Genomic DNA, 288,358 nt, shown 5'->3' with positions numbered 1-288,358 from the left:
GTAGTGCTACAATCTACTTGCTGTTTGCATCGATTCTTTCGTCTATGTGCTGTAGATATGTTGCTCTGTTTTTCCTTTGAGCGTTCTTCACCCCCTCACCACGGAGGAGACTGTTTTGCAGCTTGGTTTTAATTACACTATAATGTGTTTGTTTATGTATCGTTAATAATATTGTAATGGTCCATATTGTAATGGAAATCACAATTTGTTCCAATGGAGGTTTTGAAGCACTTTGCAACATAAGTTTTATCAACGTCTGTGTTTGTGATGGTTTTTTCCATCCAGCATTCACAGATCTGATAAGAACAATGAGTAGGTAAAGTTTCCACCAGAAATTTCTACACAATAATGAGGTGTAATAAATGACTCAAACTGAAATATTTTACAAATCCTGTGACAAATCTTACTTTGGTAGATGTAATTAGTTTCTCATAAATGGAAACAGCTTTTTCACAAAGAACAGACCTGCCGTAACAGACAACATGTACCATAAGCTACAGGCACCAGTACATGAATAAACTTAAATATTCATAAATATTTAAATATTCCTGTTGGAAATAATCCTAGTTTGTTAACGACAACTAAAGCACATCTATGGGATACTGCATTCCAGTTACCACAGAAAACATTTTCAACTCTAATTGTAAGAAAAAGTTAACAGTGGAACTCTCACAATGGAAGTCTATGGGGCAAGCATGCATTTGTGTACATTTTCTGTGGTCGTTGATGGTCTTTTACTATGCTGTTCAAAATAGAACTTGGATTTAACACAGGAATGATTTCAGCAAGACTCCTACAGCCCAAGAAAAGAACAAAAAACAAATACAAGTTTATATGTTGCATTACTGTGGTAATGGTACAATGTAATTACATGAGTTAGCACTGAGCATGTACTAATGTATAATTACTTTGTGGTGCTGCTTGTAAATACACTTAGTTAGTGTTATTACTTTGTGTTATTTACTCGCTTTTGGTGCCCAAACGCACAACAACACTTACTGCTTTGGCCACTGGGGGCAGTGTTTCTAATTTCGACAGATTTCAGCTAAAGAAATGTCAGCCTACTGTTTCCATTTCACTGAGAGATTAGTCTGCACTGATAGTGTCATTTATTTACACAAACTGTCTATCTTGATTTCACACCAAATTCACTAAAGGAATTTAGCAAATTTGGCATCGGAAAAAACATGCTCAAAGATATAGTTCTGAACAGAATTGCACAACACAATTTCGGATCATACGGGTCGTTCCTGAGTGCTAAGTTGTGGCTACCGCAATCATACTGTTACGATCCCTTGTTGTCTGCCCCGTGTTTTCTGTTTCACTCATCACTGATCACGTTCCATGTCACGTTTTCCTTGTTGTCCGCCCCGTGTTTCACTGTCCTTGAAAAATTTAATTTCCCATCATTCCCGGCCCTCACTGCCAGCACTGCGATATTGTCCACACCTGATTGTTATTTTGTCATCATTGTGTCTGTTTATTTAAACCCCGCTGTTTCCCCCTTCCTTTGTCAGTCGTTATCGTTTCATGTTCGCTGATTCTCCTGATGCTTGTTTATGTTTGCCCTGAATGTTTATGCGTGTTCGTTCGTGGTTTCCTTGCCCTTCGTGGATGTTTCCTCCCTGTATTCTCCTGAGTGTTGTTTCGTGCTTTGGTTTGATTTTTCCCATTGTGGACTTTTCTTTTGTTCCTGTGTTTGTTTATTTGTTTAAGCTTGTTAATAAAGACCCGAGTTTGGATCCGAACCTCCCGTCTGCCTTCTACTTCCCACATTCATAACAGAACGATTGACCCACAATGGATCCAGCGGTGCAACAAGCAAACTATCGCCTGCTCTGCCTGCAACAAGAGGACCGACCGGTGAAGGACCATATCAACGACTTCCTCGAGCTGGCGAATGTCTCTGACTTCCCAGACTCAGCCCTGGTAGCCTTCTTCAGGGGCAATCTGAACGCCGCACTGAGGGAGCGGTTGCCACCGGCAACGCGCGACTGGACTCTCCGCGGCTTCATGGAGGTGACTTTGCTGGTCTGCGGCTCGCCGTTAACCGTGGGCTTTGCTGAGGAGGACCCTACCTCTCCTCCCTCAGTGGTGACTCTCCAGTCGCCCATGCCGCTTCTTCCAGGGCTCTGCCTCTCGAGCCTCCCGAGCCTTCCAGAGCTCTGCCTCCCGAGCCTCCCAGGGCTCTGCCTCTCAAGTCTCTCGAGCCTTCCAGGGCTCCGCCTCTCAAGCCTTCCAGGGCTCCGCCTCTCGAGCCTCCCAGGGCTCCGCCTCAAGTCTCTCGAGCCTCCCAGGGCTCCGCCTCTCAAGTCTCTCGAGCCACCCAGGGCTCCGCCTCTCAAGTCTCTCGAGCCACCCAGGGCTCCGCCTCTCGAGCCTTCCAGGGTTCCGCCTCTCGAGCCTCTTGAGCCACTCAGGGCTTCGTCTCTCGAGCCACCCAGGGCTCCGCCTCTCGAGCCTCCTACGGCTCCACCCCCGAGCCTCCTATGGCTCTGCCTCCCGAGCCTCCTACGGCTCCGCCTCCTGAGCCTCCTAGGGCGCCGCCTCTCGAGCATTCCGAGCCTCCTCCGGCTCTGCCTCCCGAGCCTCCCTCTGCTCTGCCTCCTGAGCCCTCCTCTGCTCAGCCTCCTGAGCCTCCCTCTGGTCTGCCTCCTGAGCCTCCCACGGCTCCGCCCCCTGAGCCTCCAGAGCTTTCCATAGTTCCGCCTCCCTCGGCTCCTCCTCCTGAGACTTCCTCGGCTCAGCCTCCTGAGCCTCCCGAGCCTTCCTCGGCTCCGCCTCCCTCAGCTCCGCCCCCTGAGCCTCCCTCAGCTCCGCCCCCTGAGCCTCCCCTTGCCTTGTGGCCAGCTCCCGGGCCAACCAAACCTGTCCCCATAGCGTGGCCGCCTCCCAAAGCACCTAAACCAGTCCCTACCCGGTGGAAAATTTGGACCACATTGACTTCGAATATCTTTGTTTGTGTTCCACGGAAGAAAGAAAGTCATACGAGTTTAAGATGACATAAGGGTGAGTAAATGATGAGAGAGTTATCAGTTTAGTTTTGTTGGTGTAACTCAATGTGCAGTATTGAAGTTCAGTATTCAGTGATGTTACATACTATTTTTGACTTCTAAAATCTGTTAATTTAGATGTTACCAAATGAAGCACATTTTTTATTTTAATGCATAGTTTGGGTCACCAAGACACCAGTTTGTAAGCATTCTCAAATTCGTTTTTAAAGTGTTTTTCAGAGGTGCGGGGATTCAGCTCAACCGGAGCAGAGGGGACGTGATAAACACACACGTAACGGAAAGACATGTGGAAGCAGGTTCAACTGCAGTGACTCAGTGCTTTATCAGAACTGTCCAGTACTTTTCATATAATGACACTTTAGGGACATGATCAGCATGTCTTAATAATAGCTGGCACCAATATAATTTAATGTGTGTGTCAGAGAAAGAGAGAAAGAGCCCTTCTACAGCAGTTTAAATTGTCTGACAGAAATGTGCTGATATGTGTAAGAATGCAGAGGTAGGTCACTGTTAACAATGGACACAGTGAGCAAGCACATGCTGACATTGGAAAGGAAAAATGTCCCTGGGCAAAATTAAACAGCCATGGGTGGACATGTCTTCATCTGTTCAGCCTATATGAATAAATACTCAAAGTACAGTAAGTACCTTGTTGAATAAAAAAGTTGAAAACTAGTCTAAAGTGGTTAGCTGGTCTCCCGGTCTGGCCAAGTTGATTAGGATGGTCTGGTTTAATGGTTTTAGAGAGGTTTGGGGTACTTTTCAGCTGGTCAGGCTGGTAGAGAAGTTGGCCAACCAGCTGTATGTAGAAATATGACATAAAAAATGATTCACATTAATCACATTACATGGCTCTCTGGAATAGTGTAGAATTGACCACTGATCCAGTCAATACAGTGAATATATTGAATGATATACAAATTGTATATTTAGTCTATAAATATATTGTAGGAAATTATGTATTAACTATAAATGAATACTGCACAAATAGTTTATACTGTGTAATAATTGTAAAATGTTAACTTAAGGGGTGATATTTGAACTGTTTTTCTGTAAATGGGCATGCGCTTTTCTGGGCCAGGAAGGAAAGCTGAAGGACAGTTTAATTTCTCTATCTAAAGGTGGACAGTTTTATATAATACAACATGAAGAAAATGCTTCACTGGCCCCTCATGGCCCTAACAGCAAACCACCTTGCTCCTCACAATGCCTGTTTCCATTTTTACCAGTGGCTGACCTTTGGGCAGTGAACACAGAATGAATTGCACTTGCATACGTCAGCCAATCATGCCACACCATTTTCTCTTGTCCCCATCCGGTCCTAAAACAGAACTCCGAGACAATGGAGTTAGACAATAACAATGTCAGGGCAATATAAATAGTTACAATGATCTTTGACTAATGGTGCTAAAGTGAGGTTTGGGAAGATCCCAGCCACCTTGACCCATTGAATGTGAACAAATATTACTTAAAATCATTAGACCTAAAATGCAAACATTTTGACCTAATGTAATATACTTATGTATGATATATTGTTAGTTTAAATTGGGGCTGTCCATTTTATGCGTTAATTCAGTGCTATTAATTTGATGAAATGTGTCAAAAGATAAATGCAAATCATTGAACTTATTCTGCCAGACCAAAATATGGAATATTCCTATCAGTGGAGAAATTCAAGTTTGAAGTACCACCTCACCTCACCGAGAGAACTCGAGACGTGTTTTTCTGTGTTTTAAACAACGTTTATTTTGACACAGCATCCGAGAAATCCTGTGTATATGACGCGACGCAACCAAAGTGAGATGCTCCAAAAGTGTCCTTCTGACACATTTGTACATAGACATGTCCACAGACAAACCCTTTTAATAAGTCTACCTCAGACCGACTGATGAATTCAAGTGCAAAATTGTTTTCTGTGGACTGTAGGCCAGTGATGTTCAGTGATATGGAAATAAATGATTTTTGCCTTCTAAAGCCACTTTTTATATTGTCTAATAATGCTTCACTCATCACACAATAAAGTAATGTATTATCTGAATTATCTGATAATTACTATATATTCTTAAATATATGATAATTTAACCATTATATACTGAATATATATATTATATTTGGGGGCCTTTCTCTGCAAATATTGATATATATGATTAATTCGATTAATTAATCATCACATTATGTAATAATTAAAAAATAAAATATATATTGATAGGCCTAATTTAAATGCAATTAAAACTGCATACATGGGTAAATTGTGCGAGAAACCAAAATGTCCAGGTATAAATTAGGATAATATATTCAATATATTTAACCCCGTAATTTATATATATGTAATATATATATAATTACTAATAATTACAAATTAAAAAGGTAAAGAATGTATTAATGATTAAAAATGAAATGTGAATATATGTAAATAAATGAATGTAGATAAAAATGTATATATATATATATATATTGTTACTCCATCTCCGTGTGTTTACATCATAATGTTGTTACATATGAGTCCTCCCGCGAATTTCGACATTGGGGAATAGGGTGGTAGATGCTAATAGAATTAGGAAATTACTCTTAAAATATTATAGATAACTGTTTACCAAAAAATGTATGTCACTTGATATAAATTAGTGCTGTATTTATATTTCAATTGTTAATTGCAATTAATCGCATAATTTTTTTTAGTTAATCGCAATTAATCGCAGATTTTGAAAATTATGAAATGTGACACTATATATAAATTTGTTGCTGTCAAAATGCATTTATTTCCATCTTGGGAAAGAAAACAAAACAATATACAAAAATATAATACCTTCCATAGTATAAAGATAGAAATGCACTAAAATAGCACTATAACACTAAAATAACATAAAACTTTGACTCTCATCCTTTACTTGATTAATCTGTCAGTAGACTGTTGCTATCCGCTTTGCTACAGCAATCGTGAATTTGCGTTCATGATTCATGTCAGAGCACCAACGTCAAGCCTCACCTTGAACTCCACATGAAAAGCGCTTGCAAACAAATACGTCTCATTCTGCATTTTGATAGTTAAGAGTTGTCGTGCTTCTGTGGTAATGAAAATGCACCTTAAATAGGCTGAAAAAGTCCCATATGGGCTTGTTTTGTACATCCAATAGAGTTTCTCCATCATTTTTTTCACTGACAAGGAAGAGCGGTTGTGTGTTGTGAAGTGTGCATCAGTGTAATGAGTCCAGGCAGACACACTACAAAGGTTCCACCCCTCCAACCAGTGTTTGGTTTATGCTGTATTAACGGTAAATGCGTTAATCACGATTTAGAAAAATGTACGTTGCATTTTTTAAATTAAGCGCATGCATAATCTTGTTAATTCTGACAGCTCTAATTTAAATGAATAATTACATATCCAGACTGATCACACTATGTAGGCTGAAAGTTCTTCAGTTAAAATTGGTCTGTGCTTAGCGAATATCGAATCAGTACCCCAAGAGGCCGAAGATGGAAGTGTCTTTGAACATATGTGCACGTGTGACCTCCAGTTTCTGAGTTAAATGTCCACAGAGTGGCACCAAAAGTGTTTGTATTTTTAGTTGTAAATGATATAATAGTCAACAGGAAAAATCTACTCCCTAGCTTAAACCCCAAACCTAAACCTAACCATCAGTGGAGTAAGAATGTAATATAATAGAGCAAAAATACAACTTCTGAATAAGCGCTTTTCAATAATTCAGCTGCTGGGGTTGATTTTAAAGTACACTAACTTCCAGAAGCAACATGACGATTTCCTGTTTGATCATTTTTATATTTTGGTTTGTTCCTAACAGAAAGATATTGAACTGTATGGATTCAGAAAAAAGTCAAATTAATTTGAAACAACAGGACCTCTCCTGCCCATTTGGCTTCACAACTAGTATTCTTAAATAGATTTGTTAATAACAGTTTTTATTCACATTTCAATGTTAAGGTCAGGGGTGAGCTTCAGTTGACTGAAGAACTATTTAAAACAAGAACATTTACAAGATGTGTAACAGAAGATCTGAGGCTTCAGAATAAGTGAGCAAACAAACATTGTTAGTGTACAGTGTGTGAGCATTGTGCAACATAACATTTAATACAATGTGACATCTCTTTTCTCATTTGTTTGTTATTCTTGAGAAAGACATGACTTCATGTCTCCTTCCTGCCTGTGGAAATGCTCCATGGTGCACTTGTTAGTGTGGAGTATTTAATGAGAACGGCGTACTAACAAACAAGTATACAAAGTAAGAACTCTTTTTTAAATTTTAACCAAAAAAGAGGGAGACTTTTAAAATATAATTGTATTCAAATTCAATCAAAAATAAATATCATATGGGTAGGTGACAAAAAACATGGACATGAAACATCAAGATTTAAGGTTCATTTGTATGAACTTTTAGGTAAAATGTATGTTTAAAATTAACTGGTTTATTGAATTTGACTGGTGGTCACACAAAACAGACTCTCATGGGACAATCAGAGACAAGAGATTAAATGTTTTTGGTCTGCTAAAATTAGTCAATGCTTAGCAAATTTCCAAACCTCTAGTGGCACCATTTTTGTGTACTAAGACCAAAACAGCTTTCTTTCACTTCTTTGGAAATGTATTTTCCTGCCAGTTGGAGATCAAAAGAGATGTGATGTCAAAGGCACAGCACAGGTGATTTTCGTGGAATAAACATTCACTGCATGGTGGCGCTTGTCATGAGTACATTTGGTTTAATTTTAGGTGGAAAAACATTCAGAACTAACTGATTTCCTGTGTGGATCATGTTGCAAAAAATATACAAGGTACAAGAAATTATGACCCAGAATACATTTAATATGGGTTCACATGCAGCAACGATAAACTTGATATGTGCTGACCACAATGTCTGATTGCCACTCGATGTCCATGGTAAAATCTGGGTCCTGAAGAAAAACAAGCTTTAGATGCTGTAACCGGTCACCAATTCAAATTATTTACTATTTAAAAATCACCTTTTACTTTTTTTAGTTGTCTTAAATAGTCTTGCAATGTGAAAATGTAACTGTATGGATTCATTGAAATGTATGGATTCAGAAAAAAGTCAAATTAATTTGAAACAACAGGACCTCTCCTGCCCATTTGGCTTCACAACTAGTATTCTTAAATAGATTTGTTAATAACAGTTTTTATTCACATTTCAATGTTAAGGTCAGGGGTGAGCTTCAGTTGACTGAAGAACTATTTAAAACAAGAACATTTACAAGATGTGTAACAGAAGATCTGAGGCTTCAGAATAAGTGAGCAAACAAACATTGTTAGTGTACAGTGTGTGAGCATTGTGCAGCATAACATTTAATACAATGTGACATCTCTTTTCTCATTTGTTTGTTATTCTTGAGAAAGACATGACTTCATGTCTCCTTCCTGCCTGTGGAAATGCTCCATGGTGCACTTGTTATTGTGGAGTATTTAATGGTAGAACGGCGTACTAACAAACAAGTATACAAAGTAAGAACTCTTTTTTAAATTTTAACCAAACAAAGAGGGAGACTTTTAAAATATAATTGTATTCAAATTCAATCAAAAATACATTTCATACAGGTAGGTGACAAAAAACATGGACATGAAACATCAAGATTTAAGTATTTGTATGAATGTTTAGGTAAAGTGTATGTTTAAGTTTAACTGGTTTATTGAATTTAGTTTGACTTACTGACTGATGCCAGTGGCCAAAGCTGTAAGTATTGTTGAATGTATTGGCATGTATGAGCTACAAAATTGCAGGTGAAATATCTACAGAGTGATGTCAGCCACAATGCAGAACACACGCACACACACACACTTTTCTGAGAAAAGGCCAATGGGAAATGGCGAGTCGAATTTGTATGCCACTCCCCTGGACATATGGGTATAAAAGGAGCTGGCTTGCAAACACTCATTCAGGTTTTGTGCTGAGGATCCAAGACAGGGTCCCGGACATTTCAGCAAGTAGTACAGCATTGTGGCAAGATGGACACCTCCATCAGGGAAAGAAGGTTACGACAGTAAACAAGACATTCCGTATCTGTCACTCACTTGAGGTAGTGTCGATGTAGTGACACTAGGGGTCCCTTTACAAAATGCCACAACTAGCTGAACTGTGTTACGTGAACTGTCAGCCGCTGCCTTTTCTCTCTCTGTTTTCTTTCCATGAGTATTTCGATTTTCGGCTGGGGCCTTTTAATGCTTTTTATTTGTGTCGGGGAAGGTGTTATTTTCCTTTTCTATTCTTTCAAGTAGAAAAGTCACCGTGGAGACCACATACTGCCCAAAGGGGTGGTTAACATGTGGCAAATATGTCACCATATACCAGCCACACATGGAAGAGATGCGGTTGTAGGTCCTGCCCGAAGGGGAGGAGCTCTACAAACACGGCGACCAGAGGCAAAGACAGCTCTGCCCAAGGGAGACACGGGTCTACCGTTAGGGAAACCGTACCGCGGAAAATACATCACAGGGGGTTACCGCAGGTAACCAACACCTGTGAAGCACCTACCCCAGTACAGGTCATGCCAGCACAGGTATTGGGTCTGGCTATGAATTCCTCCACCAACTTTGCCAGCCACAGGGCTAGGGAGGAAGGACATCCAGGGTCCACGGACTTGTGAACTCGCATGGGAAAAGAAAGTGCACATCTTCGCCTCACGGAGGGAAAGGCACTGTACGCAAGTGGTATACCCAGCCAGCTGTCCCGTAAACTTACCTGTTCATACCTGACAAACACGGGACAAAACTGGCTCAACCCGGAGATCATAAAATCTTGCGAAGGTTTTGTGTGTTGTCCAACCCCCTGCCCTGCAGATGTCTGCTAGAGAGGTGCCTTGTGAGGTGCGCTATCATGGAGACTGAGTCTAACTCCATCCAGAGAAAAGAGATGCTCTGAACCAATGAGAGACTGCTCTTTTCTCAATTGTCCAAAAGCCCCAACTGGCTGAGGTGCTCGAGCACTAGGTCCCTATGTGCACACAACACAGTAGTTGTGGATGCAAATGCCTACTTACCTTAATGGGGCAAGGGCTGCCTCCATGACATTTGTGAAGACGTGAGGCGACAGAGACTGACTGAAGGGGAGTTGTGACCCAAGGAGTGAGGAAACCGGTCTTTCTTTTGAAAATGTGGGTACCGCAGCCCATCCGTGTTGCGGAGAACACAAAACAAAGGGGAACACAAGATTCTCCTCCCGGCCCTCCACCGGGGGACAGAGTGGTCTGGACACCAGCTCCAGGGTTCCGGCAGACATCTTCCTCCCTGGGTCGTCCATCTCAGGAGTGTTTAGGAGCCTTCCTCGGGTTCTTAGTGCCGGACCATGAGGCAGGGGGCGTCAGCTTCCTGCGGGGGGCTCAATGCCGTGGCTGAGGACTTGGCTCGGGCTGCGGCAGAGCCGCCTGGGCTTTTGCAGCTGCAGGGGACGCCCTCGGTGAGCAGACAGGGTATTTGATCTTGAGCCGTGCTGGGGCAAGATGTGCTGTATCGCCTCTGTCTGCTTCTTCACCGGCGAGAACTGCTGTGTGAAGTCCTTGACGGTGTCGCCGAATAGGCCGCTCTGGGAAATGGGCGCGTTCAGGAAACGAACCTTGTCAACGTCCCTCATCTCGACCAGATTCAGCCATAGGTGGAGCTCATGGACCACCAAGGTGGCGAGCTGCCTGTCTCACCCCAGAACTCGACCAGTGCAAACTAGCGTGCTGGGGAATTGGTGGTCCACGGGGGATTACCTGGCAGAGCCGCACCCATTGGAGTTCCCAAATCATCTCCAGCATCAACCGACCCGGCCTCGTAGGTAGAAGGCCTGGTGTGGGGGGTGGCTAGAGTGGCTTTTCCCCAGAAGAAGGAGAGCCGTGACCGCAACGTTGCCATGGTCATGTTCTCACAATGAGAACATAAACCATCCACGAACACTGCCTCAATGTGATTACGGCCTGTGAGGCAGCGATAGTGGCCATCGGAATTGGAGAGATAGCGACCGAAACCAGGAATTACACACAGAGGAAAGGCATCTTTAAAAAGATGCTATTCGTCAGTGCGTGCTCTTTTAGTGGAAATATACTGTTTTATTTGTGAGAATATTACTCTTTTAGCTGTTGAAGTGCCCAAGGGCGTACTCAGTGCATGCTCTTTTAGGGGAAATATACTCTTTTAGCTGTTGAAGTGCCCAGGGGCGTACTCTGCATCAATTGTGCAGAGGGAGAGAAAGCCACTGAAATGCACCATATATCCAACAGCATATGCTTCTTAGTGAGGTGAATGGACTGGTAGTGGAAATCAGCTCTTGGTTTGAACAAGAGGCTTGTCTGCCACAGATGTCTTCTCGAGTTGGTTACTAAGTTACAGAGGTAAGCAGCTGCCGCTTGTACTCACATTGATGACATAATCGGACTGCCGTTCAAACCCAAATAATATGAACAGAGACCAGCACAGGCAGTGCGAGGGGGAGGAAATGAACTTGGGTTTGGTCTAACCAATCGAACCAAGTGTGAAAGCACCCTTATAGTTTTTATTTGACAAAATATAATAAAAAAATGGTACACGATGGTCATGTTTGACTGTAAGCATAATGTTGACATTACTGCAAAAACTGACACTTTAAAACAAACAAACGCTAAACTTTGACAAATAACAGTTTTAAATAATGTCTAAAAATATATCCAAATGCAGCAATCTGTCCCCAATATATCACAAATTCTCATATTTCCTCATGTTTCAACTTATAGGAGTTGTTTTTACTGAAGTAAAATTACATAATTTAGCTTATTTTAATATAAAAATTAATGGTGAAATTGAGAAATTTACATGTAAACAAAATCTAAATCCAATCCTAAAAGTGCATAATTTTATTGGTATTACTTTAGGGAAGAAGACATTTGATAATTTATTTAAAAAAAGGTCAGCGAGTAAAGATGCTGACTACAACCCCTGGAGTCGCAAGTTCGAATCCAGGGCATGCTGAGTGAATCCAGCCAGGTCTCCTAAGCAACCAAATTGACCCGGTTGATGGGAGGTTACAGTCACATGGGGTAACCTCAGCACGGTGGCTATAATGTGGTTTTTGCACTTGGTGGGGTGGGGTGAGTTGTGCGTGGATGCCGCAGAGAATAGCATGACACCTCCACACGCACTGTCTACGCGGTAACGCGCACAACAAGTCATGTGATAAAATGTGTGGATTGACGGTCTCAGACACGGAGGAAACTGAGATTTTTCCTCCGCCACTCGGATTGAGGCAAGTCACGACCCCACCACAAGGACTTAGAGTGCATTAGGAATTGGGCATTCCAAATTGGGGAGAAAGGGGAAATAAAGGTTACACCTGTACTGTTTTCAGTTAAAAATAACCATGAACAGTAACGTAGCTGACCAGTCTTTTTTAGAATATCCGGGTTAAAATAGTTTTTGATGAAGTATAGCATTTCACATAACAGCACACTGCTATCGCTATTTGAAATGTCATATCAACTACCTTCACATAGATATAGACGTGGGCGATATTTTTGAAGCTGGTTTCATTTTAGGAATGAAAACAGTGTGGTTTGATCTTTGTTGTTCGGCCACTATACATGTTCTGTTTCACCTTAACTAACTTACAATAAAGTCTAAATTAGACTGAATATAATGTATTCCTTCCAGGGATAGCCAAGGTCATTGTCTGACATCATACTGTTAATTAAAGGCTTCTATTCTTTCTTCTCGCTCTTCATTGAACATCTCAGCCAACAAACATAGAGCAGCCCAAACCACATTAACAGGAACTGGGGTTCCTGTTTATTCAGAGTGTTTGGGTTATTGTCCTGTTAACAGTACTTCTTCAGCATATCCTTATATGATTATCTACGTCCTTCATAAGACATCAAGCATCAGCTGAGGTAAATTAGGAAAATTAAAAATGGCTAGAGGGCCTACAACGTTCCTTGAGGCACACCATGTGGCATATAGATAAGGCTTCAATGCTAGCCCTCCATTTCCTCAATAACACAACTGGGGGCATTTATCGGCATACCAAACACTCCAACAGTCAGCCCGAGACCACTCATAAATCAAGCAAGGCTGGCAAAACTGCTAAATGAGTCCTCTCATCTTGGTAGAAGCATAGCAGCATCCCTTTCATAAGACACATTAGTAAACTGTATTTATAAGTTTATAAGTATTTAAGTTTTTTTTTTTTTGTGTGTTTTGTTATGTGTGTATGGGTATATATGTGTGTGTGTGTGTATATATATATATATGTGTGTGTATTTCACTGGTCCCTTACTTGTATAAGCTGCTATGTCTTGTTAATTTGGGTTTTGTTCAATAAAAAAGTTAAAAAAAAACTTTAACCAGTATTTATTCACAGGTTCATACAGGAATTTGAGTATTTTGTCTCATCTTGTTGGTCTACCTAACTAAGAAATATAAGAAACTTATTTCAGAGGTGTATATTAGTACTTAAGTACAGTCAATATTTCTTAAATATTTCTACTTTACCCAAGTGTAAATATTTCTGATGACTTTTACTTGTACTTCATTGAACAAATTGAAACTTTTACACCAATTAATTTCCCTAGACCCTTTCGTTTCTTTGTGACTGAACACTGCAAAAATAAACAGCTGCAAATATTAACTGTACAGTATGCAGCGGCTCAGTGTTAATGATGTCCATGGTGAAGCAAATTGAACAATTTGATTCTTTCGAATCTCTCAAACCGGTTCTAAAAACAATCTGAAAATGTCATTTCGGTAATCAATTCACCAATCTCAATCAAAATCTAGAGCATTGCTAGGGTGTTCTTCATGGTTACTATAGGTGGTTGCTTACTAGCCCAAGTCAAAAAAGCCCACTGCCAAGACTCTATGATTTCTAGTCACTACATGTGGCTCAACTTCCTCCTTTAATATACTTTTTTCCCTTATTGTTTAGGTTAAAATCGTAGTTTTAATTCCTTAGAAAAGTAATAGCACATCTCTCCTCAACAAGCCGCATAATTTCAGATAAGTTACATAATGAAGTTTAACACCAATTGGAGGTTTGTTGAAATCTAAGTAATAGTGATCCATGCCTTAGCAAACACCACTTATAAGATTCACGAAGAATCTGTGAACTCTGACAGCAAAGGAAAGGGTTTCCTCTCAAGATCTGAACCAGTTTACTGCAATATTTCTTCATAAGGTTGTTGGCTGTGGTTATTTCCACATGGTGAACAAAAAATCTGATCTGATCTGTTCTAGAAGCTTTCACAAGTTCCTTTACTTCTTTGGAAAAGCTTTCATCTGCAAAATCTTGATTCCACCTAGCGGTTATAGACAGAAGCACATTTCTAATCCAACTTTCTAGTCCAAATCCAAAACATACTGTATGTAGCACAGCATGGGTGCCAAGAATTCTAAGTGTTTGCAGATGTGATTGCTTCTACAGCTGTTGCTACATAAGTGCTCATAATATAGTAAAAACAGACAGAGAAGGGGCACAGAGAGGCTGAACACCTGTTATTGTATAATGTAAAAGGGTTTTTGAGCAATGAATTTTTGACATTTTTCAATGACATTTCCAATTGTTTGTGATTAATATAGATGTTTTTTCTGTTTTTTTTTTTTTTTTACAATTCAAGCAGAAATCACTGAGTGGATTTCTGGGTAAAAAATTCTAGGAATATTGAAATATATATGGTCCCACTTTATATCAGATGTCTTTAACTACTATGTGCCAACATTAAAATACTCTGTTGACCTCTCTCATCAACAAGGCATTTCCGTCCGCAGAACTGCCACTCACTGGATGTTTTTTTGTTTTTGGCAATTCTGAGTAAATTCTAGAGACTATTTGCGTGAAAATCCCAGGAGATCAGCAGTTACAGAAATAATTCTGTAAGAAGCGCTGTTTTGGCGGCACAAGGGGGACCTACACAATATTAGGCAGCTAGTTTTAATGTTGTAGCTGATAGGTGTATGCTTTTCTCCATTCCATTTTTTCTCTCATCTTAGCCAAATTAGACAAGAGATAATCAAATATACTTTGCATTCTGTAACAATCAAAACACAACATGTTACCACGGCCACCTTCTTTGTTGAACAAAAGGTTATAAATTACATGTCTTAATGGGCTGAAAGTCAGTTTTATCAACTAAAAACTACACAGCAGACGTTTAGGTTTTTCATTTTAGAAGTTTAGTGTTTTACAAAGATTTATTTGGACATGTTAAGCATTCAAGAAAACATAATTATGATTCATATGAGGTATAATGCAAAATCATCTCAATAAATATGAAAACTGAAGTTGCTAATGTTCTTCCACCATTCTTTGTAATTCGTTCATCCAGTCATATGGAGAGTCCTCTTCAAAATCCCTGCAGTCAGAAGAGTAACGTGATTGTTACAGGAAACAATGGAAAGGGAGGAGTTATGAGAAACTATATACATACATTATATATATATATATATAGACAGTATATAAACAGTAGAAACTGACGTGTCTTCATCATCTGAGCGTGGCTCCAGTCTGCTGTAGTCTGTGATGGGCTCCTCTGGACCGTCTATGTCATCCACCTGCTCTGTGTTTAAAGGACCTCCTAGATGATTAGAACCTGCTGAAAAAGATTTATCTGATCAAGCAACAGACATGTGTTAGACATTTGCATTTATTTACATTAATTTAGTGGCTTTTTTTCTAAATGATAGTACAAGTGAGGAAAGTAGTTCAGAAACACAAAATCATATCAGTTTGGTCTCTTAAAAGGAATGTTCCAGGTTCACACAACTCAAGCTCTATTGACAGCATCTGTGGCATTCTGTCTATTACCACAATAAATTATTTTGACCAGGCCTGGGTCTGTACCATCCCTGTTGAAAACCCCTGATAGAGAAATGCAATCCAACATTATTGAATTGCTCAATAAGATTGCCAGAGATGATACTACGCCCAAGATGACAGGTCATGTAATGTAATGTAATTACATTGTTATGTATAAACTTTATGAAGTGGCTTATCTTGCTAAGTACTATAAACTGTAACAGTGGAATCGTTATTAGCATTGGTGTAGCAGATGGTTATATTTGGATTTTTGCATATGTTATGTTTGAATTCTAGCATTTATGTTTACAGCACGTCTTGATTGAGAATCCCACTGGTCAAAAATCTCCTTACTTATCAAGGTACAAGATAAGATGAGAAGAGTGTAAGAAAAGCTAACAAAGTGGGCAAATTTATGAATTAACTGAGATCAGCTTCATTTCTTGCTGTATCTCCTTGTAGTTTTTTTTTTTATATGAGATCGCTCTAGTTCATCTCGGATCTTCATAGAAGATCATATCGCAAGTAGAGTGCTCGATTCGTCTGAGTTTCCTGGGTTTTTTATTGTTGTTATAGAGTGAGGAACTCCTTGCTGCAGACTCTAGCTACAGTTGTTGTTGTTTGTAAAGGTAACGAAACATAATCATGCCCTCCGCCTCCTGACGCAATCGGTTTATCAGTTCTATCAACCCTGAATGACATTTTCTGTAGTGGAAACATGCAGAACAGTTTGAGAAATCACACTGGCCCAGGAAACCACCCCCATGTCGGTGGAAAAGGGCTTTGAGAGTGCTTCTGAATACAGTGGGGGTGCTCTAGTGGGTGCTTAAAACTGTGGATTTGTCATACACATGGTATAAACATTTTGTTCTGTGGTTATTATCAATTGATTGAATCACATGGGTAAATAATAAGGTCAGTATTTGGTGAGACACATCTAGAGAATGACTCAAAATCAGACAATGGGTTGTTATTGAGACAGTGTAGGTAGTCGTAATCAATGAATGTGTGGAAACAGATTTAACCCTTTAAGCTCGGATGGGCCCCTGCCTGCAGGTCCATCGAGAAAAAAATTATTACCAACTTATTAATAACTAAAGTCATGGCCAACACAAAATAGGTTTTATTTGAAGGGTTAGAAGCTGTACTTTAAAATGCATGTAGGCATTATGACCAAAACTGAAAAAAGTGCTTTGAAATTTGCAGACGATAATTTATTAATAATTTTGCACAGCACATATTATTGTAATCGGTAAAAACATCAAACTTTTCAAATAGCCATGTGCCATATGTCATTAGAAATCTTTCAAAGAGTAGAATAAAACCAGCCAATTTATTTTTCTCACTGAAAATTTATAGCGAGTAATAGCTAAGTTTATGTCTTTGACATAAATATTATATAAACAGGTGCTGCTTATAAGCCTCATTTTCACTTATAACTTCACGAAAAAGAAAATATCACAAACCATTATTTAGAGGAGGGAATTCTTGTTAAAATGACACACAATGTAATTGCACACACACTCAAAGCAATCGGATAAAAAGATCATTAGATAATCCACACAAAGCACAATGTGCACATAGCACATAAGGTGCTGACTGACTAAAAACAAGTTAGCTTTTCTGAATCAGATGACTTCATCAGAAATGATGTAGTACGTTGTCCTGCATCATGGATCGCTAAACCAATTGTATTAAGAAAGTAATCAAAATATGGGCAGAGAGGATTGTTCACTCTAATTACATATGGCCATTACGAGATGATGTCAAGTACATGACATAGACTCAATAATGGTTCAAATGACACAGAATGGAACTGAATGAGATCTCATTACTCATGACTGCAAGCTTTGGAGAGAGAGCATACTCTTGACCATTGTTGTATTTGCATGTGTAAGTAGTTCTTGTGTACTAGATATTTGGAGACATTTTTGGACACTATGAAAAAATATTTTTGTAATGCTATAACTTTTGATTGCTTTTTCAGAGCTACCTTATTTATATCCTGAGATATATAATATAAAATCTCAAAAATAAGGAAAAAAGTAAATATTTGGCAGATTTTTGAAAGTTTTTTCTGATTTTTCAGCAGTTTCTAAGGCTTTTCTAAGTTTCTTCTTGAGAATCTCAATGTGATGTATCTACATGTTTGTGTGTGTTTGTGTGTGAGCTATGAGCCTTTAATTTTAGGAATGCCACTAAAACAAGAAATCTTTAAAAACACACTCAGAGCTCAAATGGGTTAATGCTACACCTTTAAATACCAAATGTAATGTCAAAACTAATGGCATTTAAAGTTGTGGGACATGTTTTGTTGTTTGTGTATGAAATCAAGTCCTCATATTTCACAATAATATGATAATGTGGAGTACAGACATTGTCAGTATAAAATGTCAGTAATTTAGTAGACACTGTAATACAAAGTAATTTCCAATACACCTGGAGTAACCTGAGGTTAAGTACCTTGTTCAGAGGTACAATGGTAATGGTTGATGTATCCTTGAATTTGTACCTGAAGCCTTCCATAATGTTTACCTACTGTGCCACAACCCCCACAAATCTGTATTGAAACCTTATTAAATGGTGATGCAGGACAAATCAAACACTCCTTTTCAATGCTCTGCTCTGCAGTTATTAATGTTATAAACAGGATGACTGATGTATGTCATGTGTACATACTGACCGTGTCTGTGTATAGTGTACGTCTCAAAGGCAGAGCATAGCTGAGCTTTCTCTAGAAGACTCAACAGTCTCTGTGGTGGATCTTTGTCCCAACGTTTCCTCACTCGTCTTTCTTGGATCTCCATACAGTCATCCTCTACAATACAGCCAGAGAACGCAAAAGCTGACACAGCAAGTTGACCTACTGACATCCATTTAATCACCAGCATTTTAAGGGATAAAGCTCTCTCTCTGACAATTTCTGTTACTATCTATATGACATTCTGTCTGACTATCTATCAAAAGATAGTCAGCTAGCTGCTTGTCTGTATTTATCTGTAACGTCTGTATTTAATATGGTAAGTTATCAGTATAAAATGTAAAACTAGTTTAAACTTTCAGACAAGGCTTTGTCAAGCCAACATCAAAGTTTGCCATGACAAACTTAATCTATCTAGTTATACTGTATGTTTACATTTTGCTGGCTCTTTTTTATTTAGCTAATTAACTGATATGAAAGCATTAGCCTCTCTGCTGCCCCCACCAGCTCTGGAGCAGCAGCTGCATTCATCTGAAGTTTGTGGTAATTATTTCAGTCCAATTGCATGGGCTACTGATATGACTGAAGTGTTCGTCTCATGTGAGTGTACATAACTGTAATTTATTTTCTTCAGTTTTAAAAGTAAAAAAAAAAAAGAACAATTATTCAAGGTGTTACAGTACCTGAGACGGGGTGAACACCCTCCACAGTAGCTACACTACCAGAGGACATTATATCAGCATTTCCAAGGACTCCCAACACTGTATTACAAGATCCAACAGCCCACCTCTTACGAGAAGTTGGGTCAGTGCTGTTGCTCTCTGTGAGGGACTGTCCTGTTTGCAAAGATCCCAAAACAATAATACGGAATACCAAAAAAATACAGAATTTTTAAAGGTTTTTTAACAAAGATCATATACATTGCCAAATATTATTAACTGCCAAAATAAATATGCATTTTTATAAATCAATTTAAAAATATATTAAGCAACATCATTATATATATATATATATATATATATATATATATATATATATATATATATATATATATATATATATATATACACATTGTTTAAAACATTTTTCATATGAATGAAAATCAACCTCCTGGGACATGATGAAAGAAACATTTAGCAATACTTTGCTACATTTGAAACACAAATATTGTAAAAGAAATCATAATTTGTTCCAATGGAGGTTTTTTAAGCACTTTACAACATAAGTTGTATCAACATCTGTGTTTTTGATGGTTTACTCCATTCAGAATTCACAGATCTGATAAGAACATTGAGTAGGGGAAGTTTCCACCAGTCAATTCAACACTATATATATATATATATATATATATATATATATATATATATATATATAAAATGCTTTTGGGTGATTTATGGCTTTAATCAACACATGTGATATATATATATATATATATATATATATATATATATATATATATATATATATATAACTTAATATATCAATATATAGCAAAGTAGCTGATCTGAACTTGAGACCTTTAGTGGTAGATGAGGTCAATAGACTCTTCTGTCCTAAAAACATGGCCACTTTCTCACCGTCCTCCTTCCTCCAATAGCGTGTTTGTTTCTGCAACAACTCTTTGCTCTGTGCAGCAAAAAACAGACAGAAATAATATTTTTTATAAATCTAAGACAATTATTTTTGCTTGTTATTTTAAAAACAATCAAATGAAAATAATGAATATGGGTGATCTGATTTATCAAAATTTCTACTTGCATCCCATTAATCAATTTTTTTGATGTTGTTAGGTAGAAAAATGTATTTCTAAAGTATGTATTTTCACTAATCTGCTTGTACAGGCATATGGGCATCAGTGTGGTACCTCTGGCGTCAGGTGTTTATGCAGCAGTCTGGACACGCGGTGAGAGCTGAGGATGGTGTGTACAGAGGGTCTGTCTCTGGGATTAGTCTTGAACATGTGTTTGATAAGGTAGTGCAGCTCATAAGGTAAGTGACCAGGTAGAGGTGCGTATGCCCCTCGACACACCTTCAAGATCAGACTCTTCCAGCTACGAGCCTGAAACTGATGAAGAGAGGGTTTAAAGTCAAACAGGACATTAAAGTGTTTAGCTAGGTGCCCAAAACACCTCAGTTACACAGTACTGGCAGTGCAATGTCCTAATGATTTATGCTAAACTCAAAGTGTAGGCAGTGTTTATACATATAAACTCATTGTTACTATACAGTTTGAGGATTTCTAGAGAAAAATACCGGGTGTTGGAGGGTACAAAGTTCATACAAGACACAACCAAGAGACCAGACGTCACTGTAATAGAAACACACCCATAAGTCAACATTGTATATACTATAATGGAAAATCTATTGAATAAATACAGTTTATATGAAAAGTTTTACCTTTTATTATTATAAGGGTTGTTTTCCCATATCTCTGGAGACACATAGTATGGTGTACCCACATACGTCTGTGCATATGCTTTTGCACTGCAGGAAAGTACATATATAAAACTACAACTGACACGATTGTATTCTTACTTTCAAATGCAAACACTAGCAAAAAAAGAAAGAAAGATAAATTGCTATAATAACATTTCTTAGTACCTGTTAAGAGAACAAGCTGAACCGAAATCTCCCACCTTCACGGTCCCATTATCTGTCAAGAAAATATTCTGCACAGCAGAGATAAAATATCGATTAGCATCAGAAAATCATCTTTTAATTCACAAGAAGTTTCACAATGATATTTCACATACTATATATATTTTATTACATTTGAATGTTGGCGTGAACAATTTATAATTGGATATACAGTGGTATAAGTAAAGTAAACACTCTTAATATTAACATCATTGCATTATAACAAAAGACTAAAGTAAAGCTACACCAATTTTGCAATTACTTTTAACCAACAGGTCCCAATGTAAATTTAGTGGACATATTACACTAACTCTGACAACCAGACAGGGCCAAATAATTATGGCCTTCATTTAGAACAGTAAGTCTATTGTGTTATCACTTTAAAAAACAACTTTTGTCAAATGCTAATTGTGAAACGTGTTCTTCTTCTTTAACATAAATGCCACTTGGTTTGGTTTTTGTTTTCTGATGCAATGTATGACATTCATAAATCACTTTTAAAGGTATAGTTTACTCCACAATTTTAATTCTCTCATCATTTACTCACCTAATGTAATAAAATATAAATTTCCTCCCTGAACAGTAGGTGATGATATGCACGAAGGATGCGAATTGCCAAAAACAAAAGAAGAAGAATGTGGAACTGAAAGTGGAGATTTATAGTGAAAAAGGACTTCACTTCTGAAGACATGGAATTAAACACTGAAGTCTTATGGATTACTTTTGCTGCATTTATATGCTTATTGGAGCTTCAAAGTTCTGGCCAACATTTGCTTGCATTGCATGGACGAACACAGCTGAAATATTCTTCAAAAAATCTTCATTTGTGTTCAGTAGAAGAGAGAAAGTCATACACGTTTAGGATGGCATGTTGAGAGAATTGTAATATAAGTGGGCGATTATAACGAAACCTGTCAAGAAAATGTCCTGATTCTATTAGACTACAAATTCCTATTCCTTTAAGAGTGGTTTGAGTGTCTAAATACTTTTGGGTACACATTTTTTAAGTTGGACCTAATACTTCCATCATTTGCACTCCTTCTTTATGCTCATCAATTAACCATTAAAACAGTATATTGACAGTATATTATACCTTATTATGTTCAATATTTTGTACCTTGGATTTTAAATCCCTGTGAAGTACTCTCTTGTCATGAATGTGTTTGGTTCCTAGACACATCTGTGCAAACCACTTCAGGATCTAAAATAGGAAAACATCGAAACAGTGAATGTGCTTTAAAATAGTTAGAAGAAACTTAGTTAAAATTATTAATGATAGCCGAAATGCACATTGTTCATCAACAAAGAAAAATTGGGTGTATTCTTTGGGTCCAGTTTATCAATCCAGTTTTCAATGTAGCATGTATGAAGTTGGTTAACTATGATGTAGCGATCCAGCCAGTGTTTTTAAAATGGCTTTAACCCAAAGGAATGTTCAGATCTCTCATAGAAAAGGACTTTCATACCACATCCTCGGTGAACAGATTATTTTTTTGCTGCCGTATCCTTTGCAGAAGATCTCCACCACTACAGAACTCCATGACAATATACAGATGACCATCAGCTGAAGAGAGAGAGATAGAGAAAATGTCTCCAACAATTTTTGACTTATACATAAATATCCATTCAAAAGTTTAGGGTCACTTACACATTCTTTTTTTTTACATTTTAGAATAATAGTAGTCATCACAACTACGGAATAATAGAAATGGAAATATGGGAATTATGTTGTGACAAAAAAACAAAAACAAATCCTAATAAATCAAAACTATGTTATATTTTAGCATATTCAAAGTGGCAACACTTTGCCTAGATTTTGCAGAAATGTATTCTTGACATTTTCTCAACAAACTTCTTGAGGTTTCACCCTGGGATTTTTTTAAACAGCATTGAAGGAGTTCCCATCTGTATGCTGGGCACATATTGACAGCTTTTCTTAATTATTCGGTCCAAGTCATCCATTAAAAATAATAATAATAATAATTACATTTTTGTTTTGTAATGAAATATATTAATATGGTGGCACAGTTATATTTTTGTCTACAAAACTAATTTCAAACATTTAAGCATAGGCCTTCAGATCAAAAGATTTTTAAGATCATGTGAAACATTTTAGGCAAGTGACCCCAAACATTTGAATGGTAGTGTGTGTGCGTGTATGTATATATATATATATATATAGATATAGATATATATATAGATAGATATATATATAGATATATATATATGTGTGTGTGTGTATATATATATACTGTAGGCTAACCTTCAAATGAGTCTCTAAATGTCACAATGTTTTGATGCTTCATTCTGGAGAGGAGTAGAGCTTCTCTTCTGCTGTTCCTCATTCCAGTTTCGGCCTGCATTCAACGTGTTAGTATGACATAATTATAGACTGCAGAACAAGATCTCTTTCATGCATGTTAATTATTATGAGAATTACATTCATTTCTTAAATGCATATTGTTTGTCACCTTTGGCAGTCGAATTTCCTTCATGACATATTTTCCCTCCTCGTTTATTTGTTGAACCAACAGAGCACGACCGAAAGATCCCTCACCAATGACTTTCAGCACTGAATATTGATCCATAATAAGAACTTTATAACAGCGTCTTTATTCTTTGTGAGTAGAGCACCGAATGAAATGAACTGCTGTTACTGAGGGACTCGTTTAATTACAAAAGAACAATAAAATCGCAAAACTTAAAAAACAAAAAAAAGTATATACTTTTTTTACTCATGACAAGAAAGTGGTCATACAGGTAAAGCACTGTTTGTGTGTGTGTGTGTGTGTGCAGTTGTTTGTTAGTAACAGAATCGAAATCACCACTTCCGTGTTATGGTATGACGTAGTGATGACGCCAAGAGTGTGGCGTGAAATGGACTGCGCAGATATTTAGGAAAATATAACGCCAAGAAAAATCCTATACGTACACAGTAGTAGTAGTAGTAGTAGTAATAATAATAATAATATTAATAATAATATTAATAATAATAAATTAATTAATTAACAAGATAAAATATTGTAAAATATGAAGTATCCATACATAAAAAAATAACTAGAAAAGCACACACGCATTTTCGACAGCTTTATAATTTTTAAGAGGCTAATATTGTTTGGATATAGATATACTACTCAAAAACAATGATTTGCGTTTGTCCACATAGCAGCCATTTGATATATATATATATATATATATATATATATATATATATATATATATATATATATATATATATATATATATATATATATATATATAATTTTGTTGAGATCGCGGATTTCTATTTTACTATCAACTACCAATCCTTGGACCGATAGGTTTAAATTAAAAGATTATACATTTTAATATACAAAAGACTGCAGTCAAACTAAAAAACGATTTGAATGCCGTGTGAAAGGGAGATTAGGTTTATAACGCCATCTGGAGGAATTTCAGGAAGCAGTTAGTACCAAAGGCCTCTTAATGTATTGAAGTTATGACTTTTTGCCACTAGATGGTAGAGGAGTTTTTTTGGTAGGCTATTAATGCAGGCAGTTATAGTAAATCGCACTTGTCGTTATTTACACATAATTTACTCACCCTCGTGTCATCCCAGATGTGAATGACTTTCATTCTTCTGCAGAACACAAATTAAGATTTTTAGAATAATATTTCAGATCTGTGGGTCCAAACAATGCAAGTGGATTCTGGCCAGAACATTAAAGGTCCAAAAGGCACATAAAGGCATCATAAAAGCAATTTAAATACATATCTTTAGATGCAATATGCTGGTTCTGGTGAGAAGCAGAACAATATTTAAGTCTTTTTTTTTTTTTTTTTTTTTTACTATAAATCTTCACTTCCACATCCTTTTTTTTTTTTTTTTTTTTTTGGCGATTCACATTCTTTGTGCATATCACCACCTACTGGGCAGGAAGGAGAATGTATAGTAATAAAATTACTTAAATATGTATCTGTTTCTCACCCACACCAATCGAATCACTTCTGAAGACATATATTAAACCACATGAGCCATATGGATTGCTTTTATGCTGTCTTTATGTACTTTTTTTACCTTTAACATTCTGGCCATCATTCACTTGCATTGTATGGACCTACAGAGCTGAAATATTCTTTTAAAAATCTTAATTTGTGTTCTGCATAAGAAAGAAAGTCATATGCATCTTGGATAGCATGAGGGTGAGTAGCTATATGATGAGAGAACTTTCATTTTGGGGTGAGCTAACTCTTTAATGCTCTTAGATGCTAAGCCTCATTACAATCAAAGATAGAAGCCTCTTCAGCCTTCTGTCTTCAGCATTCTGGCACTGTCACAGAGACTACGACAATAAATATTTAGAGCTCATCGTGTCATGTTAAAAACGTACTTTATTCTTTTAAGGGGAGGTAATACAGTAGGGGGAATTTTTCCTTTCCTTTAACCAAAAGCAAGCTTTGTCATATTATTTTGTATATGTTTTTGTATTGTGGCTTTTCTTATTCAAAATATGCAAATTACACACAATCTTATTAGAAATTCACTTATGTGTATATTGTGCTTATTTAAAACTGATAATGTTTCAATAGAAAATTGAAACATTTTATTTTTGCTTTAATGTGATTAACAACTAAAATATTTAATAAAACACTTAATGCGTAAACAAACTTTTTAAAGATAAAATGATCCATAAAATGACAATAAAATTATTAAAGATTCTCAAAATCCCCCTGACAAGTAGCAATAATATAATTTAAGAAGTAATGTCTCAAATTATGTGTCTCTACATCTAGGAATAATGAGATATATGTTTACTAGATGAGTATGGACAAAATCTCACTTTAAAGGGGTCATGACATCTTTTGAAATATAAGAGGTCATTGTGCTAAGAAAAAGTACTGTAACTCAAAACTTCCTCCTCACTGCAAAAAGAGCATTTGTTAAAAGCCAAGCTGCCAGAATGACTCATTCCCTATCTGTCATTCACTTGACATTGTGTCAATGAGTTAACACTAGGGGTCACCTTTGGGAGCCCAGACATCTCTGATCTTTGAGAAAAGGCCAATGAGAATTGGCGTGTGGGATTTGCATGCCACTCCCCCGGACATATGGGTATAAAAGGAGTGTTGCTTGTAAACACACACTCTGATTTCTTCTTCGGAGCCAAGCGGACGTATTCACTGAGCTGAATTCCTCTTGCTGTTCCATTCATCTCTCTCTCTGAAAGGCTGTTGGATCTACGGCGCATTACAGAGGTTCTCCTCCTCACACACAATGGTTGTGCTGATTAAACACCCCTGGGCGTTTCAACAGCTGAGCAGAGCTGAAAGCCACTCCAGCGACTCCCCGACTCGGTCCTCCTACCTGCGGGTATGAGGAGGTGTTGGCTAGCACTGGGGCGATTTGAGGACTTCAATGGGAGCTTCTCGGCCGGGAAATCCCCCACGGAACTCCCATTCCCCAGCACGCTTGTTGCCCTAGCAAGTTCCACGGTATGACTGACAGTTCGTTTCAGAGACAGTTTGCGGTCACGTTTGCAGCTCGCGAAGTGAATAGCTTTCGATTACATCATCGGATAGTGGGTTGGTTCAGTCTGTCGCCATGCGCAGCTGACGGCCATGCTTGCCCAGGAGCGTCGGGATGGAGTGGAATCCCCCGCTGCCCCCTGAACCCTCGCGGCCCGATGATTGGTCCCGGGGCTCCTAGCACCACTTACGGCCGCGCCATGCCCCCCATACCTTTCTTCCCGGAATTGCATGTTGAGCTCACGCGATAGCGGCAGGCACCTTTTTACTGCCCGGACCCGGTTCGCGGGCTCATCCTCTCTCACTACCCTCGACAGTGGGGCTGCCATGGCGTGCTCGGCGACTCCCCAGGTTGGTAAGGCAATCGCAGTGCACCTGCGCCCGCTGAACGCCGCCACCTGGCTGAGCCATCTGAGTCTCCTGTCCAGGGCCTGTGGGTTTATGTCATCACTCACGACTGAGCCTACAGTGTCAATGGACAGGCCGCCTCCACCCTGCACGTCACGGCTCTCCTGCAAGTGCACCAAGCCGAGGCGCTCAAAGAACTGCACGTTCTGACCCGAGATTGATGCAGGAAGTGCGCTCAGTAACCGATCTCACCTTCCGAGCGATGATAGTCACGGCGTGGTCTCTCGGGCAGGCTATGTCCACCTTAGTGCTCCAGGAGTGCCACCTTTGCCCCAACTTGGTTGAACCACAGACACTCGTAGCTTGTTTAGAACATTTAACACACTTCTCTGCCCTCCCCCTCCACCACCTGACACATCACTGACAGCAGATATATTCGCCACATTTTTTACTGATAAGGTTACAGCCATCAGCAATACATTCACAGCACCACACCCTGTCAAACACCTGGCTCCTGTATGCAACCCTTCTTTCCCTATGTTCTCTCCTTTAACTGACACTGAGGTCTCTAAACTCCTCCTCTCCAACCACCCCACAACCTGTTCCCTTGACCCCATTCCATCACACCTTCTCCAGGCCATCTCTCCGTTCATCCTACTGGCACTTAGACACATAATTAACACATCCCTTCTTGCAGGCACTTTTCCCACTACATTTAAGCAGGCTCGAGTAACCCCACTGCTGAAAAAACCTGCACTTAACCCCACACAGATAGAACACTACAGACCAGTCTCTCTCATCCCATTCATGGCAAAAACACTTGAAAGGGCAGTTTTCAATCAGATCTCCGCCTATCTCTCACAGAACAAGCTGCTGGATGACAATCAGTCGGGCTTCAAAAGTGGACACTCCACTGAGACTGCCCTGCTGTCTGTCATCGAGTCGCTGAGACAGGCGAGAGCTGAATCGAGATCATCCGTTCTGATTTTGCTGGACCTTTCTGCTGCCTTTGACACAGTCAACCATCAGATCCTACTCTCCACCCTCTCTAAACTGGGTATCACTGGAACTGTGCTTGACTGGTTCAACTCTTATCTCTCAGAAAGGTCCTTTGAGGTAGCATGGAGAGGGAAGTATCCAAGCCACACAAGTTACTTACTGGGGTACCTCAGGGATCAGTGCTTGGGCCACTTCTCTTCTCCATATACACAACATCACTGGGACCCATCATCCAGTCACATGGTTTCTCTTACCACTGCTACGCTGATGACACGCTAACTCTACTTGTCTTTCCAGCCCAACGACACCACAGTGACCGTTCGAATCGCTGCCTGTCTGGCAGACATCTCGGCCTGGATGAAGGAACACCACCTTCAACTCAACCCTGCCAAGACCGAACTCCTTGTCTTTCCAGCCAACCCTGCTGTTGAACACAACATCACCGTGCAGCTGGGTCCAACTACAGTTTCGCCTTCCAAAACGGTCAGAAATCTAGGGGTAACCATTGATGGTGAGCTAAATTTCACAGACCACATTTCAAAAACTGCAAGATCTTGTAGATTTACACTCTACAATATCAGGAAGATAAGACCCTTCCTCTCTGTACATGCCACACAACTGCTCGTTCAGTCCCTTGTCATAACTAGACTGGACTACTGTAACGCTGTCATTGCAGGCCTTCCTGCATGTGCTATTAGACCTCTCCAAATGATCCAGAATGCAGCAGCACGTCTGGTCTTTAATGAACCTAAGAGAGCACATGTTACACCACTCTTTGTCTCTCTCCACTGGCTGCCGGTTCATGCCCGTTTTAAATTCAAGGCCCTGATGCTGGCATATAAAACAGTCACGGGGTCTGCTCCAGCATACCTTAAAACATTTATGCAGAGCTACGTTCCCACCAGAAGCCTGCGGTCGGCTAAGGAACGTCGCCTTGTCGTACCAAAACAAAGAGGCACCAAAACACTTTCCCGGACTTTGAGTTTCATCATACCACGGTGGTGGAATGACCTTCCCAACTCAATCCGGGAAGCTAACTCACTCTCTATCTTCAAAAAACGGCTAAAAACACATCTTTTCCAAAAGCACTTAACCGGTCAATAAAAAAAAATAAAAAAAAAATAAATAAATAAATAAATAGATATATATTTACATTTCTTGTTGCACTTAAATCTGTTTTGTATACTATTATGATGATAGTGAAACTTTGTAATATGGCACTTTTTGTACCACTGTCTCCCTAAGATGATTCGCTGATGTTCTTCCTCTTTTGTAAGTCGCTTTGGATAAAAGCGTCTGCCAAATGAATAAATGTAAATGTAAATGTAACCAAGTTGGCCTATTCGGTGGCACCATAGAGGATTTCTCCCAGCAATCCTCAGTGGTTAAAAGGTAGATGGGGACCATACAACACATCCTGCCCTGGTGAGAGGCAATGTCTCGCACCCCCCTCTGTTGGTCGTCAAGGGCGTCCCTCTGTGGCTGCAACACTGGCTCTGCCACAGCAAGCACCAGTAGGCTGGCCCTGGCGTCGAGCCACCCGCAGAAAGCAGACGCCACCCTCTCATGGCCGGTCGCCAAGAACCCAAGAAGGCTTCAAAGAGTTCCCCCGAGACGGGCAGCCCAGGAAGTAGGAGATTCGCTGCACAGGAGCTGGTAAGAGCACCGTCTTACAGCCCCTACTTCATCATACCCCCTCAAAAAAATCTTGGACCTGTGAGTCTGAATCGGGCTTTGCACAGATAATGATGCAGAAATGCATTTTAGCGAGCGTCTGGCACCAAGGTTGGTTCGTGGCGGTAGACCTAAAGGATGCGGACTTACATACCAGTATGAGGTCCTCCCCCTCGGTCTGTCCCTGTCACCTCGCGCCTTCATGAAGGTCGCAGAAGCAGCTGTTGCCCCGTTAAGGGAAGTTGGCATCCATATTCTCAACTATCCCGACGACTGGCTACTTCTAGCTCACTCGCGGAACACGTTGTGTGCACAGGGACCTGGTGCTCAGGCACCTCAGCCGGCTGGGGCTTCGGGCCAACTGGGAAAAGAGCAAGCTCTCCCCGGTTCAGAGCATCTCTTTCTCAGTATGGAGTAAGACTCAGTCTCAGTGACAGCGTGCTTCACCAAAGACCACGCGCAGCCAGTGCGGGACTGTCTGCGTACACTCAGACAGAATGAAACTGTCCCACAGAAATCCTTTCAGAGGCTCCTGGGGCATATGGCATCCTCAGCGACAGTTACGCCAGTCGGGTTGATGCATATGAGACCACCTCAGCACTGGCCACAGACACGAGTTGAGAGACGAACATGGCGCCATGGCACGCACCGCGTTCTTGTCATGCAGGCTTGTTGAAATCTGATAGGTAGACCTGTTCGCTTCCCCTGAATCCTCCCACTGTCCGCTCTGGTACTCTCTGACCGAGGCGCCCTTCAGCACAGATGCCCTGGCACACAGCTGGCCCATAAGGCTATGCAAGAGTGCATTTTCCCCTAGTGAGCCTACTTACACAGACGTTGAGCAATGTCAGGGAGGACAAGGAGCAGATCGTTCTAGTGCCTGGAGTTCGGTTCGGTTTACTCTCACGTCATCCTGAGACCCCGACCTGGCTACGTGACCAAGGTTCCCACGACCCCTTTCAGGGATCAGGTGGTGAACCATTGCTGTGTCCCTATTTCTTTGGAGAGACTCGCCTCCGCCCCAGTACGTGCGTCACTTGGGCCCCCGTACTGATGTAAGTGCTCCACATGTGCTGGTTGTCTCCTTAGGTAATCCCGTGTGACTTATATTCCGCAAAACATTTTCCCCGCTGGTAAACCACGTCTTCCTTGGGCAGAGGCTTACTAGAGTCTATCGTACATACAGTATACATATCTGTGGCAGGGCGGAGGGCGGGGCCGGGTTGTGATCCTTCACACCCGGTCCTGTATTAGGCTAATCAAGCCTCTGAGGTATAAAGGTCGACTGCAGAGGGTCGTGCGGGAGAGAGAGAGATCGTTAACGGACATGTCCATCATGTATGTGTTTCCATTGATCCCTTTACACTGGTGCCGAAGCCCGGGAAGGAGGAGGCAAGAACCGTCTTTTCAATATAAATAATGGTTTAATGATAAACTTAAAAGAACACACAAACACACACATGACGAACATGTCCGTTAACGATCTCTCTCTCCCGCACGACCCTCTGCAGTCGACCTTTATACCTCAGAGGCTTGATTAGCCTAATACAGGACCGGGTGTGTAGGATCACGACCCGGCCCCGCCCTCCGGCCTGCCACAATATCATTATGTCTATGGAGAGTCCTCATAAGGATAGCTGCAACAATGTGTGTGTGTGTGTGTGAGAGAGTGAGAGAGAGTGTATTTATCACTTTGTGGGGACCAAATGTCCAAAATGGGTGCTTCTTGTTTCAGGGTAATGATTGGCTGCTGAGATCGGAGGGGGCCCACACAGTGTGGCTCACCCTCCCTTTTCTGTGTTTTGCACATTCTTAATTTGCCTATTTTAAATTACATAGTTAGAACAATGTCTTTAAATTCTCATCTCTGTATTGTTCCTTTTCCAAACCTCTTAAAAATACTCTTGGCATTTATCTGAAGATATAGAGAACAAATATGATTTTAAAATATTAAATATTATTCATGGATTAATTTATACCATCATAGTTCAGTTTGTGTAAACTATTATGCTAATTGAACAACTGCAATTTACATAAAAATTTCTGTGAACAAAAATGGATTGGATGTGTTGCAGTTGGTGTCCATGTTAGGAATAAAAGTTTGTGTTCAGATTTGTCTTTGTGGCTTCTTTATTTCAGCTTTTTCCACATGGTAAGTTAATGCTGCTTCAAGAGGTCTTGAAAAATGTTATGGTCTTTCTCACCTCTGGCCTTAGGGTTTGAGAGGTTGCTAAGAAGCCACTCATTTACCAATGAGAAGTATTTTCCAACGTGTTGGAAGGTCTTTCCTGCCTTGTGAGAGGTGTCTGGCAGTTGTCCGAGTGGCTTATCTGATGGCGGTGCTTGACATTTGTTTGTGTTGGTCCTGCCACAATCCAATCAAAATGGCAACTTTTCTTTGCCTTGAAAGTTAGAGATGGGCTCTGCCATAAACTGGCTCATGGAATGTAATCTGGTCCAACTGTTTACCACAGCAAACATCATGCAAAAGCTTTTCAATTTAGTGTGCACAAGCACAATGTAAATTGCACAAGCAGAATTTAAATGCGCAAGCTTATCAATGTATTTCACCCTAATCTGCCTCCAATACAGCAGTGCTCTTGAGCACTCCTGTTGGATGGTCATGGATCTGCACCCGCAAACATACTTGTGAGGTATATCCTGACTCTCACTTTAACATCTGCTCATGCGCAAATCTGAAAATCAAGCCTAATTCATATTTAAAGGTACATTCGAAATAAAACGACGCACTTTCACACTTTTTTTGAGTAAAATTCCGTTATAAAAGAGCTTACATTTATTCGATAACATTATTCATGTAGCAATGTTTAATTCGCTGTTTTAAAGGAATTGTTATTAGAAAGAAGATTTTACTGATAAACGCATCAACATATAATTTACAGTGTTATATTTTAAAGCGAGAGGAAAACATGATGATAAATTGCTAATTTTTCCACACTGGGCAGATATTGATTACAAAGCTTGAGCGATGATCAGGAAACCAGGGCGATGTTGAAATAAGAGCCAGTGTTATGGATCAACTGGGGATCATGTTAACTGGGGATGTGTGCATGAACGTGAATCATTTTACTTGCCTTTTTAGCAGATTTGCTTAATGTGAATTGTCAAAGAGCAAAGAAAAGATGTTTTGCACATTATAAAACATTTTGGTATCATTATTAAAGCAAGTTTAAAAGAGGGATTTTAAGGTTCACCCATGTTAACGTGGGACATTGGTTTGAATGGGACTGGTGATTACATTTGTCATAGCAATAAATCGCATGTTGAATTATTTTATTTGCAATGCTAAATGATCATATGCTAATATGTATCAATAATATACTTTCAATTGCTTTTATTTCTTTATAATGAATAATGAGTTGATTAACTATAATAGTTTGAGTAACTTTCTTTGACCATTAAATATAACCAAGTGAACAAATAATTGTGGGACACTGGACCAGCATTACGTCATACTGGTAGTAAAAATAGTGGCTCGGGTTCAAATCCAGATCAATCAGGACACATTTTTAGCTTTGCTGCAGATTATGAAGGTCTATTGAAAACTATTTTGTAAATGACGTACACAGACACAATTTATTATCTTGTTTTAAATAAATCAATAAAAATTGCAACTGAATCTGACAGCCAGTAATTATAATATACTTTTCTGAAAATGGTTGAATTACTGAAAAAAATTACAAACTACATTTTCTAAAGTTTACAAAATTGTCCACTGGCCTGAAGCTGCGAGTGACACAGCATCATCCCCATCATCAGAGCCATCAAACATAATGAGGTCGTGCATGCCAATAGAGGTCTGGAGCTCATCATGTGCATAATGTACAGACAAGGAATTTAGATCAGAATTTCGGGGGGGCTCTCAGGGCTTACTCCGGCACGAGATCCTCCTCTAATTCTTCCAGCTCAACCTTACTGCACCGCCATGCCTCCTCATGTGGTTCCTCGGGACTTAACACAGAAGAGGTGGGTGGGAGGGCATGAGAGGCTGGATCTTCCCTCAGAACGAGGTCGATCTTAGAATGCAACGTTTGGATATTCATGCCCTCGCATTGAGGGCAGTCTGTCTCCATGAGAGCTGCTTCTGTGTGGATGCGGCCTAGGCAGTGAACACAGCTCTCGTGCTCATCAGATGGCGGGATGTGCCATTTGCATAGGAAACACTTGCGGAACGACATCTTTAAAAACATGCGTATCACACGAGCGGCTCTTTTAGTTAATATATATATATATATATATATATATATATATATATATATATATATATATATATATAGGATACAAATTATATTTAGGATATAAAGGATACAGTAACTCCAACCGTAGCGCTGTGGGAAGAAGGTAGAAGTTGGTAGAATGGGTTATCCACTAATCGCAGGGTTGGTGATTCGATACCCGGCCCACACGACTCCACATGCCGAAGTGTCCTTGGGCATTTACACTGAACCCCAAGTTGCTCCCAATGGCAGGCTAGCGCCTTGCATGGCAGCTCAGCCATCATTGGTGTGTGAGTGTGTGTGTGTGTGTGTGTGTGTGTGTGTGTGTGAGCGTGTATTTATCACTTTGTGGGGACCAAATGTCCCCATAAGGATAGTAAAACCCGAAATTTTTGACCTTGTGGGGACATTTTGTCAGTCCCCATGAGGAAAACAGCTTATAAATCATACTAAATTATGTTTTTTGAAAATGTAAAAATGCAGAAAGTTTTCTGTGAGGGTTAGGTTTAGGGGTAGGGTTAGGTTTAGGGGATAGAATATAAAGTTTGTACAGTATAAAAACCATTATGTCTATGGAAAGTCCCCATAAAACATGGAAACCAAACATGTGTGTGTGTGTGTGTGTGTGTGTGTGTGTGTGTGTGTGAATGGGTGAAAGAGATGCAGTGTGTCTTGTCTTTTTGTGAATTAAGTCAAATTTCCCTCTTGAAAGAAGAATAACATGAACCCCACATAGGTTTAAAACACCGTTATTTTACTTGATATGCTTGATAACATTGTGCAAACCATATATGGCCATTCTACGAATATCATATAAGTCATATCGTGCAAGTTATAACTACTTACATAAACATCTGGGCATGTGTATAACAGAACATCTCCTTATGGTTCATCACGTGTCTACAAACAAGATAGAATGGCAGTGACAGCCAGAGCGCCCTCATCCACTTTTATTCATTTCTGGCTTTTTTATTCAGGTTCTGGGGCAAATTTTAGATCATTGGTTATGGATTGATCAGAAGTCTGCATTTTGTTTCTCACTTTAATTGGTGCAAAAGGCAAAATGGTTTGTTTACGTATTTAAATGAATATCAGATGCTAAAACTACATTGAATTATAGTCCTTACCAGGAATATACATTAACATCTGTTGTTGTTTGTGCTTGAGGACTTATTATTGGCTGTTGTCATTGCATAATTAATGAGGTACATCTGTGCAGGTTTTGGGGACTGTTTGGGGGTGTTATTGATAAAAATATAAAAGTTATTTAGGTTTATAATTATGTTTTAGGTTCTGTTTAATCTTATGTAATTTTATGTTATGACATGTTTTTTTTTCCTGTTACCATGGGTGAGATTAGTGTTCCTTTGAGATAGGTTTAATATTGTTTACTTACTTCAGCTTGGTTGTTTTAAGTTTGCATATAATTTAAGTTAAATTCTGTAACTGTTTGCCTCTCTTGTTAAAAAATTAACTGTCCTAGTGGGTAACACGCTTGTTAACAGTGCTGTTCTGTTCTTCACTGCTATGTTCATCCGCTAGAGGCCAAAAGTGTGCAAGGGATGGATGTTTTCGGAAGAAGGTGGGAAATCACAAAACTTAATGTTACCAAATGCTACAATTTACGTACAATTTACGTAAGGAATAATTGACGACGGGCCGTTGAATTATTAGAAAAATAATGCATATTGTTTTACTCTATACTATAGTAGTATAGTATAAAGACTGTAGTATAATTAATAATAATAACTTAATATGTTGAATAACCATAATGCTAATTAATTACAGCTGTAATACAAAAATACATACACAGAACAACCACTTTTAATGTTTTAATCAATCATATCTTTCATTAAACACTGTGTGAAATGTTTATTTTTGCTTTATTTTATTCAGTTGACATGTAGGAGTTGATAACAGTTTGCTTAATAATCTCATTCTATATCTGGATAATTGCTGCAATATCATAGAGGATACATTATTTCTATGATATTGCGTTATATTAGTTTTGTACAGTATGTAAACTTAATAGCCAAAATACTTGGACATCCGTGAATGAGAATAATCCTGAAATAGGAATGTGTTTTCAGTCACAATGCGCAGTACTTTAAAGATGATTTAAAGACATTTAGAATGTTAAAAATGGCTATTTCTATTTAATTAACATTGTCTGTTTGTCCAAGAATCGTCTCGCAGCAATGCAGGTCTTTGGCATTTAGATGCTGCTAGTTTAGGACCTGTGAGGAGTCTGTTTCTCAAACTGTTGTCTTTTTGTTGTGCATCTGGGCCATCCACTTCCCTCTCTATCCTGGTTAGAGATTATTATTTCAAAACAGTAATGCATCTTCATCTCTCTAAAACAATAGACTTTAGGAGAAAATAGAATTTCAGGAGAAATGTGTTTCTTTTTGCCTATTTTTAAAACCAAAATTTGACTTGCAAGTGTAAATCAACTTGTAAGAACTCAATACCTCAGTAAATGGGGAAAAGCCCCACTGTATTGTGATTTCCGCATGGTAACAACCATTTTCAATTGTTCTAATAATAAGAATATTTTCTTGAGTACCAAATTAGCACTTTAAAATGCTTTTGTAATGCATAGATGACGGTACATGTTTGCCCTCACGTGTAAAGAAAAATTGGAATAAATATCACTTAAAACAATTATTTCAAACGGTCATAATAATTTGCAATTTATGAATTTGGAAGTAATTTTTTTATCAATTTAATGCATCCTTGGGGAAAGGAACCATCAATTTCTTTCAAGAACAAAAATGTCTTTGTGTTCTAAAAATGGAAGCGTAAATACTTTATATAATATAATTTTCATAAAGTAACTTGTAATGTAATTACTTGAGAAGTTTTTCGGCAAACTACTTATTTACTCTTACCTGAGTCATAATATTTCTGAGTACTTGTAGGCCTACTCAAGTGAATTATATCTTCAGCAGCAGTACTTTTACTTAAGTAAACTCAGTACTCTTTCCACCACTGCGTAATAGGCTATAATAATATCGGGCTTGTTTTTGAAGCTGCGGTTGCTTATTTGTCTTGCGAGAGTTGGCAACACTGATATTAACGGCTAAATCCCCGCACACTCTTGCAGCGACTTTATCGCTTGATGTGGCTAGTCTCTGTACAGTGAAATCGCTTGTGGGCATTCCTAATGTCACTCTAACTTTTTTGGTAAACTGCATGTCTGGACATATCTTTTGAAAATATGATCATAGATTAGGCATGTTTCTAAAACTATGATTTTATTCTAATTTAACAAGGAATCCATTTTCTTGTCCCTAAAAATACACATTCTGCAGGTGAGATTGTTTTTATATGAACTGCATCAGTGCTCAATGCATCATAACATTAAGTAGACGAACAAACTATCAATGTACGAATCAAACTCATTCAGACTCCCGACAATTTCTTTTCCACGCATCATTTTTTATTATATACATCATGTATGTGGTTAAATCATATAGAACAGTGAAATCGCTCACAGAAACTTTAACTTCTCTTTCTTGCTTACAATCGACTCGGATGACGTGAGATCCACTGAAACCCGCTTCACTCCTATTAGTAGTCGCTGCTGAAAGTCGCTCCTCATTTGCATCAAATTAAACTTTTCTCAACTTTGTCGTGTCAAGTAATATCCAGCACATGCTTAGCAAGGTCCCTGTGTCCGACTGTATTACACATCTAATTATTTTTATTCAATTTGCTAGATAAAGTATAGCCCTCTGTGATATTATAAGTTAATATAATATGATAACTGATAGCTACTTCAGCTCAACAGCAAATGCTGGAATTAATTATATATTTCTTAACATAGCGACTTTAAACATACAATTTGTCTACTAGTGGTCAATATTGGTTTATTGTATTGCATTTATGCAATATATTATTATTGTCACTTTCAGTTAAATTTACGTTAATAAAAATCGTGTCCCGTTTCTGAGAGATTTGTCACGTGTGTGCTGAAGAGAGTCCTGATGATGAACGAATAGGCCTACTTTTGAGAAGTGAACATTTTTATTCTCCTTTTTTTATTTTATTTGCCAAAAATTGACCATTAACAATGGTGCAGTAATTTGACACAATAAATATAAATTAAATTGTGTGTTATCATTTTAAGGTCCGTTCGTTAATATACATTAATGTAGGTAGCATGACCAAACAATGAACAATATATATTTTTTACAGCATTTATTCATCTTTGTCAATATTAGCTGTTAACATACACACTTTTTGTTTTTAAAACCTAATAGCATGTTGAAATCAACATATTGTAAAGCGTTACTTGTATCATTATTTTTATTTATGAATATTGTGGTGTGATATTACAGATTATGTTAATAACATTAATGATTGACTCATGTGTAATCTCATGCTTTGACTAGGGAGAAAATATTATAATTTACAAAAAATCAGTAGGCCTACTGTGTGCTCTCAGTGACTTTCGTCGCCCTGCGGATAGTGCTAAAACCTCAGCTGAGTAACAAAGCAACTGTCCAACATCGTCTTCAGGTGATTGTTTGTGCTCTCGAATCGCTTGTTGCTGTATTTCTCACTTGCACATCTCTGTAGGCTACAATAGCTGGATTGAAATACTTTGCACACAGAGGACGTCTTACACAATGCTAATTGACTCAAAGCAGCTAGTATTCTCCTATGGAGGACAAAACATGCAAAAATAATAAATAAATACATAAATAAATGTAATAATAAGAAAATAAATAAAGGAATAAATGTCTTGATAAAACAAATATAGTTCGTTTTTAATGAAAGTTATTCCTGAATTTATTTTTGTATGACTTTTTTCCCTTTATTTGTTATTTTCTCTTTTTATTTATTATTTTCTCTTTTTATTTTTATTCTTTAAAACATTTTTTATTCTTTCATTTGTTTTAGTTTTTTTAATTTATTTATGCGTTCATTTATTTTTATATTTATTTATTCCCACATGTATTTATTTCTATATTTAAATATTCCCACATTTATTTATTTTTGTATTTATTCTTACATTTCTGTCTCTTGTATGATAATGATGTGGGCGGGGCCTGCTCACCATTGGCTTATTGTAGCGTGTGCTCGATTACTCTGGACTTGTTTTGATGTGACGTCAGGTCATAGCCATATCGTGTGAAATCTATCGTTTGTGGGGCTAAAAACATAAGAGCTTAAATTAACACATAAATAAAAAAATATGCAAAATAAATGAATAAATAATTAAAAGCTAAAAAGAATAAAAATAAAGTTAAAAATAAATAAAGTCATAAAATATTAAAGTCATACAATAATAAATTCAGGAATAAATGTAATTAAAAACTAATTATATTTGTCAATCCAAGATTTATTGGTTATACTACAATCACAAAATAAATGGGGAGCTGTTTCTTCAACAAAACCACAAACTGAGCAAGTTTCATAAATGATATGATTTAACCTTGTCCTTTTCTTTTTTTCTGCAAATCCATAATATTGTTTTCTGTTGTTATGATTGTTCATTGTAAAAGAGACAACCATGCTTCATTTCCCTGATCGTTTATGTATGTATACATCTGCAATAAAAAAATCTATAGCTGACTCTTCACATATATCTACAGTTGCGCGACATGCGATTGAAGTCGATAACCACGCATCAAATAACTATGTTTCATTTAGAGTAGTGGTGCTTATTAGGAGAGCTGTATCCTGGTATGAATATCTTAGCACATCCTGGATTGTTAAACTCTCTGCAAAACGTTCCCTGCATATTCAAAATCTGTGTGAGTCAAAGGGCGCTAAGGTGGGACGTCAATCTGCTTCCGATAAGTACTATTGAGCTCTTAACCAATTAACGCACTTGAGCTCCGCAAGGACCGCCTCCCTCATTTACATGTTGCGCACAGAAAAGTAAAAATGAATACATGTATAAATAAATAAATATATATGAGAATATATAAATATGGAAATAAATATATGTGGGAATATATAAATATAAAAAATAAATTAACACATAAATAAAAAAATATGCAAAATAAATGAATAAATAATTAAAAGCTAAAAAGAATGAAAATAAAGTTAAAAATAAATATAGAAAATAATAAAGGAATAAAGTCATACAATAATAAATTCAGGAATAAATTTAATTAAAAACTAATTATATTTGTTTTATCAAGACATTTATTCCTTTTATTTTATTTTTTAGGCCTATTATTACATTTATTATTTATGCAGGTTTGGGCCTCCATAATTCTCTTCTTTTCAGTCAATTCCCATTGTATACTATTATTAATGCGTGCACCAGAAGTGCACATATTTTTATGTCAGCCAAAGTTCCTCTGAGGTGTAGGCTGTGTGTGTGTGTGTGTGAGAGAGAGAGAGCGAGAGAGAGAGAGAGAGAGAGAGAGACTGTGTGTGTGTGTGTGTGTGTGTGTGTGTGTGTGTGTGTGTGTGTGTGTAACAAAACTGAGAAAAGTTTAGCTTTAAGGTTGCAGGTACGACATTTGTAAGTGTAATACACGTGTATGTGTAATATTGTGGATTAACCCTTTTTCTTTTAATCTGTCATGTGTCTCAGGGGATACGCATAATTCAAAGTGAGCTAAATAACAGTATGAACCACATATTACTTAATTTTCTTCATCCGCATCTAAAAACAATGTTCACAATTTTAATATGAGCAGATTTATTGGGCTTTTTTTCACTGAAGAGAAATATGATTCATATATTATCACAAAGTCGGCATGTCCTGCACAATGGGCGGCCATGTTGGATTTAGGTCAGGCTGATTTAACGATCACAGAAAATTTGAATATACTCATACTCAAAACAGACCCAACTATGATAAATGATAACAAGATTGGGTGAGAAAGTCTATCTTATGCCACCTATAAGACACTAAATAGTGTATCACGTGTTGCACGTTGCCTGTTTTAGTGTTAATACTAACTCTGTAAACCATAAACCCTAAAACAACTTTTGTGTTACAATAGTAGAATAGATTTGTATGAAGATCGTTTAATTTGCTACATTAAATTATATTTGATTTATTTACTTTTATATCATAATTTTCATCGGCGTACTAGCGGCCAACCGGGAAAAGTCCTGCCTCTCCCAATGGCAAATCCAACATCATGTATCATATGACCAGCTGAATATCACTCGTTTGATCTCAGTAATCCCAGGTAAATGGACACTTTCCCTCGTGGTAATAATTATACATGGATGATGACTGCATTTTTACAGACATCGGACACTAAGAACTTCTGTATTTGCGTGATGCTGATTCTGCCGCTAGGTGGCAGCGCAACATAAAAAAGAAATTCACTACAATTACATAAAACGTTCCCTCAAAATGAGCACAAAATTATGTCATGAAAGTGTGAATATCATCAGAAAATGGGTCAAGTTAAAATGTTATCCATTCTCCAAACATGACGAGGATTTCACCAGCATACATTTTAGTTGATATTTAAAGGTGAAGCATCTCTATTGTCTCAAAATGCAAAATCCGTTTAATTCAAAGGCCCATTTGAAGTCTGGACTTTTGCCAAATTATAATATTCAGATCTTCTCATTGCCAAATATTTAATGCCAAAACAAATAATTATTGGAAACAATATCCTTCAGGAATCAACTCAATGACAGAATGTATCCAGCATTGATTTCAAGAATCGAAAGAGTTATGTAATTATCTTTATACTGTAAATTTGTAGTGCTTGCCCATGTAAAACTCACCCACACTGGATAAGTGTGCTATAACATTTTCGCCTGATGGACAATAAACTGCAAAAAAGCCCTTAGACTAACATTGAACAATCTGAGCCATGTTTATGTGATACACACAAAGTATGTACACAATTGTGTTTTTTTTCCCTTCTTTTGAATATGGTTAAGAGTAAAATGATTGCATTATTGGCTTATAATGTATGCAAATTAACATACTTATATTTGCATTTATATGGACAAAAGTAAAGGACTCTTATTTTGACATGCTGGCTGGAGGGTCGCGAACGAAACCGTGAACTGCGCATGCTCCCTCATATCTGCAGAGGGGCTGAGAAAGAGCAGACTCGACTCTGCCATTCTTTACATTGAATCCTGTTTTACAGGTAAAAACATGAACATTCAAAAGAGTCAGGGCCGTATCAAGACAGTGTGGTGCCCCTGGGCACTATACCTCAAAAGGCCCCCCCCAATCAGACAAGACATAATCAAGGTGATTTCTCAAATGTAATTTCCTAACTTGTCCAACTACATACATGTAGGCATATGAGCAGTGAGCACTATATTCAAATGTCTCAATTTATTAACCATTAAAACGCATTTGATTTTTAATCAATGTAGAATGTGTAACTTAAAAATAAACAGATTTGTGTGTGTTTTGTTGGGTGACAGTTGTAGGTTACAGTTTGACAAGAGTTTAGAGTGTGACAAAAGCACTTTGTTGTGTTTTATTGCAAGTGTACACGAATATAAGTAAACACTTTGCAGTTTGAATGATGTCCTGTATGAACAAAATGACGGAGTATGTTTTTATGTTTGATCGCGCCCACGGCTCTCTCTCTCTCACGTCACACACACACACACACACACACACACACACACACACACACGCTCACACACACACACACACACACACACACACCAGCATTGCAATCTTGGTCAGACTGTTCATTATGCGAAATAGAGCGATATGTATCGCTATTTAGTTTTATTTATTTTTATACCGTGTATTCTCCGTGTAAATTCGTGCACCGAGACGTGACGCCCGTACCGTTCCGGTTCAATATGAATAACTTACATGTACCGTCCCACCCCTAATATTTACCTTCATTAATGTCCTCTTCCTCCCCCAAGGACAAGGAGAATATCCTCATTCTCCTGGCGGTCATCGCCGACGCCCTGACTAACATTAGCAGCTGCTGCATCTCCCCCGCTAGCAGAGCCGGCGGTGTCAGACTTAGCGCTGCTGGTGTCTGCAATTCCAGTGTTCTCCCAAAAAACTAGTGATCTAACAAAAAAATTGTCGATCCCTGGAACATTTTTTATTGTAGCTAAACGTCTAGCGTCCTTCTCTTTCTTTAATCTTCTTTTTGAAACCACTCAATTGCCGTCTGTCCATTTTGGATTTTGATTCATTTTCTGTAGCCGTTAAAAAATGACACATTTGTGCGTATTTGTTGTGGACCAACTCAACTCTGACAGATTGGGGAGGGGGGGAGTGATAGTGGTCATGTAATCTTCATTTATTTATAATTTATTATTATTATTATTATTGTTAAATTAGTGTTCATAAACAAGTTATGTATGGTCTTTCAAGAATTTCAAGTTAATAATATAACAATTTACGAAAAATATTTTTAAAGCTTGTGTCATGTGGTGCCCCCCTAGTGGTTGTGAATGGTTGGTGCCCCTGGGGACTGGCCCAAGTGCCCTTATGGATAATCCGGCTCTGAAAAGAGTATTATGTACCTATACCTCAGCGATTGCACTATTATTACTGTTTAGTGAGTGTAAAGTGTTAAATGTGTTTTAGTTGATGACGTTTTGTTAGTCTTGATGTATGCTCACTATAACATGAGGAAAATGAGATTAGTTCACTCCAGTGGTCATTATATTTAGCTATACTGTTGTATTAATAGTTTGTGTGTCATGAAAAGTTTGTTTGCTCCTGTTAATTAGTTAATATGTCGAGTTAGTGTATCTTTGAAGCTCACTCTGTGATCGCGTTTGGCGCGCTTGCCAGCCACGTGATCGGGCACTGATAGAAACGTAGAAAAAAAGTGAATTGTTTCACAATGGCTTTAAGGAGCAAGTGCCTTTTGGGAATACACATTTTCAGAGTTCATATGAATTAAGTTCATACTTAATTTCATTGTGCTAATGAATATTGGTATTACTAATTATAAAAACAATAATATATATACATGTTAAATGTTAACTAAAGATGGTAAAGTGACGAAATGAGACAAAAAGTGATTTATTTTGATGTTGGTGTCAAAAGTGATGTAATGAGACAGACAAAAGAATGTGAATTAATGTTTTAAAAGCAACTGTTGTGCTTAATTGACTTATTGTGCATAAAATAAAGATATCTGCAGAGGGGCTGAGAAAGAGCAGATGCGACTCTGTCATTCTTTACATTGAATCCTGTTTTACAGATAACAGTAATCTGTCAGCTGGGTCTCCGGTGCCGGGACCTGCAACATTTACATACCTGAATATCATAGAGACCTAGGGGTTCGCTTTTTGACTCGGGCCAGTAAGCAACCACCTAGCAACCAGTCAGAACACCCTAGTAACCACATAGAAATGCACCAAAAAAATACTAGGTACACCCTACCAACCACACAGGCCAAACGCTAGCAACCACCCAGAACACCCTAGCATTTTGGCAGCTATTTTTGCATAGGCAAGCAGCAATCCCAGTTTCTTAAATGTAAAAATCTATGTGAATTCTGAATGTGATTTTATCAGTATATTAGTTTCAATAATAACGTTTTCACATGTCATTGTACAGTGTTCATGCTGAGTGAATCTGTTGCATATAATGGCTGTAACAATATGAAACACTCTTTAAGCGGTATCATCTGTAACTGCCAGCGGTGAGATGTCAAGCTGAGATAATGGAGGAGAGAGACGCTCTGTTCACTTGACCCCAATGTGTCTTGCTGCGCACCTCAAACATCCCAAGCAATATCAGTGTGAGAAAAAGATCTTACACAGACTTGAGAGACACTTAGGACCAAAAGACACTTAGGACCTAGAAGAGAGAGAGAGAGCGAGAGAGAGAGGTTTCCTCAGTATTATGGGTATTTTTATTATTGAAACAGATCACAGAAGCAGCTTTATATCCCACTAATGATGGAGTCAGCTCACAATATTATTAATAAATACATCATACAGTATGATGAACATTACCCTGCTTTACCACATCTGAAGCATCAAAACCGCTTTCTTAATACGCGTTCCTGGTCTTTCTGGGTCCAATACAACAGTGCATGTTATACCAAAGAATAAAAAAATTGTCTTCATAATCGGTCATCAAAATTGGTAACACTTTATTTTAAGGGTCCACAATAATGCACTAGCGAAGCATTAATAAGACCGTAGTAAATACACATCTGAATGTAGAGTAAGGCTATCTTAGTCATAACTTACAACTTATTATATGTCTTATATTTTGTGTGGAAAGTAATGCGATTAATGATCAATTTCAGATATTATCAGTATATCATATATCAAGTATACTAAACAATATTTAAGGCTGATTAGTATTGACTGTACAAATCTGTTACTAATGCATTAATACAATCTTCTATTAAAGAAAACGGGACCCCCTGTTCTAAAGTGAACATTTTACCCACTCAAGTTATGGGTTTGTTTTGCATATGTTTCAGTTACTATGAATTAAGTTAACTGCAAATACTGTAATCACCTAACAAATGTCAAAATGTAACTGCAAATACTGTAATCACCTAACAAATGTCAAAATGTAACTGCAAATACTGTAATCACCTAACAAATGTCAAAATGTAACTGCAAATACTGTAATCACCTAATAAATGTCAAATAAATGAATAACTAGTGTAAGTTAAACTGTATAAGATTTTAGCAGTTCTTCATTAACAATTTAGGAAAACCAATCAAAATTGGTCATAATTACTGTCTTAATGTAGTTCAGTAAACTGTCTGGGTAATTTTCGACCGATTTGACTTTTCTTTTTAAAAATGTAAATGTTTCCTTCAGGGGACTTTTACTTCACTTGCCATCTGAACACACACACCAAAAAAAAAGAGAAAAAAACTTGATTTGATTTGATGAATTAGTTGCAAAAAAAAGAAGAGACACTCTTACTGTTCCTGGTCCCGCCATAGGAAATGAATGGGTGAGACTATAACATGGAGCATTTAAAAAAAATTATCAAATAAAATCAATAAATCAGCCACAATGAAGCAAACACCCACTCAGAAATGATTGGGTTAGACTTTAGCAATTCTACAATGCAGAATGAACACACACACGCGTACACAAACACACACTCACGCACATGCAGACCAAAGTCAGAATCTGACCCCACGTTATTGCCGTTCACATCACTTTTGAATTTTGATGTTTGCAAGTTGCCTCTGTAAAGCCTTCTATTTGTACACAAATTGCATTATCATATCTGTTTATTGTGTTTGCTTTATTTACGTTTTTATTAATTTACACTGAGTTATTGGATGTTCATGTCTGAAATAAATAACAGGAAACAAAATGCTTTATGTCTTCTCTTTATAATATCTCAGGTTTGTCTATAAGCATAATGTAGCATTATCACAAGAACTGACCCTTCATAAAAAGTCTAAATACCATTAAATTCAAGATGAAATGCAAGTTTAATGTCATGAATTTATTGAAATTAATTTCCTTTATAAAAAACGTATTCAGTATATGATTACCATAAGTGGGTCAAATTTGACCTGGAACAGTAAAGGTGTCGGCCTGTGATGAACAGTAACCAAGGGTTAAAATGCCACCTTGAAAGGTCAAGGTTAGGTTAGGGTTTAATACAAGATTTTAGCAATTTATTAGGAACAACTTAATGAAACCAATACTAATTAGTTATAATTACTGTTTTTAATGTATTTTCATAAACTTAAACACAACTTAATAAATGGTAAACAAACCTATAATTTCAAAGATCTTGAAACAGCAGCGCCGTTTTGTTTGAGACCTTCTGATTACCAGTTATGTACTTTAGCCCACTACACCACCACCACTCTCATATACTCTCTTGTACTGCTGTTTAAAGTGTTTTTGATCATTCCACTGATGAAAAATAAAATAAATAAATAAAATAATTTACAAACAAATTTGGACAAAAAAAAAAATTAAATCAAATATGGACCTATTGTGAATAAGGTCTTTGATTAATGCAGACATGTAATTTTGGTTGACATTAATGTAACAAATATTGTGTTAGGTTTAGGGTTGGTTGGGTTAACCCTAAAAAGAGGTATTACCATTGGGATTCATTAAGATGCACTTGAGGGTAAACTTGACCTTTAACTTATATGTTCCAGTCAAAAAGCCAATTCAATAGTGGGTGTTAGTGTGTTTCAGGAGGAACATAGTCCTTCACAATCCATTGCAAACTCGCATGCAGGTCTGGCGCCTTTCTGATATCCAATCAGTTATTTTGTTTGTTTTGAATGTAATTATTCACTTATCACATTACTGAAGTGAATGCCATTTCATGTTAACTTTAGTATGCCAAAGGTGCCTCTGGTCTAAACAGAGCAAAGTTATGATTCTGTCTGAAGAATCGTTTTAACCCTAATGACTAGACATGAAATGAGCTACACTTCAAGTTCAAAGTGCCAGCCAGATCCTCAAAAGATCTAATGCAGCCACATTTGTGGACTAATTAAATGTAAGTGGGTAATTTTAATCTGTAGTATAGATTTACTTCACCAGTCAAAAGTTTAGACAAGCTTGACTGAATTTATGTTTCTCAGTATCATAAAGACCTTGTGATTGCAATTGGTAATACATTGGGCCTGTAGGAATGTCTTTATCAAACATACACAGGAACTACTTCTGTTTAAAAAACATGCACATAATGAAGTTAAATTACCCATAACCCTATGACTGAGGATGAGTTTGTGAATGATGAGTGAAGAATGTGAGGTTGAAGCAGCCAGGACAGTTTTGGTGAAGCTAAAAGTTTAGCAGCATAGATGTTCAATTTAGCTAGATGCTTATTCTTACATACAAACACAACCCGATCTATTGAAAATGTGTACATATTTTAAGAGTTGCTATTTTGTATGATTTCATACGATTTTATTTTATTCGTATGTCTTAATGTAATGACTGGATGTCTAATGCGGAAGTAAGCACGAGCTCAGTGCACAAGGTGTTAAGGACATGCTTATTAATATTATGCCCTGATCCAAACCCCTTATCTAAGCCTAAGTAGAGTGTGTAAACATGATAGGAAGCTGTTGTGTGTGATAGAAGCAAGAAATTGTCACGTATTAGATGGAAACGATGTCATTGGCTGTAGTGAAAGTCGTACGATATCATACGAATTAGCCAAATTTAGAAAAGTCATATGAATCCTTACGATATCGCAGTGAGAGTGTGTTCAACACAAAGTATTCGGCAAGTGGGTCTGTGTTACCAATAAGCAATTTTATGACATTGTAGTTTGTCCCTCTGGCATACTGTGGGACAAGAATGTACTTTCACCATCACTAGTGAAGTATATACTTTTAATGTACAGTAGAAATATGCAAATTGCAACACAGCCTCATTATTTTTTAAATAAAATTTGGTACCACTAGTGTCAGAAAAAAATTACACACTTCACTTTCCCTTTTTAGGACATCTGATATTATGAAATGTTTATGTTAGGAAATTCTATTGATGAAAATCCTAATGTGCAAAAGGTATTGCAACTGAACACAACAGAACACAAGTTAAAATCCCATTTATTTTCTCCATAGATGAACTGAGTTGCATTGATAACTTTAAACCTTAAAGACAGACCTTCTGTAGGTGCTGACATTGTTAATGGATAGTTAATCATCTCTTGAAGACATCAATGGATGTCATTTCAACTGCATTTAAAAAAAAAAACCTGTTTAATAGCAGAATTCCTGATGAAGAACTACATTACCCATGATCCTGAAGAGAATGATCCACCAATCAGAGAGTTGCGGCAAACATAGCACGGCAAAAAAGCTCTGTAGCGACCACTAGTGACTTCAATGATGCACTGAGAATCGAGTCAGGCTCCCTACAACCTCACACTACTTATATATTTGTATAAATCTGAATATTTCGCAAGGTTCTATACTTATTCATAGTTTTATATTTTTTCATAGTTTTTAATTTGATTACGTCATTCAAAATGCTTCTTGCGATTGTAGTTCCTTCCATCATTAAAGGTACCTTGTACCTTCATCTTTTTGTAAAATTTTCAAATCCTTGTTTTGTTTTATATCAAAGTTTGTAATGTTGTGATTCCTCTCAGAGCAGGTTGGTTTAGTTCATGGCTTAGAACTCTTTTATGAAAGAATTTAAGGAATCCATATGGAAAAAATGGGAAAAACACACAAAAAAAAGTTGGTTGGGACTGTTGCGCTCTATTATAATCTGCTATAACAGCCCAAATGAACATAAAGCATAGTGTTGATAAACATATTTTATTTAAAAACACAAGATAAATCAAATAATTCAGGATTTCTCTTTGTTGCTTTGTAACACAATATGTCAATAAGCCAAAAGCATATTTCATCAGAACATATATTGTACTCTCTATGTCTAACATACATTTATATAAAAAGTATCAAGCTTTAAAACAAAGCGTCAATATAGAGATATTAACCAAGAATATTATTGCATTTCACACTGTATATAAATATAAACACTTCACAATAGTAATGAACATATCATAACACTTTACTTGAAATATATATATATATATATAGCATTATAATCAGTGTTTGGTAAGTTACTCAAAATAAGTAATCCACAACAAATTATTAATTATTCTCTAAAGAAATAACCACATACAATCACATTTCTTTCTAAAACACTTTTCATAGAAAAGTTTTTGGTTTTCCGCTCATTCAAAATGCTAACAGTCATACATATGAATTCATATTTGAAATTTATTATAAGTACTACTTTAAAACTTGGAAATCTCATTACAATAATTTTAATTGTAATGTGTTACATTACTTTTTTGACTAATCACTTCTTAATTGTATACACCCAACACTGATTATAATGCATATAATGCATCATTTATAATACACACAGCAATGCGTTATCTTTAATATAAATACAGTAATTGTAACAATAGTTAATACATAATACAATATAATACTTAACTTTTCATGGTTTCACCTTTAAAGAGTTTAATGCACTATAAAGACGTCTTTAAAGAACATACAACTTATATACATATGTATTTAAGAATACCTTTATAATGCATTATACAGATTCAAGTAAACTGTTATGTTTCTTATAACTGAACCAGAGCTCATTTTTACAATACCAATTCAAGAGAAAAAAGAAATAAGCACACTTGTAAAAGTCACAACAGTGGTTATAAAAAAATCAATAATTGGTCCTTTTGGATTAAACAGTCTCTGGGTTCACATGAGATCACAGGAAGTACTGTCAATAGTCAAGTCTCTTGAGTAGTTCATGCTCATGTTTGTTACACAAATGTCTGTATGAGCAGTACAAGTCTTTATGACTAAAGAGTGCTTGAGAACTGGAATTGGAGTTGGATTAAAGTAGGAAAACTATCATGCCTTGGGCAGCAGCGGTGATCGCCACTGTTTCTCAGGCTTCCGTCCTTCTATGGATCTGCTAGTATGGATATTGCTTTTGTTTCTTGCCAGCAAAACATGCAAGCCAAGTGCACAGCAACAAGGCGGAGGCGGCGCCTGCCCCGGTGCAGTAATACGCCCATCCGATCTGGCAAGAGCCTGAGGATGAGACCAAGAGACAGAGAGAGCTGACATCAGTACATGAACAATGAATGATCTCATGAGAGTCTTAAACTTAAGAACATTAACAGGTCATATGTGCTCATATGTACTTTACTGAGACATGTAAATCAGGAGTTCCCTTTACAAAAGCTTCACTATGATGTTGCGCTTTGCTAAGCGCTTTGGGAACACGTCTCATTGTGACCAGCTGTGAATATGTATGCAACACGTCAGTGAACATTGACTGGAATTTATAGCTTCTGCCGATGTAATCATTGGACGCACCTGGCGCAGTGGCTATAAATAGATGCGTCACCGGTGCATCATCACACATTTCGTCTTCAGAGCCATTCTGTGCTGTGTGCTATCAGATACTGTCAAACATTCTTTCCTCTGTGAGGAGTAAGATTCTGTTTGTGCAGTAAAACTTTTCTCCTTTCTGTTTTCTCTGAAAAAAATTTTTATATATATATATATATATATATATATATATATATATATATATATATATATCGTTTTAAGAAAAAATTACTGAAAATCAAGGCAAACGATGCGTGTTTCCCTGTCTCCGCTCCATGACTGAGATGGACACGCATCAGTTTTGTTTTGTTTGTTTGGGGGAAGAGCATGCTGCTCTCACGTTGGGGCGGGGCGGGTGCAGGCATTTCGTTCTGCTTTCGGGCGAAATGCTTTGCGCTCACCTCGCTTACTTCCGGGAGTCAGCGCCCACTCTTTCATCGTGTTTCTCTCGCATGTATCTGGCTGGGAAGCGAGAGACGGGTCCGCCCCTTTCGCTCGCTCTCTCCCCAGATCCAGCTGATCCTTCTCGTGAGCCTGAAGCGCACCTCGGCTTCTCGTCATTTCACGAGGGGTGCGCTGAACCTCTCTACATTCCACATTAATAAAGTTGAGAAATTACTTGAGGTGGTTACTCGGGCTGTGGCCAAGCTACAGTTAGACTGGCCATGCGAATAAGAGTCCCGCCCCCCACCCAAAACGACGAAATTATAAGGACAGATTTCTGTCTGGTGGCCAAAAAAAAAAAAAAGAGGAAAGGAACGCTATATTAGTCCCTTCATTTCTTTGATGACCTCCATGACGAGTCTTTTTCGTTCATGGAGGAATCTTTTTCTTCCTGTGTCTTCATGCCCTCGATGTTCGACTATCGTAGGTGCTGAGATACGGGGCTATTCTTTGATGCCGCCGGTAGAAGAGACACTTGTGGGTTATCTCTCGCCTGGCTCGACATCATCACTAAGAGACCCACAATCCACACAAAGCCATGCAGGACTACCTCTATGCTAGTGGGGAGGGCTTATCAAGCAGCGGGTCAGGCCGGTGCTGCTCTGCTGGAGGACCTGAGTGCAGGTACTGCGCTCGATAAGCAAGCCTTTTCTGAGATTCGTCGAGCCACGGACCTATCTCTACGCGCGACCAAACAGACAGCCCGTGCTGTTGGCCGGTCTATGTCTGCTTTGGTCAGCATGGGAAGACACCTGTGGCTCAACCTATCGGGCATCAAGGACAAAGGACAATGACTTTCCTCCCTGATGCCCCCGTTTCACATTCTGGACTTTTCGGAGATGCCATGACTACAGTTATCTCCAGGTTCCAGGAGGCAAAAAGCCATGAGGAAGCTTTCGGGCAATTATTTCCTTGATGCACTCAGGGTCAGGCTGTCGGCCACCCAGTCCCACCCCAGTCCTGCTAGAAGGGAGGCTCAAAATCAGAGCGTGGCGAGCTACCCCTCGTAACGACTGGGGACAGGCTCGTCGCCCCCGACAACCTCCAAAGCAAGACATCAGGGTGGTTATTTCAAAAAGGAAAAAAACCCTAAGGGTCTTGCGCTCAACCCGGTGGGGTAGCTCCCCTCGGGACGGGGTGCGTGTACCATCCACTTCGCGAATCCTCTCCTTTCCCGCCTCCTCTGGTGTTTCGGGAGGCAGAGGCTTCCAACTAAAAGTTGTGTGTACCGCTGTGTCCTGCCTTATTCCAGGACGCGGAACACCCGACATCCCCTCAACAGGAAGTTTCGAAATTAGTATCCATTCTAGAAAACCTGGCAGCATGGAAACTTCTGCCCGGTATTTCTATGTGGGCTCTAAGAACAGTAGAAAGAGGCTACAGAATTCAATTCTCTCGCCATCGTCCGCGTTTCAATGGCGTGTTCGCCACTTCCGTGAAACCGGATCAGTCATGTCGGGCACAACTGTCTCCCACTAGAATCACGTCCATTCAGTATACCCTGAGCAAAGTCAGGCTAGGTCAAGGTTCTACTAGGTCTCAGGGCGACAGCGTCCGTGGTGATCCCTCTGGACCTTCTGCACATGAGACCGTTTTTGTTGTGGCTCAAAGCCAGGGGATTTCTTCCAAGGGCCAAACTCCCTAGGCTAATAAGGGTTAAGCGCCTCGGGATTTGTTCCCTTTCTATGTGGTTCAGACCCCAGTTTTCTACCTTGGGTCCCACTCTAGGTGCGTCTTGTTGTCGCAGGCTGCTAACGACAGACGCCTCCCTGACGGGCTGGGTAGCGGCCTTAAGTGGTCATCCAGCTTAAGGGGATAGGAGGGTCGTCAGCTCGGTTGTCACAGTCACTGTCTCGATTTGATGGCTGTATTTCTGGCCCTGAAATACTTCCTCCTGAGGCTGCCATGTCTTGGTGCGGGTGGGCAATACAGCGGTAGCCTCTTACATAAACCATCAGGGAGATCCACGTTCTTGTCAGCTGTATTTCTGACAAATAGGATTCTCCTTGGGGCCCAGGGCAGCCCCTGTCACTCAGGGCAGTTTATATCCCTGGATGCCCTATGTCCAGACAGAAAATACCAACGGGGGAGTGAAAACTCCACCCTAAGGTAGTAGTTGGCCAGAGTTCACCAGCAAGGGTCTTCCCTCTTACTGATAGTGCCGCACTGGCCGAACAGGGTATGGTTCTTGGAGTTAATATCTTTCCTTGACGGCTCGCCTTGGGCGATTCCGAACAGGAAGGATCTTCTTTCTCAGGCACAGGGGACAATATTTCATCCCTGGCCCGAATTGTGGAACCTTTCATGCTTGGCCCCTGAAGGGTACCAACTGAGGGACAAAGAGCTTTCTCCTGAGGTTATCGAGAATATTTTAAATGCTAGTGCTCCTTCCACTTGGAGCAAGTTTGGGTGAGATTGTACAGGGCAGAAGAGGACCTCTTCACCTCTATGAACAGCGCAATGTCTCCTCTACTTCTCCCTGAGTCACCCAGCCCCCTTGCGTCTGGACGTAATGACACATACATGACCTGGAATGCATCTGTATGCGTTTCTTTCCCTAGTTTCTCTGCTCCCGGGAGTCTTGGCCAAGGTTCGCCAGCAAGGGTCTTGCCTCCTACTGATAGCGCCACACTGGCCGAACAGGGTATGGTTCTCGGAGTTAATATCTCTCTTCCAAACATGAAGGACCTTCTTTCTCAGGGTACAATATTCATTCCCGCCCCGAATTGTGAAACCTTTCATGCTTGGCCCCTGTAGGGTACCAACTGAGGTACACAGGGCTTTCTCCTGAGATTATTGAGACCATTTTAAGTGCTAGGGCTCCCTCCACTTGGAACTGATCTGGGTAGATTTTACAGGGCAGAAGAGGACCTCTTCGCAATGTCTCCTCTACTTCTCACTGAGTCACCTAGTCCCCCCCTCTCCCGGGTGGGGCTGATCGTGGTGGCGCGCATACATGGCTCAAATGTGCTTGTATGCGTTTTCCTCTACTAAGTTCATATTACAGAACCAGCTAACTACCAGTTTGCTTCAGTTCTGGATTTTCTGTAGGAAGAACTGTCAGTGGGCACTGCCTCGCCACTGCCAGGTTCTATGTGGCCTCCACTTCGGTTTGCCACGTCTTGGTGGGCGGGGTGTCCTCTAAGAGGCATCCTCTACTCGCTTGCTTCATTTTTGAGCCATGTGACTGCGGCCTTCTGCTAGAACTAGGACCTCTTCATAGGACTGAGCAAGTAGTCCTTGAGGGTCTGATTAAGACCCCCCTTTTAAACCTCTAGAGTTAGCGTTTGGTAGACTTCTGACTCTCAAGATGGTTTTTCTTATGGCAATTACATCTCTGAGGAGACTTGGGTACCTACAGGCTCTGTCTCTTTTGGCGGCCTGTTTAGAGTTTGCCCCAGGTATGACCAAATGCATTCTTTGCAACCTCACCCTGACTACCTGCCCAAGGTGCCTTTCGCGGCCCTTGGCCGGTTACTCTCTAAGCCTTCTTCTCCCTGCCGTTTGTAACACCGGAGCAGCTAAGACTTCTCAGGCTTTGTCCAGTCTGTACCCCTCAGACTTATGTCCACCGCACTAGCCAGTGGCGGAAGTCAGGGCAACAATTCTTTGCCATGGGAGCCGCAACTGAGGGGCAGCCACCCACAAGCAGAATATGTCACATTGGGTGAGGGACGCTACTGCCCTGGCCTTCGAGGCACGTGGTCATGCTTCGCCAGTAGGTATCAGGGCTCACTCCACCAGAGGGCTCGCCTCCTCTAAAGCCTTGGCTAGAGGTCTCCCTCTGCAGCAAGTTTGTGATGCGGCAGGTTGGTCCTCTCCACACACATTCATTAGACTTTTATGGTTTAGATGTTTATGCTACTCCGGGCTCTTACGTCCTTGAGTCGACATCTCAAGCTCATGTCTGAAAAAGTTTGTGATGCGGCAGGCTGGTCTTCTCCGCACACATTCATCAAATTTTATGGTTTAGATGTTTATGATACTCCGGGCTCTTACGTCCTTGAGTCGACATCTCAAGCTCATGTCTGAGACCTCTCGCGTTCTTGTGAGCACACTTCACAACCGTAGGGGACCGGACAGCCCCAGTGTGGCGGCGTGGGTATTGCGTTACCAAAGCGCTTAGCAAAGCGCAGCATCATAGTGAAGCTTTTTAAAGGGAACGTCTCGGGTTACATGTGTAACCCTTGTTCCCTGAAAAAAGCGGAACGAGATGTTGCACTTCTTTGCCGCACTGGGACGTCCCAGGAATGTTCTTCAGACTAAATATCTGATGATGCACTGGTGACGCATCTATTTATAGCCACTGCGCCAGGTGCGTCCAATGATTACATCGGCAGAGGCTATAAATTCCAGTCAGTGTTCACTGATGTGTTGCATACATATTCACAGCTGGTCACACTGAGACGTGTTCCCAAAGCGCTTAGCAAAGCGCAGCATCTCCTTCCGCTTTTTTCAGGGAACAAGGGTTACACATGTATCCCAAGACGTATTCAAACTAAGGTCTGTGGAAAAAAGTTAACATTTACAGAATTCTACATTGTTGCTATATGCTGTGTTTTTACATTTTCTTTGAAAATGCTTTTCTTTAGGTTTATACATGTATTATGACTCTAATAGTAGGTAGAAACAAAGATTATGCTGTCTTAACCCTTGTGTTGTTCTTAAATAATTTTAAAAAAAGTCAATTTTTGACCGGGAACACAACAGGTGTAACGAAGTGAAAAAAATAAATAAAAAAGGTTAAGCAGATGGTCCAAATTTTTTGAGTGTTTTTAGATACCATATATGAACAAAGTCATGGAATTTTATTCCAATTGGAAGCAAAAATAAAATTTGTTTAAAAAAAAAGTCGTCCGGGTCAAAATGACTGAATCACAACATAAGGTTTGAAGTAAATATTTTCCAGATATTTGTATTATTTCTTTTGCCTTTAATACAATGACATTATAAAAGCAATTTATTTAGTTTTTCAAATAACACGTTGTCTTTATAATAATATGCATACTATTTTATATATATCTCACACATTATAATTGGGTCTTTATGCATGAAAATCAGGCCTGTTGATTGATACCTTTTTTCATTTATTTAATTACATGAGGTGATAATTAATTAATCAAATCAAATGTTGCCTAAACACGTATAGCCAAAACTGTTCACATACAGGGTGCCTATTTTAAAGTGTTTCTTACTTGAAGACATAGTGGAACATTATGGAGTCTTATTCTTTATTTAAGTTTGAAAAAAATAAATCATGTCATTGCTGTTAATATTCTGCAAAAAATACAGATCAATGAATGGCATTCAAGTCATTCAAGAACTGTACAAAATTATATAGTCAAAATGTGGAATGTTAATCATTAGTGGTAATGTCAAATAAACATGAAATAGCTTCTGAAAAACTATGTGAAGTGCTGCTGAATATTTTATAAGTACAAATAAAGCTGCTAATTAACAGTAGAAAAACAATGTCATCGTAATGATGATGAATTATGCAAATAAAAAAAAAAAACACACAAAATTGCAGTGTGCTTTGCTGTTATTTGCATTCATATTAGTTCAAGGACATTCATGCTAGACACAATATCAGACATATGTAAATATGCTGTAACAAACTACAAGATTTAAGAAGTTAAAAGAAATACTGTCAAAAATATTTAAAGGGATAGTTCACCAAAAAAATGCCATCCCAGATGTGTTTGACTTTCTTTTGTCTGCTGAACACAAACAAAGATTTTTTGAAAAATATCTCAGCTCTGTTGGGTTACACAATGCAAGTGAATGGTGGCCAGAACTCTGAAGCTCCAAAAAGCACATAAAGGCAGAATAAAAATAATCAATAATAATCAATACAACTACAGTGGTTAAATCCATGTATTCAGAGATATGCAAGTGTGGGTGAGAAACAGATTATTATTTAAGTGCATTTTTACTATAAACTCTCCTCCTGCCCAGTAGGTGGTGATGTACATAAAGAATGTGAATAGGGCAAAAATAAAAGAAGTGTAAGAGAAAGTGAAATTGGAGATTTATATATATATACACTCACCTAAAGGATTATTAGGAACACCATACTAATACTGTGTTTGACCCCCTTTCGCCTTCAGAACTGCCTTAATTCTACGTGGCATTGATTCAACAAGGTGCTGAAAGCATTCTTTAGAAATGTTGGCCCATATTGATAGGATAGCATCTTGCAGTTGATGGAGATTTGTGGGATGCACATCCAGGGCACGAAGCTCCTGTTCCACCACATCCCAAAGATGCTCTATTGGGTTGAGATCTGGTGACTGTGGGGGCCATTTTAGTACAGTGAACTCATTGTCATGTTCAAGAAACCAATTTGAAATGATTCGAGCTTTGTGACATGGTGCATTATCCTGCTGGAAGTAGCCATCAGAGGATGGGTACATGGTGGCCATAAAGGGATGGACATGGTCAGAAACAATGCTCAGGTAGGCCGTGGCATTTAAACGATGCCCAATTGGCACTAAGGGGCCTAAAGTGTGCCAAGAAAACATTCCCCACAACATTGCCACCAGCCTGCACCACCACCACCAGCCTGCACAGTGGTAACAAGGCATGATGGATCCATGTTCTCATTCTGTTTACGCCAAATTCTGACTCTACCATCTGAATGTCTCAACAGAAATCGAGACTCATCAGACCAGGCAACATTTTTCCAGTCTTCAACTGTCCAATTTTGGTGAGCTCTTGCAAATTGTAGCCTCTTTTTCCTATTTGTAGTGGAGATGAGTGGTACCCGGTGGGGTCTTCTGCTGTTGTAGCCCATCTGCCTCAAGGTTGTGCGTGTTGTGGCTTCACAAATGCTTTGCTGCATACCTCGGTTGTAACAAGTGGTTATTTCAGGCAAAGTTGCTCTTCTATCAGCTTGAATCAGTCGGTCCATTCTCCTCTGACCTCTAGCATCAACAAGGCATTTTCGCCCACAGGACTGCCGCATACTGGATGTTTTTCCCTTTTCACACCATTCTTTGTAAACCCTAGAAATGGTTGTGCATGAAAATCCCAGTAACTGAGCAGATTGTGAAATACTCAGACCGGCCCGTCTGGCACCAACAACCATGCCACGCTCAAAATTGCTTAAATCACCTTTCTTTCCCATTCTGACATTCAGTTTGGAGTTCAGGAGATTGTCTTGACCAGGACCACACCCCTAAATGCATTGAAGCAACTGTCATGTGATTGGTTGATTAGATAATTGCATTACTGAGAAATTGAACAGGTGTTCCTAATAATCCTTTAGGTGAGTGTATATATATATATATATATATATATATATATATATATATATATATATATATATATATATATAAGACTTAAATATTGATCTGTTTCTCACCCACACCTTTCATATCACTTCTGAAGATATGGATTGAACTGCTGGATTACTTTATGTTGCCATTGTTTTTTGGAGCTTCAATGTTTTGGTCATCATTCACTTGCATAGTGTGGCCCTATAGAGCTGAGATATTCTTCAAAAAAATTTGTTTGCGTTCAGTAGAGGAAGAATGTCATACACATCTGAGATAGCATGAAGTTAAATGAGTAAATGATGAGAGCATTTTCAATTTTGGTGTAATATTTCTTTAATGTGCTTTTTATTTGGTCATTAAGTTAAAGAGTGCATCAGTAGACTAATGTCATGATCCTTCAGGGCTAAAAAAGTAATCAAAATAACATAAAAATAGCAGTATGTCAATACCTGTATGCAGTGTTGGGGAGTAACGGAATACATGTAAAGGGATTACGTATTTAAAATACAAAATATACAAAAGGTTACCGCGGAAACATAGCGCATGTGGACGCTTCATGCTATTCTCCGTGGCATCCATGCACAACTCACCATGTGCCCCACAGAGAGCCAGAACCACATTATAGCGACCATGTGGAGGTTAACCCAACTTGACTCTACCAACCCTAGCAATCGGGCCAATTGGTTGCTTAGGAAGCCTGACTGCAGTCACTCAGCACGCCCTGGATCCGACTTGGAACTCCAAGTGTCATTTGTTTAATTAAAAATGTAGTCCTTTCAGATGGAAAACCTTTATACATATAAATGATGCAATCCAAAGTGCATTTGAACAGCGGTGAAACACTTTCTTATGATGTGTTACATTCATACGAGCAGACAGAGAAGTAAGTTTGAAGAAAGTTTGGAGCAGCAGAAATAGAAATAAACCTTGTGTAAATTGTCAGATTTACGCTAAGCTAAAATACTATTTCTAGCCATTTTACATGCACAAGTTAGCAGGCACGGTCATTTTTATCATTTCTTTTTTCTAGTAAGACCATTGATATTAGGGCAAAAATCTTATTCTTGATGCTAATTTTGTTATTGTTTTCCTGTAAAAATATCTAGAAATTCTTAAAACAAGATCAATTAATTAATCTTGTTTTAGAAACAACACTGCCTAAGATATTTAGATTTTTCAGAGAATGTATTTTTAACATGTGTGTTTTGTTTTACTGTACTGGCAGTTTATATAATCCAAAAAAGTCAAACAAATCTACCAGTGCTGCAGAAGTAATCCAAAGTATTTAGAATATGTTACTGACCTTGTGTAATCTAATGGAATACGTTACAAATTACATTTTACAGCATGTATTCTGTAATCTGTAGTGGAATACATTTCAAAAGTAACCCTCCCAACCCAGCCTGTATGTGATTATTAAACTGCAAAAGGCTATGATTAAAGACAGATAAACATGGTCTGTGTGCACTTCAGAATAATCGGGTGACGCGCTGTTCTTTGCATGCGCAGAGCAAAGCATCGTGTTTTAAGCACTTTTACAGTAGTTCACGCACATTGAGAAATTAAAGTACTGCAGGTTCAAGCATTTGCACAATTCCAAGCATTACTTATTATTTGTAGTTATTATACAAATCTACAAATGCAGAATAGTACAATTTGGTGATGCAGAACATTTTAAACTATACACTACACTTTCAGTGTCAAAATAAAAGCTCCAGGTGAAGGAGAAGTAAATAAAAATAGATAAAAATATAATTATATTTAGAAATAATTTAGTAATGTGCAATATTCAACTGTGTTCTAAAAAAGGAGCAGTCTTTGTACAACTTGTTTATTCACAAGAAATATATGAAGGTATATAATACTTTTTAATAATCTACGATGTATCATAAAATATAAATTAAAACTGCATATCAATAAATTTGATTAAATCTCATTCTCCTTTGTGTACATTTAGTGAAAAACTGTGGGGAAACATGCCTTTATTATTCTTAAATAGATTATTTCTTCAGTGCCTTTGAAATATTGAATATACTTGGATGAAACGGTGGGTCCTATCTGTCACTCACTCGACATCATGAAGATGTGGTGACACTAGGGATTTGCTCTTGAGCGCCCCAATCATCTCAGAAAAGGCCAATGAGGATTGGTGAAGTTGCATGCCACTCTCCGCCCAAGACATACAGGTATAAAAGGAGATGGCGTACACCACTCATTCAGACTTTTTCTTTGGAGCCAAATGCACGCATTGTGTTCGTCCCATCACCTCATTCTACATTCTGCTGGAGTAAAGGCGCAGATCAGCGGTCTCATTCTCGCACGATCGAGTGTTGTTCTTCACCTAGGTACTTCGGCAGCTGAGTTTACAGGTGTAAAAGAGCAAATTTCCACTAAAAGAGTTTGCACAGACGGTTGGCATCTTTTTAAAGATGTCCTTTTTCCCTTTGTGCTACTGGATGCGGCTGTTATCTCTCCCCATCGGACGGCCACGGAATCTGTCACTGCGAGAATATGCTTATGAGAATGCTGCGGTCGCGGCTCTCTTCTTTCTTTGCGAAGAAGGGAGCCACCGTGGCTGCTCCCCAACCCGGTCCGTCCTGTGTTGAAGCACAGATGGCAGGGGCGGCGAGCACCATTGGCGATTTGGGAGCGGCTTTGGGAGTCTTCAGCCAGCTCAGACCCCGTGGACCTCCCATCCCCCAGCACGCTTGTTCTGACCGGTAGAGTTCACGAATGAGGCAGGCGATTTAATGTCTCGTCCGAGGCTCACGATGAGGATGAGTTATTGGTCGCAGCATCTGAGGATGGGCTGCTGCTTTTAGAAGAGGACGAGTGTACTGAGCTTCCGCTCTCTGGTAGTAGAGCTCAGGATGAAGCGGATGCTGAGTTATTTATTTATTTATTTGTTTATTTAACAGGAACAATGCAGAAAAAGTGCTACAATTTCAAGCAACTGATGCTCCACATACAGGCTTCTAGCCAAAGGCTAATTTGCCGCCCCAGTCCCTGGTTAGGCTTTTTTAACAACAATAAAACAATAATCACACATTGTCATGACAGATGCCTTGTGCAAAGGGAAGGCAGTGTTGGGGCTCTGGACGGTGCCCTACCTGCAATGGCATATCAACTGCCTAGAGTTGATGGCAGTATCTCTGGCCCTGTGGAGGCTTCAGCTGTTGATTCAGGGCAAGCATGTATTGGTCTGGACAGACAACACAGCGACTATGGCATACATAAAGTGCCGGGGTGGCATACGCTCACTTCTCATGTCGCAACTCGCCTGCCGCCTCCTCCTTTGGAGTCAGCAGATGTTGAAGTCTCTGCGAGCCTCTCACATCTCAGACAAACTCAATCGCATAGCGGATGCGCTCTTGTGACAGGTAACGCTCCATGGAGACTGGAGACTCATGTAGTCCAGTTGATTTGGGAGAGATTCGGGGAGGCGCAGGTGGACCTGTTCGCCTCCCGAGAGTCCTCTCATTGCCCCCTTTGGTACTTCCCATCTGATGCTCCCCTCAGCACAGATGCCTTGGCACACTGCTGGCCTCGGGGTCTGCGCAAGTATGCGTTTCCCACAGTGAGCCTCGTTGCACTGACATTGTGCAAAGTCAGGGAGGATGGGGAGCAAGTCCTGATGGTTTCGCCGTACTGGCCCAACCAGACTTGGTTCTCAGACCTGATGCACCTGGCAGTAGCCCCTCCCTGGCGTATTCCCCTGAGGTGGGACCTTTTCACTCAGGGGTAGGGCATGAACCGGTACCCACGGCCAGACCTCTGGAACCTCCACATCTGGCTCCTAGCTGGCCTTTCACCAGCGGTGATAGACACGAACACTCAGGCAAGAGCCCCCACCACAAGGTGGCTGTATGCTCTGTAGTGGCGTCTTTTCGTGAACTGGTGTTCTTCCCTTGGTGAAGATCCACAGAGGTGTGTTGTTGGGTTGTTCTTCTTTCAGGAGAGGCTGGAGAGACGGCTGTCTTCCTCCAACCTGAAAGTGTACATGGCTGCCATAGCAGCATATCACGATACACTGAATGGGAGACCCTCGTGGCAGCACGACCTGATCATCAGGTTCCTCAGGGGTGCGAAGAGGTTGAATCCTCCAAGACCGTGCATGATTCCCTCTTGTGATATCTCTGTGGTCCTGTCGGCCTTACAGAGAGCCCCATTTGAGCCCTTGTGGGAGGCCAAGCTCAGCACTCTGTTGCTGAAGATGGCCCTCCTGGTAGCGCTCATCTCAATCAAGAGGGTTGGGGACCTGCAGGCACAATCCGTCACCAGCGAATGCCTGGAGTTTGGGCCGGGACACTCTCAGGTGATCTTGAGACCCCGGCCTGGTTACGTGCCCAAAATTCCCACCACTCCCTTTCGGGATAAGTTGGTCAACCTGCAAGTGCTCCCTTCAGAGGAGGAAGACCCGACCTTATCGTTGATGTGTTTAGTTTGCGCCCTGCACATCTATCTGGACTGCACAGAAAGCTTTAGACACTTGGAGCAGCTCTTTGTCTGTTTTGGAGGACAGCAGAAGGGGAAGGCTGTCTCCAAACAGAGGCTGGCCCATTGGATTGTGGATGCCATATCTTTGTCTTATGAATCACAGGAACTGCAGTGCCTCTTGGGAGTTTGAGCGCACTCCACCTGAGGTATTGCATCCTCCTTGGCACTGGCAAGTGGTGCATCTCTAACAGACATATGCAGAGCAGCAGGTTGGGCTACACACAATACTTTGCAAGGTTGTACAACCTCCGCATAGAGCCGGTTTTGGCCCGAGTGTTCCTGGGTACCAACAGGTAAAGGTCAGGCAGCCATTTGGGTGTCCACAAGAGGGAAGAGCACTTCCCCAGCACTATTCTATCAGGTGCTCAGCAGGAAATTGCTTAATATGGAAATCAGGAAAGGCCACCGCCTGTAGCCTCCTCTGGTAAGTGCTCTCCTCCCACCCTTAACAGGACCAGGTAGGCGCTTACCTGATATGCTGGAAGGTCACGATGTAGTCAAGCGCTCACTTTGAGGCACGCAGCAGCTTGCCTGTGTTCACTCCACCATACCACGTAACACAGTTCAGCGCCTGTGGCGTTTAGTATAGGACCCCTAGTGTCACTACATCAACACAGCGTGGAGTGAGTGACAGAGAGGGAATGTCTTGGTTACTAATGTAACCTCCGTTCCCTGATTAAGGGAACGAGAATTTTTGTCCCTCCTGCCACAGCGCTGAACCGACCACTGACATGGCCGTGACTCTCTCTCGGCTCCTCAGCACAAATCTGAATGAGTAGCGCATGCCATCTCCTTTTATACCCATATGTCCGGGGAGGAGTGTGGCATGCACATTCCACTTGCCAATTCTCATTGGGGCTCTCAAGAGTGAATCCCTAGTGTCACTACATCGACACAACATCCCGTTCCTGCCATCAGGGAACGGAGGATACATTAGTATCCGAGGCGCTCCTCTGATAAAAAAACCTCACTTTTGATCTTGAACTGTTAATATCTTGCACTATCCATTTTATCTCGTCATATTTTCACCAAAAGTGTGCTTTAATAAAATTGTTTAATTATCGTCATGATGAGCCTTTTTTACCTCGTCTTTATTATCGTTGACGAAATAGAAAAACCCTTTGTCAACTAACGTTTTCATCAGTGATTTCATTGATGAGATTAACACTGTTTGACGAGGCATGTTGCCTGTACAGGTGGTGCGCTGACTGCTCCCTACTGCATCAAGGTGGTACATCAAGCTTAAATTGCTCAGATAGTAAGAAAATTCAGAAAAAAACCCCACATAATTTACATCCAGGTCCGAGGCATGATTATTTGTCTTAATTTGAGTTAAAGTGTTATTTTTATATAGTTAAATCAAACTAAATAAACATATTAAAATCGACAGCCCTGCTTGGATTATAACACACTAGTCACACTTTTTTGACACTTTTGGATCCTTTTTTGAGCTTTTATCCACCGGCAACGTATAGAAAAGACGGACCACGACATCCATTAAAACATCTCTTTTCGAGTGAGTGACAGATAGGACTTTTCAAAGAACTTTGTCAGTAGTTGATAGTAGTAGATGTTTGAAGATAGAGTGACAGTGATGTGAAGACATACCGAGTTCAAACTGGTCTGAGCTGTTGTCGCATGTCTGTCGGACCTCCTCACTGTCCCAGCCAAGAGGATACAGAGCACATCCTGAGCCAATGAGCAGACCTGGAGAAACAGAGAGATAGAGGAAAAAGACATCGTCACTAAGGACAATATAAACCAGGCTACTTCCATTGCTTATACTTACGGTTAGGGATATAAGAAAACTCCTAACACTTGGCATGTAACTCATCCTGCACTATTTCTGTTCCAAACATGATGATACCTCAATTAATACAGCTTGCTCAGGTGATGTGTGCTATTACCTTTCTAACTGATAAAACGTTTTTACCTGGTATATTGTAAAATTGGCAAAAACATAGACACAATCAGGGCAGGAATATCATAGAGACTTGGGGGTGGACTCTTTTTACTTGGGCCAGAAAGCAACCACCCAGAACATCCAAGTAAATAGCAATGTTGATTGATTGAAATCCTTTATTAATTCCAACAGGGGAAAGTTCTGTGTCATAGTAGCAACATGTAAAGTGCAGGTGTTATACACAATTTAACATTATCATACATATAATAATAGTAATAAAATCTATATTGTAAGTATTAATACGTTCTTTACTGTTCATACATGTAAAAAGATTTATATTTTTAGCACGTTAATTGACAAATATAAAAGTTAATAATTAATATGCCATTTTATAGAAATAATAAAATGTAGAAATACTTTGACATTACAAAATACACATTAACTACAGCAAAACCAGTGTGATACATCTTAAGCAAATTTTATCTAAATATAAAATAATATACAATTTATATTAACATCTAATGTGAGAATTACTTGTAATTTTACTAATAACTGTTAAATACAACTTGGAGATCAAAAGTTGTGTTGGGAGGGAGTTTACTTTTAAATAAATTTATATCATTAAAGATAATGTTACGTGTTGTTCAGCAGGTTCCTGCCTCCTTCTTACCCAACCTTTAACAGTTACAGAGCTGTACTTTTATGTGGCTTTAGCTGCCCGGGAGTGTTCCCAAGAAGGCGGCTGAGTTGAATGACTTATATTGAAAGGGACCTAGAAACCTTAGCAAATGCATAACAACATGTTAAAAAACAATCAGAGCACCTTAGCAAACTCATAACAATGCGCTAAAAACGAACGATGTGCACGAGTAGTCGAATACTTGAGTGTTCGTTCTGCAATAACTATTTGAAAAGTTTTGCTTTGCTGGCCATATATAAAGTGAGATGCATGTTAAATCCTGAACACACAAACTAAAACTGGCAGCTATAACAGAATGCACTTGGTGGCACTGTTGAGTGTGGACACAAGTTGATCACATTCGATAAGCAAACCGTTCTATCGGTACGTTTATATGGACACAAAAAAGCAGGTTACTGTGAAAATGTGGCTTACTGTGAGAAATCTGGGTTCCTGTTTAAATGTACTGTATAAGTGGTGTACTCTTTACTCCTGTAAATGTGCAGCTCGACAGAAAGCAGCATCCCCGTAACAACCTAATCCCCACAATGCGTCTGTAAACAACAAACATGGCATCCGAGAAAGACTATGCTAACTGAGGGACGTTCCATCATTTAAACTGGTGTTTATAAATGAGTATAGTTTACTGAGCATGCTGATATGCTTGTTTTTCTCAATAAAAACATGACATGAGATACAATATAAACATAAAAACTATAATAATTCAAGTGTTTATATTCATCCTGTACATTAATTGCTTCAGTCTACTTCATTAACGGTTTCTTTTTCTTGTTAAATGCTTTCATTCTGTACTGATATGTTTATTCGTGCTTTTGCTTTTTTAAATATAAAAAAAAAAATTATAATAAAAACAGGACATAATATAAACTTGTTTTGGATATAATTAGAAGCTTGTTTTTCTTGTAAAAATAATATTTTGCAACATCTCTTTCTCATTAATTACCTTAATTTAAATAATAGAATATTAGAATATTTGTTTTTTATGAGCTTAAATATTCGAATACCAAATTATTGATGAATGCCCATCCCCACTAAAAACCAGTCAGAGCACCTTAGCAAACGCATAGCAACACGCTACAAAGCACACAGCTAGCATATCTAGCAACGCTCTAAAAACCACTCAGAATACATTTGCAAATGCCTAGCCAGCATGCTTAAATGGTTAGTTCACACAAAAATACAAATCCTCTCGTGATTTCTCCAGATGTGTATGACTTCTTAAGCAGATGAATGAAGATTTTTAGAAGCATATTTCTGTTCTCTATGTCCAATCAATGCAAGTGAATGGGTGCCATCAGGCTGCTGTCTGTCTGATGATCCAAAAGGCATACAATACATATAAATGGACAGCAATGTGCTAAAAACCACTCCAAATACCCAAGCAAACGCAAAGCAACACAATAAAAACTACACAGAACACCTTAGAAACTGCATAGAGGAGGTTTGCATGGGCAGACACCACTTAATACAGAACATTTTATATTGTAATAACTCTACTATTGTGTAAAGAAAAAGTTTATACTGAATAGAGACTCAACAATCCTTTCTTTCTCAAGTGTCTTTAATAGCATAAAAGGCATTTTGCTTTGCCTTTGTATGGAAACCATAAAAAAATAAATGTCTAACATGGGCCAGAAAACCTCATCAATCCAAAATTGAGGTCAGTCAACATAAGAAAGCTTCTTAGTGACAAAAGATTAGCCCAAAATATTACAGCGATAAAACTAAGTTAAATCCCTAAGGGAACTAGCGGGGCGAGTCCATGTCCTGTGGTGTTGCAGGAAGATATCACTGCTCCACTGGATTTACGTGAGTCTGGGTCTTGACACAGAGCCCCCCCTGACTCTGGCAGCTCTGTCTGTGAATAGATACCGGCCCACAAGTCCTCAGCGAAGGAGCTTTTGTATCTCATTAGCCTAATCCATACCAATTTGGCCCTCGCTTGTCTATTAGTTTTCGCAGGGCTGGAGAGAGTGGGGATAGACACTTTGAGTTGCATCAATTAACCCCCATCACACCGAGTGAACTTACTGGGCTGGGCTGAGATAGTGGAGAGGAATTAATCTATACACTTATATTGTACACAGAGTCTGAGTATGGAAAGTGACGTCCTTATACAGATTGAGTCAGTAATATCTGGTCATTCAAAACAAGTGTATTTTTTGTCCTTTATTTACACTCAGTCAGGGGTTCAAAAGTCTGAAACAATATTGAAAATGTCGGATTACAAATCTAATTAAAACCTTTAACTAAACAGAAAGTTTTAGGATTTTAGGAAATATAGAAAGAAATATTATGACATAATAAAAAAGAAATATTTAAATGTATGCACTATTTCTTATTCACTCCTCAAATTAGCAAATTTGTGACATTTACACAAATTTGGCAGCTCGAGTCCATGCAGTCATTAAAGCAAAAAGGGGACAAACCAAATAATTAGAAATTCATATTAAATTTTAAAGATAAAACAGGTATATCAAAAGCAATATATATTATATCAATAACGTCTAGGTTACGCATGTAACCTCCGTTCCCTGATGGAGGGAACGAGACGTTGTGTCAGAGAAGCGACACTAGGGGGTCTCTCTTGAGCGCCGATATTCACCTCTGAACTATGAAAAAAGGCCAATGAGAGTTGGTAACCAGTATTTGCATGTCCCGCCCCCGGACATACGGGTATTTAAGCGGCGCAAATACGGGAGTTCATTCAGGATTTTTCTGAGGAGCCGGAAATGGTCCGGCCACAACAGTGGCTCAGATCAGCGACGTGGCAGGGGAGACACAACATCTCTTCCCTCCATCAGGGAACGGAGGTTACATACGTAACCTAGATGTTCCCCTTCTGTCGCTCTCTCCACGTTGTGTCAGAGAAGCGACACTAGGGGTCCACTTATAAAAGCGCCACACACTGAGCCGTGTACGTGAACTGCTGATACAGGAGCGAGCAGGTATTCTTACGTGCAGGCGACTGACCAACTGTATCAGGCTGCACGCACTCTTCCCCAATGCCCCATTTAAGCCATCAGGATTCCTTATCGTTACCCTGGAGGGGGAACAAGGTGCTGGCCGCCAACCTGGGAACGGGCCAAGCCTGGCCGGGCCTCTTTTCTCTCTATGTTTCTGCGATAGAGCAACTTAGGCCGGGGCCCTTACACGCATTGAGGGAAGGGGGTCTTAGCCCTTATTCAGGGCGGAGAAGACCCTGCGGAGGCCACGCCTACCCGGCAAGTTTAAGTGGCAAAACCATCAGAGGCCTGACTTAGGGCCTATGTGGAAAAGTCGGTGCGGTGGTGGATCCAGCCTATACAGGGGGGAACATACAGCACGGCAACCGAGGCAGCCGTGACTACCTAAGGGAAGCACGGGAGTCCACTCGCCAGAGGGGACAGAACCGTGGCGTTACACACAGGGGGAGTCCGAAGGAGGCCTTAACTGTGGAGCACCTATTCCAGTGCAAGGTAGCTTGCGGTACCCGCAGTGGCTTGGGTCGGCGAGTTCCTCCGCTGAACTGCGACCCACGAGGGCTAGGGAGGAATCAACCAGTGTCCCAAACCTGAGATCTCCTGGGAATGAAGGCGCACTGTTTCCCCTGGTTAGGGGGAAGGGCGCTAGATGCAAGCGATTCACCTGGTCAGATCGTGGGCATGCTACCAAGTTCTACGGGCTCAGTACCTGAGAGAACACGGGACGATACTGACTCAACTCGGAGATTGTAGAATCTCGCGAAAGTGTTAGGTGTTGCCCAGCCTGCTGCTCTACAAATGTCTGCTAGGGCAGTGCCCCTAGCCAGTGTCCATGAGGACGCAACACTCCTGGTGGAGTGGGCTCGGACCCGCAAAGGGGGCACGGCCTGGGTGTGATAAGCCAGGAAATGGCGTCGACAACCCAGTGGGCGAGTCTCTGCTTGGAGACAGCATTCCCTTTCTGCTGTCCCCCAAAGCAGACGAAGAGCTGCTCAGAGCGTCTAGTGCTCTGTGTGCGGTCCAGGTAGATACGTAAGGCATGTACTGGACACAGCAGTGAAAGGGCTGGATCTGCCTCCTCCCGGGGCAGCGCTTGCAGGTTCACTACCTGATCCCTGAAGGGTGTGGTAGGAACCTTGGGCACATAGCCCGGTCGCGGTCTTAGGATCACGAAAGTGTCTGCCAGACCGAACTCCAGGCAAGCGTCGCTAACAGAGAACGCATGCAGGTCCCCGACCCTCTTGATGGAAGCGAGCGCGATCAGCAGGGCGGTCTTGAGAGAGAGGGCCCTGAGTCCAACTGAGTCAAGCGGCTTGAAGGGGGGTCTCTGGGGTCCCGTAAGGACGACCGAGAGATCCCAGGAGGGGAACAGGTTAGGCCGGGAGGGAGCTATCCTCCGGGCACCTTTTAGGAACATGACGATTAAGTCGTGCTTACCAAGAGACTTTCCGTCTTTCCGTCCACCAGTCCGCGAACAGACGCCACTTTAGGGCTTAAAGATGCCTGGTAGAGGGGGCTCTGGCTTGATTGATTACATCTACGAAGGCAGATGGTAGACCAGCTAGATCTTCCGCATCCCGTCCAGGGGCCAGACATGGAGGTTCCAGAGGTCTGGGTGCGGGTTCCAGAGCGTGCCCCGTCCCTGAGAAAGAAGGTCCTTCCTCAGGGTAATTCGCCAGGGAGGGGCTGTCGTGAGGAGTGTGAGGTCCGAAAACCAAGTCCGGGTGGGCCAGTAGGGGGCTACCAGAATGACTTGCTCCTCGTCCTCCCTGACCTTGCATAGCACCTGTGCAATAAGGCTCACTGGGGGAAATGCGTACTTGCGCAGCCCCGTTGGCCAGCTGTGTGCCAGCGCATCTGCCCTGAGGGGAGCCTCTGTCCGGGCATACCAGAGCGGGCAGTGGGAGGTTTCTTGGGAGGCAAACAGGTCTACCTGGGCCTTGCCGAACTGGTCCCAAATCAGCTGGACCGACTGGGGGTGGAGTCTCCACTCTCCGCCGGGCAAGCTTTGTCTTGACAGCGCGTCCGCCATCACATTGAGGTTGCCGGGGATGTGAGTGGCGAGCAGTGACTCCAGTCGCTGCTGACTCCATAGGAGGAGACGACGGGCGAGCTGTGACATGTGGAGGGAGCGTACTCCGCCTTGGCGGTTTATGTAGGCTACGACCGTGGTGCTGTCTGTCCTGACTAAGACGTGTTTGTGCCGAATTAACGGAAGAAACTTCTGCAGGGCCAGACAAACAGCCAGCAGCTCTAGGCAGTTGATGTGCCAGTGCAGCGGGCCTCGGTTCCACCGGCCTGCGGCTGCGTGCCCGTTGCACACAGCGCCCCAACCCAATTTGGAGGCGTCGGTCGTGACCAGAACACGTCGGAACACCTGCTACAAGAAAGCAAAGGTCTGTCCAGGGTTTGAAGGTCTGGCGGCAGGCAGAGGTAACTTTACGTCAGCGTGTCGCGGCGCCATGCTCGTCTCGGGACTCGAGTCCGAGCCAGTGCTGAAGTGGTCTCATATGCATCAACCCCAGTGGCGCCGCCGCGGAGGATGCCATATGCCCCAGGAACTGTTGGAAACGTTTTAGCGGGACCACGGCCTGGCTTGAAGGAAGCGAGCATTTCAGACTGACTGAGCACGCTCGTTGGAGAGACGTGCTGTCATTGAGACTGAGTCTAACTCCAGACCGAGAAAAGAGATGCTCTGGACCGGGGAGAGCTTGCTCTTTTCCCAGTTGACCTGAAGCCCCAAACGGCTGAGCTGCCTGAGCACCTGGTCTCTGTGTGCTCATAGTAACTCTCGAGAGTGAGCCAGTATGAGCCAGTCGTCGAGGTAATTGAGTATGCATATGCCGGCTACTCGGAGCGGGGCAAGAGCTGCCTCTGCGACTTTCGTGAAGACGTGAGGGGACAGAGACAGGCCGAAGGGGAGGACTTTGTACTGATATGCCTGGCCGTCGAACGCGAACCGTAGGAAGGGTCGATGTCGAGGGCAAATTGAGACGTGGAAGTACGCGTCCTTCAGGTCTACCGCTGCGAACCAATCTAGATGCCGGACGCCAGATAGAATTTGTTTCTGGGTGAGCATTTTGAACGGGAGTTTGGACACGGTCCGATTGAAAACTCGCAGGTCCAAGATCGGTCGTAAGCCGCCGCCTTTCTTGGGTACAACAAAGTAAGGGCTGTAGAAACCCTTCTTCGCTTCGGTTGGAGGGACAGGCTCTATCGCGTCCTTTAATAGAAGGGAGGCGATTTCTTCACGCAGGGAATGGGCATGTTGGCCGCTTACTGCGGAAAAATGTACGCCCACGAAGGGGGCGGAGACCTGGCAAACTAAATTGCGTAAACGAAGTCGAATGGTCCGGTGCAGCCAGCGTGACGGGTTGGGCAGTGAAAGCCACGCCTCTAAACTCCGTGCTAGGGGCACCAAAGGGACGGGTTTTTGGACATACCCGGCGGGCTTCGCGAGCGGTGCGGAACAGGTAACGTGGCGCCGGGAGGCAACGTGGCGCCCCGAGGCTCTGGTGCTGAGAATAAACTCAAAGCACTTACCTTGCTCACGCGACCCGCAGGGGTGGGTTCGTGACTGAGGAGGAGGTCTGATGCTGGCGCCCTCTGGACTCGCTCTGAACCGGCCGGCCGGGAACAGTCGTGGGGCTGAAGGCGGGACGCCACGTTCCATGGAGCCGGGACTGTTGAGGCCTGAAAGCAGAGTGCCGTGAGAACGGCATTTGCGGGCCATATGCCCCAGAGACAAAGGAAATAGCTCTTTTATTGAGAATTTGGGTACTGCAGCCCCCGTTAAGGGGTGCGGCAAATGAGTGTGCTGGGGCGCTGGTGGTCCGAGGGGGCGTACCCGGTGGAGCTGCACCCGCAGCCATCCCCAAATCGCCTCCATCGCCAGCCGCATTGTCCTCAATCCCGTGGGAAGGAGCAATACGGGGCGGCTGGAGTGGCTTGCTCACGGTTGTAAGCAAGCCGTGACCGCAACGTTGTCATGGTCATGTTCTCGCAGTGAGAACATGAACCATCCACAAACACAGCCTCGGTGTGATCGCTACCCAGACACACGAGACAGCGCCTGTGGCCATCGGAAGCGGAGAGCACTCTACCGCATCCAGAAACAACACAGGGGCGGAAGGGCATCTTTATAAAGACGCGTCCTTAAAAGGACGTTCAACGCCGCTGTGTTTTGCTCATTTAGAGGAAATTACTCTTTTAAATAAAATCACTCTTTTAGGAAAAAAAACTCGTGAGAGTTTTTAAATCTGCACTGTCGATGCGCCCAGGGGCAGGAATGCACAGCCGTGCAAACAGGAGAAAGCCACTGTTGTGCGCCGTGGAATCCAACAGTTATGCAGCAGAGGGATGACAGGAACTCGGTGTGTAGTATGCAGCAGTTGCCATCGGCTCCGAAGAAATTTTCTGAATGAACTCCCGTATTTGCGCCGCTTAAATACCCGTATGTCCGGGGGCGGGACATGCAAATACTGGTTGCCAAATCTCATTGGCCTTTTTTCATAGTTCAGAGGTGAATATCGGCACTCAAGAGAGACCCCTAGTGTCGCTTCTCTGACACAACGTGGAGAGAGCGACAGAAGGGGAACAATAGTTATTTGGATTATTACAAAATTATCTTTAAAATAATGTGTTCTGAAAAAGGGACCTTTCTTTTTTTGCTGAGTGTTAGGTTAGCTTTTATGTTTAGATTAGCAATAAAGTATTGTACATATTCAAAGATAATTTGACTAGTATATTTTGATAAATAAACTCTTCCCATGATTTTAAAAGATCTTGCTTCAAAGCACACACATTCCTAAATATGTGTGTGATATTTTCAATAAGCCATGAGTATAACATTACTCCAATAAGTGAATGAATCATAATTCCCTTATTAAAGTTAATTCCTTACAATATACATTGTGAGCGGATACAACGAGACGTTGTATTACAATTTTAATGGTGGAGAATAATCTAATTATTTGTCATTTATCTTTCTTGTTGTATAATGGTTGTATAATGGTTGTCGAACGTGACTAATTCCATTATAAATTTCCCTACATAATAATGACATAGAATATGGACAGTTTAATTTAATTCCTAACACACATAGCCTACTGTTCCTACACCACCGAGAACACTTTAGCACATGCATACACCACACTAACCACTCAGTACACCTTAGCACATGCATAGCACCGCACTAAAAACCACTCAGAACACCTTAGCACATGCATAGCAATGCGCTAAAACAACTCAGAACACCTTAGCACAGGGGTCCCCAAACTTTTTTCTATGAGGGCCACATCATTTTTCCTTTCTATAATGGAGGGCCGTAGTCTAACAGAAAATGGCATGGGCCGGAGTGATTTATTGTGGAGATTTTATTATGATTTTAAATGGATTTACAGTATTATGCCTCCTAATGCTAGATTAATTTATTATTTATGCACCATACATATCAAGTGACATATAGCCTATTAAAAGAGCATTATTACTATCGTAATGACATTTTTTCATACTCATTGCTATTGAAATCAAATTATTTACTTACTCATGCTTATTAGGCTAATCAGTGTGAACTATGGGCTTGTTTCTGGCTGGTGAGAAGTCCAATGTCAGGTTCCATTCCTGTCACAGCCAGTCTCAAAGACTGATGCAAATGTTCATCAGTGAGTCTTGATCTCATCGGATTTTTCATCAGTTTCATGCGTGAAAAGGTTTGCTCACAGATATACGTGCTGCCAAAAAAGTGTGGACATCTTCATTGCATTCCTTCTGATGTTTGGGTAGGTCTCGTTAGGGAGGGCAGTATAGAATTCAATGAGACTGTTGGGCTTAAACGCGTCTTTCAGAACATCACAGTTCTGTAACTCAGCCAACTCAAACTGATAAGAAGGCAGGGCTTCGTCAATGTCAGCAGCAAAAGGGTTCTGAAAAAGGCAGATTTCTTTAGCGTGGACATGTAGCTCACGGAATCGCACATCAAACTCCGCCTTCAGCATTTCCAGCGCTTCCACTGACTTTTCAGCTGGGAATGGGACCACTGGTTTCTCAGCTGAGAGGCTTTGGGTAACAGGGAGATGGGTGAAGTCTTGCTTTTGCACTTGTCCCACAAGCAGTGCTAGTTTCACCTCAAATGCTTTTATGTGGGAATACATGTCACATATTAGTTTCCCTTGCCTTGGAGCTGCACGCTGAGGCCATTCAACATTTCTGTCACATCTGTTAAAAAGGCGAGGTCCCATTTCCATTTTGTGTCGATCAGTTCTGGGCCAGTTTTGCCCTTTGTCAGAAGAAAAACATTGATTTCGGGTAGCAGCTCGTAAAAACGCCTCAAAACTCTGCCCCGGCTTAACCATCGGACATCTCCGTGAGAAGACTCTAGCTCGGACAGAAAGACTTGGAACTGCCTGTGTTTAAGTCCGTTTGCTCTGATGAAGTTTATACATGACACCACCACTTTCATAATTGATTCCCACTTAAGAACTTTGCAGCACAGTGCTTGCTGGTGAATTAGGCAGTGTACTTGTAAAGGGGGCATGAGACCTCTTTCCTCCATTTCTCTATTCATGCGTCCTATCAGTCCCCTTGACGCGCCAACCATACTAGGAGCTCCGTCAGTCGTGATGCTGGCCAGCTTAGACCAGTCTAGATCCAACTCTTCTATCGTTTTGCACACTTTCCAAAAATATCCTCCCCTGTCGTAGTACCTTTGAGACTTTTTATGGCTGCCAGCTCCTCGGACACTTCAAAGTTTGAGCTAACTCCGCGAAGAAAAATGAGCAGCTGTGTTGTGTCCTGCACGTCATTAATTTCAACCAGCGCTAATGCAAAAAAATCTAATTCTTTCACTTTTTCCTTCAGCTGGGCATATACATTATACCCCATTTCTTCAATTCGTCTGATGATTGTACTTGCGGACAGACTCACCGCATTTAAGACGTCTTTCTTATCGGGGCACACCTCCTCCGCAACAGCATTCATACATTTCTTTACGAACTCACATCACTGAATGGCCTACCGCAGGTTGCAATCAGTTTAGCTACCTGAAAGCTAGCTCGAATGGATGACTGGCTCAACTGGGTTTGCCGTACAAACGTATTTTGCTGAGCAGATAGTCCACTTTTTAGCTTCGACACTTTGTCTGCTCTCATTTGGCCTTGTAAACTCGCATACTTGTCTCTGTGGCGGGTTTCATAGTGTCGGCACGAGATTGTATTCTTTGAACACGGAGACTGTTTCTTGACAGATGAGGCAAACAGCCATTTCTTTGCATTGAACAAAAAAATAATCACTTGTCCACTTTTGGTTAAATACCCTGCATTCTGAATCAACTTTTCTCTTTCCCAACCGTTTGGCCATTTTGTTGTCACTTTAAATTTTCTTGTTGGATCGCGTGCACCGCTCGATCACGATGGAACGTTAATCCGGGTGAATCTAACAAATAATTTGGCTACTTTAATAATTATAACTAAGGGAAATTTTATTTTGAAAGCCAATATGTATTATCAAATACAAATATGATATGATTAAAACATATTTAAAATTAAATTGTAAAAATATTTCTCTGCATGGCATTGTTCAGAGGGCCGGTCCAAATGTGGGGGCGGGCCGTATTCGGCCCGCGGGCTGTAGTTTGGGGACCCCTGCCTTAGCACATGCATAGCACCGCACTAAAAACCACTCAGAACACCTTAGCACATGCATAGCACCGCACTAAAAACCACTCAGAACACCTTAGCACATGCATAGCAATGCGCTAAAAAACACTCGGAACACCTTAGCACATGCATAGCAATGCGCTAAAAAACACTCGGAACACCTTATCACATGCATAGCACCACTCAAAAAAAACCCTCAGAACACCTTAGCATAGGCCTATGCATAGCACCATAGAACACCATAGCACATACATAGTAATGCACTAAAAATACTCAGAACAACTTAGCACATGCATAGCAATGATCTAAAAACCACTGAGAACTCCTTAGCACATGCATAGCAATGCGCAAAAAAACACCCAGAACACCTTAGAACATGGAGAGCACCGCGCTAAAAACCACTCAGAACACATATATATTAATGCACTAAAAACACTCGGAACACCTTAGCAAAGCACTAAATAACACTCAGCACAACTTAGCAAAGGCATAGCTAGCAATGCGCTAAAAACCACCCAGAACACCTTAGCTTATGTGTAGCAACGAGATAAAAAATACTCTGAACACCTAAGCACATGCTTAGCAACGTGCTAAAAACCATTCAGAACACCTTAGCTTAGCACATGCATAGCAACGTGCAAAAACCACTCAGAACACCTTAGTAAACACATAGCTAGCAACAAGCTAAAACCCACTTAGAACACCTTAGAAAACCATAGCGACAACTCTTTTGCAAAAAGTGCTTCTAAAGAGATGAGTCACATAGATTACTTTTATTCGCCATTGTGGCATGGGGGTGTGGTCATGTGTCTGTCTGCGGGAGAGGGAAAGCGGTAAGGCTCGTCACCTGGGCTGTAATTACTCCAAGACCTGTGTCTCATTATAGTGATGGTGGAGGGAGACCTGATAAGGCACGCCAGAGTGTCAGAGTGGGAGAGAGAGAGTGGCAAAGGACCTGCTCTCTGAAGGACTGGCAGCGATATACAGAGACTGCATTTTATAGTTCCCTGTTTGAGTTGGCCATTGAGAGCCGTTTTTGGCTTTTGGCCGTTTTTCAGCTGTCTCCTGATTCCTCCATTCTTAGTTCTTGCACAGCCGTTATGTGATTTTTGGAGCTTCAAAGTTCTGGCAACTATTCATTTGCATTGTACGGACACACAAAGCTGAGATATTCTCCTAAAATCATTTTTTTTAAATGGAAAAGGAACACATGGAATCGAATGAACCATTAAACAAACGCAAACACGCAGATAATCAAATTCCCCTTTCTGCTCATTTTTAATACAGACAATGAGATTGTCTAAAAGAGAGGCAATCATAAAAGCCCTCTAAATAATTTACATTAAGATATCATCACAATGTGCAGATTTACATTTGCAGGCGTGAATTATAAATGCGTCTCATTAATGGTAATGTTTTTTCAGAGCATGCTCTAAATTCAACTCTTTCAAGCCCTCAAAAAATGCATAATTGTGCATCTTAGTTACTAAGATAACAAACCGCTTCTTTTGAAGTACAAATTTAATGTCAAGAAGAGCTACATACAGTATAGCTCATCATGCCTAGATGTTGACCTGAATGCAGGCCTTTTTAGTCTAAATCACTGAAAATTATTAATGGTGTTTGCTAAGGCAGAGACAACTAGTAAGCCATTCATTTAAATTTTCTCAAAAACTGTAATCACTGAGTTTCTGTGGCACAATGAAAATGGCTGCGTTTATTGTCACGACCCACTTAGACACACCCCAACAGCATTACTCAACCAATGGCATGAGTTGGGGTTAGACTATTTCTTTGTTTGACCAAAGGCAGACAGGGGGCGTATTCAGAAATCTGTTTTGAAAACTTTGATTTTAGCCATTCGGTTTGGTGGTGCTTGTTGCGCAGAAATTACATACTTGGAAATGACAAATAAACTTGGGTGTTTAACTCATCCTTATGGCCATGAATGATACCTCAACCGTGCGGCTTGTTGAGAGGTATGATAAAACTATTTTAAGTGATTAAGTGAGACGAAAACATCTCAAAGAATTACAATGAAGGAGGGAACCATGCCATATCAGGGGCAACACACTCTTTTAGGGTAGTAGCTTTTTGACTTCAGCCAGCCATACCATCAGTAGCAACTACCCAGAACACCCATGAACCACCTAGCAATGTCCTAACACCATGCTAAATACTACTCAGAACACCTTAGCATCTGCATAACAACCACAGCATCATGTCAGCAAGTTTTGCATAAACAAGCACAACTCACGTCATGTTTTTTCAGTAAACGTACAAATATAAAATATAAATACACATTCAATACATTTACATAACCAATCTTTCCCAAACAACTGCTAGTTATATAAGGTACTAAGCATGCTCAAATTTAATGTGCTACTATGCATAAACAGAAGATTTAAGTCACATTTTCTTCATCAAGTTCTTTATACATGTATCCACCATGCCAAATCATCAAAAAAGACCAAATGCTGAAGATGCAGCCAAACAGCTTCTAGTCTTCCCGTTTAGTCCCTCAAAACTTTCAGTGCCTCTGAAATCTGTCTTTGGGAAGTTTGCGTTTATATAATCTTCTGTTGCTCGCTGCAGCAGAGACATGAATGTGTTTGCCAGCAGCCCAGCCCTGTTGTGACGCTAATGTATTCCTGCTGAATATTAAATGAAATCATGAATTCACTTTCAAGTCGTCAGTAAAGTCGAGACATAAAAAGGCATGTATCAGCTTGAAATGCCCCACAGCACTGAGAAGTAAAAACAAAAGGGGTACAGCCTCCTCCATCCTAAAAAATTTAAGTAATGCAGGATGAGGCAGTTTTTTCATCTTCATCAATCATAAAGTGGATACAGTCCTCACTGTACCACTAAGAGACATATAACACCAAATATTATTCATTAAACTGCATTTCTGTTATCTTTTCTTCTTGTAGTTGAGGGCATTTTTGATTATTCATTTAGGGGTTCCTTCTGTCCCCTAGGATATAGCTTTAACATATAATTATATTTATATAAAATACATTAAAATATCTTTAAACTTTTTTGTGTCTCATTAATTGCTCACTTATTTTACTTTACTCACATACTTATAAATGTTACATTTTCTTTATTTTGGACTTGGACCCCTACCCAGACTTTTCAGTTTCATAAAAATTATCCAGTCAGTCATGAAACTTTACATGTCACAAGCTGATAGGTCCTCTGTCATGTAATCTGTAATCAATTTACATACTCACTCTTTGTCTAACGTTTAAATTGTCTGCAGGTAAGCTTTTTTCACTGCAGCACACTACAAGATTTTTCTCTTGGAAACCCTCCTCCACCCCAGCAGCACATGTCTACATCTTGAATTGACAGGGAAATTTGTAGATCAGAAATGTAATTCATTCTCAGTTTTTTGTTTTTACATTATCTGAGAATGTCTTAATTGGGTGTCATTACTAAATAGGTTATTTTTAGAGAATGTTACTTAAAAAAAAAATCTTTCTCTTTTGTCTAAATTAAGAGTTCATATATTAACTGTATTATCAAGTCTAAGATTATCCAACCCTATAAAATAAGTGAAAGATGTCATTACTGTCACAGGTCATTACCATCGCACAACATCAAAAATCCACACCAAAACATATTTGTTATATATATGATGTTACCTATCGTCCAGTAGAGAAAGCAAGGTTCTCTTGTATCTTTTATTTTGAATTACTGCCCTTGTTTTCTCTTTCCCTTGTTGATTTGTCCCAGGTGTCTTGTTACAAGTCTTGTAAATCTTGTAAGTTTTTTTGTATGTAATCTCCTCATATTCTCTGTGCCTTTGTCAGTTATCCTTTGTAGGCTGCCTCTGCAGACTGCCAAGATTACAATCTTATATCAAAATCCACTTGAAATTTTATCAAAGCCATGATCATATATTTATTTAAGGACATGTGATAAATGTTTTAATATGGATGAAACAGTTTCAAAGTAGTCAAAAGTGCCTCTTTCTACTCTGAGCAGAAAATACAAAACTTCTGAAATGTTTTCCAAAAAATACAGTCGAAGAATGACCTAAAAAGTTTAAAAAAAATCTAGTTATTATGATGCCGATACGCTCTGTCCATTCACTTGGGACAAATAAAAATAATTATATTCAACAGAGAGTATAGAACAACAAAACTCCATTCTATTTCTCTGCTGCAGAATGACAAGGAGAAATGCAGAAAGCATATTCTATTGATCATCAGACCAAAGCGGTGCTACTGTCTTTTATCTTCTCAATTTCTTGTCTTTGTTCGCACACTTGATTTGCTGAAGAATTCAGTCAGGAATATTCTTCCATCGTGGAAATGTTAATAAGGCACATTACTTATTGATTCAAATGGGAACGTGTAACAAATAATGATGTTGTTCCTGTACATACTTTCCACGAAGGAGTTGGAGGTGCGGGAACACGACTAATCATCTCAAGATTTAAGACAAGAAGCTATTGCCTCAAGGAGAAAAGGATGTGATGATGTAACTAAAATGGCAACAGCATGTTTTAACAAAGTGCAAGGTGACATGTTTACAGTAATTTGTCTATCCACACTGACAGTGAAAATGTGCCTGGCCAAACACATTTACTTATTTGATATTTAATATAAAGTTATTTGGTGTGAAATATTGGAACAATGAGATTTTACTGTGGGCAGAGTTACCTAGTGCAACCCCACAGAAACAGAAAGTAATCGATGAACAAAATGTCCACTCACTGAGGCCACATCCACACTATTTTGTTTTAGTTTGAAAATGCAGATTTTTCTCTACGTTTTGCACTTCTGTCCACACTGAGACGGTGGTTTTGACAGTGAAAATCTAGCTTTTCGAAAACACTCTCTTAAGTGCGACTTGTGTTTCCCAATCAATGGGCGTTTTCAAATCGGAATGGGTGTTTTTCAACTGCTTTACCTGATTTCCTACACTGAGAACCCCTACTTTTATTGGGTGGATGAGAAACCCCCATCCTGGTTTGGAAACTCCCACTGATTACTACATTGCATTTGCTTACTTTCATTGGATTGTTGAGAAATGCTCATCACGGTTTGAAAATGCCCACAGATTGGGAAACCCCCATTATTGTTCCACAGAGACCTATACTTCTCCCCAGTGGATACATTTGAAATGCCTTCTTCACGTTGTAGTGTGGACAGAGAAAACAGAGATATATTAAAACAATGACGTATTTGTTGTCATGTGACGCAGTCATGTGATCCATTCAACTCAAAATAATCAAGATAGCAGCCTATGTTGTATAGCTTTGATAGCTTTGTAAAGATAAATGTTACCTTGTACAACCTTTACATTGCATTCCTTTACGATTGCATTTCAGACCGACAATTTTTAGCTAGTGCTTTAAGGGGATTTAAGAGTTTTCATACGTTTAAGCATGGATGAGCAACTTTTGGATAATGTTTGAAAACAGCAGCGTTGAAGGAGATTGTTTTCAAACGTATCTGGATTCATTTGGATTTAGCCTGAAGAAATAGCCTTTAAAGTTTGTTCTTTTATTGTGTCACACAACCAAAATGCAGCATTATGCAATATATTAACAACTTTTTGCTGGGTTTAAAGTCAAGTCAACTTTTAAGTTGCCAAGCAGTAGCATCAACAGGACATTTAATCAAAATCTTAATAACCTATAGAAACAGCCCATGCCTACCCCGTGCATTCCATCACTTTTCTATGTTCATTTGATTGCATTTAATTAAGGGCTGTTTCTGAAGTTTAATCCCATCCTCCACACTTCCTATGTGGGTTATTGAAAGATGGGTGAGATGGGTAGAGGAGGGACAGGGGGTGGGTGGAGATTACCAAAAATGGAAACAGCAACTTTATTGATGTGCCAAGAAACCACAGGGATCTGGAGGAGCTCACAGAAGCTCTTGTTCATGAGCCTCCGAAGTTGTCCTCCAAAAACTGGGCTATGATTCTTGATGTTACTGTTTGGCATATTGTCTTTCTGAAACAGCAAGCTTCGTGGCCTCTTTATGTTTATTTTCGACTTTATTTTCGACACAAACAAAACCCATGCGATTGGATTGACGATTCACCTCACGTCAATGTCCCAGATGTGCATGTAATTATTTGCTTGAGGTGAAAAGCACCGCATTTTAAACCCCCGTAAATGTGCCATAATGAATTCCATCTATTTTCGAGAGGTTTTGAAAAGCAACAAGAGGTGCGTAAATTTTTCAGAAGCACCCTTGTAATGGGAATTAATTTATAGGTCTCCATTTCACAAACCGATGTCCCTGATGGCAGTGGTGGGAGATTTCTGATGCACTTGTTAATTTTTCTCTTGAAGTGATCCATTTATTCCTACTGACATGATATTGTGCAAGAATGTCTTTGTAATTTTACAGAAATGTGTATGCATTAATACAGAATATATATGAATAAATAAGCAAAACAAATAAAGCATTTTATGTAAACACAGCATATTCAGCACAGGATTTGGCTTTCTGACCAAATCTGATGGTGGTGTAGTGGGCTAAAGCACATAACTGTTAATCAGAAGGTTGCTGGTTCGAGCCCCACTGCCACCACCATTGTGTCCTTGAGCAAGCTACTTAACTCCAGGTTGCTACAGGGGGATTGTCCCTGTAATAAGTGCACTGTAAGTCGCTTTGGATAAAAGTGTCAGTGAAATGCATAAATGTAAATGTAAATTTGATTAAAAGATGCTCATATGCCTGGCTTACTGTATACACCCATGTGTCTTGGGTCGATACAAATTTTTCCTCTGCTTTTGCAGAGATTTCCCAAATCCATAACAAACTCTCACCTTCTATTAAGATCAGACATCTGCATTTGAGAAAACATCAATCACTGGAAGTGTAAAACCAGTCCGTTACAGTCTGCCATTAGTGTCGTCCATTAAAGAGGCATTCAATATCCACATGTGAATGGCTTTTAATGAGCCTGCAGCTAATGCCTGCACACACTCTATAATTATCTCTCTAAGTGCCATTCATTCACTCACTGGCCTGAGAGCTGCTCTACCTCTTACATCCCTACAGGTAATTAAAGATTTAAGCCACACGATCAGAATACTGAACAAAAAGGAAGGTTTTTAAGACTGCAAATTGCCACAGACCTCCCGATTCGATATTACAAAGATATTTTCTAGCCGATTCGATATTTATTGTGATATTGTGCGATTCTGTAAGTATTGTTATTTGAAGTTTGATATAAAACTTCTTTTAAAGATCAAATAAACTTTGTTAGCTCCTTTTTCTCAGAATGAAATGTCTATTGAAGAACAGTTGTCTGAATTGACAATTGTATTTACTCTGTAAATTTAAAACTAACAATCGACCAGTCAGTGTGTTGTCTGAGCTAGACGATTTGTTCAAAGGAACCCATAAGGCTGCATTATGTCCATTTGTATTCTGCAATGATCTTTACCATTAATCATTGCAGCTTTAAGATAAACATGTATTTTTTTATGAAATAAAAAAAAAATGTCACCCGGGAGACGATTTTAAAACCGTTTGGCTCAAAAATCGTGATTTTTATTCAGAGTCATATTTTTTCCTCCTGTTCCAGGGCTGGACTGGTAATCTGGTATACCGGGCATTTTTCCGGTGGGCCGACACACTTTGGGGCCAGTCAGGGGCGGACTGGACATTGGGAGAACCGAGTGGGCCGGTGGGTCCGGGCGCGATAAGCTAAAATGAGCCATCGCGTTATGCAAAACGGACAACAAAACGCTCACATTTTGGGCCAGTTGCTATGTAAAATCCTGAGTGGATTTCTCTTTCCAGTCCAGCCCTGCCCTGCCCTAAGCGTTTTAGCAAAAAGAACAATGTGAAAGCAGGCCAGACCCCCATAAAAGGTGCCATTGAAGACTAGCGGTTCATTGGTTGAATTTAGGGGTAGACGATATACTCAAATACGTCAACTAGTGAAATAAATTCACAAACAAAATAAAAAATATAAATAAATAAATACAAATTTGTCTAAAATGTTTTTACATAAATTTAAATAAATATTTAACTAAATCATTAGATACGTAATGAAATCATTAAAAGACTATAAAGTTATTAAATGAATAATTAAATCACTAAACAAATTAATAAATGTCCTTTGCATTTCATTTTAGCGCTAGTTCATTTCATTTTAGCGCTAGCCAGCGCTACATTCCCAAGCTGCCTCAAACCGAAGATATATTCGAAATTAAAACACACTGGCTTACCATAGAACAAAGCTAAACTTAAAAATTCTGATCTGGTTCCATTTGAAGAGTATAAATTTGAAAGGAGATAAAATGTTACAGGAACATCAAGGGACTGTCAAAGCACTGTGCAATAAAGACAATCACAACAAACCTGACAAAGAGAACAGACTACTTTGGGGAAATATGATCCTAATTGTGTAAAAAGATTCACATTACACATTCTGAGTTTTAAAGGCAGTGAGACTATAAAGAAAGTGTAATGGTTTCTTGACATTGCAAAATTAAAGATCATTTGGTTTGCAGGTATAAACAGGCACTTTAATATCTGCGGGTGCAGTAACATAAGGCTGAACGTCCTGATAGATTTAGTAGGGCGGTAGCCACAATATTTGATTATGAACAGTAACAATATACCTTGGAAATATTTGCCATTTGCTATTCACCATGCTTAAATATGATTTTCTCAGTGGAATAAATGTTTTTTGCTGCCTGTACTTAAAGCTGCACTACAGACCTTTGAGCTCTCTAGCGACATCTGTGGTTGAACCTAAAAATTGCAACTAACTTGCAAAGGAACATTATGTTTCGGCTCTGCGCATCTGCGTGGATGGACATTGCCTGTGAATCTTTTCCCTGCCGAGCCAGAGTTATAACGTGCTATGTTCATGTTGATATTATGTTATTCAATTAAACATTTATAACCAATATATTACTTGCTTTGAGGAAGATAAACAACACTCTTATTTACATATTTTTATATAATTATTAGATTGTTTTGTCCAGTTCACATTCATATTTGTACTGTACAACTATATTAGTTTAAGAGCTGAAATTCGTGATTTGGCTGATATGACAATGTACAGCCTCAGTCAATAATACAAGTAAACCATAATACTACAATAGTAGGCCTTTGCACTGCAAACAATAGAAGTGTACTATAAAAATACAAAATGAGGAATCAATAATGATGGGGGATGAAATGTACATTATTATACATGAAAATAATATACAGAAATGTGCAGAAAAACAATTACAATAATAAACCGTTTCCTTAATAGTTTCTTTGGAGGTAAAGTTGTAATAAAGAGATGGTTACATGCTAAACAAGGTAACTGTGCTATAAAATTGGTGCATTAAACACCTTGAGAGATAAACATACATTCATGGGAAACTACCTTGTACCTATTGTGTCTTTTAGATGTCATTTTAAATTGTCCACACTGTTTAAACTATCTGTTTAGACTATCTGCTAAAAGGACAATGGAAAGTGATACAACAACTTTGCATTTCTGCAACTGGGATCAAATGAATTAGAATATAGTGGTAAACAAACACACCTGAGGAATTTAAAACTGCAGCAATGCCATAAACTACTCAGAAGTCATGAATATTAGTAAACATGTTACAGTAACTTCACTGGAAAACTAAGCCTATTTAATGCATCGTGATCTGTAAATGCACACGTAATGTCCAATTCATTTAAGCAATACAACTAATGTACAGTAGCTTCAATAACCCTACCAGAAAACATATCCAAGCATTATAGTAAAGGGTAAAATGGTAAATGGTCTGCACTTATATAGCGCCTTTTTAACCTTAGAGTTTAACAAAGCGCTTTACACTGTGTCCGATTCACACACATATTCACACCCAGTCAACACAGTAGCTGGTCCTTCTTTTCTGTGCTTCTGGACATGACATAAACATGCAAGGAGAATGACGGAAGCCTACAGTTTCATGCCAAATCCTTCCCAGCTGCTCCAAATTATGATCATATTTGTAGGCTTACCGTAGTGAATCGGGGTAAGGCAAGGACAGGGTTTTGAACATACGTTTCATACGGACTATATATATAATATAAATATAATACAAATATATAATTTTATAATACATTTTAATATATTTTTTTAGCGCTAGTTCACCTATCAAAGTAGGACGTCCTCTTTCATTACGGCCTTCGCTCACAGAATCAACATCATGTTGTGCGTTTTCCAGTCGAACATACCTGCTCAACGCACACCTTCATTAATGTTACTGTCGTTTATAGCATTTATTTCAGCCAACATCTTTTGTGGTCCCTCTTTTTCTTAGGTATCTTTAACTACTATGTACTTAAGCATTTGATACAATGAAACTGAAAATGTTTTTGCATTTTATTTGCATTTAAAGTACCTGCATTTAATCGCATTTGTAGTAACACTGCTAACCTTACCTCTAACCCTAAACCTAACCCTTACCCCCCCCCAAAAAAAACTCTAACCCCTAACCCCAACCTTAACCCTTCCCCTACTCCTAAACCTACATGTAACCCTAACCCTAACTTCAGTAGCAGGAACTGTTAATCGTGTGAGAACAACATGTAGTTACACAATAACTATATTGTATTATATGTATTCTAATGTTAAAGAGACCTAATATAAGGTGGGACCCATTTTGTAAATAGATTAAAATGAAGTAATTGTCAAAGTTTTGGTTAATAAGTTAATAAGATCTCTTAAATCTCTTATTGTACCAAGCTGAAGTTGTGGTGAAAAATACACAACTTAGCTCACTAACCAGAAAGTAAAGAAATTATTACGTTTTTTAAGATTGACGGCAACTGTTGTTGAGTGACGTGCCATAACCGTAACCCTGAAAAGGAAAATGAAAGGGTCGTAATTGGCGCAAAATCTTACATGACAAATACACCCAAAGATAATGCTAAAATGAAGTACAAGACATTTACTGATATATTTAGTGATTTCATTATTTATTTATTGATTTTAAATGGGTAGCTTTTTTGGGTAACTTCACTAAAAAAAGGACTAGTAAGATTTAGTTGGCCCTCCATTCTTTTTAACCATTTTCCTTAGAAAAAAATGTGTATGTCTTTTATATATTGTTCTTACCAATTGAAATTTTGAGAATATCATGGTATAAGTGTTTCACCCATTTCAGATTGAGTCTGAGACATTAGGCATACATTTTTACAGGCCTGTTGTGGTAACATAAACGTTTGGACCGCACTTTCATGTTTCAATTAAATCATTACATAAGTAATGTTAGCTCTGCCTTGTACATTTATAACTCACACATTTCCCATCAAAAAACTAGACATTAAAGCTGTTTATGAAATGAAACCTAAGCATTTCTGAATGTCGCAGGGATGCAAACATGACTGAATATCTGCTTTCACGCAGTGCAGCGCAAGCTCAATGGTTTAAGAAAAGTTACTCTATTTTTATCTATCTAATAAAGGTTGGAAAGAGAATTCTTAATCCAGCAATCAGAGGTTTAAATTCTATGCTGTAAAATCCCTTTTGGAGTGAGAACAAGGCTTTCCCTTTCATCTGTCTGCCAGTCCACTGTCTCGGGATCGCTTGTACCTTTGTCATCCTTTTCTGGTCGTCTTCAATGGTGCCTCAGGAATTCTGTCCCCCCTGCTCGCTGGCCCACACAATGCTATTCACGTTCTGCATTCAAAAGGGCATAAAGGAAAGGGCAAAAGAAATAAGCCCAGTTGAGTTTTAGGCAGAGAATAGAATGGGAGCCGTGAATAGGTCACGTCAGAGCTGGTTTTAAAGGGCTGCTGCAGGAAGGGTTTGAAAGAAAAAGGAGTGTAGTGAAAAATGGCCCGCTGAGGGCAGAGTGCTGCTGTTGAGGTGAATGAACCATCAGGATGGGACTTGCCTCTCCCTCAGACACTTTCACAAGGGACGAAGAGGTGAAAGAAAGGGGCAAATGGGAGTAGAGGAAGGAGAATAAGTAGGAACGAGAATACCAGAGGAAGTACAAGGACCAATTGACAGAAAAAGAGACGTGTAGATGGATGAGAACAACCAACAGAAGACAATGCACTTAAACAGAAAAGAAAAAAATTATGCCTATTTTTAAGATTTCCGCATTTAAATTGATTTGTGTAAACTTTAATAAAATTCAAGGAATACAAATTTTATGGACATTTTTTATGAAATAAAAATGCATAAATCTTAAAAATAAAGAACTAAAATATAATATACATTTTATAAATAATATTATTTTAAAGAATATGTAATATTCTAAATAAATATCATTATAATTTATTTTATTCTAAAATAAACATTAAATTATATAGATTTTTTGTATTATATGTTGCATTTATAATATCTTTATATAATATATAGAATGAATAACAATTAAATTATTATTATTTAAACATTTAACCCTCTCAAACATATTTAAACATAGTAAATAGCAAACCAGTTATTTCTAAGGTTTAGATATGATGGTTACTTTCCCACTAAAGCAGTTGGGAATATTTTGCACCATAATATTGCACCTAATAATATAAGATATATTATTATTAATAGATTTTGATATCATAATAATATTATAAATAAATACAAATGTATATAATATACATTATATAACATATTTTATATTATTACATTAAAAAACAATTTTCTCACTCAAGAATGGACTTTTGTTATTGTTTCCAAAGAAATCTATAAATACAAAATGTAATTTAATATAAAATATGAAAATATTTACAATATAATGAAATAGCATCTAGTATTAAATTACACTATAAAAATATTTAATATTGTGAGGTCATTAACACATGTATTCATATATTATACCTCAATATAATAATATTTAGTTTTTAATAAAACACATTTTTGATAAAATTGCAATATTATGATGAAAATAAAATATATTAAAATGTATTATAAAATTATATATTTGTATTATATTTATATTATATATATAGTCCGTATGAAACGTATGTTCAAAACCCTGTCCTTGCCTTACCCCGATTCACTACGGTAAGCCTACAAATATGATCATAATTTGGAGCAGCTGGGAAGGATTTGGCATGAAACTGTAGGCTTCCGTCATTCTCCTTGCATGTTTATGTCATGTCCAGAAGCACAGAAAAGAAGGACCAGCTACTGTGTTGACTGGGTGTGAATATGTGTGTGAATCGGACACAGTGTAAAGTGCTTTGTTAAACTCTAAGGTTAAAAAGACGCTATATAAGTGCAGACCATTTACCATTTTACCCTTTACTATAATGCTTGGATATGTTTTCTGGTAGGGTTATTGAAGCTACTGTACATTAGTTGTATTGCTTAAATGAATTGGACATTACGTGTGCATTTACAGATCACTGATGCATTAAATAGGCTTAGTTTTCCAGTGAAGTTACTGTAACATGTTTACTAATATTCATGACTTCTGAGTAGTTTATGGCATTGCTGCAGTTTTAAATTCCTCAGGTGTGTTTGTTTACCACTATATTCTAATTCATTTGATCCCAGTTGCAGAAATGCAAAGTTGTTGTATCACTTTCCATTGTCCTTTTAGCAGATAGTCTAAACAGATAGTTTAAACAGTGTGGACAATTTAAAATGACATCTAAAAGACACAATAGGTACAAGGTAGTTTCCCATGAATGTATGTTCATCTCTCAAGGTGTTTAATGCACCAATTTTATAGCACAGTTACCTTGTTTAGCATGTAACCATCTCTTTATTACAACTTTACCTCCAAAGAAACTATTAAGGAAACGGTTTATTATTGTAATTGTTTTTCTGCACATTTCTGTATATTATTTTCATGTATAATAATGTACATTTCATCCCCATCATTATTGATTCCTCATTTTGTATTTTTATAGTACACTTCTATTGTTTGCAGTGCAAAGGCCTACTATTGTAGTATTATGGTTTACTTGTATTATTGACTGAGGCTGTACATTGTCATATCAGCCAAATCACGAATTTCAGCTCTTAAACTAATATAGTTGTACAGTACAAATATGAATGTGAACTGGACAAAACAATCTAATAATTATATAAAAATATGTAAATAATAGTGTTGTTTATCTTCCTCAAAGCAAGTAATATATTGGTTATAAATGTTTAATTGAATAACATAATATCAACATGAACATAGCACGTTAAAACTCTGGCTCGGCAGGGAAAAGATTCACAGGCAATGTCCATCCACGCAGATGCGCAGAGCCGAAACATAATGTTCCTTTGCAAGTTAGTTGCAATTTTTAGGTTCAACCACAGATGTCGCTAGAGAGCTCAAAGGTCTGTAGTGCAGCTTTAAGTACAGGCAGCAAAAATACATTTATTCCACTGAGAAAATCATATTTAAGCATGGTGAATAGCAAATGGCAAATATTTCCAAGGTATATTGTTACTGTTCATAATCAAATATTGTGGCTACCGCCCTACTAAATCTATCAGGACGTTCAGCCTTATGTTACTACACCCGCAGATATTAAAGTGCCTGTTTATACCTGCAAACCAAATGATCTTTAATTTTGCAATGTCAAGAAACCATTACACTTTCTTTATAGTCTCACTGCCTTTAAAACTCAGAATGTGTAATGTGAATCTTTTTACACAATTAGGATCATATTTCCCCAAAGTAGTCTGTTCTCTTTGTCAGGTTTGTTGTGATTGTCTTTATTGCACAGTGCTTTGACAGTCCCTTGATGTTCCTGTAACATTTTATCTCCTTTCAAATTTATACTCTTCAAATGGAACCAGATCAGAATTTTTAAGTTTAGCTTTGTTCTATGGTAAGCCAGTGTGTTTTAATTTCGAATATATCTTCGGTTTGAGGCAGCTTGGGAATGTAGCGCTGGCTCCAGAGATTTGAGGAAAGTCAAAACACAAATCGCTCTAAATAAGCCATTATTTTTCATAGGTGCCATCAGTTAAAATAAGAGGATTTCTGATCTGTGTAAGGAAGGAATAACTGACAACCCATGGGAACTACACGTTACTCGTTACTTCCTCCGAAGAACGATGAGGTCAGGTCAGATTACATTAATCTCACCAGGTATTGTCCCAGTAAAAACAGGGGTCAAAGTATGCAAATGAACAGCCAGATCTCAAAGGGATAGTTTACCCAAATATATAAAGTCTGTTTTCATTTACCTCATATTGAAACTGGTATGGTGTAGCACTCACATTTATTCAAATTTTGAAATTCGGCAATTATAATTCCATTCCAATGAGGAACACGACTTGACAAGCCATCACCTTTAAAGATATCTTTAGTTTTTTCTGTTAAAGTCATTAGTGGCTTGCAAACAAGCTAGGGCAGCATTATCCAAATTAAACCCCCATAAAATCAATTGTATCTTGTGCAAAGAATTGCCAGATTGGTAACGTTTCAGCAGAACGGGCAAATGTCAATGCTAGTTCCAGTGAGTGAGACCTCTACAGTTCTGTGACAGAAGCTCAATCTGTTCTACGTCCACATGGCTACTATGCCAGCCCTGTTACTCAATCCTTACTTCATCTTCATTGATCTGTTGTCTATTGCACATGTCAGAGGTCTTCAGTGAATGGCAGGAGTGATCTAATCAAACACTAGTAAATCAGGCACTGTTCATTTTGTTTGAGTATAAATTCACATTTAAATGAAAGACAAGAACTCAGATTGAACATTTTGAAAAGTCACCGAGCTAAATTCAATTTAAATGAAAATGTATTGTCTTTTTCTTGGAGAATCCAGAGAGCAGATTTAATATGGCATGTGTGATGATGATAAACTGCAGTCCTGCTGTAAATTACTTTAAGATTGATGTCAAAAGCTTGTAAGTCAGATTTAACAAACAGACCTGAGACGATGAAAGCCACTGAGGTGCAGGTGGGAAGAGAAAGGAATTGGTAAAAATTGTTTAAAGTAAAGGGGCGTTTCAAAAACGATTGGTGCTTTTATATCCTATATAGGGGTTGGTTGATTTTTTATTAAAACTAACAGATGTCAGCAATTTTCTTTTTGTTATATAAAAGGTCACATTACAAATATCTTGGAAACGTATCACTTTGCTACTTTGTATGTATACTGTAGATTTGATTTTACCCTTGTCCCAGTCCCAAACTCTGAATCTTAAAATATGAAAATCCATTACACAAAATACGAATTATTACATTTTAAAAACGTTCCATTTGTTATACGGTCATTTCTGTCATTGTTTTTAAGAACATAAAATACGCTGGAAAACATTATTTTGTGGTGAAGTAAATATAGCAGAAAAGAGGACGTACTTTCTACATTTAAGCGTGAACTTGAAAATATTAAGTCAATTGTACATTTGTCCTCAATTTAAACATTTTTAAACGAATGCTCTAGTTTTTAATAATATGATTTACGATTGTTTGTTATTTTTTTATGTGTCATCATGTATCAATCCTCCTATTTATTTGCTTATTTAAGTAATTTCACAGGTAAATCAGATAAGTAAATCTTACTTAACTTTTCGAAGCTGGTGTTCCCAACATGCACCAGGCTTGAATAAATAATGATATTGCATGGTTTCACTGTTTGCAAGTTTGTTTAAACTGCTTTTATTGTTGATTTTCTTGTTATGTAAGGTAACTTTCTGTTTTGTGAAGTCTGAAGTAAATTTTCTACTCAAAATTACCATTGTATGATAATAAAACCGTTCTGTTGATTGTTACCGTCATCGTGTTTTGTGCACTAAGAGGTCTGCGTGCGCAGCTCTGTATCTTGATCTTATTGCCAGTAATGCAGTACACACTTTAAGCTTCACTGAGCAATACTTCTGCATATCATTTGGTACGTTATTAAACATGTTAGGAAAATTCAGTTTGTGAAAGGTACAAAAAAAGTGTTCATTTAAAGAACCAATGTACATCAGATTTGTTAGTAAAAGTTACTGTATCAACTAAAATGTAAAAATTAAATTTACTCACTTTAATAAATATCATGAAGTAGATTTTACTTAATTTTACACCATTCAAATTAACTTGTGCAAACTGTGTGCAAAAACTTTGTGCGAAATAAAAAGTACATCTAACTAGTATTTTTTTCCCCCAGCGTACTACATATACTACACTATATTCATAATTTACATAATATATATATATATATATATATATATATATATATATATATATATATATATATATATATATATATATAAGATCCTAGCTATGGACAAAGGAGTCTAAACTGTAAACAATGTTTGTAACACTCTTTTTTTATAAGACAAGTCGTTTTAATCAGAAAAAGAGTGTAAAAATACTACAGTTAAAAAAATATTTAGAGGTTTAACAAATAATTAGGTTTAACAAGACAATACATGCAATTTTATGGTTAACTATTGTTAAAAAAAAACAGCAACCACCATTCCACGTCTTGCTTTTTATGACTGCAAACTGAATAGCTCTCTTAAACCTCGGTTTAGATGCATCCAAAGCTGATTCTGAGGAGGATGCATGAGGAAATAAATAAAGGAATACTAAGGAATGCATTAAAGCTTGTGAAATGTTCCAGTTTTCGAACTCTCCTTTATAAAATGCAGACATGTCTGTCTGCTTGCTTTGCTAAACTGTTGCTAAAATCCTCTGTGCGGTACAGCTCAGACACCAAATAAGTTCATGTGAACTCGAACAAGTGACTAAGCTATTAAGCAAGTTGGGGGGTTCTTGAAGCTTGAGGATTTTCAAAAGGAATATATAGCTTTCTTACGACTTTGATTGACAATGTTAGCGTGGCGAATACAAGTCGATATTTTTCTGTTGCACCAATCTTTTAGTAAACACTCAATTATTCCTTTGCTCTGAATGCACTGCTGAGAGGAGCAGTAGCTTTATCTAAAATGCATGATCCTGTCTCTGGGGTGTATCCTGCAGTGGGTACCGCTCTGTTCCCATGACCCCACTATTCATATAGGAAACCTTGTAGCAGGCAGGGGGGAAAGAAAATTCATAACATGAAACATTAAAATGCAGTTTGGGATATGACCTCAAAGGCATGCTAATTGTGGGTTTAGGACTTACCGCTGAGTTTGGTGTTAGAGGTGGGTGTAATATTTTTCAATGATACAATTATTTCTCATATAATAGATTAATATCAGAGTCAACCATAAGTTGATTTCACCTATCAAAATATTACAGTTTGTTTGAGTGGCCGTACCCAGCAAAAATGGTTCAAGTTTGGGGCAGGACTATTTATATGTACAACCAATGAATGAAGTGGGGAGTTTTTGGCATTAATGAAACACTGGCCTGGAAAAAGAGATATTCATAGTGTTCAAAGTGGAACTGTTAGAAGTTAAAGGAATATTTCACCCAAAAATTACAATTATCTCATTATTTACTTACCCTGCTAATGCCATTCCAGATGTGTATGACTGTCTTTCTTCAGCAGAACACAAATGAAGATTTTTAGAAGAAGATAGAGCTCTGTCAGATCCTTATAATGCAAGTACATGGGTGCCAACACTTTGACGGTCCAAAAGTCATATTTAGGCAGCAATAAAGTAGTCCATGCGACTCCAGTCGATCAATGAATGTCTTCCGAAGTGAAACGATATGTTTATGTAAGAAACAAGTCGATAATTATAACTTTTAAACTTTAAATCAATGCTTCCATCCAGGCCTCTGATGCTGTTTGAAATATCTGAACTCTTGCGCCACTTCCGAATTCTTGCATGAACTCGCTGACACGCCTACGCCACGCTTCATGCCAGCTTTTTAAAAGTCAATAACTGTGACAAGGAGGAGGGCCAGGCCACCCCAATTGGGCTAATCAGCCGAGGAGAGGGATAAGTGCAATGAGATGCGGCAGTTCGGGAGAGAGAGAGAGCTACAGGCAGCTGCCGTGTATGTGTTTATGTTTGTGTGTCTTTGTGTTTAAGTTTAGTAAAAACATTAGTTTTGATACTTCGTCTGGTTCAGTCCTCCTCTCCATAATAATTTGATATCCGCAGAAGTTATTACTCCAACCCCTGCTTAATGTCATTACCAACAGCTCTATATTGTTGAGCCAACATGGTTCAAACGATTGATATGCAACATATTTACTACCGTTTCGAGAAACAGTCCTGACTTTTTTTACTCTAATACTAACATTTTTTACTACGCACTTTTGTGATACATTAATGACCTCCAAAACCGAGTTAAGCCATTTTGCTTTGTTCATTTGGTCAGTGTTTGTAACGGACAGTGGACAATCAAAGTTAGCCTCTTTTTCAAATGTTGATCAAACAGGCTCTGTTCAAAGTCTACAGGCAATATCTAACAGCTTAGATCACAACTGTGAGATGACATCACACTGGCTGTGTGTTGTGTGGAAAACCAAACTGTGCACAATCGCACTTTTGATGTAAACTGTGCAAAAAAAATACAAAATTATTGACCTCATTTAATCATTAACCTTAATTATTAAACTTTGGCACGTAAGTGCACAATTTGTGATACCAACATGAATGATACCTCAGGTCATGTGGATTAAAAATGAAGCTTCTATAAACACATTCAAATGGTTTACATTGCCCATGGTTTACATAACCAGTCTTAACCCAAATATTGCTAGTTTAAATGAGGAAACATGCATACTGAAATGTACTATAAATGTACTATATATAAATATGCATGAACATAAGAAGAACACCACAACATGAGCTGTCAACTTGCCACTGTGATGAAAGGAATCCGCTATGTGCTGCTTAGCTTTTCTAAGCCAACTCTCTGAGCAGCTTATTCCATGTTTCTCTGTTTTCATCTTTGTTTTGTGTGTGTGTCTAATGAGTGTTTGCCTCTGGGCACATGACTGACAGCAGCTATTTTTGCTTAATGGGTTGTTATAACTCGGGATGTGCCTGAAGCCAAATACCCTATTCGGAAAGGCACGAATAATGACTTCAAAACGAATAAGGGATTCATCCAAATAATATAAAAAAGATTCATTTGACTGATAATCCAACAAACACAAGCATAAAGTTACACTGAAAAAATAAACATTTACTAAATTACAACAAAGATATTAATCTGTGCAGCCAAAGTGTAAACCTTATGAATGAAAATGCACATGGTGTGATTTCAGATTGGATGGCCATGGTCTCGACTGGTCTATGTAAATGATGTGCATCTGGAGCTTGTCAAGTGTTATATTAACTAAGATACGACATCATGTACACTTTCCACTTCTTGAAATGTCTATGTTAATGTATCACATGATTCTCATGTAGTTTCATGTAGTTTTAATGCACTTCGGTTTACGCTCCACCCACACCCAGTTCTTTCCAAATACAGGTGAAACTCGAAAAATTTGAATATCGTGCAAAAGTTCATTAATTTCAGTAATTCAACTTAAAAGGTGAAACTAATATATTATATAGACTCATTACAAGCAAAGTAAGATATTTCAAGCCTTTATTTGATATAATTTTGATGATTATGGCTTACAGCTTATAAAAACCCCAAATTCAGAATCTCAGAAAATTAGAATATTACATGAAATCAATAAAAAAGGATTTTAAATACAGAAATGTCGGCCCTCTGAAAAGTATAATCATGCATATGTACTCAGTACTTGGTTTGGGCCCCTTTTGCATTAATTACTGCCTCAATGCGGCGTGGCATGGATGCTATCAGCCTGTGGGACTGCTGAGGTGTTATGGAAGACCAAGATGCTTCAATAGCGGCCTTCAGCTCTTCTGCATTGTTTGGTCTCATGTCTCTCATCTTTCTCTTAGCAATGCCCCATAGATTCTCTATGGGGTTCAGGTCAGGCGAGTTTGCTGGCCAATCAAGCACAGTAATACCATGGTCATTGAACCAGGTTTTGGTACTTTTGGCAGTGTGGGCAGGTGCCAAGTCCTGCTGGAAAATGAAGTCAGCATCTCCATAAAGCTTGTCTGCTGAAGGAAGCATGAAGTGCTCTAAAATGTCCCGGTAGACGGCTGCGTTGACTCTGGACTTAATAAAGCACAGTGGACCAACACCAGCCGATGACATGGCTCCCCAAACCAACACAGACTGTGGAAACTTCACACTGGACTTCAAGCATCTTGGATTGTGTGCCTCTCCATTCTTCCTCCAGACTCTGGGACCTTGGTTTCCAAATGAGATGCAAAATTTGCTCTCATCAGAAAAGAGGACTTTGGACCACTGAGCAACAGACCAGTTCTTTTTTTCTTTAGCCCAGGTAAGACGTTTGACATTTGAAGCCCATGTCCAGGACCCGTCTGTGTGTGGTGGCTCTTGATGCAGTAACTCCAGCCTCAGTCCACTCCTTGTGAAGCTCCCCCACACATTTGAATGGCCTTTTCCTGACAATCCTCTCCAGGCTACGGTCATCCCTGCTGCTTGTGTACCTTTTTCTTCCACACTTTTCCCTTCCACTTAACTTTCTATTAATGTGTTTTGATACAGCACTTTGAGAACATCCAACTTCTTTTGCAATTACCTTCTGAGGCTTTCCCTCCTTGTGGAGGGTGTCAATGATGGTTTTCTGCACAACTGTCAGGTCAGCAGTCTTCCCCATGATTGTGAATTCAACTGAACCAGACTGAGAGACCATTTAAAGGCTCAGGAACCCTTTGCAGGTGTTTAGCTGATTAGAGTGTGACACTTTGAGCCTACAATACTGAACCTTTTCACAATATTCAAATTTTCTGAGATTCTGAATTTGGGGTTTTCATAAGCTGTAAGCCATAATCATCAAAATTATATCAAATAAAGGCTTGAAATATCTTACTTTGCTTGTAATGAGTCTATATAATATATTAGTTTCACCTTTTAAGTTGAATTACTGAAATTAATGAACTTTTGCACGATATTCTAATTTTTCGTGTTTCACCTGTACTGATACAGATAATTTTGTCATATGAACAAATACATATACAGATTATGGCTTCGCTGCACACCCATTGTTAAAGCATACTGTAGAATAGACTCCTTTGGGATAAAAAGTGCTCTAATAGAAATGTCTTGAGGCGACACTTAAAAACAAACACTATATAAAGTGCAGGGACCAAGAAATCCTGACCAAGGGAAAAAGTAACATGAAATTATAGTTACGTTACTGGGGATGTTATTGATGGATAACATCACAGTTATTGTTGTAACCTTCTTTCCCTGAGGGAGGGAACGAGACGTTGTGTCGAATGAAGTGACACAAGGGGTCTTCCTTGGGAGTCTTGCATACCTCTAAACTTGATAAATGGCCAATGAGAATTGGCAGACAGAAATTGCATGTCCTTCCCCTGGACATACGGGTATAAAGGGAAGCAGGAGTGTGTCGGTCAGTCAGGTTTTTGCAGGAGCCGAGAATAAGGTACGACCTCTCTCAGGGAACAGAGGTTACAACAGTAACCATGACGTTGTGTCGAATGAAGTGACACAAGGGGTCCCGTTCAAAATCGCCATACACTAGACCATGTTATGTGAACTGCTGACACAAGTGCAAGCAGGCTGCTGCATGCTAGAAGCAACTGTATCAGCTGCACGTAACCCTCCCCAATGCCCCCAGAAAAAGGTGTCATATACAGACCTTAGGTTCCCAGCAACCCTAAGGAGGGAACAGGCGCTACATGACAAGCATGGGAGCAAGCCCGGCAGCCTCTGCCTTTTCTCTCTCCATGTCTCTAGCATAGAGTTTAAAGCAGCTGGGGCTATCTTAACACTATGAAATGTGTTTGTCCCAGACTAGGGGGAGGTGATATGTGGCCAATACACCACGTGGGTTGTCAGGCCACACGTGGGAGCGGTGTGGTGGCAGGTCCTACCTGAAGAGGGAGGAGCTTTATTAACACAGCAACCGGGGGCAGAGGGACTGCCCAAGGGAGACGTGGGTCAGTACCGTGGAAAATACATCACAGGGAGTTGCCTGAAGAGGGAATTAAGCCTGTGGAGCCCTACCCCAGTATAGAGAACTTGCGGCTCATAGTGGGTCTGGTCGCAAATTCCTCCGCTGAATTTGCAGGTCAGAAGGCTAGGGAGGAAGAACATCCAGGAAGTGAAAGCTTAGTGGCTAACCTGGGAGAGATCGCAATTAATGAACTTGCGCAATGGATAAACTTGGTGAAGGACGCTAGGTGTAAGCGGAACACCCGGTCGGCTGTTCCGTATTACTGAGTTCTACCGGCTCAGACCTGAATGAACATGGGATGAGACCGACTCAACCCTGAGATTATAGAATCTCGCAAAGGTGTTGCTCTGCAGGTGTCTGCTTAGGGAGGTGCCGTTGGCCAGTGCCCACGAGGATGCCACACTTCTCGTCGAGTGTGCTTGAACCCACAAGGGGGTGGGCACGGCCTGAGTCTGGAAGGCCAAGGAAATGGTGTCGATGACCCAGCAGGAAGCCTCAGTTTGGAGACAGTGTTCCCTTTCCGCCGTCCGCTGAAGCAGATAAAGAGCTGCTCAGAACATCTAGAGCTCTGCGTGCGGTCCAAATATGTGCAAAGCACATACCGGACACAGCAACGAAAAGGCTGGGTCTGCCTCCTCCTGGGGAAGCTTGCTTGCAGGTTCCCGACCTGGTCCCTGAAGGGGGTCGTAGCAACCTTGGGCATGTAGCCCGGTCGCGGTCTCAGGATAACGTGAGTATGTGCCGGGCCAAACTCCAGGCAAGTGTTGCTGACAGAGAACACTTGCAGGTCCCAATGCTCTTGATGGGCCTTGAGCTAAACTGAGTCAAGCAGCTTGAAGGGGGGGGTCTCTGAAGGCCCGAGAGGACAACTGAGAGACCCCGGAGGGGAACAGGCTTGGCCGGGGAGGATTCAGCCTCCAGCACCTCTAGGGAACCTGATAATCAAGTCGTGCTTACCCAAGGAATTGCCGTCCACTGCGTCATGGTGGGCCGTGATTCGGCTACATACACCTTCAAGGTGGAGGGGGACACCTCCAGCCTCTCTTGCAGGAATGAGAGCACTGACCGAACTGTGCATCTCTGCGGGTCTTCAGATCGGGAAGAACACCAATTTGCGAACAAGCGCCACTTCAGGGCATAAAGTTGCCTGGTGGAGGGAGCTCTGGCTTGGTTGATCATGTCTACAACTGCAAGTGGTAGGTCACTCAGATCTTCCGCATCCCATCCAGGGGCCAGACATGGAGGTTCCAGAGGTCTGGGTGCAGATGCCAGAGGATGCCTCGTCCCTGAGAAAGAAGGTCCTTCCTCAGGGGAATTTGCCAGGGAGGTGCTGTCGCAAGGAGCGTGAAATCTGAGAACCAAGTCCGAGTGGGCCAGTAAGGAGCCACTAAAGTGACTTGTTCCTCGTCCTTCCTGATCTTGCACAGCACCAATGCAAGAAGGCTCACTTGGTGGAATGCTTACTTGCACAGCCCATGGGGCCAGTTGTGTGCCAACGCATCTGTCCCGAGTTGTGACATATGACGAGAGTGCACGCTACCTTGGTGATTTATGTATGCTACTGTTGCGATGCTGTCTGAATGGATCAAGATGTGCTTGCCCCGAATCGGCGAGAGAAACCTCTGCAGGGCAAGGAATACAGCAAGCAACTCCAGGCAGAGCCTCTGGAATTGTTTTAGAAAACGCGTCCAGAGGCTTGGGTGCTGAGAAAAGACTCAAAGCACTTACCTTGCTCCTGGAGGTGAGGTGACTGCGTCCGGGGAGCCAGGACTGTAGGATTTTGGAGCTGGGGTGCCGTGAGAATGGCACGCACCGGCTGGATGACCCAGGAAGTGGGGAAATCACTGTTTTATTAACAGTGTGGAAAAACAAGGAGTGGTCTTGGTACCAGCTCTGGATCGAACGTTTGACTCCCTGTTTCTTCCGTGTCAGGAACGCTTAGAAGCTTTACCGGTCCTGGAGACAGGGGGCCTACGCCGCCTGCGGAGCGCTCAACGCTGGGGCTGAGAGCTGGGCCCGGGTTGAGGCAGAGCTGGCTGTTATTTAAGTGGAGGGGGACGTGGGCCACCCCACCGTCAAGGGTAGCGAGAGCGGATGAGCGAGGAGGTTGGATCTGGGTATTATAATGTGCCCTCCACGACCTTGTCAGCTCGTCATGCACCTCAGGGAAGAAAGGAAACGGGGGGGGGGGGTCCAGACGAGTCATCAGCATCAGACACCGCTGTGACACTCTACAATGCAGCGGCGAAATCATCATCCAGCTCGCGGGGTCCGAGGGAGTAAACAAACTGGGCGTGAGGCGAGCCGCCCTCACCTCGAGCCCAAACGGAACCAAATCTCCTTCATCGCTGGCCCCAATCCCGTAGGAAGGAGGTGCGGCGCGGGTGGCCAACTGAAGTGGCTTTCTCACATGAGGAAAGAAAGCCGCAACCGCAATGTTGCCATAGTTATGTTCTCACAGAGAACATGAACCATTCATAAAATCTGCCTCCGTGTGATCCGGGAGGCAGCTCTTATGACTGTCAGAAGCCGAGAGAAATCGACCGCATCCAGAAACTACACGGAGGCGGAAAGACGCTTCCTGAAAAGGACATTCAACGCCTGCTGTGTATTACTTTTTTGTGAGTGAAAATAAACTCTTTTAGAGAAATAAAACTCTTTTAGGAGGGAGAACACTATTTTAAACAGAAGCGCTGTCGAATCGCCCAGGGGCATGGACTGCACTGCGTGCAGAGAGAGAGAACTCCGCTGGAAATGCGCCATAGATCCAACAGCAGTGCTCTGCCAACAGAGGTGAGAGGAACTGTAGTGAGACTCAGCTTGCTGCTGCACAACCGCTCGGCTCCGAAGAAAAAATCTGACTGTCAGACACACTTCCCTTTATACCCGTATGTCCGGGGGCGGAACATGCAAATTCTGTCTGCCAATTTCTCATTGGCCTTTTCTCAAGTTCAGAGGTACGTGAGGCTCCCAAGGAAGACCCCTTGTGCCACTTCATTCAACACAACATCGAGTGAATGACAGAAGGGTAACAAGTACCAGTGTGTTTTGGGCAGAATTTTTGAAGTAATTGTATTTTCAGAACAAAACAAATATGACTAAATATGAGATTAGATAATGTATAAATAACACATTTTTCTAAAGTAACACAGTGGATAATGTTTAAGAGGGAGGCCTCCACTGAGCTTTGAGGTCCTAAAGCATAGAGTTAATGTGAATTTTTTCACATGAGAGGAGCAAATGCCTCTTAGTGATTGGATAAGTACCTTATCAATGCAATTATGCCTACCTTTCATGCTCACGAACAGTCTGCAAATTGACCTAAATGAGTCAGCCTGATGAATGAGCTCATTACAGAGTTATAACAACTAATTGAAATGACATCTGTATCAAATTGACTAAAAACACAAAACAGGTATACATAAATCAGTTGTAACAAGCTCACTTATAAAAAGGTGCACCGCTGTGCTTGCTACCTTCATGACTACTGACAGGTGTTTACCAAGGATTTAGCTGAACAAACATTGTAACAAATACAAGTTTTGGGGTCAATTACGTAACACTATTTCTTTCCTATTTAGCTATTAAAAAATATGTTTTAAACTCAGACAAAATTACTTGAATACACATCAACTATAAATTTGCTCGAATTATTAAGGTTTGTTGCATTAAAGCTTTTAAAGTACCTTTTTGGACTTATGCTTGAGTCTTATGAAACCAATGAGTTCTAGAGTGAAAGTTCGACCTGTCAATCAACCAAAGTTTTTTCCCTTTGCCGATTAAAGCGCATACATACAAGTTCACTGAACATTTTCAGTGTGCCTGATATCAACATAAAGTTTCAGAAGAGAAGCACACACATCTCTGAAGCTCAGTTACAGGTACTCCACAAAAAAATTGGACAATTCTGCTCTAAACATAATGTTTGCGCTTATATTAAATGCATGTATAATTGGCAGAAACTAACAAAATCTTTCTGTTAGCATGCTTTTTTGTGCTTTATTATTATGCAGTATTACACTGACTTAATGATTGATGTATTCAGTCATGAAATCAGAGACCCTCTCCTTGAAATTTGAACACAATTGGTCAAAAGAGATGGATATTATCAGGTGTAAATGACGATGGCATCTGTTAGCCCTGTGTTATATCCTTTTTACTCCACCATGATTGGGGGCGGGTTACTGGGCCGGTGTGAATTCTCGTACTGTTCTGTGCATTTCCATGGCTGTAAAGGTAATTCCGGGGTGGAAAATCTGGTTCCACACTGGCCCCAAAAGCTAGCTGGTTTCAACTTTTACACCAGGAGGGCGGAGGGCCTGATTATGTTTTATCACCAGATAGTTTCCAAGCAACAAATTAAGCTACAGTCTGCAGCAAGAAGTATTTTTTCACTCTATTACAACAATAAAAACCGCATAAAAAAACATTCAGGAATGCGGAGGAAAAGATCGCTCTACTTGCGATAAGGAGATCCGAGATAACCTAGAGAAATCCCAAAAGAAAAAAGTATAGGCAGAGAAACGGCAAGAAATGATGCGTGCCGGCTTCGATCAGACGACTGACTAAATCATAAACAAATTGAAAACTTTAAAGGAGCATAAGAGACCAAAGCAAAATCAGCAGTGGAGGGAGCGACGGTGTCTTGGATGTGATCGGACAACGACCATCCAGCTAACTAACTGGGGTACTGAATTCAGTCAGTCTCGCTTGAGATAAACACAGAATCGCCATTGTCTTCTGCAGCTGATCTTTTGCAACTTTGAGCTGCACCTTTGTTAGCTTTCCTAACACTCTTCTCATCTTATTTTGTGCATTGTTTTGTTTAATAAGAGGATTACTCACTTAGTTAGGAAGATCGCTGCTATATCTGTAATGTAAACACGTAAGATTCTCAGTCAAGGTGTACACATAATATTATATGCAATGGCAAAAATCCAAATATAACTATCTGCTACACCCATTTTAATAACGGTTCCACCGTTACAGTTTATAGTACTTATCGACATAAGCTAAACATTTATACATAATAAAGTAATTCCGTAGCCTGTCCTCTTGGGCGTAGTATCACCTCTGGCAATCTTATTGAGTAATGTATTAACGTTGGATCGCATTTCTCTATGTTTAAACATTTCCTAAAAAACAGGAGTTAATACTGAAGGCTACACAAACACTGTGACGTACCATGTTTGTTTTTGTTTGAGGTAGTCACGTAAATCTACCAGGTAGCCATGTAACACGTTACGTCGCCATTCAACTCTCAGGTCAGTGGAAAAGCGTGGACGATTTACAATAGGCTCGTGAACTGTTGCCATTTCGGTGAAAAGGGGCTATGAGAGAGAGAGAGTGAAGTCAAAACTGATGCACTAGCATAAACTGATTTTCGTTTTTATCTGTCTAAATATCCGACAGCATTTGGAATTACTCATTAATGATTAAAAAATTGTTAAATGATGTGGCAGAAAATTTATGGTTAATGCAACCCCCTGACTCGGGTTAAGTGATTGTTTGTGCCCCACCAGAAGTAATGAGCTTTCAACTTCAGAGTTTAAAGTGTTTATTTATTTATCTGGGGCTTAAAGCCAAACATGTCTAAGAGGTGTAACCGTCTGGAGACAATAAATAAATAAATGAATTAAATTAAAAGGCTCATTAAAAGCTGAAAATCTTGGAAAAAGAAATGTTGGCATATGTTGTTTGGAATACATTTTTATTATTATTTTTTTAAAAAGAAAAACAATAAAATCAATTTTGTTTTAAAATATTTGCAGTATCATGCAGTGTAACCAACATGGATGTAGCCATTCTGCTAATTGAGACAAAGAAAAGAAAAAGGTATAAAAACAGAAAAAACCATTTAGGCCCTCTTGATTGTGTGTGAGGTGTTTAAACGATATCAGATAATTTGACATTTTTATTAATAGACACATTTTGTAAAGGGTCAAAAGAGTAACCCTAAAAAAAACTTCTTGAAATGCATGACCCAAAAAAAATTCAAATTTTCAAAAAAGTATTCAAACTTATTTTTAAGTCGTGTTTACTCACATGCATTCAAGGTGTATTCGATGGTTATACTACTTGACCTGCCTCCTCATTTCAGAGGTCAACCACACTGATTGCTAAAACTTGTAAGCTTAATAGAAAAGTGAACCCAACTCACTTAGTGTTTGTACTTTGTACATGCAAACATTGAGATCCTCATGAGAAGTTCAAAGTGTTTAAAGCATGGCTGTATATTCTGTGGGAATAATTTTCCATTGGCACATCAGCACAGTCACATCACTCAAATGAGTATCTCTGTTTATCCTCATTCTCTCGCAGCTATCACGTCCCAGAAGCCCTCTGCATGCTGTTGCCTCGACACTTCCAAGACCACCAATCTAAGCGGCTAATTAATCCCTCTGAAGATAGAGGCCTGATAGAGCCCTTCCCTCACTCTGCTCCTGCTGTGCTCTAGGCCCCTGACGAGCACACTGACAGCAGGTTCAGCTGGGATCAGGTTTCCATTACACCACAGTCTTCTCCATCCTCCCTGTGCTCCTCAATCACTCCTCACAGTGCATACTGTTGCTCTAAAACCAGAGCTGTATTACCTATTGCTGCTTTGAGAGCAGTTTCATCCTGAGGATTTGTGTTCTCAAGATTATTATGAGTCCTCAGATGAACCATACTAGGTTATGGAAGGTATGGAAATGTAATTATGTCTCACTTATGTCAACAGACTGTTTGCAAAACATGAAAAATGCCAAGAGTTTAGCAAAATCGCAAGCTTTAATTTGATTTGCTGACTTCTATGCAACTTCTGGGAGTCAGAAAACAGTCGCATTTAAAAAGTACTAGTCGTGTACAATGAGCAGTTCAGAGGTCAAACTTTTAGTTGGATTTGTAGAGGATTACGAGGTTCTTTGAATGGTTTTTAGACAGGCAGCTGCTTTCAAAGGCTCACATGCATTTTGCATGTTCATGTTGGATTTGTTAATAAATGTACATTATTTCAATATATATTTATTGTGCTTTCAATTTAGTTATGTTAGGTTTGTTAGTTAGTTTTCTCTCTGGGATTGTTTTTTAGGATAGTTTTAGGTTTTCAGTGTTTTCTAGTTTGGTTAGGTTTAGTTTTTCAGTATATTTTAGTTTTAAAATCAAACTATTTTACGTTTATGCTGTTAGTAGCTTTGTGTTCATTCAAGTTGTAAAGGTTTCAAATTTTATAATAAACTGTAAGTGTTGGGTAAGTTATTTAAAAAAGTAATCCAGTACAAATTTGATTTATGATTTATTGCACTGATTTGGTAACCATTTATTTTTTATATAATTAATCGCACCAAATTATTGCATTAAATCAACAGCCCCAGAAAAAACTAAATGCTTCATTAACATTTTCCAAATGAAGCCATCTACAGTATAAAGATAGAAATGCACTAAAATATCATAGATTCAAGTAACATGAAATATTTACCAAAGTCTAAGTGGGAGTTTGACTAATTGAAAGAACTAGTCCCCACATAGGTTGCATATTCATTGCAGTGGGCAATAAAGCTCTTAATCTCTCATCCTCCACAATATTAATCTGTTATTAATTCTGACAGCTCTAATTTCTTCCACTTAATCAATTTAAAATAATGTATATTTTTCCTCTTTGTTAATTGTACAAAGGCAGACATATGTATATATGAACATAATTCATGTTTTAAATGTATTATTTTAGAAATGTGTAACCCAAGAAAAGTACATAAAAGTCATTAACTTAATAACAGATTACAGTGAATAACTGTAATCTGATTACAAGAATTAAAAAATGTAATATCTTACATTACTTTTGACTATAAAGTCATTACATTGCAGTAACAAATTAATTTGTAATCCGATTACATACAACACTGTATACTGTGTATCTCAAACTCAAATAACCAGTAAGTCAGCTGTCAATTATATCATTAATATTAATCAAACAACAAATACTGACAAGAAAAAAAGAGAAAACCCTCTATTGCTTTTTTCTTTGTTGTATATTAATTATGTCTGTCTTCAACACATACCTGATCCGATCCTCTAGATTTAGAACAAAGACTTAATATCGAAAATTACTCAAAAGTTTATCATCAATATTGAAAATGTATTTTTTTTCTATAAATCGTGATATAGTTTTACCACGTATCCCTAGCTTCACGACACCTTGCTCTAAAACACTTTCAGATGGATTCATATTTGAACTACTTCAACTACTCTACACCTACATCTTAAAGCTGTGAACTTCTATTCATTATTTCAATGTTCCCATATAGGCTCTATGTATTTATGTGACGACATTACTGTGTAATCATCATCAGTCATCAAGCGGCTCCAGGTTCATGTAAACCTTTCCACACAAGGACTGCTGGATGGCACAGCTGTCTTTACTCACCCTGACACATTTAACACTGAGTCACAGACAAGAACCCAGTAAAACAAGAGTTTCGGCACTGTTCTTTTTCTGGTACTCATAGGAATATGGACTGCGGCTGAAACCAGTAAATTCATGAACCTTGTGAGGCCACAACATCAGGTATAATATTGTACCTGTGGAGCTGGTCCATAACTGTGCTAATTTGATTTCTACTGAATATAACAGTGCATGGAACCTTGATTTTAAAGGCGTAGTTCACCAAAAATGCAAACATTTTTATGGTACTTTGTTGTCATTTTTAGGTGAACTATTCCTTCATCATACAGTGTGTTTGAATGGTTGTAAACAAACCTCAGTGATAAAAGGCTGCCAAAGAGATCCAAACGAAAAGGCAAAGTTAACCCTACTTAATGACTGACAGCAATATTGAGAAAACACTTGTTGTTGAAGGCCAGAGGAGGAAGTACACTTTGTGACCTCAACTGAGTGAATATAATAGTAGATCATGTGACCTTGAGATAGGCAGACCTGTTTATGAGGTGATTAGTGTGATATTCTCGTCTAGACCATAAAATTACTTTTCAGAGAGATGAGTGGCTCATATTTTGTGCCTCATGTCTGGACAAACAGCCCAAAGTATTTTATTACCATACAGGGCTGCGTTTCCCAAAAGCATTGCAAGCCTAAGTTGATCTTAGAGACCACTGGCGCCAATTGCTTCTACGATCTAATTAGGCTTACGATGCTTTTGGGAAACGCAGCCCTGATCTCTTCAGGCGCAGTGCACTTATATCAGTTTTTCTCAGTGTTGTTCCATACACACAACTATATTACCTCTTATTTTTTTCAGTAGTAGTATTCTTAGAGTACCTGTCAAATATGAAGTACAATTTGTAGTTTATTTACTGTGATTAATTATATAAAATATAACACGTGCATAAATTCCATAATAAAAGTATTTTCTTACCTTCACCACAATTCAAGATTAATGGTACACTCAGTAACTTTTTTATTTGTGTCTTTTGGAATCGAGTGTTTCGCGCAGCGTGGTTACATACAAAGGCAATGAAAAGACGCGAATAGAAGCAAATTTGCGGCGGGCGGCACGAATGAAGCAAATGAAATGTTGACATTTTTCAACTCAAGCAAAATATCCGCATGGCGCGTTGTCGCGAAAGCCTATCAACATTGAGATTGTCCAGATGTCACTGACGTACTGACGTAGTAGCAGAAGAAATCAGGAAAAATGGATGAGAAAATGGTTGTAGTGGTATGTGGGCACCCGGAATTGTATGACACAACGTCAACGTATCTGGAACTTCCACAACAGATACAGAGTAGCAATCATTGTGATATCGGACATGGTTGATGGCGGAAAGATAAGTTGTCGTAGAAGCCCCTCTTCCCCTCCTTTTCCGGAAGAGAAGGGGAAATACTTGCAGGTTCTCATTACTCGCGAGTTTAAACACAAACGTATTCCAGTGGTCAAAGTTGCGTGAGCAATGCGCTGCGGTTTTTTTTTTGCGTTGTATGTAAACGCACCATTACAGTGACTCCTAGCGGCATGGACGCAGCATCATTCAAAATCAATAGTTTTCAGTTACAGATGCCATTGTAGAAATTCACTGTTCACAGTCAACCAAGAGTGAAAGTATTCAATAATAGGACGGTTTTCTGAGATTAAGCAAGTAGTATTTCGCTGGCTGTGTGATCTGAACATGGCAACCCCCATGAGGGGACGCTCTCCATGTAGATTTAAACAGCTTTTATAAGGTTACTAATACAGTATGACTAGAGTACTCATCTCGTGTAAGAGTTCATGATTTTAGAAATATGTTTAAGAATGACAAATCATTTATTTTCAAGTTAAACTTTTTAAATTAGGAACAAATTACTGAGTGCAATTTTGAAGTACAAGTTCCTTTGTGTTTCTACGAGCCGCATCAGCAGGGAGTGCAAAGCGCTTCAATAAACCTCACAGGCAGTGCAGCCTTAGAATGAGAACCAGGACGTGTTCTTGTCAGCTGGAAGAAGCACAACAGAATGCAGGGATCTCGAGACACAAATTTTACACTATATTTCACACAATTCTCAACGACTTTTAACTAACTGTATGATGCTGAAAACCAGTTTGATGCTCCAAAAGCTATATACTATATATGTTCTAACCTTGACAGATATGTGTGTGTGTGTGTGTGTGTGTGTGTGTGTGTGTGTGTGTGTGTGTGTGTGTGTGTGTGTGTGTGTCCTAGCACAACCCCTCTCTGTCCAAGACTACTCATTAGTATTCCATGCATTTGTTGGTGTGGGTATCCTTATGAGGACTCTCCATAGACATAATGATTTTTATACTGTAACTATAGATTCTATCCCCTAACTCTACTCATAAACTTAACCCTCACAAAAAAACTTTCTGCGTTTTTACATTTTAAAAAATACATTGTTTAGTATGTTTTTTAAGTGATTGGAATTATGGGGACACTAGAAATGTCCTCATAAACCACATAATACCCTTGTAATTACCAGTTTGTAACCTAAAATAAGTCCTCGTAAACCACCCAAACCCATGCATGCGCACGCACACACACACACACACACACACATCTGTGGGAAATATGCAACCTTACCAAACCCACCAGGAAAGACCAAGACCAGCCCCCCTTTCACATGAACACGGACAATGACAACCAGCACAGTCCCTTAATCCCACACACATGTGCACACACACACACCGCTGTCCTGTAAAACTCAATGTCAGTGTGTCCTAACCAACTCCATAAATTATCTTATGATCAGAGACAGTAAAATAGAACCTGTGTTAAGCATATTTGTCTTGATACTTCATAAAAGCATTGTACTGGATTTGAGGCCATATTAAGGAAATCTGAAAGTGACATGTTTAGTATTTACATCCTAAATCACCATATTTCATAGTGTAGAAGAAAGAAAAGTCATTCAGGTTCGGAACAATGCCAGAATTTGTATTTTTGAGTGAACTATCCCTTTAAGAGCCAAGTGCATTGTTTGATGGAAAAATTCAATAAAATGGATCATAATACTCATAATAATAATAAGATGATGTGGTTAAATAACCATAACACACCATGACTTCAACTATTAATATTAATTTGAATGTTTCCTTGTTTTATTTTTGTGATAGCTGCGAGCATGCTATAAACAGAGCTACTCAAAAACAAGAAAACAACATTGAAATCATCAACTAATTGTGAGGCATAGCATTCAATATGGCTGCATCTTTCCCCTGCTCTCATGGGAATCACTGTGGCAATCTGTCATACTTGACACACCTTGCACACTGTTATAAATCTTTTTTCCTTAGTCATTTCCAAGTCATAAAAATAACAAGAGAGATCCGTGTTCCATGCTTCCAGAACAATCTCAACATCTCAAAGGAGAACAGTGAATAACTGCGGGCAGGAACGACATCTTGTTCGGAAATCTTGATGGCGGCATAAATTACAGCACAAGACCAGACTGCTTACACTGTAGCGTGCAATGAATCACTCCGTACGGGTTTAATGAAACTCACTGAAAAAGATGCCCTCATGCCAATAAATCAAACCGGCAAAGGGAAATAGTTTACACTTTTACAATAGGTTGATTAGCTCTACCTGTGTCGACTAGTCGTGGATCACATGACTTCAGCTGCACTCGATATCTAAGCTGACAATTACTCTACACGAATTACATCCAAACTGCTTTCCTGTACATTTGCGTGTGATTGTGTTTGTAAGGTAACCTGTAACTGCGGGGACTAGTTCTTTCCATTAGTCAAACTCCCACTTAGACTTTGGGAAACGTTTAATGTTACCAGAATTGGTGCTTTTTTAGTGCATTTCTATTTTTATACTCTAAAAGTCTATGTTTGGAAAATGTTAATAAAGCATAATATAGTTAAACATTGTTTTGTTTTCGTTCCTAAGAAGGAAATAAATGCCTTTTGACAGGAAAATAAGTATATTTAGAGTCAAATTTCAGGACTTTCAAAATCTGTGATTAATCGTGATTAAAAAATGTAATCGACTGGCAGCATTACTATATGTATGTATATATGTAATGATGTATATGTATGTACTGATAATCCAAAACATTATGACCACCTGCCTAATATGCTGTTTATTCCTCAGCCCTAAAGATGTCCTGTGGTATCTGGCACCAAGACATTACAAGCATATCCTTCAGGTCCTTTAAGTTGTGAGGTGGAGCCACCGTGGATGGGAATTGTTTGTCCTGCACATCTCACAGATGCTCAATCGGATTGAGATCTGGGGAATTTGGAGGCCAGGGCAACACCTTGAACTCTTCATCATGTTCCTAAAATAATTCCCAAACAATGTGTGTAGGGTGGTAGGGCGGGGTGGCATTATCCTGCTGAAAAAGACCAATGCCATCAGGGAATACCATTGCCATGAAGGGGTGTATATAGTCTGCAATGATGTTTAGGCAGGTGGCACTTGTCAAATTGACGTCCACATCAATGGCCGGACCCAGGGTTTCCCAGCAGAACATTGCCCAGAGCATCACATTCCCTCCACTGGCTTGTTGTTTTCCCACAGTGCATCCTGCTGCCATTACTTCCCCAGGTTAACAGTGCACACGTACAAGGCCATCTATGTGATGAAAAAGAAAACAGGACTCATTGGACCAGGCAACCTTCTTCTACTGCTCCAAGGTCCAGTTCTGACGCTTGTGTGCCCATTGTGGGCACTTTTGACAGGGGTCATCATGGGCACTCAGAAGCTACATATCCCCATACACAGCAGGGTGCGATGCACTGTGCGATACACATTCCTCCCGTAACCATCATTAAAATTTTCTGTGACTTGTGCCACAGTAGACCTTCTGTTGGTTCTGACAAGACGGGATAGCCTTCGTTGCCCTCACACTTCGATGAGCCTTGGGTGCCCAACACCCTGACACTGGTTTATGGTTTGTCCCACCTCGGACCACTGTCGGTAGGTACTCACCGCTGTTGACCGGGAGCACCCCACAAACTTTGCTTTTTCAGAGATACTCTGATACAGTTTCCTGGCCATAATAATTTGGCCTTTGTCAAACAAATGTTATTTTTTATATAAACAAAAATGTTGCCTGTCAATATAATGTTCTAGTCATATTTTACTCTAAAATGAATAGGAACAAATGAGAATTTATATTTGCATTTAGAAAATGAAGCCTATTTTTAGGACATTTAAGAATTTTTTACATTGTGAGATAATTTTCATGACAGTTACGTACAGTTTACCCTTAATTCTCAATCACAATGCAAAAAAAGATGGTCAATAATACAGTATATTGTCATTACCACAATCCTCAATACCTCATTCCTGCAAAGTGAAAAAAATGATGCATTGTTTAAATTGTTCAATTTTAATCATCATACTGTAGTAGTACTCATTTTCATTTATTATTATGATAAAATGCTTTCAAAATCAAGACTACAGCAAATGCTTCGGGCAACTGACCCTAGCTGACGCTAACATCAAACTATGAAGTAGGAGTTAAAACCATGAAAGAGTGAGCTTAAAATAAAGTCTGGGACAATCATTGTCATATTATTCATAGGATGATGAAAACACCATGTACAATGAATACTTTTTTTTTCCTTCTGTCAAATGTGGCATAATCATTGTTGATTTTAAAAGGTACTGGAGAGTAAGGGATGTTGTTTGAAACTGATAAAGCTCAATTTCCTCCCGATCTTGCCTGAGGAAAAAGGAGCTATCAGAGCAGTGCATCCCCCTTGAGATGTTAGCAGAGTTTGTCTTTTGTTTCTGCCATCAGGGTGTGGGAGAGAATGCTTTGATCATCGTGTGGAACTTTTCTACAGCTCAGAGCATGAAAGGGTAAGAAAAGTTTACATCGAGTGTGGCAGAAGAGGATGAAAGACAAAATGATGTGCAGAAGAGAGAAGAAAGTAGGACAAAGCACTGTAAGAAAAGCACAACTGGACAACAAACAAACTGTTGCGATAAACACATAGAAACCAGCGCCAAGGGCTTTTAATAAAACTTGTACTGGACATTACTTGAGACTACAAGAAGGGTGATTCTCAAAAAATCTGTCAAGAAAATGTCCTGGTCCAAAATCAAAAGAAATAAATGTTATTAAAAGAAAAAAATTATATTTTACGAATAGAAAATGAAACCTATTTTTAGAAACAGATTTGTACATTGTGACATTTTCATGTTGCACATTTTAACCTCAATTTTCATTACTGCAATGTGAAAAAACCTGGACAATAAGATATTCTCCTTACCACCATTTTTTACATTTTGAGATTATTTTCATGACAGTTACGAACATTTGACCCCCAATTCTCATTATCGCAATGCGAAAAAAGATGTACAATATGATTTCATTACCGTAATTGTTTTATTTTCATGACAGTTACACACAATTTACCCCTAACTCTCATTACCGAAATGTGAAAAAAATATGGTCGATAAGATATTCTCATTACTGCAAGTTTTTAACATTGTGAGATCATTTTCATGACAATTATGCACTTTTACCCCCAATTCTTATTACCGAAATACTAAAAATATAATCAATAAGATATTCTCATTCCCACAATTTTTTTACATTGTGAGATTATTTTCATGATAATTATGTACATTTTAGCCTCCAATTCTCATTACTGAAAAGCGTAAAAGAGGGTCAATAAAATATTCTCATTATGGCTATTTTTAAACATTGTGAGATTATTTTCATGAGATAAAGATTTATAAATATATATATATATATATATATATATATATATATATATATATATATATATATATTTTTTTTTGCATTTATAAGGGGTTAAATAATCAAGACATTTTCTTGACAGGTTTTATGAGAATCCCCCAGAATTGACAGTACATTAACTGCATGACTGGAGCTCTCCTGAGTGTCAAGTGTGTCAAGTGGTTTTTATTGTCGTTTCAACCATATACAGTTAGTACAGTACACAGTGAAACGAGACAACGTTCCTCCAGGACCATGGTGCTACATAAAACAACATAGGGCAAACACAGAACCATATGAGACTACACAGACTAAATAACATACCTATATAAAGTGCATGTGCAAACGTGCACAAAAAGTACAGGACAGTACAATAAATGACTAAAAATTAACAGGACAATAGGCACAGAGAGAGACAGTGCAGCGCCGACCAGTACACAGTAGTTCAAAAAGATGACAATTTCTAAAAATGCCAAATGTAAACCTAACATACTATGAGATGAGTGTTCTATGGACAAAGCAGTTATTGAGGTAGCAGCCAGTTATAAAGTGACAAAATTAAAGTGTAACTCAGGACACGTGTGTGTGTCAGTCCAGTCTCTGAGTATTGAGGAATCTGATGGCTTGGGGGAAGAAGCTGTTACACAGTCTGGCCGTGAGGGCCCGAATGCTTCAGTACCTCTTGCCAGATGGCAGGAGGGTGAAGAGTTTGTGTGAGGGGTATGTGGGGTCATCCACAATGCTGGGTGCTTTGCGGATGCAGTGTTTTTTGTAAATGTCTTTGATGGAGGGAAGAGAGACCCCGATTATCTTCTCAGCTGTCCTCACTATCCTCTGCAGGGCTTTGCGGTCTGAAACGGTGCAAGTCCCAAACCAGGCAGTGATGCAGCTGCTCAGGATGCTCTCAATAGTCCCTCTATAGAATGTAGTGAGGATGGGGGGTGGGAGATGTGCTTTCCTCAGCCTTCAAAGAAAGTAGAGATGCTGCTGGGCTTTCTTGGTAATAGAGCTGGTGTTGAGGGACCAGGTGAGGTTCTCCACCAGGTGAACACCAAGGAATTTGGTGCTCTTGACGATCTCCACAGAGGAGCCGTCAATGTTCAGCGGAGAGCGGTCACTCTGTGCTCTCCTAAAGTCAACAACCATCTCTTTTGTTTTGTCCAAATTCAGAGACAGGTTGTTGGATCTCCACCAGTCCGTTAGCCGCTTTACCTCCTCTCTGTACTTGTCGTTCTTGCTGATGAGACCCACCACGGTAATGATGTGGTTCGAGTTGTGCATTGCTGCACAGTCGTGAGTCAGCAGAGTGAACAGCAGTGGACTGAGCACACAGCCCTAGGGGGGCCCCAGTGCTCAGTGTGGTGGTGGTGGAGATGCTGTTCCCGATCCGGACTGACTGAGGTCTCCCAGTCAGGAAGTTCAGGATCCAGTTGCAGAGGGAGGTGTCCAGGCCCAGCAGTTTCAGCTTTCCAATAAGGTACTGAGGAATTATTGTGTTGAATGCTGAGCTGAAGTCTATGAACAGCATTTGAACGTATGAGACCTTTTTATCTAGGTGGGTGAGTGCCAGATGGGAGGCACCCTTCCAGATGCGTTGAAGGACTTCTATGCTAGGTTTGAAGCACAGAACGACATGGTGGCGAGGAAGACCACCCCTCCTCCCAATGACCAGGTGCTCTGTCTTACCACAGCTAATGTGAGGAAAACTCGACGTGAGTCAACCCACGGAAGGCTGCTGGACCAGACCAGAGGCAAGCCCATCTAGCTGAATTGCTTCGTCCGGAACTCTGTCGCTGAACCACGTCTCCGTGAAAACAAAGACCGGATGTAGTCCAGTTTATTGTCCAGGGAGCAAACATTTGAGAACAGGATAGACGTGAGAGCCGGCCATCTAGGGTTTGTTTTTAGCCCAGCATGCCGCGCTTTCGCTTCCTCGCACACCGCTTACGACGCCCCCTCACCCGGGCACCGGCATCAGGCGACACCGAGGACTGGAGGCCTGGTCTCCGCAGCAAGCCGATTAGCAACTCCTGCAGATCATCATGCAGCTACATTTTTTAACCATATTTTAACAGTGTCTGGCGATGGTAGACATGAACACCGGTTGCTCCGATGTCCATGTGCCATAAAAGTCGAGCTACGTGACAAAAATAGCACCATTTTGGATCCGGAGTGGCCGCTGCGTGCTACCGCGCCACCATCTTGGATCAACTGGAGCAAAAAACAAAAGGAATAAATGCCCATGTGCCCTGTGGTGTCCAAGGTCAACTCTGATAGGAAATAAATGGTGTGATTAGCTAATACAACTTTTTTTGTTTTGAAGAATGTTTATGCTGGTCTTTTCCATTCAATTACTTTGCCTACGCTGTAGCTCTCTAATTCCGAACCTGTCACTACAGGTCGAAAGTTGTCATTTTAATATATGCAAATGACTTAAGAGTACAAATAACAATATATATTTTGATCTGTTAGCTACACAAAGCTGGCTTCAGAACACTTGGAATATAGTGCACATATTAACTAATTTTATGTTTTTTTACGATGCTTACATTATTTTCTGAGCTTGATAAGATCTGTTCCGTACACTTTCATTGTAAGGAAAAGAGCAGCATGATACATGCACAATACAAATCCAAGATTGGCAATAAATCAAAGCTGGAGTCTCCCACCTCCCCACACCTGGCACAGAGCAAAGGGAAAAGATTAAACAATAGGTCGAGGCATGCAAAACTATATCAATGATTTTCAAAAGGGGGATTGAGATAGATAGATAAGTAATCAAACGAGTGGGCACGATTCCAAAGCATGGGTACAAATTACTGCTGAGGATGGTGGCAGAGGAATTAGAGATGCCCACTGGGCACAGATGGTACAGAAGTCTTATGGGTCCCATTTAAAGGTCACCCACTATACAATAACCTCTACACACCTCCAGGCTATTCATAATTCACACAAAATTATTTCACATCTTCTCAAAGACAGCCTCAATGGGTTTTCATAATTTGTTTTCTACAGCAGCGATTATTTAAAAGGATTGTTCGCCTATAAAATGACAATTCTTTATGACTTAGCTTTTCCTGTATAACACAAATGGGATTGTAAAGCAGAATGACTTTCATTGGAAAGAAGGTGCAATTAAAGTAAATGGTTACTGAGTCTAATATTGTATCAAACGTCTTTTGTGTTCTACATATTAAGTCATACAGGTTTGAAACAAAATGATGGTGGATAAATGATGACAGAATTGCCAATTTGGGGTGAACTATTCCTTTAACTTCTAAAGTAAGAGAATATATGTTCTTTACATTTCTATAAAGTTCTATATATCTATTAAACAAGGCAAACACTTTGAAACTATGCATCTCTGGAAATGTAATTTCCACAGATGCTGTTTCACAGGGACAATTAAAAAAGACACTTGTGATATCAGATATCAGTGTCTTTTATCAGGACATTTAATCAAAAGAGCCTCAGTGAAATGTCACTTCCCCTTCAGGCTGAGCTGCAAGGGCGTTTGACGCTGAGTGGCATCCACCAATTGAAATGTTACGATAGTGGTAAATTCCTCTCTGAAGGTCATTCTTCATCTTTACATGCCCCCTAACTCCCCAAAATGCGATTTTGGATCAATGACAATTTTGTATGACTTAGCTTTTTGCGGAAGCTACTTTGAAACTCTAGCTGTCAAGTTCCAATCTACAGATATTTTCAAATAGTTTATCTAAAATCAAACTACAAAACAATGAGATGAAAAATAGCGATGTAGCGTTTTGTTGCGCTATGTCGGAAAAAGCTTTTTTAAAATAGCTGACCTACTGTCACGCAACTGTATTTGTAAAGGGATTAATGGAAAGGAGGAGGCGAGAACCGCTGACGATATAAATAATGTTTCATATAAAACTGAAACAATAAGAAACACACGAAGGTGCCGGACAGCTGTCTGTAAATCTCTCTCTCTCGCACTGCAGCTTCCAGTCGGCCTTTATCCCTCTCTGAGGCTTGATTACCCTGATAAGGGGCCGGGTGTGCGGAGTCATGACCCGGCCCCGCCCTCTGCCCTGTTACAGTATTTAAGTTAGCACATTTACTTAGCAACATTTATTATTTCTACTTCCTGTCTGTTCCATTCTGACTGTTCTAAGAGGCTGAAGGTTAAGTCATTATTGTCTTCTGTCTGATGGTGCACTGGATCTAAGGGTGTCCTGTCACCATAAGGCTAACAACCCCATAGGTCCTGGCTTCAGCTGTATCACAGTTTGCTGTAGTACGGACACAGGCGTCACACATGGAAGTTCTTCCTCGCCATCCCGGTTTTTCTCTTGGTTTCCTCCAAGTTATTTGCCAGGCTAAATAAGGGACAGATTAACCATTTGGAAAGCCCTGTGATCCCTTTTAGTGATTTTAGACACACCCTTCACTCTTTACTAGTGCTGTCGACTAATGCTTTAATTTTGAGCGATAAATCATATGAAAAATAATACAATTAATCATTACAGAATTTATGTATGTCCCCCTGATCAATTCTGTAATAAACCTTGATCAGTGGCGGAGCTAGGGTTTTTTTGGTCCTTTTTTGGCACAGTTTAGTTCTTTAGAGGTGTACAACTGTACAAACTTAACATGAGCACACACCAAGGTCGCCAAATCTCTCCATCCCAGGTGCAATTGTATCCACTCGCACCCCCCCGAACATTGCTGTGCCACAACAGACTGATCACTTGCCCCTGCCTGGCCACCCTTTTGAAAAAATCCTGGCTCCGCCCCTGGCCTTGATGTGTTTGTGTTCAGCAGGGGGCAGTCAGCGCAGCCTCAGCTTGGGTCTATACCGTAAAAAAAAGAAATGAGTGGGCTGTACTTAACGCTACTTGGCTGTACAGGCAACATGCTTCGTAAAATGAAAGCACAGTAAATAGATGCCTTGGTGATATATATATATACTATCAAGTAGCTTATGCTAATCAATAGCTGCTTTTCCACAATCAGGCCTGTGCGAGCCAGGGCTATAATCTGTTTAGCTGGGGGCAATAACCTCAACCCTCGATCCGCGAGACCAAAATCGATCTGCATTCCCACCAACAGGCCAATAGCCCCGCAGCGTTGCTCATAAAAAGCTGCCTTGGTACCAATGTCACAAACCCCACCCACTTCACAAGCAAGAGGGAAGCTCAAGCTGAGGTGTCAGACTCTCGAGACTAGCAAGTGCTTGAAATGAACATGGTGGAGACTGAATCCGCCATTGCGTAGGTAAGCGGAAGTTTTAGTATAAGATTAAGTATGTGCGTGTGAGGATGTCTATCCTGCCATGGCCCAAGTCTTTGTTGTGTAGCAAGGGTATAGTAAGTGTCACTGATAACCTCTATTTAATGTAGTGTGATAAATGTTAGCGTGTTAGCAAGATGGTAAACAGATCACATTCCCTTTGGGATCCAAATCCCCCTTTACACATCTTATTTCCACTTTCTTTTTGATGTCTTAATTGATCTTCTAAGATTCTCATGTTGGCCTAATTGTGACCAAACCCTATAGGGATGGTGGCCCCTTTATCTTAATGTGAAAAATGAAGTCTTTCTCTAAAAGAGTGCAGCATCTGATAAGAGAATGTCCAGACCACCCCAATTCCACATTCAATCCCACATCTGTCAGACAGAAATAAATCAAACAGAGAGAGATTTACCAGTGCAATTGGAGCCTGTGTCTCTATATTACTTTCCCAGATTATTAGATACTGCCCTGACAATGTATAACAATGTATTGCATTCATGGAATATAGAATTTAATCATAGTAGACTTAGCAATGCTATAAATACGCAGTGGCTGAACTACAGCATGCATTACTGTGGTAAAAGCAAAAATAAGAGCTATGTACAGAGGTATGCATCCGTTTGCTTTTTCCAACATATTTATAACGTCGCCACCTGATTTAGATTCTCTATCTGGTCTGCCACTGTGGGGATGTGTGCAGGCACTTCTACCCTTAGTTTTTATTTAAACGTTAGAGGGTGAGAGGACAGTATATTGGGCAAGGGAGCATTATATTGTCCCTCTACCAATAACAGGAGAAATCACACAGCTTCTGATGGTTTGTTTGTGAGTGCTGGAGTGGTTGAGGTTTAGCTTAAAACAAAGGCTCAGGTTCAGGAGCGTCGGACCGTGGGTAATGATGGACCTGAGTAAAAGGGGCCCTCATTGGAGGGGGGCCCACAGAAAGGGTTTATTGATATTCCATTACATTATCATTTGTTATATAAATTAATAACATGCTATTGGTTGGTATAAAACATTGCAAGACTCTGCAAGACAAGACTTGTCTCCACCCATGTTAGCGACCCCCATCCCCCCCAACAAAACCGAAAGTGGTCTGGTCCATCAGTGGCACGCAGTCCAAACCGAGTACACGACATGATGTGCATTGCTCCGTAAATGTATCTACATAAATTAATCCAAAATCTGACATTCAAAAGAAAACGGAGTGGAGAAAGAGATTTTTTCACGGAAGAAAAGTGTATGCATGTAAACGTAGCTGCTTAGGTGAATATTTGTTTGATATCCATGTAAACATGGTCCAAAATTAACAACTGCCATTCGCCAAATGCAAGAATAAAATAGCTTTTGCTGAGAAAAAAAATATTCACCAGGTGGAAGGCAACATCATTAGCAACTGCATCATTACTAGCTCTTCATTAAACAGGGAACAACAATCATATGCTTGCTTAATAAAGTGACGTTCACAATTCAAATCAAACTGTCAACATCTGCCGCTACTCACGCATCTACTGTATAACCATATTTTACTTCAGTGCAAAATTTACCATCAGATGTTTATTTATGATGCCTAAATGTTATTTTGCTCCTGAACACCATAAGCTACATGTGAAATTTTCCTCACATTAATCCACCAAAATAATATGTGAGGAACAATCTCACATGTATCTTATGGTGTTCAGGAAAATATTACATCATAAATAACATCTGATGATCAGATCGTTGTCTATTTAAAGAGACAGTAACGATTTAGCGTGTGTTCTGAGTATCAATATAAATCATTGTAACAATAGACATGTAACATATATACAAAATAATAAATGCAGTTTCAAGAAATGTACTGATGGAAATAATTAATTTGAAAATTTTTTCAAAAGCTAAAATGCAACCAATATAAAAAAATGTTTTTTATAAATTACAAAATATTTTTTTTTACATTTATATTTTAAAATTATACCTAGAAGGGTTACGTAGAAGTTTAGATGGTCCCTTAATAATTAACAGCATGAGGTGAGAAATAATTTCATTAAATCTAAGTTAAATGGATATTGTAACCAAAATAAACCTATATGAATCCATATAAAATAAAATCTAAATTATAATCGAATTGAGAGCTTAAGAATTAGAATCAAATCGAATCTGGAAATCTGTCAGAATACACAGCCCTAATTTTAAGTTAAATTTGGACCCTGTGTAAATATCAGTTAGCAAGTGAAGACTTTCTAAAACTATAGAAATATCTCAGGATAGACTAAACAATCTGGCGCTATTCTCATTTCAGAAATGTTATGGTGACTTTGCTAACAAGAAAACTCGTACATTTACACTTGTATAATTTATTTTGTTAGCTGGCTTACTTTTAATAATGTATTTCTTGATTCAATAACATTTGCATTTGAATATAATTCAATAATCAAAATTTGGTGCTACGTCCCTGCTCAGGATAGTTTGCTATCTGGAAGGTGCTTGAAAGGTGAAAAGGATGCTCGAGTTATGGTAAATAATATCATGAAGACTTCAGGGTAGGGATTTGTAGCTCTGCTAGTCAGTGGGTTGCCTAAATGACCTATCATCTACTCTGTTTTAAGGAAGGCCTGTATACTTAGGCTAGCTTTGGGTTTATTTTACCTCACTTGTACATTTCTGAGAGGGCATTTACATAATGCATTGTCTGGTTAAAAAACATCTAGATGAAGTGCTACGAATGTACAGAATGCAGGGGTCTCAAAATATATTTTATAAAATGTTTTAAAGCACTATGGCTAAAATATACAAATAATAAATACATGCAAAAAAATCTAGATAAAATAGTCAACTTCACTAATCGACAGTGCTGGGTAGATACCTCTAAATGTAATCTGGTACTAATTACAAATTACACAACTAAAATTGTAATTAGTAATATAATTTTTTAGATTACTTTTCGGTAGTATAATCTGATTACTTTCTGATTACTTATTGCATGGTTTGATAAATCTAATTTCAAGTGTTTTACAGGTGCACCCAGTAATTTTTTAAAGTGGAAGTGGCTTACATTGGTATTGACACCCAGTGGCCTGGATGCTGCGTTTTCAGTAATCAATGCCATTGTAGAAATTCACTATGCACAGTAAACCAGGAATAATTTAATCCATGAATGAAAATGTCCAATAACAGGGCAGTTACTGAGATTAAAAAAGTAATATTTAGCTGGTCATGTGATGCTAACATGGCTGCCCCATGAGGCACCCTTGCCCCATGTAGAATAAAAGAGCTTTTATAAGGTTACTGATTACTTTTCATCTCACATGAGTTGTCATGATTGTATGCTTATGTTTGAAATTACTATTAATTTTTTTAGAGGTAAAACTTTTTAAATGAGGAAAACCTTAAAGTACCAATTTACTTTCATTAAACATTAGTAAACATGAAATCAAACAACAATTAGTAATGATTTATAGGTATTGTGATTGATATGTACTCATGTAATCTGTAAAAATAACTGTAATCAGACTATGCACACTTACATGTAATTTAATCTAATTATAAATACTTGACTTTTGTAATCTGATTACGTTCTAACCAACCTTGCTAATCGACTAGTTTTTGTAGTTGGGCCAGAAAGATACCACATAGCAACCACTTAGAACACCATAGCAACCACATTACCTTACACAACCCTAAAAACAACTAACAACACCTTAGCAACTGCATGGATAATGCCCTGGCAAGTATCCAAGCACCTCTTACATTTTCTGAATAAAATGTAAAAATCTAGTTACATTATAATGGCAAATTTACACAGATGTTCCAAGCAATGGACCCGGAAAACATTGAAAGTCTGCTTAGGATTAAATGCATTTGGAATAGCCCTGACTCAATCTTCCGCACATAAATACCTCAGGGATATGGATTGCCACACCTCTCTCTACACATGGCATTGGTCAGGGTATTTCTTGCTGAGTTTACAGGGAGGAGGACATTGTGTGAGTGCTTTACAATGATCCCTTTATGCATGTAGGTTCACACATTACAATTAAACTCTTTCACCTTTCCTCATTAATCTAATTCACATGGTTTACTTCCTACAAACAGAGAATTATTGGAAAGTATTGCATAGGCCAGTGTTTCTCAACTGGTTTTACTTTGGGAACCAGATTTTACATTGGACATCAAGTGGCGACCCAACATAGAAAAACATTTAATGTAGTCTGGGTCGTATTTTCTTTTATCGGGCATCGTTTTGTTTATGGTTTTCAAGTTAAAGGGTATGTATCAAGTGACATTATTAAAGTCTAATTCCTCAATTCCTATTTATTTATATGAGTCTTTTATATTTATTATCCTGTTTATTTCCTAATATCAAACATCATTCAAACAGGATATATATTACACAGGATGAAAACTGTGTCCATAAGTCTTGGAGGTCCAGATTTAGAGCCTTATATGTACTTGCTCTTATATTTACAGTGCAATGAATGCTATATAAGCCCAGGCAAGACCATATATGGCTACTCATCACTGTGTTTAGGCCAATGTAGCCTTAAACATATGTAGCCTTATGTTGAATAGATTCTACTTAATAGATAATTTACTATGAAACTATACAATTTTTGTGTAAATATTGCAGTTACAGTTACTACTGTAATATCATGTTAAATCTGAGTAAGAATGATGTGTCATTTGAAAAACCTTTATATTGGCACATAGCACACTGTTGTCTCTTTTGCTCAGTGCTGGAGCATGGCTGGGCTGTCTACTGTTTAAGATGTTTGACTTCGTCCATAGTGCTTTAAACTAGAAATCTCACTAGAATTCAAATGGGTCAAATCAGTTTTGTGGTTTGTGCCATGATATCGACGGAAGCTTGGTTGACACACGCTTCAGAGACAAGAGTAGATTAGAGCAGAGCTGATCATTAGCGTGAGTTCTTTCAGGCAGTGTTCTTTCAGGCCAGTGATGGCTCGCACAAAAACAAGGCTTCAGTCGCACTGTGAAAATATAATTGTAGCACAGTTCAATGGAAAAGAGGAGTCGAGAACCTGATTAACAACATAAATAATATTTAATGATTAACTAAATCAAAAAGACTCTACCAAACACATACAGGTCAGCTACCTGTAATTCTCTCTCTCTTGAACTGCCGTCTCCTGTCGGCCTTATTCCTCTCTGGCTTTATCAGCCTGATTAGGGGCCGGGAGTGCAGAATCACTGCCCGGCCCCAACCTCCACCCTGCCACATTCCTCCTTCGTTCTTTCAGGCCAGGGAGCCCCCGGCATGACGCACATCCCACCCCCTGGCACAGTCTGCCGGCAGGTCATCCCTGCCTTCCTGGAGCTGGGAGGGGACAGGGGGAGGGAACCAACAGTAACAAAAAAACATGGTACTTATATGCCGTAATGGTGATTATACCCAACTAAAACAATACTAATATTTAAAAAGAGAGGGAAAGGCCAACGCGGAGCGGCAGAGAGAGAGGAGAGAGAGAAAAATAAATAAATATACATTTACTCACCCGGTTCTCCGATACGCCATAGCCTGGTCCTCGACCACTCCTCCACCCTCTAGTGGATGACAGCCACGTCGCCCCAGGTGGATCGGAGGCAGTCCTCCGGCCCCTAACAGACAGAAGCCCCTGCTGCCAGGGGCTTCCGGTGGACGGAAGCCCCTGGCAGCAGTCCTCCTGCTCCAGGCGGACAGCCAGGAGCCCCTCGCGGCGGTCAGCATTCTCAGACGCCACCTCATTTCAGCGGCTGGTAGGGGTCTCCTCCACCCCTGGCAGCGGCCCTGACCGCTCCAGATGCTCGGTTATGAGCCCCTGCTCCCCTCGTGGTCGGCGACCATTCCACTTCTCCGTCCCCTGGCGGATGGCCGCGGCTGCTCCACTGGGGTGGATGGTAGTGGCGTAGACTCTACTATGGCGCATCTCTGTTCCTTCCTGGGCTTCGGCACCAGTGTAATACAATTCAATGGAAAGGAGGAGGCGATAACTGGCTTAACAATACAAATGATAATTTACTGATAAACTTAACCAAAAAGACAAATACACACACAGGTGTTGGGCAGCTGTCCGTAACTCTCTCTCTGTCGCACTGCCGTCTCCAGTCGCCTTTATCCTTCTGGGGCTTCGTGAGCCTAATTAGGGGCCGGGTGTGCGGAATCATGACCCGGCCCCGCCCTCCACCCAGCCACAATCGTGTTGCAGATGAGAAGTATATTTAGTGCATATAAAGTGCCGAACACAAGATTATCATTAAATGTGCCTTTTTGGCTTGAAACTTCTTTCCCTGCTGTCGTATTCGTATTAAGATAAATATGTTTGAGAACTTGTACAATAAATACAGTATTTGTAAGTTAAAATGTACAATTACAGCCCCAATGTGAAAATAGGAATACAAATACAAAACAAATACAAATATTTATTGTACAAGTTTTCAAATTGAAAAATACAAGCTCTCAAGTTTTTTTCTACAGATTTACCTTCATATGCCTGTGACCCTATCCGAAGAGACTGGCAAACCCACTTTTGGGTAGCGACCCACCAGTTGAAAAAAAGAAACACTGGCAACAGCTATACTCTCATATTTCTCATGCTCATAGTGCTAATGCGTCATTTTTAAGATGATATATTACATGAAACACTAAACAGACCATTAATAAGGTATTGGTTGCATAATAACTATACATGAGAAAACCTCGTATCATCAATTCTGTAATTACAGTTTAAAGACCTCATGTTTGGCACACAAAAAGAAAATTATGGTAAGTTTTACCATGTATGGTAAGGTTGAGTTGGCCTTAAAGTTAACAGACTCTGACTATATGCCTCAAAACTAGGGTCTTTAACAACACAAATGTCTATACAGCGCTAAAAATTAAGGTCTTCCTCTGTATAATCTTTCAGTGGTGAAACAGTTTCAGCAGCTCACAATACCAAGCAGCTCATGAAGAAGCATTATCTTTATTTTTAGAAGATGGCATATAGAAGAAGCCTTTATTTTGTCAAACGTTATCCATTTGCATATATACAGTGACATATATTTTCTGCATACACATAGCAATAAAGCAATAAAGCTTGCCTTTCATTTCTCATCATTAACCTTCACACTCTGTGCGATATGCACAAGAGGCTAACTTCTTTATTTTCAAAACCTGTTAACTTTGAGTGGGATAACAAATCAGATTTGCTTTTTTCAAATGAGTTTTTTGGCTTTTGCCATTTTATTGACAACAAAACAAGAAACACATAGAAAATTAAGAAAAAATACCCCCAAAATATGGACGCCAACCCATATTTTCTGAGTGTGCAGCACAGCTCAATGTAAGTGAAGCACATTTATTAATGGCTGAACCATGGCTCCACTGGGGGGAAAAACAGCTTAAACCAGTTTGAACAAGCCTAAATGTTCTTTATTGGTTTTTAGATGGGCAATGTTGTTCTGTTGATACAAGGTGAACTCATTGTTGTTGCATGTAGACCTTCTTAACCAGTATAGACATGATGATATTTCTATTAATAATATGAAACCTTATTTTATATAAAAAAATAATAATTTTTTCCTAATGACAATGGGATTACTTAACAGTTTTTTATCCTATATTTGCGATAAACTAGCATCACATGAGCCAGCTGTACTTGTCACAAACACATGAAGACACATCAACCTAATATCATGTTTAACTCACAATAATAGACATGTTGTGATTTTGTTCAACATATTTTTTGTACTAAGTATGTGCTGAAAATCCTTTATGCATCCTAGATAAACTTGTGCATCCATTTTTTCCACTCGTGAAAGTCGTTAGAAGACGAGTCAGAACGATGTTCTTTGTTGACTGTTTATATGTCATTTGATTTGCTCGCATCTCTTACATCATCTTACATCATCAATGAGCATCAAAACATAATTTTACTATACAAATTTAACTACGTATTATGCTGCAGTTCATAAAAAAAGTTACCAGCCAAATGGCGGATTAATTCCTCAAACTCCGGCTTTGTTTCTCCCTCGATATACCACATCTACAGAGGCAGAATATTTGAACGAATGAACAGAGGCAGATCTAAATGCCGTTATAATAGATTTGCAAGTGCACAGGACACGTTTTAAGCACGCACTCCATGAAAGCAGGGAGATTTTATAAGAGAGCAGTGTATATTTGAGAGCACACGTTCGGTTTTGTGCGAGAGCGAAGGAAATCCGTGTGCCATGGAGAGATTTGCTCTCACACAATAGTAGACGGATGCACTCTATCATAATTTGCATGTGCTCTCGACATTTAACAGTACTATAATGCCATAGAGCGATGGTCCAATGAGCTAGACTATGGTCTATTAGGCTTATTCGTTTTACATTCACATTCATTCATTTAGCAGACACTTTTATCCAAAGTGACTGAAAAAATGAGGAAGGATACAACATAAGTGATTCATATTAACGAGACAGTAACACGGAAAGTGCTGCATTTCAAAGTTTCAATTGCATTAGAAAAGTCCTAGTAAAAGCAAATCCAGCAACACTTGTGGAATGGAGAAAAACCAGGAATAAAACTTTATTTGGCAAATAAAGTTTAATTTAGTTTTATTCCTTGATTTTCTCCATTCCACACTAGAGCTTCATTTTTTTCCACGCACATTGCTGATTTTGTGAAGTTGCACCAGAACATCTCTATAACATTATAGCGATATAATATAGATATAACAGAGATAACATTGCATGAAGATTTTATATATATATATTATTATTATTATTATTATTATTATTTATTCATCTTTTGTTTTTACATGGTGAATTCCTCATCACCTTTCTCCACACCTCTTTTGACATGCTCTGGCGCCCACCTGGGGAGGCACACCCCCCAGTTTGAAAGCCATGTGAACAAGATCTCTTTTTACTATAATGAGGAATAATAATTATATATTATTTTAATTGTGCATTTATACATAATGTTAGTATTTGTTGTAATACCTTTTGTGGCAGGGCGTGAGTCCGCACACCCGGCCCCAATCAGGCTAATTAGCCCTCGAGAGGAATAAAGGCAGACCGAAGATGGCAATGCGACAGAGAGAGAGATTTACGGACAGCTGTCTGATACCTGTGTGTGTGTGTGTGTGTGTGTGTGTGTTTGTATTTTTGGTTAAGTTTATTATTAAAATATTATTTATATTGTCAAGCCGGTTCTTACCTCCTCCTTTTCATTAATCCCTTTACACTGGCGCCTCCCCGGGTGTACGGAATCACGACACGGCCCCGCCCTCCGCCACATCTTTAATTGATGCTTATTTAAGGAATTGTTTTTTAAAATTATTATTATAATAGTAATTATTTACTACCTTTCCCTGTCTGTCTCTCTCTTCTGTCAGATGATATGTGTCCCCTGCACTCACACTTGACATAAATGAGCTCTACATGAACAAACAGATGAATACACAGCCTCCATCAGGAAGAACTTGTCACTCGCTTGTCTATGAATAACTGTAGAAGAGTACCTGCATGGCAAACCTCCAAATGCAGGGTTCTTTCTCTCAACACTGGTAATAAAATGTCACAGAGGCTCCAAGAATACCTCTGTGAAAGGCCATTCTCAGAGGAACTGAATGGAAATACATTAATATTGTCAATCCAAGCAGAAAATTGTAGAAGAAATAAAATGGAACTGATCGGCTCACATTTATTTTCAGGCTGCTAAAGAACTGCATGACTGCACAAAAATAACACAAGCCAGTTATAAATAGAAAAGTACAAGAAAAGTCCAACTTTGACCATTTTCATCAACATGCAGGCTTATTTTTATTGAACCACTGGTCTGAAGACTATCTGCTCATTAATGACCTTGTATTTGCCCCCTGAGCTCAATTTATGAAAGACAAAGGCTGAAAACACTGAAGCTAATCTAGTCATTCTACAGTCCAGACTCACAGTGTGGCTAAGAGACTGATAAGGTCAGCTGTTGTTTGCTCCCAAGTGTGTCAACACACTCGCGCACACACACACACACACACACACACACACACACACGCACAAACCCAGCTTTCTTTTACAGCATGTTGAGAGTACATTATCAAGTTTCAGAAGATGAGAAATATCCTGTAACATAATATAAGTGCATAAGTGCATTATACAGGAAACATTATAAGGAATATTATGAGAATATGAGGTACATGAGGAAACATAAAACCCCTGGCAAAAATTATGGAATCACCACACTTAAGAAGATGTTCACCCAGCTTTTTTACTTTGTAGCAAATAAACAAATCACAGATATGACACAAAACTATTTTTGTTTAATAGCTGAACATTTTGGCTTCATGAAACATCCCTCAAACAAAATAAATTACATTATATTAATAAATGGCATATTGTTTTCCAGATCAAGTAGAGGAAAACATTATGGAATCATCTACAAAAAGAATCATTATTAGTACATTGTTGCTCCTCCTCTTTTATGATGGCCTGAATTCTTTGAGGCATGGACTTCACAAATGAAAAACAATATTCTCCATCAAGCTGGTTCCAAGTTCTTGAATAGCAGTTGACAGATTAGCTTTGCAAGATGGAGCCTTGTCATGGACCAATTATAATTGGATTGAGATCCGGACTGTTTGCTAGCCATGACATTGAGTTGATATGCCTTTCCTGAAGAAAAGCTTTAACACTCTTTGCTCTGTGGCAAGATGCATTATCATCCTGAAAAATGACTTCATCATCACCAAACCTATTTTCTGTAGATGGAATGAGAAAAGTGTCAAAAAATGTACACCTGCGCATTGACTGTTGAGGTAATGATTGCCATCTCTCCTGGTCCTTTACCTGACATGTAAACCCATATCATAAATGAGTGGGGAAATTAGATTTTTCAGGGAGTCATCTTTATCTGTTTCATTAGAACGGCACCAGACAAACAGACATCATCGCCTTGGCCAATGCAGATTCGCGATTCATCACTGAATAACACTTTCATGCAATAATCCACACTCCATGATTGCCTCTCTTTAGCCCACTGTAGCTTTGTTTAGGTGTTAGTGCTGGTTTTTGTTTGGCTTTTCTATATGTAAATCCCATTTCATTCTGCCGATTTCTTACAGTTCTGTCACAAACATTGACTCCTGTTTCTGCCCAATTGTTTTGTTGTGCATTTTCTATTTTCAAGGCATGAAGCTTTGAGCTTTCGATCCTGACTCTTTGATGTATTCCTTGGTCTACCCGTATGTTTTTCTTTTATAACCTTCCCATTTTGTTTATACTTGCACCCAATTTTAGGCACAGCTGACTGGAAACAACCAACTTCTTTTGCCACACTCCATGTTGGAGTTCCTTCTTGAAGGAGTTTTATAATCCTTTCCATTGTTTCAATGGACAACACTCTTGTTGGGGCCATGTTTCCTTTCAACAGCTCCAACCGCTCGTTAAGGTCTGTAAGCACTCTCTTTTAACTGCAGACTAATTTGCATTTTTAGACTTTTGCCAGTATTTGTTTTAGAAATGCAAATCACAAGGTTATTCCTTATTTTTTTCCTCAACATTGAGTGATTCCATAATTTGTTCCTCTAGTTGATCTGGAAAAAATATGCCATTAATTAAAATAATGTAATTTATGTATAATGTAATGTTCAGCTATTAAACAAATTTTTTTGTGTCATATCTGTGATTTATTTATTTGCAACAAAGTTTCTTAGTGTTGTGATTCCATAATGTACTTCAGGAGAAGTTCTTCATCGTTCTTCGTTCAGGATTAAAAAGAAGTTTGAAACAGCATAGCAATGGTATACTGTTTGCGAAAATTAAAACACCCGCCATAACACTGTGGGAGGCATATAGAGGAGCATTTAAATAAGAGGATGCTCAGTAAAACCTTAACAAATGTGACATTAAATGGTATATAAATGACTTTATGCCTTAATCTATGAGTATTCACATGAGACCAGTAAAACGTCTAAGTTACGTATGTAACCTCCGTTCCCCGATGGAGGGAACAAGACGTTGTGTCAGAGAAGTGACACTAGGGGTCTCTCTTGAGTGCCGATATTCACCTCTGAACTATGAAAAAAGGCCAATGAGAGTTGGCAACCAGTATTTGCATGTCCCGCCCCCGGACATACGGGTATTTAAGCGGCGCAATGGAAGCGGAGTTCATTCAGGATTTTTCTGAGGAGCCGGAAATGGTCCGGCCACAACAGGGGCTCGGCTCAGCGACGTGGCAGGGGAGACACAACGTCTCGTTCCCTCCATCGGGGAACGGAGGTTACATACGTAACCTAGACGTTCCCCTTCTGTCGCTCTCTCCACGTTGTGTCAGAGAAGTGACACTAGGGGTCCACTTAAAAAGAGCCATGCGCTGAGCCGTGTACGTGCTCTGCTGATACAGGAGCGAGCAGGTATTCCTACGTGCAGAACGACCAACTGTATCAGGCTGCACGTACCCTTCCCCAATGCCCCATTTAAGCCATCAGGATTCCTTATCGTTACCCTGGAAGGGGGAACAAGGTGATGGCCGCCAACATGGGAATGGGCCAGCCTGGCTGGGCCTCTTTTCTCTCTATGTTTCTCGCATAGAGCAACTACGGCCGGGGCCCTTACACGCATTGAGGGAAGGGGGTCTTAGCCCTTATTAGGGCGGAGAAGACCCTCTGGAGGCCACACCTACCCGGGAGGGAGGCAAATTTTGAGTGGCAAATACATCGCATGGTCTATACTTAGGTCTTATGTGGAAAAGTAGTGCGGTGGTAGATCCAGCCTCACAGAGGGGGGAAGCATACAGCAAGGCAACCGAGGCAGCTGTAACTGCCTAGGGGAAACACGGAGTCAACTCGTGAGGGGACAGAACCGTGGTTTTACACACAGGTGGAGTCAGAACAGGAGGCCTTACCTGTGGGGCACCTATACCAGTACAGGGTAGCTTGCGGTACCGCGAGTGGTTTGGGTCGGCGAGTTCCTCCGCGAGAACTGCGACCCACGAGGGCTAGGAGGAGTCAACCAGTGTCCCAAACCTGGGATCTCCTGGGAATGAAGGCGCACTGTTTCCCTGGTTAGGGGAAGGCGCCAGGTGCAAGCTGATTAACCCGGTCAGATCGTGGGCGTGCCACCGAAGTTCTCACGGGCTCGGTACCTGAGAGAACACGGACGATACTGACTCAACTCGGAGATTGTAGAATCTCGCAAAAGTGTTAGGTGTTGCTCAGCCCGCTGCTCTACAAATGTCTGCTAGGGCAGTGCCCCTAGCCAGTGCCCACGAGGACGCAACACTCCTGGTGGAGTGGGCTCGGACCCGCAAAGGGGGGGGGCACGGCCTGGGTGTGATAAGCCAGGGAAATGGCGTCGACAACCCAGTGGGCGAGTCTCTGCTTGGAGATAGCATTCCCTTTCTGCTGTCCCCCAAAGCAGACGAAGAGCTGCTCAGAGCGTCTGGTGCTCTGTGTGCGGTCCAGATAAATACGTAAGGCACATACTGGACACAGCAGTGAAAGGGCTGGGTCTGCCTCCTCCCGGGGCAGCGCTTGCAGGTTCACCACTGGTGCGACGAGTGGAGAGGGGTGCTCTCCACGAAGACGTCAGCTCATCATGCACCTCCGGGAAGAAAGGAACCGGGGGGGGGGCGAGGCTGTGAGCGGCACCCAACGCCCAAGAACCAGCCGTGATGCTGTGGGGAGGATGGAGGGTTCCAATCCAGACCCACGCTGTTGGCTGCCCGGGAAAGCATTTCGGACATCTGTGTGTCGGCCTCCTCCTGGGTGTGCAAGCCCGAAGGCAGCAGCCCAGAGGAGCCCTCAGCATCAGAGCCCACGCCCTCCGATGTCGCATCGAATTCATCTGCTTCCATCGCAAGAGGGTAGGCAGACTGGCTGTGAGGCGAGTCGCCACCACCTCGAGCGGGGACGGGAGTCAACGAGCGTGCCGGGGCGCGGGTGGTCCGAGGGGCGTACCGGCGAGCTGCACCCGCTGCCATCCCCGAATCGCCTCCATCGCCAGCCGCATCATCCTCAATCCCGTGGGAAGAAGGAGCGACGCAAGGGGCGGCTGGAGTGGCCTGCTTACGGTTGTAAGCAAGCCGCGACCTCAACGTTGTCATGGTCATGTTCTCGCAATGAGAACATGAACCATCCACAAACGCAGCCTCAGTGTGATCGCTGCCCAGACACACGAGACAACGCCTGTGGCCGTCGGAATATGGAGAGTACTCTACCGCATCCAGGAACAACACAGGGGCGGAAAGTCATCTTTATAAAGACGCGTCCTTAAAAGGACGTTCAACGCCGCTGTGTTTTTGCTCTTTTAGAGGAAATTACTCTTTTAAATAAAATCACTCTTTTATGAATGAAAGAACTCGTGAGAGATCTTTCTTATCTGCAACTGTCGATGCGCTCAGGGGCAGGAAGTGCACAGCCGTGCAAACAGGAGAAAGCCGCTGTTGTGCGCCGTACAATCCAACAGCATGCAGCAGAGGATAGCAGGAACTCGGTGTGTAAAACGCAGCAGTCTGCAAACACGACCATCGGCTCCGAAGAAATTTTCTGAATGAACTCCCGTATTTGCGCCGCTTAAATACCCGTATGTCCAGGGGCGGGACATGCAAATACTGGTTGCCAACTCTCATTGGCCTTTTTTCATAGTTCAGAGGTGAATATCGGCACTCAAGAGAGACCCCTAGTGTCGCTTCTCTGACACAACGTGGAGAGAGCAACAGAAGGGGAATAAGCTTTTTTAACCACTCGATGATGATTTAAAGTAATATGCTGTATATGCAGTAGATAATGTTTCATTATCTTGTTAAACTTGTCTTGTTTACATACTGAATTCATGATGATAATGCGCTAACAAAATTTACACGGCCATAAAATGTACCGATTATATGAACTAATGTACAGATGTAGATAAATTTGCAGCAGCTCAGTAATAATTCATTAGTCATAGTTATTAGTGCATGCCAGTGTGTTCATGTTGACTGAACTTGAACAGGAATTATCAAAGTAGGTGGAGCTCCAGGTCACACCTACCAGTGACATGGACCAATAGCAGTAAGAAGGTGTTAAGCAGCTGTTAAGAAGTTTTGCTATAAGTTTGCCCAAGCAAGCTGTTAAGGCCTCGATATACTTCCTACAAATCAGAGAACGAAGGGGCGTGGCGTCATTTAGAACAAAATCTTGCCAAAGACACAGTGTTTTGCATTCGTTTTGGTGGTTTGTAACAGCTCACCTGGGCAAAATTTTAGGAAAACTTTTAACACCTTCTTAATTGGTTCACATCATTGGTAGTTGAGACCTGGAGCTATCCATACTTTGAGACAAACAGCTTTATGTTTATGTTATTCAGTCAGTCAAAATCAGTCAACATGAACACACCGGCATGCAGTTATTAGCAAGCTTGTGTAAATTGTCCTGCACCTGTACGATCATTCGAATAGAGATATTTTCCAAAACCATGTCATCCAATTTTTATTGTTCAATTGGTCAAATATTCTCAAGTACCCGTTCACTCATGTGCCATCTGTGTTAAAAGCCATTCACTATTCTGCCCATACTAAGATATCTTATGTCATGAAATGTTGAGGTAGGACCCAAATGCAGGAGGCAAGTGAAAATTGGCTTTTATTAAATTAATCAAAAAACAGAAACAAGGGAGTAAATAACACAAACAAGACAAATCAAATTAAAGAATAAGACTCACCGAGGAGTACAGGAATCGACTGGAAACACGGACTAGCAAACCCATGACCACACAAAACAAAGACATGAGGAAAGAGAGCACAATATAGAGGGAACACACATGAGCATGTGAAACTAATTAACATGACAAGGAATAAATAAGGTAGAGTGATGAGGGAACGAGGAGGCGGAGGTGGGGACATACATGGCAAGGCAAACTCAAAGCCATGTGAAAACATACATGACCAAACAGACACAAGTGTACATGACAATGAAGAATTTGGCTGGGAGTTCAATCGCCTGAGCAGGACTTCCACTTCTGCAAGCTGACAGAAGTGCTCCATAAGGTCCCAATATGACCAAAAAAAATACTAATCTCACCCAGCTCCTCAGCACTGAGTGAGTCGTCCAGGCCCGACAGGAGGAGGTGTTTTTAGATTGGTCTCATCATAGCACCACCTGTGGGTCTCATGGGCCAGCTCCCTGGCATAAATGCCAATGGGCCAACCAATCTGAAAGATCTTGTCCTGGGTGGTGCCATGAGAGACCAGCTTCTTCTGGACTAGATCTCGGAGAAAAAGTAGGCTGTCAGTTGGTATAGTAGGCTGTCAGTTGGGAAGAGAAATGTCTAGGTTACAGTTGTAACCTCCGTTCCCTGATGGAGGGAACGAGACGTTGTGTCGAATGAAGCGACACTACGGGACTTATTTGAAGGCCTCGGTTACCTCTGAACTTGAGAAAAGGCCAATGAGAAATTGGCAGACAGAATTTGCATGTCCCTCCCCTGGACATATGGGTATAAAAAGAGGGAAACATGCATCTGTCAATTCAGGTTTTGCACTGAGGAGCCGAGAATAAAATTCAGCCATAACAGTGGCTCGGTTCAGCGTCATGGCCTGGGGGACACAACGTCTCATTCCCTCCATCAGGAAACAGAGGTTACAACAGTAACCTAGACATTCCCTGTCTGTCGCTCACTTTGACATTGTGTCGAATGAAGTGAAACTAGGGGTCCCTATTTAATCATGCCATGTGCTGAACCGTGTACGTGCGCTGCTGATGCAGGTGCGGGCAGGCAGTTGCGTGCCAAGGCAACATTCTGCGTCAGACTGCACGTACTTTTCCCAACACCCCAAAAAAAATTGTCATACATTTTTAGGTTCCCGGCATCCCGAAGTGGGGAGCAAAGCGATGTGCCAAGCATGGGAGCAGGCTGTGCCAGCCACGCCTTTTCTCTCTCTATGTTTCTCGCATAGGGTTAAAGTGGCTGGGGCCATCTTAACACTATCATCGGGGAAGGCATTCTTTTCCATCACCTATTCTTTCAGGGGGAAAAGACCCCGTGGAGACCACCACCTGCCCAGGCTGGGGGGAGGTAAAGAGTGGCGTTATACGTCACATGGGTTTTCAGGCCACATGTGGGAATGCCGGTGATAGATCCTACCTGCTGCAAGGGAGGAGCAGTGGAGACGAGGGTCCGCCAAAAGGAGGACTGTACAGCGGAAAATACATCACAGGGAGTTGCCTGAAAAGGGAATTAGGCCTGTGGAGCCCTACCCCAGTACAGAGTACTTGAAACTTGTAGTGGGTCTGGCTGAAAATTCCAGTGCAATGGTTATGTTCTCGCACTAAGAACATGAAGTATTCATAAAACGCTGTGTGCGTGTGATCGCAGCCCAGGCACGCGAGGCAGCTCTTATGACCGTCAGAAGCAGAGAAAAATCAACCGCATCCAGGAACTACACAGGTTCGGAAGGGCATCTTTATAAAGACACGTCCTGAAAAGGATGTTCAATGCCAGCTGAGTATTGCTCTTTTAGAGAAAATAACTCTTTCAACAGCACTGTCGAAGCGCACAGGGGCAAAGCTGCACTGCTGTGCAGAGAAGGAGAAAGACGCTGACATGCGCCATAGATCCAACAGCGTAAGCTCTGCAGAGGTGAGTGGATCGCACAACTGCTCGGCTCCTAAGAAGAAATCTGAATGGACAGATGCATGATTCCCTCCTTTTATAACCATATGCCCAAGGGAGGGACGTGCAAATTCTGTCTACCAATTTCCCATTGGCCTTTTATCAAGTTCAGAGGTAGTCAAGGCCTTCAAAGAAGTCCCCTAGTGTCGCTTCATTCGACACAAAGTCAAAGTGAGCGACAGACGGGGAACTACATTTTTACCTTAAATATTTTCAAAATTCAAATTCCATGTGAATTTTAGTCAGCTGATTTATAAATTGACATTGTTTCCTTATTCCATGGTGAACAGCCTGTACTCCTGCATGCTTCATGCCCTACTGCTGAAGACAGATGTGGTAATAAGGTTCAGCCTGGGGCTTCTCTGAACCCCCAGGGATAAGGGCAATAGGTTGTTGGATTAAGCATGGATCAGTGTTGACACCCCTGGGAGGGTTAATGCCCTGGAGGGGGACCGCTGACTGCACCCGATAGAGAAAACAGCCGTAATCAGGTATTTTAGACTTTGGAAATGTTGACGCTCAATCACAGTCAAAAAAGGGAAGTTGAACATCCCTGAATTGCAAAAAAAAAAATGGCTTTGCACGTAGCATTTTTGAGGTATTATAGGATTTCACACTTAAAGTAACAAGTAACACTCAAAACCGTAACACTCAAAACCGTCCTCAGAGGAGAGCATTTTAGAAGCCATTCAAGTGTAGGCGAGCTTGTTTTTATGAGATAATTCTGTCTGTCCTCTTCCTGTGCATGGATGGGTAAGAACCACTGACATACCTGTGAACCAAGATGCTAGATCTGCAGTCTGCAGTTGACCCAAAACAAATAGCAATCATACTTTAAGGTTAACTGCTTTGAATTGTGACAGAGAGAACAAATGTGGATGTTTCTCCAAATGGCTCTGGGTCAATGTGGCAGGGTCATCCAATTAGGAGGCCAGAAGAGGACAATGACCTGAGCAATGTAGCATTATAAAGGTTAATTGCCTTGTCACTGAAAAAAATAACAAAAGTGCATCCTCACAATCTTGCTTTATATTACACAGATAAGAAAAAAAGCTAATTTTGAAACAGTGAGTATTTTAACGTTTATGGATTGGCCCCATTCACAAGTGCCTCACGGTAAACCAGATATTTGCTCTTTCTTTTTTTTTTTATATAAAACATACTTTTATATAACGTTGAAAAATAGTGATAAACAGCAGCAATTAACTAAATATTTAGCTTTAAAAAAATAAGGCAACCTCGTAAGTCCCTTTATAGCTGTGCAGGGTATCAAGCGTATTAATGTGATTCGTTGAATCGATTATGTGAATTAGTTTATTTACATCAAGTGTCCGAACGAACTGACCCCCTAAAATTAATTAGAGTTCCCAACGCTAAATATAAGTTCATTGCTTTTTTAAACCAGTTCATTTACAATAAAGTGTCCGAATGAACCTGTCACTTAGGCCACGTCCACACTAATACATTTATCGTTTGAAAACAAGTCTTTTTCTATATGTTTTGGCCTTCTGTCCACACCGAGATGGCATTTTTGACAGTAAAATAGTTTTTTTCGAAGACACTCCCAACTGGTTAAATTTGAAAAAGCTGACTTTGTGTTGTGTGGACGGGAAAAACTGATATATTTGTTGTTATGTGACAAAGTCATATGATCCATTCAACCCAAAATAACCAAGAAGGAGGCCCATGTTGTAGCAAGGTTATTGTGCTTGCTATTCACTTTGATTGTGTTGTTAAATATAAATGTTACTTTGTACAAACTTTACATTGCATTCCTTCAAAGGCGACGGTATGTTTCTTCATAATTGGTGTTCGTGACTGAAAACAAGGACAATTGCGTTTAGACCGTACTGTACATGCAACGCCGATTTTTCAAATATGCATTAAAGGGATTTAAGAGTTTTCATACATTTTAGTGTGGAAAATGCTTGAAAACATCAGTGTGGATGTTGCCTCTTGTTGTAGCGATTTTAATTCTAATACAGTTGGTTTAATGTTCCATGATGCTGGACAACGTACTACATCATTTCAGATGAAGTCATATGATCCAGGAAAGCTAACGTGTTTTTTAGCCAGATAGCAGATTATGCTATCGTTATAATTATCTAATGATCAACGCATCTGATTACATTGTATACTGACTCGTTTTAAAGATATTCGCCTCTTCTAATGCGGCATATAAGCAATACCTCTTTACATGTAACATGTCTGTCAAAGGCATATACTTAGATATTACTCACTATATTTTTGTCTGCAAGTTGCATTCTACTCTTTTAGAGCTTTCCAACAACATATGACACATTGCTATTTGATCAGTTTGTTGCTTTTACCGATCACAATAAAATGTGCAGTGCAAAGTTATTAATAAATTATAAAAAATGGAACACTTCTGATTTGTCTACAAATTTCAAAGATTTATTCAGTTTTGGTCATAATACCTAAAAGCATTTTAAAGTACAGCTTCTAAGCTCAAAACGACACATATTTTGTGTTGGCCAAGATTAGGTATTAATGGTTTGATCATTGTTTTTTTCTTGGTGGGTTTAAAGGATTCCCATTTGAGCTTAAAGGGTTACAATTTCAATGTTATTTCAACAATAGGGATGTACAGTAGAATCAACATCTGAACATCAATGTTGATTCAACGTTAACATTAAACTTTTGTTGAAATTTCAATGTTGTTTTAACAAATTTGATGTAGAATCCACATCAGATTCTAACACTGATTTAATGTCTTAAGATTTTTCATTGAAATTCAATGCCATTAACACTGAAGCATCAACATTGTTTCAATGTTTTTTCTATCAGGGGAGGCTCCTTTGCTTGCATGACCTTAGAAACGTTATTTTAGTAGTATACTGGAGATTTGAAGCTCGAAAGAGGCTCAGTTGTTTGTAAATGAGAATTCAGTTTTCCATGCGCAATTTTAGTGCACACATATCTTTCTCCTTCCAGACAGTAAATAAACCACCAAGTTCATCTGTATCTGGATGCATGTGCAGTGAGCCAGAAACAGCTTACCGGTGACAAATAGTGAGTAACCCTGACTCTACCAATGGACAGGAGTGAGGAGAGGTAGATCTCTTTTCACAGATCAATAGTGCTTGAATGTGCCTGTGTAGATTTGCCCCAGGTCTTTGCCCTCTGGGAGTTTTGTGAAACAGAGAGCTCTGTACTGAAAGGTAAAGAGCTGGACTCGGCAGGGATCGAGTCATGGAGGAGATGAGAGCTTTGATAATGATTAAAAAAGCCTCAGGTCTCCATCTTTCATTGTCTGTGTCTCAAAGTCTTTCTCTGTACATCTCTTCCTTTTATTCAACTTACTCTGTCAGCTTACAGGTGCTCTCCAGGGAACGCCCTCCTAACATTGACACATTACTAATGGCGCTTTTCCATTACCAGTACCAGCTCGCCTCGGCTTGCCTCGACTCGGCTCGCTTTTCGCTCCGTTTTCCATTGCAGACAGTACCGCCACAAATAATACCCGGTCGTCATAGCGACACCGCAGGAAACTGCCGTGACGTAATCTTATACGCGACACACATCCGCTACCCACACACACAGGACAATGGAGGAAATCGAGTGTATGCTGTTTTTGACCCTCGGGATGTGGCTGTTTCTCACAGCAAGAAGACAAACGTTGTTTCATGAGAGGCTGAGGGCAGCAAAACGAAACACTGCTGAAAAAAACAGGAGAGTTTGGGAATTACTACAGAGTTCAGACTACGAGAGCGAATCCGGTTGTTCACAGCCGACGCAAGAGGTTAAGTTATGCTAACATAGCTAACGTTTGCATATGTGTAAATACTATACTATATGCAAAGTATTTAATCAACTTTATAGCTACCAGTATTACGTACTAAAATGTGCATGGTTTATGTGTTTCAGATCTGTTTAGCTTTGCAAAGTCGCCGCGCAGACCGTCTGTTTGGGCTTTCAACCGAGCTACCGATTCACTGACACTGGACGGCTGACAGTAGAACAGCAGATCTACAACAAGAAAATATGTCGAGCACGGTAGTGGTTGAAAACGCTTTTGGTAGACTAAAGGGAAGGTGGCGTTGCCTCATGAAAAGAAATGACTGTGATGTTACAATTGTGAAATCTATGATTCTTACTTGCTGTGCTTTGCATAACCTTTGTGAGAGTCACGGAGAGGACTATGACAATGACTGGGATGCACCTGCAGCAGCAGAGCCTGTGGTGGCAGTGGCACAGGGTGTTGAGGAGGAGGGCAGAGATGTACGAGAGGGTCTGATGCGTTATTTTAATTGCTAAATAAATACATTATCATTAAATATGTTGTCTCTGCTGTTTTTCATTAAAGGTTATCACAGTATACAATCTGAAAATACTTGTTCAAACCCTTCTAAAAAGCAAACCATCAAAAAAGACACTGTTTGTAATAAGTTTCAAAAGGTTTTATTTAAACAGCATACAAATAGAAAAAAATATAATATTAATATAAATTCACACATCCAACTATATACATATGTTACATGTAGTGCAAACATTTAATTAAAATAAACAAAGGGGTTTCAGTCCAGGGGCGGTGGAACAGCATCCCACGGTTCAGTGCCTGGACAAGCTGGCTCAGGGTTCCCAGAAAGGCCTGGTTGAAGGACGATATTGCAGCAATCTCCTCTCTCCTTAAAGCCGCTCGAGTTCTCGGGCATGTGCTGCATCATCGAGTGCCATCTGTAAATGGCGCTCCGCTGTGCCATAATAATAGTTTTGTAGGCTATATCTGTGCAAACTATTTAAAAATGGCGGAGTTATTCTGGATACTCCGTCTGGCTGCGCAATGATGACGCAGTGAATAGTGACGATTCTCTCTGACCAATCAGCAGTCGGCATTGTTTTTACGTCACATTTTAGTATCGCCTCAGCCCGCTCAGAACCTCGCCGGAGGTGGTACGAAAAAAGTACCCGAAAGCAGGTACAGGTACAACTTTTACACAGTGGAAAACCAAACAAAGTCGAGTCGAGTTGAGCCGAGGCGAACTGGTACTGTGTAGTGGAAAAGCGCCATAAGATAACTGGAGCTTTTAAGTTTAAGACAAATGCTTCAGTCAAATATCGAAGAACTCAGCAATGTTTGATAACAATAAAGAAACACTATTATTATTGCTCATAATTACGGTTTGAACAAACCCCTCACTCTAACTATTAAACTTACACTCATCTTGAAACGTTAATACTAAGAACATCATGGCGTCGAGTTTTGCATGGGCAAATCACCACTTACAATTTCTTCAGAATATTTTAAAATCTATTAACTAAATTCACTTGGAAATAACATCCACACTATACTTGTGTTCCCAAAGCTGTTCTTATACATCACACATTTTAATCTGGGAAAGACATTTAACATAATAATCTGGGAAAGACATTTAACTCATAAAAGGAAACATAGGAAAATACAGACCCTCACACAATTAAACTATTTCTTTAGAGCACCATAATGTTCACGACCTAAACCAGCCCCCTTAAACGCATATTTATAACTTTCTTATTTGACTAAAAATATATGCCCTTGAGGTTACATTTTTTACTTCACTGCATCAAGCCAAAGCTTGGAATAACCTTATGGGAAAACCATATGGACCACACCCTAACCAATGCATCTGGTTTGTCCATCAGAAAACTTTGGGTTTCCTCTTACGTTTATTCACTGGCTGAAAGCAGATAATGCATCTCTGGATAGGTTTAAAGGTCTTTCTCTCTTAATACAGAGAGCAGGTCTCGATTAAAGACTTCACAAAGAGCATTAAGCTCTGCTCAATTTCCTCTTGAGTGCATAATTTCAAGAATGCAGAAAGAGTGGATATTTCCTTATAATGACAGTAAGAGTGCTATAACCAATTCTCTCTTCCTCCCTCCACTTGATTGTTCTTTCATATTTCATTTTATCCAGACTGGAAGGTGCTCAAGCTGGTTTCTAGTAGGTCCAAGCTGGTCATTAGCTGGTTCAAGCGGGTCTGTAGCTTTTTCAAATTTGGCATTAGGTGGTCCAAGCTGAACATTGGCTAGTACAAGCTGGACATTGGCGGGACCAAAGTGGACATCTGGTCCAAGCTGAACATTAGCTGGTCCAAGTTTTATATCAGCTGGACATTCATTAGTCAAGCTAGTCTTTAGCTGTTCCAAGCTTAACATTAGCTGGTCCAAGATACAATTTAGCTGGTCCAGAGTGGACATTAGCTGGTCCAAGGTGGGCATTAGCAGGTCCAAGATGAACATTAGCATCTCCAAGCCGGATATTAGCTGGTACCAGGTGGATATTAGTTTGTCCAAGTTGATCTTTACATGGTCCAAGGTGGATATTAGTTGGTTCAAATGAGTCTTTAGCTGGCTGGTCCAAGCTCAACATTAGCTGGTCAGAGCTAGTCTTAGCTTTTCCAAAGTGGACATTAGCTGGTTCAAAGTGGACATTTGCTGGTCCAAGCTAAAAATTGGCAGGTCAAAAGTGAGTATTAGCTGGTCCAAACTGGTCATTAGCTGGCCCAAGCTGGTCTTTAGCTGTTCTAAAGTGGACTGAAGGGCCAGTGTTACTCAGCGGTTAAGGCTCTGGGTTACTGACCGAAAGGTTGGGTGTTCAAGTCCCAGCACTGCCAAGATACCACTGTTGGGCCCTTGAGGAAGGCCCTTGACCCTATCTGCTCCAGGGGCACTGTTTCATGGCTGACCCAGTGCTCTGACCCCAGCTTAGTTGGGATATGTGAAAACAACTGCATTTCATTGACTCTGTACTCTGCACAATGACAATAAAGTTGAATCTTAATCTTAATTAGCTTTTCCAAACTTGACATTAGCTGGTCCAAACTGGTTATTGGGTGATATAAGCTTTTCCTTAGCTGTTTAAAGATGGACATTACATTACAGCTGGTCCTAGCTGGACATTAACGATTCAAGCTGGACATTGGTTGTTCCAAGGTGGACATTAGCTGGTCCAAGCTGGTAGACCATCTTGGATCTGCTACAAATCAGCTACTAGCTGGACATACCAGCCTAAGGTAATTAAACTGTTCCTTGGAACATGGTGGATGGTCAAAAAGGAGATGACCAGCTTGAACCAACTAATTACCAGCCTTGAAAAGCTAAAAAACTGCTGCCAGCTGCCATGTGCCAAAACACAACTACCAGCTTAAAGGGATCTGTGGTTCGCCCACAAATTTAAATGTTGTTCTGAAATCGTATGACTTTCTTTCTTCTGTGAAAAAACTAAACAAAAAATCTTAAGCAGAATGCTAGCTACAGTCATCATTCACATTCATTGTATATTTTTTTTATACATTTTAATAAGGTTTGAAACCACATTAGAGTGAGTAAATGGGGTTAATTTTACATATTAGGAATTCCTATTTTCTAGCAGGGATGACTTTATTCATGAAAAGTGTAGCAGATCAGACAAAGGTGTGGACTGTAAGCATGTCTGCCAAACCTAGTCCATGAACTTCTGCTAGAGTTTGGGGGAATGTGTAGTTCACACACTCCTGAAGCATATTTAGCCCTCTGGCTCAGACGGCGCTCATTATATAAACACTTTCTCAAGTCTTAAGAATGACAAGAATCCCAAATCCAAACACAGCATTTTGCAGGACTTAGACTAGGCTGCAGAGACAGCGTAATAAGCTGCCAGACTTTCGCATAAGCCTTTTGTTGCTTTGGCCGAAGACTTATTCGCTCATTAGATGGGATACCTCACAGCAGACGTGAATCTTGAGGCTGTAAAAGCTTGTAGCGATACTTAACTCTGTAATTTAAAAACAGTCATTCATTCTTCAGACACTTATCTACGTAAATCTGAAGGTTGGCAAGTCTGCCATGTGGGATGTGAGTATCAGATCTATGGTGAAAGTGAGAAGTTTGACTTGCAAATGATGTTTGTTAAGGCTTATTGGACTAGGGATATGATTCTTGCTTTGGGTGTGAGAGTTCCCAGGTTCAAATCCCAGTTTAGCTCAATGTTTAGGAATGTCTGTCCTAAAACGGTCCTTAAACGGTTAACGATACCCCTTTTCCACAAAAATGGATGCAGCTCGGATAGTGCTTGGTTGGGGTATGTGTGCACCTCTGATCGCACTGTATATTCGATAACAGGAGGCCAAAAGTTTGGCTCCTGAAATTGGTCTGTGCTTATTTAAATTCAACAACAGTCGCTGAAGCTCAAAGTGTTGAATGTATGGGAAATATGGGACAGTTTCTAGGTAAAAAGCCAAGAGTGGCACCAAAAGCGAGTTTTACTTGTAGTTGTATCATCAGAACCCAAGTCTAGTTGGATCAGAACCCAAGTCTAGGAAGTTGTTAGCATAATGCACTAAATGTAAAATTACATTAAAAAAAGTGAACACAGTTTAATTGTTGTAGAAATTGCTGATGGGATATGGCACTTGTCAATTATTTGGCACAAGATAATGATTAGGTTCTTGACTGAATCTTCTGAACGCTACTCTTCCGGGCTCTCTGGAAGATTGAATAATGAATGTTGACAAGCTCATAAAGAAGAGGTTTAAGAGGAGATTTAGCTTTAACATATATAATGATGATACTACAGTGATTGGACTGGCATGTGTTCAGTCACTTTTGCAGGCACTGACAGTCATTGTGATAGATATAATGCCAACTCTCTTGGCTGTCTATCTACACAAAATCTCCACTTAAATTATCACCTCCATCAGCAATTTTTGCACTTTGACTTGCTGAGAAGGCTTGTGAATGACTCCTGGGTGCCAATTATCCTTCTTTTCCCAAGTTTCCCTTAACTTTTCATCCCCATAGCCCTGCTCAATATGATAACCAAGGCAAGATGTGCCACAGTAAGCAAACGCTATCGACGAATACCAAACACATTGATATGCCTGTGCCAAAACATTAAAGACAGCATGCAAATACCGACATCTACTACTCCATTTTTCATTGTGATATCTCACCCCCCTGCCTATGAGAAACTGACCCGTGCTGTGGCCTCCGTGAACTCTTTCAATAGGGGAATTGAATGGCTGGAAATGAATGAAATATGGCTCAGCGGAATGCAAAGTCTATAATGATGGGAGATTTGCCTCTACAATGGCAGAAGGGATGCCCCCCAGCATTATCAAAGGCTCTGGAACCCCGAGTGTGTCTTCTTCTCTTATTATCTGCCTCATATCACCAAACTTCCCATTAAAGCATCAGTGGCCCACTGTGATTATGTGCACTGTGGCCCTTCTAAAAGAACCCTGCTTTTGAGTTGACCCCCTCCTCTCCCGTATCCCACAGCATGGTTATCTCTCTGTCTCAGTGAAGGAGCCATTATTGCCAAGGCCAAATCCAGAGACACAGCAGTGTAAATCCCTATTATGCTGGGACAAGGGTGGCTGCTATGGGCCGCTGGGATAAATCTGCTCGATTTGTGGTTGTAAAAAGAAAACAGACTTTTACTTTTTTCAAAAAGTTCTCACAGTGGCAAGCATTCACACAAGAACTTGCATCGTTTAGCAAAAACAGAATGCAGCTTTTCTTAAAGCACTTATGAAGCAATTTTTCATGAAAAATGAAAGCGTTTGCCTTTAGAAGACTTTGGAATATGAGTAAATTAAGACAGAATTTTCATTTTTGGGCAAACTATTCCATTAAGTCCGGTATTGGCCTAAAGATTATTAAGAAGATTATGAGCAGAAATCTTAAAAATATAAAAACCCCATTTCAAGAACGTCCAATTCCTGAAACTTCCCATTTAGTGTTGACCAATCTTGACCTATCCAATCCAGACCAAATAGAATTAACATTTCTCGTTTCTGACATCCATTCCAATCCTGACTTCCATCCTGGAATGTCAAGTCTTTGTCAGATGATAAATGATGTGTACTGTCAGGGTTGAGGAAGGTGAGGATCATCTGGTGGGCTGAAAGGAAAGGTTAGCATGCTAAAGTGATGCTAATGGAATTCTCTTCAGAGTGACAGACTAGATTAAGATCACATCTTCACCCGTATGATAGGAGATTCTGTATGTGCCAGCTCTGGGCTGACAAGTGAATGTCTCTCCAGAACTAATGACAACTAAATTAATGACTTCTTTTTCTATCATTATGTAAAAAATGTAGAGCGGCTAGCATTTGCTGATTCATCTACCTCATTAAGCCTTTAGTGTTATATCTTTATACATACAGTAGATTAGAGAAGTCATTTTAATATCAAAGCCATCTCTCATTATTTTTATCTTCTAGTGTGTAGTACTAGTAGATCTGTCTGCAGCTGTATAAGATGCATGAGAGATGATGAAAAACTGCTGTGGTTTGTTTCATCAGCGACGACAAACCGTGGCTAAGTGCTGAGGTTTTTCTACATCCATCTAGGCCTTCCACAGGCTATAATGGACTCAAGCACTAAATTATAACAGAGAAAAACACTTCAGCTTACTTTTCTGAGTTGTTTGTCAAAAGATCGATCTTCTCTTGACATGAATTTTGCATTGCAGTCACAGAAACTCAACATTAAAGCTCTGTTACAAAACATAGTATCCTATCCCTATGATGCCTTAAAATGCAGTCTAGGTATGCAGCTCCTATTTGCCTCTAATTATTTTCACATGCAAATGAGCTTGTGATTCGCCTCAAATGTTTACCAGAAATGTTAAGCTATTCACCGGTAAAGGTGAACCTGTAGCAAACCTTTGGCAACAATGGACAATTTGTCAAAAGTTTGCGGAAATTTGCTATGAACTCTTGATTTTTTTAAGGACATGGCACAATTGTAGAAGTCCGTCTAGCATATGTTTACAATGAAAAACAATTGAAAAACAGCACAGATTGATGCAAAAAATATAATCCAACATGGAGGACCAGAAAAAGTATTTAAATCAATAAACTGATCTATTTAAAATTGGGCAAAATTAAGCCAATATTTGTGTGTGCTTACTTTTTAGATGCTTATTAGCAGGCCTACTCTTACGAAAATCGAGTTATTGGCAAATTTACAGCAAATTCGCCACTGACAATTTTCACATTTAAATGAGCTTTGCTGCAAACTTGCGGCAAATAGTCCACTGTTGCCAAAGGTTTGCCGGAGGTTCCCCACTGCTGGAGAAGAGCTGCAAACTTCTGTCAAACATTTGTGGCGAAGCAAATGCTCATTTATATGTGAAAACAACAAGTGGAAGATTTGCTGCAAATTTGTAAGGGGTTTTATTCATTAGCTTAACAACCTGCTAACATCAAAATATTGGAATCGAATCGTCACGTGACGATTGCTAGTTGTGTGATACACAGAGTTGTTGCATACCTAGAATGTTTCTTATGACATTCCATTTCAGTTAATGCTATCTAAGAAAATAGCTGCCTATGTAGGTAGTAAAAACACAAGACGGCTCACTAGCTTTGGACTCAACACTTCTTAATTGGTTTATCCCTTAAGGTGTACAGTCTATGAAAATGCAAAATCAACATGTTTCTGTATGTATACCAAACATGTGCGTGTTCATATTAAGTTCTACAATATGCAGAATCTCAGCAATACCTCTAATAATGCCACAAGCTGTTTCATTATAAGTTGATGAATTCAGCAATTCAGGTTTAACAGTTGCAGGTGCATAAACAGGCACAACAACCCTGAAAACTAAAGCACTTCCTCTGTTTCCAACACAAATGTGCAGTAGAGAACATTTCTGAGTTTTCTTGAAAAACATAACCATATTAGTACCATTTTCGTCATGAATAAAAAAAATTGTTTTCATTTGATCTAGTATGACTTTCAGATTGGTTACTGTCATAATCTATTTCTTATCTTGCTAACCATTGGTTGCAACCAGCAAACCTTAGGGAATTTGTTGGGTTTGACTGACAGAACACAGAAAGATCAGACCAAAATGCCCCAACTGGTACCTAAACCTGAGTGTTTACTGAACTGCTCAAACACTGGGTTAAAGGTATGGATGGAAATTGTACATGCTGCACTCAATTGTACCTGTCAAATACCGTTTACTCCTGGTCAAAAACTGTCCCACCTGGCAATGCTCGGAGCACTTGATCTGATGTGGAAAATAGGGATTAAATATGGATTCCACAGGACAACCAGTAAAAGAGGGAGAAAGAGAACATTGTTCATGGCTTGTCAGTGTAGACAGGTAAAAACGGGGAAGAAAGGAAGCAAGAGTTCCTGCTTCTCAGATTTCACCCAAATTATAAACACAGGTAATTTCACAAAACCAGCAGCTAAAGTTCAGGCCCATTACTGGGAGATTACTGGGGCCTTTTTCTCAAGAGAAAGCAGAAAATGGCCTTTATACAATAGTCTCCATTTTATCAGATTTCAGTCTGGAAGATACTGAGAAAAAAAATCTGCATAAACAGTGTGATGTAAACAGCACATTCATTATGCAAAAGGATGTTTAGGGCCATTTACTGAACATATTGAGCGGAAGTTCTCATGAAAGAATCCAGAAGTGTTGCGTTACAAGTTCATGAGTCTTGATGGGTCGTGTTTGAGGTTTTAAATATCCTTATGTTCCCCCGCTGTGGGTGGTCAGTACAGGGTCAATATGTTGTTTTGGGAATATCAGCCATATAGATAATAAAGACTCTTCTGTTGCATTACTAATACCAACCATTAGCCCACACACACAGGATCAAATGCCAAGAGAAGTGTGTTTTTGTATATTTTAATGCAGTTTTATTTAAAATGTGTGTTGGTATTTAAAATTCATGTATGCCATTACGTCCTTATCTCACCAAACAATTTATACATAAACTGCATTATTCAATGCAGGATTTATAAGTTTAAATCTTTTCCTTAAAACCCCCAAAATAATAGAAAAACTGCATTTCCGAACATAGCCATAAGATTTGCTAATGTCTGGTTTAAATTTTGTCTCAGCCAATCAAATAAAGACAAACAGTCTTTCAACTGTATCATCTTAAAGCATATGCTTTATCATCACAAATACTTTCATAAGAGGAATGAGTAATTTTTTAGGAGTAAACAACAAACTTTAAATCTCTGTTCTAATACCTAGTGAGATGGCAACCTGGGCGAATTTGTATGTAAGGTATCAAGGTGCTACGTGTGCTAAGCAGAGTTGGGTAGTAACTTGCTACATTTACACAGTTACATTTACTTGAGTATCTTTTTGAAAAAAAAATTACTTTCAGAGTAAGTTTAAAAGTGGGTACTTTTTTTACTCACGCAAGTAAATTTTTAATTAATTTTTTAAACTTTTACTTCTTAACAATGGCCGGCGTTCCTGTCGTTACATTACTGGGTTTCCTTTTAGTTAATGTGTAATTTATTGAGAGATTACTGAATGGTACTTTTACGAGAGTGGAAGTTCACACAGCTGCGCGTGCTGCTGACACAGACTGTTACTCAAGTCATCACTGCTGCAGCATCAGACTCTTCAAAATGAAACAATTTCTTCAGTGAAAAAAATTATAGTTTTGTCATGCAATGCCTTAATTTAATTCCAAGCTGATATTTCAAGATTCAAATCACAGCTTCAATTTAAAGCAGCACGTTGAGGTACATTTTTGGCTCTAATGCTACCGTGGGCTTTTCTGTGTAATGTGATAGTAATTTTCAGGGTGATAATGTAACTGGGCTCTTATGTCATCTGTTTTTTAGTGTACATTTTTATTTCAATGCGCTTTGTCCCGCATCCCACATGTATTTATGCATTTACTGGAAACTATTGCAGCTACTTCGGGCGGATTAACTGTGTAAATCCATGTAAACATCCAAGTTAAGTGTAAATTCCTTTTGCTCTGCCGTTCGTGTGATCGACAACTGGAGCGCGTACAGACAGCACTTCTGCATGTGCACAGCAAGGGGCAGCAAGCACGCACGTGAGAGATGTGCGGGCTTGAGGAGATCAGATGGCGAAGAGAGTGGCTATGTCCGAAGACGTTCACTCACTGACTAATTCCTGTATAGCGAATGGAAGTTAGTGGACTATATCTCAGCAATGAGTGAACGAAATGAGTGCGTGAATTCGGACGCTGATGTATACACCAAGTGTCGGAGCTCTGGGGCTGTCGCAGAAACAACATCACATGTGCACTTTTATAATGCTTGGGCCTTACTTGTTATTCTTATTAAGTAATATATTAATACAATAAATCCAAAATACACTGTGTGTTAATATAAACAGATTTTATCAAATAAAGAGTAAATTTTAAAATGTATCTGTATGTTTTGCCTCTATATATATTATTATGTTATTTTAATGAAATAATGATTTGTCAAAAGTAATTTAATACATTCAGCATGAAAAAAACTTTGCAGGAGTGAAGCAAGCAGAAAACTTCAGCTCGTACACCTTCCACGTGGTGGATTGTGGGCAATTAAACATCAAATGTACACTCAAAATTAGAGTACATTGTAGGTAAGAATGCGTGAACCAAAGTAGGGAACAAGTGGCTCAATCAGAATTCAAACACTCCAACAAAATGGCAGACACCTGCAATAGTGCAATGTATTGCGGATAAGGGCGGTTTCAGACACAGCGAGTGTTCCACGTCCGGGGTTGGTGCCCTACGCAATAGGCTGCGTACTCTGCATTTAGAGAGCGGCAGTACTGCTGTACAGAACTAATTATCTAAATTCTTTCGACACATAAATTGTAACTATACTCAAATAAGAATCCACACAGGACTTTAAAAGCTATGAAATACCAAAAGTAAGCATTAATAAAGCATGATCTTGCTTTGGTTTATATTTCAGCATTATATACAGTGTAATGTCCTTGAGGGACATTTTCATGTTTTCACCATAATAATTCATAGAAATGTTTCCTCTTCTTATTGACAAATTTATCCAGGTCTGACAAGAGCCCTTAAAGGGATAGTTCACCCAAAAAAATTGAATTCTCATTATTTACTCACCCTCATGCCATCACAGATGTGTATGACTTTCATCAAGAACTGAAATGAAGATTTTTAGAAGAATTTCTCAACTCTCTAGGTCTACACAATGCCAGTGAATGGGTGGCAACATTTTAAAGCTAAATAAAATCACATACGTCAGCATAAAAGTAATCCATAAGACTCCAGTGGTAAAATCAGTATATTCAGAAGCGATGTGCTATGAGAATGTGTGGATGAGAAACAGGTCACTTTCACATTCTTCTTCTTGTGTTATTGGTGACTTTCACAGTCTAGCAGTCCGCCCCTGGTTCCAGTCATCCTGTCAACTTCTTGTTCCAGTGTTGTCCGATTGGTCCTGTTTCCTGTTTCTCTGCCCAATTCCCTGGACTACTTTTGTCCCCTTCAGGGTTGTTTATCTTTTCCCCCTTGTGGGTGTTTGATTTATTGATAAAGTATTTTTGTTTTTTCATCTCTGCGTTTGGGTCCTTACCTCTCCCCAAAACCCTGACACGGTGAGTATTAGTATCTTGTCTGTTTCACGTGAAAAGTGTTATTTGGGTTGTTGATGAATAAAATGTCCATGGACTTAACAAAACACTGTTTAAATTATTTTTAGATGTAATATAGAATGTCACACCACAGGCTAAGCTAAGCTAAGCTCAGTTGCTGCCCATGAAAAGCATTTCAAATCAGTCACTTATGAGGTTTTATGACAGACATGATGCTGCCTTAGGAGACAACTAGCTATGTAGGTAGTAGACAGCAAGCTAACCTTTAGAGTTTAGACAAGAGTGGAAAAACCATTGAGAAGAGTTAAATTGTGGCATTTGTTTAAGCTGTCAATGAAGGGAGAATTGGTTATGCATGGTTAGCATTGACAGTTTGCTGGACATGATCAAAGATCTGCTCACTTCAACTGTTTCTCACCCACTACAATCTGTGACTCACTATTGCCATGGAAACAATATCCCATAATATCACAAGCCTACCCAACTGCTGTCCAACAATGATTCGAATTTAGACAGTCAGCAGAGAAAAACTGACAGCGAGAGGACTTTAAAAAAAAAAAGATTTATTATTCAAATTCCCTCCTTATTACTGTCGCTAATGCAATCAAAGTTTGTACGCTTACATTTTACATTTTACATACACGCTTACCTCAGCTTAATGTTTTTAAAGAATGAATGAATTAATGAGAAATTAAGGCATGTCCACACTAATACGTATTTGGTTTAAAAATTAATTTTCAGTTTCCTAACGGCATTGTTTTCCAAAGCATTTGTTACTAGTAACAAGTGTTTTCAGAAGTCTCAGTTTTCAGTGATAGAAAACGCTGTTACATTGTGGAAGAGAGGAGTAAACATAGTCAAGTCAATGAGTTTTCAACCGAAAACATATTAGTGCAGATGTAGAAATTCTAAAGAACAACATCCTTGATATCCTCTAAGAGGAGTTTTAGCGCAATGTATTTGCAAGGATGTTTAATTTGATTCTAGGGCATTGCTAGGAGGTTGCTATTGTGTTCTGGGTGGTTGCTTACTGGCCCAAGTCATAAGAGCCCAACCCAAGTTTCTACGATATTCTGGTCCCTAGATATGCCTCAGGCCTATGGGTAAGTCTATGCATTTTTTCGTCCATTTTATCCTCCACCAGGTCTGACCACTTTTAAAAGTAAAAGCACACTATTTGAAACCAATTACACAGAGCTTAATAAACAAATACAGGAGCTCAAATATATGAATTCACTCATATTCACCATGTTTACATGCCAACTGTCTTATAGCATAGCTCAAAACACATTGCCCTCAGAACATACCTTGACTTTCCTTTTCGGCTGACATGACCTAGAGACAACTTTTCACAAAACAATCAATTTCCAATGTAATAGAAATCAAGGCCTGCCCTATATTCTGTTATATTTAGGTTGGTTAATCAATTAATTAAAAAAATATAATAATAATAATTACATGATATGCTGATTAATTGGACAAATTAATCAAATATATTCAGTAATATTTTGAGCTGTCAATTGATAATTTTTTTTAACCAAATTAATTACATGATATGCTGATTTATTAATCAGATTAATCACATATTTCAATATTTGCTGAAAACAAAAACAAATTAATATAATTCAATATATAATAATAAAAACGTTTCATTATGAATCTAATATTAATTTATAATAATAACCATCAGAGCCACATATGATGTCCTGTCCTCTCCAACCAACCTACATCTCTGGTTTGGAGAGAATCCAGCCTGCCTCCAGTGTTCTGCCCCAGCAACCCTGAAACACATCCTGGTGGGCTGCAAGACCAGCCTTACGCAAGGCAGATCTACCTGGCGCCACAACCAAGTGCTGAAGTGCCTGGCTGATACACTGGAGAGTAAGAGGGTAACTGTCAACGCCATGCCCCAGGAAGCCCAGACTACCATCCGGCAACCAAAATCCTTCGTCCGGGAAGGGGAGAAACGGTCGATCAAACGATTGCCTCCAGACTCATGCCCACTGAACGTAGCCCGGGACTGGGAAATGCGGGTAGACTTAAACCCGCCCGAAATTGCAGCGACCAACCTGCGCCCAGACCTGGTCCTTTGGTCCAAATCCTGTCAAAGTGTCTACATAGTGGAGCTGACAGTCCCGTGGGAGGAAGCCATCGATGAGGCATTTGAAAGAAAAATGTTGCGATATGCAGAGTTGGCTGCCGAAGCAGAGGACCAGGGATGGAAGGTAAACTTGCGTCCAGTGGAAGTGGGCAGCAGGGGCTTTGTAGCTAGTTCCACCACAAGGCTAATAAAGGAGGTTGGAATCAGAGGACAAGCTCAGCGGAAGACCATCAAAGACCTTGCAACTGCTGCCGAAAGAAGCAGTCACTGGCTGTGGCTGAAGCGGAAGGAGACTGTATGGGCTGCCAAGTGACCTCATGGAGCCTCCGGTGCGACACACACTCAGGTCTGATCAACCTGTGGTGGGCCAGCCTCGGGTGAGGGTGTATTGTGATAAAATGCCGAAACACCCAATGAGGCCGGGGTGCACAACTGAGGATGTGTCATATTGGAGGCACCAGGTGGTCATCCCCCAATCCAACCCCACCCAAGAGGACATCTCCAACAACAGCGATGGCTGATTATCAAGGGATTTTTTACATCTAGTCCTAGCAAGCATACATATCAGATAATTCAAAGACATTACATTATTGTGGTAGATGAGTACAGCATTGATTTGACAATACAAAAAGTGGCTTTAGAAGTCAATATATTGTTTTATTTCTATATCATTGAACATAAGCCTTCAGTCTGAGATAGACTTACGTGATGTTACGGGATGCGTTTTTGCTTTCCATCTGTACAAACCCTTACTCTGTGGCAACTTAGGGTTGTTTAGAGAGCTGTAACATTGTATTTGATCATAAGTCTGTGTTTTGCTGCTGTTTAGATGAGAGGGAGCTATGGAAGAGAGAGAGCGAGTGTGTGTGTGTGTGTGTGTGTGTGTGTGTGTGTGTGTGTGTGTGTGTGTATAGTGAGGGAGGGAGCATGTTGGGTGAAGTGTCTTCCTCTCCCCTACTGTGGTGTGACAGATGACTGAGCTGTTGGGGCTCTTCGGATGGTTGCTGACAGGACTGTATTTCACAAGAACTGTGTGTACCATAGAGCCTCTGTCATCTTACACTGAGTTCTACATTCAGTTTGTGTGATCCTGGAGCATGGAGTTATTTTGGAGCAGCGTAGGGCAATATTAAAATAATATTTCACCCTAAAATGAAAATTCTGTCATCATTTACTTACCCTCATTGTAAACCTGTTTGATTTTCTTTATACAGTGCAACACAAAAGGATATATTTTGCAGAATTTTGGCACTGCACTTTTCCATACAATGAAAGTTAATGGGGACGGTGCTGACGAACAACCAAAATGACAAAAAAAGAACCATTAATGAAGTGTGTACAACTTTTAAGTGTTTTGAATGAGTCAGGATTTAGGCCCCATCACAGTATAGAGACTGCATTTATAAGAGTTACAAATTACTTGCTCTTATCACCTGATAGTGCATCACTTGCATTTCCTTCTAGTGTTTTAAGATCTAAGTGCTGCCTTTGACACCATAGGTCAAGACATTCTTGAGAATTATGTTGGCATTTGTGGATTTGTATTAGCATGGCTTAGGTCCTATTTAGCAGACTGCTACCACTCTGTCTGTAAAAAAAACTTAAGTATGGAGTGCCACAGGGATCAGTTTTAGGGTCTCTGCTTTTCTCCTTATATATTGTGATTTAAAATAAATTATTGGACCAAAAACCTCAAAAAATAAACCGCTAAAATATCATTTGACTCTCGATGGATGTACTGTTACATCGTTTTCAACAGCAAATAACGTCTCGGTTACTGTCATAATCTCCATTCCCTGATGGAAGGAACGGGACATTGTGTCAATATAGTGACACTAGGGGTCTCTCTTGAGAGCCTAAGTTACTCTTATCTTTGAGAAAAGGCCAATGAGAATTGGTGAACAGAATTTGCATGCCCCTCCCCCGGACATGCACATATATAAGAAGGGAAGCGTGCATCTCTTCAGACAGGTTTTGAGCTGAGGACAATGTTGTGGCAAGAGGGATACAACGTTTCATTCCCTCCATCAGGGAACGGAGGTTATGACAGTAACCGAGACGTTCCCCTTCTGTCACTTACTCGATGTTGTGTCGATGTAGTGACACTAGGGGTCCCTCTCTAAACTGAACTTGTTACGTGGACTGCTGATGCAGGTGCATGTGTGTGAATGCGTGTGAATATAGCAGATGCATCAGACTGCACATAACCTTCCCCAACACCCTAAGAGATGCCATATAGTTCCCCACATCCCAGAGGGAGGGAAGCAACGTAACTAGCCTTTTCTCTCGCTATGTTTTTTCTCTATAGAGTGTTAGATGCAGCCGGGGCCATCTAACGCTATAACACGCATCGGGGAAGGCGTTCTTTTCCAATCCTATTCTTTCAGGGGGAAAAGACCCTGCGGAGACCACATCCTGCCCAGTAGGAGAGGTTCACATGTGGCAAATACGTCACATGGGCTTACCAGCCACACATGGAAGTGGCGCGGTGGTAGGTCCTGCCTCAACGGGGAGGAGCTCTACAAACACATCGACCGGGGGGCAGAGGGAACTCTGCCCAAGGGAGATGCGGGTCCGCCGACAGGGGGTCCGTACTGCGGAAAATACATCGCAGGAGATATTGGAGTAATCAGACCCTGTGGAGCACCTGTTCCAGTACAGGCAAGTTGGTGGCTACAGCGGGTCTGGCTGCGAGGGCTAAGGAGGAAGGACACCCAAGGTCCATGACTTGTGGACTTAACTAGGGGAGTAGAGCGCATGTCTTCGGCTCAGGGGAGGGGAAAGGTGCTATCCGCAAGCGATACACCCGGCTAGCCATACCGTATTACCGAATTTTACTTGTTCGGTCCTGTCAAAACACGGAACGAGACCGGCTCAACACAGAGATTGTAAGAAGTCACGAAGGTATTGGATGTTGCCCAACCTGCCGCTCTGTAGATGTCATGGCCAATGTTCACGAGGATGCGACATTCCAGACGGGCACATCCTGGGCCTGGAAGGCCAATACAATGGCATCCACATTCCTGTAGGCAAGCCTCTGTTGGAGACAGCATTCCCTTTCCGCTGTCCACCAAAGCAGACAAAGAGCTGCTCAGAGTGCCTAAAGCTCTGCATGCGATCCAATTAGGTGTGCAAAGCACTCACCGGACACAGCAATGCTAAGGCTGGGTCTGCCTCCTCCCTGGGCAGCGCTTGTGGGTTCACTACCTGAAACCTAAAAAGGGGTCGTAGGAACCTTGAGTATGTTGCCCGATCGGGGTCTCAGGATGACGTGAGAGTCTGTCAGACCGGACTCCAGGCAAGGGTCGCTGACAGAGAAGGCTTGCAGAGCCCTAACCCTCTTGATGGAAGTGCGCGCAATCAGGAGGGCCATCTTCAAGGAGAGGGCCTTTAGTTCGACTGATTCTAGCGGCTCAAACAGGGCTCCCCGAAGGCTCTGAGAGGACAATGGAGAGATCCCATGATGTGTGCCAATGCATCTGTGCTGAGGAGGGCTTCCATCAGAGAGTACCAGAGTGGGCAGTGGGTGGAATCTCGGGAGGCGAACAGATCTATCTGTGCTCTGCCGAACCGAGCCAAAATCAGCTGGAACACCAGAGGGTGGAAACCCCACTCTCCGCTGAGTATTACCTTTCATGACAGCACGTCTGCTATGGTGTTTAGGTTGCCCGGCATATGGGTGGTGTGCCTCAGTCGACCTCAGTCGCTGTTGACTCCAAAGGAGGAGATGGGGGCTAGTTGCGACGAGAGCAAATGCCACCCTGGTGATTTATATACCCTACTGTTGCTGTGATGTCTGAGCGACTTAACACGTGCTTGCCGAGGATCAATGGCAGAAATCTGTACAGGGCAAGAAATACAGCCAGCAACTCTAGGCAGTTGATGTGCCAACCCATCCGGGGCCCCATCCAAGAGCCAGTGGCTGCATACCGATTGCACATGGTGCCCCAGCCCAACTGGGAGGCGTCCATAGTAACTACGACACATCTGGACACCTGCTGTAGGGGGACTCCTGCCCATAGAAAACAGAAGTCTGTCCAAGGGCTGAATAACTGATGGCAGGAAGGGGTGAGGGTCACAAGGTCTGTGCCGTGGCGCCATGGCCATCTCGGGACTTGAGTCTGAAATTACTGCTGAAGTGATATGCATCAACCCGAGCGGCGTGACTGTCGCTGAGTATGCCATATGACCCTAGAGCCTCTGAAATTGTTTCAGTGGAACCGCTGTGCCCGGTCTGAATATACTCAGGCAGTTCAAGGGCTAAGGCATGCAGGGCGGAGGCGGCCTGTCCAGCTGCGCTATAGGCCTTGGTCGCCAGAGACGACGTCAACCTACAGGCCTTGGAGGGGAGTGACGGTTGATCCTGCCAGGTGGGGGCGTTTTGGGGGCACAGGTGCACCGCCACTGCCTTATCCAGCGTGTCTGCTGAGACGCTCTCCGATGCAGTGCCGAAACTGTCATCCAGCTCGGGGGCTCCAAAAAAGACATCAGACTGGCCATAAGGTGAGCCGTTCTCATCTCGGAACTGAATGTGGGCAAACGAGCATGCTGGGAAATGGGTGGTCCGCGGAGATTTAGCAGGCAAAACCGTGCCCATTAAATTCCCAAAATCGCCTCCAGTTATTTGTTAACTTATTTGTTAACCTAAGTTACCTATACCTGTGGGTAGAAGGCGCGATGCAGGGGGCGGCTAGAATGGCTTACCCCCAGAAGAAGGAAAGTCGCGAAAGCAATGTTGCCATGGTCATGTTCTCACAGTGAGATCTCTGCCCAGACACGAGAGGCAGCGCCTAGGTTGTAGGTTTTACTCAACCACTCGGCTCGGAAGAAAAAATCTGCCTTTTATATCTTTATGTCCAGGGGAGGGGCATGCAAATTCTGTTTGCCAATTCTTATTGGCCTTTTTTCAAAGATAAGTGGTAACCGAGGCTCTCAAGGGAGACCCATAGTGTCATTACATCGACACAACGTTGAGTGAGTGACAGATGGGGAACTTAGGTTTTATATTTTATACCAATCTGTCCTTTGAAAATCTAATTTCCAATGTTTGTAGAATAACATTCTTCCACCTCAGAAATATTGCTGTTATAACACATGCTCTCTGTTGCTGATGCCGAAAAACTAATTAATGCGTTCATGACCTCAAGACTAGATTATTGTAATGCATTCCTGGGAGGGTGTCCAGTAAGTTCAATAAATAAACTTCAACTGGTTAAAAATGCAGCAGCTAGAGTGCTGACTAGAACCAAGAAATATTATCATATTAGACCCATTTTATCATCGTTACATTGGCTACCTGTTAAAATGTTGTTAACAAATTAAAAAGCTTTGAATGGTCTAGCTATGTAGTACTTAAGTGACCTTCTACTATGCTACATTCCATCACGCTCATTTCTGGCCTGTTAATAGTTCCTAAAATACAACCCCAATTTCGAAAAAGTTGGGACAATATGAAAAAACTAAAAGGGATGATTTGTAAATTATATTCACTATTATATTCTATATTGAAAGCACTATTTTGAAATAGTTTTTTTCCTTGTGAATTAAATTTTTTGAAAATGTACAGTAATTTCAAATCAGATGATTACAACACACTCCAAAAAAAATGGTGAGTGTAACATCACCATTTCTTCTAATAACACTTATTATTATTTTGGCAGTGGTGGCTCAGCGGTTAAGGCTGGGTTACTGACCAGAAGGTTAGAGGTTCAAGGCCCAGAACTCCCAAGATGCCACTGTGGGGCCCTTGACCCTATCTGCTCCAGGGGCATAGTATCATGGCTGAACCTTCACTCTGACCCGAGCTAAGCTGGGATATGTGAAAAAAAGAATTTCACTGCATATATGCAAAAAAACATTATGTATAATGTGTGACCATAATAAAGGCTTATTTTAAGTTTAAGTTTAGATAGTGGAATTTTCCCCCATTCATCCATTGTGTAAGTCTTTAGCTGCATAACTGTACGGGCTCTTCATTGCCATATGGTGTGCTTCATAATGCTTTCAATATAGCAAAGGGTGAATATAATTTACAAATCACTGCTTTTTGTTTTATTAGCATTTTTCATACTGTCCCAACTTTCATATCTCGAGTTTAGGCTAGATCCAGCTCTGTTCCTGCTTGGTGTCAGACTCCACTGCTATGTGTCTCTGAGTGATGATGACCAAATGCAGCTGGAGCAAGCCAGACATCACTACAGTCTATTACGATGAACTTCAGGAGATTAACTGATGCCAACTCCCACCATAAGACATGGGATACTTCATATGCCACAGCCTGAACTTATTTAGGATAGACCTCACCGAAATGACCGTGAACTGCGATGCACCTCACTGATCTCTGCCTGCATCACCTTGGTCTAATGATGGCCTACACTCTTAAAATGGAATATATATATATAAACTATCAATTATTTGCCAACAAAAGCCTTCATCAGCCAACTAACAAAGGACAATACATCTCTGTGAACTTCTGCCGTTATTCCTGGATGAACTTCAAAGACATTAGTCATTAATCATACCCTTCATAAAAAATCTTTGTATAACAATGGCCCTTAAAACATACTTAATTTACTCATTTTAAACCATGACTTGCACTGCGCACAAATAACTTATATTGGCATTATATTCATGCTGTTCAGCCAGAGGGGAACTGGCCCCCACAGTGAGTCTGGTTTCTCCCAAGGTTATTTTTCTCCATTAACCAACATCTTATGGAGTTTTGTGTTCCTTGCCACAGTCGCCTTCGGCATGCTCACAGGGGTTCTAAATACAATTATTATTAAATTATTTTTGTATTTATTTTTATCCACAATTTACAATCATATTTTATCAAACTACACAATGATGACTCTAAGAGTTTATAGATATTACAGTTTCATTTTCTGTTAATGCATGATTTTCTGTGATGCTTTTTTGAAATGATGTGTGTTGTGAAATGGCTATAAAAATAAAAAATGACTTGACTAATAAATTGTTTTATGTACTGAATATTAGTGTTTTTTTATCATATTGCAATCAGCTTTTACAAAACTCATGTTGTGCTTAAGAAAATCCCTTACTTACCGTAAAATTATTGTAGCACATAGCTTTTCATGGCTTACTGCTTTAAAACACTCCCATAGGCCCTGAATATTTCTGCCCACTGTGATTCATGGTAAATATGTCAATTACAGGTAAACCTCTTCTATATATCAACTTAAAGAGCTCTGAATTGTTTTAATGATTCACCTTCGCCTCAGACATTCACATTTCATTCAACCCGTGCAATTAAGTTCCATAAAAGAGAAGTTCCATGCTACATAAATCAGCTATGAATCATTTTCTCCACTACCGCTTCTTTCATTTTAAGGTTGGCTGTGCAATAACAATCCCCTTATGTCAGCACACTTTAATTTGTGGAGTGCTGAGTGTGAGGTCATCCAGCGGAGTGCCTTGTTTGGCCCTGTGCTGCTGAAAACAAGGACTTAACAAACCAAAGAGCTGAAATAACACTTCCTATCTGTCCTTTAGCAGAGCAGACTTCCAGTTTGACTCAAACAAATCTCTGCTGAAGCGGGACATTCCAAAACAAGCCACCTCTTTCTCTCTCTCTCTCTCTCTCTCTCTCTCTCTCTCTCTCTCTAAATTCACAAGCTCTCTCTGCCATTGCTCCAAATGTATTAAACAGTTGTGCAACTTTTGTGTGCGTTATTTCAGCGCAACCTGCATCTTAATCACTAACCACCCACAATACAGTTTAACCAGTTGCTAAATGTGCTGAAATAGTGCTGCACCTTGATTATTTAAAGTCATTGTCATTCTTTTTAGCGCAAACGTTTTGTGCAATTAGTGCAGAATTCAGGCAGTAAACAGATTTCTATTTACCCTCCTGAGGTCATATTCCATTTCCCTTTATGATTTGAAGTAGCACCTGATAACCATGTAAACAAAGCAATTTCATAGAACAGCAAATAGTTTGCCTAAAAATCTCTGTCCTCATAAGGGGACAGTGGGTCTATGTTTTGGAATTGTTCATTAATACCATGCAAAATGTCAGCTTTGTGTATCAAGTGTTTTTCTCTACTTTGGCAAAATAATCTTAATGTTCTCTCACTGCATTGTCAAACAAGTGGTAGACAGTGCTGTAGGACTTGAAAAATCAGAAATGAGCTTAATCAATTCTGAATCAAGGTAATGGTTATCAGAGTGCAATGGCTGCCAACCATGTTGAAATCAAATTAAATGAATACATTCTAAATCTATGTACTGTCCGACATAGTCGAATAACTGCCAATTAAGGCTGATCGGTACAAAATGACATCTGCAGCCTGGAAATGAACTCCTAATCTATGAATGCACTTGACTGCATAGAAAAGCTATAGACAGCTGTATTGCTGCCTTGCTACTTTATCAGTTAATGGTTTAACCTACAGCATTTTGTATGAATGCACTATTCTCCGAACAGTTTGAAAGGTACCTTATTTTCATACAACCTCCGTATCCAGCCTTCGAAGGCAGCATTTTCGAACGCAGCAATTGATTTCCAATGGTGAACACACTCATTGGGTCTTGGGTTTTTCATAAATAAAGTCCCAATGTCCTCGTAAGAGGACAACATGATTAAAAGTGTGCTCTCTCCCGATAAATCACTGAAATGTAAAATCAGGACTTCAGATGAAATCTGAATGGTCACTGTCTGCAACATAGTGTTCTAAATCAATAGATTTAATGGAATTTAATTTGCTAAACCTGAAATGCGTTCTGCACGGGCATGTTCATATATCTGTGAGGCAGCTAATGCTAGAATTGTCATGTGGGGTTACAATGCTGATATTTATTAGCCTCTTCGGGATACTTTGATTTTTTTACATGATTTAGCACTTATTGTCTGCACACCAGAGCAAAAGGGGAAAACACATAAGCTTACAGTGTATCAAGCCTTGAAACTTTGGAATTCTGTGTAACACTCTACCAGTCACATGAAATCATGCAGCGCAACGGATTCGAGATGTGTTTATAAAAAAAAATATTTTATCTTGACACGGTGTCTTAAAAATACGACAGTCTAGCTTGAGATGTTGAAAAATCCATGAGATGCCGCGCAATGTTCAAAGATGTACATCCAGCACGTTCAGATAGAAAAACAATTGGTAAAACAGCACAGACACATGCAAAAACACTTGTGAACAACCCCTAACTCGACCTATACTTGATAAACTGACCCAAACTGTCATGGTCATGTCAATTTGTCAGGTTGGGTTGTTGTCTGACAGGATCCTGACATCATCGGCCCATGTTCTGTCTAGTGTTTGTGCCCTGTCTTTGTGTTGAGCGCACGGGTCCGGGTGTGAGTTACCACCGTGCACTCTTCGGTAGTGTTTCGGTCATGCCGCTCTGTCAGGTTGGGGTTTGTTTTTGACGGCACCGTGGCATCACCGTTCCCTGTCAGTCTAGAGTGTTTCATGTACGTTATTTGTATGAGTGCACGGGTCTTGTTGTTAGTTACCGCCGTGCACTTTTCGGTCGGTCTTGTTCGTGTTCGGAGCAGCTGGCACTGTTCCTGCTTATTTTATTCCCCTCGTGTGTCGTGTCCTTGGCTGGATTGCTGAATGTAGTTTAATGAATTAGTGTAATCTGTAGTGATTGTTTGTGTGTTATCATTATAGAAAGCTGCTTGATGTGAAATACTTACCGCACACTCTCTGCCTAGTTGGTCCTGTCTCGTGTATCTGTTTGGTTGCCTGTCTCTGCCCGTGTGTCGGTTGTGTGATTGCCTTCCAGTCTCTGTTGTTCTCTGCACCTCACTACGCTTCAACGAAGGATTCCAACGAATCTGCTCCTGACTTCCACAATGCCCACACTCGCCTACGAACACACTATTCACAGATTTTCCCATTGCACGGCCATGGCATGCATGCATCCTCAAAATCCTACCCGCAACTGCAGCCGGTGCCATCCTCAGTCTTCGCCGGCACAGTGCAAGTTAATATTTATTGTTAATAAATCCTTTGAACTGTTCCTCTGCTCTTGGGTTTCTTTGTCTCGCTCTTGCTTTCTGACATGAACATTGACCAAAACCAGATGGTTTCTTAGGTCTTGTCAGGCTTGGGTCGAGTTGCAGGCCTCTATTGCACGTGTAAAATTGTCAAATTTTGGTATTTAAATACAGGCATGTCGAATGGTTCACTGAATAACGGGACGAGTACATCCCTAAAATTAACCCTAATATGAAAGCCTAGAGTCTCCTTATATGAGAACAGTCAGTTTTAAATGAATTTAAAGTATGTTTAAGGTACAGGGAAGCCAAAATTCAACATCCTCATATAAGGGGACGCTCAAGGTTAAAAGAGATGTTTATGTACATTTTCTATTGGTCATGACAGCAGTAATGAATCAAATGATGGAACAGACCAAACAGATGTGCTGTGAAGTTGAGAACACTTTAGTACTTTAAAGAGTCAATTCAGGTGTCTGGATAACAGGGGTGGAGTGATGCTGTATGCCAGATAATGGTAGTCTGCTTTATCTTTCACAATATAGCATTCAGAACCGACCCGCAAGATTGGAACCGCACAGTGCAAATTGCTTTCAGACATTTTTTACAATTTACATAAGAATGCATTTACACAAATTCTACTGGTCATATTTCATGAATTTCCCCCTCTACTCTACCCCCTCAGTGACCGAGCACTGTTGGAATGCTATTCTGAGATGCAGGTTGGTGCTGTTTTGGCGGCATGAGGGGGACCTAATTGAAATGTTTAGGAGAAGAGTGGAGGAAGTGAGAGGAAAGCGATGGGAGTAAACGACAGAAGAGAAAGACAAAAGCTCACAGTAGTTTTGGGTTCGAGTCCACCTTAGTCGAGTCTGAGTCAAGTCCGAGTCTTTAAACAATCGAGTCCGAGTCGAGTCCGAGTCCAAAAGGGGCTGAGTTGGACTCAAGACTGAGTCCATAATAGGCAGAGTCCAAATTAATCTGTTCATGAATCTGAATAAAAATTTTAACTCTAAACTCAACATAAATTTTAAGCTTATTTTAACCTTCACAACTAAGAAAAACTATTTGTCAATATATACAAATATGTAATGGACTGAACTGTACAATTTCCATGGTCTATTTTATATGTCATATTAGTTTAAATATCTCTAATACGTAGCATATTTGATTTTGTCTAGAAAGGGCTTTGCATAGTAACGTGTGTCTGATAAAACATTTGTTCTATTTAATAATTTGCTGAGTTGGGGAATGTACTTTTAAAAGTGTACTTACTTTATTGATGTTTCTGGATGATAGTGGCAGAGCACGTGTGGCGATCTCTTTCGCTAACACACATACAGCACGCGCGTGGGCGAGAGAAAGAAAGTACTTTGAAAGAGTGTGCACTGCTGCTCTCAGCCAGAATAATCACATGAAAGGACATATATGAGTGAAAACTGCTGTGCATTATCAAATAGTGCTAACTGTTGAGAGTCTTTATCATTATGAAGACAAAGTCAAATCCCAGACCATAGAGGCAATTTTGAAATTTTGCCAGATGATTTTTTCAGGTCTGAAAAATAAATGTATGGTCACCCTGTGTTGTATTATTGTTTGCTTGCTTGTTTGTCATTGCATCACAATTGCCTTAGACTAGGCTGGACTCTGAAAAAATATCCAGAGTCCAAAAGGCTTGAATCAAAGTCAAGTCCGAGTAAAAATGCATCCAAGTCCGTGACAAGTCCAAGTCCATTCATATTGGACTCGTGACTCGTGACTCGTGACTCAGACTCCAGTCCCAGTCCGTGTCCGAACTTGAGTACCCCAACTCCCTAGCTCACAGTAAAACAAAAATAAATGGAGAATAAGGAGTCCCAGTGCTGACACAAGGCCTGCAGCCCATCATCCCATTCAAACTCTACTTTCAAAAAGTCTATTTGAAACAACAGATATTTGGTTTTATACACCACAGAAACACCAGAGTGCTTCACACTCCCTGTGTCTCAATCATCTCCCTAGCTCCCTATGTCATGAATCAGTATATCATTAACATGAAATCAGGCACTGGTAAGGGTACTGATCCACTGAACATTGGGACACTTATGACCCAATCACGTTTCAGTGCACTGGAACAATTTTGCGAATGAGACAGCCCTAAAAATGGCTGACTCTCTAATCAGTGCCCTGACTATTGAACTAGGGAGCTGATTGAGACGCACCCACTGTGAATTCAACAGCAGGTTGAAATTTCTTCTTCAGTCTGTGCTTAAAGAGCAACATGCAGGTTGAATTTATAACTGAATTAATACTTTATATTGTCTGCAGAGGTCTTTTAAAAACACATATGTAGAAATTACTAATGAAATCTCATTTGATGTAGAGATTTTGATGAAAATGTGCTAGGCTCTGGAATAAGCCTTTCCCGCTATCAACGCGTCATATGACGTAGGGCGAGGCAAACAAAAGAGCTCGCGGTCAGCTCTCTCATTGTGGGTGTTGATGTAGTTAGAGCAGTAGTGAGAGACAGAAAGTTTTAGAGAAGCCATAATGGTAAATTATTGTGTTTGTGCTGGTTGCACGAATTCCAGCCTGTCAGGACATCGTGTCCATCATTTTCCTTCTAGGAAAAACAAGGCTTTTCGGTCTTGAGAGCGTTTTGTGCAGGTGAAGAGAGCAGACTTCACTGCCGTGTCTGTTACCACACACTCGGTCGTTTGTGGCGCACATTTCACTCCGGAGAATTATCGAACTGGAGATTTGTTGGAGTCTCGGATGGGATTTCGGAGTAAGGACCACGTGAGGCTGATTACTGATGCTGTTCCCTCGGTGCACTCGATGGAATCAAGTCCACCGTCAAAGTGTACACCGGATTTTGGCGCGGGCTGGACTGGAGGACAAAGTGCTAACGTTAGCAGACATTCTGTGCAGCGAAAACGATGACTTAGCAGAGTAAGTCTTACTTTTAATTATTTTAACTCTTAATTTGCTCATAATTATAGGCCTGTGGGCCATCAAAGGCATGTTCATCCACACCGGAGAACTCGGTTTCTTCATTCATATCCATTGTAACCTGAGCTTGAACTTGACCAGACTCCCTCGGCCATCGTCACTTCCGGTTAGTGCTTTATAGACGCGGAAGTTATTTTATCACAATTTATCTCAAAATATCGTTAATGGCTAAATATATATTACTCCAGTTCAGAAAATCTAGTTGTTTTATCATCAACATACACTATGCTATATAGGGGTGTCCAACCTGCATGTTGCTCTTTAATGAAAATCAAACCACTGCCCCCAGTGGCTGGAGCTGGTAGTATTGTTGACCAGTTTCAGTTTCGGGTTAAATGTCCTAAGAGTCGTGCCAAAAGTGAGTTGTATTTTAAGTGAATGATGTAATACATTTAACAGGAATGCATATTTTATTATTCCTACATCAGTGGAGTAAAAATGTTTTGAGGTTGTTCGTTCAACATCTGATCAGTAGCAGAGCTAAATGTGTTTACACTTTAATTGATGCAATAATTTCTGATGGGGAATGGCTCTTGTCAGTATTTTGACTGAACAGGATTCATTTCAGGGTACATGAACTTTCTGAAGCAACATGTTGATTTCTAGTGTGATCATGTGAGCAAAAACTTGTTTACCGAAATGGACTTCCACTGGAAGTCTATAGGGCAAGGCATTCTGCAGGTTTAAAAGAAACATGCAGACCAGATTCCTTTAACAGTAAAAATGATCACAGTGTTTTGAGTAGCTTATTTCAAGCAAACTAATTTCCTAGCACTGAGCTAAAGTTCAAACCTGTGGGTGTCTTCAGACTAATTTAAATAATTTATAGAGAGGTCTACTAATATATAGATAACTCTTAATGATAAACCTGTCTGGCTCAAACATGATGAGAATGTGATCAAACCATTAATTGATTCTATATTAAATGTTCTGATATGTTATACTCTCGTCACTTTAATATCTGGACTAAATTTAGGAATAATGGGCGATTACAGTTTTAGATACAAATCAAAGTTTATATTCAAGTATACTATCTCTTAAAGGGGACATGATAATCAAATTGTCCTTGATCTTTTGAAGGGGTCATTGTTTGTACTATAAAAACATACTGTAAGTTTCAGAACTCAAAACTTCCACCTCACTGCAAAAAGAGCATCTGTTGAAACCCAGCTGCCAAAAGAACTTGTTCTCTACTTCCTCCACATTGAGATGTCACACTGTGGTAGACATTTGCATCTTACTACCTCCACAACAACAACACAACAACGCCTACTTTATTTTTAATCACTCCCAAAACTCGCCCAGCAGCCGGGAGCAGAGTGACAGCAAAGAGAGAGCAGGTCAGTCAAGACCTGAGAGCCAATCATAATGGTACGTTCACATACAATGCGTAGGGCCCATTTCGTGCACCGGGATTACATACAAAGTCAATGCAAAGACACCACTGAAGCAGATGGCACGACTTGAACACGTGAATGAATTGCGAAGTTGAAATTTTTCACCTCCGCATGACGCATTGTCACGAAACCTATCAGCATTGAGATTGTCCGGATGTCACTGACGTACTGACGTACTGACATAGTAGCAGAAGAAATCTGGAAAAATGTATGTGACAAGCGTCACATACATTTTCAAGTAGACACACATATTGAAAATATGCGTGTCTACTTGATTTCAGCTATCGCTTGTACTTTACTATGAACCAAGTCGTAGAAGCCCCTCTTCCTGTCCTTTTCTGGAAGAGAAGGGGGAATACTCGCGGGTACATTTTCACATAACAGAATGGAATTAATACATTATCACATTATAAACTTTAACTCAAATATGACTCAGTATATTTTGACTGTTCCAAACAAATCAACTATTCAATACAAGTTACTCAGCACCATTCAAAGAGTACACAGCAGTTCATCATTGTTTGAATCATAAAAGCATGTAACAATGAATCACTTTATGTTATTCAGACTGCAAATAAAGAAAGTATCACAGGGGATGTCAGACGGACAGATAAATCTATAGTCGAGGAAAGATTAGGATAAAATCTGTCTGTTCATATGAACAATTCACTCAAGATTTTTCCCAATGACTCATCTGTTTGAAAAAAATCTAATAAAAAGTATTTTAGCTTAAGGATGTGTTGTACCACAAAGTAGGAAGCGCTTGGTTATTTGATCCCTAACAAAAAGTGCTGTGGTGGTACCATGGTACGGTGATGGGTTTCAAATGTTAATACATGGTACTTTGCTATATAACATGGTACTGAATGACAATATTCATATATCATGGTATTTACATGGTCCTTGAAGGTACTTCAAAGTATAGGATACTTCAAAGAATACTTCAAATATTTGGACATTATAAAGATAGACCACACAGGATATTTCAAATGAAAGGAGTGCCATATAAAAATCAAGGATTCAATTTATTAATAACAAATAATAATTATTATACAAATGTAAAAATAAATAGCCTTTTTTTTTTTATAATATAGCATAAAATGTTCATCAAATATAACTATTAAATTACATTTTAAATATAAAAATAGAAGACAGGCATGCTGTCAAGTAAATTTACTGTGGTGAGTAAATGATTAGAGAATTTCCATTTTAGGGTGAACTATCCCTGTAAAGAAATAGTTCACCCAAAAATGAAAATTGTGTTATTATTTACTCACCCTCATGCCATTCCAGATGTGTGAGTTTTTCTTCTACTGAACAAAAAACATATATTTTTAGAAGAATATTTCCTCTTTGTAGGTCCATATGCAAGTGAATGGTAGCCAGAACTTTGAAGGAGCAAAAAGTACATAAAGGCAGCATAAAAGTAATCCATACTCCAGAGGTTAAATCAGAAACTATTTAGCATAGACAGGCAACTTCTGTTCAAATGAACGGGAGAAATTGGACTGTCCAACAGTCTGTCCCGCTTTACAAGTAAAAGAGCCAATCACCATTTAGATACAAACATCACCTGTCAATCAACCCAAAAATGTGCATGCACATTAGATATACAAGCCGGGTAAATTGCATTTTTTTAGCGTAATCTGGGGTAAAGAAGCATAATTTATGAGACCGGTGTTGTCAGATTTTACTGCTAATTTGAAATATGTTCCTTGGTCGTAATCTTGACCAACCATTTTGGAGATTTTGGCCTTTCCCCATTCAAGTAGAGAGAAGCTGCACTTTCATGACTCTTCATGACTCATATCTTCAGAAGTACTATGACAGATAATGGTAAGAAAAAGATTAATATTCAATTCCTTTTTTTTACTCTCAGTCTCCATTTTCACTTTCACATTCTTCTTTCGTTTTGTCACCTGCTGGGCAGAGAGGAGAATTTATAGTAAAAAAAAAAAAAAAAGGACTTAAATATTGATCTGTTTCTCACCCATACATATCATATCACTTCTGAAGATATGGATTTAACCACTGGAGTCGTTTGGATTGCTTTTATGCTGCCTTTATGTGCTTCTTATAACTTCAAATTTCTAGCCACAATTCACTTGCATTTTATGGACCTACAGAGCTGAGATATTTTTTCGTTCAGCAGAAGATAGAAAGAGATACACATTTGGGATTTTTAGGTGAACAATCCCTTTTAAGGAGCATTTACCAATTAATTTGCAAATGGAGTTAAAAAGCATCATCAGATTTTTAATAACACGGAAACAACCAATGAACTTATGACTGAATTTTAAGTCTAAGAATTTTAAGTGTAAGACAAGCCCTTTTGATGCACTATGGATTTCAGCAAAGGCAAATGCTGTCAATATATTGATAACTGATAAGTGACGCTTATAGCCTTCCAAATAGTTTCAATTTGTAAAATAACTTCAAGGAATTTCTGAACACCATTCATTTTTTTATTCATTTTTGAAATAAAGGTGAAATGAAATGGTCTAATTCTGGAATTTATTGCAGTAAATTGTATTCTCTGTGCAATTACAGGGGAAAACATCACCCAAACAGACTTTTGAACAAGAGGGCAAGAGGAGGTTACTAATCAAAGAAGTTTTTGGTCACACATAAAGGGCTTATCAGACTCATTATCAGTGAAACGGGAATGAGATGAATCATTGTGAACCGCAGGGAGGTGCTGTCTGTGCCAAAGCCCCATTCCTCAGAGTCCTGGCAGCCAGACAGCACTCATCAACACTCCACAATAGAAATGAAAGGGATTCAATTGGCAGATACAGCCGCGGTCCAGTGATTTAACAGCAGGGCACTGTTCGCTTTCTATTTCGCTCTGGATCCCTCACCATACTCTTAACCCATGTCTGGTGCTTTTCATGTCTGTCGATCCCTGTTTCACTCTTGTACTGTCCCACATACTTCAATTTAACACCACGCTTAAAATCATCCAGCTATTTCAAAGTCGAGAGTTTTACTGCTGCTCTAAAATGCTCTTTTAACTTTCTAACACTTACACTGCATTTGGAAATTCTGATCATGCTCTACTCTCTTCACTTACAAAAATGCACCAGGGTTTTTGGATCTATTGTAATATTGTATACTATTATTTGAAGTACATTTTATTCCCATCTAAATAACATGGCAATACCATGTTTTTATGACATGTACCATGCTTTTCCCAAAGTTTTGCCACGGTATTCTTTAAAGTACATTTTATTTACTCTAATACCCATGATAATACCATGGTATTCTTTGAAATGCTACTTCATTCATCTAAATACCATGGTAACACCATGTTTTTGGACATGTATCATGGTATTCTTTGGCATACATTTAATTACAATATAAACACCATGGTAAAACCCTGGTTTTCAGTAACATATCAGTAACCTTATAAAAGCTGTTTTATTCTACATGGAGAGGGTCCACACATGGGGGCTGCCATGTTAGAATCACATGACCAGCCGAATACTACTCACTTAATCTCAGTAAACGTCCTGTTATTTGACACATTCCCTCATTGATAAAAGTAGTCATGGCTGACTGTGAATACTACATTTCTGCAGTGGCATCTGAAACTGAAAACTATTGATTAAAATGATGCTGCATCCAAGCCACTATGTGTCAATATAAGTCCAAGATGACACAAAGACAAAAGTTACTGAGTGCACTTTTAAGGCAATGACACTACAAGGTTCTTATTAGAAAGAGGTTGGGATGTTAACCACGTCACCACGTCAGATCTCACCATTAAATATCTTTGTACTTTGTAATACATTATACATTTGTCCTACTATGCTTTTGGACATGTATCATGGTATTATTTGACTACCTTACATTCCCATCTAAATACAACGGTAATAACATCATTTTTGGACAAGTATAATGGTAGTACCATGGTTTTTTTTGGACATGTATCACACTATGCACCATGTTTGAACATGATAATATCATGGCATTCCTTTAAGTACCTTTCATTACATCTAACTGTTTGTTATTTATGATATGGTATTATCTAAATACCAAATTAAATATGGACATTGAATATGGCAATCATTCTGCACCATGGTATTGCCACAGGAAACCATCACTGCATCTCCATCACTGAATCACCCACCTAGAACCCTAAACCCCTCTATACTACTATTAGACTGAAGTACCCCATTTCTGACTTTCACAGTATCAGAGATATCTATATAGATACAAAATGATTGCTCAGTCCTACTTACTGTAGTTAATCTAAGAACCAACAAAAACACTACACCAGTTTCAGAATAAATTATGACTAATTGTCAACTTCAATAGTTTGTGAGTGAAAAACTGCTGATATAGAGCATGTCATTTGCTTACATCAGCCACAGCATTAGTAAGACTAGATGAAGGCAGTGCTATTGGCAACATAACAAAACTGATGCGTTCAGCAGCCCTGTAACCTCCTTGTGTCTCTCTCTCTTAAGTCACTTCCCACTGTCTCTTAGTTAAAAGTGACAATGGACACATCAACTGTTTGCCATGAACTTGCACCTGGATAGCTGACTGCAGATCAGGTAGAAACGGCCATGACATAGTTGATTTATACATAAAGACACCATGCAAAAAAATGTTTTCAAGTAATCGTAAAAAAGCAATTCATGTGTTAAAAATCTAAATTAACTGGTTTATTTTGAGTAACACATATTTCAGTTTGACTAAATCACCCTGACTGCCTTGGGTTACACCAACAAAAGTAATTTGTGAGGGTTAGACCAGGTAGAAATAGCTTCTTAAAGTAACAACGGCACATTTTCAATTTTTAGGCAGCTTTATAATGAACAAAACAATATTTGCAACCCATTTTACATCCACAATCTGTTCAGAGTGAAATAGGACATTCAACGAGAAAACAAATGTAGGGTGAGACTTGATTTTATCCGTCAGAATCAGAGTTGATTGTGAAAAATTGGCGTTACGTTTCAAAATGGAGTGGAAGGTGTGACATGTAAGAGGGATTGGTGATGTAGGCTGAAAAGGAAAGTAATTCTATATGTGGGGCAATTTATTACATTTTGATAAAGAAATGAGTATGTCTTTTTTTTTATTAATGTGATAGTTCAACCAAAAATAAAAATGCCCTTATCATTTACTCACCCTCATGCCGTCCCAGATGTGTATGACTTTCTTAACACAAACAAGGATTTTTAGAAGAATATCTCAGCTCTGTAGGTCCATACAATGCAAGTAAATGGTGATCAGAACATTGAAGGACCAAAAATCACATTAAGGCAGCATAAAAGTAATCCACAAGACTCAGTGGTTTAATATAAGTCTTCAGAGGTGATATGATAGGTGTGGATGAGAAACAGATCAATATTGAAGATCTTTTTTACTATAAATATCCACTTTCACTTACACATTCTGAGAGTGAAAATGAATATTTAGAGTAAAAACAAGGATTGAAATATAGATCTGTTTCTTACCAAAAGTGATTGCATCACTTAATATGAAATATATTAAATCACTGGAGTCATATGGATTACTTCTATGTGGCCTTTATGTGATTTTTGGATTTGAAAGTTCTATTGTATGGACCTACAGAGCTGAGATATTGTTCTAAAAATCTTTGATTCAGCAGAAGAAAGAAAGTCATACACATCTGGGATGGCATGAGGGCGAGTAAATGGGAGAATATTCATTTTTGGATGAACTATCCCTTTAACTGCAGCACGGCATACATCAGTAGAGTGTCGGTCGTATCACCGGAAGAGCAAGTTATGACATTTTGATAAAACAAGGTCAAATTTTGTTTTTAAATAGCAAATATATATATAAATTGTTCACAATTATACCAGCAACATGTATTCAATTAAATAAATAGGGTCAATTTTGTTTTCACGTCAACTTTAATGAACTTAAAATGACTTAAAAACGAACTGTGCATAATAAGACCATGAACGTTTATTAAGTAAGCAAATCAATTTTGAGTCAATTTTGATATAATATTGACTTCAAAAAAGCCTTATTAGTATTTTGTATGGGAGTTTGCATTTACTCTGAGCTAATGAGAATAAAGTTGAGCGTGTGTCTCTTAGAATGAAGCAATAGAGAAAAATGGGTTCAGCTAGTGAAGATAAATGTAAAACATCAGCTATCCAAAACTTAACCTTAGACCGTTTTTCATTTAGAACCAAAGAAATGAAACTTTCTCAGAAAACACATGCAGTATTTGTTTCACCTTCTTTTGTCACCCGCAAGGCCTTCAGAGCAGCAAATAAAAGGCACCTTGCTGGCTAGAACTACACAAAATGAGTTTGGAATTACAGTCCCCCTACTTCAGTGTAAACTCAATCAAGTTCCCTTCACTCTCTCCTATTGAGGCAAAGGCACCCTGAATAACACTGCCTGGAATCAGTGTTCATTGAACTAGAGAGAAAAGGGAAAGATGCTTGAACGTGATGACCTTTCCATTTGAATAGACACAATGACTTCTGGTAATGTAAGAATGGCCAATATGTGACAATAATATAACAATCAATAAAAATCCTGATATATGCTTGTTGATTTGATGACATCATTTTACACTATATCACATGTATAAAAAGTCTCAATACACTTAAGTTAACATGTAGCATGGAAATATAACATTTAAAGTAATCTGTCGTTACAAACCTCTTTATGATGACTGTAATGTAATTATTTCAATGACCAAACTAATTTAGAAACTTATATACACTTACAAATGGATTACATATAACACTTCAGGTTGCCAAATACATACCACCAATAAACTGAGGTATGTAATCTTTTGTTTTAATTACTTAAATACTATCTACACACTATTTAACATTCATAAAATATTTGTAATACACTTGTAAAGCTGTTATAAAGCTCTTATAACACTTCAGGATAAATTATGCAGTTATTGTAATGAACATATAGACTTTTGCTAGAGCACGTTTATACTATACTCCCACAATTGTAAAGCAGTTATAAAGGTATTATAAAGGTGTTATAAAGCTGTATTAACATTATTGTAATGATACAGATATAATAATGGCTAATAATTAAGTTAAATGCCTATGCACTTTATAGAGCATACGTATCATTCTTGTAATCATACAGCTGTAATAATGGATAGTAAAAAAGGCTAATAATTAAGTTAAAGACATATACACTTCATTGAGCACTCATTTTCACTACACTGCCATACTTGTAAAGCTATTATAAAGGTGTTGTATAAAACTGTATATATACACAAATCTGATCCCTATATCTTATATAATTGTATGTATATAACTGTATATATCTAACACTTGGTCAAACTTGATTTTAGAGATCAGAAATTAGACTGAAATGAATGAAAAATGATTACACCTGTAATTGTACAAGTGTACATTATAAAGTATTTATTAAGAGTTTATTGGCTAATTACTTATTCTTGCTTTATAGCCCCTTTACATTTGCCTGTGTCATAACAATGAGTTTATTAGCTAAAAACACAAACAAAAACATATCAGTAGCTAGTATAATGCAAATGACATCCTTTATAAGTTCTCAGTACTCTGTGTGAATGTGTGGCCCATAAGTATAAAATACATGTAGAATGCATATAGTGTTTCAACAAAGCAGGGAAGGTTACGTTGGTGTTTTTGGGACTCTAAATAAACACAATAATCATGCTGATGCCCCTATACTGCATGCTAGTATTTAATTAGATGTGCAAATAGAATCTAATACTATCTGCACATATTGCAAAGAAGATGCTTTTTGTGGCTATTTAAACTAAGCAACAAACGTCTCTGCCTTCTATATTTATTTTATACTTATAAATTGCACATTCACACATTGTAATGAGAACCTATAAAGGATGTATTTTGCACCTTCCTAGCTATTGGAACCTTTTGTTTTTACCTAATAATTTCATTGTTAGGAAAAAATAAATGAAAAGAGGCTATTTGGCAAGGGTAAGAAATCAGCGAACAAAGGCTTAATAAATATCTTATCATTCTAAACAAGTCCGTAACTAGTCCTTTACAAGTCCATTTATTAGTCATGAATTACTGTCTAATTTCTGATCCCTAAAATAAAGTGTTAACATAGTTTTAGCTGTAATAACACTTCATATGTGTAATATTGCTGTTATAACACATCACATGTGTTATAACGTTGTTATAACATGTTATGATGTAGATATTGTAACAGCATAATTTAGTTGAAGACCAATACACTTTTAAAAGCACATGTTTGCACTACACTTTCACACTTGTAAAGCTGTTATAAAGCTGTTATAGCAGCCCCATTAAACTTATTGCATATAAATGTAAAATTTTCCGGTTGACAAAGTATCACTTACCTCCAACAAACTGTAAACCCCCGGCTGCGCGTCCGATGGTTCTGGATATTAGGTCTGATATGCAGCAGCCCATGAGCGCTGTCAGCGAAACCAGCAGAAGCAGACCACATCCGATCCCTGTCAGTATTGTACAGATTTGCCACTCCATGCTCGGAATGCCCTGAAAGTTTGCATAGCGCCCACACTGCTCCAGCATGACAGTGGCCTGCCTCTCTTCATCCCGGACAGGATACGAGCACCTCCGGAAAGTGCCGAAAGACACCGGCTTATCCATCTGAGTGCCCAGCAGCCAGTACGGCATAAAAAAGCCCACACATGAGGCTGCTGTGCTCAGCAGGGACACCAGAGTCCAGATCATCCCTGTACATGTTAGGCTGGAAGCCATGCTGGATAAATTGCTTTAGATATTGGACACACCTCCAAAGAGTCCTTGGAAAAAGAGAATGTTACAAAATATAATTCCTATTTACTTGTTTGAAAAGGATGTCTATCTCCATAAAGTCTTGACCATGGTTCACTGTCCAGGGTCCTGTCACCTGAGGAAGAAACAAAACTGTCATCTGAATCCAAACAATGTTAAACAAACTTTATAAATACTTTAATCAATAAGACATTAACAAACATTATTTAATGCATAGAGTGCCCCAAAAAAGTAGTTGGACAGATAAGTCTCACTTAGGCCTAAAGTATGAATTTCATTGCATTTAATAACAAAATATAAGAGGCATCTGCAACCAAATGATGCTAGACCGTTTCTCAAAGCTTTTCTAGCCATTTTAATAGGGAGGAAAACATGTTGATTTTAGTATGTATGAAGTTTACACAGGTGTCCTATAAGTTCATCACATTAATTATGAACAGCCATATGTACACTTTTGCTATTTAAAACCTAGCAGAAGTGTTTGTCGATTATAAATGTACATTAACTAATAGCTAGTGTTAAGAATTATGTAATATAATACTGTTTGGAAATAATATTAATGTGAGTTATTTCAAAGGTTGTTCACACAAGACGCGTTCTTGCGCTCAAAAACGCATGACGGAGCGCAACGGAACACAATAGAGCGCGGGGGTCTCGAGACACAGAGAGGGGATCTAACTTACATCTAATATTTACACAAAAGATAACCAACGTGAAATGGAAAGAAAGGGAAAGAAAAGAAATGAAAAGAAAAGAAGAAAAACAAACAGCCTGTCTTGCAAAGCTCTTGAATAGGCTGATCATCTACAATAGGCAGTGATGTATGCTTGACAGCCCTGCATATGAACTCCTGCCATGCAAATGAGAAGCATGCAGTCATGCAATGCACACTATGACCAGAAAAGCATCGTATCTAATAACTTACATCGATATCTCCTATCTAATGTGTTAATTCAAACTCAGGTCCAGCTGCATGGGACCGTCGACAAAAAAATAAACTTTGTCAGGCGAAGTGGGACCAACTGGGGGTATATGCACACGTATGACAAGCCTTTAATTCCTTTAATTCCTGATGTCCTATAATGAGGTCCCCTTGTCTCTTTCTGTTTAGTCCACTGTTACTCCTGATGAAAAACGGTGAAGTAATCCCACTATGTTTAATAAGAGACGCAAAACATTCGTCCGCGTCCTTTCATAGAGTGCAGCGCGAGCAGCAGTCCGACGGTGAGTGAATGAGTGTGATACTGTGCGCTTCACTCACTGTAGTCTCCGCCCACAGCTGCTCCTGCACTCTTTCTAATGCCTTTCAAACCGGGGCTAGTTGTCAGTCTTTACTCCACTGAATAGTTCCCGAGGTTTATTTTTAAAAGTCAATTTCTGTAGGCGCACACCTTAAAAGGATAACAACTCTGTCGTTATTTTATCACCTTTATGTTGTTCCAAACCACACTTTCTTCTCTGGAAAAATTGAAAATGAAATGCGAAAGGACAATAAAGATACTGTAATAGCAATGGTGTATCCAAAGCGAATGGTGACCAAAACTTTGAAGCTCCAAAAAACACATAAAGGCAGTCTATAAGTATTCCGTATGACTCCAGAGTGGTTTAATCCACACCTTCTGAAGTGATCTAATCGATTTTGGGGGAGAACAGACCATAACGTAACACATTTTTTTTCACTGTTCATTTTGCCATTGCAGTCTCTAGGCATGATCATGATTTCAAGGTCGCTTTGGATAAAAGCGTCTGCCAAATGCATAAATGATTACCTGATGCATGCTGCAACTGGACTCGTAAAGTTTTGTTGTTGTTGTTGTTTTTGTTGTTGTCGTTGTTGTTTTATCACATAGTAGAACGTGAAAAGGTGGAATTGGAATTGAAAGTTGAAGTGGTAATTAATTAAGGCCGTATGCCTTTGCAGTTACGTTGCCAATAAGTCACAGAAATACCCACATATTATGAATACATTACATAACTGGACCGGTCATATAAGGCAAATGAAATTACGGGCCTGTGAAATTGCAGTTATGTTGCCTGTTAATAAATCATGAAATTACCAAAAGGACGAGTAAATTACTTAACTGGTACGTCGTGTGTTGGCAGGGTTAACACTAGAGGCGCTACAACAGCTGTGCGTTTCATTCACTTTCACAAGTCAAGACTACAATGGCTGATAAAGACTTTATGACCCTTTATTTTAACTTATATAAGAGCGTAGCAGCTACGGAGTGGTACTCTTTAAAAACATGATTTTTGTCAAGCTAAACCAACACCTAGTCCAAATGGTGGATTTGTATACAGTGTTCTTTCTGTTTTGTTACTTTGGGCTGATTGAGCAACCATCCAGCCAATCACAGGTGAGTTTCATTAGCCAAAACAACACTTATGTAATAGGCCATCAGTCAGAGAGTCTAATTAGTTAATTTCCTCCTTTCATTTCTACAAAGATGCTTTCAACAATGCTCATTTATCCATGCTATTGATGTTGATCTAAATTACTCATCCGAGAGTTAAATAAGAGTTATTTATCTGTGTATCGTTCAGCATATCATTCTTGATCTGCAGCATTATGTGAAATGCACTGCAGAAAATAAATAAATAAAGGACAATCCTCCTTTTGAGCTCACAGTTGGCGTTTATATCAGAGCATGAGTCTTCAATAAGTTTTGCTTTTACGTTGTGTTTGTAATGTAATTGTTTGATCGGTTGTTTTTGCCCATTTAAGCAGATTACTAGATATGTGTTAAATATGTAAAGCTATTTTTAATATCAGCTCCTGTTTTTTACCTCTATGTTGGTGTGCAGAGCAACTGTAGGAAATAATATCTGCTGTGTTCTTAGAACACTTTATTGAAGTCAATAGACATGAGAACGCTTTTTTTTATACATGTAAACGTACAGATAATGAAAATCGTAATAATTTAAGACAATTATTGTTGTCTTTTGATAAGTCATGCTCAGCAGCTCACAAACTGTAGGGACATTATAGATTTTTTCTTATAATGCTTAAAACTTCTACTAAAATCTCTTATTAGGTCTGTAGACATACAAATTTTAAGGGATTAAAATTGTTTTTTTTATTATTGTTGATTCAATGACTAACTTATTTCACACAAGACATCATCAGGTGGCTTCCCCAGAACAGAAATGGTCACTGAACTATTCATCAAATGGATCTGAATGAATTTTGGTGAACATAGTCAAAACACTTGAGCCACTTGGATAAATTGAAATCCCACAATTGCACAAGCACTGAGTAAAAAATAAAATTATGCGCATGCACAATTGTCATTATTGTAATTGAATAAGCAATTTATTCAGGACCAGGTCGTGCTCAGTCTTTTATTGTAATATGTGAAACAGAAGCAAGTGCTACACAAGATGCCCTTTATTTTACTATTATTTTTCAATATCTGAATCTTTAAAATACTATAAATATTAAAAGTAAATAATACATATATATTAATATAATACTTATATCATACATATATATTGCTATATACTGTAATATATTAAAACTTCACTTTAAGTGTTGGGTCTGTGCAAGCCACCTACTTACAGCTTGTGTTCCCTTGTTCATTCATCACATTTATTAGCTACAAAAATGTGATTTTACTCAAATCTTAGTTTAGAGGAAACCAACACACATCATGTACTGTATCTATCATTGTGGGAATTTTTGATCGACTAATATTGTAGTACAAACAAAATGTTTTGATCTTCATTGTGACATATGTTAGTATTTTAATTAATATGTTTACCCTGTACTTTTGCATATATAAGCACTGTGATGGTTCCATGGTACACTGTAAACCATAAAGTTATTACTGGAAATATCAAGTTGTCTTACTTAAGTATTACCTGAAATGTCAAGGTTTGAGCTCATAACACGAATATTTAGGTTAATTAAATGTATTAATGTAAAAAATCCATGGACTCAAGATTAGTTCCCCTTCTGTTGCTCTCTCCACGTTGTGTCACAGAAGCGACACTAGGGGTCTCTCTTGAGCGCCGATATTCACCTCTGATCTATGAAAAAAGGCCAATAAGAAGTTGGCAACCGGTATTTGCATGTCCCGCCCCCGGACATACGGGTATTTAAGCGGCGCAAATACGGGAGTTCATTCAGGAAAATTTCTTCGGAGCCGATGGTCGTGTCTGCAATTGCTGCGAGTTACACACCAGTTCCTGCTATTCCTCTTCTGCATGCTGTTGGATCTTACGGCAGTGCAGATTAAAAAACTCTCACAAGTTTTTTCCATAAAAGAGTGATTTTATTTAAAAGAGTAATTTCCTCTAAAAGAACAAAACACAGCGGAGTTGAACGTCCTTTTAAGGACGCGTCTTTATAAAGTGCTCTCCACTTCAGACGGCCACAGGCGTTGTCTCGTGTGTCTGGGTAGTGATCACACCGAGGCTGCGTTTGTGGATGGTTCATGTTCTCACTGCGAGAACATGACCATGACAATGTTGCGGTCGCGGCTCACTTACAACCGTAAGCAAGTCACTCCAGCCGCCCCCCGCGTTGCTCCTTCTTCCCACAGGATTGAGGACGATGCGGTTGGCGATGGAGGCGATTTGGGGATGGCAGCAGGTGCAGCTCCGCCGGGTACGCCCCCTCGGACCACCCGCACCCCGGCACGCTCATTGACTCCCGTCCGTGCTCGAGGCAGTGGCGACTCGCCTTACAGCCAGTCCGCCTACCCTCCTGACATCGAAGCCGATGAGCTCGCCGCGGCATCGGAGGGCGTGGTAACTGACGCTGAGGACTATCCTGGGCTGCCACTTTCGGGCCTGCACGCTCAGGCTGAGGCCGACGCGCAGATGACTGACATGCTTTCCCGGGCAGCCACTAGCGTGGGCTTGGATTGGAACCCTCCATCCTCCCTACAGCCATCACAGCTGGACGACTGGTTCCTGGGGTCTGGACGCCGCTCACAGCCTCGTCCCACCCCAGTCCCGTTCTTCCCGGAAGTGCATGATGAGCTGACGTCTTCGTGGAGAGCACCCCTCTCCACTCGTCACACCGCCACCTGCTCACCCGCCCTCGCCACCCTCGACGGCGGAGCGAGTCACAGGTTCACGGCGATTCCCCAGGTGGATAGGGCAGTTGCCCCCCACCTGGCAGGGCCGCCCTGTACTCCCCTCCCGGACCTGTAGAGCAACATCCTTGCTGACCGCAAAGGCTTACAGCGCCACCGGACGCGCCGCTTCCGCCCTGCATGCCATGGCTCTCCTGCAGGTCCATCAAGCCAAGGCACTAAGAAACATGCACGGGGGTGGTCCTGATCCCGACACGCTGCAGGAACTACGCTCAGCGACCGACCTCGCCCTGAGAGCGACGAAGGTCACAGCGCAGGCGCTGGGGCAGGCGATGGCCACGCTCGTGGTCCAGGAGCGTCAACAATGGCTGAACATGGTCGAGATGCGTGAAGCAGACAAGACTTGCGAATAACATTCGTTACAGGAAGTTCGGGGTTTCTTTGTTGCTCTAATGTTGGAATGTGGTCTTTATCATTTTGTTTTGACACACAACATATTTTTTCTAATATGTCAAAATGTCAGATGTTAATATGAGTGGATTGGCTCTCTCCATGTGCAATGTGAATCGGTTGGGGCACCCATTCCTAAATGTAAAAAATATGATATAGTGTTTCTTCAAGAAACTCGTCTTTCCCTGCAGGAAGCTGAAAATTTTGGGAAGATATGGGGTGGACATATTTTCTTTAATGCTGGTTTAAGTAAGAGCAGGGGAGTCATTACATTGATTAGTAAGCATCTACATTTCAAATGTCTCATACAGAGTAAATATACATTAGGAAGAGTCATTATTGTTTAAGCAGAAATTCAGGGGCATAGGTTGATTTTGAATATTTACACACCTATCGCTGATAATCAGGGCTTTTTTCTAGATCTTGAAGGGATGTTGTAAGCTGCTGGCACCCCTCATGAACTAATATTGGGAGGAGACTTTTGTGTGTAAGTGTAAATTGTGTAAGCGCCCTAGAACAAGGATGTGTAAAAATCTTGGTCTTACAGATATTTTGAGACTTCTTTTATCAGTCCATAAGATTTATCCTAGAATAGATTTTTTTTGTATCTAAGTCCCTCATTTCGTCTTTTGTTGATTGGTCAAACATTTTAGTCTCAGATCAGCCCAGGTGAGTTTAGAGGTGTTGCCACATACGGAGAAAAGAGTTTAATGTATCCCTTTGCAAAATCCTGAATACCAACAAATGCTAAAGGCTGAAATCATTGTCTATATGGAGACCAACTGGACCTCGGTATCTTGTGGGCGTGGCTTGCGAGGCACTTAAGGCAGTTCTTAGGGGTCGGATCATACAGGATGCCTCGTTCACCAAAAAATTCAAAGAACGAGAACTTGTGGAGTTGGAAGGTAAAAGTGCCGAGGCAGAGCTGAAGCACAGAATGTCATCTAATGGCCTCAGAGAATTGACACGATTGAAAATCAGTTATAATACTATTTTGTCACGGAAGGTGGAGTTTTGGCTATTCAAGGCAAGACAGTCATATTTTGAGTCGTGGGACAAAGCAGGGAAGCTTTTGGCTAGATAAAGCAGAGAGTGTCTTTATCTTCCATTACTTTAGTGAAATCTGTTGGTGGTGAATTATTTACCTCAGTCCTTGATATTAATAATACTTTTTAAAGAAATCTATCTTGAGCTCTATAGTTCAATGTCTTCGTCAACTGATGAAGACGTTAGAAACTTTGTGGAGCCATTAGAACTCCCTATATTGACGAATGAGCAAAAATCTTTCTTGATTATGAGATAACCTTGGAGGAGCTTGGAAAAGTAATTAAGGCCTTGCCTACAAGCAAGGCTCCGGGGCCAGATGGTTATGCTGCTGAATTTTTTTAGATCTTATGCTACAGAAATGGCTCCACACTTGTTAGAAGTTTATACAGAATCATTAAAGAATGTAAAGCTTCCCCCAACCATGTCCAGATCAGTCTGATTCTTAAAATGGACAAAGATCCAAGCGAGTGTAAGAATTACCGTTCAATTTCCATGATCCAGCTAGATGTAAAAATATTGTCAAAAATTCTGGCTAATCAAATAATTAAAGTTATGACATGTCTTACGGACAGATCAGGTGGGGTTTTTTCGGGCTGCAGCTCTTCTGATAACATTAGGTGTTTCATCAATATTATGGCGAACGATCAGCCAACTCACATGATGCCGAAAATGCATGTGATATGGTAGAATGGAAAGATTTTGGAAATATATTACTTTATAGACACCGGTAGCGGCAGTACAAACAAATGGATTCATTTCAGATTAATTTACTCCGAATTGAGGCACCCGGCAGGGTTGCCCTCTTTGCCCATTATTGTTCTGTCTTGCCCTGGAACCATTAGCAGCCGCAATAAGGAAAAAGGATGATTTACCAGGGGTGATGGCGGGAGCAGATGATATTTTATTATTAATCTCTGACCCTTCTAGATCTATGCTTTGCCTCCACAGAATCATAAATACCTTTTCTGAGTTCTCAGGACACAGAGTTAATTGGTCTAAATCCGAAGCTTTGTCTCTGACAGCGTACTGCCCAATAACAGCTTTTCAGATGGGTACCATTCAGTGGCCCAAACAGGGCATTAAGTATTTGGGCATTTTTGTGAATTTGTCAGCAAATTTGTGTGATTTAGTTAGAGTTCATTTTGACCCTTTAATAAAAAGATTTTCGAGCACTGTGGGCAGGTGGGCTTCATTACATTTATCGATGACTGTGAAGGTTAATGTTATTCAAATGTATTGTATTCCACAATTCAACTACCTGCTACAATCTCTACCTGTAGATGTCCCACTCTCTTATTACAAGCATGTAATTGATAGCATAACAAAATCCTTCATTTGGAATGGGAAATGTCTCAGATTACATTTCAATAAGATGCATAGACAAAGGTGGGCTAGGCCTTCCAAAGATTTTGTTTTATTGTCATGCATTAGTCTCAGACATTTGGCTCATTGGTCGCTTCCATAAAAGTGTCCAGAGTGTTTCATTTGGACATTTATTTAAATGTTGCCTCGAGCTTATGGCTGAACCCCAAATTGTGCATTAATAAGTCCCCTTTCTGCCCATCAGAGTGGATTGTGAGGGGGGTTACTACACTTGGTGACTTATATGAGAGCGGAGTGTTGAGATCTTTTGTTCAACATTTTATGGATTCCCAGATCGCAGTTCTTTAGATATTTACAGCTGTGCCTCCTGCTCTGTACTACTGTTGCGAGTAGCATACACCTCCCTAAAGTGGCAGATACTCTGGGAGAGGTGATTACTGCTTTTGGAAAAGGTCATGATGCATCAGTGTATCAGTCACTGCTAATTTAGAGTCTGGGGGACAGAGCTTCAACTTCTCTCAAGAGATTATGGGAGAACGATTTAAACTTGGTATTGGAGGAGGAAGAGTGGGCTAGGATAAAAAAAAAAGGTAAAGTCTGCATCTAGAGATGCAAGGGTGCGCTTTATGCAATTCAAGATTTTACTCAATTCTATTGGACCCCATCTAGATTGTATAGGCTTGGTCTTAAAGACACACCCACCAGCTGGCGCTGCCAATCAGAGGATGGAGACATAACCCATGTCTTTTGGGGGTGTGTTAAGATCCAGGAATTTTGTGTGTGATGTATTGGGCTCATATTTTTAATTAATTTTGCCCCTCTGTGACTGTATTTTGGGTGATGGGGAGGTCATCGATGTAAGTGACAAATACATAAAAGATTGGGTCCTTGCCTGTGTCATGATCACTTGACAGATTCTTTTAAGGGTTGAAGGTCGACTGGAGCACCCTCATTTCAGGAGTGGTGCTCGGAGATGGGGAGGTTGGCAGACTGCGAAGAAGGGTAATTTAGAAGACTAGGGAAATTGAATTTGTTTGTGGAGAAATGGGGCGGATATTTTTTATTTGTGTGTGTCTATAATCAAGTACGACCACTGGGATGTTGTTGGGGGCCAGGGTGGGGTTTGAGATTGGGACGGGGTTATTGAGGGGTGATAGTGGGGGTTCATTGTTGATTCTGTGGGTATATGTTTTGTTTTTTGTGTTCAATATGTGAATCAATAAAAAACTGCTAATCAGTAAGCTCATAATTGAAGGCTTGCAGTTTAAAAAAATAATAATAATAAAAAATAACAATTATGTTTCCTTTGAAGTTATTGGGGTATATAAATAGTTGCAATTAAGAATTTATAGAGGTTTTAGCCCTTTTGTAGTATTATTTATGTTGTTTTGGTGCAAATAATGTCACCATTAGGATGATCAGTGTCCCATTTGGTCAAGTTGGACCCTTTTGACTAATTCTGTTTGTGCATAAGGATGGGCGTAGAAATGCATCAATTCATCGAGTACAAACTCTTCATACATGTTTATCAAGATCTGTTCTCTTTTTTGTGTGCTGCTGGGTTGTGTTCTGTTGTCACTATCGCTGTGGAGGACCTGTATTTAGATAAATAAAACAAGTTGTTGCTTGAACGCCCCATTGTTGCGAGGGGGCTGCGTGAAATGTTGCTCTCCTGCTCTATCATGAACGTGCACTGGAGAATGGTTAGTAAACATTTTCACTAAATAATACATTTAATTATTATTGTATGCTTTCATAACAATCATGAGTTTGATGGAATAATTGATTAGACTTCTGAATATTATGCTTTTGCATTCTTTTGAAGCTTGAAGAGGTAGTTACTTGAACTATCCCTTTAAATCTACTTGCATCTAGTTTACTTAAACTAAATAGTTAAGTTTGTTCTATATGAAATTAAAGGTAATTTTATATGAAATTAAAGGTAATTTAACTTAATTACATATGTTTTGGAGAAACCATTAATCAATTCAACTGAGGAAACAAGCTTACTTCATCTATTAAGTAGTCAACTTTTTAGAGTTTTCAGTGATGGAATCAGATGGTACCATGGTCCATGCCCAAAAAAAAAAAAAAAAAGAAGAAGAAGAATACCCCAAAGTACCATATTTGGTACTTTTTGTTAGTGAAAAAATAAATAAAAATACTGAAGCAGCTTAACATTTAAGTTTCCAAACACAATAAAATCTGTGATCTTTTCAAGTGACACAACATGCTGTCAATATAGTCCCCTACCCACTGGCTGTTGTTAAAAGAAACAGATTACTTCAAACCAGTGTCATGACATTAACTTCACCTTACCTGGGGGAAAAAGGGGAAGACACCTTGACAATGAATAATCACAGCCAATACAGACACTGCACCAGAAGACAAACACAATTGAATTTCAGGCTATTTCTCCTCAGAGGGATTAGATGGGTAGACGAGGTGGGACACAGGGTTACGGCTCTTTGTGGTGTTTGTGGATATAAGGGGTTTCTGAATAACACAGCTTCTCTAGCAAGCACTACTTTGCACCAGCGTCTCCTGAGCTTTACACACATGCTGCATCTATTCTGTCCTATAACTATAGTTAGCACACACAGCTCTCTCACTGTCCTGTTGTAAGATAATTAAAATGAAAATGGAAATGTTTGTGTTTGTTTAATTATTGTTTTATTATTTTTATTGATCTAGGATATAGGTGAGACCAAGGTTTGTTGTTACACATGGAAGTTGTCTCTATGGCTAAATCTCTATAAGGTTTGAGTCTAAGGTCCAATTACACAAATGTTTGTTTTCTCTAGTAGTGGTTTTGTATGTTGATTTCTAACATCTAGATCAAATCATCTTAAATTAGAATATATTTTGGGTATTCTCTCTACTCTGGACAAGGGCGGGGTATGTTGTATTTGTATTAGAGCTGTTGTTACATATGTTTTATATGTCCAAAATGTATACGATTTGATCAATTATAGTTTTTGTTGGCCAGAACAATAGTTTGATATATTTGATTATAGTTTGATTATAAAGCATTACTGAAATTGACTAAAACATAAATCTATTTTTAAATATTCACTAGTGTAAAAAAGTGTGACAACTAGGACTGTATTAGAACTCATCATACACTGATCAGCCACAACATTAAAACCACCTGCCTAATATTGTGAAGGTCCCCACCAAAACAGCGTTCTCAACCTGCATCTCAGAATAGCATTGAGACGATATACTTCTCAGCACAATTGTAAAGAGCGGTTATCTGAGTTACTGTATACATTGTCAGTTCAAACCAGTCTGGCCATTCTCTGTTGACCTCTCTCATCAACTAGGCATTTCCGTTCACAGAACTGTCGATCTCTGGATGTTTTTGTTTTTGGCACAATTCTGAGTAAACTCTAGAAACTGTTGAGCATGAAAATCCTGGAGATCAACGGTTACAGAAATACTTAAACCAGCTCGTCTGGCACCAACAATCATGCCACGGGCCAAATAATTGAGATCACATTTTTATGCACTGCAATGCTGTCACATCATTGGCTGATTAGATAATCGCATGAATGATTGTTGGTGCCAGATGGGCTGGTTTGATTATTTCTGTAACTGTTGACCTTCTGGGATTTTCACACACAACAGTCTCTAGAATTTCCTTTGAATGGTGCCAAATACAAAAAACATACAATGAGTGGCAATTCTGTACAATTCTGGTGAGAATAATATAATCTCAGAATGCTATTCTGAGATGCAGTTTGGCGCTGTTTTGACAACACAATGGGGACCTACACAATATTAGGCAGGTGGTTTTAATGTTGTGGCTGATCGGTGTATGTCTTACATTAAATAAAATTGTGTGTGTGTGTGTGTGTGTGTGTGTGTGTGTGTGTGTGGGTATGTTTTTTGAACCCTCAGATTGCATTAGCTGTATATGACAAACCGTTTAAATGTGAATTTTAAAAATATGTGGAAACATTGGAGGGTGTAAGAAAAACCAAACCAAAAGAGAACTCCTGAATCCACCCAAAGTTTATTTTCACTATTTATTTACAATGTTGTATTGTGTTGTTAAATAAAGCATTAAGAAAAATATTGTATTATCTGAGAACATCTGCTCACGCACTGAAGTAGCTTGGTTTCTTTTAATATTTTTATTTATCATTTAGCTTTTTTGCAATTTGAGTAAATATGTGGCATGCACAGACCTCAGCAGGGACAGAGGCAGAACGATTAAAAAAAAGTCACTGATATATATATATTTACATACAGTATATTTGTGTCATGGATCCGGTGAGTCTGCCTGTCTTTTCTTATGTGTCTGCGTGAGGTTGTTTTTCTCTCGTGTGCTTCCTTTTGCCACGTGAAGCGGCACGATTGGCGCTTCCATGGGAATGCACATTTGCGCTGTTTACAAGCTGATTATCGCCACCTACAATATTTAGTCAAAGGTTTGTGTCTTTACTGTGGACGATCGGATCACACTGCTGCCTTTTGTCTGGTCAAAGACCCAGTTCACAAGTAGACAAGAGGTTACAGGTAAGCGTTACTTCTCTGCATAAATCCCCGGAAGCAAGATGCTCCTCTTGGCCAGGTTGCAGTTTGAGGAATCCATCCAGTCCATCTTCATTCTTGTAGATTCTGGAGCTGAGGGTAATTTTCTGGACTCAGATCTTGTTACTAAACAGTCTATTCCACTATCACAGCTCAAGGATCCCATCTCACCAGAACTCTCTGCGGCACACCACTCACCATGGTTACACACAGCACAGGACCCCTCACTCTTACCATCTTTGGGAATCATGTTGAAGAAATATGCTTTTTGGACACCCGGTCACCCTCAGTTCCAGTGGTCTTGGGACATCCATGGCTGGTAACTCACAACCTTCATTAAATCTGGGAAAATAATATCTTGGAGCTCTTTTTGCTTGTCTCAATGTCTTGTCTCTGCTCTCTCCCTAGTCTCGTCTTGTTCTATGTCCAGGAGGAGCCGGCAGACCTTTCTGCGGTACCCAAGGCCTACAGTGATCTGAGGATGGTGTTCATCATATCCCGGGCTTCTTCTCTACCTCCACAACACCTGTACCACTGTGTGATTGATTTTCTACCTGGCACTTATCCGCTTCAAGGTCATCTCTATTAGCGCTCTGCTTTGGAGAGGGATGCCATGGAAAATTAAATCAGCAATTCTCTGGCAGCAGGTATAATTCATCCCTCTTCCTCTACGGTCGTGGCAGGGTTCTTCTTCATTGGTAAGAAGGATGGCTCCTTAAGAGCTTGTATAGATTATCGGGGGCTGAACAACATAACGGTGAAGAATCGTTATCCTTTACCACTGATGTCGTTGGCCTTCAAACTCTTGCAGGGGGCCACCGCCTTCATGAATTTTGACTTTTGCAACGCTTAACTTGGTCTGGATATGAGAGGGGGACAAATGCAAGGGCGGCCTTTAACACACCCGCTGGTCACTAAGAATATCTTGTTATTCGGCCTTTCCAATGCCCCGGCCTTCTTCCAAGTACTCGTCAATGACATACTCCGGGTCATGGGCAATCAATTCATTTTCATTTATCTTGACTATATTTCGATTTTTAATCTCAATGACCATGTCCAGCACATCAGACAAGTGCTTCAGCAACTGCTGTAGAATCATTTGTTTGTCAAGGCGAAGAAGTGTGAGTTTCACACAGAATTGGTTTAATTCCTGGGGTTCATCCCCTCGCCTGACAGAATGCGAATGGACCCCACTAAGATTAAGGCTGTTGTCGATTGGCCAACTCTAGATTCTCTCAAGGTGGTCCAGCAGTTTCTGGGGTTTGCCAATTCCTACTGGTGGTTGACACTGATGAGTTTAACCTCCACCAAAACACGATTGGTTTGTGCAGGCTCAGACTGCATTTCAAAAGACTTAAAAGCTACTTAGTTTCAGCTCCCATTCTGATTAATCTTGACCCGTCTCACCAGTTTGTGGTGGAGGTTGACGTATGGGAGGTTGGAGTTGGGGCTATTTTGTCCCAGAAGACTTCATCGGACAAGAGGCTACATCCTTGTGAATTAATTTCTCATCACTTGACTCCAGCAGAATGGAATTAAGACATCGGTAACAGAAAATAGGTGGCTGTCAGGTTGGCCTTGGGTGAGTGGCGTCACTGGTTTGAGGGGTCAGGGGTACTGTCATGAATCCGGTGGGTCTGACGTATATGTGTGTGTGTATATACATTGTATATATATAAAGATCAGTGGCAGCCTGTGCATTTTAAGTCTAGGCCTTCATGCCATTGAGAAAACACTGTTTCACAATTAATAAGACATCCTATGCCTATGGACATCATACATTACATCTCAGCCAGATAATAATGCCAATTGACATATTTAAAACATGTCCACACACGAAAGCCAAAACCAACAAGGTCTAATACCAGGAAATAGCTATCTAATAATTTTTGTGATCTAAATGTTGCTTGCAATAAATTTTGTTTCGTCAGGGTACACGCTTAATTTTCAAAACTTAAACGCTCCAGTCAGCATTATTTACACTTAGAAAACTCCTGATGTTGCTATAAGAATGCAAAAAGCACTTAGCAAATTACTTGAAGTGCAAATCAGTCCTCCTTTCCTGTTTACATATCAGGTTTTAAATCCATAAGGATCTCTTTCTCAATGGCGATAATGGCAGTGATGACAGCCGACTCGTCAGCTAGATCTTGCGCTCTTCGCTTTCAAATTACGTACATCACTTAAAGCGTGATTGTGTCACTCAAGGCCAGCTAGAAGGCTTCGACTGGGAATTATCCTATAGACCACACCCACAAGAACAAATAAATCAATCTGATTGGCTGATGAACTGACAATCTGACTTTAGATGCCTATTCTCTGCACTGTTGAGGGATTTTGTGGAAATTCTGAAGGCTTAACGGAGTGGAGCTCAGACTCACGTGCTGCTTCGGAAGTACTTGGCTTTAGGCATGTGATTTGTGAACCAGTCATTACTTCATCAAGAAAGAAATTCTGATACAATAAACTGTTTGTTGTTTGCTATTAGTTTTTAGATGAATTAGGAGTAGAAAGCGATTGAAAATACATAGGCAAAAAGGTGAATTAAAAAGAATGAAAAAATATTTATTTATTAAACCTGTTAGGCCAACAGAGAAGGCTTTGCTGGCCCTGAGATTAATCTCAGGGCCAGCAAAAGCAAAAGCCTTCTTGTTTCAAAATTCTGCTCAACCAAAAGGGCACATTTAGGCTACAGTACTTCCACATTAATCCGGATACATTTGAAAATGTCGTTTTCATTTTCGAAACACTCTGTCCACACTGCTGTTTACAAGCATGTGCATGTGCCACGTGAAATGCAATTGTCCTCGTGTTCCACAGAAATGCTCAGTTTTCGCTTTTAAAAACACTGTTTCAGTGTGGATGGAAGCGAGAGGATAAAGAAGAAGATGCATTTTCAAATTAAAACTTATTAGTGTGAACGTGGCTTTAGATTTGTGGATGAAAGGGGCAGGGGCTTGAGCTCCTGTTGCCCTTTTTTGTGCACACCACTGCAATATCCCTGCAGTTTTGCTATTTTTTTTAATGTTTTTTTTTTTATTTATTTTTTTACTTAAAGTAGAAATATTCTAAGGTGTCTGAGGTCCTAAAAACTACATGTATACTTATTATAAAAAAATTATTATAAACATGTTTTTATAGTTTTGCATATAACCTGTCACACTGCAAGACTGCATCACTGCTTAAAATGTCATGTCATCTACCACGGTAAACATTGGTGGGCAAAAAGCTTAAACATTGGCATGCATGGAAAGATTGGCTATCGGGGTGATTTAGTGACCGTTTTCGTCTGAAAATTGAATGTCATATTCTCATAAAGTAATATAGCGCTCCCATGCCGGAACCAAAGGTTTGAGCTCTTGATGCATTAGGGAGGTATGATGTGTAACTCAAAACAGCTTCCTGGAGTTTGACGTGGATGTTGATGATGGCAGATACTAAAGCAGCAGAGCTATCAACAGACACACCAAACCTTCACATCTCTAACAGCGGTGGCAATGTCTCCTCACAGCCGAATAACCCTCTGTCCCGAAAACTCAACAAAATCCTGGAGACCAGGCTGGATAACGACAAGGTCTGAGACAGCTTTCGTTAGACTCTTAGCCATTCATTGCACCTGTCACTAAATGCAGTTTACAATTTGATAAAAAAAAAAAAAAAAAAAATAGCAGAACATTTATGAGACTGAAATACCATATTTTATATATATATATATATATATATATATATATATATATATATATATATATAAACTTAAAAAAAGAAGAAAAAATATGTCAAGTAAAGATGTGCAGCTCACTAACCAAATAGTGCCATGGTATTACCGTGTTTTCTTGAACATGTACCATAGTAATAGTGTATTTGGGAAATGACACAATGGTAATGTAATGGTTTTTGTCATGTACAGTACCATGATAAGATAATGATGGTAATACAATGTGTTTTTGGACATTGTACCATGGTAATACCTTGTTTTGGGCATATGTAATGGTAATGTTACTGTTATAAACATGTTATCTCATGTCTAGACATGATCTTCAAGCTGCATGTGATGCTTACATGCAACATGATACACAATCAGCATTAAAGTTCCTGTTGTCCCCTTCTAATTTGTGTCTATGTCTATAGGATATGCTGGAGGCATTGAAATCTCTCTCAGTTTTCTTCACCGAGAACAGTCTGAGAACCAGGAGGAACCTGCGAGGAGACATCGAGAGACGCAGCCTGTCCATTAATGAAGAGTTTGTGCAGATATTTAAAGAAGTGACAGAGGTAAATCACAGTTTGAATTTGAACTTGAAGAGATTTTTGTGGAGGTGCACACATGGATGAAAGATGTAGATATTAAGAGCTTAAGCAGTTAATAGGTCCACTTGCAATTATAGTGGGACTAGGGCTGCACGATATATCGTTTCAGCATCGACATTGCGATGTGCGCATCCGCAATAGTCACATCGCAGAACGTGTGATGTAGTAAGATAAACATATAGTCTACTAGTGTTTTCAAAAATACTTTCGAACGCTCACAACAAGCAAAAGATGGCGACAAGCAAAGTAGAAGCTGCTGCGGAGTCTCAACTGAATCTTGTCGAAAAGAAAAGTGGAAAAAGCCAGTTTTGGAAATTCTTTGGATTTGAGGCTGGTGAAAAGGGAAACATCTTAGATCAGCAAAAACCTATTTGTAAACGCTGCTATTGCAATTTTCTGATGAAAGGAGAAAACACAACTTTAAAGGAAAAATGTGTTACATCTTAAATGCAGTTATATTTAATGAGTTATAGCTTTATTAAAGTTGAAATAATACAGAAGCAGGTCATGTTAATAACTATAATCTCAGAAACGGGCATTTCTCTGTGTGGTAAGTGCCTCTTCTATGAGTTGCGCAAATGTCCTGATATAAGGGGGAGAGATTGAAACTGCACCCGGCTGAGAGACTCTGCCTCGGGGACACTAATCCCTCGAGCGCGGACGCTTAATGCAGCTAGATTAGAACGCGATTGCTCGCGACTTAGTTAATCATAATATATGTCACTGTGCATTTCTTATCGTGAAATGCACAGTGACATTAATTTGAGAGCACTTTGCACATTAGTTTGGAAATTGTTTTTTTTATTAATTCTATTGTACACTTGTTTGTTTTTATTTTTTTTTAATACTTGGTAAAAACTTAAAGTAAAAGTTGCAAAAGTTGAAGCAAATCTTATATAAGTGTTCAAAAATACTTTAAGCATACATTGTTCAGTTTTGTTATAATTCAAAAATAATATATTTAAACTTAAAGTGTTGCTCAATGGCATATTTTTGTTCTGAGTTCTGCTGCTAATGTTTAGTTAACTTTGTAAATAAAAGAGTGTTGTTTAGTAACACGTTTTTGTGTTTTGCTTTGGTACGGAAAGTGGTATAGAACAGGTATTGGTAGAGACTACTGAAATTTTGGTCTACAGTGTTTTTTTTGCAATAGGAAAAGTAGCATTATATCTGTCTGATATTACGGAATTTACTCTGATTTATGGGTTCATAGATACATAGAGTTTATTATAATTTATTTTTTTTGAAAGCTCTGCTTGTGCTTGATGAAATGATGAGCGAGGAACAGGCAAAAAGAAATGCATTGTCAGTTATAAGGAAATATTTTGTCTACAGACTGGATGATGTTGACCAAAAACAGGTACTTTGTCGAGAGTGTCTTGCAATGGTTGCCACAACACGAGGAAACACGACCAATTTGTTTGATAATTTAAGTCTGCGCCACAAATCTGTGTATGTCGAGTGCAAAGCCAGATCTAAATGCCGTCCAAAGCAAAAAACTATTTCAGAAGCCTTTGCCTGTGTTACACCATACGAGAAAGTTTCCAAACGGCAGAAAAAAATCACAGATTCGGTAACATTTCACCTTGCGAAAGACATGGTACCAATTAACAGGTTTACCAAAGAGGGTTTTAAAAACATGATCCGGTCGCTTGACAAGCGGTATGTAATAAATTCACGCAACTATTTTTTAAGTTATTTCTTTTATAAACATTTTATTTTAAGTTGTATTTTTGTAAACCACTCAGGGTTGGTGTATAGCTGCACGTTTTTCCCCAAAGGGTTTAACTTAAAAGATATTTATTGTTTACATTTCTTTAAAAAAAAGGTTTGTAATCTAATTTGTAATATAATAAAATGTTAAATTACTTATTTTGTCATTCACATTAATTATTGTGATATTGAAACTTCCTTAGTGTAATGCTTTGTTTTAACCTGGTTGGAGTACAGAGATAAAGCCTCCTGTAATCTCCTGGATCCCTTCTAGACACCACACTTCATTCATAAATGAGCCCCTTTATTTTAGGGTAAGCAACATGCATTATTAATATCATAACATGTTAGATCATTGACTTTAGGGTGAATGGATAGAGTATTACATGAATACAATGGAACCATGGTGAATTCAACAGTGTATTAATTATTAATTATAAAATAAACTACCCAAAATAAGTCAAAAAGTAAAAACAGTTTCTTTTTTTAATTAAAATGTTCCATGAAGATGCAGTTCCCTACAAAATCACCCCAATCATTCTAGAATAATTAATTCTTCTCAAATAGAGCTATTCAAGTCATCTGGCGAAGTCATCCTGTATTTTTTCATATCGCAATATATATCGCAGAAAAACAAAATATGTCAGTTTGTTCCAATATCTTGCAGCATTAAGTGCGACACAAGAACTTCACCTGGTTATTATATATTATATGCCAAAATTTATTTCTTAAAAAAAGACCATAAGACCTGTGAAAACTGGTTTAGACAAATATAATGAATATACAGAAACAAAGGTAAAATGTCTGTTGAAATGTTACATATCATTGGTTCCCAATTAGGAAAAACCAACAAAACAGACAAAATTATATCCAGTGAAATATGAGGCAAAAGAAACACATTTTGGTTCGGTGCCTAATGGACTCTTTTCACAGGTCCACGTTCGCGAAAGCGGATGTCATCATAGTTGGCTAAACTTGAATAGTGGTTTAATAAAATTGTACTTACCCGTTAGCTCCAACAGCAACCCCCCCCCCACCCCCGCCAAAAAAATTAAACCAGATGCCTCATTGCAGCCATGGCAGCTGATTTTTTCTTTTTAAACTTATACCTGGGTAATATAATGCAATGTTATACATTTACATGAAATATTTTTAAAATTGGAAATATAACAAAATTTGCTACATTTACATTGTTACAAAAGGTGGAAACACATCATAACAGGTAAAAGGGTCCATTGAAAGTAATGTGGTGGTACATAACACCATAATAATATGATGCCTATAAGGCATTTCTATGATTTATTATCTTATAAGGCACATTGTTATAAAAGCACAATCAGGCACATCAGCCTTTATGTGAATAGATTCCATAGCAATGACATTTTCCACTAAAAGAATGCATGTTTAAACAAATTAAACCATTCCAATAATGAATTTCAGTATGATTTGCACAGAAAATAGTTTATTCATAACCGGCATGTATCATAATGCTGCAAAAAGGTGCAGTGACTGGTCACTGTCAACACTGCAGTTTTATTTATCATATAAACACAAAATAACTTTAAAACAATTCTGTTAGTGTGCCAAAATATAGGAAAAGTCTTCAAAGTCTTCTTTTTTAACTCTGTCTTTACATAGGAACTGGAAAGTGTGCATGAAGATGTTCAAGCCATGAGCTCCTGCTGTGAAGAAATGACCAACAGATTAAAGGTTTGCTTTTTCTTAATATTTATAATCATATTTATAAAGCTTATATGTCATTAAATGGGTAGTTGACACATTACATTTTTAATTTACTTTTTTTTTTTATCAATGAAACTTTTAGGTATAAAATTGAGTTTTGGTTAAAAATTAACCCCCAATAAATGCAAAACTTTATATCTGCTCTTACCTTAGGCAGTTTTCTACAAAATGAGCCATTATATTTTATATAAAAATATATATAAAAAAAAGCTTGCTTGTGTGAATAATCCAATGTTTTATCTAATCTAAGATATCCAGAACAAAACATGCAGTCTGGTGGAAATATATGTTATCGACTATTGGAAATGTTTTGTATCATCACAAAGGGGAGAAATATAAAGATTGGCATGCATGCCAATATTTTTTCTGAAAATTAGACTGAATGTCTGTGAACGAGCACATCTCTGAGGGCTAAAATACATTATACGCCACATTTCAGATGGAGGACACATATTTTTTGTTGTACTTGCTGCCATTTAGAAGAATAAAATACAATATTTTAAAGGCAGAAAGAGAGAGCATAACCAAAATTACATTCTTATAAAGTTAGGACAAAAAAAAAATAAAAAATAGTTTTTATCATAAGATTGTAAACATGTACAATATATTTTATGAATAATTGGAGTCTTTTTAATTTGGGGGTGTTCTGAAATAATTAGGCACATTTTTTGCAATTAGTCCACAGTATGTGTGAATGGTGAGCTTTTAAATTTGAGTTTGAAAAACTGCTGGTGGCAGACCAAAAATGCATCAGATTTTAAGGGGTTAACTAAAGTCCATTATTTTGTGATTTAACATTTTTTATTTTTATTGATTCTTCAAAGACAATGAAATCAAAACGTATATATAAAATGAATTAACATTAACTCCTACTACTACCCCTCCCCATTGAAGATCCCAACCCAAACCCAAACAAACATCCAAGTGGTCTTACACAAGTACACACACACACACACACACACACACACACACACACACACACACACACACACAGAGAATAAAAAATTAAATAAAATATATATAATAATAATTAAAACAATTATTATATATATATTTACTGTACACACACACAACAGTTAGCTCCGGTCCTTGAATCTGATTGGACGAGAGACGTTCCATGAGCGCTGATGGTCTGACACCATCAGCACTCGGACACTTCACTGTGTGTGTACCACTCCGCTTGTGTTTGTGCCATGCAGATCTGTGCAGAAACCATGCAGCTATGGTTTGTCTTTTTTTTTTTTTACATGTATTTTTTTTACATTACATATGTTAGCCAGCAGGTGGTGGCTAAAGATAATTTTTATGTGTAATATGAGCCAGTTAGGTGACGTGAAGTGAAGCCGCTTCAGCCGTTTACATACAACAGCTCTTCGTGATCGCTTGTATTACTACTAAAGCTAGGAAATAGCTTTAAATAATAATAATAATTCCTTATATTTATATATCGCTTTTCTAGGCACTCAATGCACTTTACATAGCATAGGGATGATGATGCAACGGCAGCCATAGTGCGCCAGAATGCCCACCACACAGCTATTGGTGGAGAGGAGAGAGTAGAGTGATGTAGCCAATTCAGGGATTGAGATTAATACGAGGCCATTATAGATAGGGGCCAATGGGGGGAATTTGGCCAGGACACCAGGGTTACACCCCTACTCTTTACGAGAAGTGTCCTGGGATTTTTAATGACCACAGAGAGTCAGGACCTTGGTTTAACATCTCATCCAAAGGACGGTGTCTTTTTTTACAGTATAGTGTCCACGTCACTATACTGGGGCATTAGGACCCACACAGACCGTAGGGTGAGCACCCTCCCTAATACCACTTCCAGCAGCAACCTTGGTTTTCCCCAGGAGGTCTCCCATCCAGGTACTGGCCAGGCTCAACCCTGCTTAGCTTTAGTGGGCAACCAGGCAAGAGCTGCAGGGTGATATGGCTTTAAACTAAGAACTTCAGCATTACGGCTCATCACAGCTGAGAGACACAACAGACTGATTAATACATGAACTGAAGGTGCTTACCTCTTATCGGACTTACCACATTGGACTGGACACACTGTTTAAAATGGAGGACATTGCTGTTTCTATAGTGATTGACTCTTGCACACCGGCTAATGAGAAATAGGGAGAAATACCCCCGCTTGGACCGCTATTTTTCCACTGAGAAATCTGATCTTCAGAAAGCTGACAGCATCTCTGCTTGGGTGTAGCAACAGGTGATCACACACAAAGACAAAGACAAAGATCCCCCATTTAGCCTTAACAGACTGTAGGGGCAAGTGCTGTTAGCGAGCACCTATGAAGGCCAGAATGGTACACGAGGGGGTGGGTGGCCAGCACCACGCCCGACCGCCTTTGTCTCCCTCTTCAGAAAACTGACAGCATCTCTGCTTGGGTGTAGCAACAGGTGATCACACACACACACACACACACACACAAACCCATCCATCCATCCTTGTTTATGTATAATAGCTTGTTAGAAACAGTCGTGATACTATTTCTTAACTATTTTGAATTACTAACGAAGGCTTTGACGCATCATTTGTTTTGAACCAGCAATGGCAGATTCAAACACATAATGCCCTGTTTGGGCCACTGGAAAGCATTCGGCTGGAAAGCCGCTACTGGGCAGTACGCTGTCAGAGCCAAAGCTTCAGATTTAGCCCAGTTGACTTTGTATCCTTAGAAATTGGAAAAGGAATTCATAATTCTGTGGAGGCAAGGCATAGATCTAGTAGGGTCAAAGACAAATTATAAAATATAATCTACGTAAAGCAGAAGCTCGTGCGCCATCTCCTGCCATCACCCCTAGAAAATCCTCCTCCTTTCTTATCGCAGTTGCTAATGGTTCCAGGGCAAGACAGAACAATATGGGGAAAGAGGGCAACCCTGCCGAGTGCCCCTATTCAGAGTAAAATAATCTGAAATGAATCCATTTGTTTGTACTGCTGCTACAGGGTGTCTATAAAGTATCTTAATCCGACCAATAAATGTACTCTCGAACCCATGCATCTCCAAAATCTTAAAGATAATCCCATTGTACCATACCAAACCCCATTTTGGCATCAAGTGAGATGGCAGTGACCGGAGACTGATCATTGGCTACTGACCACAAGATATTGATGAAATGCCTAATGTTATCAGAAGAGCTATGGACTCAAATAAACCCAACCTGATATATATGTATAAGAGATGTCATAACTTTATTACATCGATTAGCCAAAATTGTTGACAACATTTGTACATCTAGCTGGATCAGTGAAATTGGATGGTAACTTTTACACTCGCTTGGATCTTTGTCCTTTTTAAGAATCAGACTGATCCGGGCTTGTGTCATGGTTGGGGGAAGCTTTCCTTTCTTTAATGATTCTGTATAAACTTCTAACAAAAGTGCAGCCAATTTTGTAACATAAGATCTAAAAAATTCAGTGGCAAAACCATCTGGCCCCGGAGCCTTGCCTGTAGGTAAGGCCTTAATTACCTTGTCAAGCTCCTCCGAAATTGCCCTGAATAACCAAAACTCCACCTTCCGCAACAAAATAGTATTATATCTTTATTTCAATCAGGTTAATCCCCTGAGGCCACCAGACGACATTCGGTGCTTCAACTCTGCCTCTGCACTTTTAATATTCCCTTCCAACTCCAACAGTTCTCGTGCTTTGGATTTGTTTATGAATGAAGCATACTGTATTCTCCGTATGTGGTGACATCTCTAAACTCACCAGTGCGTGATCTGAGACTTAAGATGTTTCCTATTGAGCAATCCACAACAGATGAAATGAGGGACTTGGTATATATATAAACAACTCTATTCTAGAATAAATCTTATGGACTGATGAAAAAATGTATAGTCCCTACCAGATGGGCTCAAAAGTCTCCAAATATCTGCAAGACCAAGATTTTTACACATCCTGTGAAGCGTCAATGTGGCTCTAGGGAGCTTACACACCAGTCCATTAATCGATTAAAGTCTCCTCCCAATATTATATCCTGAGGAGTGCCAGAGGCTTGCAACATCACTTCAAGATCTATTAAAAAAAACCCTGATCATCAGCGTTAGGTGCGTATATATTAGCCAAACTCAACCTTTGCCCCTGAATGTCTGCTAAAACAATAATGACTCTTCTTAATTTATCTTTACTCTGTTTGAGACATTTGAAATGTAGATCAAATATTTAGATATTTATCAACAAAACGACCCCCTGCTTTTACTTGAACCAACACTAAAGAAAACATGTCCACCCCATATCTTACCAAATTTTTCAGCTTCCTGCGGAGAAAGGTGTGTTTCTTGAAGAAACACTATATCACATTTCTTATGCTTAAGAAAATAAATAACCCTCCTTCTTTTTGGGGGGTGCCCTACCCATTCATGTACTATATAATAAATGATTGTGTGTCAAAAAAAAATATTTTGATTATTTTGGTTGTAATTCCCCATTAGTGCAACAATAAAAAATAAAAAAAACAACCAAACAAACAGAAAAACGTGCACATTAACAACGCACACGACATTGCATCGATCCCTCTAAACTCAAAAGGTCCATGTACGCCTACGAGAGCCCCCGCAACCACTTTGCCATATTGCTCAATTTTGCCTCACAAATTTGTGAGACAGAGTTACACAACAAAAGATAATCTATAAAACAAACTAATAAACAATAAATACAAAGAACATATATATATATATATATATATATATATATATATATATATATATATATATATATATATTCATTCATTCATTCATTCACAGAACTGTCTTGAAGGTGTGTTCCACCACAAATCAAATTCCAGCCAATATTAAGCCATTCAGTTTCCTTTGGCTGTTTATGAGTGCAGCAAATGATGTAATCATTCCAATGTCCTGCAAAAATACTCCACAAAAACACACTCCAGCCAACTGGAAGCATAAGCACAAAGAATGAACAGATTCAACCACAACTGTCCTGAAGCAGTGTTATTCCACAAAACAAGCTCCAGCCGCTAGGCGGAACCAGCACAAAAAGAAACAAAACAGGTGTCCAGGTTCCTCGGATGATTAAGAGTCAAAATCACTCTGAAGCCACGTAAAACAAAATACACTATGTCTTAGTCAGTCCGTCAACTTTATAAAAGACATCCTTTGTGTCAGCATGTGTCCATTCTCAATCTGGCCGGGAACTTCGGTGTAAAAGTGATCTTCTGTCAATGCAAAAGTTTCTGGGAGTGTCATGCCACAAAACAAACTCCAGCCGCTATGCGGAACCAACACAAAAAGAAACAAAAATGCTGCGCAGCTTCCTTAGACAGTTGAGCCTATGTACAGCGAGTCAATCCACTCACATGAGAAATACCCAATAGTTTCACTCACCCATAGTTTCTATTAAGGACCATGCTCACTTGTGGCATAAAAATACTTTTTGGCTATTCTTGGTGTCTATTCTCATTGTGGCCGGAATCTTCAGTGCAAAAGCAATCTTCCATTGATGTAAGAGTTTCTTACATTCCTTGAACCGATCGCGTTTCTCTCTTGACGAATTTGCAAAGTCCAGGAACAAGAAAATATTGTTATTCTTCCAAGAAAGCTTTCGTTTGCTCCTCGCATGGCACAACACAAGATCTTTATCGGATGAACTCAGAAATTTGGCCAGAATTGATTGGGGCCTGTCTCCCTCAGCAGATCTGCGAGCTCTCTCGATTTCCAGTTTATGGCCTGTTATGTCAAGCAGATACTGGAAGAGCTCATCTAGGATTTTCACCATATCTCTGCCTTCTTCATGCTCAGGAATTCCAACAATCCATACGTTATTCCTTCAGCTCCTATTTTCGAGAACTTCGAGTTTTTCCAAAATGTGTTCGAGGTCTATTTTGGTCATGAATGGATCAGCAGATAATTCCCTTTCCGATGACTCCATATAATTGATCTGTTTCTCAACATCTGCGACTCTTGTAACCAGCTCAGAGAATTTTGTTTCCATCGCCATAATCGATCGACATATTACAGCAAGATCCTCCAAGTCAGCAACAACCTTCGTCAGCATCACCGACATGTTGGACAGTTGATGCTGAATTTACCCGGCCACACCATCCAAATTGAGTCCCCGGTCTGCAGGCCCGTCAGAGTTTTCAGCTTGAAGTGTCTTTTAATGACTCCAGAGCCCGAGGATTTTGACTTCTTTGCCATGTTTACCTCAAAGATCAAATATGTAACTGGGTGTATCGAATCTCACCGGATTATAACTTGAAAATAATTTTAAAACTAGCAAAGTGCACAGAGCTTGCTGTTTGCTCCTTGCATGCCGTCACATGACATTCCCACTAAAGTCCATTATTACCGTAATTTCCGGACTATAAGCCGCAACTTTTTTCCCACGCTTTGAACCTCGCGGCTTAAACAACGATGCGGCTAATATATGGATTTTTCCCGCTTTCAAATTTTATTTAAAAAAAAAAAGAAAAAACATTCTGTGACGTGCTCAGTTTTTTGGCGGCATGAAGCTTTCATTAAACCAATGAAATTGCCGAACAGGTTAAGGTCAAACAACTTTTTTGTTTACTGTTTAGATTAAATCGAGCGCGCTCAAACTTCCCATCATTCTGATTACGGTAGTCATTTTGTCACCCTCAAGACACGGAGAAATGCATATGATGCAGCTTTCAAGTTGAATGCGATTGATCTGGCTGTTGGAAAAGTATATAGAGCTGCTGCACGGGAGACGTTGGAAACACCAGCGTGATGAATTGACTCAGTGCAAAAAGACAACTAAAGCTGAGGCTATTCAACTCTGACACCGAAGGAGATGACTTCAATGGTTTCATGTGCACAAGAGGAGGAAGATAGTGAACAATGACTTTCTTGCTAGGCTACTGTTTACTGCTAATTTTTTATTTTTTGTTACAAGCCGTGTGTGGCAGCGGGGGCGTGGTCAAGCGCCCGTCCGGGAGAGAAAAGCGGTAAGGGCGCTTACACCTGAGCTAATGTCTAACACCTGTGTCTAATTTCAGTAAGCGTGGGGAGAGCGGCATAAAAAGGCAGCAGAGAGTGTGAGTGAGTGAGTGAGTGAGTGAGTGAGTGAGTGACAGACAGACAGACAGACAGACAGACACACGTCAGTCTAGTGTTGGCGCATAGAAGTCAAAGAATTGAGAAACTTACATTGCTGTGGCCATTAAAAGCCTTAACTGGAACGTCAAGTGCCCTGCTTCACGTGTCCTTCTTGGGAAAACTGGCACCAGTGTGACAGTTTTCAGCACTTGATGTAAGCGCCCTTACCGCTTTTTTCTCCCGGACGGGCGCTTGACCACGCCCCCGCTGCCACACCGTGTTTCGTTAAAGCCTATTTATTTTTGTTACAAGCCGTGTTTCCTTAAAGCCTGTGTAAAGTTCATTTGTTTCAATGTACCGTTAGGCACCTGCGGCTTATAGACAGGTGTGGCTTATTTATGTTCAAAATAATATTTTTTTGAAAATTCAGTGGGTGCGGCTTATATTCAGGTGCACTCAATAGTCCGGAAATTACGGTAAGCGAGTACTTAAAAAAAAATCAGTGTTCAAAACCCTGTCCTATACACTATAGGCACAAGATACTTCAAGGTAGTTCTCCATAAATGTATATTAAGCTTAAGTTATTTATGATTAGGCACGATTATTAATAACCTTCTGATCATGGTTATTTGATCTAACTACAGTCATTTGAGACAACCACGATTATTGATCAAAAATGAATTTTAATGAACGTAGTCAAAACTCCTGAGCCACTTGGATAAATTTAAATCCCACAATGCACAGAGTACAGAGTAAAAAATTTAATTGTGCACATGCACAATTGCCATTATTGTAATTTATTAAATATTTTATTTTCATGTGTGAAACAGAAGCAAGTGCTCCACAAGAAAATTTGTCCTTTAATTTTGCAGCTAATTTTGCGTTAATTTGCAATATTTGAATCTTTAAAATACTACAAATATTAAAAGTAAATAATACATGATATATTATTATAATACTTAATATAAATATTTGTATATGAATACAGTATATACTGTAATATATAAATACTGCACTGTAAGTGTTGGGTCTGTGCCACCTACTAACAGCTGTGTCCCCCCTCTTTTAAAATGTCTGCTACACCCCTGCATGATGGCAAAGGTTCCTGGTTCATACACACACTGTTAATGGCACGCAGTGACAAGGAGATGGAGATGCACACTTTATTTTTGTGTAGTGATAAAATTATGAAACAAAATAAGGTTTTAATTCATGACAAATAAGGGCTCCTGGGTTTAAAATAACATGTGAAAGTGAAGAAATTAGGAAATATATTTTTTTACTATTGCATAATATTTATATCAATTATATTAGATTTTTATTTGAAGAATTATAAAATATGAGTTAAAAAACAAGTGTAAATAAAAAATTGTCCAAACTAAAGTTGACAAAAAACATATTTAAGTGTTCGGAAACATAGAAACATATATTTGAAGTTAAAATGGAAAAATGACTTCTTATGGTATATGATGCGCACATGCAGAATAAAAGAACACCGTTTATATGACTCGTGAAAGCCCTTAACGAGACAATTAATCATCATAGCCCTAAAACAGACAGTTAATCGTCATAATCGCAATTATTTGTTTGACAATTAATCATTAGCCAAATTTCATAATCTTGACAGCCCTATTTATGATGTATCGATTTCGTGGAACAATAATATATATATACACTTTAGCATTTGTTAAGCATGTAACAATCACTTTATTCTAACTTTACTGCTAAAGAAGCATTATTGGATCTTCTTTGTTATTAGTTTTCAGTTTTTGAAAGTACAATAATTCCATGTATTAGGTTAATTAATTTGAGCTCCTAAAAGCAGCATACATAATAATTCTAAAAGCGTTGGAAAAATTTAGTTTAGCTGCTCAAACTGCACGATATGCCAACTTTTCAAAAATATTTTATGTTAACTACCCATCATTCTGTTTAAGATCTATTTAAAATGATAAAGCTGAACGGCAAAGATGCTTGTCTTTCCAATACTTACTATCATGTTATTTTTGTGTCAACAGGTGGCCAAAGAACAAACCCAGGACTTGATTGTGAAAACCAACAAACTTCAAGGAGAGAAGTGAGTTTAAATATAATGCTCTGTGATATGAATATAATAATGAATTTAACCACATACTGTATAAATGTCTTGTTCCCCTTCTGTCGCTCTCTCCACGTTGTGTCAGAGAAGCGACACTAGGGGTCTCTCTTGAGCGCCGATATTCACCTCTGAACTATGAAAAAAGGCCAATGAGAGTTGGCAACCAGTATTTGCATGTCCCGCCTCGGACATACGGGTATTTAAGCGGCGCAAATAAGGGAGTTCATTCAGAAAATTTCTTCGAGCCGATGGTCGTGTTTGCAGACTGCTGCGTTTTACACACCGAGTTCCTGCTATCCTCTGCTGCATGCTGTTGGATTCTACGGCGCACAACAGCGGCTTTCTCCTGTTTGCACGGCTGTACACTTCCTGCCCCTGAGCGCATCGACAGTTGCAGATAAGAAAGATCTCTCACGAGTTCTTTCATTCATAAAAGAGTGATTTTATTTAAAAGAGTAATTTCCTCTAAAAGAGCAAAAAACACAGCGGCGTTGAACGTCCTTTTAAGGACGCGTCTTTATAAAGATGCCTTTCCGCCCCTGTGTTGTTCCTGGATGCGGTAGAGTACTCTCCGCTTCCGACAGCCACAGGCGTTGTCTCGTGTGTCTGGGCAGTGATCACACTGAGGCTGCGTTTGTGGATGGTTCATGTTCTCATTGCGAGAACATGACCATGACAACGTTGCTTACAACCGTAAGCAAGCCACTCCAGCCGCCCCCCGCGTCGCTCCTTCTTCCCACGGGATTGAGGACGATGCGGCTGGCGATGGAGGCGATTCGGGGATGGCAGCGGGTGCAGCTCGCCGGTACGCCCTCGGACCACCCGCGCCCGGCACGCTCGTTGACTCCCGTCCCCGCTCGAGGTGGCGGCGACTCGCCTCACAGCCAGTCTGCCTACCCTCTTGCGATGGAAGCAGATGAGTTCGCCGCGACATCGGAGGGCGTGGGCTCTGATGCTGAGGGCTCCTCTGGGCTGCCGCCGGGCTTGCACGCCCAGGAGGAGGCCGACGCACAGATGTCCGATATGCTTTCCGGCAGCCAACAGCGTTGGCCTGGATTGGAACCCTCCATCCTCCCCACAGCCATCACGGCTGGACGATTGGTTCTTGGGCGGCGCGCTCACAGCTTCGCCCCGGTTCCTTTCTTCCCGGAGGTGCATGATGAGCTGACGTCCTCGTGGAGAGTACCCCTCTCCACTCGTCGCACCGCCACCTGCTCATCCGCCCTCAGAGCTGTTGCGCTCCACTTATGTCCCGGAAGCACTACCACCTGGCGGGGCCGCCCTGTACTCCCTTCCTGGTCCTGTAGAGCAACATCCTCGCTCACCGCGAAGGCCTACAGCGCTACCGGACGCGCCACTTCCGCCCTGCATGCCATGGCTCTCCTGCAGGTCCACCAAGCCAAGGCACTTCGCAACATGCACGGGGGTGGCCCTGATCTTGACACGCTGCAGGAACTGCGCTCAGCGACCGACCTCGCCCTGAGAGCGACGAAGGTCACAGCGCAGGCACTCAGGCAGGCGATGGCCACTCTGGTGGTCCAGGAACGTCAGCAATGGCTGGACTTGGTTGAGATGCGTGAAGCGGACAAGACTCGCTTCCTCAACGCCCCTGTCTTCCAGTTCGGCCTCTTCGGCGACACCGTTGAGGACTTTGCCCAGCAGTTCTCCCTGGTGAAGAAGCAGACGGAGGCCATTTCGCACATCATGCCACGCCGCAAGCCTGCCGCCACGGCCCAGGCCCCACCTGCTCCTCCCGCGGCCAGAAGACCTTCTGCTCCGCCCCAACCTGGGCCCAGATCTCAGCCCCAGCGTCGAGCAAACCGCAGGAAGCGTACGCCCCCGCCTCACGGACCCCTTCGAGGGCCCGGAAGCCTCCCAAGCATCCCTGAGGCAGCGGACCCAGAGGACGAGAAGTTAGCTCTGGAGGTGGTAAGACCACTCCGTCCCCCAGTGGAGGGCCGGGAGAAGAATCTTTTGTTTTTTCATTTGCCGCACCCCCTGACGGGGGCTGCGGTACCCAAATTCTCAATAAAAGAGCTATTTCCTTTACCTCTGGGTCACATGGCCCGCAAATGCCATTTTCACGGCCTTCAACTATCTCGGCGCCCAGGATGCGGTGCTTCCGCCCTCAGCCCCACGACTGTTCCCCGGCCGGCCGGTTCAGACGAGTCCAGAGGACGCCAGCATCAGACCTCCTCCTCAGTCACGTAACCTGCCCCTGCCGGTGCGCGTGAACAAGGTAAGTGCTTTGAGTTCATTCTCAGCACCAGAGCCTCGGACGCCACAGCGCCTCCCGACGCCGCTACCTGTTCCGCGACCGCTGCGAAGCCCCGCCGGTACGCCCAAAATACTCGGCCCCTTGGTGCCCCTAGCACGGAGCTTAGAGGCATGGCTTTCACTGCCCAGCTCGTCACGGTGGCTGCACTGGACCATCCGACTCGGTTACGCAATTCAGTTTGCCAGGTCTCCGCCCCCCTTCGTGGGCGTACGTTCCTCCGCAGTGCACGGCGAACATGCCCAATCCCTGCGCGAGGAAATCGCCTCCCTTCTAATCAAGGACGCGATAGAGCCTGTCCCTCCGACCGAAACAAAGAATGGTTTCTACAGCCCTTACTTCGTTGTACCCAAGAAAGGCGGCGGCATACGACCGATCTTGGACCTGTGAGTTTTCAATCGGACCTTGTCCAAACTCCCGTTCAAAATGCTTACCCAGAAACAAATTCTATCTGGCGTCCGGCATCTAGATTGGTTCGCAGCGGTAGACCTGAAGGACGCTGCACTTCCACGCCTCAATTCACCCTCGACATCGACCCTTTCTACGGTTCGCGTTCGACGGCCAGGCGTATCAGTACAAGGTCCTCCCCTTCGCCTGTCTCTGTCCCTCGCGTCTTCACGAAGGTCGCAGAGGCGGCTCTTGCCCCGCTACGAGGAGCGGGCATACGCATACTCAATTACCTCGACGATTGGCTAATTTTGGCCTCCTCGCAGGAATTACTATGCGACACAGAGACCAGGTGCTCGAGCACCTCGGCCGCTTAGGGTTTCAGGTCAACTGGGAAAAGAGCAAGCTCACCCCGTCCAGAGCATCTCTTTTCTCGGTTTGGAGTTAGACTCAGTCTCAATGACAGCACGCCTCTCCAACGAGCGTGCTCGGTCAGTGCTGTTATGCCTCGCTTCTTCGAACCAGGCACCGTGGTCCCTTTGAAACGCTTCCAACGGCTCCTGGGGCATATGGCATCCTCCAGGCGGCGCGCCACTGGGGTTGATGCATATGAGACCACTTCAGCATTGGCTCCAGACTCGAGTCCCAAGACGAGCATGGCGCCACGGCACGCACGGCATGGAAGTTACCCCGGCCTGCCGCCAAACCTTCAAACCCTGGACAGACCTCTGCTTTCTACGGGCAGGAGTACCCTTGCAGCAGGTGTCCCGTCACGTTCTGGTTACAACCGACGCCTCCAAATTTGGTTGGGGCGCCGTGTGCAACGGGCGCGCAGCCGCAGGCTGGTGGAACCGAGGCCCGCTGCGCTGGCACATCAATTGCCTAGAGCTGCTGGCCGTTTTTCTTGCCCTGAAGAAATTTCTTCCGTTGATTCGTGTCAAGCATGTCCTAGTCAGGACAGACGTACATAAACCGCCAAGGCGGAGTACGCTCCCTCCACTTGTCACAGCTCGCCCGTCGTCTCCTCCTTTGGAGTCAGCAGCGACTGGAGTCACTGCGCGCCACTCACATCCCTGGCAACCTCAATGTGATAGCGGACGCGCTGTCAAGGCAAAACTTGCCCTACTGGCCCAACCGGACATGGTTTTCGGATCTCACGCTCCTCATGACAGCCCCTCCCTGGCGAATTCCCCTGAGGAAGGACCTTCTTTTTCAGGGACGGGGCACGCTCTGGCATCCGCATCCAGACCTCTGGAATCTCCACGTCTGGTCCCTGGATGGGACACGGAGGATCTAGCCGGCCTACCTTCGGCCGTCATAGACACTATTAACCAAGCCAGAGCCCCTTCGACCAGGCATCTTTACGCCATGAAGTGGCGCCTGTTCACGAGACTGGTGTTCTTCCCGAGCCGAAGACCCGCAGAAGTGCGCAGTTAGGTCAGTGCTCGTGTTTCTTCAGGAGAGGCTGGAGAGGAGGCTGTCCCCTCCACCCTCAAGGTGTATGTTGCCGCTATCGCTGCCCACCACGCCACGGTAGACGGCAAGTCTCTTGGTAAGCATGACTTAATCGCCAGGTTCCTAAAAGGTGCCCGGAGGATGACTCCTCCCGGCCTAACCTGTTTCCCTCCTGGGATCTCTCGGTCGCCCTTACGGGACTCGGAGACCCCCTTCGAGCCGCTTGACTCAGTTGGACTCAGGGCCCTCTCTCAAGACCGCCCTGCTGATCGCGCCGCTTCCATCAAGAGGGTCGGGGACCTGCATGCGTTCTCTGTTAGCGACGCTTGCCTGGATTTCGGTCCGGCGGACACTTTCGTGATCCTAAGACCGCGACCGGGCTACGTGCCCAAGGTTCCTACCACACCCTTCAGGGATCAGGTAGTGAACCTGCAAGCGCTGCCATGGGAGCAGCTCTTCGTCTGCTTTGGGGGACAGCAGAAAGGGAATGCTGTCTCCAAGCAGAGACTCGCCCACTGGGTTGTCGACGCCATTTCCCTGGCTTATCACACCCAGGCCGTGCCCCCCCCTTTGCGGGTCCGAGCCCACTCCACCAGGAGTGTTGCGTCCTCGTGGGCACTGGCTAGGGGCTTTGCCCTAGCAGACGTTTGTAGAGCAGCGGGCTGGGCAACACCTAACACTTTTGCGAGATTCTACAATCTCCGAGTTGAGTCAGTATCGTCCCGTGTTCTCTCAGGTACTGAGCCCGTAGAACTCGGTGGCACGTCCACGATCTGACCGGGTGAATCGCTTGCACCCAGCGCCCTTCCCCCTAACCAGGGGAAACAGTGCACCTTCATTCCCAGGAGATCCCAGGTTTGGGACACTGGTTGACTCCTCCCTAGCCCTCGTGGGTCGCAGTTCTGCGGAGGAACTCGCCGACCCAAACCACTGCGGGTACCGCAAGCTAACCTGTACTGGTATAGGTGCCCCACAGGTAAGGCCTCCTGTTCGGACTCCACCTGTGTGTAAAACCACGGTTCTGTCCCCTCACGAGAGTTGACTCCGTGTTTTCCTTAGGCAGTTACAGCTGCCTCGGGTGCCGTGCTGTATGCTTCCCCCCTCTGCGAGGCTGGATCTACCACCGCGACTACTGTTCCAAGATAAGACCTAAGTATAGGCCATGCGATGTATTTGCCACTCAAAATTTGCCTCCCCTCCCGGGTAGGTGTGGCCTCCGCAGGGTCTTCTCCGCCCTAATAAGGGCTAAGACCCCCTTCCCTCAATGCGTGTAAGGGCCTGGCCGTAGTTGCTCTATGCAAGAAACATAGAGAGAAAAGAGGCCCAGCCAGGCTGGCCCATTCCCATGTTGGCGGCCGTCACCTTGTTGATAAGGAATCCTGATGGCTTAATTGGGGCATTGGGGAAGGGTACGTGCAGCCTGATACAGTTGGTCGCTCTGCACGTAGGAATACCTGCTCGCTCCTGTATCAGCGGATCATGTACACAGCTCAGCGCATGCCTCTTTTTAAGTGGACCCCTAGTGTCGCTTCTCTGACACAACGTGGAGAGAGCGACAGAAGGGGAACGTCTAGGTTACGTATGTAACCTCCATTCCCTGATGGAGGGAACGAGACGTTGTGTCTCCCCTGCCACGTCTCTGAGCCGAGCCCCTGTTGTGACCGGACCATTTCCGGCTCCTCAGAAAAATCCTGAATGAACTCCCGTATTTGCGCCGCTTAAATACCCGTATGTCCGGGGGCGGGACATGCAAATACTGGTTGCCAACTCTCATTGGCCTTTTTTCATAGTTCAGAGGTGAATATCGGCACTCAAGAGAGACCCCTAGTGTCGCTTCTCTGACACAACGTCTCGTTCCCTCCATCGGGGAACGGAGGTTACATACGTAACCTAGACGTTTGGGTGGCCTTTTTAATACTCAATGTAAGTTAATTAGTGCTTTACCCTGTACTAACTCTAGTTATGTGAGATGATGTTTATATTATATGTAGGATAATTACTAAAATACTGATTGGTGACTTGAAGTACACAAATTCCAGCAGAATTTTTGTTCTCCAAAGCATCCCGGCTTATCTACCATTATTACATTACTGTTAACCTGCATTACATTACTGCATTTCATTCAGAAATTTTCATATTGGGTTTTCATGGAAATGAATGATCAGTTGATTGTTTAATCATTAAAATGAATCCTGCAAAACACAAGTGGAAGATAATCATATGTGCAGTTTGCCTTACTGTTATCATTGAAATAAATATAATTAATAAATTTGAGTTGATTTTTTCCTATTTAGAATGGCTGCATTACCGACAACAGTAGCCTAAAACAAAGCCTAAATAGCTTTTTGGCTGTTAGTTAACATTACCCATAGCCTGCACAGCCTAGGTGACATCAGCCGAAAAGGAAAATAATTTCAGAAGCAGAGCAACTTATTGTATTTTGATGAAATATTATATTTTAAATTTTTTGGAAATATATGCACTAGGGCTGGGTATTGATACAGATTTCCCGATTCGATTCTGATTCACATGCTCTCGATTCAGTTTGATTTAAATTCTATTCAATATCGATCAAAATGGGTATATTTCAGTCATAATGTCCCTTTTGCTTACATATGAAAGAAATTATCTCCCTGCTAATGCTGTTATACAGGAGACCTGCTAACTAGGTACATTAAGATAATATACATTTTACTAATTATATTTTATTAGTTTTTCATCATTTTGGTCACATTTTAGCTTTTTAAAAATGAACAAATCCATGTTTTCAATCAATGAATATGATATTATATTGCATATATTAGTTTTTGGTACATGTTTATCATTTGATTGCATAATTTTAAGTATTTACATTGATTTGTTGAAAACGTGTTAATAAACGGGCACTGTCTCTTTAAGAAAACTGGCCTTTCTGTAAAGAGTGTCTTTAAATGAGCATATGTTAACGAGAGCGACTCGAATGGCTTTACCTCATCCGTGCTATTCGTGATTAGAATTAAACGTTTATTTTTTGCTGTTTTGATTAACATTTGACTGTAGAGAACAGTAAGGGTATTAAAAGAGGCATTATTCAGTGACAGATAGTTTGCGTGTATCTCGTCTTTGGACATGCATTACGGAACAACTTTTACTCTCAACAAGCAGTGAAAGGATGTTGTTGCAGAATGCTCCTTCGCTATACTAAACAATCACCAGTAAGTGAAATCTGAAAATGTACTAGCCATTGCTAATCACAGACATTTTGAGTTGCATAGCATGAAATTTGGTTAAAAAAGCGAGTGATTTCCTCTCATTGTAGTAGAGAGTTGTATATGAGTAAAAGAACAATCTTGAGATTTAAGAATCATTCAAATGAAGATTGCGATGCATCGGAAATTCTTATTCATAATAAGACAAGCAATGTAGATTTAGATAGGAAATTGCATCAGCCTTGAGGTGGATGGGTTACAGAAGAAGACCACATCGGGCACATTATTTGGAACCTAGATTTTCCTACTAAAGTGCTCAGTGAGTGTATACAATCATTACCAGGTGTACGTAAAAAGTCATTTGTAACATGCAATATGCAAACAACATTTTGTGATTCTCTAAACCACCAAATCATCTTCTCTGGTGACACACTTGCAGTTGAGTAAGATCAATTTTAAGCTCTTGACTCTGTAATTGATGAAAATGCAGCTTGCTTTGTGATGTTTACCAGAAAAAGATCACTGTGACATTCTTCAGTGTTTGACTATTCTTGGCAGAACTGTAGAAACAGAAGCTGTACTCTTCTGTCAACATGGCAGTATCTGTACGAATGTGGACTCCACTGCTGTGTTCCACTTTCCACATTTCCATTTATACATCAGAGAAATCTGAAAGAGTGTGCGCATGTTCTCTGATGAGCTGAGCACTGTGAAGTCCAACGTTTGAAGAGGACTATTGAATCATTCATCATCTTCTGTTGGAATATTTTACCCCTGTTACACTTCAATATTGTGTTTCTAATTAATGTTCCCTTATCTGTTTTGCTGCTTGTTCTGAATGCGACTGATTACAAGATAGCTGCTGATAACAAGACAATGTGATACACAATAAGTCAAAATGACAGCTGCCCTCATTCCCAGAGAAGAGTATTCTGGGATATGTTGCAGGGTGCCATGTTTGGTTATGATATGATTGGTTGAACTACATGTCATCAGGAAACTTGGCTGCAGGTCTGGGACTCAAGATGAGGGCACAGATTGATAAATTGAGGCTCTAGCTTGAGCGTATCTCGTACTTCCTGCCACCCACATATCAGCTTTATGGCCCTCACTTGTTAAGTGTGCTTATTTATGGCCGTTTAGAGTCTGCCAATGAAAGTCATTTGGTGTAATTGATTGAAGAGAGTGCTGGCGGGACAGTGAAACTGCTGGGTAATGGCGTGCCATCTGTTGGAACAATGAGACACAGAAAAAGACACCAAAGACTCTAAAGCAGATCTCGTGACCAGTAGACCAGATGACATTGTGTCAGTGGGAGACCTGGGTTCAGATACTTTGTTAAAACCATTAAGTAATCACATTCGCATAATCGGTGACGAGCGCGATTCGGAGGTCGCATTTCCCCCCTAACATTACATTTTTACTTTACTGATGTTTAGGTTTAGGGTTTGCGGGAGCAATTCAAAAAATATGTATTCCTTTTTATGTATTAGAGATGACTCATACAGATGAAAACATCTTGCTTCAAAACTCACTTTTAGGGGCCCTCTGTGCACATTTCTGTCTCTATTTTCGTGAGTGTGCATGAAGATGTGCAACATCTGATCCAAGTTTCTTGAGAGCCCTAATTCTAAGTGCAATTTTTGTGTCAGCGCAAATGGGCTTGGGTGGGAATGATTGCACCACTGTGGGTGTGGGTGCACAAACTGTGGGTGATTTGTATGCAAATGAAGTGTCTCTGGATTAGATTTTTTTTTACCACCTGTGTACACTGTTATTTTTATTATATTTTCAGTTAATTTGAAGTGTCATTTTTCTAAATCAAAATAGAAGTGAAGTGTGCGCCGATACAACCACTGTTTATACTAGCCATGATTTGAGTGTCAGTATATGAAAATTATTAATAATAATTACTTCATTTAACAGCACATACATCCAAATTCTGATGAAAATCAAATTTTTCGATGAATATAAAAGGAGTGTGTCGCTGCTATAGAAATATGCCTGACATTCATCTAGGATGCAGTTAATGCACAGAAGAATGTAATTATCAGTTTTCTAAGTCATTGCATACAGTCCATTTACACTACCATCTTCTAAATAATGTGCTGTCTTTAATTAAATTGTTGGTGCTTGAGGGAATGTACTATATAGTAGGACACAGATGTTGAATAACTGGAGAATAACCTCAGAATTAAATGGCACACACCTTTTACTCGTTGTGCAGGCGATTTCACCAAACCCACTTGCTCCCTAACTAAGCACATGCTTGAACGAAAATGCTAAAACTTCATGGCGATGCCCATTGGCTTTGTGCTTATGACTTAAAGTATTGCGCATAATGCTTGTACTCTTAAAATAGGGCCCTTCACCTGGAAAATGGAGCTCACACCTGCCCATTTGCCCAACGACACTTACCGCATTGGCCACTGGGGGCAGTGTTTTGAATTTCGATTATATATCGATTTCGAATCGACACTGATTTTAGCTAAAGAACACTCAACCTACTGTTTCCGATATCACTGTGAAATCAGTCTGAAGCAATAGAGATACAAATACTGCTCCAATTTACTTGAATGGGAATGGGAAGACCAAAATCTCCAAAATGTTTCTCAAAATTACACTTCAATAGCATATTTTATATTAAAAATAAAATCTGAAAAGAATGATATCATTAAATATACACTAAAAAATATTATTCAGGTTGGTGTTGCTCAGTGTTTCTCAATCCTTTCATGGAGTACCACTAACACTTCACCTTTTGGACCATGAAGCATTCTACTTAGTTGTAAAATCAAATAAGTGATAAATGAAACATGCAAAATGTGTAGCCTCAGTTGATCTCCAGGAAATAACTGAGAACCCCCCCAATAATCAGAGCAAGCAAGTACAACCCCCCATTATTTATACTGTGATCAGTGGAAACATGCAAATGTTTCTCGCTGCAACCCCCACACATTTCAAGCCAAATCTACATTTCAGCACCACAGGAAATGAACAATGACTGATCAAACAAAAACATAGACATATTCAGGGTTTTTCCTGTGTCTAAAATGGTCTTCGGTGGTGGCGTATGTACACGGTCATCCACTCATGTGAAGTTGGTGTATTACATAATTGCAATGAATTCATATTTAGCGTAATTAATTGGTTTTATATCATGTTGAAGTCAAAAGTGTACATGAACTTAGGTTGAAGTTGTTAAAACATTTTTTTTTAAGCACTCCATAGATTTAATATTAGTAAACTATCATTTTGGCAGGTCGTTTAGGACATCTAGTAATTTTCCAATAATTGTTTACAGACATATTTAATCTCTTTTCCAGTGGGTCAGAATTTTAAGTTAAGTTTAAGTTAACTGTGCCTTTAAGCAGCCTGGAGAATTCCAGAAAATTATGTCAAGCCTTTAGACAATTAGCCAATTAGCTTCTGATAGGAGGTGTACTAAATTGGAGGTGTACCTGTGGATGTATTTTAAGGCCTATCTTCAAACTCAGTGCCTCTTTGCTTGACATTGTGGGAAAAACAAAAGAAATCAGCCAAGACCTTAAAAAAAGCCTGCTTTATACTTGGGAGCAATTTCCAAACACCTAACAAGTATAAACACCATGGGACCATGCAGCCATCATACTGCTTAGGAAGGAGATGCATTCTGTCTCCTAGAGATGTGTAAATCAATCCCAGAACAACAGCAAAGGACCTTGTGAAGATGCTGGAGGAAACAGGTAGACAAGCATATATATATTCACAGTAAAATTAGTCCAATATCAAAATAATCTTAAAGGCTACTCAGCAAGGAAGAAGCCACTGCTCCAAAACCACCATAAAAAAGCAAGACTACAGTTTGCAAGTGCACGTGGGGACAAAGATCTTACTTTTTTGGAGAAATGTCCTCTGGTCTAATGAAACAAACATTGAACTGTTTGGCCATAATGACCATCATTATGTTTGGAGGAAAAAGGGTGAGGCTGGCAAGCTGCAGAACACCATCCCAACCGTAAAGGTCATCATTTTGCATCATTTTGTAGGGGTTCTTTGCTGCAGGAGGGACTGATGCACTTCACAAAATAGATGGTATCATGAGGAAGGAAAATTATGTAGCTATATTGATGCAACATCTCAAGACATCAGCCAGAAAGTTAAAGCTTGATCACAAATGGGTCTTGCAAATGGACAATGACCCCAAGTATACCTCCAAAGTTGTGGCAAAATGGCTTAAGGACAACAAATTCAAGGAATTGGAGTGGCCATTACAAAGCCCTGACCTCAATCCGATAGAAAATTTGTGGGCAGAACTGATAAAGCATGTTAGCAAGGAGGCCTACAAATCTGACACTGTTGCACCAGTTCTGTCTGGAGGAATGGGCCAAACTTTCAGCAACCTATTTGTGAGAAGCTTGTGGAAGGCTACCCAAAATGTTTGACCCAAGTTAAACAATATAAAGGCAATTCTACCAAATACTAACAAAGTGTATGTAACCTTCTGACCTACTGGGAATGTGATGAAAGAAATAAAAGCTGAAATAAATAATTCTCTCTACTATTATTCTGACATTTCACATTCACTTAAGAAACAGTAAGGGAATGTTTTCTACAATAAAATGTAAGGAATTGTTCAAATGTATTTGGCTAAAATGTATGTAAACTTCTGACTTCATCTGTACATTGGATGTACAAGTTATTTTTGATAATCTAAGATCTGGAACATTCTGTGGAACTCACGTGAAACCAGGCTTCAATCGTGTGGCGCAGATTTAGCGTTTAAGACCAGTTCACACCGCCAGCGTCATCACACGAGACAGCGAAACATCCCCATTAATTTTCAATGTAAGCACAGCGACTTTCAGCGATACGAGATCCTGTGGCCATTGGCGACAGAGATCATCATGGAGAGCAACAAGACAAGATGAGAAAATGTCAACTTTAATGACGAATTACATTTGTGAGCAAGTACCAATGAGAGTGAAGACGGCAGAGCATCTGTTGCTGGTAGACTGGAGATGAGTGCCACATGCGTGGATATAATAAAATAATGATACATGGAAAAGCATGTCAGAATTGTCTGCATTCCGAGGGAGTTTGATTCCTTCATTCATGATAGATTGATCATCTTGTTAATGATTTAGATTGATAGATTGATCATCTTGTTAATGATTTAGATTGATAGATTGATCATCACGTTAATGATTTAATGCACCGAACACTGCTGCACGTTTTCAAAAGCTATGGCCAGACGTGCAGTCCTCCAATAACGTTACAGCGACAAACAGTAGGAATGGCCACTTGTTACACAAATCGCAGAGTCTAGCGACACCAAGCTACAAAGTCGCTGGCGGTGTGAATGGGGTTCTATGAAGTGCCGAACGCAAAATGAATATCATTGAATAATTGCCCAAACTTTTGCTTGGGTGCCTGTCAAAAAATATATTTAAATGCAGAAAATACCTGATATTAGACTTTGGATAGTCTCAGCATTGTTGGCAGATGTTTATTGCGCATACATTTATAAAATAATTAGCTTTTATTTAAATATAACTGTGCATTCCAGTGATTGGCCAACCATAATTTTTTATCTACAATAATCAATCAACTTAATTTTTGAATTGATTTGAAGTTCTACTAATCCTATCAAAATCCACTTGCCTCAAACATTTTTAGTGTACAGTTTGAATAGGTTAGACACAATTTCTTAGTTTTTTGTCTGTTGAGCTTGTCGCAATGCTTTCTGGGATTGACTTTTTCATCAAGGATACTCTGTCTTGGTAATTGGCCGAAAGAAGGTATGTTAGAAAGCGGGAGCTAGTTCAATAGGAAGGGACGTTTATTGTAAAGACACAGAGCAAAACCATTTGATTAAAAGAGACAAACTGAGAAATTGAAGTTCAGAGGCATTCGTGATTAATCGAGGACAGGAAGGAAATAATTGTGCTGTTTGAGCAGAGAGCCTCCACTATTTCTCTGACCTTGCTGAACGGCCCTTGATTTTGTCACCAAAGGAGATGCTGAAAGCTGTGATGGACAGCTGGCGGCTCTACGCTCTGTCGCCACCAGTTGTGTACTCATCCAGCGAGAAATTTTGACTAAATCCACAGAGAGATGCACAGAGACAGACAGGTGGGAGACAAGGTAGAACAGAGAGAGAAACATCAAGGATGTGCTTCTGAGAGCCTGCTGAATCTTTAATGAGGTAATTTCTCCAGAAGGTCTGGTGATGTAATGCTATCAGTAGATATTTGTTCATGGCAATACATAATAATCAGCATTTGTTTCATGCATTTCCATGCATTTTCAATGTCTTATTTTAAATGAAACAGAATATTGGAACAAAGGACTTTTCCTTGCTTGTTTGAAAAATATTTTTTTTACAATGTAGACATTTATTGAAACTGCAATTAAAATTGGCTGAATTTGATTCAGTTGTAAACAATGGTTCTATGTAGTGTTGTCAAGGTACCAAAATTTCTGTAGTCGTACCTATAAAGTTGTAACATATGTTTATTCAATTTCAGGCATCTAGATTTTATTTTGAATTGTGCTTTTATTATGACGTGTTTTTTGCCATATTCTGGATAAACAGTTTGCGACACTGCGCAGTGTGATCCTTGAAGACTTTTAAGTCACATCTGAAATCTCATCTCTTTAAACTGGCCTTTAAGTCTGATGAATGGAATATAGCACATTTGTATTTTAGATTACTGGTGTTTGTGTATGTGGTCATTTTAAAATGTTTGTTTTAAATTGTATTACTGTGCCGCACATGCGATATAAATAAAGCTGAAAACAGATGCTGCGATTTTAATTATATAAATTATATATTTTACATAATTCACAATGGATAAGTACTCTGCTTTGTCATCTCATACAACGTGAATGATTCTCAATGTTTGTGGAGTTTCTAGTGGATGAGAGGTTGGATTTATTTAACGTACACCTCTCTTCCACAGTAAGATTGCAGCCTTTATTGGTTTAATAAATCATACTAGGGCATGTCACGATTTTAATTTGAGTAATTGTCCATTTCAGTGTACAAGAAGTAACCGAGCATGCATTCAAAATAAGCCTGTGAGCATTTTAAAGCTGTCGTGTGTCAGTCATACTGTCCGGTGGTACCGGATAGATTCGGTGCTCGGTACTACCGGTACTTCAGAAACACTGGTACCATTACATCTTTTTTATTTTAGAATCGACTTGGTACCGAAGTACCGGTAACTTTTGACAACACTAGTTCTATGTGTTTGAAATGAGTCTTCTTAACTTAAACGTACTATGCAATATGTACTAGTTGAATTGGGTAGACCCAACAAAATTAGACATGTCAACGAAACTCAAATAAATCTCTTTTATTTCCTTATGTACCTAACTATTGAAAGTGAATGTTGGCATGCTACATACATGATGGTTAGTAGCACTACAGCGTGTTGTATACAGTTAGTAACTATACTATGTTTAGCACAGCATTTGCTCAACGAAGCAAGCAATCAATTTTGTGTGTGACATCTACCTGTCCTCACTGTTAGCTCAAACTCAACTCTTGATGTTTTAAGATAACGCTGCAAATGGCTGCTTCGGTGTGGATCTCTCTAGCATTTTTGTTACTTTTGTTTGTTTGTCATTTTTTTTGTCTCTCTTTCCTGATCATTTTCACCAGGGATGAACTGCTGAATATTATGCTAATAATATGACTTTTACCGGTGTTTCATGTTTTATTTTATGAAGGCGCAGCAGTTTATGAACTGTTTTATGAAGGCGCAGCAGTGCTCTACAAGCCATCCAAAAGTCGCACTCGAGAGAAGCAAACCGACACGCTTGTGAAGCTTCGTCAATGCGGCTTTAGGATTCCGCTGCCGAGTATTAATCTGCCGAATGTCTGCTCCCTTGTCAACAAAACGGACGAACTGCTTCTGCACACTCAATTAAATAAGGACTATTCTAACTCCGCTGGTCTGTGTTTCATGGAAATCTGGCTGAATTAAGCTATCCCAGACAGCTCGTTTAATTTGCCGGGCTTCCACCTGTTCAGAGTGGATCACGTTGCGGAAAAATAGGGGGAGACAAGATGTGGTGGAACATACTTTTACATCAATAACATTTGGTGTACAAATGTAACAGCGTTGAAGAAGATGTACTGGTCTAATTTAGAAGCTCTCTTCATCAACTGTAAGCCTTTCTACTCGTGGGAGTTTTCCTTGTTCATTCTGGTGAGTGTTTATATCCCACCACAAGCGTGTGTGAGCACAGCGTTGCAACAGCTGGCTTATCACATCACAGACATGGAGCAACAACACCTGGATTCACTTATTATTATTCTGGGAGATTTGAATAAAGCTAACCCGTGAACTGCCAAAATAAACAACACATCACATGCATCACCAGAGAAATATATTGGATCACTGCTACACCACTGTAAAGAATGCATGTCACTCTGTCCCAGGTGAAGCTTAAGGACACTCTGATCACTGTCTGTTCATGTTCTCCCGACCATTTTAAACTAAAATCAGCTAAGCCTGTAGTAAGGTCTTTAAAGAGCTGAACCAATGAAGCAGAGCTGGAACTACACGCCTGTTTTGACCGCACTGATTGGAGTGTTTTTGAGGCTGCAGCCACAGACCTTTACGAGCTCACAGATACTGTGACATTTTCAGTTTCTATGAGGATATGTGCATCCCTACTAGGACATTTTTATCATTCAATAACGATAAACCATTGTTTACCGAATAACTCAGACAGCTTTGTCATGCCAAAGAAGATGCTTACAGAAGTGGGGATAACATATTGTACAACCAGGCCAGGAACACACTGATAAAGGAAATCTGAGTGGCTAAAAGAAGCTACTCTGAAAAGCTGAGTAAAGCTCTGTTTTCAGCCAACGATCTTGCATCTGTGTAGAAAGGCCCGAAAAGCATCACCAAGTACAATACACCTCACCCTCTCTCTGTAGCAAGTCAGCTAATGGCTGATGAACTGAATGTGTTTTACTGCAAGTTTGAAAAACCCATTCTGACATCCCTCCCCTGCTGTGATCTTCACTTCTCTCTCTGTATCACACACACACACACACACACACACACACAAAACCTCCTGGAACCCCCCCTCCTGCTACTCAATCTGCACTTATGATCTGCGAGGAGGATGTGTGCCAGGTCTTTCGGAAACAGAAGACTAGGATAGCTCCAGGCCCAGATGGTGTTTTACCTGCCTGTCTGAAAGTCTCGCGCTGACCAACTGACCCCCATCTTCACACAGATCTTCAATAGATCACTGGAGCAGTATGAAGGCCCCCGCTGCTTCAAACTCTCCACCATCATTACAGTCCCCAAAAAAAACCAAAGCACAGGACTTCATTACTACAGACTTGTCGCTCTCACGTCTGTGGTCATAAAGTCTTTTGAGAGACCAGTTTGGCCTACCTGAAGTATATCACTGGACCCCTGCTTGACCCCTTCAGTTTGCTTACCGAGCAAACAGGTCTGTGGATGACGTTGTCAATATGGGACTGCATTATATCATGCAACACCTCAACAGACCTGGGGCTTATGCAAGGATCTTATTTTTGGACTTTAGTTCAGCCTTCAATATCATCATGCCTGATCTTCTCTCAACCAAACTGACCCAGGTCTCTGTGCCCACACCAATCTGTCACACTGTATCACCAGCTTTGACAGATAGGCAACAGCTTGTGAGACTGGGGAAACTCACATACGGGACCGTCATTGTTATTCTCTTTCCACTGCTCTTCATTGTATAATGGAGCAAAGACTACCCTCTCTCACATTTCTGTTCACTTCAATCCATCTTTAACTCACACAAAAAAAAACTCTCTCTTATTAATAAAGCTGCTTCTTACCAATATTCTTCACAATAAGAAATGCACAGTGACATATATTATGATTCAATAAATCGCAAGCCATCACGTTATAATCCAGCTGCAGCAAGTGTGCACGCTTGAGGGACAAATGTCCCGCAACAATCAGCTGCATGCAATTTCAGTCTCTCCCCCTCAGATCGAGACATTCGCGCAACTCATAAAAATGCCAGTTTCGGAGTTTGTTGTTATTTATAATAACTTTTATAATAAGATTTATATTCTTCTGTATTATTTGAACTTTAATAAAGCTGTAACGCATTAAATATAACTTCATTCAAGATGTAACGTTGAGGTGTTTTCTTTAAAGACGCTCGACACGCAAGTTCTGAGAGTGCTTCTCTATTTACTTTGTATTTTTGCATTATAATTCCCTTATATTTTGTGAGCTACATCACTTGAAGCTGTTTGGAAAGTTTAGAGTGCATCTGGACTGTGAGCTGTGTAATTCTTCCTCTCCTCTGTCAGGTGCAAGCTGCAGTGCTGCTCTCATCATTAGAGTTTAAAGTGATCTCATATTACATTAAATTAGATCAAATGACTATTCGACAATGAAAATTTTTGTTGACAATATTTTATTGTTGACGTTGTTGATAATGTCGACTAATCGTTTCAGTTCTACAGCTGACACAGTTCTACTCGGCCATTATTGAGTCTGTCCTGTGCACAACTATAAATGTCTGGTTTGGTTGAGCCACCAAACCAGACAGAAGGAAATTACAACTGACAGTCAGAACTGCTGAGAGGATTATTGATGCCCCCCCTGCCCTCCTTTCAAGACCTGTACATCTCCAGAGTGAGGAAATGTGCCGGTAGAATCACTCTGGACCCCACACACCCTGCCTACTCCCTCTTTGAACGGTTGCCCTCTGGCCAGCACTACAGAGCACTGAGCACCAGGACACCCAGGCACAAGAACAGTTTTTACCCTCAGGCCATTTTCCTCATGAACAAGTAAACCGCCTCAGGACTCTCCCATAGTGCGATTAATGTAAATACATATTTAATTAAATAACTGTGCATACCCCTACCTTGCACATACATAACCACTTGCATATGTCATACGCCACTCTGTTATATGTCCTATTATTTTTATGTCTATTTATACTCTTACCTGTTTTATATTTTGTGTCTCACTGTAATGTTCTGTATGCTCTTGTTTATCCTATCACCAAAAACAATTTCTTGTATAAGCGAGAACATTTGGCAATAAAGCTCATTCTGATTCTGATTCACCTTAAAGGGAATCGCCAAATCTCAAACATAACAGAAACTCTTCTAAATCGCAACATAACAAAAATTAAACACTAACAAGATCCCCCTTTATATTCATCTTGCACAAAATCATATAAAATAAAACTTAATTTGAACATTTACCTCCTATTGAGTCCCATGGAAAGCATGCAGGGAAATGGCAATACCCTGCCCAGTTTCATCAACGCTACATTAACACCACACATAATAGAACACAATAAAATCAAGTTGTCAAAATATTGTACAATTGTGTTGCTTTAATTTTTATTAAGTAAACTGAACAAGCATAAATCTTTTTTTTTTTTTTTCATGTGTGATTGTTATTATAAGAAGTAATTTTTATTTGTCCCAGAGTTACTAATGGTTATAACCAGTCATATCCATTTTACTGCATTGTCCCTTATGGACTCACATTGAGTGCTCTATGAATATAAAGTGTCTCTCTGCATTGTGTTGTCCTGTTGGGACACAGCCTGTCTCTATGACATTTTCATGAGCAAGATCAGCTACTTTTTAACCGTGCCTGTGCCCAGAGGGACAGCTGTGCGAGGGACAGATCAGGACATTGCGTATCACGCTTTCATAGAGGACAGAAAGCAGGATTTCCAAAAATAATACACACCTGCTGGTTTTCAGCTCTTTAAATCTGGAAAATGTCCTGCTAATTACCTTACTACATTATGTTGCATTTCACACTGTACCTAAATCCGATCATTAGGTCTGCACTATAATTTTTCAAGTGATGAATTGTAGTCAATAAACGGTATATCTTTTTCAGTTGCCATCGAAATAACTTATGTCAGCATGATGCCGAGAGACATAAGAGTATTTGTCATTGTGGAAAGAGAGGTCAGAAAACTGGAAATATCCATATGACATATCTTCTATAGCTGTATGTGAATTCACTTGTTTTTTCTCACTCTGTACTCATTCACTACTGAGCATTGTGTGTGATGTTACATAAATGTTGCATCACGAGTGAAAAACAAATAAAAAATACTTGGAATTCGTAAAAATTAACAATCTTTTATCCATCTTCAAAACACAGACGGATATTGTGTGGATCGGGTTTGAAAAAATTTGATTTCTTGTAGTTTTCTGCTGTTCAGACTGTAAACAACTAACATCCTGTCTACACTGGATGTGAATGATGTCACGTTGGCCGAAACTGCTTGAGGCTGACATCACTGCAGGAGTAGCGCCAGTGGGTTTCAGCGCAAAATGGCCATTTACTGTCAGTGCAGCGCAAACAACATTGATTATAATGGGAGTGTTTCCCTTTTGTTGCACCACACCTCTTACTTCTGGTAGGCGGTGTCAGATTTCAGTCGGATACTCCATATATTTTCATTTTTGGTGCTTGTCAAAACAAAGCCTTAGTTACTATTCTAATCCAGTGTGCTATTGCCCTAATGAAACCAACAACTCTTTGAGGGCTTTGTTTTCATGTAAATCTCTTTCACTGATCTCTGGAGTCAATTTCTATTCATTTAACTTAAAGAATTGATGTTGGTGTTTGTGTTTTTAAGAGACGTATTTAAATTTTTATTCTTTGCTCGATTCTCATGCTGCAATGCTTTCTGAATATTAAGTGTTGGTGATAATGTTTACACCTTCTGAATCCAACAAAGCCACATACATTTATTTATTTATTTTTCTCAAGAAAATGAGAGGGGTGTTTGCCATTGGAGAATATGCTGCCACAATGCTAGGGTGTTGTGGGTGGTAGCGAGGGGGTTTCTGTGTTGTAGCTAAGGTGCTCCGAGTGTTTTAAGTCATTGCTTGGTGGTTGCTAGGGTGTTCTGGGTGGTTGCTAAGATACTTACTGGCCTAAATCAAAAGAGCCCACTCCCAGCCTGTATAATAGACTGATGTCTTTTTTCGAACAATGAGTGCATTTACGTGCACGTTCTTGCATCGATTAGGCTTAATAAGTCAACAACGTGTGTGGTCATGTAAAACCATTAAATGGTTCGATTTTTGTCCATAAACCCGATTTTGCATCGCATATAAACACCTTTACCAGCGGCTAATCCAGTTCAATGGTGAAGCTCAGAAGTAGTGCTACTTCTGCAACCATGCAACCTGTTAATATGGCTGCCAAAATGAATATGTGCAGCCTTACTCTTTCATTCTAAATGAAGAATAACTACACATTTCTTTGTGCTGAACATAATGCTTGTCATTGTCATCGTGTCATTTGCTTCCTGTACTCCTAATCATGTGCATCAAATATCAGTTTTGGATAGTGATGAAAGCCCTACATAAGAGACCAAGGACAGGCAAACAGACCAGGACCTGTCTGCATTATTTTTCCATAGCTCTATCTCACTTTCTCATTTCTCCCTTTTATATTGTTAAAAGACATATAAAGAGGAAGGAAGTGAACGTTTGTACTCTTCACTAGGCAACTATACTTTATTTAAGGCTATTCCATTTGCTAGGCTATTGATATAGGAACTGTTGTTATGAAGTAAGTTTCATTCATAATGTTTCCCCCTTTTACCCGATATAAAATTTCACACCAGTAACATCCCTACCACAGAGTATAACCAGTAGCACTGTATATTGTGGCAAGCCTAAACCATTTCATTAAAAATAGGTTTGTGATTTTAACTAGTTACAATGGAGTGGTTCATTGAGTCCACTCTGGTCATAAGATAAACTAATGTCTTGAATTTGATGTATTTCTCTGATAGTGATGTTGTTGTGAGTGGAGAATTCTCAGTTTTAATCATGATATTCAGAAGAGTCTGTTATCTCGTTCTGCTAATTAGGCTGGGACCTTGTTACTTTGTCTTTCATACACCCACATACCCAGTTAACAGTAAATGGAAGTCAATAATTGGGTAAACCCACTGTATTTGGTTCTGTAAGACTGCAAATCTGATATTTTGGGTATAGACATTGATTAATATCTTCACAACTCATTTCTATAATGAGAGTTTGATTCTATAACAAGAGTTTTATTCTATATTGTTGAGTTTGATCATCAGAAGTTTTGATTGGGGGAGGTGTTCGCCTCCACATTGGATTTTTCTTTTAGCATTGGCAGATACATAATTCATAACATTCATAACATGGTGCATTGCAAAGCTTGCAAACAATATCAAATACAAATATTGGGTGATGACGAAATTGTACTAGGCTTGGGATTGATGACTTTTTCGTTCATCAATAATAATAAATCAGATATAAATAGGGCTGCTGGTTGCACAATATACAGTGACAAGAAAAAGTGTGTGAACCCTTTGGAATCACCTGCATTTATATATAAATTTGTCTTAAAATCTGGTTTGATCTTCATCTAAGTTACAATAATGAACAAACACAATCTGTTTTAACTAATAAAACATAAATTATCGTATTATTCTTGTACATATTGAATGCATTCAAACATTCAAAGAAAGTATGTGAACCCCTAGGCTAATTATGTCAAGAAAAGCTAATTAGATTTAGAAGTTTGCAAACCTGGCATCCAATTAATGAAACAAGTTTGGAGGTGTGGGTTAGAGCTAATTTGACTTATAAAAAGCACTCAAATATTTTGAGATTTATATTCACAAGAAGCATCTGCTGACGTGGACCATGCCTCGCAAGAAGTAGATCTAAGAAGACCTACGATCAAGAATTGTTGCTATGCATAAAACTGTGAAGGGATTCAAATCTCGAAGAGCTTGAACACAGTTAGACAAATTCAATACAATCACTGTTTATACTAGCTATGTTTTGTGTGTCAGTAGATACAATTATTAATAATAATTACTTAATTTAATGGGGCATACACACAAATTCTGACGAGAATCACCTTTTCCATGCATTTAAAAGGAGCGTGTCATAGAAATATTCCTCACCTTCATCAATGATGAAGTCATTGCATAGTCCATTTATACTACCAACTTCTTATAATGTGCTGTCTTAGTTTAAATTGTTGGTGCTTGAGGGAATGGGCTATTTAGTAAGACGTAGACATTGAATAACAAGAGAAGAACCTCAGAATTAAATGGCACTTGGTCAAGCGATTTTGCCTAACCTACTTGCGCCTTGACTAAGCATATGCTTGTACAAAAATACTAAAACTTCATGGCCATGCCCATTACCTTTGTGCTTATGACTTAAAGTTTTGCCTTGTGCATAACGCTTGTGCTCTTAAAATAGGGCCCATTGTTGTGCAAGGACTTGATGGTTACTTGATTATTACACCCCTTGACATTTTTAAAGTGATTAAATTTGTTTGTTTGTTTTTTGTATAAAAGGCTATAAATGTTTTCAAAAAGTTAAATAAGAGTAAGCGTGTCCAAACATTTGACTTCTTAAATCAGATGCCTAGAATTCCAACTTTCATTTTTGCAAGCTCCCATCTGCCCTTACACACACACACACACACACGAGCAGGCTTGTACAACATGTCTTTAAGTTGTGATTTACGTCCTTTCTGACATTTACAATGCCCCCTACACACACACACACACACACACACACACACACACACACACACACACACACTTCAGAGGTGTATCCTGGGTGACTGGCAATTACAGCTACCTAATGCATCCCTGACATGTTCCATTGTTCAAATTTTCCAGTTCTGATATATTTCCTCAGGCTTAAAGCTGGTGTCATATGTTTCTTTAACTCCAGAAACATGGAATATGATCCCAAAGGAAGCCCATACGACCAAACGCATCCAATAAAAGCTTTCATGCTTCCTTTGTCAAGTTATACATTGTTACATGCATACAGCCGCAGGGAGAGTTGTAAGATATTATACTAAAGAATTTGATACATTTAGGATAATACCATGTTAGCTAATGGTATGTGAAATGAGGACTTAATTGTTGTGTTACGTAAATATTATTCTAAAATAGTTTAGCAAAAAATGTCTTAAGCAAGAACTTCATTTCTAAAGTTTAATTTCTGTTAGAGTTTGCATCATGGAAAGTATGGATGCCTGATTTTGGCCAGATCTCAGCAGATGAATTTGTCGTTTCAATGGGGGGAATTTTCTTTAGATGTCAACTCTCTTTTATTCTCGGTGTTTCTTGACATTTTCTGACTGTATGGTAAAGAGATGGCTTGTGAAACATTGCAGTTTTTTGTCAGTTTCGATTCAGCATTTATTGTGTTTTAACATGCTTAGCGTTACACAAGACTCAAAATAAGAGAAAAGGTTTAAAAGACTCCCGATTTTATAAATATGTTTATAAATATTCTAATGGTGTTGGGTAGTCCACAGTAATCAGTTTTGTTTCCTAACTTTTTCTTAGAAAAAAGCAAGTATGTGACAATGGAGACAGAAAAGTCGTGGAAAATGGATTATTGTGGATAAGAGGTCAGAGACTATTTAGCAAAGACGGGCCACTTCTATTAAAATGAATGGAAGAAATTGGAACGCCCAACTGTCAACGGATGTAGAAAGGAAGTCTCTGCTTACAGGTTAAAGAACCAATCACCTTTTGGATATAGATATTGCCTGTCAATAAACTCTAACTTTGTTTTCGGTGGATGATAAGAGGCGTAAATGTAGCTAAATCAATTAGTTAAAAAAAGAGAAAACATTAGATGCCACATCCACATTAATCCGTTTGCAAATCAAGCCCCCTATCTGAAGGTTCCGGGTTGGTGCAATAAATGCTTTCAATATAGAACTAGTCATTAGATTTCCCGTAAGTTTCATGGCATCAAAATCTTTGAAAGATATATTTAACTTTCATTTTCAGTCAATTATTAGGAAGTCAATGAGGAAGAATTGATTTATTACAATATTTGCTGGCCAAAACAATAGCTTGATATTTTTGTGTTACATGTTTTCTTCTTCTTGCCTTGTTTGCATTTCAGATTTTATGTACTGTTTGGTTGATTCTAATGAAACCTGGACATATACAATAAAGAAATACAAATTATATTTAGATTTACTATATATATATATATATATATATATATATATATATATAGTGAGTACGGAAAGTATTCAGACCCCTTACATTTTTCACTCTTCATTATATTGCAGCCATTTGCTAAAATCATTTAAGTTAATTTTTTTCCTCATTATTGTACACACAGCACCCCATATTGACAGAAAAACACAGAATTGTTGACATTTTTGCACATTTATTAAAAAAGAAAAACTGAAATATCACATGGTCCTAAGTATTCAGACCCTTTGCGGTGACACTCATATACAGGTGACACTCGAAAAATTTGAATATCGTGCAAGAGTTCATTAATTTCAGTAATTCAACTTAAAAGGTGAAACTAATATATTATATAGACTCATTACAAGCAAAGTAAGATATTTCAAGCCTTTATTTGATATAATTTTGATGATTATGGCTTACAGCTTATGAAAACCCCAAATTCAGAATCTCAGAAAATTAGAATATTACATGAAATCAATAAAAAAAAAGGATTATAAATACAGAAATGTCGGCCCTAATGAAATGTCGGTATAATCATGCATATGTACTCAGTACTTGGTTTGGGCCCCTTTTGCATTAATTACTGCCTCAATGCGGCGTGGCATGGATGCTATCAGCCTGTGGCACTGCTGAGGTGTTATGGAAGACCAAGATGCTTCAATAGCGGCCTTCAGCTCTTCTGCATTGTTTGGTCTCATGTCTCTCATCTTTCTCTTGGCAATGCCCCATAGATTCTCTATGGGGTTCAGGTCAGGCGAGTTTGCTGGCCAATCAAGCACAGTAATACCATGGTCATTGAACCAGGTTTTGGTACTTTTGGCAGTGTGGGCAGGTGCCAAGTCCTGCTGGAAAATGAAGTCAGCATCTCCATAAAGCTTGTCTGCTGAAGGAAGCATGAAGTGCTCTAAAATGTCCCGGTAGGCGGCTGCGTTGACTCTGGACTTAATAAAGCACAGTGGACCAACACCAGCCGATGACATGGCTCCCCAAACCAACACAGACTGTGGAAACTTCACACTGGACTTCAAGCATCTTGGATTGTGTGCCTCTCCATTCTTCGTCCAGACTCTGGGACCTTGGTTTCCAAATGAGATGCAACATTTGCTCTCATCAGAAAAGAGGACTTTGGACCACTGAGCAACAGACCAGTTCTTTTTTCTTTAGCCCAGGTAAGACGTTTGACATTTGAAGCCCATGTCCAGGACCCGTCTGTGTGTGGTGGCTCTTGATGCAGTAACTCCAGCCTCAGTCCACTCCTTGTGAAGCTCCCCACACATTTGAATGGCCTTTTCCTGACAATCCTCTCCAGGCTATGGTCATCCCTGCTGCTTGTGCACCTTTTTCTTCCACACTTTTCCCTTCCACTTAACTTTCTATTAATGTGCTTTGATACAGCACTTTGAGAACATCCAACTTCTTTTGCAATTACCTTTTGAGGCTTTCCCTCCTTGTGGAGGGTGTCAATGATGGTTTTCTGCACAACTGTCAGGTCAGCAGTCTTCCCCATGATTGTGAATTCAACTGAACCAGACTGAGAGACCATTTAAAGGCTCAGGAACCCTTTGCAGGTGTTTAGCTGATTAGAGTGTGACACTTTGAGCCTACAATACTGAACCTTTTCACAATATTCTAATTTTCTGAGATTCTGAATTTGGGGTTTTCATAAGCTGTAAGCCATAATCATCAAAATTATATCAAATAAAGGCTTGAAATATCTTGCTTTGCTTGTAATGAGTCTATATAATATATTAGTTTCACCTTTTAAGTTGAATTACTGAAATTAATGAACTTTTGCACGATATTCAAATTTTTCGAGTTTCACCTGTATTTAACTCAGGTGCTGTCCATTTCTTCTGATCATCCTTGAGATGGTTCTACACCTTCAATTGAGTCCAGCTGTGTTTGAGTATACTGATTGGACTTGATTAGGAAAGCCACACACCTTACAGCTCACAGTGCATGTCAGAGCAAATGAGAATCATGAGGTCAAAGGAACTGCCTGAAGAGCTCAGAGACAGAATTGTGGCAAGGCACAGATCTGGCCAAGGTTACAAAAAAAATGTCTGCTGCCCTTAAGGTTCATAAGAGCACAGTGGCCTCCATAATCCTTAAATGGAAGACATTTGGGACGACCAGAACCCTTCCTATAGCTGGCCATCCGGCCAAACTGAGCTATCGGGGGAGAAGAGCATTGGTGAGAGAGGTAAAGAAGAACCCAAAGATCACTGTGGCTGAGCTCCAGAGAACACCTGAAGGACTCCAAGATGGTGATAAATAAGATTCTCTGGTCTGATGAGACCAAGATAGAACTTTTTGGCCTTAATTCTAAGCGGTATGTGTGGAGAAAACCAGGCACTGCTCATCACCTGTCCAATAGAGTCTCATCAGTGAAGTATGGTGGTGGCAGCATCATGCTGTGGGGGTGTTTTTCAGCTGCAGGGACAGGACGACTGGTTGCAATCGAGGGAAAGATGAATGCGGCCAAGTACAGGGATATCCTGGACGAAAACCTTCTCCAGAGTGCTCTGGACCTCAGACTGGGCCGAAGGTTCACCTTCCAAAAAGACAATGACCCTAAGTACACCGCTAAAATAACGAAGGAGTGGCTTCACAACAACTCCGTGACTGTTCTTGAAAGGCCCAGCCAGAGCCCTGACTTAAACCCAATTGAGCATCTCTGGAGAGACCTGAAAATGGCTGTCCAGCAACGTTTACCATCCAACCTGACAGAACTGGAGAGGATCTGCAAGGAGGAATGGCAGAGGATACCCAAATCCAGATGTGAAAAACTTGTTGCATCTTTCCCAAAAAGACTCATGGCTGTATTAGATCAAAAGGGTGCTTCTACTAAATACTGAACAAAGGGTCTGAATACTTAGGACCATGTGATATTTCAGTTTTTCTTTTTTAATAAATGTGCAAAAATGTCAACAATTCTGTGTTTTTCTGTCAATATGGGGTGCTGTGTGTACAATAATGAGGAAAATGAACTTAAATGATTTTAGCAAATGGCTGCAATATAACAAAGAGTGAAAAATTTAAGGGGGTCTGAATACTTTCCGTACCCACTGTATATACACACACACACACACACACACACACAATTCATACACAGATTAGCCAAAACATTATGACCTCTCACAGGTGAAGCGAATAACGTTGATCATCTCCTAACAAGATCACATTTCAAGGTCTGGGTAGATTGGATGGTAAGCGAACAATCAGTTTTTGTAGTCAACGTGTTGAATGCAGGAGAAATGGGCAGGAGTAAAGACCTGAGCGACTTTAACAAAGGCCAAATTGTTACGCCATATAATATTTTGCATAAAGAAAATGAAACCTACCTTTAGGACCATTATGAATGATGAGATCATGACAGTATTTTCAAATAGACCTACTTTTACTATTCCTAATTGCTTTCAGTGATGATTCTCATTAAAGTAACGGTCTTTTGGTAAGTATAGTACATTTATGATTCATACGTAATTTACCATTTATATAATATACATTTTTTCACATTGTGGTTATTAGAATACCATATTGACCATCATTTTTCACATTGCATTAATGAGAATTGGGTGTAAAATATGCGTAGTTGACATGAATGTAGTCTCACAATGGAAAGAAATCTTAATGGCTCTTAAAATTGATGTCTCTTAATATTCTATATGCAAAATATCATTTTATTTTGGAGTCAAATAGGACTGGACATTTTCTTGACATGTTTCGAGAGAATCACCCGTTTAAATACTGTTTAATGGCGAAAACTTACCCCATATTGTGTGTGTGTCTGTGTGTGTGTGTGTGTATGGTAACTTAACTTAATCCTTGTAGGCTTTATGTCTGAAAATGGAGAGAATGCAAAAGGAAAGGGAAGAGATAAAAAAGAAAGAGCTGAATCACAGTGATTTGCTCTCTAAGGACACTAGCCATCATGAGCGCTATTGTTGTGACGTCACACTTATAGATGTGCTGGTGTTCCTGTTCAAATATTATACCCAAGAGCCCATTTGCCCTTTTGTGGTATTTCTTTTTATTTATTTTTTATAGATCTCACCTTATTGTTCTCCCTTCTAAAAAAAAAAAATAAATCCTGCAGCTGATATCTTACATAAAGGTCCAATATATGTTTGTCTCAAGATTTGGAAGTGTACCGTACATGTGGGTTGTGTTTTAAATTGAGTTTTGATGCCATCTAGTGTTGACGTATGTCTTGTCCAAATAAAAAAAATTTGCCAATTTCAGAGAATGAAAAAGTGTCTTAACCATCAAGACACAGAATTTCCCCCTGCTGAAATTATGAAATAGTTTTATAAAGTTATTTTTGTATTCTGTATGTTTTTCTCTCTCTAGTCATCGGCTGGAGGTTCGTGCTCAGGTGGCCCAGGCCTTTCTGTCAAAGTTCCAGCTGTCTGCTGCTGAGATGGCCACGTTACGCGCTGCTCGAGATGGTCCCATTACTGAGGTGATCTTACATAAACATCATACAATGGATCTCTCCCATTCCCAAAAAAGATTTAACATCATGACATTCCATTGGCAGCATTATTTTACCTTAAACGATACATTTGCAAAAAAGAAGATGGAGGAGATTTTATTGACTTGCCCTTTTCCAGACAAAAGTTAGATGGCATTGGAAGCTGACCGTAAATTTGTCCAGAAGCATTTCTCAACTTAATCTTCCAGTTTTCACTCTTCTAGTTTTTGGTTATAAAAAATAAAAATAACCATTAAAGAAGCTCAGTATAAGTTCTTATTGGGTTGTCATGCAAAGTCCTCCCTGTAATGTTCTGGGAGGATTTTTTATGGTTATAAAAAATCTAATCTAAACATTGTTCCAAGAACATTAGGAATTAGTTATTGCTCTTTGAGATGTTTGATGTTCTCTGATAGATGAAGCTATTTTCATGCCAACTCGTGCAGAGTAATTGAAAAATAAATGTAGACAGAATCAGCTTTTGTCATTTAGTTCTGCTGTGTTTTTTTTATTTTATATTAATATCCATTGTAGGCATCAAAGTATATTTTTTAATCAAAACATGAAATTACAAGACATTCTAAGCCCCTCCGGTGTCCGGATCAGGCCAGTCAAGTTAGTAACGTAAAAGGGACAACGTGACATTTAATAAAGTATTGTGGTTAGCTGTGTTTTTATGAGGGTGTGTGTTCAGCTCATTATGCTTTATTGTGTAGGACTTCTTCAGAGCTCTGAGCCGAGTGAAGAACATCCATGAAGATGTGAAGATCCTACTGAGAACCAACCAGCAAACAGCTGGGTGAGAAACAAAGAAAGTAAAAGAAAGATAATAGCTACTGTCTGTTTCTGCTAAAGTTGCAAATCTATTAATGCAAAAAATCAGAATATCACAAAAACTATTTGCATATAAAGCAGCATTTCCATTCCATGTGTTAAAGAGAACAAAATAATAACTTATGTGGAAAATGGCGCAAAACAGAAATGAAAATTAAAAAGGTTTTATTTTGACTTTTTTAATTGACTTTTATTACTTAATCCCCCAGCCACTGGGGGTTGCATCAGGAAGGGCATCCGCGTAAAACCTGTGCCAAGTCAAATATGCGGATCATAGATGGTCTGTTGTGGCGACCCATAATGGGAGCAGCTGAAAGGAGAAGAAAAACTATTTACTTTTATTACTTGGGGTTAAAGGAATAGTCTGGGTTCAATGCAAGTTAAGCTGAATTGAAAGCATTTGTGGCATAGTTGATTACTGCAAAAATTCATTTTGACTTGCCCCTCCTTTTCTTTAAAAAAAGGTAAAAACTGGGTTCCAGTGAGCCACTTACAATTGAATGGGGCCAATCTGTAAACTAGTGTTGGGTTCGAGTCCATCATAATCGAGTCCGAGTCTTTAAACAATGGTGTCTGAGTGGAGTCCAAGTCCAAAAGGGGCCGAGTCAGACTCAAGACCGAGTCCATAACAGGCCGAGTCCGAGTTGAGTCTGAGTCCAAACTTCAAAGTGGTTTCAGAATAAATGAAAGAATATGCTTTGTGTATGAAGACAAAACTATCCTTCAACACACTTCTTATTGCGTTCTGTTGGCATTTAAGTTATTTGTTGCTTTTTCACCTCCACTCAAACAAAGACTAAAGAAAGTGAAAGCTGCGTTAGTTAATACAACCAAGGTTTCAAATTTTTATTTAGTTTTTATTTCTACTTGATCTTCAATTTAATTTAGTTTTATTTAAAAGTATCCCTATCCAAAGAAATAATAGTCTATACTGGGATTTTTCTCTGTTTGCCAACTGATTTGGGAAACTACAGTACCTACAAATGAGTCACACAGTAGTAATTAGCACTCACTGAAAAGTTACATCACATGATATTATAAAAAATTATAATAATTGATTGTGATTATGAATAATTAATTTGCTTGAGCAGCAGCCATGTTTGTCTGTAATCATTTTGAAATCTTTAAATACCTACCCCAAAGAAATGTCACTGAGCTCTTCTTTAACCGCAAAAACATGAAGAATAATTATTTTGAGTCATATATTTAACAGAATTCCTACCTAGTGGTTTCCAATAAAAAATAAACCTTTAAAATAAAAATGTCCTAACCAACTAAATTCATCTCGTACAATGAAGTTTAGCTTCATACACAAACTCTGTCATCGATTAATACTTTTATAGTCTATAATTAAATTATAAACAAAACATTTCACTTGCCAAAATATTTTAATATTAATATTTTATTGTGCATGGTTGAATGTTGTGAATGGTGGACAAATGCTGTAAAAGAAAGTATTTTAAGCAGCTTGACAATGCTTTGAAAATAGTCAATCAATAATAAATAGGTTCTGTTTTAGAGTTGCTGTCTGCTTTAGCAATAACTGTTTTCCCCCTGACTATTTAAAAAGTTACACAGTTAATTCATCAAGCTATTATGGACCAGTTCAAGCTGACAACACTGCGTAGATCACATGAGACTACAGAAGCCTGCATGTGTAGATACATTATGCCTAAAAAGACTTAATATCCAGTATTAATACTGTTTTTATGTATTTTTATTTCGATATGCTCTTTTAAGGTAAACTGTGAGAGACATGATGTGGGTGACTTGACTGAAGTTTTTAACCACGATGAAACCGCAATTCGAGCACCGTCTTGGCTGCACAAATACCACATGCAATTTTACCAGTTGTCAGGTCCCGTGTCGTGTGAAACTGCCTTGTTTAGTTTCTATTACATTGGATACACACCCGTCTTTATGTTTTCGTCTTGCCAGTCACCTCGGTAGTCGATGTTATACAGTAGTCTCTGTAGTAACATTCAAGCGTATTGGTTGACTGATGAGTGTGACTGTGCATGTATGTATACGTGTGTGTGTGTGTGTGTGTGTGTGTTTGCTTAAACACAGTGAAACAACTCTAGCTATGTCTATGACTTCAGGGGCTAATACAGCTGCATGCAGACAGAGATATGTTCATTAATTTCTGTTGTGTTATTGATTTATTTTTTTCCATTGCATCACAAATGTCATTGACTCGGCTGGACTCGGAAAAAAATCCTGAATCCCAAAGTCTCGAGTCCGAGTCAAATCCGGGTAAAAATGCATCCAAGTCTGTGACAAGTCCAAGTCCATTGAAATTGGACTCATGACTTGAACTCGAGTCAGAGTCCAAACTTGAGTACCCCAACTCTACTGTAAACGTTAAAATACTCATGTGGTGACGGGGGTGTGGCCGAGGGACATCTGTGGACAGCGAGGCCGGGAGAATGGTAAGGATAGACACCTGTGGAAAATGATCTCTTTACAGCTGTTTGTGTTCGCAGTGATGCACGTAGCAGTCTTGTCTGTGTTTGATGGTTGTGCTGAAAAGCACACATTTGTGTAGAATGCTGAAAAGCATTGTAAATAAAAGATTTACATTAACTGTTTACCTTCCCCCGCTTCCTCCTTCATAAGAGAGCTAGTGATCTGTCACAACTCACCATTTCAAAAGCACTGCCACAAGACAAACAATATGTATGTTAACATGATTTAAGTGTGAAAAAAAAAGCTTACTAACCTTTTCTGTGTAAAGTTAGAGCCAATTTTACAACTTCATTGCCATGACGATGGAATGTCAACAAACCCTAAAATGACAGTAAGAATTATGGTTTAAACTAATTTACAGTTCAAATAATACATGAGTTTTAGCAGAAGAACTAATGAAAGTGCTTTTATAAAATTATAAGTGCCTCGATGTAAGCCTTACATCTGGGAGCAAAAACTTGTCAGACAGTTCTGGGAGTTAATAGTATCCAAACATTTTGATGACTGGTTTTTACATTTGAGATGCTATGCAATGCTGTTCTCTGAGTGAATCATGTATTGAGATGGCTTGTTGAGGCAGTCAAATTAATTTGTATATATTCTATAGGAATATATATTTGGTAAGTGTGTTTCCATCGTAGTTTATGCGCATGTCGTATTTCCAAAAATACAGTATAAGTTTTATGAACATTTTAGAAACATATCTTGGTGTTTCCATCCAGCATTTGTTATGAGATATCCCAACATTTGCATAAAATGATGTGGATGGAAACCCAGCTTGTGAAAATAAAGTGAAAGGAAATTAAATCAAGAGAAATATAAGAAAGAAAAATAAAAAGATTTAAGTTCACCTTTATTGACAACAATATGGGCTGTTAAAACCGTACTGTAAAAAGTCGTGTTTGCAAATGTTGACGTTCTTTTCAACTTGGCACAGCATCTAAAAAAAGCAGCGCTCCGATGCTGAAAAAACAGTGAGACATGCGCTAAACGAACATCATTATCCATTGTGTCATGTTTACATGGAACATATGGCTGTCAATCGATTTACATTTTTAATCAAATTAATTACATGCTGTGCAGATTAACTGAATTAATAACATGAAGATAATTTAGTATATAACAATTTATACTACAGGGCTGTTGAATGCTTGATTCTGATTGGTTGAGAACGTTCTAAGGTGTGCTATTATTTTCAGGGAAACGCACGGCTAAAGTAGTTCCAGGCAGGTCTTGACCGCATTACAGTTCCATATCACTTCGCGTAGTCAACTGTAATAACGGAAAATAGGATACAATTCATAACAAGAAGTGACAGCGACAAATCCACTTCAACTTCAAGAGGATTTGTCACCAGACACAGCAGCCCAATACGTCGTTGGATGATTTGAATTCTGTCAGCCCAATGTGCTTGATCTGCCATTTTCGATGTCTGACTTCACCATCAATGGAAACGTGCAGTTTAATTTTAATAAATAAATTCGTTCGAATTAACGAATGAATTATAACGTATGAATTAATAAATAAATTAAATAATATGACGCACATGATTTTCTGTCTCATTATTGCAACCTCTGTCTCTCTAATAACTACACTAATAACTGCATTAGTCTGCTGTCAGTGGCTCAAACCTCCGTTACTAACTCTAAAATGACGTTTTGGAATTAGCAACGGAGAAATGGGATTAGATGCGTAAGAAATTAGTCCTACATACAAGAGCGTTTTAATGACAAAAACTTGACAAACGTCTAGAATCACATCATCTGAACAATGTTTCGAGGTGTGGTAACTGTAGTATAAGCGGAATAATTGACTCCGGGCGTTGAATTATTAGAAAAATAATGCACACCGAGGTGTAACGGCCACTCGCCGCTGACGCATTACCACCCCGGTGTGCATTATTTTTCTAATAATTCAACGGCCCGTCGTCAATTATTCCTTACTTAAATAATTATAAATATAATAATATATAATAAATATTGTAAAAAGCAGACAAGGAAAGCATTTAGACAACACAAAAAGTGGCTTAAAAAGTCCAAATATTGTTCCATATCATTCAACATAACCCTATTATTGGCCTTATTCTGTCTGCACTATTTTTAATTGTTGGTGAATCTCATTTTAATTGTTTTCAGCATGCCATCCCAGATGTAATTGACTTTCTCTCTCTACTCCTAAACACATATGAATTTTTTTAGAAGAATATCTCAGCTCTGTTTGTCCTTACAATGCAAGTGAATGGTAGACTGAACTTTGACAATCCAGAAAGCATAATTAAAAATTAATCTATATAACTCCAGTGTTTAAATTCAAATCTTCAGAGGTGATATAATAGGTGTGAGTGAGAAACAAATCAGTATTTAAGTCCTTTGTTACTATAAATTCTCCTCCCAACCAGTAGGTGGTGATATGCATGAATAGTGTGAATTGCCAAACACACAGGACGAATTTGAAAGTGAAAGTGTTTTATAGTAAAAATGTTTTTAAATATTTACCTGTTTCTCACCCACATCTATCATGTCGCCTCTGAAAACATGGATTAAACATTCATTTGCATTATATGGACCTACAGAGCTGAGATATTCTTCTAAAAATCTTAATTTGTGTTCAGGAGAAGAGAGAATAAATAATAAGAGAATGTACATTTTTGGGTGAACTATCCCTTTAAAAGAAGAGTCTCGACAAAGATGATAATCTGGTTTACTGGAAAAGATTAGCCAGCAGTATGTGAAGGAAACAATACAGAAAGAGTTGGAAAGAATAAGAAAGTGATGGAGAAGTAAGACCCTCTCTAAAGAGAAAGTCTTTATGTTCATCCCTCACTAGATCAGTCTGGGGTGTTTGTAAGTGTGTTCACAGTTCTGTGGATGTGTTTGGTGTCTGATCCTAGTGTTTAACTCTGTGCTCTTAGTGATATCTGTTTGTTTAAATAGACTGGAGATCATGGAGCAGATGGCCGTGTTACAGGAGACAGCATATGAGCAACTCTATCGCTGGGCTCAGAGTGAGTGTGTACTCTGGACCACACACACATACACAATACAGTGAAAAGTTTGTGGAATGTAAGCACAGCTGCTGCTGTGAGAGAATGTGGAAAAGAAAAGTGACTCACAGACTTATGAAACTCATGCTTTACGTTCATGAAGACATTTTAGTACTTGAAAAGTTACATAATCCAATTATAACATGTTATTTATCTAAACAATATCTTATGAGCAAATGGGCTTTTGTAGGGAATATTAGCCTGGGCTTCAAGTAATCACAAACGTGATGGTATATAGAACAGCACAATTGTGAGTGTGATATAGAGTTTATACAGAAGTACAACAATATAAATAATATAAAATTGGCAGGTTAGTTTGTCCATTTCTTGCTGTACTGTTGGACTGTATATCAGCACTCTTATAGAGCCACTTGTCCATTTACATTTTGTGTATCTGTCTTACCCCTCTGTGTTTCTTTTTCTCTCTCTTTGTCTGTCTGTAGACGAGTGTAGAGGGTTGACTCAGGAAACTTGTGATATTCCTCCAGTGTTGAGTCAGGCTATGGAAGCCCTCCAGGATCGGCCTGTTCTTTATAAGTGAGTTCTGTCTCTCACAAACACACACATTTATCATCATTTATTTTGTCATTTAAATTAAATTTATCATTTAATCATTTCTGTTGCATGTCTGCAATTAACTGCATTAACTGCTGCAATGGCATATTAGAAGATTAATTAAATATCGTAGGTTATTTACTTTACAGCTTAATGCCTAGAAGGCCTATTAGGCAGCACTATGAATAAATTTTACAATATATAACCACACTTAACACTTAAACATTATACATTTTAGCATCAGACAGGTGTTATATAGTCGCTTATTACACGGCTGTCTGAATTACTTGATTCTGATTGCTCAGTCACAGTATTTTGCCAAGTGGTGTAACTGAAGTAAAAGGTATTAAAATTAGTGCTGTCAGTCGATTAAGCTTATTAATCACAATTTATCGATTTTTTTTTTTACCTGCAGATTTTGAAAGTGCTGAAATTTGACACTATATATGCTTCTTTTCTTGTCAAAATGTATTTATTTCCATCTTAAAACAAATATGTAGCAATATAATGCTTTATTAACATTTTCCAAACAAAGTCTTCCAAAATATAAAGATAGAAATGCACTAAAATAGCACCAATTCAAGTAACATTAAACGTTTCCCAAAGTCTTAAGTGGGAGTTTGACTAATTGAAAGAACTAGTCTCCTCATATGTTGCATATTTATTGCAGTGGGCAATAAAGCTCTTAATCTCTCATCCTCCACAATCTATCAGTAGACTGTGGCTATCCGCTTTCCGATAGCAATCGTGAAGCTGCATTCAGGATTCACGTGAGGGTGGCAACGCCTGTGTCGAGCACCACTTTGAACTCACCATGCACCTTACATAGGCTGAATAATACTTGATTTCTATCACAAGGGCTTGTTTTGTACATCAAATGTACAAATGTAAGAGCTGTTTTCTCTTTTCTCTTATGCTGTTTTATGCTAAACTTGTAGGCTCATCTTGGTATTAGGGCTCTGGTGCTGTAGTGCGTGTGTGTTTGTGGCGTGTGGGTCAGTGACTCCGGGAGGACACATTACAAAGGTTCCAGGCTTCACACAAGTGTCTATAATTTTAATAACAGTAAATCTGTTTAAGAAAAATTAACACGTGAAACTTTTTGAATTAATCGCATATGTTAACGCGCTAATTCTGACAGCCCTAATTAAAATACTTTCCTTGCACCTTGTATACACATGAGTGTACACAACTTGATCATTAATTTTAAATTTTTTATTTTATATTTTCACAAATATCAAGAAGTTTTCTAAGGGTTGCTCCATTTGTCCTGAAAAAAATAAAATAAAATACAATTAATGTGCCTTTTCACAAAAGTGCCAAAATATAAAATATTTATTGAAAAACTTTTCACACAGTCTTGAGGGTCTAAAGGGGGCCTCTCTGTTATATGGATTTGTTGTCACATGACTACAGAATGGCTAGCTGCATGTTGGTTACATCACCTGAATTTGATTTGGAGGACAAAAGTCCTTTAAAATATGAATAATATAACAAATTAATTTCACTGCTTGAAATAATATTAACCCTTTAATGCATACCTCGGGTATTTAGTGACCTGGGACCTCATTCCTCCCCCTGTACTTCATAAATGTTTTGGAGTTATGCCCACACTCCTTTAGTATTCATCAACCTTTCTATTCTAAGTAGTGTAAAAACAAAAAAGGCAAAATTGCACAAAACAAAACAAATTTTTTTTATAATTTCTTATTTATCAAAAGTCTATAGGGACATTAAAGACCTTATATATGTAATAGTGTCTTTTTTTTTTTGCACTTCCATAAATTATATTTTTATGATATAATTTTCATATCTTTACAAGTTTACTATCACAGGAAATCTATTTCTTTGTTATTACTAGAGAAATGAGTGCTATATTCATAATAATGACTACTATATTACTTTGAATTTCAGTGGGACAATGGTGAATTTTCGTGCACACTTGCTATACATGCTATTTCTTACTCAAGGTGGCGCTGATGTGTCAGTGATTGACTTGATTTCAATTTGACATTGCTATTTGACAAAGCAATGTGGAAGTAAAATATTTTTGACTTTTGTCATAGTAGAGGTTTAAGTAAATGTTTCTATGACTTGCATTTTTTATGTATTTTTGATTAACTTAATAGATCCAGACAGAAAAATACAAGCATCATGTCACTGAACCTTATTTTTTTGTATTATAAGTAGCCGTATAATAAGTGGGATAATATGCAATCAGCAAAATAAACTTCTTCAGGGTGACAGAAGACCATTCCACTTCATGTTGTGGTCCGGATCGCCCTGTTATTTACTTTGCGATAATGACTTACTGGCTGTATATAATCCCATTTATTACTAGGCTACTTACCAAATAGCTAAATAAATGCATAAATAGGCATGACATTTATTTGACCAATTACCAACTGTTTGCCAACTCTTGTCTGTGAAAAGTTATATTCAATCTCTGAACTATTGTCAAAATCAGCTAAAAGAACAAAAACATTTACCTTTACTTGGTATCTGTGCAAAAATACCAGGAATGAATGTGATGTAACTATTGAAAACAATTCTTAACCTAGTCCTGTCCTTTCACATCAGCAGGGAATCAGGTTGCAATTCCTCTTTTATACCACAATGTGTCTCACCCGTCCACATTGAAGCAGTTAAACGAGGACTGTGTTTACCTTGCTCTGACTGTCAGTACATTATGAATGGTCAGACATCCGTAAGAAAAAACAACTGTCAGGATTGATTAGTGAGTTAATGGACAATGTTAATACAACACAAAAACAACTTAGTTTGCATGAATGAACGTTGAATGAAATTATATTGTGTTTCAGAGTCATTTCAAAAACTCATTTCATTTTTTTCAGTTCATCAGAATATGTTACACAACATATTTTGGTGAAGCCCACTGAGTTTTAATCCCACAATTCATTTAATCATTAATGGTGTTTGTTAAGGCAAGCATCACTATTACTAATGTTCATACTTAGAGTTAGGGATTTGAACAAACCCCAGCCCTAATTATTACACGTAGGCACATAACTTGCGCAAGTTGTGCTACATACACAAGTGATATCTGGAATCATGAGGCTTGTTGAGGGGAGTTGTCTTATTACTTATCTAATCAACTAGACTTAAAACAGACAAAAAAATTCCTATAGACTTGCATTGAAGGGAAACCCAAGCCATGTCTAGTGACCAGAATATCATAAAGGGTGTGGGCTCTTTTGCATTGAACAGAAAGTAACTACTCCAAACACCCTAACAACTGCATTACAATGTGCTACCAACAACTCAGAACACCTTAGCAACCACTTTGCATCCTTGCGATGTTTCAGTGATTTTTGCACAAGCAAGCATCACTCACATTTTCTTCAGAAATTGTACAAAACATTTTATTTTAGGCTTATTGATTGAATAAAATGTTTAATCAAATTAATTAATTACAATTAATCACAAAACAATCACAATATTTGCTGTGAAAGGCCCCCAAATAAAGCTAATTTATTTATTTTATATATTTATAATTCTTTCGATTCAAATATAATATATAATGTTACAAATATTCATAAAATTATATAAACATATTTAATGTTTTTTAGTTTATATTCTTTTTTTATTATTTACGAGCATTTATATTTAATTGGCAATTAAAATGAATCACAATTAACATGTTAAATGGACAGCTTTATTTCATATATCCTCCTTAGATCCGAGTGTGACTGCTGTGTGCATTTTCCAGTTCCCTTTTTGATTTGTAGCTAGCAGCACCTAATTAACATGCAAATTTTTTTTTTTTTAGAGCAAATCGTTTCCCTAAAAATGTATGTCCTCATATGTGGATAGTGGGACAAAGTTGTACATTTTAAATAATACCAAGCTATAGGAAGTTTTTTTTATTTGTATGTTTTCAGATTATTTATTATGTTTCAAGGAGTGTTGGTTATTTTTGAGATGTTACAGACATCACAGCTGATTTTCTGTTAAGCTGCTAAATGTGTATTGGGAAAAGCAAATATAAAAAACTACTAACAAAACTTATTTTACTTGATGTTTATGTTTCAATGTATTTTTTTTTTCTACTTTGGCAACAAAATCTCAATGTTCTCTTTTTGCCATGTCAAACAAACAAGTGATAGCCGGCACGAAAGCTTTTTACCAATCAGAAAGTTTCTCACAAAGACAAACTCCGCTGTGATCGGCGCCATGTTGTTTTGTCACATGACTCTGTACGTCGAAAGTTTAAGCCCAGAGTCTCCTGAACTGAAATCAGTTGGTTTAAATGAACTAAATGTTGGTCCACACATGTAGTCACGGGGTCGCACGAGGATAAATATACAGTATTTATATATATATATATATATATATATATATATATATATATATATATATATATATATATATGATAGTTCACCCAAAAATGGTAGATAAACACATAAAAAAATAAAGTCAACATATGGTTGAGTAAAATATGACTGAATTTTTATTTTAGATAAAGACCACAATCTCTTATCTTTTCACTCAGTGATGTCTCCAGCCCATTCAATCTGTGAAAACATCCATGAGCATTTCTCTCACTGCAAAGCAATGCCAAACGCTCATATCGCCAAAATATTCAGATTTTCACAAATCCTCCCCTGCATTCTCTCTGCCACAGTAATAGCGGTGCCATTATCAGAACATGTCTTTCCTAAAACTTTGGTTTATCTTTTCATAGACAATGCAGTTTTCCAAGGTGCTACAATCTTGTCCTATGTGCTTGTGCATTTACTGGTTTCTTGTCATTCAGCATCTTTTCTCACACTCTTTCCTGCTTTCATGTTCACTCTGTCTCTCTTTGTCTCTTTCTTCCCCTCTCTTTTATCCTGGGCTCTCCCCCCATGGCCCGCAGTGATTTTATCTGTGGGAGTCCAAGTGCGACTCGGGGCCCCCAGAGTTCCTGGAAAATGTGCCAAACTTTAACATCCCTCCTCTCCTCCCTTTCTCTGTGGCTGTTGTGGTCGCTACTGTTTAGTCTGCACAGGGTCGTTCTCAGCCCATAGATCAAAACACAGCCACATTTCCTCACTGCAAATGGAGCCCTTCATTGTTTTTGTCTGTGTGCGTGACCCTGGGTCTCTCTAACCTAAATTTATTTTTTCTCGCACTGATTTCAGAGGCTGTTCTGAAGGTCTTATGTCTTGACTGGCATTTAATCTTGTTTATACCTTTTGTCTCTATTTCTGTGTGTCTGCTACTAGGGTTGGGAATAGCACTTGAAATCAGCAGAAACATGGCGATATGATGTTTTATATTGATATGCAATAATAGTGTGATTCTTTATGTGTATTAGTGTATTACAATACAAACTGATGATATACTGTGATCTTTTACTCACTTGTTTCGCATTCATCTGCATTCTATTTATACAAATGATGTTATACTGTAGACTTGTATTAGTTTTGTCTGTGTTCACATTTTGGTCAAATAGAAATAGAGCTTTGATTGACCTAATGCCACCAAAAATGTTTCCTTCTCACACAATTTCTGGCAGCTAATCTCTCTTCAATCCCAGTTATATTCATGTGATGCCGCGACCCTGTACACAGGATAAGCGGTTGACGATGGATGGATGGATGGATGGATTCATGTGATGCTTCCTAATAGAATCTTTAACAGATTTGTTAAGGATTCAGAATCATTAATGGAATTGGAACAAGAATAGTTTTTTTATTTCTCTAATTCTCCCTCCCTTCTTAGGTACACGCTTGATGAATTCGGGACAGCCAGACGATCAGCCGTAGTTCGAGGGTTTATCGACGCCCTGACCCGTGGTGGCCCGGGCGGCACCCCGAGACCCATTGAGATGCACTCTCACGATCCAATGAGGTAAAACTCGTATCACAAGTACACATCCAGTGCCTCCCATCCAGTCATTCCACTCAACAGTATGCAGAAAAAACAATGGACGACATATTCACTTTGCTGTGCTAAAAATAACTTTGTAGCTGCTATAATTGAGGGTCATTTTTAACCGTTGTTAACCACTAAAAGCCTCTCCATTGCTGAATAAAGTCCTTACTCACAGAAAACCATGGACCCGTGTTTCTGTGCAGGTGATGCTTTAATTTTCTCCATGCATTTATATTACAATCAATTAAATAATTTTCTTTAACTGAAATGAAAAGAAGGATTATGCATATACACTACTGGTTAAAAGTTTTGAAACACACATTCTTTATTATTATTTCACATTTTAGAAAGTCATCAAAACTATGGAATAAAATAAATGCAACTATGGGAATTATGTTGTGACTAAACAAATCCAAAATAAATCAAATGTGTGTTATATTTTAGCATCTTTGACATAGTCACCCTTTGTATTCTTGACATTTTCTCCACCAACTTCTTGAGGTATCACCCAGGGATGCTTTTTAAACAGTATTGAAGGAGTTCCCATCTATGTTGGGCACTTATTGGCTGCCGTTCTTTATTATTTGTTCCAAGTCATCAATTTCAAAAACTTTTTTTTTTTAAGTTTAGTTTTATAGTGAAATAAATTAATATGGTGGCACAATTATATTTTTGTCTACAAAACTAATTTCAAACATTTAAGAATACGCCTTCAGATCAAAAGATCATGAGAAACATTTCAGTCAAGTGTTTTAAAACATTTGAGCGGTAGTGTACCTATGTGCATAATAAGTACATTTGATAAAATGCATGTAGCAATAAAAGATGCCTAATATAAAGCGATCCCAATTGGGTTATTCAGAAACCCATTTCTCTGTTTGTTTGAATGTGTAGCCTAACTCATTGACACCGCCCTAAAACCCCAAAGCCCCGTCCACACCAATACATTTTCGGTTGAAAACATATTAATTTTGCAATGTTTATGTATCTCATTCACTCTAGAAAAGTGTTTTCCTCCACCAAAATTGGAACGTTTAGAAAACGGTCTCCATTACTGCATACTTTGGAACTGCTTCTGAAGGTTTCATACTAAAACAGATTCATTTGGAGGTTGCCTAACAGTAAATATGCTGAAAACCTAAAACAGAAACAAACAGTCAGTCCAAACGAAAACGAATAAAAAGAAACCAAAAATATAGAAATAACTACAAATTCTAAACTATAATAACCCTGCCTCTGTGGGCCACTGCTGCATATACCGAAGCTGCAAATCCAATTCAGCCAGTAAGCACATTAAACCCAACGTGATTCTCTTAGGAAAGTGCTTTCGCTTTCAGAGAATTACTTAGCTTGAGTTCAGAGAAAGGTTGGAGATCTATGGATCACAGCATGTGCTCCAGGCCAGAACCCCTTTCAAGCTTTGCTCCCCCTTCCTGTCAGGAACCCAAAGGAGAGAACATGAGGTTCCTGGTGGAACGTCAATAAAAGTGGGAAGCAGCGGTTCTCAGAATGCCACTTCCCCCCACTGCCCCATGTTAAAGGATATGGAGGCAAAGTAATGATAGCCGACTGTGTATTAGCCTCTGATCTCAGAAAATCTATAACGCAACTAGATGTAACTACAATTCTCGATATCTAGATGCAAAGTTCTAAGTAATGAATTATCTAGCTATTCAGTTTCCACCTGTGACAGTCTCTGCCCAATCTGTTTATTATTATGGGTGTTTGCTAAGGCAAGCTTCACTATTACGATTTGTTTTAATTCAGGTTACTGCTGAAATCCTAAGTATTAAAGGGGTAGTTCAAATCCTATGTATTAAAGGGGTGAGTAAATGATGAGAGAATTTTCATTTTTTGGTAAACAATCCATTTAAAATTTGTCTCGTTAGTTGTCCTGCACTGTTTGTGCTATGGACATGAATGATACCTCAAATTATGTGGCTTGTTAACCAGAGGTGTGTTATTACATTTCTAAGGAATCTGACTTTTTTCAGAAGTGGGGGAAAGAAAAGGATACGCATAGACTTGCATTGAAGTAGGGATTCGTGCCATATCCAATTTCAAGCCATCAGTCATTACAATCTAATATATACTGTATAATAGAGCTGTCAGAATGATCACATTAACACGTGATTCATTTAAAAAGTTTATCGCTTTTCTCTTAAGCGCAATTAATGCGTTGACCGTTTATACCAAATAAACTAGCATAAATACTAGTTGGAAGGGCGAAACCTTTGTAATGTGTACATCTAGAGTCATTACACTGAAGCAAACTTCACATCAGAGCCTTTCTACCAAGCAAAGCCTATAAGCTAAGTTTAAAATAGCATAACATTGCAGTCCCATAGACATTCTAAGGGCAGTCTTGTCACAACATGCAAGTTGACCATTACGCTCTCTCCTAGGATGAAGGTTGTTATCTCAGTAAATAAAAGAATCTCTGCACAAACACACACACACACACAACAGCATTTACATGATAAAATGATGGTGAAAGGATCTCTTAATGCTATTTGATGTACAAAACAAGCCCAGATGGGACTTGTAAAAGAAATCAAGTATTTTTCAGGCTATGTAAGTCGCATTTTAATTACCACAGAAGTACGTCAATCTTAACTACGAGACGTTTTTGTTTGCAAGCGCTCTTCATGTGTCTTTCAAAGTGGCGCTATCATTGATGCCCTGACATGAATCATAAATGCAGTTTCACGATTGCTGTCGGAAAGTGGATAGCCACAGTCTACCTGCAGATTGTGGATGATTTCAGTTTAAGAATTGTAATGCCCATTGCAATGAAAAGGCTACCTTTTGAGGACTAGATCTTTCAATTAGTCAAACTTGCTCTTAGACTTTGAGAAACGTTTAATGTTACTTTAATTAGTGCTATTTTAGTGCATTCCTATCTTTATACTGTGGAAGGCTTTTTTTGGAAAACGTTAAGCATTATATTTTTACATTTTATTTTCTTACCTAGGATGGAAAAAAATACATTCTGACAGGAAAAGAAGTGTATCTATCTATCTATCTATCTATCTATCTATCTATCTATCTATATATATATATATATATATATATATATATATATATATATATATATATATATATATATATATATATATATAGTAAAATTGCAGCACTTTCAAAATCTGTGATTAACTACAAAATTTGAACGCAATTAATCGTGATTCAAAATTTTAACCGACTGACAGCACTAATATATAAACCTTCTACCAGGTATGTTGGGGACATGTTGGCCTGGCTCCATCAAGCCACAGCCTCAGAGAAGGAACATCTGGAAGCTTTGCTCAAACAGGTTACTGTGCAAGGTACATCAAACTCTCATACTGAACAAACACTGTGAATACACTGGAAGCAAATGGTGCATTAAAACACAACTAGTTTGCTCCCAGGTATAATCAATGAGTCTGTAATTCTTTTTTATTGTATTTTTTTATTATTTATTTGTTAAATATTAACTTATAGTCTTGGAAAACCTGAAAATGTATTGCATTGTAGTTACAGCCCTGTCTCACTATCTGAATGTACTTATTCAATTGTTAAATTATCTTGCTGTCTTTGCAGGGGTTGAAGAAAACATGCAGGAAGTAGTTGGCCACATCACTGAAGGAGTTTGCAGACCACTTAAAGTGAGAGTGATGTGGAAATGATGACCAAAGACTGCCACACAAAGTGTCACAATATGAACTGATGTCATGCAAATGTTTTTAGCAGCTTTTCACTCTTCTTAGGCCTATGAATAATATTTGAACGATTCTTATTTCAGCGTGCTCATAGGTATGACTTTCATATGTGTACCTCAAAACTGTTTCATTGATTTGTATTTTTTGATTCCTTCATCAGGTGCGTATTGAGCAGGTGATTGTTGCGGAGCCAGGTGCTGTTCTTCTGTATAAACTCTCCAATCTTCTCAAGTTCTACCATCACACCATCAGGTACAAACACCACAGCTAAGTGAATGGCCTTTATAATGTGTTTACGATCTTAATGTCACACTACATTTGACAGAAGGGCAAATTTTATCCGGCATTTACCATGACATTTGTCAGAACCGTAACATTTTGTTTAGCAGCCATAACAATAAAGAATTCCAACTAAAACTAACATAAATCCAGTTCCCCTTCTGTCGCTCTCTCCACGTTGTGTCAGAGAAGCGACACTAGGGGTCTCTCTTGAGCGCCGATATTCACCTCTGAACTATGAAAAAAGGCCAATGAGAGTTGGCAACCAGTATTTGCATGTCCTGCCCCCGGACAAACGGGTATTTAAGCGGCGCAAATACGGGAGTTCATTCAGAAAATTTCTTCGGAGCCGATGGTCGTGTCTGCAACTGCTGCATACTACACACGAGTTCCTGTCATCCCTCTGCTGCATAACTGTTGGATTCCACGGTGCACAACAGCGGCTTTCTCCTGTTTGCACGGCTGTGCATTCCTGCCCCTGGGCGCATCGACAGTGCAGATTTGAAAACTCTCACGAGTTTTTTCCCTAAAAGAGTGATTTTATTTAAAAGAGTAATTTCCTCTAAAAGAGCAAAACACAGCGGCGTTGAATGTCCTTTTAAGGACGCGTCTTTATAAAGATTCCCTTCCGCCCGTGTTGTTTCTGGATGCGGTAGAGTGCTCTCCGCTTCCGACGGCCACAGGCGCTGTCTCGTGTGTCTGGGTAGCGACCACACCGAGGCTGCGTTTGTGGATGGTTCATGTTCTCACTGCGAGAACATGACCATGACAACGTTGCGGTCGCGGCTTGGTTACAACCGTGAGCAAGCCACTCCAGCCGCCCCCCGTATTGCTCCTTCTTCCCACGGGATTGAGGACGGTGCGGCTGGCGATGGAGGCGATTTGGGGATGGCTGCAGGTGCAGTTCCGCCGGGTACGCCCCCTCGGACCACCCGCGCCCCAGCACGCTCGTTGATTCCCGTTCGTGCTCGAGGCGGCGGCGACTCGCCTTACAGCCAGTCAGCCGACCCTCTTGCGATGGATGCCGATGAGCTCGCCGCGACATCGGAGGGCGCGGCATCTGATGTAGAGGACTCCCCTGGGCTGCCGCCTTCAGGCTTGCACGCCCAGGCTGAGGCTGATGCACAGATGTCCGACATGCTTTCCCGGGCATCCAACAGCGTGGGCTTGGATTGGAACCCTCCATCCTCCCCACAGCCATCACGGCTGGATGACTGGTTCCTGGGGTCTGCGTGCCGCTAACAGCCTCGCCCCCCCACCCCCCGGTTCCGTTTTTCCCGGAAGTGCATGACGAGCTGACGTCTTCGTGGAGAGCACCCCTCTCCACTCGTCACACCGCCACAGGCTCATCCGCCCTCGCCACCCTCGACGGCGGAGCGCGCCACGGGTACACGGTGATTCCCCAGGTGGATAGGGCGGTTGCGATCCATCTATGCCCCGGTACCCCTACCACCTGGCGAGGTCGCCCCGTACACCCTTCCCGGACCTGTAGAGCAACCTCCTCGCTGACAGCGAAGGCCTACAGCGCCACCGGACGCGCCGCTTCCGCCCTGCATGCCATGGCTCTCCTGCAGGTCCACCAAGCCAAGGCACTTCGCAACATGCACGGGGTGGCCCTGATCCCGACACGCTGCACTTCGCCCAGGTAGACCTGTTTGCCTCCCAAGAAACCTCCCACTGCCCGCTCTGGTATGCCCGGACAGAGGCTCCCCTCGGGGCAGATGCGCTGGCACACAGCTGGCCCACGGGGCTGCGCAAGTACGCATTTCCCCCAGTGAGCCTTCTTGCACAGGTGCTATGCAAGGTCAGGGAGGACGAGGAGCAAGTCACTCTGGTAGCCCCCTGCTGGCCTACCCAGACTTGGTTTTCGGACCTCACACTCCTCACGACAGCCCCTACCTGGCGAATTCCCCTGAGGAAGGACCTTCTTTCTCAGGGACGGGGCACGCTCTGGCACCCGCACCCAGACCTCAGGCACCTCCATGTCTGGCCCCTGGACGGGATGCGGAAGATCTAGCCGGTCTACCATCTGCCGTTGTAGATATAATCAATCAAGCCAGAGCGCCCTCTACCAGGCATCTTTACGCCCTAAAGTGGCGTCTGTTCGTGGACTGGTGTTCTTCCCGAGCCGAAGACCCGCAGAAGTGTGCAGTTAGGTCAGTGCTCGTGTTTCTTCAGGAGAGGCTGGAGAGGAGGCTGTCCCCCTCCACCCTCAAGGTGTATGTCGCCGCTATCGCTGCCCACCACAACACGGTAGACGGAAAGTCTCTTGGTAAGCACGACTTAATCGTCAGGTTCCTAAAAGGTGCCCGGAGGATAGCTCCCTCCCGGCCTAACCCGTTCCCCTCCTGGGATCTCTCGGTCGTCCTTACGGGACTCCAGAGACCCCCCTTCCAGCCACTTGACTCAGTTGGACTCAGGGCCCTCTCTCTCAAGACCGCCCTGCTGATCGCGCTCGCTTCCATCAAGAGGGTCGGGGACCTGCATGCGTTCTCTGTTAGCGACGCTTGCCTGGATTTCGGTCCGGCAGACACGTTCGTGATACTAAGACCATGACCGGGCTATGTGCCCAAGGTTCCTACCACACTCTTCAGGGATCAGGTAGTGAACCTGCAAGCGCTGCCCCGGGAGGAGGCAGATCCAGCCCTTTCACTGCTGTGTCCAGTACGTGCCTTACATATCTACCTGGACCGCACACAGAGCACTAGATGCTCGGAGCAGCTCTTCGTCTGCTTTGGGGGACAGCAGAAAGGGAATGCTGTCTCCAAGCAGAGACTCGCCCACTGGGTTGTCGACGCCATTTCCCTGGCTTATCACAACCAGGCTGTGCCCCCCCCTTTGTGGGTCCAAGCCCACTCCACCAGGAGTGTTGCGTCCTCATGGGCACTGGCTAGGGGCACTGCCCAAGCAGACATTTGTAGAGCAGCGGGCTGGGCAACACCGAACACTTTCGCAAGATTCTACAATCTCCGAGTTGAGTCAGTATCGTCCCGTGTTCTCTCAGGTACTGAGCCCGTAGAACTCGGTGGCACGCCCACGATCTGACCGGGTGAATCGCTTGCATCTAGCGCCCTTCCCCCTAACCAGGGGAAACAGTGCGCCTTCATTCCCAGGAGATCTCAGGTTTGGGACACTGGTTGATTCCTCCCTAGCCCTCGTGGGTCGCAGTTCAGCGGAGGAACTCGCCGACCCAAGCCACTGCGGGTACCGCAAGCTACCTGCACTGGTATAGGTGCTCCACAGGTAAGGCCTCATTCGGACTCCCCCTGTGTGTAACGCCACGGTTCTGTCCCCTCTGGCGAGTGGACTCCCGTGCTTCCCTTAGGCAGTCACGGCTGCCTTGGTTGCCGTGCTGTATGTTCCCCCCTCTATGGGCTGGATCCACCACCGCACCGACTTTTCCACATAGGCCCTAAGTCAGGCCTCTGATGGTTTTGCCACTTAAACTTGCCTCCCCTCTCAGGTAGGCGTGGCCTCCACAGGGTCTTCTCCGCCCTGAATAAGGGCTAATACCCCCTTCCCTCAATGCGTGTAAGGGCCCCGGCCTAAGTTGCTCTATGCGAGAAACATAGAGAGAAAAGAGGCCTGGCCAGGCTTGGCCCGTTCCCAGGTTGGCGGCCAGCACCTTGTTCCCCCCTCCAGGGTAACGATAAGGAATCCTGATGGCTTAAATGGGGCATTGGGGAAGGGTACGTGCAGCCTGATACAGTTGGTCGTCCTGCACGTAAGAATACCTGCTCGCTCCTGTATCAGCAGTTCACATACACGGCTCAGCGCGTGGTGCTTTTATAAGTGGACCCCTATTGTCGCTTCTCTGACACAACGTGGAGAGAGCGACAGAAGGGGAACGTCTAGGTTACGTAACCTCCATTCCCTGATGGAGGGAACGAGACGTTGTGTCTCCCCTGCCACGTCGCTGAGCCAAGCCAAGCCACTGTTGTGGCCAGACCATTTCCAGCTCCTCAGAAAAATCCTGAATGAACTCCCGTATTTGCGCCGCTTAAATACCCGTATGTCCAGGGGCGGGACATGCAAATACTGGTTGCCAACTCTCATTGGCCTTTTTTCATAGTTCAGAGGTGAATATCGGCGCTCAAGAGAGACCCCTAGTGTCGCTTCTCTGACACAACGTCTCGTTCCCTCCATCAGGGAACGGAGGTTACATACGTAACCTAGACGTTTTGGCCATTGCCATCAATGTTTCAAGATGCTCGTCTGCTTTACAAAATTCATGTGTCTGTGGTTCTTGCAGTGGCATCATAGGTACCAGCGTGTCTTCTCTGTTGATGACCATAGATGAGATGCACATGCTCAGTAAGAAGATGTTCTTCAACAGTCTCAGTCTCCACGCCAGTCGCCTCATGGATAAAGTGAGCACTTTTTATAGTCATTATAAGCGTAATCTTACATAAATTCTATGCATGTGAAATTCTTAAGCATTTAAACAGTATACATCATCAGTATTAGGGATGTAAATGCTCTTTGGAGGCTGATGTATCCTGATTGGATCAAAGAGGATGTCACGTAGTGACTTGCTTTTCTGGAGTTGAGAAGCTACCATCAAAAACTATGACAAAATTATGTCACTATTGTATAGTTATCTAATATTCACAGTAATATTACTACTGATAATTATAATTAAATAGTAATTGTGTTATATTGAATCAATATCATCTGTGATGCTCTGTTATGCAGCACTTTATTTGACAAAAATAATTCCAATTTTGGATTGTGCTGTGAGGTTCTGTATAAAAGCACTACATTTTATAAAAATAATACAAAATTACGGTGAAAATGAATTGCTCAATTTTCATTTGATTGAAGGTTTAATTTATTTAGACACCATTTTTGATGATAAAATTGAAATAAACATGAAACAAAAAAGTTATCAGTTGTTGGGGAATACCGAAAAGGAAGTGTCAGTACTTGTTCTCCAAAAAATGGTATCGGGACATCCCTATCAGTATCCAGATTTGCTGCTTGACACAGATCGATGGCTTTGTTACATTTGTATTTTGGTGTGTATGGATTACATATAATTTATGGGTTACAAAAAACATACCATTAGCATAGCACAGCCAATCAGATTCTCACTTTTTGTAGTCAACGTATCTCTTTCTGGTTAGTTTGATTGAGTTTTATCACCAGGCTAAAAAAAGAATTCTCACACCAGGGATTGTAAATTACCCCCAGAATATCCCGAACACGCAAAGGTTACTTTGAAAAAACACTTTATTGACAACTGGATCAGTAGCAAGAACAAGATGGCCTGCGCTCCACACTTCTGAGAGAATTATCGCCTTAGCAGCGCACTAATCAAATCACCTCGGCTTAGGACGTTGCATATTGCTTACTAACGCCACTCGGTGCCAGCCACTTTCCTGAGCTAATGAGCCCTATTAGAGGCAGCAGTGCTCTGGGTAGTGCTGCTCGCCTAGCAGGGTGTTTATTAGTCAGTTATCTTAGGTGTCAATCTCGCTGTCAGACAAGTTTGCCTTGATTCTGAGGGTCTTGAACATGAGTTACTAGGGTAAATACGGCTCTTTAAACTTAACTCTAGCAGTCGAACTTTGAAAGGGACGTTGTAATGTAAATGAACAGGATTCCTCCTCTGTCTGAAACTGCTCAGAAACCTCAACACGAAGTCAAAACCTCTGAATTCTAACCTCTTTTCATAGAGGGTCAATGTGGTGCTGTATTTTTTGTGTTCATTCTCTCTCTCTTTCCTTTTTTCTCAGGTCGAGCTTCCTCCTCCTGATCTGGGTCCCACTGCCTCTCTCACTAAGACTTTGTCGCTCCTCAGAGAGGTTTTGGCCTCCCATGATTCTTCAGTTCTGCCTCTTGATGAACGTCAAGCTGACTTTGCCCAGGTGAATTTAGATCATGTTGCAAAATCTAAAGTGGACGAAGCCCCAAATCTTATTCTCAAACATTATTCGCTTTGCCTTTATATTTTTATTTATGTTAAATTATGTACAACAGAGTTTTTCAACCTATATTTTGCAGTAAGTACCCCCACAGCACCATCTGTAAGACTCAAGTACCCCATAATTGTTTTTATTTATTTATTCATTTTATCCCCTTTCTCCTAATTTGGAATGCCCAATTCCCACTGCATAGTAGGTCCTTGTGGTGGCGCGGTTACTCACTCAATCCGGGTGGTGGAGGACAAGTCTCAGTTGCCTCCGCTTCTGAGACCATCAATCTGCACATCTTATCACGTGGCTCGTTGTGCATAACACTGCGGAGACTCTGCACAGTGGCTCATGCTGCTCTCCGCGATCCACGCACAACTTACCACAGTATAAAGATAGAAATGCACTAAAATAGCACCAATTCAAGTAACATTAAGCATTTCCTGAAGTCTAAGTGGGAGTTTGAGTAAGTATATACAGAATGTATACAATATCAATAAGTGTGCACTGCTCCACACAATTACTTTCTGTGCTAGGATGTGCAGTCCACTCGAGCATGCACCTCCAGGAAATGTATATAAACAAATATATATATAAAGAAAAGCAAGCACTTCAGAAATCAGGTGACTGATAAACATTTATTTCATGCATCAAACAGCCTGTTCACCAATCACACTAATTACTTTTGGAGTTTGCGTCAGGGTAGAACAATTAACTTGCGCTAAAGAGAGGTGGTGGCTCTTGTTCAGCCATTGATCCCACGTTGGCACTATTTCACAGCGGACCCTTCCTTGATTTATTTTGGATTTTGTTTAGTCACAACATAATTCCCATAGTTCCATTTATGTTCTTCCATAGTTCTTCGATAGACTTTACTGTTATTCTAAAATGTGAAAAAAAAAAAAAAAAAATATATATATATATATATATATATATATATATATATATATAGACTGATAGTATACATACACATATATATATATATATATATATATATATATATATATATATAGTAGTATATATACATATATACTATATATATATATACACACTGGTGGCCAAAAGTTTGTAATGATGTACAGATTTTGCTGTTTCGGAAGGAAATTGGTACTTTAATTAACCAAAGTGGCATTAAACTGATCGCAAAGTATAGTCAGGTCATTAATAACATGAAAAATAAATATTATCCTCTTGTCTGGTTTTTAGGTGTTGTCCTGTATCCTCGACCCATTGTTGCAGCTGTGCACTGTATCGGCCAGTAACCTGGGAACAGCAGACATGGCAACATACATGGTGAACTCCCTCTACATGATGAAGACCACTCTGGCTCTCTTTGAGTTCACCGACAAGCGCTTAGAAATGCTGGAGTTTCAGGTGTGCTAACATTTTAACTGAGCATACTGCTAAATTATATGCTGAACATTACAGTCAGGTATCCATGCTCTAAAATGTGTAGAGTTTAAAGGCACATGAAAAGTTATTTGCGAAGTTTTAACTTCGGTAATGTGACTTTTCAGCAGGAAATAATGTAGTATGGGAGTTTATTTTTTTCAACAGGATTTATTTGGATCGTGATTGTTAGGCTGTTATATTATTATAATATTGTTAATATTGTTTTTTCTATTCATTTTATTTATTATAACATTGCAACTGCAAAATATAATTAAGTCATAAGCTTGTGTTATGAGATGTTGTTGATTCTCTGTCTTTTATTCTTTTTATTGGCCTCATGCTGTAGATTGAAGCTCACTTAGACACTCTGATCAATGAGCAGGCGTCATACGTGCTGACCAGAGCTGGACTGAGTCATAGCTATAGCTGCGTCCAACAGCACACAGCAGAACAGGTGAGAACTACTGAAAACATTGTTGTTCCTGTTCTCAATGTTCATCAAAGCACTCAGGATTTGGGTAAGGAACGGCTTTTCTTAGATTAGTGTAATGCCGCATTTAACACAAGCAAAATTCCGAACTCTCCTGCCCCTCTGTTTTGCTCGGCTGTCTACTTAAAAAAAACTGCAGAAGTTTCCCTGCTTTACAGGAATTATGTGAATTATACACAGCTGCACAAGCCCAGAAATAAAGCTTTTAGAGAAATTATTTTCACAGAGCCTCTTTCTGACAATTATTTCTGATGTTCTGGTGATAATCAGTTATACAGTAATAGTGCATCTCCATTTGTATCCTAAACATTTAGAGTGTTTTGTGCTTCTTATTGAAGGCACAAGAGCCAATGAGCATGAGAAAACAAAATATATGTCATTCTATATTAATGCGCTTGGCAACCTACATATTAATGAACAATATTACTTGTTAAAATTATTGTTTAATGTGCTGATTAAAAGATCTAAGAAGAAAACATTTATATTATACATTTTAGTAATTTATTATTAAATAAATCAGTCCAATTTTACATATATATATATATATATATATATATATATATATATATATATATATATATATATATATATATATATATATATATATACAGTGTACTGTGTGTGTGTATATATATATATATATATATAATATTTTATTATTCATTTTATTAGTATATTATTTACATTTAACATTCATTATATCAATACTAAAACTCATATATTCCATTGCAAAACACCATTTAATTCATATTTGGGGTTTTGCACTCCCATGATGCATCACAAACATATACTGTAAATAATAATTTACCTCATGCGAGTCCACATGCGTGGACGTTGTATTTTTGCTTCGCTATACGCAATGGATAGTTCAATTTAATTTAAACCGACTGATCTCAGTTTAGGACACTCTGGGCTGTCAGTTAATATGACAAAACAACATGTTGCCGATCACAACAGAGTTTGTCTTTGTGAGAAATGCCAACAAAACTACATCTAATTAGAAGCCTAATTACGTTTTTACATTGAAACCTGTTTGAGTCAAATGATTAGTCTCCAGTTTCATTCGATATGCCATTTTTAGAATTGTAGCTATTTATTGCGAAACGCCACGCTGCTAAACACGATGTACACAATAGTGGACAATAGAACTAGGTTTACATCAGAAATCCTATATTTACTGTCCATTTTCACATTGAGAAAACTGTGTTTGCTTTCAGAGGCTTTCTGTGGAGTTAGGATGAAAATAATGTATATTTCGAACTGTTCTGAGACCAGTACAGACAGACGGCACACTGGAGGTTAAGTCAGTCACTAAATAGGGAGCAAGGGAGCATCCTGTATCTTTCCTATGATGCCAAGTGTATTCAACCCAAACTTGCAATCAAAAGTTCAGTTTCAGGCTGCAAATGATGTTTGAACCACTCAACATGGTTGGCAGACATGGGACAGTGGGAATCAGTACTTGGATTCAGAATTTATAATGTATAATTACATTTTAACATGGTTGGCAGTGATTGGACGATGCTGGCCCTTACTTGCAGGGCTTGACATTAACACTTGTCCGGGACAAGTGGATTTTTTAAGGGGCAAGTGACCGGAAAATTAGCCCGATTAAACGAGAAAAGAACCTGTCTATTTATAGAGCACATAATTGTATCATTCCCTAGCAATCTAGTAGCTGCGTGCTGTTTGTCAGAAAGCTTGTGTGTGTGCAGCTCTTTACATGCGCGTGTGCTCCAAGAATTTTCGCGCCTAAACAGTCAAATACATTTAAAAATTCCGCCAAAATGTCTTGGTGAGGGGTTCATGTAAACACTGAGAGTTATATCTAAAGTGAACTTAAACATTAGGGGAAAAGCTGATTTGTATCAGATGTAGGACTTGTAAGTTTAAATGTAACCTAATAGACCTGCCCACAGAACTGCTTGCGTGTGGGAAAGTTATGAAATTTGGCACACAGATAGAGGACAGTCTGATCTGTTACCACAGCAAATTTGCTGTCTCTACCTCACATTTATGTTAATAACTTTTGAACTGTGAGTCCTAGAAATTATTTTTCCTCTGATTCCTTGGCTCAAGACGATTCGAATGCACCCTATGACGTCATTTTCCATTATACATTTTTTTCCGGCATTTAGAATTTTCTGAAAAACCTACTTTTTCGAACTCGTCCTAGGACGTTAGTCCGATTTGCACGAAATTGGCCTCCATCATCTAGAGGCATTCATGACAAAAAATATTCACAGAATTTTGATAAACCGTACCATTTTCAAATGGCACTTCAATGAATTTGACAACGAGCACACCAAAATGGACATGAGGGTGTATCTCCATAACGTTTTAGCATATTCGTACCAAACTCATTATTTTTCATAGGCACCATGACTCAAGGGTGCCTGCTCAGTTTCGGAACAGTGCCACATAGTGGTCACGAGGTATTAAAAAAGCAAATTTTTGCTTATAACTTCTGAACAGTTTGTCATAAAATCATCAAATTGGTCTCATCAGATTCAGTGGGGTATAGTGAGTCCAACAATATGGAACATTCCTATGTTGGCCATTTTAGACGTCGGCCATTTTGAATTTAGTCATAAAAGGCTGTATTTTCCGAACGACTTGGCATTTCATTACGAAACTCTGTATGTGTCTTTGGTACCATGCTTTGAAGGGACTCAGAAAGTGCCGGGACAGTTATTCGTGGTTCATGCCGAGAACAGTGATACCAATTATGTCATGATCAAGCAAACTTCCTGTCCGCCATTTTTAAATGTTTTAAAAACATACTTTTTTGAACTCCTGCTAGACTGTTTGTCCGATTTGCATGAAAATTTGCCAGCATCATTTAGAGGCACTCACCATAAAAACTATTCACAGAATTGTGATTAACCATACCGTTTTCGAATGCCGCTTCAATGAATTCAACGAAGAACGTACAAAATTGAACTTGAGGCTATATCTCCTCAACTCTTTGAGGGATTGGGACAAAACTTGGTACGTGTCATCACCATTAGGCCTTGAGGTTACCTGCAGCATAATAAAAATCGCTATTTTGGCTTATAACTCTTGAACTCTTTCTTGCATGATAACCATCATGCCCAGATACTACCTGAGCAGTTTCAGAACAGCCCCACATACTGTACAAAAATTCTAAGAGGAAAAAATTTGAGACTTTTTTTTTCTGTCAATTCTTCAATTCTGCAGCTTAGTTTTGCAGTGTGACCATTTCTGACCATCTTTTCTCTTGTATAATACCTCCAACTAACACACACACTAATAGCACACATTACTACCCTATTATCTTTTTCTCTATTTACAAGTGTAGTCTCTATTTTTTATATGCCCTTCTTTAGACCTTATTACCATGGTTACCCTCTGGTTAGAGGCTCATTAATAAAATCGGAGAGCGTGGATTTTCACTCATGTTCATCACGGCAGGAAATGCCTTAGATTGAAAAGAACACATAGTGCTTATGCTGTAAACATAATTACTCATACACATCTGTTGCACATATACAGCAGCCTACGCATTTACAGATTTGACTGACCAAATTATTTGTCTTTCCACATTTGGTTTGTTATTGTTTATAACTAAGTGACGTGGATTTGCGCAACTTGAAGCTTCTTCACCCTTTATTAGAGTGATTGTGTTCTTCTAAGGATTATTGTTATTAATAGGGCCCAAGATCTGAAAGTGTGGAGGCCCTATTGTACTTCTAAGGATTATTAGGGCCCAAGCACTGAAAGTGCGGAGACCCTGTTGTTTTCTAAGGATTATTATTATTATTATTAGGTCCCAAGCAAGGTGCAAGCACTGAAATTGCAGAGGCCTTATTGTTCTTCTAAGAATAATTTTTCCTCTTCAAGGTTTTTGGTACTTTTGGGGTACTTAACAAGTTTGCACACACATCAGAGTTTTCGCCATTAGGGCTGGGCAAAGATGCAGGGGGGCTCTGTAGCGCCACCTAGAAGATGGGTATGTTCAGGGGTTCTGTAGCACCACACTTTTGAGCTGCTGTCACCAAACTTTTTACACATTTAGATCTCATCAAGCCAGACAACTTTCGCGCTGACAGTCATAAGCTCCTCCCAACAGGAAGTAGGTCATTTTGGATTGTTTGAAAAATGCATGCTCTGGAATTTGAAATGCTCCTCCTAGGGCTTTCATGTTACAGAAACCAATGTGGGTGACATCATGCCAAAACATTGACGATATTAAATTGCGAACTGATTATTGATATATCAAATGGTGTTGCCATGGCGATGCGATAAAGTAATGTAAAAAAAATGGGAAAAGTGAAGTATCTCATAGCTTCTGCGTGAATCGTGTGATTTACATCAAAATTGAGCAAAATGTTTGGTCTTGTGGGCTGATCACATTGATGTGGATATTGTGGGTCACGGTCACATTAATTGTTATTATTCCTTCCTATATTTGGGTGTTTTTGAGGCACTTGGCTCTATAGCACCCCCTTTAAAATGGGCTTGTATGATGGCCTCTGTAGCACCCTCATTTTTACCTACAGTCACGAAATTTGGTACATATCACCAAGCCAGACAACATTGTAATAATTAGAGTTAATTAGAGCTCCGACCAACAGGAAGTCGTCATTGCAGTGTCTGAACATTTAAATCCTCCTCCTTGGGGATTCATGAGACTATCACCACATTTAGACAACATTATGCCAAGTAAAAGATGGATTGTTGATGCATCGAACGGTGTTGCCATGTTGAGGCATTACATTAATGGTGAAAAATGGGAAACAGGAAGTGTCTCATCTTCTGTGTGCAATGTGTGCCAGATTTAACATATTTGAATTGAATGAGATTCGAGAGCTAAGGTGGAGTGGAAGTTTTTCAGCTAATAAAAAAAAAATTCAGTCTGTACCTCACACAACCCTTATATGAAAGATCCAAGTTCGTGGGCAATGGAGGAGTCAGGAGATGGTGAACTGTTGAGTGTTTGTTCACACACTTCAGATCCAAAAAATAAAACAAAGAAATGGCTCTTAATAGCCAACTCAAATAGGGCTTTAAATATAAACAGTCTCTGTTTTGCTGCTGGGCCTTCAAACACCACTGCTCTAAGCCACTCTTGCTCTCTGTCTCTGGCAAGCCTTATCAGGTCTCCCGCTGCCATCACTATAATGAGAGACAGGTGTTAGAGTAAATACAGCCCAGGTGATCAGCCTTACCGCTCTCCCTCTCCTGCAGACAGACACATGACCACGCCCCCCCATGCCACACCGTAGTATTGAATTCAACACATAACTTGTCCTGCACTGTTTGGGGTAATCATGAATACCTCAAAATTGTGCAGTTTGTTGAGGAGGTGTGCTATTACTTTTCTAAGCTCATTTCATATTTACGATTTTTGCCTGAAAGATGATTAAATAGGCAAAAAAATGTCATTGACATACATTTAAAGGGTTATTTCAAGGGATATTTAAGCGTGTTATTAGTGTTAAGTCTCTAATCATTTACTCACCCTCATGCCATCTCGTATGACTTCCATTCTTCAGCAGAAACACAAATTAAATATAATTTGAAAGATTTGTTTTTGTCCATATAATGTAAGTCAATGGGGTCCAAAACTTTCAAGCACAAAAAAGGACATAAAGGCAGCATAAAAATAATCCATATGACTCAAGTGGTTTATTCAATGACCTCTGAAGCAATACACTACCTTTGGGTGGAAAACAGACCAAAACAGTCCTTATTCACTGTAAATCTTGACATATGGCCCTATGGGAACACAGTCCAGGCTTCAAGACGGTGATTCTTTGATGCTACACATGGATGCAAGGCCTTCAAACCCCGGTATCATTATACATCAATAAAACATTTTAAAAGTATCGCAAAAATTTCATTTTAACTCACCTTTGCATTTTCAAAATAGCCCAACTAGGCATAAAAACCACGAACTTGGCAACACTGTGTCTGTTTTGTGTACAGCGATCTGCAAATGCATGTTGAAGTGTATGAAGATTTTGGTCTGCTTCTCTCCCAAAGAGGTCGTATTTCTTCAGAAGACATGGATTAAACCACTAGAGTAGTATGAATTAATTGTATGCTGTATTTATGTACTTTGTGGAGCTTAAAGGTTTTGCAATCATTTACTTGCATTGTATGGACAAAAATACCACATAACTCCAATCAAAATATGTTTGTTTGTGTTGCGCAGAAGATGAGCGTGAGTAAATGATTAGAGAATTATTATTTTTTTGGTGAACTTTCCCTTTAAGGAGTGACTTCAATCATATCTAGACCAAAATATCTACCACAGACAACACCTGAGCATTGTGGCTGCCAGTTTTGCACAAGCTATTTCATGTATAAATCTAGTTTATCTCTCTCATTTTGGATTTAAAACCCATGATCTTTTAAATTCAACTCAGCAATTGTCAGGTGAAGAAGTTTCTAACAAACTCATTGACTCTTATGTACATTTGCAGGCACTATTAGGAAGGTGTTATATTACAGAAGACAGGCGAGAAAGAGAAAGCATAGAAAGTATGCGCGTGTGTATGTGTGGGTCTTGGCACAGCAGTGCAGTCTGGGCATTTCCACGCCTGTCCTCAGCACACACCCCCGTAAAAGTCTGGCGTGTGACTAAGCGTCTCTGGACACCTGCTGTCCACCAGCTCAGGGCACAGCTGTCTCTCTTACTGCATCAATGTCTTCACTGTCCACTCATGCTGTTATTTATGGCCTGTCTCAGCTTTATATTGCTCCGGTTGCCCACATGAGACATGATTGATGAAGCTGGCCCTCAAAAGCCAACATTATGTCTCATTTCAGTGGCATCATTTTAAAATCATAACAGTCCTCAAAGGTTTGTATGCAAGAACTTCCACTAGACATGCCATGTGAAGTTCCTGTTTCCAGACTTAATTCATCTTTGTCCTTTGTTGTTTATTAAAAGAAAAAGCCATTCAAGCATTTCAGAGATTTTACCACAGTTAAGGGAGTAGTTCACCGAAAAAGTAAAATTCTCTCAAAATGTTCTCACTCTCATGTTACAAACTTTCTATACAAAGAAAGCATATAGGAACCTGGGGCTGTTATGCTCTTAAAAGGACAATAAAGTACCATAAGTCTTCTGAAACCATATGATAGATTTGTGTGAGGAACAGACAAAAATTAAAGTCGTTATTCACTGATAACCTTGCCATCCATCGGAGCTGGAGGAAACTCATTTACATATTATTTGGAATTTACATATAATTTATTTGGCTATTATGCAAGAGAACCAATGCTGTTTGGTGTCATTTATTTAAAATCTGGCATGATGCATCTTCAAAAGTTTAAAGATTCATGTGGAGTCACAGGTGTGTGTATATTTGCTATTTTACAATCGCTTCAAACATAGTCCATCCAATCACAATAGTGCCCGCCCACTTTTTCAGCTGCCTTGGTTCTAAAAGTATTTTTCCCATCCATAGGAGGCGAAACTTTTTGTGTTTCAAGTTGTCCTGTTCCACCCATTCCTTTTCATTGTTGTTTATGTGTTACATTCACAGCTCTTGTTTGCAGCCAGTTAGGCGAAGTGGCTGTTGTATCCTTAACTGATGTTTTGCTGTGTTCTCTCTCTAAGGGGCCTCTGGCCAACCTCCCCGGCATGGACAGCACATCCTTAAAAACAGCCATGGTGATGCACGTTTCCTTTTATATAACCTCTGCTTCTTTTATTTGTTGTTCGTTTGTCTACTGATTTGTTATTTGTGTCTGTTTTCCTCATAGGTCCAGTTTGACCGTTACTTGGCCTCTCCTGATACGCTTGTAATGCCACAGCTCAACTTCCTGCTCAGTGCTGCTATCAAGTATGTGCCATCTCACATTTCATCTTTAATACAGATTTAAAAATGAATGAATGAATGAAGCATTTCAGTACACTAGTAGTGTCTGCTGCACACTTTACCTTAAAGAGTTCCTCCTCCTGTCATTCTAAGCCTGTATGACTTATTTTCTTCTGTGGAACACAACATTTTGGAAATTATATATATATATATATTTATGAATTATATGAATTTTACACAGTATTTACAGAGCACAGTAATCATCCAATAATCACCCAATGTAGAAAATGGCCCCTTTTAAACGTTTCACTTCTAACATTTACATTTCTGCAGTGTGCATCTGCATTCACATTTATTAGAACCGAGATGTGGAATTTGACAATCAAACTCATACGGTTAAGAGTATTTGAACAATGATTAAAGTTATTTGTTTAGTTTTGTTTTGTTAAGATTTTTTTGTGTTTTGATTTGTTTTTTGATTTTGTTCACCACAATTTTTTGTTTTACTTTTTTGCTTTTTTCACCACTCTTCCAGTGAAATTGTTGTTTTATTTTTTTTATTTTTTATTTTAGTCACTCTTCTTTTCGCTTAGACCTAAATATCTGATTGGTTTTTGGCCATAAAATGTATTCAAGCATCATCGCATTAACAAAGCAATGAGCATGAGAGGTTTCTCATCCATTTGTCACGTTTCCTCCTTCCTCGTAGTTAAAGCATGCTTTTAGCATCAGCGCATCAGTGCGATGTTGCTATTTGAGCGGTAGAGTGGCACGCAACACTGAGTCACATTGTTACTGGGAAGTGTATCAGGCTTGAGGAGCACTCACTGTCCCTCAGGTTAATGTTCTCTATTAATGGAGATGGACTTGTGCACAGGATTGGCACATCTAATTAGCTCCTGGTCCATTTCTCTCTCTCTCTCTCTCTCTCTCTCTCTCGATTTCCTACACATAAACATGCCACACGTGACTTAACTCTGAGTGAGGTTCAAAACATTTCTAAATAGAGATGGATCAGCACACACAAACACACACATACAGTACTCACATTGTTTGCCAAATACACATCATCTCATACATTTCTCTTTAAAGCAATTGTTAACCTAAATATTACAATTCTGTCATTGTTTACTCAAACTCATGTTGTTTCAAACCTGTATGACTGTCTTTCTTCAGTGGAACACAAAAGGAGATATTACACACAATGATAGCCTTAGTCATCATCCACTTTTATTGCATATTTTTCCTATGCAATGAAAGTGAATGATAACAGAAACTGTTAGTTCCTTACATTGTGCCTAATGTCTTCTTTTGTTTTCCATGGAAGAAAAAAGTCATATGGGTTTGGAGCAGCATGAGGGTGATTTAAATGATATATGAGATGACATAATTTTCATTTTTGAGTGAGCAAAGCATTTAAAGTCGAGACTTATTGTGACATAAGGTATATTTATGCACAATATAGATTTTTACATGCCTTTAAATTGACCCATGACAAAGCCCACCTTAAAACCTTTTGATGCATCATGATGGCGCTGCGGATGGCCTCCTCGGTGTGGAGCGCTCCTATTCTTTTGTTTTTTTGTTTGTTTGTCCTGTGTTTAGTAATCTTTTTCCAGTCAGTTTAACCAGGGACGAACTGCTGAACATTCGGCAGCATATTCCAGACAATCTTTTCCCAGTGTTTGAATATTTGGACGCTTTGCTGGACATTTTAGTCGGAGGCGCAGCTCTGCTGTTCAAGAGATGCAGGCGAGGGAGACAAGCCGGCGCGCTGGTCAAGCTCTGTCGGCGCAGCATTTGAACAGCGCTGCCGAGCATTCATCTAGCGAATCTCTACTCTCTTCCTAACAAAACAGATTAACTACATTTCACCCGTACAAACAAGGACTTTTCAAACTCTGCTGCCTTGTGCTTCACAGAAACCTGGCTGAGTGAAGCCATTCAGGACAGCGCGTTATATCTGCCGGGCTTTCGGCTGTTCAGAGCGGATCGCACTGCAGATTTAACGGGCAAAACGAGAGGCGGTGGAACATGCTTTTACATCAATGAAAGTTGGTGTACAGATGTAACAATGTTAAAGAAGATGTGCTGTCCTAATTTGGAAGCACTATTTATTACTGTAAGCCATTGTACTCCCCTCGGTAGTTTTCCTCGTTTATTCTGGTGAGTGTGTATATCGCACCAAACTGCAACAGCTGGCTGGTCAAATCACAGACACGGAAACAACAATACCCGGAGTCAGTTATTATTATTATTATTCGGGATTTTAGCAAAGCAATTCTCACATGTGAACTGCCCAAATACAAACAGCACATTACATGCCCCACCAGATACAGAAATACATTGGATCATTGCTATATAACAATAAAGGATGTATAGCACTCTGTCCCTGGAGCAGATTTGGGACTCTCTGATCACTTTCTGGTTCATCTTCTTCCAACCTACAGACAGAAACTAAAATCTGCTAAGTCTGTAGTAAGGACTGTAAAGAGTTGGACCAATAAAGCAGAGCTGGAACCACAATCCTGCTTTAATTGCACTGATTGGAGTGTTTTTGAGGCTGCAGCCACCGACCTGGACGAGCTCACAGATACTGTTACATCATATAACAGTTTCTGTGAGGATATATGCATTCCTACTAGGACTTTAATGTTCAACTACAACAAAGCATGGTTTACAGCAGAACTCGGGCAGCTTCGTCAGGCTAAAGAGGATGCTTACAGAGGTAGGGATAAAGTCTTGTACAATCAGACCAGGAACACATTGAATAAGGAAATCAGAGTGGCTAAAAGAAGATATTCTGAGAAGCTAAACAACAAGTTTTCAGCTAACGACTCTGCATCAGTGTGGAGTGGCTTGAGTGAGTTCTACTGTTGATTTGAAAGTCCCAATCTCACACCCGTTACCTGCCCTGACCTTCTCTTCACACCAATACTTCCTTCTACTCAACCTGCACTTAAGATCTGTAAGAGGAGGTATGCTGTGTCTTTCGGAACAAAAGAATAGGAACGCTTCAGGCCTAGATGGCATTTTGCCCGCATGTCTTAGATCCTGTGCTAAACAGCTGGCTCCCATCTTCACACATATCATCAATAGCTCACTGGAGCAGTGGGATGTCTCATGCTGCTTCAAATGCTCAATCATCATTTCTGTCCCAAAGAAACCAAAAATCGCAGGAATTAATGACTACAGACCTGTCGCCCTGATGTCTGTGGTCATGAAATAATTTGAGAGACTGGTGTTGGCCCACCTGAAGGACATCACTGGACCCTTTCTAGACCCCCTTCAATTTGCTTATCGAGCAAACAGGTCTGTGGTGGATGTAGTCAACATGGGATTGCATCATATCCTGCAACACCAGGGACATATGCAAGGAACCTTTTTGTGGACTTCAGTTCGGCTTTCAACACCATCATCAGAGCTATTTTCCGGACTAAACTACACCAGCTCTCTGTTCCCATGTCTATCTGTCAGTGGATCACCAGCTTTCTGACGGACAGGCAGCAGCTTGTTAGACAGGGGAAATTCACTTCCAGCACCTGTACAATCAGCACTGGTGCCCCCCCAGGGACGTGTGCTCTCCCCGCTACGCTTCTCCCTCTACAGCAATGACTGCATCGCCAAAGACCCCTCTGTCAAGCTCCTGAAATTTGCAGACAACACCACTGTCATCGGCCTCATCCGAGATGATGATGAGTCTGCATACAGAAGGGAGGATAAACAGTGCAGTCTAAACAACCTGGAGCTGAACACGCTGAAAACGGTGTAGATGATTGTGGACTTTAGGAGGTACACCCCAACACTGTACCCCCTCACCATTCTAAACAGCACTGTGGCAGCAGTGGAGTCATTCAGGTTCCTGGGCACTACCATCTCACAGTACCTGAAGTGGGAGACCCACATTGAATCCACTGTGAAAAAGGTCCAGCAGAGGTTGTACTTCCACAAGTGCTGCTGATCCAGTTCTACTCAGCAGACATTGAGTCTGTCAGTTTGGACTGCTGAGAGGATTAGTGGTTGCCCCCTGCCCTCCCTTCAAGAACTATACACTTCCAAAGTGAGGAAAAAGGCTGGGAAAATCACTCTGGACCCTACTCACCCTGCCCACTTCCTTTTTTAACTGTTGCCTTCTGGCTGATGCTATAAAGAACCATCAGGCACAAGAACACTTTTTTCCCCTCAGGCCTTCCATCACATGAACAGTTAAAACTGCCCCATTGAGCAATAATTATGTGCAATTCACAGTCTAGTCTTTTTATATGTATCCAACACATTTGTATTTAGTTTTGCACTATGTTTGTGTCTGTGTGTGTACAGTATCTCAGAAAAGTGAGTACACCCCTCACGTTTTTGTAAATATTTGATTATATCTTTTCATGTGACAACACTGAAGAAATGACACTTCGCTACAATATAAAGTAGTGAGTGTACAGCTTGTATAACAGTATAAATTTGCTGTCCCCTCAAAATAACACACAATTAATGTAGCCATTAATTAGCCACCTCTGGCAACAAAAGTGAGTACACTCCTAAGTGAAAATGTCCAAATTTGGCCCAAAGTGTCAATATTTTGTGTGGCCACCATTATTTTCCAGCACTGCTTTAACCCTCTTGGGCATGGAGTTCACCAGAGCTTCACAGGTTGCCACTGGAGTCCTCTTCCACTCCTCCATAACGACATCATGAAGCTGGTGGATGATAGAGACCTTGTGCTCCTCCACCTTCCATTTGAGGATGCCCCACAGATGCTCAATGGGGTTTAGGTCTGGAGACTGCTTGGCCAGTCCATCACCTTCACCCTCAGCTTCTTTAGCAAGGCAGTGGTCGTCTTGTTGGTGTGTTTGGGGTCATTATCATGCTGGAATACTGCCCTGCGGCCCAGTCTCTGAAGGGAGGGGATCATGCTCTGCTTCAGTATGTCACAGTACATGTTGGCATTCATGGTTCCCTCAATGAACTGTGCGACGTATGGTCTGAGCACTGACAGGCTGACCCCCACCCCTTCAACCTCTGCAGCAATGCTGGCAGCACACATACGTCTATTTCCCAAAGACAACCTCTGGATATGATGCTGAGCACGTGCACTCAACTTCTTTGGTCGGCCATGGCGAGGCCTGTTCTGAGTGGAACCTGTCCTGTTAAACTGCTGGATGGTCTTGGCCACCATGCTGCAGCTCAGTGTCAGGGTCTTGGCACCTTCTTATAACCTAGGCCATCTTTATGTAGAGCAACAATTATTTTTTTCAGATCCTCAGAGAGTTCTTTGTCATGAGGTGCCATGTTGAACTTCCTGTGACCAGTTTGAGGGAGTGTGAGAGCGATGACACCAAATTGAACACACCTGCTCCCCATTCCCACCTGAGACCTTGTAACACTAACGAGTCACACGACACAGGGGAGGGGGAAAAGGCTAATTGGGCCCAATTTGGACATTTTCACTTAGGGGTGTACTCACTTTTGTTGCCAGCGGTTTAGACATTAATGGCTTTGTGTTTAGTTATTTTGAGGGGACAGCAAATTTACACTGTTATACAAGCCCTACACTCACTACTTTACATTCTAGCAAAGTGTCATTTCTTCAGTGTTGTCACATGAAAATATATAATCAAATATTTACAAAAATGTGAGGGGTGTACTCACTTTTGTGAGATACTGTATATGTATATATTCTGTCTTATTGTGTATTCTATATATACTTATTTTCTATTAAATGTTTATGTATTTATTTTTATTCCATTTTTTATTATTTTTTATTATTGTCTATGTCTTGTTGCTGTATTGTATTGTTGTGCACTGGAAGCTCCTGTCACCAAGACAAATTAATTGTATGTGTTAGCATACCTGGCAATAAAGCTGATTCTGAACCTCTAATTACTGTACTAATCCTACTTTAGCAACCGTTCCCATCTGTCATATTATCAGACAAGCTTTTGCTCGTCTGTAATGCAAATCTATGAAAGTCCTGTGAATATAGATTTTAGACATTTATGACTTTATTCTTGTCATAGTAGAGGCGATAAAGAGTTCTCAGTCGGGCAATTCCAAATTGACATTAGCAGTGAAAGTATGAAATTTAGCTTCATATATAAAGCACTCATTACCAACATATCAAACAATTTTTATGTAAAATCAGATCCCTGCAGACAGATGCACAATCCAGAAATAATTATAGCCACAGAATATAGAAAGGTTGGCACTCTAAGAACATGTAATATAATTTTTTTTTATTCATTGTCGTTTTCACATACAGTAAATGGGGAAAAACCAGCATTGTGGACATGACATCTCTTCGTTACGGACATAACCGCTGTGAATGCGGTGAAAGCATGAGTGGAAACCATCCAAAATGCTTTGAAATCTGCAGACTCTGAGACATTATATTACATTATAATACCCATCAAGGCTGCATGATGAATTGAAATGGGTTTGAAATTGCCATTTTTCCATGGTATGGTTGACATTTTTGTGGAATTTTCCAGTACTGCGTATGTTGTAGAAACGTTTGGAACAGCTCTGTTGATTTACACTAATGTTTTCAGTTGAAATTACAGTAAAATAAGGGTTTTATCTTTTCATTTCAGTGTGACAAGCTTTTGCCTTTATTCTGATTTATAATCTCCACAGTTTTTAATCATGTTACTGTGTGATTTTTTTTTTTTTTTTTAAATAAAAAACTTCACAAATAAAAATCCAACTTAAGAGTGGATATCCATTACATTTGTATCACATATTAAAACTTTTTATAAAAATGTTACTGTTTAATTCAATGTGCAATTAATTCATGAGATGTTCTGCTAAGCTTGTATAAGGAAGCAGAAAAGGTAACAAAGGGGGGAGAGAGAGCAGTATACAGTGTGTAGCCGTGCTGTATCATTGCGTCTGTAGAGGGCAGTGTTTGTCCTGAGCTGAACATAGATATGTGCTGTGTGTAGCTCTACAGTCTGTGCTTACTCAACCAGCAACCAGCTGATTGGCTTAGTATTTTGGGTCTCAAAATGTTAAATATGTTTGTCAAATTACCCTTGATGTGTTTATCAACCTTTATATTATAACACAGTTAGTTCTGGTCCTCGAATCTGAGTGGACGAGAAATGTTCCATGAGCACTGATAGTGTGATAGCATCAAATACATAAAGTGTATTTTTGAAACAAAAAAACATACAGTGAGTGGCAGTTCTGCAGATGGAACAGAGAATGGCCAGACTGGTTAGAACTGACAAAGTCTACGGTAACTCAGATAACCACACTGTACAATTGTGATGAGAAAAATACAATCTCAGAATGCTATTCTGAGATGTGGATTGGTGCTGTTTTGGTGGAATGATGGGGACCAACACAATTTAGGCAGGTGGTTTTAATGTTGTGGCTGATCGGTGTATATATATATATATATATATATATATATCATTTTTAAATGTAATTTATTTTTACATTACTCATCAGGTGTTTATGTAGTGTGATTTATTATATAAAAATAATGCATTAAACAAAAATCAATTAATTATGCCCCCTGACCCGTACATAAATTCCGTAATAAAAGTATGTAATTTCCTACCATAAACTCATTTGCAAGATTGCTGTGGACTGTAGACCAGGGATAGGTTTATTTTCAATTATAATTATGAAGCCACTTTTTGTTTTGCCTACTCAATGCTTTACTTGTCTGCCACAAGTAATACATTTCAATCTGAATATCTTATTTATTTTAGAGAAACACTTTATTTTAAGGGTCCACAATAATAGACAAGTTTAGCATAAATAAGACACTAATGAATTATTAACAGAATGCTATCTTAGCCATAATATACAACTTAATGAATGCCTTATTTCTTGTGTAGAAAGTAATGTAGTTACTGCTCTGCTTCATAGATTACATTTCAAGTTTACTAAACAATATTAAGTCAGTAATTAAGGCTAATTAGGATTGGCCTTTCAAATCTGAAACAAAATGTATTAGTATAGCAATACTATTTAGTCATAATTACCACCTAATAAATACTAAACAAACCAATCAGTTAAAAAGGTAAAATTTTCACTTTAGAGCAGAATGTCCTGTTGAGATAGACGTAGTCTACATTCAGTTAATTATTCATTGGTGTCTTTTTCATGCTTAACTAGTGCATTATTATGGACTCTTAAAATAGTGTTACTGAATTATCTTTATTTGGGGGGCCTTTCCCAGCAATGTTGATGTATGTGATTCATTTTCAATTCATTAATCTGCAATTCATGTCATTAATTCAGTTAAAAATTTGAATCTATTGACAGCCCTGATCATTATATAATAAAAAATACATTTAAAAAATAAAATAAAAAAATAATATTCAATATATGGTGTTAATTAGTATTATTTAGTAAGTATATTGTAACATGGTTACATGGGAACTGTAATGTAAAGTCTGACCATTTATTGTGTTCTTATTTTTATATAATGATCTTTGAGTACTTGAATGAAATGTGTAAATTAGAGTAATATATTCAGAATAGTAATTATTTATTTCCTCTCTTTCTCTTCCTCTCTCAGGGAGCAGATCTTCAAACAATCTACAGAGCTTATGTGTCGTGCATACGGAGAGGTGTATAAAGCCATCACCAACCCCGCAAACTCTTATAAAGAGCCTGAATCTGTCCTGCACAGATCTCCACAGCAGGTACAAACACTGCTGTCCTGAAACGTGCTGCACCAGCCACAGTTACTCAATGTGCTGCAACTAATGGTGGATTCTGGTCATAAGAATGCGTTTAAGAGATTTCAACTGGTGACAGGACTGGGTTTTTGACTTTTTTTTTATTGTAAAGATGTGACATAAAGACACTTAAGACAGCATGTGTACAGAATTTGTGGATTTCTCCCAGCAGTCTGATCTCTGGCTTGCACGCTACCCTTTGGACGGTGCTGTTTGCCGGAGGAGAATCACACTCTGAGAAAAATATGTATTTTTCCTCCCCACATGAATGGAGATCCCTTGTAGCAGGCCTGGGAAAGCAAACTACAGACCATTGTATTGCCACACATATTTATGTGCACTCAAATATACATACAGTCATTATATTATATATACAGGGGCTTTTTCGTGCAAACCCACACTTTCATGGCCACAAAGAGCCTGATGTGACTCAACTACAATCTGTAATCTGAAACAGTTCTCCATTTTTTTCTCATTAAAGCTTTTTCTATCTTAAGTGCATTAAAATACACCTAAATGTTCACAGGCTTGTGTGTCTCGCTGTTTTCTTCCCTCTCAGCCTCTTTTGAAAGAGATAGTTAAATGAAATTTTGCGGCCACCCAACGGAGGAGCCGACCAATGCGGAGAGAGTTGACTGCATGCTCTCAGACAATGGTGCTTTCATGTTAGCAGCCCAACGGGCAGTCACGCCATCCTTTAATTGCCGACAAAATGCCCGCCAGCACTCGTTCGTCAACTAAATTTAGTGAAATGCTGAAAAACAGCAAAGAAAAAACTCTGTATTACTTTCTGACTATTAACAGAAGTTTGTGTTAGTTCTGAAATGAAAGAGACAGAATAGTAAGGCAGACACTCAGGGTGACAGATAAAGGCTGTTCGGGTGCGAGGAGACTACAGTGAGCTCAGTGTGTGAGAGTCACCGGGGGCCACATGGCTTCTCCTCTGGGGTAGTATTTTGAGTGTGTCACATGGCCGCAGTAAAGGGACTCTCCCCGTGGTGCCCGTAGCTTAGGCGCGCCTCACATGCCTCGCATTCAGCTTGAGGCTTTCAGTTAGCGAAAAGCAAAGTCAAGTGAAGTACAAGTGTGACACTGTGGTGTGGTGTTCTATGAAATGGGCTATGAATTTAGAGGGCTATTTTTAACCCGAGTCACATTTGTGGAAGGCACGGAAACCCACTTTGGTTATCAGATGTCATCTAAACCTGGAACACTCCATTTGAACTGAAAAGGTTTTGTGTGCAGCCCAGTGTCAGTTTGAAAGGTTTTAAAAAGCATTTCCTTTTTCTAAATACAGTGGCCCCAAAATGTATTAAGCAGAGTAAACCACAAGTGTAGTTCACAGTAACTATAGACACGTTCCACTATGTTCCACTTCTCGTCATCATTTTGAACAGTGTGTCTGGTTTTTTTATCATCTATAACCTAACAAACATTTAATCTTTTGCTTGAAAAGTGTGCTTAAAGGGATTTGCATCAACATTTATTTTATCCCAGATGTGTATGACTTTGGACATACTTGAAAGATTTGTAATATCTTTGTTTATGTCCAGCTGAAGAAAGAAAGTCTTACACATATGGGATGGCATGAGGGTGATTACCATAAATGATGAGAGAATATTTCATTTTTGGATTAACTATTCCTTTAAGCTAACTTCTCTACAATAAATTTGGTTTGATATTTTACTTATATCGTGGACCCAAAAGTATTTGGACATTGGTCTAACACTTAAGTTACAAATGTATTTTCCAATATCCATCATCTGCTTCAAAATGTACAAGGTCTTTTTTTTAACTACCATATACACTGATCAGCCACAACATTAAAACCACCTGCCTAATATTGTGTAGGTCCCCCTCGTGCCATCAAAACAGCACCAACCCACATCTCAGAATAGCACTCTGAGATGATATTCTTCTCACCAGAATTGTTCAGAGTGGTTATCTGAGTTACTGTAGACTTTGTCAGTTCTAACCAGTCTGGCCATTCTCCTGTTGACCTCTCTCATCAACAAGGCATGTTTTTTTTTTTTTTTTGTTGTTGGTTTAAATTCTAGAGACTCTTGTGTGTGAAAATCCCAGGAGATCAACAGTTACAGAAATACTCAAAGCAGACCATCTGGCACCAACATTCATTCATGCGATTACCTAAAAGCCAATCGTGTGGCAGCAGAAGGTGCATAAAATCATCCAGATACGGGTCAGGAGCTTCTGTTAATGTTCACATCAACCATCGTAATGGGGGAAATGTTTTATCTCAGTTATTTGGATTGTGTCATGATTGCTAGTGCTGGATGAGCTGGTTTGAGTATTTCTGTAACTGCTGATCTCCTGGGATTTTCACACACTACAGTCTCTAGAGTTTACACAGAATGGTGCCAAAAACAAATAAAAAAAACATACCAGTGGGTGGCAGTTCTGTGGATGGAAATGCCTTGTTGAAGAGAGAGGTCAACAGAGAATGGCCAAACTGGTTAGAACTGACAAAGTCTACTCTATCTCTGATAGCCGCTCTGTACAATTATGGTGAGAAGAATATCATCTCGGAGTGCTATTCTGAGATGCGGGTTGGTGCTGTTTTGGCGGTACGAGGGGGACCTACACAATATTAGGCAAGTGGTTTTAATGTTGTGGCTGATCGGTGTATACAATTAGGATATTATGTTTCTTGAAGGTTGCACAGGGATGCCGTATTATCTAGCCACACCTTATCTTAACCTTACATGCTCTTAAGTGTTACAACATTAGACGTTATCTTAGACGGTTCGCCACAGAGGTGTTGGACTCTGTTATGCGATGACATCATGGCTGAGGATAAGACGTTGGAGTCAGATCTAGGCTGACCCACCCCACCCACTCCAAACCCACAATCAACTTCAGTCCAACAACCTAAAGGTATACAAAGGCTTCATTGGTTTAATCTTGAGCCAACAAGAAGATAAAAGTTTTATCTTCTGCACTTTAAAGAACAGGCAACTAATCAGTGTCTGCTTACTCAACCAAGGTCCCAATAGAGTTTAGTCGTTGTACTATATGTGAGTGTTAATAATAAGGTAGGCCCCTACATATTTGAGTGTATGTGCCAGTCAGATTTAGCAAACACTCCCTTACAAAAATCGAGAGTTCACGGCAAACTTGCAGTAAATTCGCCGCAGAATATTTTCACAAGCAAATGAGCTTTGTGGCAAATTGTCCATTGTTGCCAAAGGTTTGCTGCTGGTTCATCACTGCTGTGAAGAGCTGCAAACTTCTGGTAAATATATGTGGCAAATCTTAAGCATATTTCCAAGGTTGGGAGGGTTACTTTTGTAATGTATTCCACTACAGATTACAGAATACATGCTGTAAAATTGAGTACCCATGGTCAGTAATTATAAATACTTTGGATTACTTCTTCAGCGCTGGTAGATTTTTTCACTTGTTTTGACTATATCAACTCTGCCAGTACAGTAAGACAAAATACTGAATAAAATACATTCTCTGCAAAATCAAATTGATCATGAATTTTCTTGATAAGCAAATATGATCATGTCTGGTAACACGTGCATATAAAATGGCCGGTAATAGCATTTAGCTTAGTGTAAAGCTGACAATTTACACAAGGTTTATTTCTATTTCTTCTGCTCCAAGCTTACTTCAAACTTACTTCTCTGTCTGAAAGGACTAAATATTAAATGACAACAAAATGCAAAGTAATCGCTTCAGTAATCAAAATACTTTTTGAATGTTACTATTCTAATTTCCAATTATTTAAATTAGTGGAATACAGTTACTTATATATTGTATTTTAAATACATAATTTTGACTGAGGGCGGGTCCGGGTCGTGATTATACACACCCGATCCCTTATCAGGCTAATTAAGCATCCGAGAGGGATAAAGACCGACTGCGGATGGTGGTGCGACAGAGAGAGATCATTTTCGGGCAGCTGACCGTCATGTGTGTGTTTGTGTCTTTTGTTTTATTTAATTTTTTACTTTTATTTATTTAATTTATTTACTTTTAACTATTATTTATATTGTCAAGCCGGTTCTCGCCTCCTCCTTGCCCATCTATTCCCTTTACAGTAATCCTGTTACATGTAGTCCGTTACTCCCCAACCCTGCGTATTTGCATGAGGCTAGTTTGCAAAAACTCTAGATATTTTGTAAGGGCTAGCATGGCTAACTAGCTAATATAGTCAGCCATGTTATATCTTTTTTTTTTAAATAGGCCTATGTGTTCTAAAACGAATGAATCATTTTACAGAGTCACAAAAGGTATATTAAAAATGGAGTTAGACTCCATTGTAGCTTAAATGCAATGTATGTTATAGCCCAGATAATATACAAAAAGCTGCTTGTTGCTGTTTGATATCAAAATGGCTCACTGTATGTTGGTTACACATTGACATTTAAATTTTTTTTTTTAAATGGTTTTGTCTGACAAACGAATTTAAGAAATGATAAGAATAGCATCATTGACTCACATATCAAACAATTCTGTAACACATCTCACTTTAGTGGCTGTTAAATAATTTATGTGATATTAACATGAACAATGCATGAATCAAATTAGTGTTACTTTACTTTGAACTTTTACCTGTTGTTTAATGTGCAGTTTTATGTTTGGATAGAGACACAGAAATGTCATTTTTAGGGGAAAACTTAATTTTATTTGCTACAATGCAGTCCCATTTAGTTTGAACTCATACTTTGAGTTAATCGGTGATCTGTGATTTATCTGTAATAAACCTTTTATATTTACTTTTAAAGAAATTCTACAAGAGGGTCTGGTAGTGATCTGGGTCTAGGAGGGTCTGGTTTTGGTCTGGCTCTTGAAGGATCTGGTTTTTGTCATGGGTCTTGGAGGATCTAGTGTTGATTTTGTCTTGGGTTGATTTGGGTGTTGGAGGGTCTGTTATTGATCTTTGTCTTAGAAGGTGAGATATTGGTCAGGGTCTTGTATTGATTTGGGTCTTGGAGTGTCTGGTATTAATCTTGGTCTTGGTCTTTAGTGTCTTAGATTGATCTGGGTCTAGAGGGGTCTTGTATTCTGGGGTTTGGAGGGTCTTGTATTTGTTTCGGTCTTGGAGGGTCTGGTATTGATCTGGGTTTTGAAGGGTCTCATATTGATCTTTGTCTTAGAAGGTCTGATATTGGTCTGGGTCTTGTAGGGTCTTGTATTGGTCTGGGAGGTTCAGGCCTTGACTCCCGCTCTGACTATCAACATTGGTCAACACCTAAAGATTTAATAGTTATAGTTTGCATTAATTGACTGCCTGTTATCAGTTATGATTTTACACTTTAGCTCAAAAAGCATTCAAAAAGCTTAATAAAAAAGATGTAAGTGTGCTATAAACCTTTTATAACTGCTCATGTAAATGAAAGTGTTCTGGGTTAATGCGTATCACACCAGCTGGTGGTTTGGGTTTGTGCATGTATCAGTGTGCAATGAAGCACATGGCTGTGTTTAACTAGACACGCATACATGCTCACACCTTCCCATTAGCACGTGATACACGGCAGACTCGCCGATGTGCAACAGGTGTTATGTTCCATGAACAGGTGTTGGAGGAACCATTAGAGTTAACACTCCAGTGCACACAGCTGAAATATCCATCCATCCATCTATCCGTCCATTTTGCTGTTTGCGCTCGCTTAATTAAACAGGGTAGAAATGGCCTGCATTGGCCCTTTGACCTACTTTGCGTTCTAACTGGTTTCGCATTTATACTGTTTGTGCGTTGTTGCATTCCAAAATGTGTCAGACTGCAATTCATAACTCGACGATATGCTTTGCACTCTCAGTTTTGCAGCAAGGGATGCTATATTGGACATTAGTGTAAACTGTCCTGTTCTACAGTTTTCTCTTTCAAGTAAATACTGTCACAGCAGAGCAACAGTTTGAAGAGAATACTGCTGAGCAAGTAAGGTAAAGTCAATATGCAGTATTTATAGCAACTTTTATCGACACTCACTGAGCACTTGATTAGGAACACCTGTAAACCTACTTATGAAATCATCTTAATAGCCAATAGTGTGGCAGCAGTGCAGTGCATAAAATCATTCAGATACGGGTCAGGAGCTTCAGTTAATGTTCACATCAACCATCAGAATGGGGAGAAAAACTTGATCTCAGTGATTTCAGACAGGGTGGTTTGAGTATTTCTGTAATTGCTGATCTCCTGGGATTTTCACGCACAACAGTTTCTAGTGTTTACTCAGAGTCGTGACAAAAACAAAAAACATCCAGTGAGTGGCAGTTCTGCGGAGAAAAATGCCTTGATGATGAGATGGCTCATCAGAGAATGTCCAGACTGGTTCGAGTTCAACAGCATCTCAGAATGCACAATATATTGAACCTTGATGGTAAATCTATTGCCCCCTCGAGTACTCATTGGCAATGTGGTGGTCAAGCATTCATATCTGCGTACGCATACTTGCATAAAATTTGTTTTTAGCCATATCGTTTTCTCCTCACATGAAGTGTGTATATGAGAAAAAGTTTCACAGATCACCTGTAACTTTACAGATTCACATATTGAGAAGTTTTCTTCAACTGAAAAAGTCAAAAGTGAACGTGCATTGGGGCTGTGGGAAATATTAGCTGAAATCATGTGTTTGAAAAATCATATGGGCACCTTTGTCTTAATAGTCCCAATATACTATAATTTGGAATGCACTAATTCTTATCTTGCATACCTTTGTTGGATGGATAGGATGCAAATATTTCACCAGAGGCAAGATTTTGGACAAGCTGATTTTGAAAGTGCATTAAAAGGCCAGTTCAATCGGATGTGATAAAACTCTTCAATAGGAAGCAATGGTTGAATCATTAAGCTCTGTGGGACTTTGGCCAGTACTGCCACGAGCTCAGGACGAAGTCAGACACATTCTTCAGACTAAAACCTATTCCTATCTTGATCTGTTGCATATTTAACTCATTGCAGTGAAAGGCATAGTCTCCTATTATGGAAATATATGTAACATACATATATATGTTCATGTGTGGTTTTAAGTGGAAAAAATGTCACATACTTGTACTTGAGTTCAAATACTGCAAAAAATATGTAGCATACAGTATATTTTCCCATATACACACATATTTGAGATGTCTATGAATTCCTACATATCAAATACAGATCACATGAATATATAGAGGTTAATGTATTCTCCAACACTAGATTTGTGCAGTCTTCTTTTTGTACGTTCACCCCCTAGCTTTATTTGCGTCTTCTAATGTTTCTGAGGAATTCACGATCTCAGCCAAATTCTTAGATGGCTATTGTTCGGTTAATCTTGGTGGATACCTCCTCTTCACCAGCTCCCTTGTTTGCATTAATTGTATTAGAATGAAAGATGGTTATGTAATGTACACGCTCACTATCGCCTGCTTGATTTAATGAGGTAAATTAGAATCATTCACAGAACATTCTATGACGACACTCATTTTGTCGACCTACACTTCGACACCGCTGGGTTAATTATAGGTCTGCTTTTGAGGCGCTTCGAAAGATATTGGTTAACATTAGAAAAGTTTTTATGTGACCTTTTATTTGTAAATTTACATTGTTGTCATGGAAATCAGTATAAGCTTTTTGACTATAATTGTGAACATTTTGAAGGGTCTAATTTTGAATCATAGCTATGGCATTGCCCTCTGGTTGCTAAGGTATGTTGTTGTTTTTTTTTGTGTGTTAATATGTGGTTGCTAGAGTGTTGTGGGTGGTTACTAGAGCTTTTCTATGGGGGTGCTTTATGATCCAAGTGAGAAAAAAACAAAAACAGAAATTTCTATGACATCCTGACCACTAGATATGGCTCAGATCTATGAAAATTACATGACTGTGGTGAAATTTTTGCGAAATGACATTACATGTACATGTACCTCAGCAGTTCCGAGATAAAATGTCCACCGTGTGGCGCTAAAAGTGAGTGACATTTTCTCCCAATCAGATATGGTTTTGAAGGTTAATGCTCTATCGAGTTTTAAATCAACAAAACCTACCAACCTACCTACCTACCTCCCTACCCTAAACCTAACCGATTGTGTCTTAAAAAGGAAATGTTTTTGTATTTTGTGGTGCCTCTATGATATTTCGACTCACATGTCGACTTATCAGTCAAGGTATCACTCGTATCCACAGCACAAACGTGTTGATGAGTTATGCTACGAAGTTTATTGCTTAGTGTATAGCAATAGTAATGCTTGCCTTAGCAAATACAACTAATTAACAACAACCTTATGCTTTCTTGGAATGGTGATATTTGGTGTCGTTATCATAGTAAATAAAATCTGTGTGAAAGAGAGTGTGCGATTAAGCTTATCTAATGTTACATAAAACAGAGACATCGTGTCCCTATGTTGGGGAGCATGAATAAGGGATTTTATTTAGCAGCTCAGTGGAGCGCCCGGGTTCCCTTCTCTTCTGCATGTGGTTATTCATTGCTCTGTCAGAGGGCCAGATGCTCATGGTCTAATTCTAAAGAGCTGAGGAAAAACAAAAATCACAGCCTGAGTTTTTGACACTATAAATGGGAGTGGAACTTTTTATAACACTCTTAAACAAATTTTGACTTTTTAATGCCACGGCAATATGATATTGCAGTTTTCAATTTCCCTTTTATTTGAGGGCTAAAATAGATGCACTGCTCTTATATAAAAAGACAATTATTTTTATACTGTTTTTTTTGTGTGGATTACTTCACACACATGCAGACCTAAAGGACTGAAAAATCACTATTAAGATATCTTTAATATCTTTTCCAGAACAGCAGGGTGATTCAATGGAGATCATATGTAGACTTTTGGTTAAGACTTATCTCACATCTCTCTAAAGTTTCAGAAGATTTGTTAAACTATGCTTAAATTTGATGAGATAATACTCTTTAATGTATGTCTATACTCTTTGCATCTGTTTATTTATCCTAAGAGATTTATGAGAAACATATGAGCCAATGGTGGATTCAATTTGGTTTTGTTGACCATCAATGCACTTTGCTCATGTATTTTACAAAGTAAAATAAGTACTCCCCTATCAGTGCCCCAAAATGCTTTTACAGGACCAAGCATGCTAGCGATGCCCTATTGTCCAAATCTATTCTCCCCGACCCTGAAGAAATGTTTGCTTAGCTAATGTGAATACTTTGTCCGTATTCCTGGAACCTTCAAAAAAACCACATACATTATTTCCAAATAGTACCACTTCAGACTCATATGCTGTTGTTATTGCTTGGGCCATTGTTTAGATTTTTACGGTGATGCTGTTGCTGTTCTTGTTTTTGTTGTTGTTGAGTGGCAGGAAAGTGGTGACGCAGTCGTAAATGTTCAACATGATATCTGTTGCTTGGAGACACTATTACATTGTGTACTACATCAGAGGGTTAATAGTAGTATGGGGTGGAGTCTGGTTAGTCATTCATGAGTTTATACCTGGCAGTGTGAGACCGTGATGTTTGGTGCTGCTTTCATCAAAACAATAACCCATTGGTTCATCGGTTATTATAATATTATTGTGTAATTATGAATGTATACCATGATTTTTATTTTCAACAATGGCTAATGAAGGTTGCTATACCTAATATGTTGTTGTTTGCAGGTCTTTCTATTTCTACAATGTTTTTTTTTTATATTTTAAGAGACTGTGCCTCTTTCTACACAATTACTATTTTTATATACATTTTAAATAAAGAAATTAAGAGTAAATGTCTTTTCTGCTATTTGTATTTAAAATAAACATTTTAGACAGTGCTTTCTACTAATTTGGTTTATATATATATATATTTAAAATAAGACCTTTATTTTAAAATATATTTTAGATAATCTAGAGTTTGAGACAGTACCACTGTCTACTTAATTTTTTATTTTAAAATATAAGTCAGGAGGCAACCAATAGATAAAACGAGATTGGAGGTGTGGGTTAGAGCTACTTTAACTTGTAAAAAGCACTCACTTTTTTTTTTTTTTTGCTATTCACAAGAAGCATCTACTGATATGGACAATGCCTCAAAACAAAGAGATCTCAAAAGACCATAGATCAAGAATTGTTTGCTTTTCTTAAAGCTGGAAAGGGTTACAAATTTATCCCGAAGTGCTTAGATATTCATCTGTCCACAGTTAGACAAATTGTCTATAAATGGAGACGATTTAGTACTGTGGTTACTCTCCCTAGAAGTGGCCGTCCAGCCAAGATGACTCAAAGGGCACACCACAGAATGCTCAATGAGGTAAAAAAAAGAACCCTAGAGTGAGAGCTAAAGACTTGGAGTCAGTGGAACTGGTTAATATCTCTGTTCACGAGTCTACTATATGAAAAGCATTAAACAGGCACAGTGTCCATGGCAGGACATCACGAAGGAAGCTGCTGCTTTCCAACAAAAACAATGCTGCGCACCTGAAATTTGCTTGACACTCCACAATGCTACTGAAAAAAACTTTTGTTGACTGATGAAATAAGTTTGAATTGTTTGGGAAGAACAAGCAGCTCTATGTATGGTGTAAAAAGGGCATTGTAGACCAAAATTAAAACATCATCCCAAAAGTGAACTATGGTGGGGGGAGAATCATGATTTGGGGCTGAATTCCAGAGCTTATCAAGATATCCTACAGGATAATGTCGGGGTGGCTGTGCGCCAGCTGAAGCTCAGTAGAAGTTGGGTGATACAGCAGGACAATGACCCTAAACATCGAAGTAAATCCAATACAAAATGGCTTCAAGAAAAGAAAATCCACCTATTGGAGTGGCCCAGTCTGAGTGCAGACCTTACTCTAGAGATGCTGTGGAATGACTTAGACATCCTAAGAATATGGCTGAGCTGAATCCATTCTGTACGGAAGAATAGTCCAAAATTCCTTATGAGTGTTGTGCAGGTCTAATCCACAGCTACTGGAAATGCTTGGTTGAGGTTATTGCTGCAAATGGAGGCTCGACCAGTTATTAAATCCAAGGGTTCACATTCTTAGACATTAGACATTTTTTCAAGACATAAAAGATTATAATTGTTTGTGTGTTTTGAGCTTAAAGGTGCTATATGTAAGATTGACAACAAGCGTTTGAAATGGGTACTGCAGTCCAAATTCCAAATATTGGAGAGTTGTCTGCCCTTCCCCAGACTTGAAGCTCATGCAGGTTGCCAGAATGTTGACAAGCAAATTAGCCAACTCAGCATCCGTTTTAAAGGATTTCTGGGCTTTAAGCTGTCTCCATCTTCCAAAGGCATCTCCAATATGTATCCTTGTTTTACCATGCCTCTGGTCATGGTGGTTTTTAGATGGATGGCGAGGCTTTTCAGGTCGGGTGGAATCTGTTATCTCAGATCCATGGCTGCAGCACGCAGTGTTGTTTGCCTGCAAACATGTTCAAATCTGGCAACCTGGCAGTGTCGAAATACTATTGTGAGTGAGCAGTAGGCGGGATCGCACAGGCCAAAACATTAACAGAAATTCTGGCCCAGAATGGAAACTTCAAAGTAGAATATACTGATGGATGAATTTGCCCCTTTTGGGTCTTAAGGCCAGCAAATAAACAGAGCAGGTGTTGTTGGCTGTGTGTTGTGATCTGTTTGGGTCCTGAGGTATGATGAGAGAGAAATAAAGATGAAAAACATAAGGAATAGGAGCACAGAGAAACCTAGCTTGAACAGAAACTGTTCAAAACTAAATTGCCTATTCTTCTAAACTAGAACAAAACAGTGAAAGAATAACACGTTAATGTCTGTAGCAATTCTGTGGTAAATGACGCTGTAGCTGTT

General features: G+C 39.7%; 3 protein-coding genes across 5 annotated transcripts; 1 reads left to right on the top strand and 2 right to left on the bottom strand.

The window, feature by feature from the left end:
* Window positions 1-15,144: 15,144 nt before the first annotated feature.
* On the bottom strand, window positions 15,145-23,940 carry nek3 (NIMA related kinase 3). 2 transcript variants are annotated; one of them, XM_052107446.1, is made up of 13 exons: window positions 23,585-23,940; window positions 23,377-23,470; window positions 22,580-22,677; window positions 22,231-22,314; window positions 21,078-21,145; window positions 20,874-20,960; window positions 20,730-20,784; window positions 20,341-20,541; window positions 19,994-20,102; window positions 19,160-19,312; window positions 18,459-18,593; window positions 15,455-15,572; window positions 15,145-15,332 (listed from the first exon to the last, which is right to left on the bottom strand). In XM_052107446.1, the coding sequence occupies exons 1-13, from the start codon at window positions 23,699-23,701 to the stop codon at window positions 15,266-15,268; spliced, it is 1,386 nt and encodes a 461-aa protein (XP_051963406.1). In that variant the 5' UTR covers window positions 23,702-23,940; the 3' UTR covers window positions 15,145-15,265. The 2 variants fall into 2 exon arrangements, with proteins under 2 accessions (XP_051963406.1, XP_051963407.1); XM_052107447.1 differs by having other exon boundaries at window positions 15,455-15,569.
* A 25,172-nt stretch (window positions 23,941-49,112) lies between these two features.
* LOC127630056 (LHFPL tetraspan subfamily member 6 protein-like) lies at window positions 49,113-178,687 on the bottom strand. Its single transcript, XM_052107462.1, has 4 exons — window positions 178,400-178,687; window positions 177,054-177,589; window positions 64,489-64,587; window positions 49,113-50,356 (listed from the first exon to the last, which is right to left on the bottom strand). Exons 2-4 carry the CDS (start codon window positions 177,436-177,438, stop codon window positions 50,238-50,240), a joined length of 603 nt encoding a protein of 200 aa, XP_051963422.1. The 5' UTR covers window positions 177,439-177,589; window positions 178,400-178,687; the 3' UTR covers window positions 49,113-50,237.
* Window positions 178,688-193,271: 14,584 nt separating this feature from the next.
* On the top strand, window positions 193,272-277,227 carry LOC127629967 (conserved oligomeric Golgi complex subunit 6-like). 2 transcript variants are annotated; one of them, XM_052107305.1, is made up of 19 exons: window positions 193,272-193,449; window positions 194,004-194,147; window positions 197,535-197,606; window positions 206,687-206,745; window positions 235,459-235,570; window positions 236,299-236,381; window positions 241,819-241,889; window positions 242,372-242,465; window positions 248,211-248,339; window positions 251,598-251,689; window positions 251,946-252,010; window positions 252,225-252,316; window positions 256,596-256,713; window positions 258,082-258,213; window positions 259,465-259,632; window positions 259,997-260,104; window positions 267,735-267,788; window positions 267,881-267,960; window positions 276,464-277,227. In XM_052107305.1, exons 1-19 carry the CDS (start codon window positions 193,294-193,296, stop codon window positions 276,609-276,611), a joined length of 1,977 nt encoding a protein of 658 aa, XP_051963265.1. In that variant the 5' UTR covers window positions 193,272-193,293; the 3' UTR covers window positions 276,612-277,227. The 2 variants fall into 2 exon arrangements, with proteins under 2 accessions (XP_051963265.1, XP_051963266.1); XM_052107306.1 differs by lacking the exon at window positions 276,464-277,227 and adding an exon at window positions 274,190-274,524.
* The last annotated feature ends 11,131 nt before the right edge of the window (window positions 277,228-288,358 follow it).

Source organism: Xyrauchen texanus, chromosome 36, assembly GCF_025860055.1.
Source record: "Xyrauchen texanus isolate HMW12.3.18 chromosome 36, RBS_HiC_50CHRs, whole genome shotgun sequence".
NCBI lineage: Eukaryota > Metazoa > Chordata > Actinopteri > Cypriniformes > Catostomidae > Xyrauchen > Xyrauchen texanus.
This window is presented reverse-complemented; position numbering and strand designations above follow the sequence as displayed.

What these genes read in the sequence shown, in the direction of transcription:
- nek3 (XM_052107446.1), bottom strand. Translation starts at nt 23,701, where the DNA reads ATGGATCAATATTCAGTGCTGAAAGTCATTGGTGAGGGATCTTTCGGT. An exon ending in AGGAAATTCGACTGCCAAAG is followed by an intron (nt 23,471 to 23,584) that starts GTGACAAACAAT and finishes CGTTGAATGCAG; the next exon opens with GCCGAAACTGGAATGAGGAA. An exon ending in TTTGTACCCTCCAACACCCG is followed by an intron (nt 20,542 to 20,729) that starts GTATTTTTCTCT and finishes TCTCTTCATCAG; the next exon opens with TTTCAGGCTCGTAGCTGGAA.
- LOC127630056 (XM_052107462.1), bottom strand. Translation starts at nt 177,438, where the DNA reads ATGGCTTCCAGCCTAACATGTACAGGGATGATCTGGACTCTGGTGTCC. An exon ending in GGGTTTACAGTTTGTTGGAG is followed by an intron (nt 64,588 to 177,053) that starts GTAAGTGATACT and finishes CTGTTTCTCCAG; the next exon opens with GTCTGCTCATTGGCTCAGGA. An exon ending in CTCAGACCAGTTTGAACTCG is followed by an intron (nt 50,357 to 64,488) that starts GTATGTCTTCAC and finishes TCTCATCCTCAG; the next exon opens with GCTCTTGCCAGATCGGATGG.
- LOC127629967 (XM_052107305.1), top strand. Translation starts at nt 193,294, where the DNA reads ATGTTGATGATGGCAGATACTAAAGCAGCAGAGCTATCAACAGACACA. An exon ending in AACAAACTTCAAGGAGAGAA is followed by an intron (nt 206,746 to 235,458) that starts GTGAGTTTAAAT and finishes TTCTCTCTCTAG; the next exon opens with TCATCGGCTGGAGGTTCGTG. An exon ending in GAGTTTGCAGACCACTTAAA is followed by an intron (nt 252,011 to 252,224) that starts GTGAGAGTGATG and finishes TTCCTTCATCAG; the next exon opens with GTGCGTATTGAGCAGGTGAT.